This window comes from Panthera leo, chromosome B4 (genome assembly GCF_018350215.1).
Source record: "Panthera leo isolate Ple1 chromosome B4, P.leo_Ple1_pat1.1, whole genome shotgun sequence".
In the NCBI taxonomy this organism is placed as follows: Eukaryota; Metazoa; Chordata; class Mammalia; order Carnivora; family Felidae; genus Panthera; species Panthera leo.
The window spans coordinates 103,055,381-103,343,738 of record NC_056685.1 but is presented as its reverse complement, the minus strand read 5'-3'; the positions used below and the strand labels follow the sequence as shown (position 1 = coordinate 103,343,738).

General features: G+C 35.6%; 3 protein-coding genes and 1 non-coding gene across 4 annotated transcripts; all 4 read right to left on the bottom strand.

Annotated features, from left to right (window-relative positions):
• Positions 1-48,249: 48,249 nt before the first annotated feature.
• Positions 48,250-50,658, bottom strand: MYF5 (myogenic factor 5). The gene is made up of 3 exons (XM_042944648.1): positions 49,889-50,658; positions 49,004-49,079; positions 48,250-48,586 (listed from the first exon to the last, which is right to left on the bottom strand). Exons 1-3 carry the CDS (start codon positions 50,387-50,389, stop codon positions 48,396-48,398), a joined length of 768 nt encoding a protein of 255 aa, XP_042800582.1. The 5' UTR covers positions 50,390-50,658; the 3' UTR covers positions 48,250-48,395.
• Positions 50,659-58,202: 7,544 nt separating this feature from the next.
• On the bottom strand, positions 58,203-59,904 carry MYF6 (myogenic factor 6). The gene is made up of 3 exons (XM_042944647.1): positions 59,386-59,904; positions 59,004-59,094; positions 58,203-58,762 (listed from the first exon to the last, which is right to left on the bottom strand). Exons 1-3 carry the CDS (start codon positions 59,902-59,904, stop codon positions 58,644-58,646), a joined length of 729 nt encoding a protein of 242 aa, XP_042800581.1. The 3' UTR covers positions 58,203-58,643.
• Positions 59,905-84,498: 24,594 nt separating this feature from the next.
• Positions 84,499-283,769, bottom strand: PTPRQ (protein tyrosine phosphatase receptor type Q). Its single transcript, XM_042944646.1, has 45 exons — positions 283,716-283,769; positions 283,258-283,369; positions 282,356-282,582; positions 279,261-279,330; positions 276,055-276,254; positions 274,653-274,902; positions 272,978-273,106; positions 270,951-271,097; positions 264,464-264,636; positions 255,025-255,202; positions 253,567-253,728; positions 253,280-253,459; positions 252,325-252,432; positions 251,904-252,185; positions 240,805-240,987; positions 240,339-240,440; positions 236,482-236,602; positions 223,465-223,625; positions 222,603-222,748; positions 218,045-218,213; positions 216,350-216,640; positions 215,813-216,088; positions 215,286-215,437; positions 211,888-212,029; positions 208,467-208,736; positions 180,042-180,365; positions 160,350-160,471; positions 154,533-154,719; positions 151,044-151,288; positions 148,511-148,577; positions 144,890-145,048; positions 144,107-144,329; positions 142,401-142,474; positions 132,610-132,709; positions 129,955-130,083; positions 116,698-116,724; positions 115,958-116,039; positions 112,511-112,601; positions 107,481-107,557; positions 100,902-101,036; positions 100,578-100,703; positions 99,312-99,460; positions 90,252-90,387; positions 85,006-85,129; positions 84,499-84,770 (listed from the first exon to the last, which is right to left on the bottom strand). Exons 1-45 carry the CDS (start codon positions 283,767-283,769, stop codon positions 84,733-84,735), a joined length of 6,900 nt encoding a protein of 2,299 aa, XP_042800580.1. The 3' UTR covers positions 84,499-84,732.
• Positions 159,849-159,953, bottom strand: LOC122225707. Its single transcript, XR_006205317.1, has one exon. It is a non-coding gene; the product is annotated as a U6 spliceosomal RNA (small nuclear RNA).
• Positions 283,770-288,358: the final 4,589 nt, after the last annotated feature.

Sequence of the window (288,358 nt, the reverse complement as noted above, 5' to 3'; positions counted from 1 at the left end):
TGTAAATATTTTAGATATCACCACCACCCCTCCTACACACATACACATACACAATGGCTTTACCACTGATTTATCCCCACATATAAAATTGGTTGCATATTTCATGGGAAAACAATGGTAAAGGGTAAAATTAGGTTTTGAGTGAGCAACTGAACAAACAAGATGGACACCATAATAGCACTTCTGATTGGACTCCAGTCCTTTATTGATGGTCCTGCCTATCTCCACTGTTCATTAGAATATAAACTTATCTACTGGTTATTAGTCCTCTCCCTTCCCAGGCCACCAGGCCACTACATTAGCAAGAGGGAATTGGGAGACTAAATACATTGTTTTGACAGCTTTAGTTCATATAGGAAAAGTTAATAGAAATCAAAGCATTTCTCCAGCCCTAGTCACACATCATGTTCTTTTGTATGGCCAACACAAAGGTTTATCTGAGTATGACATTTATACAACAAACATATTCAACACCTAATTTAAACACGATACTAATTTATTTCTCCCCACAGGATAGAAACACAGTATCTTAAAGGAAAATTCCCACACATAGATTAAGACCTGCATTTTTTTTTTTTATTCTTTAAGTTAGAATGATTACAAACAGAACTCCAAGAAATCTCCTACATTAACACAAGATAGTTTCAAAGAGTTTAATTGCTACCTGTGTAATAAATTTCCCATGGGCTTTTTCCCCATTAACTGCACTTTTCCTAAAAGATTTAAGTGTGGGAAGCTGACTGGCAGCCATGGAAGGAGACCCACAGAGGGTCCACACCTGGATGTTTTGTAACACAGCTTCCCAGGATCTCATCCCCAGCTTTGCAGATCCAGGCTCACTTGTTTTTTTCTAGGAATACTCAGGGATAGTCTTAGTTAATGCCTGTTTTCTCAAAGTAATCACTAAAAGCACTCCCTTTAACTCTTAGAAGTGCCCCAATTTAGACAACACATTATGTTGTCAACTTACCCAGAAGTGGTGAAGCTCTAGGATGATGGTTCCTGTTAACTCTCTTCAACTCACCAGATGATTACAAGGATTCTTTCTTGTTACAAGTAATCAAAACACGACCCAATAGAGCTTGAGCAAAAAAGAGAATTAACCACCTCCAAAGCAGGCCAGATTCAGTCTCAATGTTGATAGCTTTCTCATTTCGTCATACCCCTTTCTCCCTTCCTCAACTCTGCTTCTCTCTCCTCTTCATGGCCCTTTTTCTCCCTGCTGCACTCAGTTCGTTCCTCTTCCTTATCTGTTCCTTTCCTAATCCTGTGTAGCACCACACCTGTATCCTTATAGCTCTTAATCTAAAAGGGAAACTAGACTCTTTTCCTCAGAGTCTATATTCACACAGACTCCAAATGGTCTTGAATCAAATCACCATGGGAAAAAGTGACATGAATGGCTCAGTCTGGCTCACGTCCTCATGTCTACTGAGTGTTCACTTATTAGCTGTAGAGAAACCAATATGAGTAGCATACAAACACTTCTACTACAAGGCAGATATAAAAATGAGGGTTCAATTATAGGAAAGAAGACATTGCCTGAAGAAATTCGAAAAATCTTGGAAGAAATGCCAATTGAAATGATTGTTAAAAGTTAAGCGGGATTTTGGAAGAGCATTGAGATAGTTGTTGACTGGAGGAGGAGCACTCCCCCAGATCTTGGGCTTAAAACCGGAATCTTTCATTTAGTTTTTAATTCTGAAGCCCACCAGTTTAGGCTGGGCTCAGAGACAGTTATTTTGGGAGTTGGGCTTCCTCATGTGTCCATAGTCAGTTGCACATCAGCTCAGCAGCTTAGCTGACTACGGTTGGCTGACTTCTAACTGAGGCAGCTCAGCAATCCTCTACTCCAGCAGGCTAATTTGGCCTTGTTCTCTTGACAAAAGAAGGATTGAAGAGAGAGTAGAAGTCCACAAAGCCTTTTGAGAATTTGGCTCAGACCAACACAATGTCACTTCCCCCACATTCTATTGACTACAAGTCACAGGGCTAGCCTAGACTCAAGGACTGGGGAAAGAGTCTCTACCTTTTGATAGGAGAAGTTCAATACAAAGGACATGGATACACAGAGGGACATAAAACTGAGCCATTTGAGGTCAGGCTGCAACAATGTTTTTACTAAAATAAGGTGGTTGTAAAAGCATCTGCATAGGCAAAGCTACAGTTAAGAGCTAGCTAACATTTATTGCTTATTGTGTTTAAGCAATAACATTTAAGCTTATTGTGTGCCAGGCACTGTTCTAAGAGCTCAACATATATTGACACATTCTAAGTCTTACATCTTTCATTTCAGAGAAATAGGCTACCTGCATATGGAAATCTAGATGTGGCTTATTATTAAGTTTATTATTATTAGCAAACATAGTTGAGTCCAGGGCCAGAGATTCCCTATTGTCCCTCATCAAAAGTCAGATTTCTCTGCATATTTGGGTTCCCAGATGCCTATGTAGAATATGACAGCCAGTAGGATGATGTATTAGTCAATGTTCTCCAAAGAAAACAGAACCAATGAGAGATGGATGGATAGGTAGATAGATAATTTATTATAGGCATTGGTTCATGTTACACATTAGTATGGATGCCAAGAAGTCCCACAATCTGCCATCTGCAAACTAGAGAACCAGGAAAGCCGGTGACGAAATTCAGTCTGAGTCTGAAGGCCTTAAGGCCTCCTGAGAGCCACGAGTGACTATGTCAAAGGGCAGGAAAAGATGGATGGATGTCCCAGTTCTGGCAAGAGAGCAAATTCACTCCTCCTCTGCTTTTTTGTTCTATTCAGGTCCTTAATGGACTGAGTGATGTCCACCTGCATTGATGAGAGTGATCTTTACTCAGTCTACTGATTGATATGCTAATCCTTTCCAGAAACATTTTCACAGACACTCCCAGAAATAACATTTTATCAGCTCTCTGAACATCTTTTATCTCAGTCAAGATGACACATAAAATTATCACAGATGATACCAACCTCTTCCTCCAAACAGAATGCAATCTACTGAGGCAGATATAATAGGATGCTGAGAGGATTTTTTTTTCCATTGGTCATAATTATGGCTAAGGCTTGAAGCTGAAATCAGAATTTACCAAACATTACCATAATATAAATACAGCTTTAGACTTTCTAACAGGTAGTAGAATTGGCTCCATTCACTTTAACCCCTACTCCATCACCAAAAATCATAACAGCAGAGAGAAGGAGAGAGAGAGAGAGAGAGAGATACAGAATACAATATTTTTAGAGAGAAAGTTTTCCATCTCTGCCTCCACTCCCATCCAGCTCAAGCCATGTGAGAGAGGGGAGCTTCAAGGCAATCTCTCACAGAGATGTAAGGGTAACTGTAGGAAAACATCACTGGGAACTCATTCCCTTGCTGAATGATTGCTGAGCTGTGGAAATCCGTAGTTCCCATGGTGCTGTTGCATCTGGAGCTGAGTGTAATGAGAGGGTTCTCAGGAAAGGTTTGAGATGTGTCCCTTCGGTATGGGGGTACACATGAACAAGGATGCCAAAGACGGGGAGCCTCCTCTAGGCCCTGTCCAGCAAGGCTTGAAGGGAATGTGGTGGGAAGAAGATAGGGACAAATCTCTGCCTCATTGCAATACCCTGTGGCCCTCAGGGTACACAGAAGAGGGTTCTCAGCAGTGCCAGTGGGTCCATGTGATGAAGTATAGATTAGAGGAGGAACTTGAGTAAATTTGGATGTTACATCAATGTCAAGTTGTTATACAAGCTTCTAAATGCTTATTCTCACTTATTTTGCCTCTCCCCAGTAGTAAACCATTCATGGACCAGAAAGAGTCCGTGAACCACACTTTGAGCATGAAAGGGAGAAGATTTTGCCAGAATATGTCACTTTGCCATGAGGATTATTTTGAGCTCAAGGCAATCAAGACCCAACAGACTTAAGAAAAACTTTTACCTTTTCCTTAATTACCTAAAAGAATTTAAATATGGGGCCTGGCCCAGAAAGAGACCTAGTATGAGATAAAGTTTCTATCTGAAATACCTAACTGTAAGGCAAGGCAAACATCTAATTACTAAATTAAACATCTGTTCTTCTTCTTATTGCCTTGTGAATTACTCTCCTCTCCTTTGAAGGCCCCTATCCCATTCCATAGCTCTGGATAGCATATAAGCCTCAATTGCCTGACTTGCCCTGGAATCTTATATATATTTAGGGCTCCTGTACGGACTAAATTAAACTTGTTTTTCTTCTATTAATCTGTCATATGTCAATTTAATTATTACAGCAACCAAAGAACCTAGAAGGAAAGAAGGTAAAAAGTTTCCACCCCTTCAAATAGTACAGCTTATGTACACTCTGCAGAAGAACTCTGTATCAAATGTAAACATTGCAGTTTTAAATAGAACCAAGATTTAACTTCAACAGACAAAAGCAACCAGAAAGTTGTGGAATCTGCCCAAGATATTGTCAAATAAGATTGCAAGGGGGAATTCAAAAAACACATTGCTGAAAAAAAAAGTAGTTGAAAAACAAGCAAATGCCATTTATACCACAGGATATAAAGATTTTTCAATAAACTCATGAACATATAATAATTCTGTTACATTCTAATTTTAAACTTTTTTTTTGTTTTACTTTTTGCGAGTGCTTCCATTTGAAGAAAGTCCAATTACAACAATGAATCTGCTTCAAAATTTAACCAATCAGAGCAAAAGCCCTGTGTGATGTTATTTATAAGAGATATTTGGTCTGTGCTTGGCACAAAGCTCCTAAAACCCTCAGAATTTCCTGTGGAAAGAGTGGTAGAGGCATCTTTGGTTATGTTAATGAAGTGATTTTTGGAGAGTCCCTCGGTCACCTAAGGATGTGGGCTAATTGCCAGTGGAGCCAATTCCATGATCAGAAGGTTGGAATTTTCAGACTACCCCTACTCTCCCAGGAGAGAGATTGAGTTCGTTCACCAATGGCCAATGATGTGATCGATCATGCTGATGTAATGAGGCCTCCATAAAAACCCCAGCAGTCAGAGAGCTATCTGGTTGGTGAACCCTTGGAGATTTAGAGACAGTGCTGTGCTGCAAGAGGGTGTGGAAACTCCATGCTTTTTCTCCGCATCTTGCCCTATGCTCTTCTTGACTTACGTCCTTTTATAATAAACCAGCAATCTAGTAAATAAAGTGTTTCTCTAAGTTCTGTGAGCTGCTCTAGCAAATTGATGGAAACCAAGGTGGAGGTCATTGGAACCTCCAGTCTATAGCTGGCTAGAATATCAGCTGAAGACACCCAACACAGTGAAGTTCATGTAGTGTTTCCTGAGTCTAAAATGAAATCTCTTCAGTGCTCATCCTTATCACCTGTTCCATTTAGATGAAGCTTGGTTCAGGTCAGAGAGAAGCATACAAACTTCTCAGAGAAAAGTTTGCTTTCCCAGCCTGCTAAAGAAATTGGATAGGCCAATAGATAGAGACCTGTTTGTAGTTCTCTGCTGAGAAACTTTCAGAAATGTATGTGTTCAGGAAAAAAGCAAGCAATTGGACCTACAATTTTCATTTCAAATGTACTTTTAGAGAGGGATCGCACTCAACATAGCATTAAGAGATTTGCATTTCTTGTTTAGTATTACACAGAAATACACCACAGTATAAACATGTCGTTATCATGCATCTCTCGACTGATATTGAACAAAGAAAGTCGAACTCATGCTCCTTTTCCCAAAAGAGTCTGAAGCTGCTATGTAAAAACTCGACAGTCGTGGCTTACCTTCTCTGGCCAGTGCTTACAGTACAAACTGCACCTGTATTTTTTTTTGTCTTTCAACAAAAAATACTTCTGTCTTGAGAGCTGTTTCTAATCATGGGAAGCATGGTAAATTCAATGAGAATTGTCATTTGTTACAAAATGTTGGGGAGGGGGCCCTACATGAAATTGATGTTCTTAAGTTGTTTGGATTTTGTTTTCTCTGTTCTATGAAGATGATGGTAAAGACTTGAAGAGTAGCAAATTCAAATAGTGTAAGCAGGTCTCTTTCCCAATTGAATATCGCTTCACCCTGGGGATGGCATTAAGAGGCTGGCCTTTTATTTAAATATAAATCCATTACCCACACTTTATTCTTAGAGGAAACTGAATCACCGTTCGGTGTGTGTATGAGTGTGTGCACGTGCGTGTTAAAGAAAAAGAAAAGGAACCAGAGGAAAGCCTTGGTCTTATCACTCCAGCGATTGAGAAGCGTTTCCCAAAACACTAATTTTCCTCTCTCTTCCAGGAATGACTCTCAATCTTGCTTCTCTACTTTTTTGTTTCCTAACAATTGACCTCCCAGACTATAGCTCTGTACACTTACAATTAAGCAAAGAGAAATTTGTAGACATGTTAGGATATACGTGTTATATCATAAAAGGGTCATTTAAAACTTTCAATGAAATTAAGAAAACAATGACATAACCTAATGCAGGACCTACCTGCTAACAAAAGAAGAGACAAGGAGCTTCCAAATGCAAATTTGAAATACTATATTTTTTTTTAATGCGGCCTGGAAATTGGCACATGGCTTGCAACTGCAATTTTCTATCTGACCACCAGGTAGCAGACAAAGCCTCTTCAATCACTTAGACATGAAAATGTCAAAAACTTACCACAGGGAATGCCAATAAAGCCAAAGAAATAAATTGCATTGATAAACACAATGGTTCTTTTGCTTTAAAGATAAAGGATGCCAGAAGGGGTCAGTTAACAGAACATCTCAGTAATTTTTCATCTCAATATATTTAAAGAGTTTAACAACCATCATTTTGCTGGTTTGAATTGAGAAAAGTGTCTCCTCTCACTGGAGGTGAGCCAGTACTAAAGGAAATGTGTGCCTCTGTACGCTGCTTACTTCCTGAAGTTACTTCACATGTCTAAAGAAAGCGGACATGGTGATATCACCATAGTTAACCTGCAGACATGGACTTCCCTAGGAGTTCTCCTTAGTCCTAGCAAATCTAGCTGGAAGAATACAAGCGAGCTCACGATTTCACTTAGTGTGTAGGTGCCAGGAAAGAGTTTAGTTTAGTCACTGGCACATTTTAAACTAAATTCCAGGCCATCAACTATCCAAGCCACACAATCATGGTAAAAATTCTTGTTTACAGGCAAGTTTAAACAAGTTATTCTTTAGTACATAAGATCACCATGCCATGGGCCTTTAATTTAAAGTAATCATTTAATGTTTAAAAACCTCCCCTGGTTTAATGTTTAAACAGGCCTTTTCCATAAAATAATCAGTCTTGGAATTGATTTGGAAAATCTGTCTTTGAAACCTTCGAATCCTAATCTTCCCTTCCCAGTTCCTGAACTCTTTTTCACTCTCTAACCCCATCTTCCATCTTCAAGCACCAGTGTATACGAGATTGATAAACACCTGTTGTCACAACCTCAGTTACTAGAAAAGACAGAGTGACCAGTTTTCAAAGCTACCCTTCTGGGCACCAGCTGCAGGTTTATAGGGCTTGAGTACTTAAGCTGAAGGAAGGAGGCACAGCACAAAACTTTAGATTCAGAATGCTGGGTTTAAATCCCAGCTCTGCCTTTCCTAGCAATTCCTTAACTTTTGTGCCATTTCTCTTCCTCTTTTGTAAAGCAGAGAGAGTAGTTGTAGGACCCGGCTGTAGTTGTGGAGCTGCTTAAGCCTTGAGATCATGGGACCGTGTGCCTGGCATGTTGCAAACTCTTAATGAGTGTTAGTTATATATCTTCATTACAAGGGAGTTTTTTGTTTTGTTTTGTTTTGTTTTGTCTTAATAAACCTCTTCTCGAGTGACTGGAATCATTACCCGTGGCAGGTATTCCCTTAAATAGGCCAGAGCATTCTGAGCTGGGCTATGATTTAATGCCTAGACTGCAGTTTGAAAGAACAACTGTTCATGACAACAGTGCCATCTGTGTAACCCTGCACAAGTCATCCAATCTTTTTGAAAAATGAACCCCTCGATCTGTAAAGAAATGATATTGACTAGACCAACAAATATTGTAGTCTCAAAGCTGTTTTTCAACTAAGGAGTATTAAGGTAGGATCTCAGATGACTAAGACATCTCAAGCCCAGCACATCCAGAACCGAACTCCTGACCACACCCTCCCTGCACAGTCAGCACCCCTGTCTTAATTTATGGCAGCTCCACCCTGCCAGTTGCTTGAGCTGTATACACTGGAGTGACCCCCAAATCCACTATTTCACTCACATACCACATCCGGTACGTTAGGAAATTTGGTTGGCTCCAGTTTCAAAAATATATCCAGCAGCTGATCACTTTCCATTACTTATTGCCATCATTCTGGTCTCAGCCACCATCTCTCACCTAAATTGTTGTAATAACTTCCCCACACCCAGTCTATTCTCAACACAGCAGGCAGATCCTTGAAAATTACAAGTCAGATTAGATAACTCCTCTGCTCACAGCTCTGTAATGACTCTTCACCTGGAGTAGAAACCAAGTTTCTTACAATGCCCTCAAGGCTCCGTTAGCCCCCTCCTCTCTGATCACATTGTCCTCTGTGACAGAGGACACCAAGCCTTTGAGCTAGCTCTTCTGTCTTCCCAGAATACTCTCCTCCAGACCACTGCTTGACCAATTCCTGCAGATTCTTCAAAGCTTTGCTCAGGTCTTAATTTCACAGCATGACCTGTCTTAACCTCTCTATTTCATAAAGCAAACTGCCTGTCCACCCTGCTCATGCTCTGAGCCCATCTTACCCCATTTTACTGACTCTTGTTCCTTAGCACTTACCACCTTCCAACACATATATCTGTATGTGCTCTCTCTTCTCTCTCTGTCCATTTTGTTATGCTGCTTATTTTATTTTGTGTATTTCCCTCTACTAGAATACAAGCTCCAGAAGGGCAGGGATTTTGATCTGTTTTACTCAACTACCTAAAACACTCAATAAATATTTGCTGAATGACTGAGTGGTGTGAGGGGAGAAGAGTAGTATGCAGAGGGGATTTAAGTTACATTGAAGATTTACTAATCACTAATCTAGGCACTTGTCACATATTCAAGCTTTTGCTAACACAGACTTGTATCATCATTTCTTGCCCAAGACTTGCTTTTCAGCTACCAACACCAAATGGCGAGACACGATAGTCATATCACTACCTCTTTGTATATAATTGGATTAATATACTAACAACAAGATTAATAGGAACAGAAATCAGAAAGATAGAAAAATGGCAAATTCCTTGAATGGAGCTTCAGAAGGTAGTAAGTACAGCCCTTACATGTTTCAGGGTTCAGCAGTCAAGTTTGCCAAATAGAAACTGACACTTGTAAGCCATTTTCTTAGGAAAACTGGTTTGGATCCAGACTATCAAACAAAGTTAAAATCAATAACTTATAATAATTAGTTAATATAAAAGATAAATTTAAATTTAACTTAAATTTAAAAGAAAACTAAATTTAAAACAAACCTATAATGAGTGACCATTATGCACTAAGCAACGTGTGAGCAGTGGGGAGGATACAAAATGAGACATCATCTTTGCCCAATAAGAGTAGGACATATAGGACATGTACCACCAGTAATTATAATTCACCGCAGAATGTGACTAGTGCTATCATAAAGGTACAGAGCGCAATAGAAAGACAGGAATGAGCATGATTAATTCCAATACTTGGAGATATTCACTTTTAAATTTCATTTTAAATTTGTGCATGTGTTTATCTCCTGCAAGATGCTTCAACTAAATTGACCCCAGCCAGCTGCAAATAATTGCTATGGGTTTTCTTTTATGTTATCAGACTCTATGCTCTTCATTTGTCACTCCCTCAATTTGATTAATGCTTTGCAAAGTACAAAGCCCTGAATCCTGAAGCTTTAAAGATTATTTTTTTAATCTAGTAACTTCCTATAAGCTAAAATACTACTGGGCTCAATTTAATTCAGCTTATTATCTGAAATTGAAATGAATCAGGAAATACGAAGTGTGAATCTCATAAGGCATAATTCAAGCATCTATCACATGAAAAATATTGTGGTATTAGCTTCATGAACACTAATATCTGATTGTATTTCATACAGATGATCAAAATTTTGAATAGACAACCAAACCAAAAATGATGAGGAAATTCCTATGCCAATATTCCCTTTTCTAGTGAATGATAAAAATCAGAACCAGAAACTTAGGAATTGTCTTTGAAATCTCCCTATCATTCCCCTCACCCAAGAGCCAATTCAGAAGATCTTACAGATTTTTACCTCCCCAGTACCTTTCAGATGTATCCATTTATCTCCATCTCCTGTCATGCTAGTTCAACCTACCACCACACCTCACCTGAACGATGGCACTAATATCTGGTCATCCTAAATTGACTCCTGCCTCCTACAAGTCATTCTCCACATGATGGCAAGAGTGATTCCCATTTGTGTGTGTGGTTATTTGGGGGATCCTGGGTGTCAAGAGCTAAGTGACTCATAGTTTTCAGTTCGTGGCACGGTATCATCATGAGTTCGTGCAATGTTCCTCCCTTAGTTTATATTTTCTTATTTTCTCCCTCTACTCCCCATCACCATTCTTTTCTTCTCTCACTCTGTTTATTCATATAAGTAGATATATTTGTAAGAAACATGACATTATTTCAGCATAATGGGTTTTTAAACTGTATAAATGTTATTGTGTGAAAGATTATACTCTGCATCTTATTTTTATTCACTCATCACTATGCTCTTAAGATTTCGCAATGTCGACATATATCAAATCACCCTGTGGTACCATTTCAAATGTATCATATCGCCAAATTTTACTATTTGGGGGGTCAATTTTACCTCAGTTTAAAAATATGCCTATTTATGACACTGTTTGTTCCTTTAATTAAGTACCTCCACCGCTGCCTACTACTTTCCTGGATGCATTCCCTACAGTTTTCTTCACCAGGCTACGAATGTGAATTCTTATGTCTAATACGTATTTCTTGAGCACAACTAAACGTCAGACAATTTTCTAGGCCATGGAGATGATAAGAGAAAATAAAATAGACAAAAATCCTTGCTCTTCATGAGTTTATATTCTAGTGGTAGAAACAGATAATAAACAAGATAAATAAGTAAAATATAGGTTATGTTAGATGATAACAATCACAGGAGAAAAATAAACAGAAAAATGCATGGTTAAGTGTGCAAGGATAGAAGATGGATGGTCAGAACACATTTCTGGGTTGTTGAGAAGGTAATCTGTGAATTAAGAACTAAAAGAAGTGAAGGTATGAACCATATGGGTATTTGGAGGAAGAGCATTCCAGGTACAGAAAGAGTGAATTCAAGTCCTGAGGTGGGAGTGAATGTGTTCAGGAAATAGGAGGCCAATGGGCTAGAGCAAAGTGAACCAGGGAAGAATAGTAGAGGTGTGATTAGAGAAGTAATATGGAGACATCTCCTCTAGGAATTTAGCATTTGTGCTAAATTAGATGAGAAACCACTTAAATATTTGAGTTGTGGAATAATATGATCAGATATATGCTTCATCAAGATGTGTCTGATTACTGTGCCAAGAACAGACTGAAAGGGGCAGCAGAAGCAGGGAAACTAGTTAAGTGGTAAGAAGTTATTTAGCTTTTGACATATTTAGAATGTAGGGGCGCCTGGATGACTCAGTCGATTGAGCATCCGACTTTGGCTCAGGCCATGATCTCAAGGTCATGAGTTCAAGCCCACATCAGGCTCAGTGCTGTCAGCAGAGAGTCTGCTTTGGATCCTCTGTCCCCCCTCTTTCTAACCCTCCCCCCACTTGCACTATCTCTCTCTCTCTCTCAAAAATGTAGAACCAGTATTTTTAATAAATCATAATAGCTTATGAAATAAAAAGAGTCAAAGGATTTTGGCTTGAGCAACTGAAATAATGGATTGTCATTACTGAGGGGGAAAGATTAAAAAAAATTGGCTTTTCCCATGTGCAGTTTGAGATGCCTATTAAACATCTAAGCAGAGTGGTTGATCAGACAGTTGGATTTATGAGTTTATAGTTCAGAGGGAAAAATCCTGGCTAGAGATATAAATTTGAGAGTCTTCAACATTTGATAAGTGTATTTAAAACCATGAGATTGAAAAAGTTCACTAAGAGAATAAGAGAAGACATTCAAAAGCTGATGCCTAAATCACACTAACAATTATAGATCAGGTAGACAAGGGAAAACAAAACAAATAAACAAAAAAGCTAAAATGTGTCCAGAGGGGGCATTTCTCCATCTGGGGTTAAAAAAAAAATATTTTAAAAAGGTATGCCTTTTTTTAGTCTATGGAAATACAGCTAAAGTCAAAACAAGGACCTAGGTTTGTCATTTGGGGTTTTCCAATACCAAGAGAAATGGTACGTAAACACCACTTAGCTTAAAAAGCTTTTACTTTTTTATTTCCTTTAGAAGGTAAGGAACCTCTGCAGTAAGCAAGATGGGATGGGGCTGGAGGGCACCTGCTACATGTCCGCGATTAAGAGTCTTTCTCACTAGCTCAGCCTTCACTCACTACCAGCAGGTGTATCTCAGGGCCTCACTTGTAGATGTCTTTGCCAAGGGTAGGGGTTACCTAATGGTCTGCAAGTGGCAAAGTGCAGCCAGCTGTGCACACTCTCTAGGACGCAAGGGTCAATACGTCTCACAGTCTGCCCAGCAGGCCTCTATGCTAATTGGGGAAATTGGGCACTCTGGAAGTGTGGTTTCCGATGGTATCAACCCCGATCTGATTGGTTAGACTGAAAGTTACATAAACCACTACATCATTGATTATATAATGTTTTTGTAAGTTATGTCCTTCCTTACAAATAAATTCTAGAATTTTTTAAAAAAACTTTTTAGGTATTTATCTCCTTTGAGTGAGGTGTTCTATGCTTATCTAAAATGGAGTAAACATGTTTACAAATTCAGCACTTATTGAGAAAAGCATGTTGAGGGCGCCTGGGTGGCTCGGTTGGTTGAGCGACCAACTTCGGCTCAGGTCATGATCTCATAGTTTGTGAGTTTGAGCCCCGTGTCAGGCTCTGTGCTGACAGCTCGGAGCCTGGAGCCTGCTTCGGATTCTGTGTCTCCCCCTCTCTCTGCCCCTCTTCTGCTCATACTTTGTGTCTCTCCCTCTCTCTCTCTCGATAATAAATAGACGTTAAAAAATTAAAAAAAAAAAAAAAGAAAAGCATGTTTACAAGCAAAGAAACAGTTTAAGTGGGAAAGCTTGTCTACCACCTTTAAGCACAGCAAAACAGGATTTTATTCATTTTTATTAAAATGTAGGATGGGGTATGCTTAACTAAAAAGTATTTCCAACAATACACATACCTGACCATAATTCTTCAAGAGCTTCCTACTGTCCTTAAAACTCTTAAGAACAGTACTCCTACTGTTCTTAAAACAAAGACCAAAATATCTAAAGTGGCCAGTTGGGTGCTATACAGTCTGGCCTCAACCCACCTCTCCAGTTCAATCTCAGAACAATCGTTCTCATCCACACTTGTCCTTTTGATTGAACCCCTGCTTGGTGAAGGCACTTTGTGGGCAATTGCCCCTGTTTGGAACTGTCTTTTCCAATACCACTGCCATCTACCCTCCATTCACCCAATTAACTCTTAAGTTTCACATCGTTTACTTCTCTCTCAGGGAAGGCTTGCTTCCTTGACTCTCTGGACTATGTCTATGTCTCTATCACTTTTTCTTTCCTAATTAATTAATTAATAATTAAAAAATATTTTTTGAGAGAGAGAGAGAGCACAAGCAGGGGACGGGCAGAGAGAGAGAGCCCGGGAAAGAACCTTAAGCAGGCTCCACCCTCAGCTTGGAGCCCACTCAGGGCTCGATCCCATGACCCTGGGGTCATGACCGCAGCAGAAATCAAGAGTGGGTCGCTTTGCCCAGGCACCCTCCCCCACACCCCTTAACTTGTTCTTAAAGATTCATGTCTTACCTTTGTAACCATTGTATCATTTGTAATGTGGCTTTTATCTGTACGATTATTTGATTAACATCTTCCTAATTAGAAAACAAATTCCACTGCATCCCAGCAACTAGCACAATGCCACATTACATAGTAGGGTTTCGTTAATTTTTGTTGAGTGGATCTATAAAAACAAAGCACTTGTCACTGGGCTCTAGTGGAACAAGGCAGCTCCCTTAAAGTGCTTATTTGTTCACTTAAAAAACCCAAATTAAAGGCAGCAAGTTACAAGTTTCCCCTTGCTATTCAAAAGTAGAGCATTCCTGGGGTGCCTGGGTGGCTCAGTTCGTTGGGTGTCCAACTTCGGCTCAGATCATGATCTTCCGGTCCATGGGTTCAAACCCCCCACATCAGGACTCTGTGCTAACAGCTCCGAGCCTGGAGCCTGCTTTGGATTCTGTGTCTCCCTTTCTCTCTGCCCTTCCCCCACTTGCACTCTGTCTCTCAAAAATGAGTAAACTTTTAATTTTTTTTTTGAAAAGTAGAGCATTCTTACAAAAAACCTTTGTAAGCCGAAATGGCATAAAGTGAAGAAACAATTACTATTAATTTATATGGAAAAATTTTTTAAGCATTCCCAGACCCCCAAATTAACCTCTCTTAGCTTTTCTGATACCTTAGGACACATTTTGCTAATGGATGAACAAAATGAATCAAGACAAAGCACACATGCTCACAGATGCAGTTCAAAGCTGTGGCAGCTTGATGCTGGGAGGCTGAAGAGCAGGTCCCTGTAAAAGCGGTTTGGTGGGGGCCACTCTTGCCGCTCCGCGCTGCTGAGCAGAGTAAGTTTTGCTTCTCACCTTTTTCACAGAAGTGAAAATTCTTTCCAGATCTCTTTCAGTTAGTGAAAATAGATACTAATGCAGTGAAGTGGCTGTAACACAAACTTTTGGAAAGCAGGGATAGCTGTATATTGAGAAACTGGATCTTTATATCTTCCATGAAACTGGATTTTTTCACCTTCACGGTGCAGAGACTAGAATAATGGATATTAAAACTCATGCTCCGTGATGTTTTAGACAACAGAGATGACCTGTTGTTAGTCCAAGTATCTAGAACCTATGCATTTCTATTGGAAGGGTACTCATTAAGCATCCGTAGTTCTTAGAATGAATTTGGGGACTTTTATAGAACCTAACCACAGTGCCTATGGGCATGAGTCATGAAATGCCTACATTGAATACGTTTACATTCAATCAAAGAGAAAATTTTGACAACTCTGATGACACTTCAAGGCTTCCACTGGATAATTTTTAATTGTAATATGTATTCTGGGTTGACCAATATCTAAATTCCTTGATGATTAGATACATAGTTTTGCAGGAGAATTTTGGACTACCATTCATCTCATGCTGCCAAAGATTTATTACATAGCCATGTGGAAAGCCCAAAGACCAGACAGTTACACAATGTTTTGCCTTTCCCATCTGGGAGGAAGAGTTTTGCCTCAGTGCCTGCTGTGACCGCCCACTCCTGCAATCTTTCCATTCTAAGCCCAAACAAAATACAACACTTTCTTCTTTATTTCCTTTCATTTTCCTTGGATCATTTGGTTTGGGAGGCAAAAAGGGATATGGGTGGTTTTCTAAGAGATTTAGAGTCTGATTGTAGGCTTAAATAAGCAAAAAGAAGGGGTCTTGTTATGTCTGTAGTAGAAAAATTCAGGAAGATTGAATGGAAAAAGGCAAAAACAGCAGAGGACTGAAGGTCCTGCCCACCTAGAGAAATAACCCTTCAGAACACCGCTTTGACACTTCCCATAAACAGGAAGCCTGATAGTTGAGCAGAATCAGTTAACAGAATTAGAGTTTTGGTTGAGCTTTGCTGTAGAAAAGTTTTACTTATCTTTGTCCTCATTCACACCTTTTCATATAATACTGTTTTATTTTCATATAGCATTTATCACTATCTAAGATGTTCTTTCTTTCTCTCTCCTCCCTTTTCCTCCCTCCCTCTCCCCTTTCTTCCTTCCTCCCTTCCTTCCTTCCTTCCTTCCCTCCCTCCTTCCTTTCTTTTTTCTTTTCTTTTCTTTTCTTTTTTCTTTCTTTCTTTCTTTCTTTCTTTCTTTCTTTCTTTCTTGTCTCACATATCCTACTCTGTAAACTCTGGGAGCAGAGACTCGGGAGTTTTGTTCAGTACTGTATTCCTACTGCCTAGAAAAGCATATGACACTATATCGACCCTCAACAAAGTTTACTAAATGAGCTAAAGAATGTTTAAAGTCCCAACAAATATTTTTTATCTTCTTTGTAAAGTCTTTCCTGATTCCTTGAGGTGAAGTATGTCACTCCCTCTAATCTATGAATATATTCCATCCATCTATCCTTTCATTCATTTGTTCATTCATTTACTCACTCATTTACTCATTCTTGCCACAAACATTCATTGAGTGTGTGTAATATATTGAGCACCCTGAGAGATCACTGAGGCTATAAGGTTGAATAAAATTCTATCTTCCATTACAGTCTAAAGTCTACAGTCTAGAGACAGGAAGCCAGTGCTATGACAAATATGTGCACAGACTTTTAGGATAGTGAATAGGGAAGAGTTCTTAATCCAGCATTGCAGGTCAGGAAGGCTTCCTAAAGAGGAGACTATTTAAGCTGAGATCTGAAGAATGAATAGAAAGGAATCACATGTCAGAAAGAAGAAATGGCATTTCTAAGGAGGAGAGGCAAAAGTAGAGGATGGTATATGTCAGGAACTACTTTGTTCATCTGACAAATCCCAGGAAAGAGACATTGTCATGCACATAGTAAGTACTCAATAAATATTTTATCCCAGTGGTTGTATGGTGTCTCCATTGGCAAACAGAACAATGATGGAAACAAGAAAATCATCCATAATGAATTACTCTGTGCTTTTCTTGACCTGATTTAAGAGCAATACAATTCCTCTCTCCTGTTATACCAATACGTGGCTGAAATAGCATTCATGCCTACACATGTTGTATTTTAAGTACCTTAAAGGACAGAATCTACATCTTCCATGCAGTGCTATTACTGCACAAGACTTCACATTTTAGTGGTGCAGCTACTCCTGTAGTGGATGGTGAAAAGAGCTGAATACCAACCATTCCCTATCCCATACCTTAACCATTCCAGGTTTGAAAGGAAATCACCATCCATTCTGTCTTAGGAGATGGAAAGCAGGTGCTTAAAATCTATCAACAAGCTTTCACTACTCTTTGGCAAAAAAGGCAAAAACAATGAACTCCATTATTCTTTCAGTATTCTGGGTTTTCTAAGATATTCCATGCTACTTAATACAGAATAACTTCGGAGGATTTTTGGCAATCGTAATTCACGGTTGGCTTCTCTCTGTTCTTTATGATTTCTAGCCAACTCCCATCTGTTCTGCAGTTTCAATATGAACTTGTCACAAAAGAGATTCACTGCCCACCTAAGGTTCAAGGGGTAGCACAAAAGCTGCAGAGATGTTTCACATCTCAATCTGTAAGAAAAGTGCAAATGGTAGTACCCAGGGTATATATGAAGCCTGTTAAAGTCAGAAAATGTGCCAGTTATTATTGAAATAATGAAAACACATACAAAATTGCTAGTCTAAGAACTACCTTACTCTAAAACAAAACCAAAGAAATGAATATGGAACATGACAGGATCCTAAGGAGAGATATTACTGGACTAGGTCAGCTGCCAACCTGCATAATATTTAGCATCCTATCTAATGGCCATCTCATCCCCAAATTGGTCAACATCTGTCCAGCCCATCCCTTTTTTCTTTTCTCCTGATCATTCCTTCCTTTCCCCACAATGTACGTACAAAAATTAGTACTTTGAGAACAATTTTATTTCATTGACATCATTTAAAAAATATGACCATTTTACATAAAAATTGACATGCTTAGTTTCTCTTGGGGATAACAATGACCTGCACTCCTTTTGGTCATAATTAGCTAGAGGGACGCCTGGGTGGCTCAGTCAGTTAAGCGTCTGCCTTCGGCTCAGGTCATGATCTCACAGTTAGTGGGTTCGAGCCCGCATTGGGCTCTGTGCTGACAGCTCAGAGTCTGGAGCCTGCTTCAGATTCTGTGTCTCCTTCTCTTTCTGCCCCTCCCCCACTCACGCTCTATCTCCCTCTGTCTCAAAAATAAATAAACATTAAAAAAATTAATAATTAGCTAGAGCTGATGGTGTAAATGCTCTGGATTCTCTATTCACCCCAGTCCTCACTAATCCCTTTAATCATACACAGCATCTTTCACTTGTTTATATAACCTGTCTAGTTTCTAGAGAAGTTTGAATTTCATTTCTGTGGTTTTCTCTTTTAGTGCCATTATCTCTTTTAGGACATGTATCGCTTAATGTCTGTTCTTATAATTATCAATATGCAAATCCTTCCACTTACCCAACTGTTAGCTCTGTGAGAGTTCTGTGCTTCATTCTGGGGTTTCTAAAGGGCACATGATGGATGTTCAGTGACTATTTGATGGAATGATAACACATTAGATGAGACAGTGTCACAGGGTGGGGACAGGACTAGTATAGGAGCCAGGACATCTAGCTTTTCTATTAACATCCCATGTGACCTTGAGCAAGATATACCTCCATTTTTGAGTCTCAGTTTCCATGTTTCTAAAAATAGGGAAGTTAATTTGAATAGTCATAACTGTCTTTTCATTCCAGAATTTTATGATTCTAGAGTTCTCTGAATCTGACTTTCCTCAATTTCTAGAAGTTTGCCAGCTCGGTCATGAAGTCCCCACCCTCTTCCCCGTTGAATATGATTGGAAAATTATTGTGATTATGGTTTTGCAAAGGCAGTCAAGAGAGCACATCAAAGAAAATAATACTTGGCACATTGTGAATGAGATTTAAAACCAAATATTTTTAGACTGTGTTTTTTCTTTCATGTGTCGTTATCTAAATTCTCTTAGCAGGGCTCCCATTTCAGATGTGATTTAGAGTTAATAATATGTTAAGAGTCAAGCAACTCTGTCTTCCCCGTTATGAACACAAAAGGGGAGAGTACAGGCATCAGGACACTTGTGATGAAGAATTTGCCAAGTCACATGTTCCTTTATATTCGGCGGAGCAGTAAGAATTCTGTTGCCACTTGAAAGATAAATAATTGTAATAAATTCTCCTTTATTCCCAGCAGGACTGTCAGAAATCTGAACAGTACTTCTTACAATATTGCAACTGGGGATACAGACTCCCTACTGTCTTTAGGAAACTCAGAATTATGTCATAGGATATATTCTTTTTCTCAGACTGGATGTCTCAAGTAAAGGCAGTGATTTCCTCCTTGAAATGTAGCATTACAGAAATATTAATTAAACTTTATAGATAAATTTAAATGTAAATAAAAAAGGAAGAATTACAATGAAAGTCACCTAAAATACTGCCATGTAGACAGTCACTCTTAACACTCCAAATACATGCACAGACAGATACACATAATTTTGAAAAAGGTATTTGTCATTTTATTCTCTAGAATCTTCCCCCTGTCTCCAAGTACACTACTGTTCTGAAGACTAACCTGTCTACCCCCCTCAGTGGAATTTCAGTGAGGCAGTGAATCTAAGTGTTGGAAAGAAGTATTGCTTCCAACTTTAGTAGGGAGCAGTTTTTCTCAGCCTTGCACTACCATTATCTTGAGCCCAATAACTCTGTGTTGTGGGAGCTTTCTTGTTCATTATGTTTAGCAGCAGCCCTAGTTTTTGCCCAAAAATGCCAGTAACACCCCCCCCCCCCACGGTGTGGACAACCAAAAATGTCTCCAGCCATTTCCACTGGGGCAAAATGGCCCTGAACAATTGAGAACAAAGAATGTAGTATGATTGCCCTCAAATAAAATCTTAGGCCTCTTATGAGGGAGGAATGACTTAGCTGTTTTGAGACTCTGAAGGAAGGAACCAAGCATACGTGTCTGGCATCTTCTGGATTTCCTTTGGGATCTGTTGCTTTTAGAGAATATATTCTTAGGAAGCTTCTGGTAATATAACTGAGACTTAAAGCTTTGGTGGTGATTTACTGAACCAAGTGTTTATTATTTTTTTGAACTTAGATGATAGCCAAAACTGTACTACATGACGTGCTTTTAAGGTTGTGGAGCTGACTTTAAACTGGCATGATTTAGGTGAGTGGCTTTAGGACTTCAGATTTTTTGTGTGCAAGCTACATGGTTATTTTGACCTTGACAGGTCATCACGGTGTAAGGTGGCTTTATCCTCAGGCAACTGACTATATCTCAGCAAAAACTGGATAATGGCCTTGGCAGATGTCTGCTGCTTGGGCTCTAGAAGGCAAACTGCTGTAGCTTGACTATAGACTCTATTTTGACTTCACATTGCAAAAAAGACAGAAAAGTGGATTTGTTCTTTTGGAACATTGATAGGGAGAGAACTGTTGGCTGTTTGTACTGTTTTTCAGCCAGGCTTTCAGACTGGGACTTTGCACAGCACAGGCTGCTGAGTTCCAAGTGGACTCCACTTGTGAATTTCAAACTTTAAATTATTAGTGCCCGACCTGAACAGACGGTGCTATACCAGCTGCCTGAAATTCCATCCTTCTTTTTGTTGTCTTAAGCTGCATTCTTGGCAAAGTAAGAGTGAACATCTTTGATTCATGTTCCTTGGCCACATGTTCGCACATGCACACCCTCTACTCTCATCGCCACATGGTCCCAAAATGGCTATGGCTTTGTCCATTATACAAGTTCTGACCATTCTGACCTCTACATTTTAGAGTCCCAAAGAGTCATTCATATTAGTGTAATCAATTTTAGTATTTATGAAAAAATAAAAATAAGTCATTCCTTACCATAAAGAAGATATTCCTTCTTCTTTGTTGGAGGCAGAGACACAACCCAATGAACCTTTGGAAAAGTAAAGGTCTATACCTATAACAACATGTTTCTTGGAATCACAGCATCCAAAACTTCATTTTAAAAATTAGGCTTTAGACATACACTCAGAAAGAAGCAAGAGAAATATAAAAATAAAGGAAGGCAAAGAATTAAACTTGAGGAAGAGAAAGCATTCTTTAATGTTAAGATCATAGAAGATATTCTAGAGGGATATGAAAGGGAAAATGACATTAGATCTTCAAGGCCATCATAAACAGATATAAAAAAAAGAAAAAGAAATGTGTCCAGATCTCATTTCTTTTAAAGAGAATGTATGAATTAGAGGAATCATTTCAGTTATTCACAAACGGTAACTAGAGTCCAATAGCTTCTAATAGAGGAAGAGAAACAAGATCTTAAAGATCAATAAATAAAATGACTGCCTCACACAGAGCAGGATTCGGGAAATAACTGACCTTGAACCACACAGTTAGTTCAATTAAATCTGCAAAGTGAAATTCAGCACACTTGGAAAGCTCCCCTGAAGATTAGGACAGCTATATCAAACAGTTTTAATATAGAAAATTTGTACCTATTTTAAAAAATCAGTAAGATTGATAATAGAAACTCAAGAATTACCTGGCAAACTTTCAAGGTGACAGTAATTGTCAACGGGTTTGCAAATACTGCCTGTGCCTTGAAGGAATATGCTCCAGGAACTTTTGACATTTTGAATCCAAGGGAAGGCATAGACGAGATGAGACATACGACCAGAAACTGGGCAGAACCATAATAGAGCTATCTGAATGTTTGTGTGTTGGTAGAATATCTCCTGGGAAAGATCATCTAACTTGGGAGAAATAAAGGCAGACACAATTTTGAATACTGGAAGCTTTTAGCAGCCCCATAAACTACATATTTCTGTCTGTGGCAGACACCAATAAGGCAAAATCTAGAGGCATATGTAAGGAAAAAAAAGTCTGAGCCAGAAAACAAAGAAAAGAAAGGAAAGAACAAAACATTCAAATTTAGCACACAGTGCTAGTTCTACCTGTCTCACTTGGAAAGGGAGCGATGTAAGAATCAGGTAAACTGTTAAAACTAAACTGAACTTTTCTAAAAGGAAGAAGGGAATACCAAAAAAGAAATAAAGAAAGACTATAACAACTCTGTAAAAAAGATGCACAAGATTGATCTAGGATTCTCCAGAAGCTTCAAGAATATGATGACTTGGGAAACACATTGACAGAGGTACTGGTCTTTACTGCACCCTGGGACACAAGCCTCAATATGTCAAAAGCAGCATCAGCTCAGGAACCTACTGAAGGTGATTTTGCAGCTGAACAAATGTGGAGACCAGGTGAAAACCTTCACAAGCACGTTGATTTCACAAGGCTAAAAACAAATACAACAAAAAGCAGGGAGAGCAACCACTATGCTTGTGCTCAGGAAAAAGTGGAGGCTTTACCAATTAGTGAAGAACCACAGCATAAGAAGCGTAGATTGTACTGAGAGATGAGAATAAAGGAGTTTTGAATCTGCTGAGTAAGAACAAGTATGACCTGGTCACCAGAGATCCCCCATTGCAGATTATAAGAGTTCCAAGAAAATAACAGTGTTATAATGTGTCCACATAAGCTTCTGCCAGGCTGATGAGGAAAGGAGATTATTCTAGAGAGAGGAATGGTGTCTTCAAGACTAAGAGTCATCAGGTGAATGTCAACAATTGGACAAAGTCAAGCAATGGAATAGAGGAATGGCCAGAGATGAAGTCAGAGATCTTAGGTACAAATAAGGCTGATCCATCATAGGTACTAAGTATATGTTAGTACCAAACAAGTTTAAAAACAAGTTTTAATGATGGAAGTACTGAGTTTCTTAGAAAAAAGCAGCAGCTAGAAATATTTAAGGTAAGGTTGAATAACATTGGGTCAGAAAGGGAAGAGGTCTTAGTGGAAGTGGCAAATACATATTGCATATGATTTTGGTTATCTGTTGCTGCATAGCAATGCGGCTGAAAATTTAGTAGCTTAAAACAACAGTTTATTACTTTTCATGATTCTGCCAATTGGTTGGATAACTCTTCCCCTGATCTCACTTGAGCATTCTCGTGGGACTGCAGCGTTCAGTTGGTGTGTTGGTCGGGGTTGGGGGGGGGGTGTGCTCAGCTGGGCAGCTGCAATGGCAGCGGTTTTCTCTTGATGTACTCTTTTCCTCAAGGAGGCTTGGTTGAGCTTCTTTATAGTGTGATGGTCTCAGGGTTCCAACTGGGTGAAGGTGACAGCTGCAAGGCTTTTTGTGTCCTAGGTTCAAGGACCTGTGCAATACCACTTACGACACATTTTATTTGTCAAAGCAAACAGCAAGGTCAGCCTACTGTTGATGTGCAGCAAAATCTTGTGCCATATTTTTTTTTCAGTCCATCTGATCAACCAATAAACATTTGAAATTCTGTGGTCAAAATCAGTTGAGAACCGACCTCAAACATCTGAACTGCAATCCACTAACCAGTCTGTGATATCATCTGTATTCCAGATTAGTCCATCTTAGGTGTTACAGTTCTGCAAATGCTATTCACAGATGGGCCTTGTAGTATATGGGTTATTTTCCCCTTCCCCCACAACTTTTGGTTTTCTATAGAATTAATATTTGTTTTCTTTTCTTTGTTTGTTGTGTTAACTTTTTGTACATTTATATTAATGCATCTCCAAACTCTCTCTCAATGTGTTGTTAATCTCTTCTTGATACATTTAAAAACAGGAGGTATTCTTCAGTTTTCTCTTCCTAAAGATGTTTCCTGGGGAGAACCCTATCTTGTCCCAATCATGGTCTCCTAGAATTTTGTCATTAGCTCATTTCTGGATTTATGTCTTACTTGTTTCCTTGCAAACTCCCTCCTACTAGTGAAATACGCCCTCCAGTAACTTTCTGAAAGAAGGTAACATTTTGAAACCATGCATGTCTATTAAAAATGTATTCCACCTTCACACTTAATTGAAAAAAAAAGTCTAGATAGAAAATAATTTTTACACATAATTATGAAGGCATTATTTTTCTGTCTTCTATCTTTCCAAATTGCTTATGAGATGTTTATTGTTTTTGGATCTTGACCATGTGTATAAAATCTGTGTTCTTCTCTCTGGAAGGTTTTAGAATCTTCTCCTTGTCCTCATCTTCTGAAATTGCACACTGACATTATTTGGTTTGTGTCAATAATCACCCATTGTGCTGGGCATTCAATGGATTCACTCAATCTGACAAAGCCACTTTTTTTCTTTCTGGGATTTAAAAAAAATTATTCAATAAATAATTAAATAATAAATAAATTATTTTAATTATTTTAATTATTCCTTTCCCTGCTTATTTTGTTCTCCTTTCTTTGGTATGGTCCAAAAAGATGTCCAGTGTTTTTCTGCTACTTGCCCTCTTTTTTTCTGAGAGGTATCTTTAACCTTATTGTTCAATCCTTCTCCTGAATACTTTGTTGTTATACTTTCAGTTTCCATGAGCTCTTTTATATTCTCCAAATACTCCTTTTCTGTAGGATTCTTTCTTGTTTCTTGATACAATAATTTGTAAGTATCACAAGGGCTGAGTTTTTTGTCTGTTCTACTTACTACTGAATTCCTGGTGCCTGGCACATAGTAAATGTTCAAATAGTTGTTAAGCAAATCTCTCTGGGGATATTTTTACAGGATTCTAGATGTTTTCTCCTCTGCATAATCTCTATTTCCTCCAAAATTTTATGTTCTAAATTATTTTAGCTTCATCCATTGTACAACTACTGATTCTTGGTTGTCTGCTTATATAAAAGCTTGGCTCTCAAAAGCTGATAAAAATCTCTTTATACACAGACTGAACTTGATAAGAGTAGATTCCTGTATGGCATCAATCAAATATAATTTAAAATATTCAGATCCAGTTTTCAATACACATTTAGTTAGATTTAACTGTAGAGTGTTCTAAATCATGCAGGATAGGTATAAATGTCTAGTTTTAACATGTCTTAGTATTTTCTCATCTTGAATCCCTCTTTTTTTAAGTAAATTTTAAAAAACTGTTTATTCATTTTTGAGAAACAGAGCATAAGTGGGGGAGGGGCAGAGAGAGTGAGAGGGAGACACAGAATCTGAAGCAGGCTCCAGGCGACAAACCGTCAGCATAGAGCCTGACCTGGGTGTCAAACGCACTAACCATGAGATCATGGCCTGAGCCAAAGTTGAACACTCAACCGGCTGAGCCACCCAGGCACCCCACAAATGCTTCTTTTAAGTTTGCTTTCCAAATATATTCATATAAATATGCAAAGATCTATAAGAATATTCATTACAATGTTTATTTTTTATTTTCTATATATAAAGAGAGCGTGAATGGGGGCGAGGGGCAAAGGGAGAGAGAAAAGAGAGTCTCAAGCAGGCTCCACGCTCAGCGCAGAGCCCAACATAGGGCTTGATCCCCCAACCCTGGGATCATGAGCTGATCTGAAATCAAGAGTCAGACACGCTACCAACTGAGCCACCGAGGGGCCCCAACAGTGTTGTTTTGAAACAACTTATATGTTCCTCAGTATGGAAAGTGTAAAATAAATGATGCACATGCATATAATGGAATACTATGCCGGGTTTTAAAAGCTTAAGGGATTCCTAAATGTGCTTACATGGAAAGAAGTCTAAATTTTGTTTAAAACAAGGTGCAAAACATAAAGAAAAATATGTAGTGTTCCACTTGCATAAAAAATAAATAGGCACAGAATTAATTATCCCCTTCCTATAAATAAAGCCTAGGTTGCTGGGGGAAAATATAACATCTACCTCCTTTGGTAACTTATTCTATGGATTAATAATTTAGAGAAAATCTTGGAAGGAAAAAAAGAAAAAAAAATCCATGACAATAAAACCATCTTTATGTCTTACTTACGTAACCTCAAAACAAAATTTGTTATTTATTTATATCTTATTTACTACATTACAGGTACCCTTTAATGGACATGTGTATTTCAAATATTTTACATATGGTAACTTTAATTCTCACAACCACATATAAAGTAGATACTATTATTATCCCTCACCTTTTTTTAGATGAGGATGCTAAAGCACAGAGAAATTAAATAATTTGCTTAAGTTTCCTACCTAAGATTTGAATCTTTCTGTTACTTTCAGCCCAAAACATTCCTAACTGATATATGATTGGAAGGGCCAACTTTCTATCACTTTAAAATTCTAAGGGACGCCTGGGTGGTTCAGTCGGTTAAGCATCCGGCTTAGGCTCAGGTCATGATCTCACGGTCCGTGAGTTCGAGCCCCACGTCGGGCTCTGTGCTGACGGCTCAGAGCCTGGAGCCTGTTTCGGATTCTGTGTCTCCCTCTCTCTCTGACCCTCCCCTGTTCATGCTCTGTCTCTCTCTGTCTCAAAAATAAATAAACGTTAAAAAAATTTAAAAAAAAATAAATAAAATTCTAATTGGTCATTCATAAAAGAAAATGAGCTTTTAAACCTTTCAAACTGCTATTTACTCTAATAAGCACTATTACTTACATCTTCTTCAATGAATCACAGCTCCTATTGGTATGTCATTTTTATGTCTTCATCCTTATAAAACCTTAAATTCCAGACTTGTATTTCTCTTACTTGGTGCTGACAGCAGCCAAGGAACATTTGCATCTTAAAAATCTAAGAAATAGATTCTCGCTACAAGGAAGAAGAAAAAAGAAGAAGAAGAAGAAGAAGAAGAAGAAGAAGAAGAAGAAGAAGAGGAGGAGGGGGGAGGGGGAGAGGGAGGGGGAGAAGGAGAGGGAGAAGAAGAAGGGGAAAGAGGGAAAGGGAGGTGGGGAAGGAGAGGAGGGGGAGGAGGGGAAGAAGGGAAGGAGGAGGAAAAGGAGGAAGGCAAAAAAGGAAGCAAGAAAAGTAACTATGCGAAGTAATAGATTAATGGATATGTTATTAGCTTGACTGTGGTGATCATTTCACAAAGTACATATATATTAAAATATCAAGTTGTACACTTCAAATATATACACTTTTTAATTGTCAATTTTACCTGAATAAATCTGAAAAAAATCCCACATTTGTGCTTACATATTTTCCTTGATGTTTTCTTTTCTAGTAGTTAAAGACAGTCAGCAAACTGGCAGAATCATCATAGCAGGGGCTCAGGCTCAATTCAAGAAATATATTCTCCCCAGATCCTCTCCTTGCCCTCTGAATTATGCCAAGCAGTTCCTTCTTAGAACTAATAAAATACACATTAATTAATACATATTAATGTAATATGTACATATATTTACGTAATATGACTAGCATGCCAAAGTCATTTTACTTCTATACTAGTAAAGAAAATGAAAAGAAAAGGAGAATAATATATCCCTAAACACTGTACCTTCAGTCCCAGTACTCATATTTTAAAAAATTACTTTATTGGAAAGGGGATTGATCATAGTTTTAAGTGTCCTAGAAGCCTCTGAAGACCTGTCTTTGCCCCACTTTACACTTCTGATAGACTCCAGCTGGCTCTTTCTACATCGTCTCCTACTAAGAGAAAACTATTTTAAAGAGTAGTGGAGACCATGCTTGCTCTGTTCAGGTCCCCTGAGATCCCTTGGATCTTGTCTCTGTGCCCACCTCCAGGTTCCATGTGCCTTGTTTCTACAAAAAATGCTGACCTTGGCTAGAGCCACTTTGCAAAGTGCAGAGAACAGGAAGTTCCTAGGACATTATCAGTGGAGCCTGCAGCCAATGACTGACTTGATTCTCAACTATGCAAACCCAATTCCTGTGCCTCCAGTAAGGACAAATTCTGAGATAGAATTCACACTCCAGAGATCAGTCTGATGATAGAGCTTTGTCTGAAATCACATCCTTGCTTAGTTTCTTCCTCTTCCTCTTTGATTTGTTCACTCTTTTAACAGATTTCTCTGCGAACACGTCTTTAATAAATTACTTGCACATAAATCCCCATCGTCGCATCTACTGCTAAGGATGTCAACTTCCTAACCTAAGACATAAAGGGACAGGTTTTCATCAGTTGTTCATAGCATCAAATTCTCCCCCAAACTCAGCCCCACCCATGTGTCTAGGATTTTGTACAGGCTGGATCTGATTGCTTTAATAGGTTTTTCTCTCCCCATCTACCTAACTCATACTACTGTGGTATTTTTGTGCGTATTTGTTTCTTTTCTTGGAATTCATTGCTAAAGCTCGAGGCTCTTCTGGCTACTAAATGTGGTTGCACGCTACAGCCAACTGAAAGCTATATTCTGTACTGCCAATCAAGTCTGATTCCCTAGTATGTATTTTCAGATCTCAAATAATGTTTTTAATTTTTTAAAAAATGTTTATTTATTTTTGGGAGGGAGAGGGAGAGAAAGCAAACAGGGGAGGGTAGAGAGAGGGAGACAGAGGATCCAAAGCAGGTTCTTGCTGACAGCAGCAAACCCTATATGGGGCTCGAACTCAGGAAACATGAGATCATGACCTGAGCTGAAGTCGGACGCTCAACCGACTGAGCCACCCAGGTGCCCCGAGATCTTAAATAATTTTATACAAACACACACATGCAAGTGCATATACATTAAAGTGTATGTTTGGTAAGCTAAAGTCTTAAACCTTTCTCTTTCACCCTTTCGCTCCCAGAGTATTATTTCTGCATGTGTGGATTGCTGCATCAGAATCATCTGAGTCAGAGTGATTTTTGCTGCTATTCTCATGAAAAATATTTTTACATCATGATTCTGTATACACATACACACCCATACATTCCTAAATACATGTGGGATAACATTGTTTAAGAAATGACTCTTATTCTTATTGCATATAATATGGTCTGATATAGTATACTGCACTTCGTATTTTGATGCTACTTAAAATATTTAACTGTAAAACGTAGCCATTTTTCTCTACAACTTGTATTTCTAACCATTTTGCTCATATAATCTTAGTGCCATATATTTTTATGACTCATTCTCTTTTTTGAACTTTAATTCCAGTATAGTTAACTATGGTGTTATATTAGTTTCAGGTGTACAATGTAGTGATTCAATTATTCTGTATTGAATCCACCCGGTGTTCATCATGACAACTGTCCTCCTCAATCCCCATCACCTATTTCACTGATCCCTCCACTCACCCCTCCTCTGGTAACCATCAGTTCTCTAAAATTAAGAGTCTGTTTCTTGATTTCTCCCTCATTCTCCCCCTCTTTTTTCCCTTTGCTTGCTTATTTAGTTTCTTAAATTCCACATGTAAGTGAAATCATACGGTATTTGTCTTTCTCTGACTGGCGTATTTTACTTAGCATTGTACTCTCTAGCCACATCCATGCCATTGCAAAAAGCCAGATTTCATTCTTTTTTATGGTTGAATGATATTCCATTGTATGTATAGCACATTTTCTTTATCCATTCATCTATTGATGGGCAGACTTCCAGATGGTCAACAGACACATGAAAAGATGCTGAACATCACTCATCATGAGGGAAATGCAAATCCCAAAGCTACAATGAGATACCACCTCACACCTGTCAGAATGGCTAAAATCAACATAAGAAATGACAAGTGTTGGTAAAGATGTGGATTAAAAGGAACCCTCTTGCACTGTTGGTGGGAATGTAACCTGGTTCAGCCACTGTGGAAAACAGTATGGAGGTTTCTCAAAAATTTAAAAATAGAACTACCCTATGATCCAGTAATTGCACTAATAGGTATTTACCCCCAAAATATAAAAATACCAGTTCGAAGGGATACGTGCACCCCTATGTTTATGACTCATTGTCTTTTACTGATCTATCATAATTCTCTACAGCAAAAGTACATATAAAATTTAAATTTAAAAATGAAACTCACTCTGACTATAAGATGCTAAGTGTGTTATAAAATCCTAAATGATTCTTTCAAATGGTTGTTCCAATTTACACTTTCACCAGCATTACTCCATATCCTTACCAATACCTGTGATTGTCAGACTTTTCAATTTTTGCCAATCCATTATGCATAAAATAAGAGTAAATTGTAGTTTTTAACTTGCATTTCCTTGATAACAAATTAAGTTGAGCAACTTTCTACATGTTTATTGACCATTCCAGTGTCCAATTTCCTCTTTTATGATGTTTTGGGTTATACGTTTTGCCAATTTTTCAATTATTTGTCTTTTACATTAATTACTTCAATGTTTTAAATATACATAATATATATGTAATACTATATATTAAATATAAATTAGATACAATCTTTTGTTGGTTATGTGTTGTAAGTACTTTCTTGCTTGTGGCTTACATTTTTACTTTTTTATTATGTTTTTGATGAACATTACCTAAAATTTTTAATGCACAAGAATTTGTCATCTTTTCTCTTTTGTGCTTTATGCTATGTATCTTATGTAAGCCATCCATCAGTACCTGAACATCACAAATATATTCTCTTTTTTCTTTAGTTTTATTGAGACATAATTACAAACATAACATAGAAGTTTAAGGTGTACAGCATAATGATTTGATTTACATATACTGTGAAATGATTACCACAATAAGTTTATCTTTTTTTTTTTAAGAGAGAGAGAAAGAGAGCACTTGAGAGTGGTAGAGAGGGGCAGAGGGAGAGAGAATCTTAAGCAGGCTCCATGCTCAGCATGGAAACTGATGCAGGGTTCGATCCCATGACTCTGGGATCATGACCTGAGCTGAAATCAAGAGTTGGACACTCAACCAACTGAGCCACCCAGGTGCTCCCACAATAAGTTTAGTTAACATATATCCATTTTCTCTTTCTCCTCCTTCTGGTATTTCAATTACATGTATGTTACACCTTTCAAAATTGTCCCACAGTTCTTGGATAATCTGTTCTTTTTTATTATTTTTCTTCCTTTGTATTTCAGTTTAGAAAGTCTCTATTGATATCTCTGATTCTTCTCTTGGCCTATCGATGAACCCATCAGAGGCATTCTTTATTTCTGTTATAACATTTTGATTTCCAGGATTTCCTTTTGATTCTCAGAGTTTTCATCTCCCTGTTTACATTGCCCATCTATTCTTCCATGTTGTCTATGTTTTCCATTACAGCCCTTAGCATCTGAATCAGAGTTGTTTTAATTTCCTTGTCTGCTAATTCCTGTGCCATATACAATTTTTTTTCTTATGGTTCCTTTGTCTCTTCAAACTGCCTTTTTCTGCCTTTTAGCATGATCACAGTGTTTTGTTACAAGCTAGGCATGATATATCAATTAACAGGAATTGAGATAAATAGACCTTTGGTAGGAGGTTTTATGTTCTCCTGGCTAGGAGTTGAGCTGTGCTTAATGTTTCCTGTAGCTGTCCTTATTTTTGTCTCTTCTGTTGTCTTTGTGTTTTCCTAAGATTCTCTTCTTAAATAGAGTCTGATCTTTGAAGGTTTTTTCATTATAATCTACTCTTGGTGTATTGGAGCTCTGTTGATGTGGTGCTAAGGAGTGAGAGAATGGAAACATTCTATAGCCTATGATTAAACATCCATCTTTTAGTTGGCCTCTGTCCTGGGGCTGTGACCTTCACAAATGCTTCCTTTTTCACTGAAGGGTAGGACTTTGTTATGGAAAATGTTCTGAATGTATTTCTAAATGGTAACTTTTTCCCCATCTCATGACTAAGACAGGTGATTTTTCTTGGCTGTTTACAATGAGAACCTAGTGGAGTTCTTGGAGGTAAAACCCATGGAAGAATGGGGTCACTCTAAGACTGACGTCTCCAAGAGTATCTCATTCTCAATTTAGTCCACACTGATCCTCCCACAATTTGTCAAAATCACCATGTAAATGTTCTTGTCAGTTTATGATTCCAGCCCTTTCTAGTCCAGGTAAGCTGATATTGGCTCTGTTTCCCTGGTTTCACCGGTCTTTCCAGATTTGGGGATGACCATTTTCCCTGCAACCTCAGTTCTCTGTTGGGTCTAAGAAAAATGGTTGGTTTTCAGTTTTTTCAGTTTATTTCTAGTTGTGAGAACAGGTAGATGATGTCTAAGGTTTTACACATCAGAGCTGACACTAGAAGTCCAACTCTTTTTCTTAGGGTCCTGTGTGCCTTCAACCCCACCCCCATTTTATAAGGGATCAGCTCCTGAATACCACTGATCTAGGGACAATGCCCTAGATAGTGATAAATAACCCATCTTCACACCCCCTTCGGATCAAGAGCAACTGATACTGTTACCACAAAAAGAAAGATTTAGGAGCAATCTCATGTATTACTTTTGGCACCCTTGGCTTCCCCACAACACTTTCCTAGTTTGCTCAGACTTCTCTGAGTGCTCTTTCTTGCTCCTGTCCCTAATTCTCAAATACTGTCAATCTTCAGGGACCCTTCCTAAGTCATCTCTTCATTCCACACGCCTTTCTGTATGTTCATGAATTCAGTGTTTACCCAGCTAATTAAAAATATCAAAATTTTATTTTCATCCCAGTCCTTTCTTTAATTTCAAACATATGTATCCAGTTGTTTCTCAATATTTATATTTGAGCTTCTTAAAAGCATTTCAGTTAATATTTTGATTGATAGAATGATCAAAGGGCCTCATGAGCTTTCCATTGCTACCATGTCATTAATCAATGAGCTCAGTAATTAATGCTTGAAAAACATTGCCAAAGTCAGGATAAAGCCCAAAGGTAAAAATATTTGTGGTTTTTAAATCTACATGTGATTGTAAACACCTGAAAACAGTCTCCAGAATTTGTTCATCTTGGAAGGGGTCATAAAATATTTTTCTGAGCCTTTTTCCAAGTATTGGGGTATTCTTTCAGAAAAAAAATCTGACAAGAATGTCATAAATTTCCTCACCTTGACTTCATAATCTGTAAAATAATGCATGCGAAAGAATGATTGCAGTGAATGTCTTTAATTCTATGTAAAATGTCGGTAAAGACCTGTTAATTTAAGACAGTGCACTTAAAGTCCTTCTGGCCATAGGCACAAAAATACATGTCAAGAGTGGGGGTGCTCCAGTTTGTCACTCATTATTTGCATTGACTGAACACCAGTTTAGAATTATTCAATCAGACTTTTGCTTTCAGGTGCATGGCTGTTGACATTTTCCTACCAACTTCTGAAAGAGCAGAACACCTCTTTAGTACTTTCCTGGAATACAAAATCAGAAGATGCATTAAAGAAACACCAGTTTCCTGCAGCGGCACCTAAGGTTTTTTCACCAGATCGATGCCTCCTGAGTTTTAGATGTGATGCACACTCCACCGAGTTCATCTCAATAGTTTAAAAAGAAGGGAATGTCTTCTGAAGACAAACAAGAAAACTACTTTTAAAATTCTTCTCCACTCTGTGTAGCAATTGTGGAATCAATTTAATATTCCAATGATGTACTGTTCAGCAAAATTTATGCCAAGGATTCAAATCTTGATGTTACTTAGATTTCCCCAAGAACATTTTTCCCCAGTAAACACTGCAAAATGTATGATGAAGTAGCTGATACCTGAAATTAATTTCACTTGTTATTTGTTCCCTGACTTATCATGGTAGGATTGTTTTTCACCCTACCAGAATCCAGGCTGCCCAAGTCCAGTCCTGTGTTGTCTGGTTCTTGTACGCCTCCAAAATATCCATAGTAAGTGCACACTGATGATCCAAACAAGACGTGCAATTGATTAGGCATATAAAGGCTGGATTCTGATTGAACTAGCACATTCTTCTAAAGGAGGAACATTCAGGAAATATATTTGTTAAGAGGCACTCAAGGGTGCCTCCTTCCAAAAGGGCAAATGAAAAACCCTGAAGCCAGTTGCATATCAGAAATGGCATCCATTAATCTCTTTGCCAAGCAGCATAAAGTAGAGGCCTTTGAAAGGAGTTGCCCCTAAGAATGGAGTCATGGTTTAATATGTTTGATTTGGAGCACCTTGCTTTCAGAAGCTAGCACCTGCAGCAGAATAACAGAGCCACTGCTTCTGGGAGTACATTGGGTAATGATACTGATGACATTTATGGTCCAACGTTTCAAGAATTAATTTACAATGGAAATGGTTCTTAGTGCAGTGAATACATCATTGCATTGAAAGATTGACTCCCAGTTTATCAGCTATAAACTATGCAGCCCAGCTTAACTCCTCTAGACGGCAAGCATTACGGACATTACTCACAGTTATTTGGGGTTCATAATTCACTGGGAGAATATTTGAAGTATGAAGGTATACGCCACTATAGTAAAAACAAGAACAAAAAACTAGAAAGGGATTCTCAGGTGGAGAGGAACAATGGAGAAATGTGTTTCAGGCACCTTTGTGTCTTTTCCCTCTTCTGGTCAGATTTTCTATGGAAACCACACAACTTTATTCTTGACAATCCCCTACATTCTGCTCTGCAAGATTCTACCAAAATATTTTATTTATTCAGCTCTTCTTCTTTGTAATTAACTTATGGCCATTCCATCATTTTCATTGGAAAGTTTTTTTTTTCTCTAAATCATTTTTTTTCTCTAAATCTATTAGAGAAATTCACACAAAGTGTGTATCTTTATGTTATTTTGTGGATTTTATTAAAGTTTTATAAGTGACTCATTTCTGGCCTTGGACTACTATTTTCCTTGGACTTCTGGAATATTCTCCAAATGACTCTAAGTATCTGCTTTTTCAGTGGGATATGGCTCAGTTTACTGAAAAAACTAATAGAGATACACTGGTAATAAACCCACATTTGACTGTTGATTAAATTCTTGAATATATGAAGAACCTTGTCTTGTAATTGCAAAAAAAAAATAATAAAAATTAAGCAAAGAGGATTAATGTAAGCGATTTGCTGTACTAAGCTAACACTAATACTTGCATTAGAAGGTCAGTTAGTGAGAAACAGATACTGGAGTTACAGTTTATTAGTACTTATTCTTAGCTCCAAAATAGACTTGGGATAAATTCTTTAATTGAAATCATATTTTTCTCTGTCTTTAAATCAGCATGGTCTTTCTCAAGGATACACTGAGTTTAAAAAAATATGTAGAGAGGAACAATCCAATGGGAGTGGTCTGAGCAATCACTAAGAGAGTAGGGAGATTCACTCCCATTGACTTCCACGAAGGTTTTTGTCGGAATTCTGTATAATAGGTTTTTAACGAGTCTGGTAATTATACCAGTACCTACCCTCAAATACATTTTCATTCTCTCCCAACTCATCCTTCCTTCTTATGTCTGCAGCTTATGAAAGTAGAAGTATCTATGTCCCAATAGTACACGACACATTCAGGCTGCTTCCAACACCAACTAACTCTCTAAAAGAGAAAATACACATTGGGCAATGTTGATATAAGATGAGTATATAAGTTGCTGTCTACTGTTTTGTTTTCTTTATTCAAGAGTCCATTTGGAAAGGTGGGGAAAAACTGGGGCACCTGGGTGGCTCAGTCGATTGAGCTTCTGACTTTGGCTCAGGTCATGATCTTGCGGCTAGTGGGTTCGAGCCCCGAGTCAGGCTCTGTGCTGAAGGCTTGCCCAGAGCCTGGAGCCTGCTTCAGATTCTGTCTCCTTCTCTCTCTGCCCCTCCCCTGCTTACACTGTCTCTTTGTCTCTCAAAAATAAATAAATGTAAAAACAAGAAAACTGGGAAAAAACTAAAAAGAGAAAAATGATGAGAGACAATTATGCCCATCGTTCCTTCATTCAGATGCACTGTCATTCTTTGGACATTAATACCTAGGAATATATAGTACAAGTACTACATGAAAGAGTTTGCCACTTTCTGTAAAATGTCATTACTTTTTCCCGGACATTTACTGGAGCTAATATATAAAGTAATTTCTAAAGTGCCACCCATAAAAAACAGAAGTCTTCCATATAACTTACCAGCAAGTGATAGGGCTCAGTGGTTAAAGCTAGAATGGACATACCAGAGATACTCAGCACTTTGTCAGTGTTCCCAAGTGCCACAGCAAATATAACATATGAAACCTAATAGCCACGATTTTAAGAATTAACCTCCGGATTAGACTAACAATTAGAATCCTCTGTGTTTAAGTTTCAGTGTGCTATAAGTCTTGCCACCCCACTTTTGTCACACAGTGATTTTAAAAGGGATGATTTTGCCTACCACCCTTAAGTAAGAACTAAAAATGATCTTCTCATGTATGCTGAAATAATCATACGTTCCTAGACAGCGTGAAGAGCCCTTTGACTGTAATATGCTCACAAGTCACATGCCAATCACCAGTATATGGTTTCAAAGTATAACTCAGATATTCTTCTCTAAGGGTTAATAGAAAATAGCTTTTATAGCACTTTTTATTGTATACTGGTATATATTTGTTAATATTTCAGAGTTTATATTATGAAAACGTTTTATTATTTTTTTAATGTTTATTTATTTATTTTGAAAGAGAGAGAGAGGGGCGCCTGGGTGGCGCAGTCGGTTAAGCGTCCGACTTCAGCCAGGTCACGATCTTGCGGTCCGTGAGTTCGAGCCCCGCGTCAGGCTCTGGGCTGATGGCTCAGAGCCTGGAGCCTGTTTCCGATTCTGTGTCTCCCTCTCTCTCTGCCCCTCCCCCGTTCATGCTCTGTCTCTCTCTGTCCCAAAAATAAATAAAAAAAAAAACGTTGAAAAAAAAAAAAAAAAGAAAGAGAGAGAGAACAAGTGAGAGCAGAGGAGGGGCAGAAAGAGAGACAGGGAGAGAGAGAGAAAGGGAGACAGAGAGAATCCCAAGCAGGGTCTGCACTGTCAGCACAGAGCCCCACACGGGGCTCCATCTTATGAACCGTGACATCATGACCTGAGCCAGAATCAAGAGTCAGATGCTTAACCAACTGAGCCACCCAGGTGCCCCTATTGTGAAAACATTTAAAAAGTATATCTTCAGTTATTAATTCGGAGAATGATGACCAAAGTTCAGAAGGGAGATGGGATGGAGAAGATATAGTCTCTGGCGCTGGAAGTAAGATTTTATTAAAACTTATAAATTAACCAAAATAAAAGGAATAACGATTTTAGGTAATTTATTTAAGTAACTTTATTTAATATTGGAATATTATATAATTTCCTATGTGAACATTAGTATTTATTTGAAAATCCTAGAGTTTATCAAACTGAGTTTGGAGCAATTCATTTTGAAATTTTGACTGAATATTTATTGCTAGGCAGAAACAACAACAACAACAAAAAAATCCAGAAAAACTTAGTATGTTTATGTTTTCTCTAGTTCCACCTAAACATATCTTTCAGCTATAGTGTATAAACTGTTGCTATTGTGAAATATCTTAAGTTAAACCAGACCATCTCTTGGGCCAACAACTTGTCGAGTCCCTGGGTTAAGAATAATTTAGTATTTTGGAATATATGTTTCAGAATTCCCTCCCCAGCATTCTGCTGACCAATAATAGGTAAGAATCATTTTCTCCATGTATAGCGTGGGTTCCCTGCATTAGGAATGGATTTCAGAGCTTGATACATGTTATGTGTATAGCTAATCCTAAAAATAGCTTGCAGAGCTGAGTATTAAGAACTCTGTTATGACTGAGGAAAATAAAGCACAGAGAGGGAAAGCAGCTTGACTAACCTCTAAGTTGGGAACTTGGGATTTGACCAAGGTCACTCTCACTTCACTGCCCGTTCCCTTAACTATATCCATAGATTTCTACATTCTCTATGTTGGATCAGAAAATCAAAACAGCCCCCATGTGATATTAAGAAACTCTTGAGCTGTTGCATCACATCTTAAATTGGGTTAGTGGCACTACCATGACTTTCGTGGTCATCAAGGATCCTAGGGACTTTATACCGGTACAGAACATTTAACCTTGCTGTCCTGGCCAGAAATCTAATTTGAGCAGTTTTACTCCGATGCTCTATTTTTGATTGGTTAAGCCATTCATCCTGTTTGACATTGTTGTGTGGTGTTGCTATGCTTACTTTAACCAGCTGTCACATTCCAGCCCAGAGGTGGGTGAAATGATTCTTGTTTATATGTAATTCTGAAAGGACTTTTAAATGCTTTGGGTTGGCAATGTGTCAATTTAAAAGACCTTTATCCTTTCAGCATGGCAAGACTTTCAAAATTCTTCATGTAACTTTATAAAAAAAATTTCTCACTGCCATTCAAATGTGGGCCGACTGATGCAATTCTTTCTGGCTCTATTATTAAGCCTGTGATTGTAAAGAGATGTCTTTGTAGTGGATACTCATTTCTTCATGTTGAATTGATTCTAAATTTGTATGAGACTATTCATATCATATATCCTGTCTTTCTGAAAGAGATTATAACATTTAAAACAGGATGGATGGTCTGATCTACAATTAGATATGGGAAGAAGTTTGAGTTCCTCCAGGAGAAGTTCTACTCACGTATACAAATTGATATGAGAATATAGTAATCTATTCAATGAGCATTTATTTTATATTCTTTGTGTGCCTGTAGCAATACTAGATATTAGGAGTTCTGATTCAGGGAATTCATAACCTAGTAGAAAAAAAAAACAACTATGGGCTTTTAATATTCTTTAGCCACCAACTCATGTTCCTTCTAAAAGGTATTGACAACTAGAGTCAGTGGAATTTGGGTTAACTTGTCCAAGAAATCATCTCAATTCTCCTTGTCACTTTCCTATGTAGATAGTTCATCTTTCTAGTTACTATTATCCTTATCTACGGAATGGAAAGCCGATCAAGTGATTCCAAAAATAACTTTAAAAAATCAGTAATTTCTTCAAAGAAAATAATTATGGAAAAAGCCCTATGTCCATTGATGAAGGGATGATGAATGGTTAAATGGATGATGAGTGGATAAAGAATAAGTGGTATTTATATATACAGTGGAATAGTACTCAGGCATAAAAAATAAAATCTTGCCATTTGCAATAATGTGGATGGAGCTAGAGAGTGTTATGCTAAGCAAAATAAGTTAGTCAGAGAAAGACAAATACCATATGATTTCATTAATATGTGGAATTTAGGAAACAAAACAAATGATCATAGGGAGAAAAATGAGAGAGGCAAACCAATAAACAGACTCTTAACTGTAGAGAACAGACTGATGGTTACCAGAGGGGAGGTGGTTGGGGGAATGGGTTAAATAGGTGATGGGGGGGCGCCTGGGTGGCTCGGTCGGTTAAGTGTCTGACTTCGGCTCAGGTCATGATCTCGCGGTCTGTGAGTTCGAGCCCCGCATCGGGCTCTGTGCTGACGGCTCAGAGCCTGGAGCCTGTTTCGGATTCTCTGTCTCCCTCTCTCTCTGCCCCTCCCCTGTTCACATGCTGTCTCTCTCTGTCTCAAAAATAAATAAACGTTAAAAAAAAAAAAATTAAAAAAAAAAAAAATAATAAATAGGTGATGGGGATTAAGGAAGATAGTTTGTCCTGATGAGCACCTAGTATTGTATGTAAGTGTTGAATCACTTAATTGTAAACCTGAAATTATTATTACACTGTATGTGAACTAAGTAAAATGTAAATAAAAACTTAAAAAATGTGTGAAAATAGCCACACATTTAACTCATTGGAACTATAATGTGTATGATACATCCTTCAACTAACAGGCTCTTTCATCAAGAGACAAGTACTATTACAAGCACTTCTACTTATGGGTAAAAGCATATGTGAATAGCCCTCTGCTTATCTCATTAAATCTATTCTGTATAAAAAAAAAAAAGAAAGGCCCATCCTATAGTAGCTAATCCCTTCATTGTCATGCACAGAACACCAATTACTTTATTCAAACTTTTATTTCTCAACAAGTCAGGTTAGCAGTTAGATACAGAATGAATTCGATTAAAAAGTATTGTCTTCAATGACAAAGTAATCTTTTTATTTTCCAGTTATATTTACTTTACTTCGGAGATCAGTTTTTAAAAATCCAAAGGTATATTTATTTTATGTTGCCACCATTAGTTAATTAAAGTGGCATGATTTTATCAAAGTTAGGATTTTAAAATACATTATTATACAATATAGCTGTTTAAGAGAATAAAATTTGCCTTCAGCGAGGTGAATATGGTATTGCAGTGCTTCACTTTTGCATCACATTTTAACTGTGCACAGAAGGAAAGTGTTAACATTTAATTGTCTGTGAAATATTTTCAAGGAGTTAGCTTTGATGTGAAAAAATAATAGTTACTTAGAGAACTGTAACGCTGTAAGCTTGAGACACCCAAGCCAAAGAAAAATTTTTGAACAAAAACCAGAGAACCCACCACAAATGGCGCTTAAAATGCATCTCTGATAATATGAAGCTTTCACTTTCTTCACTTTCTCCATTACTTACTCCGTCTCACTTATTTTATGGTCACCTACCTGTTACATAATTAAATCATTCATCTTTTAGTGATTCATCGGCATTGGCAGCCTGATTAACCATTCTGCAGAAAAAAATAAATAAATAAAATAATTTTAAAAGTCAAGTGCTAGCAGTTGGTACAGGCTCAAGCCGAGTTAACTCAATGCTATTTATCTGGATGAAAAGTAAAAAAGGCAGTCAATCAGTTAAAAGTTTTAAATGTTTGATGGCAACGTATCATGTAACCTTAACATCTGGATGACTGGATTTTACTCTTTGTATCCAGATGTTCGGCATCATACAGACACAACCTCAGCAGTTCAATCAGTCAACGACTTTCACTGAGAACCCTGCTTGTGCTGGACAGATCAGCAGGGGCTAAAGGACAATGTCACCTCACGCATGGGCCATTACAAAATCCTCTTAATTAGTCCTCCTGACTCAACCCCTCTCTCTGTTGCAAACTGCCAGAATACTAAAACACCTTTTTCAAGATCTCAGTTACTTGCTCAAAATACTTGGCTTGCCTCAGGTTTTCACTGACCTCCAGTTAGTGCACAGGACTCTAAATGGAGGTTTATAAGAACCTCACTTATGCATTGATCATGTTACTTTTCCTCTCTGTGTGTAAGCCCTTCCTCAGCTATAGCCTGGAGTGGGCAATACTCATCTCATCCAGCTGCTTTTCTGCTTAGTTATATATTAGACACATCAGATACTGAAAATAGTTCCAGGGATCTAATAGTCACTTCATGAGTGGAGGTAATTATTTTTATCTGCTAGTGATAAACATTAATAATAAATGTAAAACCCAGATTCTAGTATAAAAGAAATGTTTAATAAGTGTCCTTTCTTTTTTTTTAAATTTTTGTTAACGTTTATTTATTTTTGAGACAGAGAGAGAGACAGAGCATAAACGGGGGAGGAGCAGATAGAGAGGGAGACACAGAATCAGAAGCAGGCTCCAGGCTCTGAGCCATCAGCCCAGAGCCTGACGCGGGGCTCGAACTCACGGACTGCGAGATCACGAGATCGTGACCTGAGCTGAAGTCGGACACTTAACGGACTGAGCCACCCAGGCGCCCCAATAAGTATCCTTTCTTAATTTTCACTTGAGGTTAACATTTCTTTGACTTTAAAATCCCATTGGTTACAATATGTTCAGATTAAAACAACTTTTTGAGTAAAAAAGGAATATTATTCCATTAAATGTAAGCAAAGAATATAAAACTAAAACTGACTTCTTAAATTAGTGTGGAAAATTATGCTTTTTAAAGAAATACACTATTGTTTCCATTGACATTATTGCAATTATTTTTTCAATTTCTTTCACATTATGTTATAGATAAACTAAATTAACTATTTTGGATGGGAGGGAATAAAGAATCAAAAATGCTTCTAAATTTTTGGCATGATTACCTATGTAAAGGATGCCACAAAATGAAATAGGATACATAGAAGACATATTTAATTTTGTCCATATTGGGATGGCCATCAAGAGGGGAAGAGTCAGGTGCCACTTAAAATATTAATGGCCTTCTGAAGAAAAGCCTGTAAATTAATATTTGGAGGATATTTTAATGTGATTCTTTTAGTTGCAGATCCACTCAAGTTAGCTCATTTATAGGATTCATGAAGAGTAATAAGGGAATCACTTGGGTCCATGGTCACTAAAGTAGGAGGACATTTCTGGAATCAGGATGGTTCCAAAGATCCACATATTGGACCTTTATGAGTCTTCATCTTAAGTCTCAACCAATGAACTTTCTTTTATTAATTATCATTTTCTGAGTATTGTTATGTATTAGCCACTAAGCTAAGCATTTTTATTCCATATATCATGCAATCCTCCCAAGTTCTGTGATTTATAGTCTGTTACTATCTACATTTATAGGTGAGACAACACGTTTTTGAGAATTAAGTAACTTACCTAAGTTCCCTCAGCTAATTAGTGGTAAATTAGTGGAACCAAACTTCAGCTCTTGTCCAGGGCCCCAGATTTACTATAAATAGTGAGCACATAGTGTGTTATGTGCTTTATTCTGTCTCTGAATCCACTCTATCCTACTACCAATGGACTTTTTTTGTTTACTTAATTAATATTCCTCTGTAATTTCAGCCTGTGCATGGACTATCATAATCTCTCTAGCCCCACCAACACATGAATTTTCAGTGTAGTTCCCATTGTTAAATAGTGACTTATTTCTCTGAGTCCAAACTCCTATTTTTTTTAAGTGTTTATCTCAATGTATATATTGGAATCAAGCTATGGGATTTGTTGTTCTCAGGTCAGATACCCATCCCTAACTGATTAACAGCTACTAAAAAGGCCAGTCATGCCAATCAGAGGCTGCATCTGGAGAAGCTTCCCTTAGAAAAAGTATAGATGAGGCAATGGTAGAAACCATAGGAAACAAGTAGGAATTAAAGCTATGGAAGTAGAAAAGGTCCACAGTAGACCAAAAGAAAAGACACCACATGACAGAATCTTAAGAAATAAGTGTATACACATAGGCCAGAGTAAGAGAGGTCGGTACAAGAAATTAACAAAAAACAAAAAAGTAAGAGAACCAGTAGAAATATAGAAAATAGTATTAAAGAATTCTATGAAGAAAACAGTTTGAAAATGAGAGAGTATTTTGCAACAACAAATGCTTCAACAATATCCATTCATATATACACAGAAAATATGTTACTATAGTCCAGGGGACATAAGGTTGTGCAAGAACAGATCCTTGCTCACATGGCAAAAGAAACAATTGTTAATAATCATGAAAATTAATACATAATTGCAATTATGAGATATACTATGGAGAAGAGGTGTATGGTATTCTGAGATTATAGAATCAAAGGACATGACACTGTGAAAGAGTTCAAGGAAAACTTTGAATTGATGCCTGAGCTGACATCTAAAAGGAGATTGGAAATCAACTAAGTGATGTGGAGGAAAGAAGAACAATGCAGAGAGAATGTGTAAAGCTCCTTTTGCAAGAGTGAATACTATGGTTGATAAAGGTCCCTTAAGTGGCTGGAGTGGAGGGAGCAGGGACTTGACATTACCTCTATAAAGAGGTAATGCTAGAGATATAGATAGCAGACATCCAGAACGTGAGGGTTTGGTCTGTTGTTAACCTATGGGAAATAAGCTGAGGGGAAATGGGGTGGTTGGCATGATCAGATGAAGATTCTGAGATGATGGCTCTGGCTGGAACAGGTGGAGAAGATCAAAAAGTGGTATTATGCACGATTCTTTCAGTTAACAAAGTTCCCACTTATATTGGTTTAAGGGAAAAGATCACTTGTTGGCTCCAAAACTATAATGCATGGCCAAGAGCAGATATTCTGGTATTTTGGGATGCAGATACTTAATAATGCTTTCTGGAATATATCTCTTGCACCACAACCACAGCTTGGCTTTCTACTATGTTGGCTTCATTTTTAGACAGAATTTTCTTTATTGGGGATGAAATGGTAGCTGGAAATCTAGAGTAAAACAATCTTATGATTCTCATCCTAGCAGAAAGTGAACTTTTTCCCCCTTATCAATCCAGCAAATATCCTAAGATTGACACCTCATGAACAACTTGGTCCATGAGACAATCATTATGTCCAAAGAAGAGGACATACTCATAGTCAATCTTGAATTACTTGATCACTTCTAGAGTCACTTGGTGCAGTCACTCCTACCTGAACCACGTGGCCTGAGAAAAAGAAAGGGACAATCCCCAAAGACAACCTTAGATGCTGTGTCCAGAAGTGGAAGATCCAGAGAAAATATGGGGTGAGGAGACAGATTAAGAGGATCTTACGATATTTATGGATAATGACAACCACAGTTTTGATTGAGGATAGAGATTTGAGAGATATTTAGGAGAATAAATCTATAGGATTTTGTAATGAATGAGACAAGAGGTTAAGGGAGATTGATGTATCAGGAGTATGTCCTAAGTTTCATGTTTACATACTTGGTGATACCATTCACTGAGACAGTCAATGCCGAAAGGGAGCCAGGTTAAGAGGTAGACAGAGAGGTGGAATACCATGAGTTGAATTTGGAACATGTTTAGTTGGAAGTGCCACTGAGACATTAAAGAGATGTTAAGTGACATCCGGGTTGCAGGTATAAACTTGCCCAGAATAGGAACAGTCAATTGACTCAAAAGTTGTTTTGACCATGGATAAGGATAGAAGCAGAGCCAGATTATAGTGAATGGGTAAAATAGGTGAAAAGTGAAAAAATAGAGAGATAAATTATATACTGTCTGCATGTTAGATTAAATGTGGCTACAAATTCATTCCTATTTCTTCCATTGAAAAGTAGAGTTTAATTTGCTTCTCAATGATTCTGGACTGGCGTCAGTAGCTTCCTTGACCAGAAGAATGCTCTGAGACTTGCAGTGCTATGTCCTAAGAAGATTTGTAACCTCTGCCCGAGCCTCCTGGAACATATGCTGTGAAGGAGCCTAATTAGCCAGTCCAAATAGAGTGTTCTTAGGCAAATTATTAAACTCCTTAGCCTCAATTTCCTTATTTGCATAATGATAAGTACTTCATAATTACTAGTTGCTGCTTTATCATTAGTGCCCACTTAATCAATAATGAACTGAATTAAGTAGCATAAATGGAGATACAATTTGGCTTATTTTCCTCCTTATGAAGAATTATTTTGTAGGATTTTAACACTATAATAATGTTAGTAGTAACGATTTGTAATCATCATTTAGCCCATTTTACAGATATGGCAAGTAAAAATTGAAAAGAGAGCTAGCATGAAAAGAAATCATGCTAGACCCGGTTTAGACTTTAGATTAAATGCTAGATCCTTTGCTCAGCAAATGCACCATATTAAACAACTAAATCACTAGTCAACTAAAATATCTGTAATCAGAATTCTTAAAGGAAATACACCTAGTGTTCTATGCTTTTTGTGATAATGTGGAAACATTCAGTGGTGATATTTTCATGGGGTTACTTTGCCACTTCAGCAGGGCCTTTCAGAAGTTACAAATAGCTGTGCTCTAACCTCATTCCCAGAAATACCACCTCTGAAAGTGATGGAATTAAATTACTACTTTAATCTAGGAACTGTTATAACCCCAAAGAGAGAATTTCAGGAAAAAAACACTCTCAGATTAAGTATTTGTAGGAATACCATCTTAAAGAAGAACTTGTGGGTATAACATAGCCACTAATTTTTATCTGACTTGCATCTTTCAAATGAGAAAATAAAAAACAAAACAAAACAAAATAAACAACAGGGGCACTTGTTGGGGTGAGCACTGGATGTTATATGCAAGCAATGAATCACTACATTCTATTCCTGAAATCATTATTACACTCTATGTTAACTAATTTGGATTTAAATTAAACAACCAAACAAACAAGAAAACAGGGGCAATCAAGACATCAAGACCCCTTGACTTATATAGCAGTTTACTTCCAAATAGCACTTCCCAGTTGCCATAACCTCACTCCCCACAGTTTTCCTCTGTAGCCCAGTAAGCTTGTGTTTTCAGGCATGAGGAGAAAGGAGTCTCCTTTTGACTCTGATTTCCTGAGAAGCTCCTCCCCAACAGGTTTGCAGATAGTAAAAGGAACATTCTCCTAGCTTCTAGAAATTTGACTGCTGGTTGTATTTTCCCACCAGCTGAGATGGGTGGTCTGATAAAAGGTCAGTGACAGCCCAACTTTTCATTCTTGGGGTCTTAGCGATGGCAAAATCCTGTTCTTGCTGGAATATGTTGCCAGAGTCACTTTTCACTCTCCCTTCTCTCTCCCGCACCTCCCCCCCACCCCGTCCCCCCCCCCCCCCCCCCCCCCCCCCGCCCTTCTCAGAGAAGAGACTTCTCTGGGTCTGGACTACTGGAGACCCCATTCTTGAAGGTCTTTTGTCAAAAAAGTACATATGACTGTATACGATATGTTGTGCCAAGTTGTTTGCTGAGTAGACACCAGCCTTCGATGTTAGTACACTGGAAATGAGAATAATTGAGCGATCTGGCATGGAGAGTATTATGAGATCCAGACCACTAGAAAACTAAACATTTGGAAGCATTATAATTTTCACTGAGAGTATCAAAAACACTAACAAGTTATAGAAGTAATTAGAGTTCGGTGAGAAAGAAAGTTCATTTTCATTCTCTTGAATTAAAATTCCATGATGTTCTCTGCTTGCTTTCACTAAACGGAACAGGGGATGGCAATGTGTCTTAAAATTGAACTTAAAAAAAAAAACCCAAATCAATCTTTGGATGGTTCCTTTTATTCTCATTCTACTGAAAACAACAACAAATATCCAACCTCTCCACAGAAGTATAAAAAAGAGAGGGAACTACTGCAGTGTCCAATGACGTGAGTAACTCAAACTTATACTGAAACTATGCATACGTATCTACCATACCTTCTAGAATTCTCTTCACCTTAAATCCCCACACCCCCGAAACCAAGGGTGAGGAAAGAGTTACCTGTGTGCTAAAAGTCAGCATCCATATCAGGGCATGATGCTCATGGTGACTGGTGGCTACATTATTTTCTGAACTCAGCCCTTCTCCTCTCCCTCTATGGAATTATTTCCATTCTTTTAAGCCTCATGCTGGACAAGTGCAAGAAAAATCATATCAGAAACAAGGGAAAACCTTTCTGAGTAGAATATAATTGCCAGGCTCTAGCAAGGAGTCCAGTTGATTACTATATGCCACCACACCCTTAGCAATTTTAAACAAAAGTACAAATTAGAGGGTGAAGCAATTATCTCTTTTCTCTGTGAACAGTTACTTGAGAGGTTTTAAGGATATTTCTTTTTTATCTCTCTCAGTGGTAAACTTGTGAGAATAATCTCAATGACTGTCTCAACCTCATTTTCCACTTAGTTGTTCTGTTTTTTTTTTTTTTTTGTCTCAATTCTTGCTAAAGGATATTTAAAGTGATGAACACTAAAAATGCATGTGCACCACACACACACACACACACACACACACACACACGATGATGAATAAAATAAAAAAGGCTGGGAAAGAAGCCAATTGCGGTCTGCTTCACTTTACTGTAGTTTGTGTCAGTTTTCTTTTTTTTTCTTCTTTAAATGTTTATTTACTTATATTTGAGAGAGGGAGAGGGAGCTCAAGCAGGAGAGGGGCAGCGGGAGGGGGGACACAAAATCTGAAGCAAAGGAGCAAAGGCTCAGAGCTGTCAAAGCAGAGCCTGACGTGGGGCTCGAACTGACGAACTGTGAAATCATGGCCTGAGCCAAAGTCGGCTGCTTAACGGTCTGAGCCACCCAGGTGTCCCATAAGTTTTCTTATTCCAGAACTTAACAATAGAAAAAAGATCAGATCAATACTTTTAAATATTCTATTGACAATATTAACATATTAATGTATCAAGATATTTTCAGGCAAGTAGATAAAGTAACTATGATCTGATTCATGATTTCTAAGGTTTTCTAGGTGTTAAAATGATGTAATGTTGTTCACTCTTGTCACTTAAACAAGTAGTCTTGTCCTGAACAGCAAATTTCCCTCCATACACACACAATTTGACATTATGTGGCACAGTCTTAATATAAAGGAAACATTGTATTTAGTGGCCTCCCTTAAAATCTAATTAAAATAGAAATGTTCTCTTCACTTGTGACATCAACAGGCCCTAAATTGTGTCTATGAGATGGTAAACATTCAAATGTATCCACAAAGCCAACTATTTTGGTATTTTCACACCCCGCACCCAATAAAAGATCTCATGTCAGTGACTGCTAATTCCATTAGGGGTGTTTTGTGTTGTTGTTGTTTTACACATGAACAAAAATATTTCATTTAAACCATTTTATTTATGGTGGAATTTCCAAAATTTCATATATCTTGAAACTATCCACAAAGTACTATTTTGTGCTTACATTAGAAAGAAGCATTCCTTATAAGAAAAGATCAAAATATATACCATTAGGCAGTATCATTATGTTTTTATTTAATACAATATCACCAAAGGGTTAATAAGAAAAACAAAAGTTAAATATATTTAAAGTTTCCTGTAACTGATTTCCAGATGTTCTAATGTTTTAAAGAAAAAAAATAAAGATCTAACAGCAGACATAATATTTTGATAAGCAATATTTATAAAAAATATAAGTTAAGCATTGCAACAAGCTACCTTCAATGAATTGCCCCCTATCAGAAAAAATATTATTGGAACTATATCTCTAAAGCAAAGAAGGTGGTAAAGTAGAAGGAGGAGGAAAGGAGGAGGAGAAGGATAAAGGAAATAAAGTATTAATTGCAATGGTGATTTTTTTTTTTTAGTTAAATACACTTTCTTATAAAGTGGCAAAATAATATTTACAAATTTACAACTGTGAGGAAATCTTTATATACAAGTTGTCTTGCTTTTGACCTTTTTGGGCTTCCTACCTCCTGTATAGTAGGCCCTCCTCATAGAACTGATCTAGACTACATTTTCAGTTCATAGCACATGATAAATGAGCCTGGAACTAGAGGCTCCCGGAGTTGCAGGCTGTGAATCCATGCTGGCAACTAGGGAGGGAGAGGCTGGGTCCTGGAGAAGCACTCCAGGTTGCTCTGAGTTGGCGATTCGATCCACTATGCTGGATAAACAATCCAAGCTGGATAAGGTGCTTTTATCTGTGGCGTATACTAAGGATACAAGGAGAAAACCATTAAAAAAAATCCCAAATAGAGACACTTGCTTACATAGCCCCTTAAACTATAGGTCAGCAACTTTGACACCCAGAGGTCAGGTGGTCATAGAAAGCCTGATGGAGAAATTTGCAATAAATATCTAACAATTCATGGAGATGAACATAGGGAGTGGAGAAGCCTCCCAGTTAAATTTCAAGCAAAAGTGCACATGTGTGTGAATCTGTTAGAGGGATTTTGGACAAAAGATAAGTATATAATTTGCTGCACCAAAACCTCCCCATGAGAACAATTCCTTCTATTCCTTCCCCAGCACAGCCTGGAAGACCAGACTTTGCTTTGACAGGCTGAATTGTGACATTGAACTGTTTTTTTGTTTGTTTTTTTTAACTCATCTTAAGTCCCACTCCTTACCATTTGGTACATCAGGACAATAGATGTTGTCAAAACTGCTGCTCTTTCTGGACCAGACAGGGCTGTTACACTCGGGCTATAATGCAAAACACAAAGGAAGTTTGTTTTGAGGTCTTGGCAAAAGATGCTCTGAGCTAGAGTGAGGTTGTTCTTGACCACCAGCTCTGCAAACTGACCACTCTCAACCACCTTCATTGCCTGGATTCAGGAGCTAAATTGTAAGGGCGCTGAGGTCAATCTCTGTGCTTGAAGAAGAGGAGAGCAGCAGCAAAGGGAAGAGGGAGGGGCTGGAATTCAGCAGCAATGTGCATTGGGTTAACCATGCAAAATGGATTGGAGTAGAAGGAAGCCACACTAATTCAGGGAGAGAACACTTTCCCAGGGCAAAAACACATTAAAACCTGGCAGCAATGGCACAAACGCCCTCTGAAAAGAATGCATCAACATCCCTTTCCAGCCAGGCCACAGCGGAGCAGGGGCTGGGGCCATGTGGGCATTTCTCTCCATTTCGTCATTTAGTTACAACCTCTGGGACAGTGGGAACTTCAGACAATTGCCTTTAGATATTTGTGTGTGGTGGGTTCTACATATGGCATAGTTTATAAAAAAGAAACTGAGCAATGGGGAAGACAGGTTATTGATCATTTGCAACCACCTATCTCATATGACAACCCTTCCCTACAATGTTCACCTAGAACCTGGGAGGAAGTCCAACTAAAATCCTGTTCAACAGCTGTTTCCGGCATCTTTCTAAATGTGGCACCTCTCTTCTGGCTTCCCCACCCCTATCCACCAATAACCACTGAATATTTGGTTGCCTCACCTGGTTTAAAGGAGATGTAAGAATTTTTGGAAAAGACTGGGCTGACCAGTGCTATCTCTTACCATGCCGTCAGAGCAATTGGAGGTGGGGCTGGTGGGCTCAGAGCAACTCTGACCCGGCAGGCTGTAGTAGTTCTCCACCTGCTCCCTCAGCAGCTCCTGCAGGCTCTCGATGTAGCGGATGGCATTCCTGAGGATCTCCACCTTGGGCAGCCTCTGGTTGGGGTTGGTCGTGGTGCACCTCTTAAGCGTCTCGAAAGCCTGGTTGACCTTCTTCAGGCGTCTCCTCTCGCGCATGGTGGCAGCCTTCCGCCGATCCATGGTGGTAGACTTCCTCTTGCATGCTTTGCAAGCCCACATGAGGCAGTGGCCGGCCTGGTGGTGGCCTGTAGGTGCCCGCACGTGCTCGTCCTCGTCTGAGCCTTGCAGCTCTGGTTTATGCGCCCCGAAGGCAGCCCCTCGGGGCTCAAACTCTTCCCCGAACTCGCCCTCGGGGGACGGGATGCAGGAGCCATCATAGAAGTACTCGGAAGGTGAGAACTGGCAGCCATCCATCACCTCCATCCTCCGCGGTGAAGCAAGTGGTGCACCTGGACAGCAGCGAGAGAGACCGGGGAGAACCGAGAGCCTGGCGCCGAGGCGGGCCTGCAAATCCCCGGCGGAGCTCCCTGGTCGGTTTCTCTGGTAATTAACAAGGGCAAACGCCTGGCGGCCTGGGTCGGATGTGCTGGGGTTGGGGCTCTTTATATATTCTTGGGGGAGGGAGGCCGGCCCCAGTGGCCAGGCAGTATTAGCATATCCCACCACAACCCCCGCAGGGGCTGTCTGGGCAAACCTCCGCCTTTTCTCTAGAGACAATTTGCTGTTTACAGCCCCTTTTGACGCTAATGGTTTTACTGCATTTCTGCCGGGGAGGGGGTGAGGGGGATCGCTCCCCAACCGGCTCACTCGCACTCTCTACCGAAACCAAGGGATCACTTAAAGAGTGACACTGAATTGCTCCCACTTAAAAAAAAAAAAAAAATCAATAAATAAAACTCCCCACTGTCAGCTGACACCAAAAGCCGAGCTGCCTTCCCAAACTTGGACGTGAGGAATTACCTTATTTTTAGGTGTTTGTTTCTACATGAACTTTCATTATCTCGGGAATTTTTTCAGTTGTGTGGACTGAATAACGGGTGCTAAAAACTTGAAGCGACACTTTCAAGCATGGAGTGAGTCTAGATTTTTAAAAATCTTCTCTGATCAGATGGTCACTTTATAGGCTCTATGTGTTTGAAGGGTGGGCAGGGAGGTTCCTTTTTTCCAAGACAGGGCTCTACATGTCTGTTCATCTGAAAGGAGGTGGGCTCAAGGGCCAGGTGCCCAGGAACAGTCTTCCCTTCCTTCCCCCTTCTGCACGTGTTTACTGAGCGCCTCATCCTTCCTACCAGGCCTTTGCTAGACCCTGAGCCAGCCAAAGATCCACATTGACTATACTTCTGTGATTTGTATTCGAAGAAAGTGCGTTTTGGACGGCGACCTCTCTTTCCAGGGGCGCGCGTTTCCTTCCTCCTCTTTCTGCTCCGCCCTGCCATTTCGACAGACTAAACAGCCAAGCTGGGCTTTGGGGTCGCTAATTTTCTGCTTTCAGGCGAACTAACACCGTTACAGATGCATCCCAGCTGCCGGCACAGCAATCCTTCTCCGCCCGTGTAAAATTTCCAGTTCAGACCTTGAGCAACTTCATACACTTGGGCGACAAAAGCCTTCCAAAAAAGCAATCACAGCGGGGGGTTTGGAACTTTGGTGGGTAGAAGAAGAGAGGGGAGGGCTGCCATTTAGGTGAGAATGAATCTATTTATTAATCGGCTGTTCCCATTGCCCCTCCACCCTTAACCAACTTCCAGATGCCTTGGAGTAGGGGCAGAAGGGGACGGTGCTGTTTATGTACAAGAAAAACCATCACTTAAGGTCTTAGTGGTCTTAAGTAGTCTGGAGTTTTGGAGCAAGGCTTGCAGCCCCATTGAAATAGAAGGGACTGTTCTCATCTCCATGTTCAGCCATCCAGTCCAGTAAGTGTCATGGCACCAAAGTGATGGGGAGGGGTGCTTTCTTCTGTTACTTTTAAATAACATTATTTTCCTCAAGCAACCCTGGCTGGCTAATCCCATATCTTCAGGGATCAGAGAAGTGCTTTTTCTGGGTGAGATCTGCTCTCCAAAGTGAAGTCTCTGAAAAATACGGGCAGTAGAGTGACAGTCACTAAGGTTAGCTTCATGGTGCAGGGCTCTGCCCCCTTTCCCACGTTCATTCAACCATAAGACAGAGACACCACCCTCCCCCCACTCCCCCCTGAAAATCAAGGTCCCTTTCACACCAATGGGCTGCTTAATTGTCTGGCCAGTGGAAAATCCATCTGCAACTTATTTAGCACTATCAACAAGTGTATGCCTTTGAAATGAGTCTGGGTACCAAGGGCTGTACTAGATGAAAGAGTCAAGTTCCTAAAGGACTGAAGACCATCCACACCGGTGGAAACATTGGAATGCATACACATTGCTACCTCTGAAATACAGTAGTGGGGAGATAACCTCACCCAGGAATTCTCTGCCAAGTCACAGAGGTTCTGGCCAGCAGCAATACTGGCACTTTCTTTGGCTATGTGGTACCGACGTTATGTGCAGATTTGGGCACAAATCAACTTGCACCTCAGGGTTTAAGTGGAAGATCTCCCACCTGTCAGGTGATTTCTTCACACCACGCATGTGCTTTGTCCCTAATCCCTCCGCGTGGGATGTTTGTAGCAAACACTTTATCAAGACTTTTGTCTTTGCCAAGCACTGTTCTCAACCCTTTCCTTGCGTTCATTCATTGGCTACTTTCGACGACTCTGTGGGAATTATTTGTTAGATCCATTTTTAAAAGACGCTAACGGAAGCTCTGGGGGTCGGTAGTTTGCCCCAGGGCACACAGGATTGGAACCGAACATCCAGTTCTCTAGACCTTGCGCTCCTAGAGGTGAATTTTGTTGGTTTTCTTAGGTCAATGCCGGCTCAGTGAGTGCGCTTGGAGCTCCAGAGCAGAAACTCGCAAAGTCTGGGTCCCTGACGTCTCTCCCTCAGCTCGGGGCCTGGGAAGATGCTGTCACTCAGGAGGCTCTGTCAGTAACGGTAGTTTCAGAGGTTAGGGCTGTCTTTGGTAAGGTGATCTCAAAACAAATTTACCAGAGTGCCGCGGGCGAGTGGAACTAAAGAAGCCGCGAAAACACTAGCGCCCGGCGGCTTAATGGGACTTGCTGGGGGCGGGGGGGGGGGGGGGGGGGGGGGGGGGCTGCGGGGGGAGAACGGGGTCCGGGGTTGAGGACCCTTGGGACTCAAGCGCTGAAAATAGGATCTCAAAAACCAAAGTAAAAAATGACACAAAACTTTTAAGCCGCTGTCAATGGCGAGAGGCGAAAGAGAGGAACCAAACCAAAAACTAAACCCCCCCCCCCCAAACCGGGACAGTATACGAAGAGGGAAGGAAGCCAGGGCCTGACAGATAGACGGCTGGGGTCCACCAGTTCAGGAGAGGTTCTGCTGGGACGTCGTATAAGAGAAAATGAGAAATTGGGTGAGCCACACAGAGAAAAACAAGTTCTCGAGTGGGGAAACTGAACAAAGAACTATGAAAAAAATTTTAAAAAATCACTTAAAAAAGAGATCTTCTAGATTGGGTGCTCTTTCTCAAAATCAGACTAGACTGACTTTTGTTCCTCATAGAAAAGAGTAAAAACACAATCTGTTTTCCACTCATCAGTGGAGTGGATTTTTTAGGTGCAGAGGAAGATTCCATTAATTTACTTCATAACCAAGTTGTTAGAAATGACATTTTGACACTAACTACTAGGAAAACCTAACAGTTTTACAGAAAGGTAAAAACCTTACAGAAGGGAAGAAAATTAAGCCATGCATGGTATTATAAATGTATGCCACCCAAGGTTCTAGTGAAGTATATAGATTATTAAATTTTTTTCCACTTGACATTCTGCAGGAAAATAAATGCATGCTTGATTTTCTTACAATTTAGATTTAGTAGGTTTTAATTGCATAGACCTTTAAGTAATCACCAATCTTTTTTTTTAAGAACTTATTTTAGTTTAAGTATTATGGCAACAATCCTAGTGTTGATGGACAGACCCCACCAGCGAAACAATGCTCAGAGCTTCCTTTCCTAGTAAATTTTGCCTGCCCTAGGAATTCTGCATTATTGAAAATTCTCCATGCTTCTCTCACTGGGAGAAACCAAGTATACATCAAAAGATAAGTCCATTTCAATTCACTTCTGCCTCTGAGACCCTTAACAGCTCCTGGACACCTCTAGTTGTTCTAGAGATTTGTGCTTATCATATATGACTTCACAATGTGCTAAACAATTTCAAACTGCTATTAGCTCTGGGAACCAGGCACACCTAAGTAAACACATTAGTACCTGCCAAAGCTGCTGGAAGAATTTGTGGAGAAGACAGCTGAGGAAGACATTGGCCTCTGCTTGAATTCGAAGACTCCCAGGAGAGATCAAAGGCCCACCGGAGGGACTTTGAGCAGTCTTGAGAGTAGAGAAAGGAGCCAGTTCCTGCAGCATTATCTCTGTTTCAGCAGCACATGGCATAGCCATTCTATCTCACAGGCCGACTCTGAACTAGGCTTGCCAAAAAATCTCTTTTTCAGAACAAAACCTCTAGGACTGAGGGTCACCTTTTGTTGGAGAAATGTCTCGATGGCTTGGCTCTTTGAGGAAGCATCATGTTATTCCTAATTTACTAATGCATTAGATTAGGAAATGAGATATTTCAAAGTTTAAAGATGAATATTTTAAAAATATTTTTTTCCCAGACAGGGTGTTCTGGGAGGAGAATTTTGAGATAAATGATTTTATATATATATATATATATATATGGTGTACATATATATATATATATGGTGTACATATATATATATATATATGGTGTACATATATATATGGTGTACATATATATATATATGGTGTACATATATATATATGGTGTACATATATATATGGTGTACATATGTGTGTGTGTATATATATATATATATATATATATATATATATATATATGGTGCTAAGAGAAAAGCACCAATGGAGAAATTGTAACTTTGAGTCAAAAATGTCTCAGTAAGGAGAGAGTTCACCTGAGTAACCCAAGACTTTTCTGCAGCCTCAATGGTAGTTGAGAACACTGACTTTCAGCACCATGCTCCCATCCCCCATACGTCTGAAGGGCTCTGAAAAAAATATATATGCAAATGAGTCCATTAGACATAAATGAATTTCAACTATGTTCAGGGCTGGAATTCAATGATCCAGGTGTGACGATTAAAGTTAGTTTGAAAAAGCTGACATTTGGCCTTTTGTAAATTATTTCTCGGGTAATATAAAAAAGAAAATCACTCATTTTAAAAATATTTGATAACTTTATGCCTACCTCTGGAAAGAGGCTGTGTTTAAATCCCCAATTGCTTATCTTTACCAAGTTATTATATCTTGATTTTCTGCTTCCATGGCCCTGTTTGTTTTGGCTTTGGCCTTAGTAAAGATTATCATCATTAATATCAAATGAAAACACTTTAATTGCAAACACACCAAGGATTTCATTGGAAAGCCTAATATGTCAGCTATAGCAGTAGAGGTCACATGAAGTCTTTGGGAAATATTTGCTCTATTTAACGAAAAGACCTCTATAGGCAAAACTTATTCCAAACAATTTCTCAAGTTACCTAGCTAGGAGAGATAGAGAAGATTGGGTTTGCAAAGACTAAATAAAATCCATCAGCAAATAAAGTCCATGAATTGATAAAAAGCATTCTGCTGCTACACAGTTTATAACACAGATCTTATTATAACTACATGTGCAGTCATAAAGTAAATTAGTGCACCTGGTCATTTATGATATTTGCTTTCAGTTGTGGCATGACTCTGTAGCACATATACATACCTATATTTTAGACACATCTTTATTATATTTTATATATAACATGTGATGTGTATATACATAGTATGTGTCTATATATGTATGTATATATGTATATATGTATGTGTCTATATATGTATGTATATATGTATACATACACATATAGACACACACTTGAAGGAAAAATCTATATCGATTCCCAGGAAGAAAAAAATCATAGATACATAATAAGCATGGCTAATGGATATACTAACCACCAAGATATATTCATATTCATACATGTTCTGATTGGATAATTTGAAATACTTTACCGCTTATCTCTCATTCAATTACTGCCCTAATTTGGGGTTCACTAGCTAATCACTCTCGAGAAAGAATGTTTGGAAAACAATTGCTAAAGAGAACCAATTATTCTAGACCATAAATGTTCTTTCTTATTTTCCAAGGCTTTTCTTTCAGGGTGAAGGGGAATTGAGAGATCAGGCTGGAAGCCACTGATAGGTTCTGGCTCCAAGCCCTGGCTCTACACTTAAAATACAAGAACATCTCTGTTCCAAAGAATCCTTTTCTCAAAAGAAATAACAGTTTGTCTCCCACAAGTAGTTGTAGGATTATGAGTCAATATGCAAAATACTAAGAATGAGTCATTCATATTGCTGATTTCAGTGTTATTAATACTTTCCCCAAATAGCGCCTGCAAGGCAGGAAACGGTAACTGAAGGAATTGTGGCTTTCGGTGGAAGAGAAGCCTCCTGATGGTCAATTTAGATTTACTAATGAAAAATAAAGAGGGCCAAATAAATAGTATTTATTTGGTGCTCTGCTTTGGCTAAGCAAGCCCTTGATTGTGTGTCACCTCAGTGAAATCTTCACACCCGCAGTTAGGCACTATTATTGTTGTCACGATTATTTTATAAATGAGAAAACGAGAAGAGAGGGGCTGGGATAGCCCAAGGCTACACGGTAGCAGCCTGGATTGAATCTAGGTAGTCAGTGCCCACAGAGACTCAGCCGTTTGCATCCAGGAACACTCCCACCTGCTTTTCCCGAACCTCTGGGAGAGATTATATATCAGTGTCAGTTTCCTCTATGAACCTTCCTGCACTTTACACGTATTCTAGGAGAAACTAAAATTATCCAGGTGCTGGGAAGACAGAGTAACCATGACTTGGAGAGGCCCTTGGAGCCAGAAAAGGGGCAAGATACCGCTCCATGCCTGCAGGGGGCGCTGTCTGTGGCGGTGTCTGGAACTCCTGTGGTGTACAACAGGAATGTCCAGACTGTAGCTAGGAAGCAAGGTTGGGTTGGGAAATATTGAATAGGATTTGATTTTCGCATTTGTAAATTTAGCCTAGCTGTAGGGAAAAAGAGGGAAGAAGTTAAGGGTGGAGATGGGTGTTGAAGGAGGTGGCATTTACAGAATGCAAGAAGTAGCAATTCCAAAGAAACGGCGTGGCCCTCTCCTCGGCTTCACTTCCCACTGTGATTCTTGGTGGTCGTTTCTTCCTGAAGTTACAGGATAAACAAACCTGGCACACGTTGTAAAATCCCGGCAGTGAGGAGCTCCTGGGGCTTCAAGACTCTCTGGGGCTTTGCTATTTGGTCCAGCTAAGAGGTTTCATGTGTGTTGTTGTTGTCTTTTGCCCTCAACTATTTAACCCTTCCCTCTCTTGGAGCAACCTGTCCTTCAAAGAGGCCTCCCCCACCTCAAGAGACAGATTGTTCCCTTCTTTTATCTTCCTATTTGCAAAACAAACTCGAGCCACACGGGGCCTCGAGGATATACTCCAGTCTTCTAACCACCAGTCTGGTTGAAGAAAACTAGGGAGGCTGGGAGGCCCGTGCCAGGCGTGGGTACCCCGGATGCACTTTTCTCCATGAAGGGCGGGGCCTGGAAAGTCAAGGAGGGACAGTAATTTGGACTAAATTAGCTAACCATCTTTTGAGGCAAATCAGTTTTTGTGTGGCTATTTCTTACAACAGTGAGATTTTACTGGATTGAAAATTCAGCAGGTAACTTTGGGTAAGTTAATCTCCCCCAGATCTCCACATATAGGACAGTTAAAACATGGGGGTAAAATGCTGATAAAAGGAAAAAGGGCCGATTCCTTCTGGATATTCTTCACTTTTAACCACAAGTGTTGGTCTATATGAGATAGAAAGGTGAACAGTTTAATTCAGACATAGGAAAACAATCTATTTTCCTCCCTTTAAATCGGCTTTTAAGAAAACATCCAAATAAATGGGGTGGTGTGGCGTCTAAATTAAAATAGGGCTTCTCTTTATTTATGTGCACATAGTCCCAAACTATGTTCAGTTCAATCAAATTAGGACCAACTTTGTTCAGAAAGAAACTCATTTTTTAATATTACGATATCAGGATCCTCGCACATTTTTATATGCAATCCGTCACTCCACATTTAAAATATTACTTCTTGGGTTTACATAAAAAATGAAAGTACTAAGATTATTTACAAAAATACATTCAGTACCACTAACATTTAGATGCAACGTTCCCACTTTGCTTCGGACAGGAATGAACTTCTTTTGAACATGGCACAAAAGGATCGCCGTAATAAAAGTAATATGTTGCACAACTAACCAAACAAAAGCAAAGTAAGGCTGCTAGACCTAAGCCACTCGCGGTTCCAAAAGTAAAAGCCCAAAGCCGGAGGCTTTTTCATGTGAGCGTGCACGACAGTTTCTGAGAAGTTTCTCTGTGAACATGTCTCCTTCCCTTTCATAAACTCGTGGGTCTGAGTTCCTAAATATTAATGTAACGTGACCCCGTCTAAAGGATCAGGCGAAGGAGGGAGGGTGGGATCTTGCCGCTGCGTGGAGAGCATCCCAAACTCCGGCTCCCATTTACTTCTCCACCACCTCTTCCACGCAGGGGAGTTTGCGTTCCTCTGAGGAAATGCTGTCCACGATGGAAGAAAGGCATCGAAGGCTACTCGAGGCTGACGAGTCCATGCTTGCCCCTCCTGAGCGCAGAAAAAGAGAAACACAAGCATAGCACCCAAGGAGTGAAAGACGAGGCAGCCCCGGGCGCGGCGCGAGGCCGCGCAGGCAGTGCGGGAGGACCCGGTGGCCGCGCGCGAGGAGCTCGCCCCTTGCAGGGTGCGTCCCCGCCCCGCCGAGGCTCCGAGCCCTTTCTACCCTTTCACCCCAGCCCCCCTCCCGGCGCGTTCTCCGGCACAGCCCAGCGCCCTTCTTTTACTTTACCTTCCTTGGCAGTTATCACGAGCCCCCTGGAATGATCCGAAACACTTGGCCACTGGGAGCTGCAGGTGCGCAGGAAATCCGCACCCTCCAGCTGGAGAAAAACCAAGGCCGCAGAAGATTAGGAAAGAAACGTCGGTTCCGGGGAGGGAGTGGGGGAGCGTGGTGGGGGTGTCTCCCCTGCTTCCTCGGGCCGGGTACGAATTTCCTGCCTGTGGCAGGCACCCCGAGTGGACGGGTCACTGGGGGTTCATTCGAGAGGGAGCGGGAGGGGCGGGCGAGGAACGGGAACTGGAACGGAGACCCAGCAGCTGGAGGTTAAGGCCCCAAGGAAAGCGTCTAATCAGCCTTTGCGTTCCCCTGCCCCGGCAGCAGCTGGGCTTACATTCTCTTGCTTGGGTCTGTAGCTGAAGGGGTCCACCCCTAGCTCCTGCATTTTCTCCTGCTGATCCAGCTGATGGAGCAGATCCTGCAGCCGCTCTATGTAGCTGATGGCGCTCCGAAGAATCTCCACCTTGGGCAGCCTCTGGTTGGGGTTGGCCACAGTCCGCCGCTTCAGTGCCTCGAAGGCCTCGTTGATTTTCTTTAGCCGCCTCCTCTCGCGCAGGGTGGCAGCTTTCCGCCGGTCAGTGGGGGCAGATTTTCTTTTGCACGTCTTGCAAGCCCAGATCAGACATTGGCCGGGGCAGTGGGGAGGCTGCAGGCCTGGGGGCGCCAGGACATGTTCCTCTCCGCTGCTGTCGCTCCCAGCTTCCGGGGGCATTTGGTCCTGGCAGGGGGACAAAGTACCATCACTCCCTGGGTACAAAGGAGAGCCCTCTGCCACTTCTAATGGCTGCAAGGTAACATTTTCCCCGTCCAAGTAGAAGAAATAGGAGCCAGTTTCAAAAAGGTCCATCATCATGTTCTCCTCCTTGGCCTCTGACTCGGTCTGAACTGGGTGATGGGCTCAAAAACCCAGAGGAACCACCCAGATGGCATTTAATTAGTGCGGTGACATAAGTCGCCCCAGCTTTATATATAGTAGCTCCTGAAACTCAATCCAACTTTTAGCTGTCAGGGAGCATCAGTCTACCAATGTGATTCCAGCCAGCGCTCTCTAGAATATCTAGTTTGAAAGAAAACTGAGAAGTGTCACCTCCAGGAAGATGTGACAATCTGTATGCAGAACAGGTTAAAACAAAATACTAGGAGAGAATCCTACAATTTAAATAAAGCATTGAATGGTTCCATTTAAGATAGTTTAGATGCTAACCTGTTTACAGGACAACTTCAAAACAACTGGGGATTAACACTGCTCCATTCCCCTCCCCCAGGCTCATCTGAATTCTAAGTATAGACCCATGATGAAAGATTTCAAAGGCAATAGCCATTGCTCCAAAATAGCCTGGTTAGTATTTGCAGAGTGGTTCAGCTCTTTTCTCTGTCCTGCCTGTCAAAAAGATGCCATTCCTGTGATTAAAACTATTACAGTCCTTCAAAGGTTATACATGACTTTCAGGCTTCAGCCTCAATAGCAGCAGGTAAATCTCTTTCCTCTCTTTTACTAAGGCTGTAAGATGATTTGGGAGCTGGAGGGGTGGCTGGAGGGTGCTCAGATTCCTTCCTTGGCTATCTTTTTTGGGGGAATTCTGAATTCTGTACCCCTCCATGGTGGAGTAGCGGTACCCATGAGGTAAGGGGTGGGGCATAGGGGTGGGGTTGCAATACATATAATCACTTCTCTTTGAAAACAGTTTTAGTGGAAACAAGACTCACACTATAGCTACTTTGTATTTCAGAATTCTATGTGGCCCCCTCCACTCCAAGGTGCCTCCTTATGGCTCCTGTTCTGCACACTGTGCTCATAGCTTGTTAGTTTACATTCTTGATATACATTGACTCCAAATAGGATTGGGATGAGAGAGCACCGAATCCTAACCACTAGACCACGAGGGAGCGTCAGGATTCAGATGAGAAAGGTGGTGACCAAGGCACAAGCAAGGAAGTAAAACATTTTAATTGCAGCTTGCCATGGTCCAATGCACACAAGTATGGTGGTTGAGAAAGCAGTACAATATAAGGATGATATATGGGTTCTAGATTGGAAAGAAAGCCCTTCAAGTCCTAGCTAAGTTAATTTCTGTTTATGTGTACATAGACAAGTACTAGCTCTTGGTTTCCTCAAGATAGCAGTGGTTGTCTTACAGATTTTTGTTGAGGACTGACTCAAATGATATCATGCATGTGAAGCACATAGCCTTCTATTAGTTGCTTGATGAGCCTTAGTTAGCATTTAAAGCATAAGGCTATGTACAGGGCTAAGACCATTTTTTATGAAGGAAATAAAGCAGAGCTATTGCAGAAGGGTTTTTTTCCCCCTCTGTTATTATTGCATTCTTTTCTTTTTCTTTCTCTTTCCTTTCCTTTTTCCCTCCCAGAGCTCTGGTAGGACACCCGTCACCTATAAATGGCCTTTGGGATGACAGTCAACCTTGGTTTTGGCCTTTCTAGTCAGTGCCTGAAAAAGTAGATGGAAACATAAGGTCTTCTTATTTTACCCCCAAGCAGGGATAATTATAGGCTATGTTCACTATGACTTCATTCTGTAAATGAAAAGAGTGAAGACAGTACAAGGGATCAATGGTCAGACAATGTAGGAACAAGCTACATTTTTAGTCAAGTCGCTTATTCCAGAAGATAATTCTTCATAGTCTCTTCCTGTTGAGTAATAGGCTTGGGGTGTTCTGTTCCGACACTTTTGACTGTTTTTATGTTTTGTTATTATGCAGCTGAGTAATTTCCTATCAAGTTTTAGAACCATTTTTTAGGATTTTGGAAAGGTAAGAAACCCAGGGAAGAATAATAAGAAGCCATTATTTTTGTGTGTGACATTTGCTCCTATTTCTAGCAGGGCTGGTTGCTAACATCAGCAGTTAAGATAGCAGATTGGAGGCTCTAACAGGTCAGGGTATAGTCTAACATCCATTATGGAAAATTATCCTCTACTTTTAACCACACTGTATGATGCATCTAATAATGTGAAGACAATTTGAAAAGTCATATTTAACCAGTAAAATATTTAACATTATTGCTAAGATTATTAAGATAACAATAACTAAAATTCATTTATTCAACATTTTTGGGGTACCTACTAACTGCCAGATAGTGTCCTGGGGTAAGCATAAAACAGTAAAAAATGATCCCTTTTCTCATGGAGTTTGAATCTAGAAGGGTGAGTGAAATTGACCAAGATAAAAAATGTGAGAAATAGCCCTCAAATTGGGGTGCACAAGCCTTATGTTATAGTCATTTTAGCTTGGGAATTCTTAGTCAACTCCTACAGCTCAAATTCTCAGTTTTTTTTTATCCATAAAATTGATAGAGTGACAAAAGACATCATACTCTCAAAGGTAGTGACGAAGTTTTTAAAATTGTGCAATCCCTTAAAAATGTCACATATTCTATAAAAGTACTTTCATTAATGGAATTAGATATAGGCAAAAAATGAGATAAGAACAATAGCAAATTTAAGGAATTTTGTTGCCTGGATAACGGAAGTGACGTTAAGGTCGTACCATTCACTATTAGTTACTATTGATTTTAATCGGTATCAGATAGATGTGGGGGAGTCTGCACATCATGAATCTACCAAAGAATGTGAAAGGGCGCACTTTCCTTTTTATTTTTCCCTCATTCAAGTGTTGTCCCTGGAGAAACAGTGAGTTAAAAATGTAGAGAGAGAAGATTCTAGAAAGTAGAAAAGACTTTGAGGTGCTGATCAATAGCCTCCCAGACAGGTGGTGGCATGTCTTTGTGTGAATGCAAACTTTACTACTGAATTGTTCCTTATTAAATTATAAAGCCCCTTTCCCAACATTCTCTAGGACTCCGGCCAATAAAATTTAGTGTCTTTGTTCACCTTAGTTGAAACAGCCTTTTCCTTCTTTTGTTGTTGTTTTGGGGGCTGGGGGGTGGAGGTGCGAGGAGAGAAAAAGGAAATGCCAGCTTGGGAAATAACCACCCGTTATTAGATTAGGTAATGGGAAAATACGCAATGCTTCCAAACAACTAACTGGTGAACTCTTGGAACTCAAACTGTTTACAGAATATGAGATGCTTGTAATTGCAATTGCATTATTTCCCAGCAGAACTTGGGAGACACAGACCTTGGCGAGTGGTCTAAACAGGTTTGTGTAAACCGAAATCCTCCAAACTTAAAATAGTGCAAGTACGTTTTTAAAAATTATGGAAAAATTAATAGCAATGAGAGAATAATCATATTAAAGATCAATTATTTATCGGGGGCCTAGAGTTCATTCATAATAAAATGTGAGACGAGGCTGGTGATAAAATGGAAAGTTTTCAGTTTACTAGCTCATTATTCTTACTTCATGCTGAATTATTTGTAAACGCATTTTCATCTCCACAAATCTTGACTGTATCCAGTTCTTCTCTGTGAAAAGAAGTGGGAGGGAAAGGATTGTGGGTACTCAGTCAATGGTGGATTTTAGCTATGAGTCTTTGGGAAGGTGGTGTAAGCAATGGAAAAACAACTTTGGAGTGAGCCAGGATCTTAATTCTAGCCATTCTTTTTTTTTTTTTTTTTTTTTTTAATGTTTATTTATTTTGGAGAGCGGGAGCGAAGGGGGAGCAGAGAGAAAGGGAGAGAGAGAGACAATCCCAAACAAGCTCTATGCTGATGGTGCCCAGCCATGTGTAGGTCTCAAACTCAGGAACCATGAGATCATGACCTGAGCCAAAATCAAGAGTTGGATACTTAACTGACTGAACCACCCAGGCACCCCTAGCCATTCTTAATTATATTTTCTGATTCTCGGTTCTGTAAGAGATCAACCAGCATATATAACACACTCATCACAGGCTTGTCAGCCTAAAATGAAGAATACGTGTTGAGTCCATGATATGGAATATGCACTAAATAAACGTTAATTTCCCCCCATTCCCTAGTCAGTTCATAAAGCCTCTGACGGAAATAGCCAGAGTGAGTTAACTGAAACAATAGATTTGGTGAGGCAGATATTTAAGACGAATTTAGGGATTTGTTTGTGTTAGTGGTATAATGGAAGTGAAACTATTGAACCTTGTACCTCCAGTAGCAGTGTTTTATGTATTCATGCTTCAACAAATCTCCAGTTTCCTGGGGGACAGATACTAATTAAAAGATCACATAAATGTGTCCCGGGAGCTAGGAACTTTAGAGGAAAGGACTGAGGTTTAAGCTAGTGCACAACAGTGAAGAATCTATCATGAACTGGAAGCCCGAGAAAGGATGGTTTAGGGATGGAGTCCCTGAGATGTGGGGTCGCTATTTCTAGGGAGCCTGTGGAAGATTTTTAGCAACCCTGTGGGTTGGGATGGTGGCGATAGTAGGAGGAAGCTTAAGGAAGTAACAGCCACAGATGAGGGTTTGTTCAGAAACTGAAGAGATTTTCGTGGGTCGCATCTAAGGAATTTGGCTAGGTTGTTGCATAGTTGGGTTCAAAGAAAGCTGTTTCAGTCATAGCTGAGAGTAGGACTGAGAGCCAGACAGAAAATGGTTATACTTTCTCAGCAGTGAAAAAGAGAAAGAAGAGAGAGAAAGGGATAGAAGACAGGAGTGGGGCGGGGAAGGAGCGAAACAGAAGGAACAAAACTCAGGTCCAGCCTGCCCGCAGAAGAGGCGACTAGCATGGCCCATGAGTGGCCTAAAAATTGAAGGTGAAGGAAAGGCCCGCTGACTGAAAGGGAAAATTCAGAAGAGGCAGATTAATGCTTTAAACTGGTGGCAGCTAAGTAAGTAACATGAACCCCTGCACCTGTAATTTACCTAATCTGCAAGGAGTTTGTGCCCAGAGATGCCCCAACACTGTGGTAAAAATAGTTTTGCACTTAGACTCGACAGGACATTCGAGTCACTTCAGAGAACGCGGGGGAGGGGCGTGAACCACGCAGAGGAACAGGAAAGACTGTCAGATCCTGCGCAGTCCCCAGAGGGCGGCAGCGACAGGTTCTGCCGAGAAAGGGGCGGGGCCCGTGCTTGGGAGGACTGTGGGTTCGAGGCCTGGTGTGGGGCTGCAGTTTTAAAACAGCTAAGAAAGGGGTCTAAGACAAGCCAGGGAGGAACCAGAGTGGTTGCTCTTCCGGTCCGTTAAAAGATACAGTTTCTCCTCCTTGCTCTCACCCCGGATTCCCTTCCATTTGGGAGGAGAACACAACTTACACAAAACTTGTGCTCAGTTCGTGCACTCGCCGAAAATGGTGCCAAAGGAGGCTGCTGCTCATTTATTTTCTAGGCCGTGGCTTCCAGAAAAAGAGACAATGAATGCTCCTCTACCTGAGAAACACTCATTCTTTGGTGCTTACAAAAAGGAAGTTTTCTTCGTAATTTTATTCTCTCCATTATTTTCCATTTAGATTTATGAATTTGGCAGCAACATTCATGAACCGTTGGAATCTTTCCAGGTTAAACAATGCTTCCTGGTGGGTCACCAACTGGTGTAGGTTTGCTTAGGATGGGAACCCAGGGACCCTGGCTTTCAGTGCTAACACTGGGAAAATCCCGTGCAAATCAGAAGGAATCGGTCACCATACATCCCAGAAAATAGGATAGATGCCTACAAATATCTGTTCATAAATAAAACAACAGAGTGCAGGATATATAAAGTAGACTTTTTTTCCCCAATTATGATGATTACAAATATGAGGTTTGACTTCAGATCCAAATTCTAGGCCCAGCTCTGCCACTTGCTAATATTTGACCGTGGGCAAATTATATAACTTCTCTAAGTCTCAATAACTAGTCCATGAAGTGGAAATAATATCACCTTGTAAGGTTGTTTTAAAGATGAAAACAAGTCAACGAAACACTTAATATACAGTGTCTAGCACATAGTAAAAGTCTCTATAAATCAGTATTACATTACTTAACTTTTGATTGAAAAAAAGAAAAAAAAATCATCCACCTACACATCACCTTAATAAGTCACACTCTGCTTTGTTTTCTACATGCCCCAAAATTTCATAGAACGTAATATTACATAATGTAAATGTACTGAATAATTTTAAAAATATGATACAATATTATATAGCTTGCCTTTTTTACTTAAAATATTCCATGAACTTTTACATGATACTACATACAGCTGCTGTTTAAAATGTCTAAGATACATGGAGTAACTTTTCAGTGTTGCTTACATCTTTTAAAACTGAAATGAATTGTGCTATTTAGATGATCCAAATCATAGTAGGCTCTGGTGTTACTAGCTTTGCTAAGCTAAACAGATGTCTCTAGTGTAGAATAGTTGGCCAAGGATTTTGTTACTGTCCTCCAACTGGCTGGTTATGACATATTGTCCAAAATAGTTGGTACTTTAATGTCTATGTCAGAGCCTCCTGTGACAAATAGTCACCACTGTACAAACACATTTATTCCATAAAGTTTTTCTACCGGTTTAGGAAAAAAAAAAGTTGTTTAACCAGCCATACACACACATTTCACACTTTTTGAGAAGCTCAGACATTTTTGCCTTCTGCCAATACATGTTAATTTTTAGAATAGTGATAAAAGCACACCAAAAATCAGAATATGTTTAAATTGCATCTTATCTGGAGCTTTTTAAGTACAGAAATTACATGTTCAGTGTGTCACTGGTCACATAAAAATTATGTTAAGTTTTATCTTCCTTGATTTCATGACCTAGGCTAGATGTTATGACTGGAAAAGACTTTGCTATGTAATTTCACAGTAAAAGTTTACCCATTTTATTTAAACCATGTAAATTAATTTTTCATTTTTTATATCTAAGTATAAACTGCCATGAGATTTAAGCTATTCAACAATATAATGTTCAAGAATTGGTACTTTTAGAGTGTAGACTAAAAAGGAGTTTTATATTATATTTTGTAAAGTTGTAGCCATTATTCAACTCTGAGAAAAAAAAAGTGGCAGGCCCTGTGTTGAAGTGCTTTACGTGAATGATCTGATTACATCCTCACAGTGTTTTACCAAGCATGTTATACAATTATCTTATTTTAAAGAAGGAGAAACCAAAGCAAAGAGAAATTAATCTACCTGCTCATGACCACATGGTTATAAACTAATCCTGGTTCTTATACCAGTGATTTATATAATCAAAAAGAAGTTCTTATTCTGAGCCCCCTTACAGTGACCAATAAAAGCCCCCTTACAGTGGAAAAAAAAAATCTAGGGGCAAACTAACTTAGAGGACCTTTGAGTGTTTATTTGGCAACCTGCAGGGAACTTCCGTTTTTCTAGTAGAGTGGCCAAAAGAGGCAGTGTTGATAGCTCCTGCCTGAGATTTGGACCTGTGTTCTGTCCCATTGGGAAATAATGATGCAATTGTATTTTCCATGTACAGGCAGCCTGTCGCAGAGGTCACATACCTGATGCTCCAAATCCAATGTCTATTTCATTATTTAAAAATATACAGTAAGAAGCAAAGGGAAAAAGATATAGCAGCTTGGCACCCTCAGGATAGGGTAAAAATAGGGTGGAAGGACCATACTAGCCAAGTCCTGAATTACACAGTGCTGTGTCCTGCCTTTCTCCTCCTTCAATCTGCTCACTTACAGTAGTTACAAAGACTATAATTGAGAGAGAGCAAGAGATTGCAGCAAATGAAGGTGACTGGAACCAATACATGGATGCTCCTTGGACCTCGTCAAAAGCTCTAGCTCACCTATAATCGACTGAGTGGCCATGACTTTAATCTGTGTGGGCCAAACTGGATTTCACCCGTGAATGCTCAGTGTAAGGCCTCCTGAATATTTGATGTCTTAGACATATTTGGTTATTGATGTTTGATTGATTTGGTTATTGACCGCCCCGCCATCCCTTCCTGTTCACAAGCATAGGCTACCCTTGCTTTATCTGTGTCTAATTTGTTTTCCAAGCCATTTGCTTTTATATTTAATTTCATCTATTCTTGTTTCTCCTCTTATACTCACTCTATGGTAGGATTGAATATTCTTAAGCGACAGCAAATGTACATTATATTTCAGAATAACTTTTTTATGTGCTTTCCACTAGAACTGCTATTGCTTCATACGTTTTCATTGTTTACCTAACTTCTTTTAATTCTTTTACACAAATCTGTCTTTATAAAGGTTTAATAATATCATCTCATTTCTATTTGCCTCTGTCCATTCCTTGTCCTTCGCTTCTTTTTAAAGTTGTTATTTTACCTATTTACAGTCCCACACCAAATCCTATATCCCACATATGGTTCTACCTTCTGGAAAGAATCTATCACTTACTACCATATGTCTTAAATTTCTAGATCTCATATTAAGTTACAAAAATTGATATGATTAGCTATTTAGCAACAGATTCAAGTTTATTTTACCACTTCTGATTCCATATTTATTATATATTTAACATTTTTCAAGATGATTTTCCCTTTTTAAAGTATATCCTTTCAAATGTTTTTTAATTAACAGACTATTATTTTTATTTTCTCAGAACTTTTTATTTTTAAGTTATCTCTACACCCAACATGGGGCTTGAACTCACAACTCTAAGATCAAGAGTCACATGCTCTGATGACTGAGCCAGCCAGGCACCCCAATTAGCAGACTTTTAGATTTACAGAAATATTAAGCAAAAAATTCAGAGAGTTCCCATAAACTCACTTAGTTCCACCCTACAGTAAATGTTTTTTTTTAAATTTCCCTTTATTCTCATTCTCTTTTTCTACCTTTTCCTTAATAAGCCTTTATTCTGTACAAAATTTTATATTAAACTTAGAGATCTATATAATACTTGCCTTCACAGTGTTTGTTTTGGTATATTTGTTTTATTAATGTGAGTTACACTGAAATTTAAGAGATTATTTTACATAAGCGATTTATAAAGAAAGCCTTTATTAAGAAATCCTATTATATAATGTCTTCCTAAAATAGGGAAGGAATATACTTCATATTTTCAATCACTATTAATTACACTTTTGGTCAAATTTAATAACCAGGAAAATGTTTATTTTTATTATTATTCATTTATTGACAGAATACAGAAAATTTAGTTTTCAGTGGGTTTGCTACTCAAAAAGGCTAAAACGTAAAATATTTTAATTCCAAATATTTTTAAACTCATTTAGAAATCAGAGAATTTGGGCTTGAAAGAGTCTTTTTCTCTCTCAAAAATAATGGGCACATTTTGGTCCAAGAATCATATCGCTGAGAGTAGAATTTCTTTCTAAATTTGTTTCCAAGAAAACAGACGATCATATGCTGTTGGAGATCAAAAAAATAAGATGCTTACATAGTGCGTAATAAAACATTCTTTTCTGCTCAGTGCAGGCTGTGACAAGCATGACTTCCATGATGGATATTTTGGTAAAGTTCGATGTTCTTTTCATACAAACAAGGGCTCTATTAACATGGTTTCCTCAACTCCACTTCTCACTTCCAAATCCTCTAGGAATTGACACCAACTGTCCATTTTGACACTTGTTCATTAATTTCCTTTCAATAGAACTATTCTCTTTGCTCAGCTGTTGGAGCAATTTAAGGTTTTACAAACTCTTCTGATAAGGCTTTTTTGTGGAACATTCTTTCTGTGTCCAGAAGACAGTCTAACACCAGAGCCCAAAATTATGTCACTGAGTCATTAGCGCATGCTGCTACGTGTTCCATTACCCCACTCTTGCAGAGGGAAACTTTAGCTTGACCTCTTATATAATGGAAAGAGAAAAATCAATTCGTACTCTCTACCAAGACTTAATGTCTGACGCTCAGTAACTGGTGGTGGTAAATCCAGGCTAAGGCTTCCTTCCACACACCTGACCACAGTGGATCCAGTAGATCCCTAGTTACAAACTGCTTACAGAAAATCTTTTTGGTCCCTCCGATTGAGGTGTGTGTGCACACGGTATGGGAGGGAGGTCATTTTCACAGCCATGACTGGAAGCACTAACAGATCCTAAGGAACAGAGGATGATTGTTGTACCTCTTTGTGAAATATGGTCAATGTTTTTAATTTTTATTCATGATTGGGAAACTCCAGCTCTTTGGGGATTAAAGGGTATAAAAATGAATAATATGAGGCATGGCTGTAGAGGAGTATAACATTTGTTTTGTCGTAAAATGAAGTTGGACCGTGCACAGGGGTGTTACTTTTCCGGCAAAACAAGCTCTTTCCTTTTGTGTCAGTTTTTGTTTTAGGTTAGTGAGAAACAGCACATCAGGAAGAAAGGATGCAAAAACCCAGGGTTGCTTTGCACTTTACCGATCTGTTGTGCTGTTCTCAGAAATGTTTGCCTTTGAAGTTGCCAAAAGACGGCAATTTTTTGAGATTGCTCTGCTGAAAAATAAGTGTAATAAGTGATATTGGATTGGTTTTATATTGTTTTACCATTTTATTCAGATCAGTGTGGTTTAGTCTTTTAGATTTTTGTATTATGTTATATAAATGTAATAGCACAAAGAACATGTGCTACTTTTTTTAAAAGAACTAAGTAATTTCAAGATATTAATTCTTTCATGTTCTATATATGATTCTAAGATAGCTAGACTTCTTATGTTTCCAAATTTATTTTTGCTTCTTTGAGGGTTTGGTATTTTATATAGCTTTCTAAAACTCCCATAGCAGATTTTTTTCTTTAATCTTATCCATTTCAATTCACCAAAAAGCTTATTTTTTTTCTGACTTTGAAGAAAATCCCAGTCTTCTCAATGGAATAAGTTATCTTTTGAAGATTAAAGTGATGATTAAAATCAGCTTTTGGACATATGATAATACTATAATACTATTTTTGGCAGTGGTGTGTTACTTAAGAGTTTTATAAATACATTATCTTAGCAATAACCTCAGCCACAGGAAAAAAAAAATGAAGCACGATCTTAGAAGATCTTATAAGATTAGTGTGAGATTTCCTTAGGGGGCAGTAATTTAGCGCTACCTTTAGAAGTGGGCACCAAGACTTTTCTGGGGCTCTGGGGCTTTTCATAGTCTATCTAAAGAAAAGGCAAATAATGGAGACAGAGAAGGGGAGAGAGGGGGAGAGGCGGGAAAGAAAAGAGAGAGAAGGGAGAGGGAAAGGAAAGGCTACAAGGGGAAGAATAGGGTTGTGAAATCATTCTGGGTTCAGAACTGAGAACTAGACTTCTATCAAAATCAGCTTTTTAAAAAATCATGATGTTTTGAAAATCAAGACATGTTTGGAATTATTTTAAATGCTTAGCACTACTGGATTAACACAAAAGGCTTTAGGGTAGAGCGCGTTTTTTAATGGTATGCCTCCTTGGGAATAAAATTTGGTGAAAAAGCACACAGGAAGTTTGGAAGCACTTATCTTTTCTCATATGTTCCTGCCTCAGAGTTGATGATTGCAAGGAAATAATCACAAGAAAACTATTTGTAGAATGTGGACCAGCAAACTGTACCCATTTTTCACAACTGTTTCTTTCCACATGTCTCATGTTGATTATAATATCCATCTCTATAATTATTCATAACCAAGCACTTATCGCATTGCCCTGTAGTGCTTATTTGTTCATATCACCCACTCTGTAGGACAGGACTGAGTAACCATCAGTGCTTGGAAAAGTACCTGGGGAGGAACAGGTACTATGTAATCTTTGCTGAGTGAATTAACAAGAATGATAATTGTCAAAACCCTCATCATCTTTTTTTGAAATGAACTGGCACTTTCTTTATTAGATACTGATTTCTGTTTTTGTTTCAACTTGGGATTTGTTTACTCGTGCTTTGTCCAAAATGCATGTATCTTCATCAGTGCAAGATATAATGAACATTTGCTGTCCTTGGAAAGGGTTATCTGACCTTTGTTTTGGTAGAAGTTCCGAGAAACTTTATGGGACCAGAAACTCCCTTACTCAAAACAACATTTTATAGCAAAACTCCTCTTTTTGTAGGTGAAATTGCTAAGCCACCGATACTAAGTGTAAGTAATGAATTGCTAAATCTGGCTGTCACAACTAAATTGAGTAGAGAATTTGAGTTCAGGCACGCATGCCATGTTTATAAGAGAGTATGACTGTTTACTGGCTGTTGATTTTAAAATTGGTGGGTCGCTTGTTCCTGGTCACCCAGCTCCCAAATGCCTGGCCACCCCTGTTGTTCCTGGCCTCTATGTCAACAAGAGTCACTATTTCACCCAACTGGCCCCACTAGAGTGAGAGCCTTAGGGTTTGTGTTTACCTTACACCCAGTCACTCCCCAGGACACTCTCAAGAAGCTGGTCTGTGTTGCCATCTATTCGTCTGGTTCAGAGTTTCCTGGGTGCCTGAAGGTGGTTATAGCAGTATGGAACTCGGCATGGAGAACTGTAATCTTAAACTGCCCTCTTTGAATCCTTTCGTTTTTTTCTTCATAAAGCCTTGGCTTTACAGTGATAAAATTATGTTTTAATTTATCATAAAAGAACTTAATTTTATAAAACATTTTTAGTCCAGTAAATCCTCATTAAAAAAAAAAGGTATCTTTCATGTTACATACTGGGTAGCCTGTTTATAAAAAGGCCTTTGAAATAAAGACAGTAGACTATGTAAGGCACTTATTGAAATAACCAGGCCTCAAGGTTTATTTTAAGAAATCGTCTTGGTATTAATTGCATCAGAATCCCTAGGGGAGCTTGTTAAAATTTGGATTCCCATGAACCACTGCGGCCCAACTGAAGTAGAATATTTCTGTAAATGCTAATAGAGTTGCTGACGGAATTAAATGTGTCTAGTCCAGTGGTTTTTAATCTTTGCTGCGCATTAGATCATCTAGGAAGTTTGAAAAACACCAGGTGATTTTAACGCACAGTCAAGGTTGAGAACCCCTGAACTAACACAATGCCCGATATGTATTAGATGCTCAGTAATTGACAGATACACTTGTTAGATAAATAAAAGCTAGTGACTAATGAAAAACCCATCTCTAACTTTGATTTACTAAATGAAAGGAAAGTCAATGAAATCTCCCATATATATATATATTTACTTCAAATAAGACTAGATCTTGGCTGTTAGTGAACACATATATCCCCATAATACATACAGTTAAATGTTTTTACATTAGGTAAGAATAAATATCATTTAAATTATTAATAGATTAGTAACTTTATTTTTCTTTAATTTTTTTTTAATGTTTATTTATTTTTGAGACAGAGAGAGACAGAGCATGAACAGGGGAGGGGCAGAGAGAGAGGGAGACACAGAATCTGAAACAGGCTCCAGGCTCTGAGCTGTCAGCACAGAGCCTGATGCGGGGCTCGAACTCACGGACCGCAAGATCACGACCTGAGCCAAAGTCAGACGCTTAACCGACCAAGCCACCCAGGCGCCCCAATAGATTAGTAACTTTAAATAATGCAACCCCTTTACTTCAGTAAAGTTCTACTTTTAAACAATGAATTCTAGAATACAATGTCAGGAAGTAATAGAACCATAATTCAATTACTGAAAAATCTAAATTTTCACATGGTAATAAAGAAATGATGATAAACATCTACATATATTGCTTACCTACTGTAAGATTTTTAAAATTATCATTTAAAATTAACATTTCTTTAGAGATATTAAGTGTTTTTTTACAATATCTCTAAGAGTTCAAGTCTTCATATTGTACATTTAAAATGAAAACAAACATAGTAAAAAATGTTAGGATGAATCACCAGTCTCTATGTATTGTTTCTTGTATATAGAATTCTTTATTGGAATTAAATTTGAATAAACCTCTCTTAAATTGTGATTTTTTTTCCTTTAAAAGTTCACACAATGGCACTTTTTGTGGTATGTAATCACCTAACCTTGTTATACTATTAAAACTATGAGAGGGGCACCTGGTGGCTCAGTTGGTTAAGCGTCTAAGAGTCTGACTTCGGCTCAGATCATGATCTCACGGTTTGTGAGTTGGAGCCCTGCATTGGGCTCTCTGCTGTCAGCACAGAGCCTGCTTCGGATCCTCTGTCTCTCACTCTCTGCCTCTCCCCTGCTTGCTCTCTCCTTCTCTCAAAAAAAAAAAAAAAAAAAAAAATATTTATTTAAAAAAAATAAGACAATAAGTTCCTGTTTAATAGAGTTAGGTTGTATTCAGTATGCAAAAAAAAGGGTATTTCATGTGACAAATATATTTTAAAAAATAGGGGCACATGTGTCTCTCAGTCGGTTAAGCATCACTTTGGCTCAGGTCAGGGTCTCGCAGTCCATGAGTTTGAGGCCCGCGTCCGGCTCTGTGCTGATAGCTCAGAGCCTGGAGTCTGCTTTAGATTCTGTCTCCTCTCTTTCTGCCTCTCCCCTGCTCGCGCTGTCTCTCAAAAATGAATAGGTGTTAAAAATTTTAAAAAAGATGAAGTTAAGCAGTTTTTACAAATTTGAAAAAATGTAATACTATGTGAAGATTTTTAAGTTTACAGGCTTCCTATACCAAAAAATTTAGTCATTTTAGATTTCCGTGTTTTACAGTTTTCTTCAGAAATGCCATATAAGTTTAACCTCATGGTGTTTTATAATATTTTGAATATTATCAGTGAACTAATTTTTCTCATTATATCTTCTCACTTATCAACTGATTATTTATGGTTTTTTCATATCTATTTTGTGATCACCTGCATTAGAGAATTTGTTATTAGCTATCAAGTTTTTCAGTCTACTTATTTGTATCTTATAGGTATTTTTGGTACAATATTTGGTACAATATTTTTGTACCAATTAATGGCAATTTTGACTCCTACTGTTGTTTTTGTTATTATTGTTTCAGTTATAATATTTTGAGAGTAGCAGTATACATTTTAGGTTACTCATTTTGATAAATTTTTTTTTTGCCTCTAAAATCTAATACCCTACTTAAGGCATTCATTCATTCATTATTTATTTAGAGCTCATGCTCTGTGAAGGAGAGATATAGAGATCGAGATCAAGATCAAGATTGAGATAGAGATATATATGGGTGTATAAATGTGTTTACCTAGATCTATTGATCTATCATCTATCACCTATCTATATATCAGTAAATGAGGGGTCACTGAAACCTGTCTGGGTCTCTCTACGTTGTGTCTGTGTCTGAGGAAACGAGTTGCCTCTAAATCCAGCTGGCATGTAGGACCCTGCTCCCTGCTGACCCACTTTTCTGCCTCTGCCTTTTCTTGGATCTGCATAGTGCCAATTCCTGGACGCCCATTAGCCTTGTTGCACCTGCCTGTTATGACATGCTACCTCTTGCTAGTCAGCCCCCATGTGTCCTGCTAGCCTGGTTTGCCACCTGTTGCTCACTACTGTCCTCTCTGGACCTGGTGTCTGCCTCCATGCAAATGCACGCTGGCAGCTGGATCCAGACCTGTCTCTGCATCTCCAGTACCAGCCTCACTGCGTGGAATATCTCTTCCGAGTTTCTTCTGAAACTGCCTCACCCTGCCTTTTTAGTCTAGTTAATTTTTATAAGGTCCTTAAAACATGTGTTAAACCTATCCCTGACTCCTTAAAGAGTCAATATAATGTAATTTAAAGAGAAAAAAATTATGTTTTCTTAAAGAGGACTTTAGTTCCAGTAAGTATTACTTATTGTTTTATCCAGTGGCTATTGAAATATGTTGTATTTCAGATGGTCCTGAATTTTATGCTTTGAAGGCCTAGGTGCTTTTAATAGAAAGGTGTGTGTGTGTGTGTGTGTGTGTGTGCACGTGTGAGCAAGGCAGACAGCAAGGCAGAGAGAGCAAGGGAGACACAGAATTCAAAGCAGGCTCCAGGCTCCAAGTTGTCAGCACAGAGCCTTACGTGGGACTCAAACTCCCGAGCCCTGACATCATGACCTGGGCCAAAGTCAGACACTTAACTGACTGAGCCACCCAGGTGCCCCAGAAATGATATTTTAGCATGTGTGCGTTGGTAGGAAAATACACATAGGCAACATTATTTTACTTCTGCTAAGGCAAATTTTCAACTGAATGTGTTTGTTTGAGTTTCTCTCACATATAAGATGTTATAGCAAATGCTGCATGCATAATATCATGAGAACTTAGTCTTTGTTCGTAAGCACCTGACAATCTAGTGAGTGGGGAATGCCAGTGGATAAATCAATTGAGGAAAATGTAGGAGTTGAAGCACAGTACTGAGAATGTCGTTAGGCTTAGATCTGGAAAAAAAAGAGTAATATTATGGGAAAGGGTTTTTTAATAAATTTCATTCAATAGGCAATGAAGGGTACTGAACAGATTAGTGAAATGATCAGAGCTGAGAGATAAGGCTATAAATCTGTGAACAAGTTGTAGAGAACTGGAAAAACAAACACTCCAATTTGGTTTGGACCAAATCTATATTGGAGAAGGTAGCAAATAACAAAGAATATTGAACTAGATCCCTGAATTCAAAGGCCAGCACTACCACTGGCTTTGTGGCATGAATAATTTGCATAAAGGGGCCTAATTTAGACAACATCAGGAAACTTCTGTTCTTGAAGATGGTAGTAATTAGTGTCCATGTGTGCTACTTACCTACTTACCTAGAGGTAGGTGAGATCAAAGATAAGATAGATAGATGATAGATGATAGGTAGATAGATAGATAGATAGATATAGCAGTCTCTAGGTAATAAATTGGGGTATGGTGGTTAATACTGCAGCCCCTGAAATCAGACTTTTGGTTTCAAGTCTAGACTCTTACATTTACTTAATGTATAACCTTGGGCAGATTATTTAACCATTTTTGCTTTTGTTTTCTCATTTGTAACACAGTTAGTAACACCTAGTCAGGAGATTAATTCATTAGTGTTTGTAAAGTCCTTAGAAGAGTGCCCAGCACATAATGTCTATTCAATAAAGATAGCTGTCATTAGTTACAATAAATAAAATTATAATAGTATATATTATGCACATTTTCATACAATTTTAAGTGTATTCTTTAAAACATAAATATATAAAACTTCTGATAGAATAGTCCAGGGAGTAGGCATTAATCCTGTCAGCATGCATCAACTTTATGAATGCAGTGCCCTCAGACTTATAAAACTCTGTGTTCTAGCGTGAAAGTCCAGCAAGTGAATTTGTCATGTCTTCCATGGATATTCATCTGGTTATAAATACTAAGTGAGTAAGAACTTAGTGAGTTCTGTGGAAAGCACTTGGAGCATGTCAAGTTTTATTTTTAATGGCTAAAACACCAATTGTTAGTGCTTGGGGAATGGGGTAAGTAAATAATAAAATTAAATAAATATTCCCATATTGTGCTCATTCAAGCAAGAGAGCAGGACACTTTGATAGATTTGTGAAAATAATACATAAATATTTTATATCATGCAAATAAATTATTAAAGTTTAAAACTTACTCATTTAAAAAATTGTGAATTGTTTCAAACACAAAGAGAACCTTGAAAAATAATGTAAACTTTTTTTACTCATTACTTAACAAATCTGTATTGCCAAATCTCCCATATATTCAAATTTTAAATTCAAATTTTAAACCAAGATTTACAAATGCATTTGAAACCTTTGGAGAGCCTCCTGATTCCATGGCAATCCATCTCTGTACCTGTGTTCCTCCCATGTCAGAGGAAACCATGATTCTCATGTGAAATAATTCATAAAAATATGTAATATTTGCTGTATTTCTAAAAACCTTTTTGAACGTTTATTTTATTTATTTTGAGAGAGCACTATCAGCACTGAGCCTAATGTGGGGTTTGAACTCACAAACCTTGATATCGTGACCTGAGCCGAAATCAAGAGTCAGACGCTTAACTGACTGAGCCACCCAGGTGCCCCCTATTTGTTGTATTTTTAAGAATTATGTAAATGGAATATTGTAACTATTTTGAGACTCTCTTTTCATTATCCTTCTATTTTTTAAATCAACTTTATTGGACTATAACTTACATGAAATAAAATGCACTCATATGTACACAATTTTTAAAGCATTTTGACAAATGAATATGCCTGTGTAAATATGACTTCAAAATATAGAACATTTTCACCACTACCCAAAAGTTCCCTTTTGCCCACTGCAGTCAGTTCATCACATATAACCCACCCCAGGTAATCACTGATTTTATTCCCATCACTATAGATTACACTTGTTTCAGAGCTTTACAGAAAGGGATTCTTATAGTATGTGTTCCCTTGTATCTGTCTTCTTTCACTCAGTATAAAGTTTTTGAGGGGCGCCTGGGTGGCTCAGTCGGTTAAGCGGCCGACTTCAGCTCAGGTCATGATCTCGCGGTTTGTGAGTTCGAGCCCCACGTCGGGCTCTGTGCTGACAGCTCAGAGCCTGGAGCCTGTTTCAGATTCTGTGTCTCCCTCTCTCTGTGACCCTCCCCCGTTCATGCTCTGTCTCTCTCTGTCTCAAAAATAAATAAACGTTAAAAAAAATTAAAAAAAAAAAAAAAAAAGTTTTTGAGGATTCTTGCTGTTCTTATGTGTATCAATAGTTCATTTCTATTCCCTCACCAAACTTTATTTCATTGTTCAAATATGCCACAACTTATTTATTTATTCCTGTTGATGGATTGGTATTTGGACTCTTTCCATTTTTTGGCTATGATGGAAAAAGCTGCTAAGATCATTATTAATACAAATCTTTTCCAAAAAAATATATTTTAATTTCTCTTAGATAAATGACTAAGAGTGGAAATGCTGGGCAAAATGGTAATACAGTCTTATGTTTAATTTTATGAGAAACTACCAAACTCCAGTTTTCAAAAGTGACTGTACCAAATACTTCCAGTTCCAACTGTTCCAAATCTTTTAATCATTGTATTGGTATGATTATCTCATTCTGATTTAAATTTGCATCCTTGATGACTAATGATGTTGAATGCCTTTTCATGTATTGGCCATTTGCGCATGTGAATGTGTGTGTGTGTGTGTGGGGGGGTGTATGTGTATTATTCTGTAAATATACATGTATTCTGGATACAAATATTTTATGACATATATTATGAATATTTCCTCCCATTCTCCCAGCCTGTGGCTTGACCTTTCATTTGCTTAATAGTGTCTTTGAAAGAGCAGAAGATTGTAATTTTGATGAGGAACAATTTATCATTTGTTCTTTTATTATTTCTTTTTTTTTGTACTCTAAGAAATCTTTGCCTATCCCAACATAATGAGGACTTTCTTTTAGTTTCTTTTCTATAATCTTTATAATTTTAATTGTTATATTTAGATCTGCATTCCAGTTCAATTTAATTTTTTTATTTGTTATATGAGTTAGAAATAAAAATTCATGTTTTTCCAAATGGACATCTAATTGTACCAATACTATTTATGGTAAAGACACTCTTCCCCATTGAATTGCGTTGTCACCTTTGTTGAAAAACAATGGGTCACCTATGTGTGGGTTTAATTTTTGACTTTCCATTTTTTTCTTTTAATGAGAAATACTATACACCTATTGTGTAAATCATTAAACTGTGTTCTATTTAAAATTTTTTTGGCTATTCTAGGTCTTTGCATCATTTCTATATAACTGCAAAACTAGTTTGTCAATTTCTAGAAAAGAAAAGCCTTATGGGATTAAGATACATATTCCATTGAATCTATAGAACAATTTGAGCAGAATTGACATCTTAACAGTATTGAGTTTTTGAGTTCATGGACATGCATTAAAATTTTTTTTGAGTCTTCTTTATCTCTTCTCATCAATATCATTTCTAGCATAGAGATCCTGCACATACTTTGTTAAATTTGTTCTTAGGCATGTTCATGGATGCTATCATTAATGGTATTTTTAATTAAAATTTCCAGTTGTCAATTGAACATACGAAAAAATAAAATTGATCTTTGTATCTTGATCTTATATCCTGTAACCTTTTGTTTTTAATGCTTGCTTGTTTGTTTGTTTTTGAGAGAGAGAGAGAGAGAGAGAGCGAGCATGAGTGAGGGAGGGCAGTGAGAGAGGGAGACACAGAATTTGAAGCAGGCTCCAGGCTCTGAGCCGTCAGCATAAAGCCCGACATGGGGTTCAAACCCACAAACCATGAGATAATGACCTGAGCCGAAGTTGGACACTTAGCCAGTGAGCCACCCAGGAGCCCCTATTCTGTAACCTTTTTAGTTACTTATACTTAGCAGCTTTTTGTTTTTATAGATTTGTCAACAATTTCCTCACACATGATTACACCTTTTACTCACAAAGACAATTTTGTGTCTTCATTTACAAACCATATTTCTTTTATTTCTTTTTCTTGCCTGATTGAAATGGCTAGGAACACCAGTACAATGTTGAATGGAAGTTGTGAGAGTGGGTATTTTTGCCTTTTTCTTGATCTAGGTTGAAGGCCTTCAATATTTCATCATTATGTATGATATTAGCTCTAGCTTTTTTGTAATTGCCCTTAATCAGGTCGAGGAGGTACTTTCAGAACTTTGAATATGTCATTGCATTATGTATTGGCTTACATTATTTCTGATAGACGCCACCATATTTTCTTACCTTTGAATCTCTGAATGGGTCTCTATTTTCTTTGTTGCCTTTAAAATTTCTATCTTTACCATCAACTTTCAGTAAATTGATTATGATATGCAGCTCTCACCTTGCTAAACATGGTCTTGGGCACAGCAGTTAAACTTTCACCATATTTATCTGTAATATGGGACTCTGCAGATCTTAAAGAATTTTGTAAGGATTAGTTGGGATGACGTATACATAAAAGTGTTCTAAAAACTTTATAATTTACTAAAATGGCTTTCCAATTCAAGAATGCTTTTAGTGAAAATTAAAATAATTTAAATTTGTGATTTTAGAAACATAGTATTGTTAACAGAATAATGCTTTTTGTTACCTTGTATTAAGTTACAGTTTTATTTTCAAATGAATGGTATTGCAGACACTGATTCAGAATATCGAGGTGAAATGTCCAAAAGCAAACTATTCTTGACTTGTTTTCCAAATCACATTTTATGGTATTTGTGTACATGTCTATCTATTCATTTTAGTCCAGAATTTCCTTGAGAATGCTCAAATCATTCATGAAAAAAGCATCATTGTCTTATTTAGCATAAGTCTATATAACTGCCATAATTTTCTCTTCGATGTGTGCATGTGAAACATACACATGTATATGACACACAAATATGGCACTATTGTCAAAAAATACAATGCAATCTTTAAATGAAATGCATCATCTTGCTGATAAGCATTAAACAAACCGATCAGTCTGGCTAAAAGATTAACTTTGTAGATTTCATTATACTTTTAGAAACACTTTCATGTATGCGATCCTATCTATTCCTCAGAACATCTTCATGAGCTGGTGGGTGTATGAGTCCTGATTCCACATGAAAACTCCATGCACAGTAATGAAGTCTTTAACATGAAATATTATTTGTCCTAAAAAGGCAATCTAGTGCTCGCTTCGGCAGCACATATACTAAAAAGGCAATCTATTTTTCCAAGATTATGCTTTATATACTTTTTTCATATTTTCAGTTTTTCATATCATTTGAGAATTTCAGATCACTTTGTGTTCCAGGATTTATCAAACATTTCATTTGAGTTTTCTGAAAGTTGGCCCATGAAAATGGACTTACCACAATAATGTGATGGACTTACAGGATGCATACTTTGTTGAACTTAAATTCCATTTTTAAAATCTAGTGTTTGGTACCAGATGTGGAGAGTGAATCACCATCTCTTTTTATGAAGAGGGCAAGGTTTAATTAGCCTTTTTCAAAAGACTTATTATACATTTCACCTATAAACTGAGAGAAGAAAATTATGCGTTTTAAAGCAGGATGAAAGTTGAGGTGATACCCACAGCTGCTCTCGTCTCTGGCAAACCATTCTGAGAGGCTCCAGTTTCATTTGGTTCAGATGAAACACATGTTGCTCATTTATTGTACATGTGCTTCAACGTATTTTGACAAATCTGATCTAAAAATGTTACAGATGTTCCTCATTATTCTAATTTGCACTTAGTAACTACCTATAGAACTTGGCTATATACTGGCCGTTTCACAATCTAGGTAGGAGAAAATTTAGCTGTCACTGATATGTGTTTTAATTCAATTTTAGTTACAATTTTGTGATACAGTTAGATATACACATTTAACAGGTGTTCTGTTATACAGTTGTGAACTGTGTACAATTCACAACTGTATACAACTGTGAGTGAAGAGAAAGCTTTGTTTTAACAGGTTTCAAATAATTTCAGGTGGACATGAAATTATTCTGATCTTGTCTTTTAGAAATTTGCTATTCAAAAGGGGCGCTTCGGTGGCTCAGTCAGTTAAGCATCTGACTTCAGCTCAGGTCATGATCTCACAGTTTGTGGGTTCAAGACCAGCATCCGGCTCTGTGCTGATAGCTCAGAGCCTGGAACCTGTTTTGCGTTCTGTGTCTCCCTCTCTCTCTGCCCCTCTCCCATTCATGCTCTGTCTCTCTCAAAAATAAATTTAAAAAACATTAAAAAAAAAGAAATCTGCTGTTCAGTGTATGGTCTGAGATCAGGCAGCAATATTATAACTTGAATACTTACTAGAAGTGAAGAATCTCAGGTCCTACCCCAGAACTACTGAAATAGAATCTGCATTTTAACACAATCCCCAGGTGATTTATATATACATTAGAGTTTCATAAGCACTGTTTTAGAAGAGACCTAATGTTATAACTCTGTTATAACACACACACACATATACATAGTGTGTATGTATGTACACACATACACATATGTTTTGTACACACACATATACATAGACCCACGGGTGAAACCTGAAACTGTTCACTGTACACATCTGTTGTATACAGATATTGTAAAAAGTGGGCTGGCCTGTAGATCAAACTTGTTTATTTTCTTATCATTCAATACATTAAAAAATAATCTCACCAGTACTTTCCACAGGCTGTCTTCCATGTATACAAAAACCCATATCATAAGTACTGGCTCACCACACATTTTCCTTTTTTTTTTTTTGACATTAATTTATTTTGAGAGAAGGAGAGAGAGAGGGAGGGAACATACACAAGCGGGGGAAGGGCAGAGAGAGAGGGAGAGAGAGAATCCCAAGCAGGCTCTATGGCACTGTGAGTGCAGAGCCCTACATGAACCATGAGCTCATGACCTGGGCCAAACTCAAGAGTCCCATGCTTAACCAACTGAACCACCTAGGTTACCCCTCACCACATATTTTCAATGACTGACACATGAAGGAAACAGAAGAACTTGTACTTCAACTTAAATCTTTTAGAATTCTCACCATTTCTTACTGTTTTCTGTAACTTTCTGTAGGATAAACTTGGTTGGAACAGTAGTGAATTGTATTATTTACACTTCTTTGCCATGAAAAAAACAAGAAGCAGGACTGCTTGTAAGATTAAAGAATTTAATTTCTTGGGTAATGAATTTGATTTTAAAATTTCTTGCTATCTATAGATACTGTGGGAAGTGATTATACATTAATTATATATACTATATCACTATATTGTAGTTATATATAATTCATTATATTATTTAAGGTAATTATCAATTACATCTTAATATGTAATAAAAATAAAATTTTTACATATAAGGACCTCTGAAATCATGTTGCAAAGTAACTCAATTCTTTAAAATCCAATTTTATTGGCTATCATATTTCCTATATGTACATGCCAGCAGAAATAAGCATAATTTCCTATATGTATATGCCGGCAGAAATAAGGTATAATTCTTATCACAGAAGAAATAGAATAATTGATACTATTTTGTTTTATGATCCTTAACTGAAATCTATGACAAAATAATTTCATTATAGTTCAAAACTTTCTTAGCACATTGTCACTAACAGAAGAGAGGCTGTAATATGTTTTTAAAAATCTCTCATTTGCTACAACCTGGTTAATTTCTTTGTTTCCAGTTCCACCAAATACACTCCTCAATAATTTACTTTGGGAAATGAAATAAAGGCCATTTTATATAATCTATTCAGAAGTTTCTGTTGGCACCACAGCAGCACGTCGTTAGGTTACAAGCTTGCCATATATACATCATACATTTCTGCTGAAGAAACCTTTCTAAACTGTTAATATTAGGTTGAATAGATATCTAATGGACAAATATTCTGATATCTTTAACTATGTATTTAACTATACAACATAGTGGTACAGCTTGTCCTGAAAAATGTACGAACGTAGACAGTACAAATGTACTCTACAACTTGACATGAGCAATAGCACTGTTTAATTTTTCTTTTTGTTTTTTTCAAACTAAAGATCACAATGCAACTTAAATAGCCCTCAGTGTCCCCGAAGAGCTACTGTGTGTTGCATAAAGGCTAAGTAATCCCTGCAGTGTCAGAGGGTTACCGTTCAGCTGTTCGAGATCATGAGATGATATCTCAGCACTCATAAAACAGAGATTCAAAACACAGGGGTGTACATGGAAGTACAGATCATTATGACAGTCCTGGAAGTCATCCACAAGAAACGTCAACACCCTGGAGGCCAAAATAACACTACTGAATCAACATTTACAACTTTTGTTCAAATTCGATCCAATATGCAGGGAAATTTTACATAGAAAGATCATAATGATAATTTTCCATTTGGCTTATTCCAAAAATGTGGAAGACTTCAAAAATCTCTGGGATATTTTTTCTTAAACATTTTACATGCATATTTATTCTGTACAAAACAAATAATTATCCTCAATTAGCTATTTCCTACAACTATTCATAAAATGTCAATCCATTTAGTAAGGCACAGTAACAGAAACATTGAGATTTCTTTAAGGTTGTACATTTCAATTCAGAAGAGCAAGGGGGAAATTTTGGCCCCTGGGATTTGAAAATATCTTCAGTTGTAATGTTTGGTCTGGATATTTACATGGTGGTTTCTTCCCATTCAAGCTCAACATCACCTATAACATAAAGTAACATGTCACAAGAGATATTTTAACTGAAGCTACCAGTTAAAAATATTTAAGTGCTTCATGGCAAAAATACGAAGAGAGGCTATTATCTTAACTTGGATTAGAGAGAAATAAAAAAAAATTGTTATGTGCATTAGCCAAGCTATTAAAACATTTTCAACATGTGTTTATTATGTAATTAATCTCCTGGTAAACTAGTAAATTGTACAATTTGCCTGGTTACCTTCCATGGCATCCAAAGAGTCCATCTTCTGAAGTGCTGAATAGTTAACAAAACAGATGGGCTGGTTACTTCCTTTACTTGATAAGAGATCCAGAATGCACTGGTATAAAAAGATATACTGTGCCTAGACACCAAAGAAAGAGTGGTTAAATACATGGATATGGAGGAGATTTTTCTTAGATCATAAATAGATCTAATTTGATCTTACCATGAACTTACCAGAACTTACCATGTATATAAATGATTTTCTATCATTTCAAACATAAGGTTTTCTAAGTTCCTGTGGCTTCTTGTTTCTTTTTTTTTTAATACTTATCATTAAACCCCATGCTAATATGTTTCTGCTTGCTGTGATTATTTTAAAAAGTAGCAAATTAGATTATTTGTGAATTAGATCAAATTAGATCTATTTATGAATTTCCTTTTTCCTCTTAGGTCTAAATTAGTAATTTTTTCCTATAAATAGTTTTCTTTTTAGAATGATTAGCATGGTTGTTGGCATGCAGATGCTAAATTTGCTTTCACTATCTGTGAGTGAGCATATCTATACACCATCAGCACATTTAAAATACATTTAACAATTCTGTTAATCACCTGACACTTGGCCTACTTAATGTCAAGTTTCTGGTCTTTATTTGTAACTATAAGGTAGTTGATCACTGAAATACCCTAACACCCACACCCTGGACAAGGACTCCTAACATTTCCTCTGAATGTTTAGGCTAAATTCAGTACTATCTAGCTTCTTGAAGTTTTTTTTCAATATAATTCAGTAACCTGTTAGCATTTCTGAGTTTGGACTTTCACAAAGATACTTAAGGTCAAGTCATAGAAAATCATCCTCACTTTTACATAGGAAACAACTGCTGTTAAAGGAATATAATAAAATATATATACATATATATACACACACACACACACAGACAGACACACACACACACACACACACATAACTAATTTAATAGAATGTCCTCTATCTATCTATCTATCTTCAGAGGTTATATTCATATCTATTGCTACTGTATATCAAAATCTTTTTGGAATTCCTCCACTGAAACTGTCTTCAGAAACTGTTGGTCATTATTATGAATATCTATTTCTTCATGAATTACAAAATGTTTCCAAACATCTCATCTCATCTCATCTCATCTCATCTCATCTCATCTCATCTCATCTCATCTCATCAGAATGTCAGTTCTGTGAGGGCAGGACTCTGTCACACTCATTGCTATATTCCCATTGTCTGTAATTGTGCCTGGCATGTAGCAGTTATGTAACAAATGTTTGTTGATTTAGTACCATTTAATTCTCATTCCTAGCCAACCTTTACCATTCAAGGAACAATTTCATGTGGACAACGTTCAGAAGTCATTAGGGATTAGGTTTTATAAGTGAGTGCACGATCAAGTTGCATAATTCAGTTTTGGTAAGAAATAAAGTGTTGTTAGAAAGTAATAAAAATTCTGTTGAAATTACTAGTAAATTACTTCTCAAGGTAATTCTAAAAAAGTGTTTTCAAATATACGTCCCACGATGAATAACATTATTGGCAGAAATATACGGACACAATATAGCTTCTCCAAAAATTATAATCTTGGAATTTATGAGTTTTGGTATTTTTTATAAAATCGCATTTGAATTTGAAGTCACATTTGATATGTGAAGCTTCTGACTGTCCCGATCTCATTTTCTCCACTGGAAAGAATGATGTGTGTAAATTCTGCCAGCAGGGCAGGCTGAGCTCCACGGCCAGTACTATATTTTCCAAAATCCCTCTGTCATGGTGTGTTATTGCCAAAGAGGCAGTGATGAGTTCAATTCCAGCTTCTACCTTAGATAATCATGGTATCTTAAGAATTAAACTTTTCTGATGTTTGGCTTCCTCATGTGGAAGATCATAACACCTGTGTTGTGATATTTAAAGGATTTAATATATATAAAGTGCCTGGCAAAAAACTACATACAACAAATATATGAGTTTTTTTTTTTCTTTTACCTAAGGCTTCACATCTGTTAATTTCCAGGAAAACCACAGCAGGGAAGGGACTCATCCAGATTAACCCTTATTGGAAGTACCGAAAGCATCTCAGCATGTTATCTTATTGCATACTATTCTCTCAGAAAGTTCTTGGGGCTGCTATGAACTATTTTTTGGTAGACAATGAAAGAACTCATAGCTCTCTCCTGGGTCTGGGCCATGCCCCTCTGGGGCCTTTTAGTGGCAAAATATTGCTGAGGTTCCCACCTCCTCACCCCTGCCCATGGCTACTGTAGCATGTGCCAAGACAGCATTCTTTATAGAAATTGGAACTACTCCCGAGTGCAACAGAAGAAAGTAAGAAACCACTCTTGGGCAAGGCAATAGTGGTTTGTAAGGACTGGAGTCAAGAACTGTGGTCATTTTCCTTTTTTATCACCACAGAAAAAAGACAGCAAAGAGCATAACTTTGGGAATGAAGTGAGGTGAAAGAGAGCTTTTGAGAACCAGCTTTTCAGCAAGTAGGGAATCCAGAAGAATTCTGTCAGATATTTACCGCATGCTGGGCATTTACTGCATGTTGGTGCTTTAGATACTTTCTCTTATTTGATACTGACAATAAACTTGTGAAAAGTAAAACATGACTATTTTACAAAAGGGAAATAACTAAAAGAGTTTAATTAAACAAAGTCACAGACCAGCAATTAATTAGCTGAACTGGAATCTTAACTCAATTTTCTGACCTCAAAACTCATGCTCTTTCTATTCCCTTGCCTACCCTGCAACATAGTACTCGGACTGGTTAAACAAGCATAACATATGAAGCTTATAGCATATACTGGGCACTAAATTGTGTGAAATTATTAACCGGCATTCTTGAACATACACTTTACAAAGTCTGGTGCCACAAAACTTAGAGCAAGTCAAAATGTTTCCAATTTTTATTATCTGAGGATTGACTCTAGATTCTAAAAGGAAACAATATCCCAATCAGCCCCACCCTCTATAATATCCAAAAGAGTCAACCAATCTTTATCATTGCCAAGAACACTGAGTGCTTGTGCACATGTGTACATCCAGGAACATGGGAGGAAAATGTTTGCTTTCTATTTATTCTTATTGTTAACAAAAATAAGAAAGAATTTGGGTTTAAATAATGGTTAATAGTGGGATTTATATTGGACCCCTTATAATTGAGGACACCTAATTTGTGGGCTCACTGCAAAATGAAAATATGAGTTTCCTCCCTCAAAAAATATTAATGATTTTCAAGACAGTGACAGCAAACGCTGCATCAAGTGCCCTTTTGAGCATGAGCCCTGTGAGATTGTGCCTGTCACACCCAGGAAGTCAACCCTGGTCACAAGTTATATTCCGTTTCTGAAGTATCCTAAAGGAAGAGTGATACTTCACTCATTTGTTCCCTTTCAGCATAGAAGAGAATGTACATGGATTACATTACCTAATTTTACCTAACCATCACAAAACTGAAGTGGCTTAGAAAGATTCCTACAAAGAGACTGTGGATTGAAGGCAGTATTTATCATATAAGCCCAAATGAATGACAAGGAAACAGCAAGGCTGAAATTCTTTGTACCTCTAGAATAATCTTATGGTCATTCTAGTCAGTAAAAACAACAGTGTAATGAAATCTGATAAAAAGCTAGATCACTTGTTTAAAAATTATAAATAATTTAGAATATGTATCTAAAATCACGATTGAAATAGAATTACCTTGTGCTAAGTGTATATTTTATCTTTTGAAAATACTTAATGATAATATGAGAGCATCATAATTAGCAAGATTTCAAAATATTGGTTATTTGATCTTTATTACATGTTTTTTATTTCTCATTTTGTATGCTTTATAATTTACATAATTTTTCAATCTACATTTAAAAAATAAATATAGAATTATTGGAGTTGAATGTGCAAATATTTTTCCTGAAAGGGATGTGCAGTCCACAAAGTTTAGATGTCTCTGGTGCAGCCAGCATCTTCCTAAGAACATTAACGTTCCCCTACATGGTATTGTAAGTTCTGGGGTCAAAAAAGGTTCAAGGATTTCATAATCATGTAAGTTTGGAAAAAGATGCCCACAGGGGCTCTACATTTGTAATTGTAATGCAAAGTAGCATAGAGCCTTTAAGAAATTTTAAGATCAGTTTAACTTCTTTTCAAACTTATTAAAGCCAAGAACCTGTTTTCTCACACCTTTAACAACTAGGATGCTATTTGTGTTTTCTAGTAGGTATTGTGGAAAATATGGTTAAGGCAGGCCTGTATATTTACTGTGAAAAAATTTCTATTTGAAGAACATAAAAATACCAATTCATATATACAGACAGAAACATCTTACATGTTACCGATAGACAGACTTGGGCTTGAATTGTGGTTCTGAAACTAATTAATAGTATAACCTTATTATATCATTTAAATTCTTCAAAGGGAACATCTGCTTCCCTACTTATAAAGCAGAGCCAATAACTGCTAGTCTGTTGATTAGTTTTATTGGCACTTCTTTACAAATAAAGGATTAAATGAGATAATACACGTTAAGGATTTAGTATTATACTGTGTGACTTTTTTAATGAAGAAAAAAATATATTTTGTAAACATTTTTGCCTACAAACCAAAACAACAGAACAAAATACTCCAAAATAGTTAGTTGATAGTATGCTATGATGATCATTAGTACTATTATACAATAGGGGTAAATATGGACAAATGAAATACATAAAACCCCATAACAGTATTTTAAACTTTTCCCAAATATAATTTTTAGCATGTTTACAAAAGAAATTGATTTGATTCATTTCCTGAGCTTCTCAAATTTGCCAAATGCTAAAGACAGATCAATTTTATTTTCTATATACTTATCAGTATAAACTGATTATTTTCATATCAGTATATATGATATGAATCAGTATATATATATATGTATATATATATATATACATATATATATATATATACATATATATATATATATCAGTCTAAACAAAATTATTTTCTATATACTTATCTACTTATCAGTATAAACAAGGTAGGAAGGATGACCAGTGAGTAACAGTGCACAGGGGTGACTATGCTGCATGAGCTGCCCTTCCCCAATCCCCTCCCCCCTAGGAGGTTTATAATACAGCAAAAGAGAGCAGAGCGGCTGCTATGCAAATAAGGTTTCAAGTCCATGCCCAACCAGACTGCTGCCACTAATATCCTCCCTGTAGAAATTATAGAGCACTGCACACGGTTTTAGACATCTTACCAGGTTCTGCACCATGCACATTCTTTCACTTCTCAGTTCAGCTACTAATCCATATATATCCACAAAATCATGATCATTTATATGTTGTGTTAAGTGGTCCAGAGCAATAAAAACTCCAGTTCTTCCAACTCCAGCACTGCAGGAAGAGTGAATATTGTTCAGCAAAAGATTGTTCATGTTGATAGTAAAGAAGAAAATGAACTATGATAATAATAAATCCTAAACAGTTCTTTTTCTTATTTGGAAGTAGATTTTCTTTGGAGTGTGTATGGATTTGTATTGTTACCAAGATTAGATAGACCAAGATGATTATCATTAGCACTCTCATCAAATGTTTGAGTTTTTTTTAAATATGAAATTTATTGTCAAATTGGTTTCCATACAACAGCCAGTGCTCATCCCAACAGGTGCCCTCCTCAATGCCCATCACCCACCCTCCCCTCCCTCCCACCCCCCATCAACCCTCAGTTTGTTCTCAGTTTTTAAGAGTCTCTTATGCTTTGGCTCTCTCCCACTCTAACCTCTTTTTTTTTCCTTCCCCTCCTCCATGGGTTTCTGTTACGTTTCTCAGGATCCACATAAAAGTGAAAACATATGGTATCTGTCTTTCTCTGTATGGCTTATTTCACCTAGCATAACACTCTCCAGTTCCATCCATGTTGCTACAAAGGGCCAGATTTCATTCTTTCTCATTGCCAAGTAGTATTCCATTGTATATATAAACCACAACTTCTTTATCCATTCATCAATTGATGGACATTTAGGCTCTTTCCATAATTTGGCTATTGTTGAAAGTGCTGCTATAAACATTGGGGTACAAGTACCCCTATGCATCAGCACTCCTGTATCCCTTGGGTAAATTCCTAGCAGTGCTATTGCTGGGTCATAGGGTAGATTGATTTTTAATTTTCTGAGGAACCTCCACACTGTTTTCCAGAGTGGCTGCACCAGTTTGCATTCCCACCAACAGTGCAAGAGGGTTCCCATTTTGCCACATCCTTGCCAGCATCTATAGTCTCCTGATTTGTTCATTTTAGCCACTCTGACTGGCATGAGGTGATATCTCAGTGTGGTTTTGATTTGTATTTCCCTGATGAGGAGCGATGTTGAGCATGTTTTCATGGGCCTGTTGGCCATCTGGATGTCTTCTTTAGAGAAGTGTCTATTCATGTCTTCTGCCCATTTCTTCATTGGATTATTTGTTTTTTGGGTGTGGAGTTTGGTAAATTCTTTATAGATTTTGGATACTAGCCCTTTGTCCGATATGTCATTTGCAAATATCTTTTCCCATTCTGTTGGTTGCCTTTTAGTTTTGTTGGTTGTTTCCTTTGCTGTGCAGAAGCTTTTTATCTTCATAAGGTCCCAGTAGTTTATTTTTGCTTTTAATTCCCTTGCCTTTGGGGATGTGTCAAGTAAGAAATTGCTGCAGTTGAGGTCAGAGAGGTCTTTTCCTGCTTTCTCCGCTAGGGTTTTGATGGTTTCCTGTCTCACATTCAGGTCCTTTATCCATTTTGAGTTTATTTTTATGAATAGTGTAAGAAAGTAGTCTAGTGTCATTCTTCTGCATGTTGCTGTCCAGCTCTCCCAGAACCACTTGTTAAAGAGACTTTTGTCCATTGGATATGCTTTCTTGCTTTGTCAAAGATTAGTTGGCCATACTTTTGTGGGTCCAATTCTGGAGTCTCTATTCTATTCCATTCGTCTATGTGTCTGTTTTTGTGCCAATACCATGCTGTCTTGATGATTACAGCTTTGTAGTAGAGGCTAAAGTCTGGGATTGTGATGCCTCCTGCTTTGGTTTTCTTCTTCAATATTACTTTGACTCTTTGGGGCCTTTTGTGGTTCCATACAAATTTTAGGATTGCTTGTTCTAGCTTCGAGAAGAATGCTGGTGCAATTTTGATTGGGATTGCATTGAATGTATAGATAGCTTTGGGTAGTATTGACATTTTAACAATATTTATTCTTCCAACCCATGAGCACGGAATGTTTTTCCATTTCTTTGTTACCTTCTTCAATTTCCTTCATAAGCTTTCTATAGTTTTCAGCATACAGATTTTTACATCTTTGGTTAGGTTTATTTATAGGTATTTTATGCTTCTTGGTGCAATTGTGAATGGGATCAGTTTCGTTTTTTGTCTTTCTGTCACTTCATTATTAGTGTATAAGAATGCAACTGAGTTCTGTACATTAATTTTGTATCCTGCAACTTTGCTGAATTCATGTATCAGTTCTAGCAGACTTTTGGTGAGTCTAACGGGTTTTCCATGTATAGTACCATGTAATCTGTAAGAAGTGAAAGCTTGACTTCATCTTTGTGAATTTTGATGCATTTGATTTCCTTTTGTTGTCTGATTGCTGATGCTAGAACTTCCAACACTATGTTAAACAACAGCAGTGAGAGTGGACATCCCTGTTGTGTTCCTGATCTCAGGGGGAAAGCTCTCAGTTTTTCCCCATTGAGGATGAGATTAGCTGTGGGCTTTTCATAAATGGCTTTTATGATGTTTAAGTATGTTCCTTCTATCCCAACTTTCTTGAGGGTTTTTCTTAAGAAAGGATGCTGAATTTTGTCAAATGCTTTTTCTGCATCAATTCACAGAATCATGTGGTTCTTATCTTTTCTTTTATTAATGTGATGTATCATGTTGATTGATTTGCGAATACTGAAACTAGCCCTTGCAGCTCAGGAATGAATCCCATTGATCATGGTGAATAATTCTTTTTACATGCTGTTGAATTCAGTTTGCTAGTATCTTGTTGAGAATTTTTGCATCCATATTCATCAGGGATATTGGCCTGTAGTTCTTTTTTTTTTTTTTTTTTTTTTTTTTTTTTTGCTGGGTCTCTGTCCGGTTTGGGAATCAAAGTAATGTTGGCTTCATAGAATGAGTCTGGAAGTTTTCCTTCCCTTTCTATGTTTTGGAACAGCTTGAGAAGGATAGGTATTATCTCTTCTTTAAATGTCTGGTAGAATTCCCCAGGGAAGCCATCTGGTCCTGGACTCTTATTTGTTGGGAGATTTTTGATAACTGATTCAATTTCTTCTCTGGTTATGGGTCTGTTCAAATTTTCTATTTCTTCCTGTTTGAATTTTGGAAGTGTGTGGGTGTTTAGGAATTTGTCCATTTCTTCCAGGTTGTCCAATTTGTTGGCATATAATTTTTCACAGTATTCCCTGATAATTGCATGCATTTCTGAGGGATTGGTTGTAATAATTCCATTTTAATTAATGATTTTATCTATTTGGGTCCTCTCCCTTTTCTTTTTGAGAAGGCTGGCTAGAGGTTTATCAATTTTGTTTATTTTTTAAAAAAACAAACTCTTGGTTTCATTGATCTGCTCGGCTGTTTTTTAAAAAATTCTTTATTGTTTATTTCTGCTCTGATCTTTATTATTTCTCTTCTTCTACTGGGTTGGGGTGTCTTTGCTGTTCTGCTTCTAATTCCTTTAGGTGTGCTGTTAGATTTTGTATTTGGGAGTTTTCTTGTTTCTTGAGATAGGCCTGAATTGCAATGTATTTTCCTCTCAGGACTGTCTTTGCTGCATCCCAAAGTGTTTGGATTGTTGTATTTTCATTTTCATTTGTTTCCATATATTTTTAAATTTCTTCTCTAATTGCCTGGTTGACCTATTCATTCTTTAGTAGGGTGTGCTCTAACCTCCATGCTTTTGGAGGTTTTCTAGACTTATTCCTGTAGTTGATTTCAAGTTTCATAGCATTGTGGTTTGAAAGTGTGCATGGTATGATCTCAATTCTTTTATACTTATTAAGGGCTCTTTTGTGACCCAGTATATGATCTATCTTGGACAATTTTACATGTGCACTCGAGAAAAAAGTATATTCTGTTGCTCTGGGATGCAGAGTTCTAAATATGTGTGTCAAGTCCATCTGATCCAATGTATCATTCAGGGCCCTTGTTTCTTTATTGATTCTGTGTCTAGATGATCTATCCAGTGTTGTAAGTGGAGTATTAAAGTCCCCTGCAATTTCCAAATTCTTATCAATAAGGTTGCCTATGTTTGTGATTGTTTAATATATTTGGGGGCTCCTGTATTCGGTGCCTAGACATATATAATTGTTAGCTCTTCCTGATGGATAGACCCTGTAATTATTATATAATGTCCTTCTTCATCTCTTGTTACAGCCTTTAATTTAAAGTCTAGTTTGTCTGATATAAGTATCGTTACTCCAGCTTTCTTTGACTTCCAGTGGCATGATAGATAGTTCTCCATCCCCTCACTTTCAATCTGAAGGTGTCCTCAGGTCTAAAATGAGTCTCTTGTAGACAGCAAATAGATGGGTCTTGTTTTTTTTAATCCATGCTGATACCCTATGTCTTTTGGTTGGAGCATTTAGTCCATTTACATTCAGTGTTATTATTGAAAGATATGGGTTTAGAGTCATTGTGATATCTGTAGGTTTCATGCTTGTAGTGATGTCTCTGGTACTTTGTGGTCCTTGTAACATTTCACTCATAGAGTCCTCCTTAGGATCTCTTGTAGGGCTGGCTTAGTGATGATGAATTCCTTCAGTTTTTGTTTGGAAAAACCTTTATCTCTCCTATTCTGAATGACACACTTGCTGGATAAAGGGTTCTTGGCTGCATAATTTTTCTGTTCATCACATTGAAGATTTCCTGCCATTCATTTCTGGCCTGCCCAGTTTCAGTAGATAGGTCTGCTACTACACTTTGTGTCTACCTTTGTATGTTAGGGCCTGTTTATCCCTAGCTGCTTTCAGAATTCTCTCTTTATCCTTGTATTTTGCCAGTTTCACTATGATATGTTGTACAGAAGATCGATTAAAGTTATATCTGAAGGGAGTTCTCTGTACCTCTTGGATTTCAATGCCTGTTTTCTTCCCCATATCAGGGAAGTTCTCAGCTATGATTTGTTCAAGTACACCTTCAGCCCCTTTCTCTCTCTCTTCCTCTTCTGGAATTCCTATAATACAGATATTGTTCCATTTGATTGCAATACTTAGTTCTCTAATTCTCCCCTCATACTCCTGGATTTTTTTCTCTCTTTTTCTCAGCTTCCTCTTTTTCCATAATTTTATCTTCTAATTCAGCTATTGTCTCCTCTGTCTCTTCAATCCATGCTATTTTTTTTTAACCAGTTGAACTTTTCCTCTTCTTTCATAATATTTTAAGGGGTATATTTGGAGAAGTATACAGATGATTTGTTTGTTTCAAGTTTTTATTTAAATTGTAGTTAGTTAACATGTAGTGTAATAATGGTTATAGGAGTAGAATTTAGTGATTTAACACTTACATACAACACCCAGTGGTCCTCACAAGTGCCCTCCTTAATCCCCATCACCCATTTAGCCCATCTTCCACTCACCTGCCTTCCATCAACTTTCAGTTTGTTCTCTAGTTAAGAGTCTCTTATGGTTTGCCTTTTTCTTTATTTTTCCTTCCCCTGTGTTCATCTGTTTTGTTCCTTAAGTTCCACATATGAATGAAATCATATGGTATCTGTCTTTCTCTGAATGACTTATTTCACTTAGCATAATATATTCTAGCTCCATCCACATCATTGCAAATGGCAAGATTTCATTCCTTTTGATGGCTGAGTAATATTCCATTATATATACATACATATCAAGAAGTTTTTTTTTAAACTGTTGAACATTTTTAACACCAGAAACTTTGTATTGCACATATTTTTGGTTACGAATAGAAATGCTGAATATTAAAAATACCAACTCTTAGCCCTATAGCATTTACTCTGCTTCTTACTGGCAGTCTCTCATCTGTTCTTTTCACTTTCTTTTCTTAGAATTTTTTTTACTTCCTATAGATAATAAAATTGAAAAGCTGTTTCCTTTTAAGAAATTAGCTTAGGGTTGCCTGGGTGGCTCAGTCAGTTAAGCATTTGACTTCAGCTCAGGTCACGATCTTATGGTTTGTGAGTTTGAGCCCCGCATCAGGTTGTGTGCTGACAGCTCAGAGCCTGGAGCCTGCTTTGGATTCTGGGTCTCCCTCTCTCTCTATCCCTCTCCGACTAGTGTTCTGTCTCTCTCTGTCTCTCAAAAATAAATAAATGTAAAAAAAAAGTTTTTTTAATTAAAAAAAAGAAATTAGTTTCATACCCACGGACAAGTATGTGCTCCATAGAAATCATGAACTGATAAACTTGACAAGATTTATGCAGAAATTCCCATTAGAAGAAAAAGACTCATAGCTATTTGAACGGTTAACACAGGAAGTAAATATAAAAAAAGAAAAAAAGACACAGGGAAGGCCACCTAGTCTTATAAATGTTACTTTGAACAACATAAAATTGCCATTTTTGTAGGTAAGAAATAACTGAATCTTAGCAATTTCCCATGATTCAGCCATATACGAAATAATGAGCATTACAACATAAATCCAATTATGGTAACACATATATACACATGCCTGAACAGAGTAATTGGTAATTACATTATTCAATATATTTTGAATGTCAGACCCTGTCCAGGCATCTGGGGTGCAGCTATGAACAACAATCCAAAGTCCCTGCACTTGAGGAGCTTATTTTCTAGAGGACAGTGAAGGGCACTACACAAATACTGCATAGAATGTGCCTGGAGGTAATAAGCGCTATGAAGAAAGAGAAATCAGGTTAAGGAGAAGGTGTCTCTGATTATGTAATATTTGGAAAGAAACTCGCAAAAGGGAGCACACAGTGTGAGAGGAGCACTGCAGCCGGAGGGTGTGTCTGGGGAGGTGTGCGTGGAGCATGTTCTGCATGTTGGAAGAAGAGCAAGGAGCTCAGGGCCGGGGGACTGCCGTGGAGAGGTGAGAGGGGAGAGGCATCAGAGTACTTGCTTCAGGGCCGCAGGTGGAGAGCGAGAGCAAGGGCAGAGTCAGGGATGACCCTGGGTTCTGGCACCATGGGGAGTGGACTTGCAGTTTACCAAGAGGGGACTGAGAAGGTGGAGTGAGGTTGGAGATTGAATCAAGTGTTCTGTTTTGGACACATCAAATTTTCAGTTTTGTGGTCATTCAGGTTGTCACATTAAATTGGCAGTTAAATGTACATCTAAGTTGAGGTGAGAAGCTGGGGTTAGAGATAAAAATTTAGTAGACAGTTTTAAATGATACCAAAGAGAATTATTAATTTGAGCATTCTTTTTTCTGATATTTCATCCATTTCTATTACAAAGGGGGAGACTCTCTCTCTCTCTCTCTCTCTCTCTCTGTCTTTCTATTGAAGTATAATTGACACACAATGTGACATTAGTTTCAGGTATACAACATAGTGATTTGGTTAAGTCTATAGATTATGCTATGTTCATCACAGTGTAGCTACTATCTGCTCTCTACTCTTTTTTTTTTTTAATTTTTTAATGTTTATTTTTGAAGGAGAGAGAGAGAGAGAGACATGAGGGGCGAGGTGCAGAGAGAAAGGGAGACACAAAATCCAAAGCAGGCTCTAGGCTTTGAGTTGTCAGCACAGAGCTCGACGTGGGGCTTGAACCTATGGACTGCAAGGTCATGACCTGAGCCACAGTTGGACACTTAACTGACTGAGCCCCATGCTCTCTACTCTTTTTGAGGCTATAAGGGATTAGGTACTTTTCTTTTCTAATGGATGTTAGTGTCAGTATATGTGCAAGACACAAAGAAGCTAAAGGCAGCTACTGTTCATTAAAAATTTTAATCATCAATGACCCAGCTTAACAGGAATAGTTGACTTTAGAAGCAAGCTGTTAATCTATTTATATCATACACTATTTTGATGAAAATGTTATGTTTAGGGAGGGGAAATGGAAATAAGACAGTAAAAATGAGGCTTTTAATCTTTGTTCTGTATGCTTTTTAAACATAAATATTGTTTAGATATTTTGTAATGAGCAAGCATTTATGTATTACCTTTATAATTAAAAAAATGTAAAATATTCCTAGAAAATATATAATCATTTAAATCACATATTGAATTTTCTCCTCTAAATAAAAGTAAAAAACTTGGATGGATTAATATATTCTTACATCTTTAACCAGACTGATTATAGCATACACCTGTTAGAAAAATTATCAGTTATTGGAAAAATTATAATTAATAATTTATTAATTATTAATGTGATTAAGTACTGTTACCTAATAATTTTATTGCAGTAATAGACATGTAACAAACAATTTACCATTTTAACCATATTTAAGTACACAACTCAGTTGGCATGAAACACATTCACAACATTGTGCAACCATCACCACTATCCATTTTCAGAACTTTTTCATCATCCCAAGCAGAAGTTCTCATGAAACAACTAACTAAACAACATACGCATTATAACTCCCCATCTCTCTCTCCCTCAAGTCCCTGGTAACCACAATTTTACTTTCTGTCTCTATGAATTTACCTATTCTAGGCGTCTCATGTAAATGGAATCATAAAATAGTGTATTATTATCCACTTTTTCTCTATTTACAAACCAATTGTTGGAGAGACACAAGTTGAGACTTGTTAGAAAGTCTTGTTCTATCATGTTAGAAAACACAAATTAAATCAATCTGTCCAGAAAAACTCTGAATGCTAAAAACCTTGAATTTTATTTCTAAGTATTAAATACCAATGAAAATAAGGAGACAATTTTCAACTTGCAGTTATATTCTCTTAACCATGTTCAAAAAGCAGCCAAAGAAGGACATGAGAGTAGCTAAAGTTTGTCCAAATTTGTTATAATACTTGGGTTGGTCACCCAATTTAATCTTTATTTTAAAGTTCATTTTCTTTTATTCTTTACAACTCAAATCTAAAAATTCTTTTTACAAAAAATTAAATTATGATAGTAGACTAATGCCAATTGAAATAATAAAGGATCTGATGTTTATTTGTAAAATTCTTAAAATCCTACACACACACACACACACACACAAACACACACACACGACACCATACACACACATCAAGGGGCTACAATTAAAAAAAAATTAAAGACTTTCCTTTGAGAGGCATAATCCAGTCAAGACTTCAGGAAAGTTCCCTTATCAATGGTATCATGATAATTGGGTTTAAATGCCATTTCTAGTGTTTCATATAAGGTTCTGAAAATATCTTCCTTACCTGCAGTGAACAATCATAGGTGTTGTGTCATGTGCTCTGCTTGCTCGAACCAACTTTACAAAGTGAACCAGAGGGGCACTGTTTTCAGGGACTCCATGCTCAGGCCAAGCAGTAAAGTTGCACTGTCTCACAGTCATACAATCTCCATGCTAGGCAACATGACAGATTAAAGAAGCACGATACAATTATTAAAGTACCACAATGAAGGTTTAAGGCAGCTATGTCTTAGCTTTTGAAGGTGATCTTTTAAAAATGACTATTTACCAAACGGAAGAAACTATGTTTTCATGATTTCCTGCAAGACAGGTCTTCTATTATTGCTACAATAAAGCAAATTGCCTTTCAGCATGAATGGCAACAATAAAAAAGCTTACAAACAGAGGATAATATAGAGTATTTATATTCAAATGTAGTGTAACATTTCGTAGGACAAGAATTGTAGAGTTTAAAACAATTTTGTTCCGGGGCACCTGGGTGGTTTAATTGGTGAAGCATGGTTCAGTCGGTTAAGCATCCGACTTTGGCTCAGGTCATGATCTCACGGTTCGTGAGTTCAAGCCCCATGTCAGGTTCTGTGCTGAGCTCAGAGCCTGGAGCCTGCTTCAGATTCTGTGTCTCCCTCTCTCTCTCTCTCGCTCTGAACCTTCCCCACTCACTCTCTGTCTCTGTCTCTCTCCCTCAAGAATAAACATTTACAAATTAAAAATAAAAAAAAAACAATTTTGTTCCAAAATGCAAACACATTCACCTATTATTCAAAATACAGGTAATGAGTGTCTGATAATGTTAGAAAGTATAAATTTCCTTAGATCGTTTTCTGTGTGTATAGGCATTTATACAAACTGGTAAGTGGGATCCCATACTATACCTTATGTGTTGGTTCTGGATTAAATAGAAAATCAAATTATTAAGATGAGGAAAGAGATTACTGATTAAGGAAATTCCTGTTTTAAGTCAAATATTATAGTTTCTTCATCAAATAAAAACCTAACAATCTAGTTATTTCCTTCTTTTTTTCCTTTGTCTACCTAACAATTTGGTGATAATTGGTTAATGTAAACTTTAACCATGAGATTTGGAATTAAACAAAGTGACACAGATATTGAGGTCAGTTACCAACTAAAAACTTTGGTTTAGAAAATATTAGGAAAGCACTGTTGAATGTAGAGGTATTGTTGCAAGGGGAAGTTCTGGGAATTAATTTTACTTCTAGACATTTAGAGACTCATATTTACTATTGTGTTCCCCGCCATTGCCTTTTTTTACCCTTTCAATTTTCAGATCCCTGATGGTCCAATCTACTTGAACATCCTCCATTAGCTTTGTAATCACTATATCTCCAAAGACAGTAACTGGTTTGTTGTCCTCTGGCCAATACTGATGGCATCTGATCTGTATTCAGAGAAAATCACCAGTCATAAGAACCACTGTTATATTAGAATATATATCACAGTTATTGCTACTAAGTTAAAACTGCCTCATAGACAGATGTCTAAGTTATTGATGACTCACAGCATTAGCTGAAATTGTCACACATATATTAAGACAATTGTAAGATAACATCTTGTGAAAGATTTTTAAATAACTTACCCGTCCTTTTTCAAAACACTGTGTTAGCATTACTAATGTTTTTGCTCTGGTTTCCCACACCATTCTCCAAAAATCCCCAACTGTTCCTGGTAATGGACCTTGGGTGGCAATAAATTCATTTGGACATAGGTAGCCCTAAAAGGATATAATTACAACATTAAATATATATATATATATATATACATATATATATACATATATATATATATATGTATATATATATATATATGCAATACATAAAAATATACTGGTTGTAAAATATATAATAGAATGTTGAATTCACCTACAAATTCACTATCTTGAATGAAGTACCATTAATATTTTGTTCAATTTCTTTACAGTATTAAAAGATGTAAATTCTTCCATTGAAATAATATTTATGAGTTCCTACTGTGTGCTAGACACTGTTCTAGGAATTGGGGATTCAAGCCCTGGCAAAGACACTAAAATTCTTCTTCTCATTTATCTTATATTCTAGTTAGGGGGAGATAGACATTAAGTCTATTAATAAGTCCATTAAATAACCAAATTACACAGAATTTTTAAAGTGATAAGTGCTATGAAAGAGGGTTTTCAGAAAATATGGTGTTCAGAAAAGACTCATGGGTAATATCTTAGGGAAAATGTGAAGAAGGAAGGGAATAAGCTCTGCAGGATTTGGGGGAAGGTATTCCAGGTACGAAGTCAAGTGTGACAGCATTAGAGGAATAATATGTCTAGAATTTAATAGCAAGTGGCTGGAATGGAGTAAATGAGGGAAGACAGTTATAGAAGATGATGTAAGAAAGAACAGGGGAAGGAGGATAAGGGTACTTTACATCCTAGTAGATAATTATAAGACTGGTTTTTACTCTGGATGATACAGAAACCTGATGAAAGGCTTTCAACATACAGTGTTCGAAGCATACACTCTATATGGTTTAGCAGTTTTACTCTGGTTTCTGTAAGAAGACCAGCCTATAGCGGTTAAACAGTGAAAGGAGGGGGTACCTGGGTGGCTCATTAAACAAGTCTGATTCTTGATTTTGGCTCAGGTCATGATCTCAGTTTGTGGGATGGAGCTCCACATCAGGCTCTGCACTGACAGCATGGAGCCTACTTGGGATTCTCTCTCTCTTTCTCTCTGCCTTCCCCTGCTCGTGTGCTTGCTTACTCTCTTTCCAAATAAATAAATAAATACATACATACATACATACATACATACATACATACATATGTTTTTAAAAAGGTGAAAGAAGGAGAGTGGTTAGAAGGTTATTGCAACAATCCAACCACAGGGGTAATTTGGCTGGCAGCAATGGGGATGGTGAGAAGTGATAAGATATGGATATATTTTGAAGACAGAGTCAAGAGAATTTGCTGACGGACTGGATATTGGGTATAAGAATTTCAGAGGAAGATGGGGAAGACTTCTGGATGTAGATTTGAAGGGAAAATTAGGAATTTATAATTGACATATTAAACCTGAAATCCTTGTTAGATATTCAAGTGGGAATATCATGAAGGCAATTGGGTATATGAGTCTGAAATTCAGGAAGACATCCAAACTGGATGCATAATTTGAAAGTAATCATTGCATAGGTCTCAGTTAAAACACAATAATGGATGAAATCATGAGGAAATGCATTTGGAAAGAAATCATAAATTCAAGAATTGGGCTCTAGATAATTCCACTGTTTGGTGGTGGAGGAGATAACAGAGAACCAATGAGACTGAGAGGAAAGAGTCAAAGTTGTAGATGGAAAATCGAGAGAATGATGTCCTGGATACCCAATGAAGGAAGTGTTTCAAGGATGAGTAATGGTAATTATGGTAATTGAATAATGGTAATCGAATGGTAATCATTCGATTTATAAAATGTTTTTGCCAGTCATTTGCATTTCACTTTTTTTAGGGACTAAATGTCCTTTGGTACTATAGTATTCTATCAAAGTAGGGACAAATCTGTTTCTGATGTTATTACAGTTCATTTTCATCATGGGTTTAATACTTAATTTCTAATTATAGTAAAAATATATCCTTAAGTTAAAGTAATTTCAGGCATCTCAAGTTGACAAGAGAGATAATTGTGAGGTTTTGATGACTTTCTCATGTCCCATTGCATAGTGTTATTATTGTTAGCTCTCTTGAAAATATTTCTAAACTCATTTGTAAAGTTAGTGGCTGTTTATAGGGATGCAGTATCTTTTTTCCTCCCTACCTCTCTCCCACAGTCTATCCACTATCGAAATGTTCCAAGCTCTTTGTGAGTCCTAGCTTCAGGAGCACAATTCCCAAGAACAGCCAAGGGCAGAGGGATAAACACATATTAATCTAGTTACAGACCCTGGCCTGGAGTTTCCCAATCTTAAGGTATTTCCCTCAGACCACCTTCTGGTCTTCCCTTTTCCTTTCCCCAGACTTGGTGTGCTGCTTTTCCATCTGAAGAGTAGTTATTTTGCTTTCTTCCTTACCTCCCTGTACAGTTTTCCTTTGTAGATGGCTCCTGTCTTTTGCTTCTGGAAAAGTGTTCATGAACTTTCAGATGGAGGTACCATGGAACAAATTGGGGAGTGGGGGGAAATATCAGATGTATATTTCTGAGAAGTCTTCACTCTTTCTGAGGGAAGACTGCCTGACTTTGGGGATGGTGAAGTAAGGGACACTGATTTAATGGCTTTTCTATTTCCATCTGTTCCTGGCATTTCAAGCAAAGATTTACCCGAAAGCTAAGAGCAACAATATACTGCCCACTCCAATTCTGAAATCTTCCTTAATGTAGGGTGCTTTCCATCAGAGCCTGCTTACCATGCAGCTCAGTAATGATTTTGAATATCATTACATGTGGGTCATAGTGACTTTGTTGTAAGATTTATTATATTACAACATCACTTGATTATAGCAGGATATATATATTCAGAATTCTTAGTTTATTGCTCACCCTGCATTATCATCTTCTTATGGCTGTTTCCTGACAACCTATAATATTTAGAAGGGACACTGGGGTTTCATGAATATTCCTTTGTTTATGTAATCTGTGTAGGTTTAGTTATACCTATTAAAACCATCAGTTTCCTTTGTAATCACATTCATGCCCTATACTGTTACCCTCTATCTGGTTGAACATTAGAGGATGTGAGCTATTCTTTTGTACGTACTTATTGGGGAATAAAAATTATACAAATCAATACATCACTGATACAATTATTTGCCTTTGTCCTGTTCTACAGTATCACAAAACACATGATCATTAGCACATTGATTAAAGTTAAATGCATATATGCATCATTCTGTAAATCAAAGTAAAACTTCAGCATGCTATAGAGTTTAGGCTACAATGAAAATTAATAATCACAAGATTTCACCAAAATCTTTAGAGAAGAATTACATTTTCAAGGGAATTAATAATTTCATAAGTGGCTAAAATATTCTTACTGCAACAGAAAATGTGTGTGGCTTTTCAAAATGGATTTAAAATTCTTGCAGAAAAATAGGCTTGATTTAAAGTTTTTGCATAAATATTCAAAAGATCCCTTAACTCCTCTGAACCCTCCCTCACTTCCCCTATTAATAATTAAGATTAATAAATCTTAAACTCTCCAATTATTTATTTCTTTCACAATAGGACCCAATATATGACTGTAATTATGGAGTTATAATTAATCAATATAGAACTCAGAATGAATTTTCCCCCCTTAACAGAGGTTTCAAGGCAGGACGGAGCATCACGTAAGCAGAGTTCCAGTGGGACCAAAGGCAATGGCAGGCCTGGGAGTGAAGACCTATGAACAAGAAAATAATAAAAGACTATGGGCAGCAAAAAACAAACAACCCAGTTAATAAATGGGCAGAATATATGAATAGACACCTTTCCAAAGAAGACATCCGGATGGCTAACAGACAGATGAAAAGATGCTCAAAAATCACACATCATCAGGGAAATACACATCAAAACCACATTGAGATACCACCTCATACTGGTCAGAATGGCTAAACTTAACAACACAAGAAACAACAGATGTTGGCGAGGATGCAGAGAAAGGGGAAACCTCTTGCACTGTTGCTGGGAATGTATACAGGTGCGGCCACTCTGGAGAATAGTATGGAGTTTCCTCAAGAAACTAAAAATAGAACTACCCTACAATCCAGCAATTGCACCAGTAGGTATTTACCCAAAGGATACAAAAATACAGATTAGAAGGGGTACACCATCTACATATGCACCCCAATGTTTATAGCAGCACTCTCAACAATAGCCAAATTGTGAAAAAAGCCTAAATGTCCATCAACGGATGAATGGATAAAGAAATTGTGGTTTATATACACAATGGAGTACTATGTGGCAATGAGAAAGAATGAAATATGCCCCTTTGTAGCAACGTGGATGGAACTGGAGAGTGTGATGCTAAGTGAAATAAGCCATACAGAGAAAGACAGATACCATATGGTTTCACTCTTATGTGGATCCTGAGAAACTTAACAGAAACCCATGGGGCAGGGGAAGGAAAAAAAAAGAGGTTAGAGTGGGAGAGAGCCAAAGCATAAGAGACTCTTAAAAACTGAGAACAAACTGAGGGTTGATGGGGGGTGGGAGGGAGGGGTGGGTAGGTGATGGGCATTGAAGAGGGCATCTTTTGGGATGAGCACTGGGTGTTGTATGGAAACCAATTTGACAATAAATTTCATATATTAAAAAAAAAAAGATGTGGTATATACACACAATGGAATATGACTCAGCCATCAAAAAGAATGAGATCTTGCCATTTGCAACTATTGTAGATGGAGCTAGAGTGTATTATGCTAAGAGAAGTCAGTCAGAGGATGACAATTACCATTAATTTCACTCATATGTGGAATTTAGGAAACAAAACAGATGAACATATGGAAAGGGGGTAGAGAGAATAAAGGGAAATAAACCACAAGAGACTCTTCACAACAGAGAACAAACTGAGGTTTGATGGAGGGAGGTGGGTGGGAAATGGGCTAGATGGGTAATGGGTACTAAGGAGGGCACTTATGATGAGCACTGGGTGTTGTATGTAAGTGATGAATCATTGAATTCTACTTCTGAAACCAATATTGCACTGTATGTTAACTAACTAAAATATTAAAAATAATTAAAATTAAAATAAAAAAATAAAGTTAAAAATTAAAAGAAAAGAAAAACAGACTAGGGGCAGTAGAGGAAATCCTCAGGTGACTGTAGGGTCACCATGATAAGGATGGTTAACTTTGCTATATGTTAGAATTAAAGCCAGGGTGTGAAAATATACGGGAGCATATCTCGTTTTTTAAAAAAAAAAAACTGTATATTGGAGCTGTTCAGAGATAGAATCATCTGCCTTAGGAGGAAGTAGGTGAATCAATGCTGAGAGAAGCTAATAGGATTTTTAAAGAGACAGTTCCAAGGTGAATGGTTGACTTAAATAAGAACAAGGGCAATTCCTAACTCTGAGATTCCTCAGAGTGGTTGTGTCAACCCAAGTGGAGGTCTTGGGTGCATTTAAAGTTTCCATATACCTATGATAGGGAAGAGCACTGAGAAGTCAAAGAGCCATGGAGAAGGAGAGGAAGCCCTAAAAACACATTGGTTTCATTCAATTTTCAATCCAATGCAGCAAGCTTTTATTATCTATGATGTGCCAGATAGTTCATTAGGCATGCCACAAAATTCATCCCATGTTGGTTCATTTATGTTCTTTTATATTTTTATATTATTTTTATGTTTATTTTTGAGAGAGAGAGAGAGACAGAGTGCAAGCAGGGGAGGGGCAGAGAGAGAGGGAGACATGGAATCCAAAGCAGTCTCTAGTCTTAGCCATCAGCACAGAGCCCGACGTAGGGCTGGAACCCACAAACTGTGAGACCATGACCTGAGCTGAAGTTGGACGCTTAACTGACTGAGCCACCAGGTGCCCACCTTTTTTTTTAATGTTTATTTATTTTTGGGAGAGAGAGCATGAGAGAGCGAGTGGAGGAGGGGCAGAGAGAGGGAGAGAGAGAGAATCTCAAGCAGGCCTTGCACTGTCAGTGCAGAACCCAATACAGGGCTTGAACCCACGAACCATGAGATCATAACCTGAGCTGAAATCAACAGTCAGAAGCTTAACTGACTGAGCCACTCAGGTGCCCCTCATTTATGTTCTTTGAGCAGGTACAATGGAGTGCACATTCTCCAGGTAGCTGAGGATAAAAAGTAGAACATGACATCACAGTCCCATTGAAGGACTGAAAACCTAGATGGGAAGAAGAGCATGCTATTTTTATATTATATGGACATAACTATCTATTTGACTGATTTTTTCTTTGTAAGAGAGATTGACAGACCTTTTTATGCACAAATAATATACTGACAAATATAAAATAGTGGAAAGGCCTGTGTCACTTACTAGTGACATGATTGTTGGTAAACTGCAATCTCTATTAGGAGCCTCCATTTCCCCATCTATAAAAGGGAGGTACCTAGTGTTGTTGTGAGGGACTGGCACATTAAAATCCATAGAGTTTATAATTAATTTCTTATTTAAAATAGTTGGAAGAGTAATATAATTGAAGTATTTATGTTTTATAAGAATATAAAACAAAAAAATGGTGACTTACAGAAACATAGCTGGCATTAATATAATCTGATCCTGGAATACTAGCATCAGCTATCAGCTTCACTCTGTTATTATTATCTAGAGGAAAATATGAGACATTAATGCTAATTCATTTTTAAAATTGCCACTACTTTCTTTCCTATAAAAATAATACAAAGAAATTCATGACATAACATAGAACATTACAGATAGCCATAAAATTAAAGAAGTTCCCTCTTATCTCATACTTCCACTGCCCAGAGACAATGACTATTAATATGTTCTTGTACATACTTCCAGAATCTTCTGTACATATTCATAAAAAATTAACCACAAATGGAATTATTGTGGTTAAAAACCACAAATTTTCTGCAATTTTTTTTCATTTACCTATGTTTGTCTTTCCATATTATCATGGACAAAATGTCTAGCTCATTATTTTAAACATATGGTATTTCACTGATTGGATATATTAATTTAACTCTTATGATGATTTAAATTCATCTCATTTTGTTATTGCAAAATGCCGAATAAATATATTTAAACTATTTGCAGTGTATTTGTAGAATGCATTACCAGCAGTAGAATTCCTAAATCGTATTGTGCATTTCAAATTTTGAAAGATATTGCCAAACTGTTCTCTAATTATATAAGTTCATACTCCAAACAAAAGTGTTTGAACAATTCTGTTTCCTCTTATTTTCACTACCATAAGATATTATTAAACATTTTAATTTATGATATTTTGGTAGATACAAATTTATATCTCATAATATTTATTTTTATTTCCTTAAATGTGAATGTAATTGATCTGAGGTTATTTGTTTGTGTATTGGCCATTTTAAATAACTTTTTTAACTGACTTTTCATATTATACTATTTTTCTATTAAAAATATTTTATAATGAAAATATGCTTACATGTATTGAATGAAATTTTCTTCTTGTCATTTATTTTAGTCTATCAATCAATGGAGCTGCTAGCTATCTTGCCATACATAAAATTTACATGTTTTTATAATCAAATTTCTAATTATTTTTCCTCATGGAATTATGGCTTCTTGTGTCATTCATACAAAGGTGTCGGTCACATCAATGTTTTTATTTGTACAAATTCATTCATAATTTCTTCTAGAACTTTAGTGGGTTTTTCTGCTTTTGTTTTAACTATTTCAATCTTTGATCCATTGGAATTTATTATTATTTTTTATGGAATGAGCTTAAATATATTTTTTATTGTTTGTTTCTTTGTTGCCATTTGGAACAACAGTCTCAATTTGTTAACATTCCATCATTCCCCCTTACTCAAAATACTACTGTTATTATACACTAGATTTCTCTATGCATTTAGGCCTATTTCTGGACTATTTATTCCTTTCTATTAATTTTTCTGCCTATTCTTTCTTTAATACCAAACTTTTAATGATTATTCTTTAGAATATTTTAAGATCTGGTAAAACTAGATGCCCCTAACCATTATTCTTTTCAAAAAAGGGGTTCAAAATTATTTTTTGTGAGGATATTTACCATGTTGGTATTACAGTCAGAATGTCCAGTGCTAATTTTAACTAGTCATGAAAATGATACAAAATACCATTACTACATCTTTATTTTGAAGTTGGTTTTTTTTTTTTTTTTTTTTTTTTTCCTAATCTCATGAGGAAGACACTTGGTAGTGGAGGAACAATTGGTAAATGGCTTTGGGTTTGAATTCCAAATGAATCATCTGTTATCTACCATATAAATGGACTTGGGTGAATTCCTTAACTTCTCTTCTCCTTCATTACCTAAACTATAATATATAGTTATAATATTTATTTTTAGAATTTTCTTGAGGAAAACTTACACGAAAGCTTCTGAAACTTATAAAGCTGAGTAGAACTTGATACATGCTCTCATGTTCTTAAAGCTTAAACACATGTTACTTGTTAAATGACTATGCTGCATCGTTAGAGTTAAAATGACCTGCCCTATAGGTTTAGAGATGGGGAATGTTTAAGCAAATTTATGCAAATGATTTATGCCTCAAAGACTTTGAATTTGGTGTGCTATAACTATTTTAATGACCTTGTGGCTAGTCCTGTAACTTAGGAAGGGATCCCATCAGGTTTCTATTCACTTGATATGCCTGCTTATAACTATCTGAGTCAACAGCAAGCTAAACTTTTCTTCGTGGTGTTGGAACATTTCTGAAGGTCATAGTGTCCTGTCAAACAGAGATTTGGAAATCTCTTTTGCAAGCATTTGCTGCTAATTCTAGTACCTTAAAGCCCTGTAAGCTAATATCTTCTATAATGCACTGTGATATTTGAAATCCCACTTCCTACATTACTCAGGGGAAACAATGTACTTCACTAAGCTGGCTCAAGCTAAAATTCAGAGTCTATTAAAATGAATTCATTCTCTATGGGAGAAAAAAACGTTTCTTCAGCTTAATGGCTTCTCTGCGAGCACAGCGGGAGAATATATTTAGTTTAAACATCTCATTTCCTTGTACTGTGTGTGTGTGGCAGGGGTACGCTTACCCATAGAGGTGGCTGTGAGTTTATAGCTCGCCTTCTAACCCAGGTTAGGGAACTGTGCTTGTTATGTCCAGACTATAGACCCTAAAGTCCTGTTACTAAAGCTTATTCACCAAGAAAGTTAGTGGCTTTTAAAAATAAGCAATCTATTATTGATTCAACAATCATAAGCACTAACATTGAGAGCATGTTCCAGTACTGTGCAGAGTGGGTTAAATAATTACTCCATTAATCCTCACAGTAAGCTCACGAGGTGGACACCACTGAATGGTACATATAGTCACTAAGGCTGTTAGTAGGTACACAGGATTGCAGCCTAGCAAGTTTCATTGGAGCCCACACATTCTTAGCAGTTTTACTATATGCAGGCAGTAGGTATTCATTGAATTAATTAATTATTCTAATAACATTTTTGAAGAATAGAGAAATCTACCTAATAAAATTATTTCTTATAGGACCTCCAATTCTCTAAGAGGATAGTTAAGAAAAAATTTTCCCCTACAAATCCATGAAAAGATATTGAATGTGGATGTAATACATTATTTGAAAAAGTGCCATAAATTTTTCTGGACTGAAATCAAGAAAGCAGAAAACAATTAGACATTGTCCATTTGCCTCTAGTAAAGGTGAAACATGCATGAAATTCTAATTATGATATTCCAAACATCCTTGATGTGTAATCCTACCATTAACAATTATTTTTTGTCTTAGCCTCAGATTTGAAGAAATGGGGCAATCATACTCCTCAAATCTTCTTGTTGTTTTAAGGTTTTTTATTTACTTCCATTGACCACTCTTATTCTCTTCCTGTCTTATAAGTAATAAAGCTATGTGGTCTGACTTTTATTATAGTGATAATGTGAATCCTGATAATAATGCACTGGGATCTTAATAATAAAAGATTGAAATGTCACATTTAAAAAACATTTTGCTAACATCTCAAATTTCTACATATTTTCAATTAGGTACCCTTTGATCTTTGGAAATAAGTTAGCCATATTTGGTTTACTTATTTTATATATACTGATGGATTAAAAATCACTTCAGCCAAATATATGAATGTAAATAGATATGAAATATTCCATAATAACTGTCTTTCAATTAGATTATAGTATTCATTTTCACTGAAAAGCATTGAATAGGAATGGAGCAAACAAGTATGGAAGAAATATAGATAGAGACAAATATAAAAATATGAGAAATTCCCTATCTCTTAAACTTATAATGCATCTGACCCAGGTTAACTCTCTGAAAGGGAAAACAAAAGGATCCACTGAGAAACACAGACATTTAGAGATGCAATACTAACATTCAGTCATTCCTACAATAGTGTCTGATTTGTCAACTTGCTCCTAAAGTCATTCACGTATTATTTGCTTTGTTCCAGAAAGGATTTTGTGTGATTAAGGCTATTTGCATTTCATCCTATCCTAATTCTTGGGAATTAGCAGATTCCACTAGATGACTACTTCCTATATCACGTTTCCCTAAATTTGTTTACTTCATGCCTCAGTTATCCTCCAGTTCTAGAATATCAGAGTTTGGTCCATGTCTTCCTATCAACATCCTTTATTATTTTACACTCTGCGAGTGTATCCTTCTCCACGTCTGTGTCTTCCTAGACAGAAGAGTTCAATTTTTAAGTAAGGATTTTACCAATATAGAACATAGAAAAATATATATATTACTATTATATTATTATATATTATATTTGTATATTGTGTATCATTATAATACATAATATTATATATTATTATATATTAGAATATTTTAAAATTAGGAATATTTAAAAATTCTAGATTTTGAAACAATATTAACAATATTTCAGAACACCACAAATAGCACTTGTTTATTTCATAGTACGAAGTGAATTGTATCAGAATACAGACAGTAGGCACACGTGTTCAAAATATGTAATATCAAACATACAGCTATTATTAACAGAGGAATATAATTATTTTTCCTTTCACATCGCTGCTAATTCTTAAAACAACAATGCAGTTTCTTTCCTCATTGATTGAAAAATGAAATATGGCTTACTATGGTGAGACACAACCCTGCCTCCTTTGTAAAACCAATCCTGGTAAGCATACGTTTACTCCGATCTTCAGTGAATAGTTTGCAATGCATTTTTTTATATTCCGTAAGAAAGCACTGCCCTGCTTTTAAGGGAAACTAATGCACAAAGTTACATGTTTCTCTTTTCATTTGAGAACTGGATCTGTAGGAAGATGTTAGAGAGGTTCCTTACTTGGGTTAAATTACAAAGCTAAGAAACTATTAGGTCTACAGTTTCTTGCACCTGCATAAGCGAACCTTGTGTGAACAAGCTGAAAATCATGTATGTTAACTTCAATAAATATTAACAAAGCAAAAGAGATACAGTTTGAAAATTACTGCTAATAAAATGCATTATTGTAATCTGATGAATATGTAATATAATAAATTTAAGAAGTAAAGATGCTAAGATGCATTTGGTACTCATTTTAAAACATTTTGCAGGTCAGAACCAGAGGCAGTAAGTGCACATACATGGTTTTATATTTGGAAAGCGGTTTTTTGCTCTGTTCCAAGGCAGATCAGCATCAGTTGAAGAAAGATCCTGAAGAAATTTTGGTAATTCCTGTGGAATGAAGTTATTTCACAGTTTAGATTTATTTCAGAGGAAAACAAGAAATTCTACTTAATAAAAGACTATTCTTCACTCTAAACCCTTTTACTTTTAAATTGAAAACACCTCTCATAACTGCAGAAACAAGATCAAATTAATAGTAATGAACTTATATAAATGTTTACTGAAAATATTCTGAAAAAAATTGGTCTTTTGGACTATTGGTCTTTCTGGGATAATTTCTTTGTATTTTGGGAAGCTCTAAGATGTGGCAACCATGTTAATAATAACCCTGCTCCATACTTCACTAATGGTTTCATCAGGTACACACTGAGTATTATTTAATATTTTAATGTCTACTTAGTAGGGGAAGGGAGTTCAGTGATTTATTTTTTGTTTTCTCTCCTCGGGCAGCGTGATTTCATGCCTATTAATTGGTACAACACTGGTCAGTTTAAGAACATGTCAAAGGTCAATTCCTGTTCTCAGTAGGCATTGTTAAATCGATACTGGAACGCAAAGGTGCGATTAAGAATTATCAGACACAGAGGAAGGGTCAAGGAGTTCCATTATTGACATTTTGATAAAAGATCATGATATTATCCACTCATCATTAAAAAAGTTGGTGCCAGAAAACGTGTTCATTATTTTGTTGACCTGGTGATTTATATTTACAAAGTTCACAGGTTTTCAGTTTAGAAATAAGTCTCAACTTGCCAAATTCCTTAAAAAGTATTAAAATTTGTGTTTTTACAACTTTTTCAACATCATTATAAATAATTTCTTTTAATTAGGTAATTCTCCCTTTCCCACTTATTTTTCCTCAAAAAGAAAATCCGGACAGTCTTTTGCATATGGATATGGGTTAGAGGAAAGAAACAGTGTAAGCATCTGAAATCTCGTGTGTTGGCACAAAAGTCTTAGGGAAAAAAAAATTAGCCAACTAGGGAATCCCAGAACAGCTTCCTTGTGTCAAGGTGTCAGGAGTATATGTCAGTATATTCGTAACAGACAATGAAATAGAGGCAGAAAAAAAGGTGAAATGGAAATCATCTGAAAAGTGGTACTTCTATTCTGTAATTTTTTCACATAGTAGTTTCCACTTACAGATTTAAATGACTGTGGCCTTGATAATTAATACCCAATTACCAGGTTGACTGTTTGGATAGTAATGTTATACTTGGCAGCCTTTTTCTTATCAGGGAACATAGGGCCTCCACCATCCTATTCAGCATTTTCTCTTACTGTTTGCTCTTTTCATTGGGATCCTAGTTGAGTTGGACTGTTTTGCATCCTTAACCCTTCCCCCTTTATCTATCTGTTGGTCTTCTGCTTGTCCTAAAGTTCATCTCAAAGGTCACCTTTTTGTAAAGCCTTTTCTGACTGCTATCCAAATAGAGTCAGTTCTCACTTTTCCCTGCATATTTCTATCATGATACAGTGTATTTTTGTATTTTTTGTGCATGTCTTATCACAGTATGAGCTTCTTTTATGGTAGAAGTCATCATCATAATAGCTAATACTCGTGTCAGCCACGATTCTTAGTGTTACACACATTCAATTATGTTAGCATTCACGACTTAGTGAGTTAAATAGTATTATTTTACAAATGAAGATATTGAGGAACAGAGAGTTTAAGTGATTTGCCCAAAGTCACTTGGCTATTGAGTGTTGAGTTCATATATACATCAATATGCTAAATACAATGCCTATCATATAGTAGAAGCTTATAAATATTTAATGTATAAGTGAGTATGACCTGATTTATAAAGTTTACCAAATATGCATTTATTTATTAAAATATAATTTTGCTTTGAAAACTTAACGCATCATTAGGGGCGCCTGGGTGGCTCAGTCGGTTAAGCGTCCGACTTCAGCTCAGGTCACGATCTCACGGTCCGTGAGTTCGAGCCCCGCGTCGGGCTCTGGGCTGATGGCTCAGACCCTGGAGCCTGCTTCCGATTCTGTGTCTCCCTCTCTCTCTGCCCCTCCCCCGTTCATGCTCTGTCTCTCTCTGTCTCAAAAATAAATAAACGTTAAAAAAAATTAAAAAAAAAAGAAAACTTAACACATCATTAAGATAAAAACAATTTTAAAAAGTTCCTTACATATATAGATATATTTATAAAATGTATAAAGTTTGCCTATATATTTATATAAAAAAACAAGTTCTCAAAACCATGATCTCCAAAAAAGTTGAACTAGAAACTTTCTCAACATAATACATGTGAAAATGTTATTGCTAATAAAACTTTTCATCTACTCAGTCATGCATAATGTAATTATATTCGCTCTTATTCTAGTGAAATTACACTTTTGCTCCTGAAAAATTGAGAGTTCTCGCTGTGTAAATGCTAAGAAAAGTTTTATGGTACCATCGATTTTGTTAAGTCCAGACCAATATTACTTAAGAAGCATAACCAAAGAGCTGTAGGAAATACCATTAATCTTCTCACATTTTGTTATTATTCCCTGAGAGGCTGAAATATTATAATCCTGAATTATTCAAGCCAATTGCTTAATTCTTTGTTTCATAAGTTCACACACTAAAAATTTCATGCAAAAAAAAAAAGAAAGTTTTTGGTGACATTTAGAGATCCGTTTTACTTATATAATACAAAATAACCAGCTAAGTTTGGAAAGATGCACACAAGTTTTAAAAAAAGCTTATTTATAGTTCTGATATACACCTTATGCATTATTATAATTTAAATTTTATAGGTATATAGAATGTTGAAAGCAATAAAATTAATCTTAACTTCTGAATAGTGTCAAAGTGGAATGTTCTTAACTTCACATATTTTCCATAATGTGATATAGTATTTATTTCATAGTAACTTAATAATAGGCCTCATAAAACGCAGGTATTTTTAACTTTTGGATAGTTCTAGAAATAATATGATTTTTATAGTTTCTGGAAACATCACGTTCTCAGGTTCATCCACATCACTAACATAAACTAAGCAGGCAAAAATGGAATTATTTGGTCTCTAAATCTAAAATAATTATTTAAATATTAAAACCACATTTAGAGCATAACCTAAGTCTCACAAAAACCAGTGAATACAGCATTCCAGATTCTCATCCATCTGGATGAAAGAGCAGAGAAGAAATGAGGCCAGGTTGCCATTGCTGGGAAGGTCTGAAGCAGAGCACCTTTTCCTCACACAGTAGGTGAATAATTCCATTCGGGTTGCACCAGAGGCCACCACGTGTAACATTACTATCCAAACAATCAACCTGGTAATTGGGTATTGATTATCAAGGCCACAGTCCTTCATGGCCTTGCTTGCTTAAAATGGACATGAAATGTGACACATGAAACGACTGGAGGTCTGGCAATGTTGTGACAACTGCTAGTAACATACCGAAAATTCTTCTTGAAACTTTAGGTTGTTGTTTGTGCAAAGCTCTTCAACATGTTGCAGGAAGGATTTCTTGCTCACCGGCCTCCAAGCAAAGAAAGGTATAAATATTATCACGTTAGATTGAGTTCTTTCGCTTTAGCATGGCGCTGGCTGTACAGTTAATGAGCCACAGAACAACAGACATTTCAAAACCCATAAACCACACAGCCCTTTAAAGTCACTCTGTCATATTTATAAAATTAACTTTTCCACTGTAAGTTTGCTTTCTTTGTCTCCTGGCACAAAATTCTTTCAATTTTCAAGTGACTTTCGATGAATGATTTCATATTTTAACGAAGAAAGTTTTTCAAGTAAATATAAGGGCATAAAGTTATCATTGAATCCTAAAGCACATAATACCTCTTTGTCATACAGAAAACATTTTATACATTACAAGGTTTTAGAAGATATAAAATATTGCAGTGACCTCATTCTCATAATGACATGGTTTTTAAACCCTAAGGAGTTTAAATATCCCCGTATTACTTCCCAAGCTAAAATACAGACATGCAGGCTTCGCCCCAGAGAGAGAGAAAGCATTTCTCCAGTTACCATGCAATTAGTCATGCTTTTATGATTTATATCCAGCTTGGAGGTTTTTCTAGCAAACATACAAGAAAGGAACCACACATTAAGATTCATTGAATCAGTGAATCTAGCATTGATATTCAAAAAGAAGAAAAGATATTTAACAAACTTACTTGATGGATTTTCTATAACTAAGTAACCTGCAACAGAGATTGTGTTAAATGCATTGTAAGTTGAGGGTATAGTTCTTTCTAAAAGACTTCTAGACTAAAATCAGAAAAATATAATAAATCGGTAACGTATGATGTGTTATCCCTTTAACTGATAGGTGATCGTTATTTTAAATTCTATTTCAGTTGTCTAATATTTGGATCTAAATATGGCTAAATAATAACTTAGTTTCTCTCTCATGCTAAGGCACCCTTTTATGCTGTTAGGCCTTTGGAGTACTGTGTTAAAAACAGGTCTTTTTTTAATTTTATTTTATATATTGCATAGTATTTAGGGTCTAAGAGAGTTAATGTGGATTAAAAAAAATATTTTCTTTGTCCACAGAGAGTGCTTAACCAGGGAGAGTGGATCTTTGAAAAATGACATCATATTGCTTAAATTTTATTTCATGAGTGAGTTTTGATGAGTATGTAACCATAAAAAATCACAATTCTTTCAGTTACTTTAGACATATCTCCTGTGACACTTCATCGGTCCAATTATTTATACTCTGAAAAAATCTGAAATAATTTTTTGCAGCTAAATAGACTATGCATCACACACAAATTCAGAGATGGGCACATCTTCAATAACACGTTTGTCATGCACAATTAGCACTGCAAAACCACAAAAGGCACAAAGTATAATGAAATAAAATGAATAACATATAACTTTTTCAAAGTTTTAAAATTTAAATATTATCAAGGATGATTTTGCTGTATTCCTTAAATGAAGAATATTTATAAGAAGATGTGGTTTTGAGGTAAAGAATAAATGAAAGAAAATAATTAGATTGAAAGATGCAGCCTAAAGAATACTATACAAATAGTCTCAAAGGGGTGGGTTCAATGAACAAAAAATGAGTCAAAAAAGTTCAATTTATTACAATATAGGAACTGGTGAAAAATATGGGGGTGCAGGAGCAAGTACTACCAAGAAGAATGAAAGAATTCTTGGCTAATGCTTTAGGTGTCCCCAAGGAGAAGAAGGTATCTCCCAGCTTCTTAGGGTATAACCTCATAGAGCATACCATTATCAAACACGGCATCACAGTGATAAAACAGCAATGTTTGAGCAAAGTCTCCGTGGATGAACTTGTAAGCTTCCCACGATATCCTAGAGTGATTCTAAGAAGGCAACAGAGAAATTTTTAACCAAATGAATATGGAGATGACTGAATGGGCTATTGAATCAGAATCTTTGATTTGGGGTATAGAAAAGAAAGACAGACTATCTGAATTCGAGGCTCTGGAAATACTTCTGACATAGCAACAGATGCAGTGGGGACTGGGGCAACAATCGATCCCTGTTGGAAATAATTACTCTTCAGCAAAGACCAGTAAGAAAAAAATATAATCATGGGCTAGACCCATACTACCCAAGTTCCCTTAGATGCCTGTTGCCCCGATGCTTTTATGCCACAATATTCCTCAGAAACAGGAAAAGCAAGGGGTTAGGTTAGGCATTCCTGCTTAACTGAGCTTAAGATAGAAATATGAATGAGACATTTGAATTAGCAAGACCAATTTCCCTGCTACCACAGGGAAATGGAAATTCTTGAATTGCATGGAGATTGTTTTCATATCAACTTGTGAATGGTGAGATTCAAACATATTACATCTAATTTAATGACAGGCTCATGGCCCACCTATTTAAGGACAGTCAGACTGCCATCCTATAGTAGGAAGAGTCTCTTTTCCCAGAGAATCCAAAATTATTTGAGGCAGTATTGGCAAAATATTTTTACTGAGCCATCTAGAATCTAAAGTAGGGCTAGCTTCTGCACAGCCATCAATAAGGTATTTGAAGAATCAAAATATGTTCATGAAGTCCTCAAAATACATTAAACATGAATAATCATATTAAAATATAAATGAGCAAGAAATAGTTGAACCACCAATTATTCACATCCTGGCTCTTATTATCATTAATGATTTATATTTTCACTTAGAAATTATAATTAATTTAATAAAAAGATGTTTCTTTTATCAATTTATTTACAGTGAAGAATACTACAGAAAGTTGCTTTTTTTTACTATTATTTTATCTTGCAATTGAAAGATCTCTGTAAAGATACTAATTTTATTTTTTAAAATTTATTTATATTTATTCATTTTTTAAAGTTTATTTACTTATTTTGAGAGAGAGAGAGAGAGAGCAGGGGAGGGGCAGAGAGAGAGGGAAAGAGAGAATCCCAAGCAGGCTCCATGCTGTTAGTGCAGAGCCCAACACAGGGCTCGATCTCACAAACCATGAAATCATGACCTGAGCTGAGATCAAGAGTCAGAAGCTTAGTTGACAGAGCCATCTAAGCGTCCCTAAAGATATTAATTTTGAACTGTAACTGGCTATTAGATTCAGGTGAATATTTGTGAATTCTTTCCTTACTATAAAATATGATGCCTTTATTGGTTTTAAATATGGGCTCTAACAATTACTAGCTGGGTTACGTTAAGCAAGTTACTTAATCTTTCTGTGCCTCAGTTCCTAATTTGTAAAATAAGGAAAGCATATGTAAATCAAGGTCATATATGTAAAATGTTTAGAAATGCCCTTGGCTTTGGAAGCAATACATAAGTATTAGTTACTATCATTAGTATTAGAATTGCTATTTCTACTCTATTTTGTAAAACTCAAGCTCCTCTTACCCATCTGTCCTACAATTCATACTGATATAAAGGAAGAAATTTTTTTGTTTCTAAAAGAATACTTTATCTTAATTTTACTCAAAACTTGGTAGACTAGAATGTGCTAAATTAAGCAGCAAGATTTCCTATTTTATTCTTAATCAAGGTCTCAGCATAAAGAATGATCATAGATAAACAGACTTCAAATCTAAGCCTTGCTTTCTAGTTCTCAATTCAAGATCCCAAATACATCTCTAATAACATAAAGACTGTAATAATTCAGTTTTCACATTATCATGTGAAAGCATTTCTCATCATGCCCACATTTGTAATGTTCTTCCTTACAACTACCTTTCACATATCCTGTTTGTACTCCACATACTTTCTAGCATCCCTCCCTCTCAGTTTGTACCATTTCAGGTGTTTTACCACAACCATATCCTACTGATTCCTCAACAGCTGATTCAAATGTTAACCCTTCTATGGACCTTACTCTGATCTGTTATAGAGAAAATAACTTCTTTCTATAAAACCAAATTTCTATGGACAGGTCACTAACCACTTGTATTATGGCTGTATAAGTACATGTATTAAGGATATACATGTTGAGGTTCATGTATACTTGAAGGCTGGGGCAGGATTAACACTTGGTTTTGCTATAAATCCCTTGTAACCTTATTCATAGTAGACAATGAATTAATCATCATTAAATATAAAACTGTGGATGCATTCAGACTAGGACACATAGAATGTTAAACATAAATACTCTGATTATTATGAGAGTATCTAAAGTGAATGAATTTTCCACTAAAATAGAAGGCAATTGAGAATTCTCAGAAGTTTTAGCTAAGTATGATCAATAGATGTATGAATAAACACTATATGAGTCTAACCAAAGCCATATTGGATCCCCTAACTAGAAGTTAACAGGAGCTAGATACCTCGTAGGAAATTAGATATATGAATAACAAAATCACCTTGCCTATACAACTAATAAAAAGATACACTTCAAAAAAACAACTAAGAACTATTTTGGCTTTATTTTCCTTTGTATCACTCTCTTTTTCTAAACCTAGTCACTTTATGTAACCTATTCTTTACATTTGTATTTACGTAATATGAGAAACAAGACTTCTAAAGTCTAATTTTTATGTAATTTTCCAGTCTATGCTTATGTTACCAGTATGTGTGACCTGAAAATGAAATACCTATCTGGATGGCTTAAATTGAGAAGACATTTTGGCACACATTACCTGACTATTCAAATAAAAGATTTTTTGTTGTTGTTGTCTATAGTATCCATATCATTGCTTTGATACTTAGCTTCATATTATAAAGGTGCATTTTTTCCATTAAGAAATCGCTGCATTCTAAATTTTATTATAGGTTTTAAAGTCTGTTTTTATATAGGAAAAAAAAATAAATTTGAACAATTTATACACGGAACTAGAAAAGAAGGTGGAGCATAATACACAAAAGCATTGACTTTTACTGATGAGAAAATTAAATTCTTTTAGGAAAAATTGTTTGTTTAGATAAACATAAAAAATACCTCATAGAAATTAACGTCAGCAATGTTATTTTAGAAGGAGTGTTATTTCCAAATCAAGTGATCTGTGAAGATACTCAAAGAAACTCCTTTTTATTAACATTTTTAAAAACTTAAAGTGTTACATAGGGAGAATTTTAGACTGGTATGGTACACTTATTTTAACCCTTATTTTATTCACTTACAATGGTGAAGATACTGTCAAATTGTATTCAGTTCGTTATTATATAAATCAATTTGGGAACTGTCCAGATTTCAATAAGATAACTGACCACTTTCCAACAGGAAGGGCTAAACACTTCTTATTACATGAATCTTAGCTGTCTTAAATCCTATTCCTTTTTTTTGGAAAAGGGTATTATTTCATGTCTGGGCTCATTTTTTAAAAGTCTATCAAAAACTTAAATTCCACTCAGATTACTCTTGATAGATTCAGAGAGGAACCATTTATTTATGTTGGCAGTGGTGATTGAAGACCATATTGTCACAGAGACTCAGCTTTCTCTCAAGGTCAATTAGTTGAAATCTATAGGGAATTAAAATATAGTCTAAATAGAGAGCTATGGATGATAGCCTATAGATGAGCAGCTTAAATCAGCATTACCAGTGGCATAGGACAAATTGAGAAACCTCGTGTTTTCTACTTAGATTAAAAAGAAAAGAACCTCAAATTTTATTGCATTGGTTTAAACTATGTATTTGTCAAACTAACAACATACTTCATATTCAAATAAAATTTTGTTAAGAATCTTTCTGGTAAAATATCTTAATGAACCTTTCCAAGTTTTAGAAAATGTTGAGAGTGAATTTTTAATTTATAAATTTCAATCGCCATTAATTGTTCTAACACTTACATGTACTTCTTCAATGATATCCTATTACTTATCCACAACATTTACTATAATGATTTCAAAGGTGTCTTAAGTTTTGTCTTTTCCTATTGTTTTTATTTGTTTTAGGCTTTAAAAAGTATTCTTTCAGATCCTTCTTCATTGTTTTATCAAATCACCAACAATTCTTCTTTGGCCCCTAATATAAATTTAAACAATTATCCTAATCAATCCTTGAAAAGTTAAAAATATAACTACCATATGATCTAGCAAGTCTACTTCTAGGAATGTCCAAAGGAGATGAAAACACTAACTCAAAAAGGCATCTGCACCCCTATGTTCATGGCAGCATTATTTATAATAGCCAAGACATGGAAACAACCTAAATGCCCAGCAGAGGGTGAATGGGTGAATGGGTAAAGAAGTTGTGGCATGCATATATATATATGGATATATACATATATGGATATATATATATATATATATATATATATATCCATAAAAAAGAGGAAATTCTACCATTTGTAATAACATGGATGGGTTGGAAGGCATTATGCTAAGTGAAATAAGTCAGAGAAAGAAAAATAGTATATGATCTCACTTATATGTGGAATCTAAAAAACAAATAAACACGAATCCATAGAGAAAGAGATCAGATTTGTGGTCACCAGGGACAAAGGGTGGAGGGGAGGGAGAATTGGAGGAAGGTGGTCAAAAGATGCAAACTTCCAGTAATAAGATAAATAAGTACTAGGGACCTAACGTACAACACAATAACTATGGCTAACACTGCTATATGGTATATTTGAAAGTTGTTAAGAAGATAGATCCTAAGAGTTCTCATAACAAGGAGAATATTTTTTTCTTTTTATTGTATTTATATGAAATATATATATACAATTTTATTGTATCTATATGAACAAATATATATATTGTGGTAATTATTTCATAATATCTGCAAATCAAACCACCATGCTGTAGACCTTCAACTTATACAGTGAGCCATGTCCATTATTTCTCAATAAACTTGTAAAAAATGTTAAAAAAAATATTATCCTAACCAATAGCTGGTACTATACAGCTGACTCTAAAACCTCACCTTATAAGGTAAACACACCACTTGAATAAGTGGTGTAATATAGTTCTTATTTAATTAGAAAAACAATCAGTAAGTGATATCTAAGTACTTTCTCAGTATATTTCCTCATATCTGTAAAGATAAACAGGTTTAATAGGAGCTTAGCTATTTAAAGGGCAGCTCTTTGGAGGCATCCCTTCGTTTTTCATCCCAGTATGTCCAGTGTCTACAACAGTGCCTGGCACTTGATAGGTGCCTGACTGATCCTTCTTTTACTCAAACAAGATAAAATGGACTTCCAAATAGATAAGGAAAAGCAGCATTCTTCCTGACATAAAAGAGCTGTGAGAAGATTCCCAAGGAGGCAAGAGGTGTATTTTCATTATTATGAAGTCTTTCGACATTAGCACTTTTGAAAACAAAATTCTTGACAGATGTTTTTTCTTGTCTACCACATATCTTAGATTCTAGCCATGGGCATAAGATTAGCTACCTCGGGCAAGAGGGCAGAAGGAGTAGATACAGAAGCTGAAGAAATTGCTGACAGCTGTTTGAAGAGGTGGACACAGACTCTCAGTGAGAATTTAATGAAGAGGACACAGATGACATAATATCTAAAAAGAAGCACTTCTAGCCTGAACTATTATCAGCTAGCAAGGCAGGTTAGCACTGAAGTTCTTCAGTTAAGGGTTAGAAGGGAACCACAGAAAACTAAATTTGGAAGAAGACTACATCTACTTTAACAAATATGATTTATGAAGAGGTGTTCTATAAAGGTTCTGATGAATCCAAACTAATTAAGTTTACCTCTATCAAAGTAAGAGCTCTGACTAAGCTGGATACTACTGACTAATTCTAAGAGAGGACATTTGGTTGTGGAGGAGAAACAGTGAGGATTCTATAAAAAATGGAAGTATTCTTCTCTGAGGCATTAATGGCATAGAGCAAAAAATTAAAAGAATTCTGTTTAATGATGTCAAAAAAGGATATTTGGCAGGGGGCAGGGTTGCTCAACCAGGCCCCTTGTGAGTCTAGAATGCTGAGGGGTCAGCTTTGAGTGCTGGTTGGAGTTGGATATTTTATGTGTGATGTGATCACTTAAACCTTTAGCTCGACAGAATCTTACTTTGACAACTGAATCTGATCATGCAGGTCCTTTGAGGAAAACGTATTTTTATAAAACTATTTTAATTCTGTCAGTGGGAACTTGGCAATTAGTTTATATGAAGTAAAACAAGGTTACCTATGATTCCAAAATGCTGAATATGATTAGAGTAGAAATAGTCCTGGATTCCACTGTTTTAATCATGCTGAGTACTATTCATGATCAATGAGAATGTCAGGAGCCTTGGCCCCATCCAGGCTTGTGGTTCATGGGGACTGATTCCTCTGTAATAGATTTGGGATTTTGAAATCAAATACATTTTTGTTCTTTGCCTCCATTCATATTCTTTGCCTGAACAAACTGGTTATCTCTGGGGCACTCGATCAGTTGCTGGAGTCCCTGGTAATACTGACATTTTGCTATGCTACCCTCAGAATGCATAAAGCAAGTTTTGTGCTAGCCTACAGATGGCATTTCCAAGCATCAGAGGAGTGCCTGAAAGCATGCACAGTTGGCTACCCATTGGTTAGGGCTGAAGTACAGATTCCATGAAATGTGCCACTCTGTGTATGCCCCAGAGGCACAGAATGGAAAATTTCATCGTCTTGGTCTTTACAGATTGCCACCTGCAGTAGTCGAAATGAGCTTGTGTGAAGTGTGGACCCAGACTCCATCTGTCAGATGGAGAACGCAGCTTTGTATCATGGTAATAATAACACAAGATGCATGTGCAGAAATCTAGGTGAAAACCTATTTTACTATCAAAGCTAACACAACATGAGAACACAGCAAATTCTCAGGACATGCACATTACGAGGCAATGTGCTTTTTGATAAGGTTAACTTTACCATATCAATAGCATGCAAATTATAGAGGATATATTGTACCTAGAAAGCATAGGGCTTTTTTTTCCTTTGGCTTTGGAAAAAATAGCACATTAAACAACAAAACGCTCAGTATAATACATTTAAAAATATAGAGCACACCAGCTGACAAGATGAAAACAATCACTACAGAGCTCTGCACCACCATAGTAACTTACTGGATGACAAAAATCTCCTTGCGTCTAAAGAAAAATGAAGAATATCTGGAAGTAAACATTCATTATTTATTTAGTACACGAACACAATGGATTAGTTTTTGCTGCCACCAGCACATGAGCATTAACTGTCTTGAGCTTCATTCCACTTCAGGACATCTCTTGTCCTGAATTCACATGGTCAGACATTTCTTATCTGGATTCATGTATTTTTGCCATTGTTTGCAAAATGGTTTCAGATAGAAGAAAAATTAATGACCAGAGTCTGTCAAAGAACTGATGGCAATTAAAATGCTAACAATTTTACATAGAGTTTCATATATCAGTCAAATATTATGTATTCTTATTGAAGAACAGTAAGACTTGGACTATTAAAGAATTTTTAGCTTCTGCAAGTTTGAACCTAGACTAAAATGCCATCACTCCTTTGCCCTTTATCACTAACGGACAAATAATTTGAAAGAAGCAGGTCTTCCCTTAGAATCATTTCTCTGCATAGGAAAACTGCTTGAAGAAGGATACCATGGGGCCTTGTTTTTTTAATAGGGGTAATATTGATCTCATCTAGTACGCTTCAGAGTTCACACACACACACACACACACACACACACACACACACACATACAGGCGTACTTTGATAACCTCCAAATCAAACAAACCCAGGCTAGCATCATGGCTCTCTTATTTACTAGATCTATGACTTTGGACAGTTACTTAAATTCTCTAAATATCTTTTGTTTTTCATTTGTAAAATGGGATTAAAAGTACCCACCACAAAGGAAAGAGTTAAGTGAGATCATTACACACAGAGTTTAACACATAGGAATTGCTCATAAACAGTAGCCATTATTATGTTAGCAAACCCTCTGTGTGAAAGTAGGTTGAAGTGATAATTTGTATAAAGATTGTAAATAACAATAACAATTCCAAATGTATTCTGATTTACAGTTTACAAAGCACATTCATAGAATTCTTTTAAATGGTAAGCTTCCTGAAGACATATACATTTAACAAAAATTCAACGCATACTTTTAAAGTTATGGAAGAAAGAAAGATACTCTTAAAGTAGCAATTCAGTTGTTTGCTTTATTTTGTTAGAATTTTAATTCCACTCATGATTGGGCCTTGAGTCTAATTAATGCACCATTACATTCACTCAAGTAAAACAGGCAAGATAATTAATATGGAATGATGCACACAATTGGGGGGGAACAGTTGAGGCTTGGAAGAAATTGAGTGTCAATAAAATACTTGTGAACATTCTGGTGGGTTGTTTAATTTTAAGTGTTATAACCCTCTTGGAAAAGGAGTTTGTATTGCAGTGAAATTAGTTAAAGTAAGTCACAGGACCTGCTGGTCTCTGCAACCTTGAAGATTCAGGTCTGCTTCATCTGAATGTTTGCTGATCTTGCCAATATCTCCTCCGAGAAACTTTTCTCACCTTCATGGGCTAAATGGCTGTGTTTCAAAGGAGCCATCACAAAATGTTTTGTTCATTTGCTTACAAATAACAAACCCTGAGGGTCATTTTCTAATCTGGTAAATATGGAATAGATGAGCCCAAAATATTAGATACTCTTCCTAAGAAATACATCTAGCATCGTCTCAACTTAAATATAAAATGTGCATGAGGAAATGATATAATTATCATTCCAAATAGGAATTTAAAACATTATCTTGGCCTATCCTTAATGTTCTCATGGAGTTACAGAGTACTAAATCATTTTTTTTTAATTTTTTTAACGTTTTTTAATTTATTTTTGAGACAGGGAGAGACAGAGCATGAACAGGGGAGGGTCAGAGAGAGGGAGACACAGAATCAGAAACAGGCTCCAGGCTCTGAGCGGTCAGCACAGAGCCTGACACGGGGCTCGAACTCACGGACCGCGAGATCATGACCTGAGCCGAAGTCGGCCGCTTAACCGACTGAGCCACCCAGGCGCCCCACTAAATCATTTTTTGAGTTTCATTTTCCTTCACAAAGAAAAAGTATAATGTGCCAGAATTCTTCTTCAGATTCTTTGTGCAACAATGTAGAATATAACTAAATAATGAGAGTTTGCACATACAAAAATTACAGGATGAATCTCAACATGTAAATATATATGCAGGCATGTATCATAAAATAAATACTTTCTTAACTACAAAAAAGTCCTTGACAAGATTTAGTACAAGCATCATAATGATCCTTTGTCAACTAGATAATCCCTAAAATTAATATTTTGATTAGATATTCTTCTTTTATCATTTCTCTTATGGACATGTCAAGACATATGACACTGAGGAAAACTGCTTGTCCAGCTAGCTAGAAGAGAGTGGGTAGGTTGGAGGGGAAAGACCATGTCTAAGCCAAAAGTAGAAACAGCATATGTTAGCTGGGTAGATTTAAAGGAAATCATCTAAGTTCTTTGCTGCAAATAACACAGACATACGACATAAGTTATTCAACAATTTACAAATGAACTCAAATGCTCTCATTCCTTAGTCTCAGAATATACTGTCTCTTTGGCTCTACTCTCATGACCTGTATGACTTTGAATAGATTTAGATCTTCCAGCACCTCAAAGACAAGTGAAGAGCTTTAGAGCTTCACAGAAGGACGGTCCCTTGTATATGTACACATGACTAATTATGGATTTGTTAGTTACCATTTTTTTAGACTTCATATCTAATGTATTAGTGATCTTATTAAATGAAAAACCTTCAATAAATAGTAAAGCTGGAGACAGATCTCTGTAATGAAGAGTTAATACTCAAACAACTTGCTAGCTATTTTAATAAATTTCTGCAATAAATCAAGCAAAGGATATTATTATGTGCCATTGAAATTACAAATAAGAATGTTTTATAGTCAGTAATGCTAGAATTGTAACAAAAAATGAGAAAGTAAAAAGCACAGAAACTAAAGTTTCCAACTATGCTATTACTGGGGGCAATATATGAATTTTCTATGTGCAAAAGTAAATAAAAATTATTTGAAATATACTTGAAAGACACTTCTACATCAATTTACAAATAAAGCCACATATATGTAAATAAACATGGGAACAGGAAAACAAATAATTAGGAGTCAAGGTTAAGTAAGGCGGCCCCTAATTTATAAAAACCCAATAATAAACTATGCAGTCCTTATCCACCTTTCCCTTTAGCTGCCATGACAAACCCTGTTAAGAAAAAAAAATCCTACAGCGTTTAGATAATAGCTGTGTTCAGAAGTGCAGGAAAGGGCAAGCTGTAAAAACACACAGAGCTTAGGGGATCTAACCTCACCATAGCCTGCCTAGAATGGTAACCTCCTTCATCAAGAATACTTTAATACTGACTGACTTTTTTCACTTTATTATGTCATATCTCCTAAAGATCTACATCCTAAGGACTATTGGGAGATCAATAAAGATTCTTTTAAAAAAAGGCCCTAGAAGTGTTTAGATACTTAGAAGTTCACATTTTATTATGAACAGGCTCAACTAAATTGTTTAAACAAGTAAAATTAATTGCACTGAGAGAGTTGATGTTTTATCCCTGGTACTTTTGGGTGTAGAAGAGAATGAGGTCTGTAGAGGGGGCACAAAAATTTGAGAAAGTGGTACAGAAAGGGAGTTGGGGAAATACTATAGAAGTTCAGTTGGCTCCAGAGGGAAAGGAGAAGAAATTTCTTTTTACCATGAAGGATGACCCTTTTAGCACCGAGATATAGTCTAATACTGGAATGCTCTATTACTCCTATGATGTGGCTTAACTTTGGCAGATTACCCTGAGGACCTCTTGATCTTTTATATGTAACATTTCTTATGTGGAAAACTATGTCCTAGGTAATATATAACCATCTTACACATGTTCTTTGGAGCACTATCCATTTTGTTGCATCCATAGATACAACCTTTATTAGAATATAAACAAAGGTAAATACCTAAATATAAAGAAGTGAGTTTTTCTCTTTAACAAATCAGATTTCCTTCTAATTTAGTGATAATACTGAATAGCTTTCATCTTGCAGTATTTGGAAGGGCCCTGCTTATCACATGGCACTTCCCACTATAGCACATATTAGATATTTTTAGACATGCTGGAAATATTCTTTCAAAGTCAATCTATTTGGTAAAGACCGGCTTTGCTAAATGACAACTATAAACAATTCCTTTCTGAGCTCAAAAACTTTGATGACATATTTCAACAGTTAATAATAATTTTTTAAAGTACAGAAGTGTTGTGCATATACTTTGGAACAACTATAATGTGCTTACAAACATCACAAAATATTGGATCTAAACTTGTGATAATAACCTGATGACAGTTTTTATTAAGAATTTGATGAATTATCTTAATAGACACATTTTTCAAATGTGCCAACATTTAGAATATTTTTTAATGATTTTAAAAGGATTTAAAATACTCTAAAATTAAGCACTTTAGTATTTCCAATACATACCGAAGGCACACTTTTCCTTCCAAAGGTAATTTTTACTTTGTATTTAATTTTTAAATACTAAGCGATTTAAAATATAAAGTGTTAATACACAAGTTGGACTTCTAATGTAATTTTACACTAAAAAAAAGAGCTATGAGAAAGGCTTTTATAAATATGATATAAATAGTATCAAGTAGTTACAAATTTATTTAAAACTGTGATTAAAAAATGGATACCTCCAGAAAACCCATAAAAAGAAATCATATGAAGTAAATTATTAAACATAATTTTAAAGGCTTAATGTGTAAAAATATTTGTTTCAGGACAAAAAAAAAGAAAGAAAAAGAAAGCTTGGTTGAATATTATAGTCCAAGGTTCATATTGAACTCAAAGCATAAGGAAGATTAAGTGATTCTCCGAACACCAGTGAGAAGTGTGCAGAAGATGGAGGTCACCCTTTGAAAGAAGATCTCTATGACCTGTGTAAATAGGAGCCCCACAAACACTTCCAACAAGCATAGGTCAGAATAGGGTCATGGCTCCAGGCCCTCTGAACCACTGTTCGCCAAGAGGAGTGTGCTCACCGCGTTAATCTCTCGCCCTTCAGTTCCAGGTCTGCCACTGTGATGAGCTGATCCAGCTTGAATTTAGTGTCAATAATTTCTGCATCCCGAGGAGAATATGTGCCACCTTCTTTCTGCTTCTGTCGAATTCTAAAAGAAGTACAGTAAAGTCCAAAAAGGAAGTATGATAGAAAGCATATAAACTTAGGTTTTGTTTTCTTTTTAAGATATTAGTCAAATAATTTCTTTGTTGGGGTCATTTCTCTGAATATGTTGCAAATTTATACCTACTCAACTTCTTTTTCTTGCTTTAATTCCATAAACCTATTCTACCATATTCCTTTAACATGTTTCTTTGGTGAAATTTCAAATTTTGATGAGCATTAGTTGATCAAGGCTTTGGTCGTTGGCAAATTAAAATACAGAGCAAATGAAACCAATGCTGTGTGCTTGTTTTTCCTCTCTCTAGCTGTCTCACAGATTTGTCATAAAAAGAAAGTGTGCCAAAGTGGAAATAGCTCATTGCTATCATCACCAATACTAAAAGACAATGTCCCATTGTTTTTATATATGTGAAACATTTCTACATGCAGGAAAATGCATGGAAATATGTTTTGAATTGTCTCATTGGTTTTTTACACAAATATTGCAAAGCATATATTGTTATCTTTACATTTAGAAAACTCAGGTTCAAAAATAAAAGTCACATGAATCTGAGAATCTAATTAAGGCCCTATCATTTTACACCCTTTACATGCTTATCCTTCTTTGACACAGTATGGTGTGTTACTAGTGATACTACTATATCTATCACATTTCAAACATATTTTTATTATGTGTTATGTATTAAGGATGGTATAGAAAGTATAAAATATGGTTCTTATGCTCAAGAACATTATAATTTAGTTGAGAGGCAAGATCTAAGTGTAGAAAAAGCATAAAAAGAAAAAATCCAGATTACAATTCATATGACAACTATTAGTATTGTTAGGGAGTAAAAAAGTGAGATTTGATTTGAAGGCTCCAGAATGAGAAGGAGGAGGAAGCACATTTCTGGTTGATGGAACAAAAGCAGAGTTCTACAAAAGCCTAAGGAATGTTCTGGTGAGAACAGACCTAGTTGGCCAAAGAGAAGTATGTTGGGAATTTGTAGAGAGTAAGTAAGAGGGGAGTATTTCTTGCCCACATAAGGAGTTCATCCTGTAAGGAAATGAAAAATCAGAGATTTTAGAGCAAGGAAACAATATGAATATGACCAAGGCATGTCCCTGAGGGGTATGCCTTGGCCATATTCATATTGGAAGGAAGATATCTTATACAAATTATATGTCTCTAAAACTAGAGTAATGGCTTTCTCTCACCATCTTCTGGCTGACTCTGAGAACAGTAGGCAGTGTAAGAAAAAAAAATTTTTTTTCAAGAGTTCTTCAAATTAGCCATCAAAATGATGATTTGATAGGTTCAAGGTGAAACAGATGATGGGCATTCAGAATACAGGACAACATTCTTCAGGTAAAATAAAAACAGGGCCTATTAAGCTACTTAGGAAATTAGTGTCATGGTTATTTTTGCAAATGTAAGGGCCCTTTAACTCAGCAATCTACTTTATGGCTGGATTTTAGGACCATAACTAAGATTTCCCCTAAGGCCCTGCAAATGGCAAGGGAATTAGGAGGCTAATACTGAGAATTTAAAGGGGCCCTTGGAAAATGTAGCACAGACTCATTGGTAAAGTAAACAGGAAAAAGGGGCTCACCATGTAAGGAAGATGGATGTCTTTAAATGTCATGATCTCAAAAGAGATCATGTAAAAATGATCTCTTCTGTATAGTTTAAAAGTTAGATTTGATTAAAATATATTTCATTAAACCTATCATAGTTATAAATTATTTTTAAATATACAAAAATCCTGGCACCTTCTGCTTTTTTTGTTATCGCTTTATTGTCCCTTAGTTTTAAACCTGCCTTTCTTTGCCCTGCTTTGTGATATTGAAGCTAGGCTCCGCACCCTAATACATCCCCTTTGCCAGCCGGTGGGATGTTAAGCTTTGTCAATCGAGAATACTAGAGTGACCTTCAAGGCAAGAGGGACAGGGAGATACTTCCCTGGTGCGTTCCAGGTCTGCATTATCATTATTCATTGTGAAAGCCCAGCAGCCCAACTCTATGAGTGCTAGCTGCCTCCTAAGTGCAGACTCTTCCCATTGGTAAATGATTCCAAGTAGCTCAGCCACCCACCTCATCCAGTAAGAGTGAGTTGTTTCTACAGACCAATTCCAGCCTGTCTACTTTCCATCAATGATCGTTAGCTTCAATAGGACAGCTCCAGCCCCTCCCTCTGTCATATTTCTCTGCCCACTGATAGGTGATAGGCTGTATGTGCCTGTGGTAGACATTCCATGTCAAACTTTGGACTGAGACTTCTTCTAATTCTTAGTTCTTTTACTGTCCATTTTTCCTCAGCCTTGAGAGAGCAGCTGCTTTGTTGTACTTGCTATTTCTGGAGCCTTTAGAGTTCTTTTACCCCTTATGATAATTAACTATTTCTATAAGTTAGCAATTTTTTTATTAAATATTCCCCATTCAAGTAACTATTGGGGCTTGTGTCTCCTGATTGGACTATGACTGAATAATGTCCATAAGCATCTTAGGAATGAGAGTACAAATAAATCTTACCTTGCAAATGCAAAAATAGCTGTTCCCAGAAGAATGATTGAAAGGATGCACAAAGTGACTGAAAGAATAATTTCTACAGTTCTTTCTGAAAGTCCTTCACCTGAAGAGCAAGAAGTATAACATTATTATTAATTATAATTATGAAATATTATTTGGGTCTCAAAACACAGAAAGATATTTTCTTGGAATGTTTCTCAAGAATGCTAATAAAGTGTACAACTGTGTTTGTTCCACTTCTCCCAGATCTTCTAAATCTTGGGCTCAGCCCTTGGACCTCTTCTTTTTTCTGTCTAAACTTACCACCTCAGTGAGCCCATTGCTGCCTCATGGTTTTAATTTTCATCTATATGATGATGACTACTTAATTGCTATCTGTTGAACTCCAGACATGAATATGCAATTGCCAATATGCGTCTTTAGAAATGTAATTAAAATTTCAAAATCAATATTCAAAGCTGAACTCCTATAATTCCTTCCTTTCAACTGCAATCTTTCTACCTCTTAGTTGATGGCAACCTCAATGATCTAGTTGCTCAGTCCAAAAACTGTAGTTATCCTTGACTCTTCCTCTCATAGAACTTATCCACAATATCTGAGGAAATCTTGTTGCTTGTACCTTCAAAACACATACACTTTTCATTAAAAGAAATAATGGGGCTGGGGCGCTTGGGTGGGTCAGTTGGTTAAGCATCTAACTTCAGCTCAGGCCATGATCTCATGGTTCGTGAGTTCAAGCCCTGCATCAGGCTCTGTGCTGACAGCTCAGAGCCTGGAGCCTGCTTTAGAGTCTGTGTCTCCCTCTCTTTCTGCCACTCCCTCCACTCGCACTCTGTCTCACTCCATCGAAAAAAAAAAAACATTAAAAAAAAAGAAACGAGGGTAAGTTGGAGAGGTAGTAATCCCAAAGGGTGGTTAGAAAACAAAAGGAATTTGGGACATCTAGTGGGGCAAGAAAGCTAAGAAGCTATCAAAGGCTAATGGTACGGAAAGAATGAAAGATCATCTTGCATAAGTTCCTACTGGCCAAAGAAGAAACAATTTAAATTTTATAATGAATAAAAGCTGAAATTGGTGGAAATAGATTCAATATATAAAAATCCACAAGTTCTAAAATTATTCAATGAAAGAGAAATAAAAAATATACAAAAATCTTTTAACTTGTAAACACTGGTTATAGCTCGACTACCATTTCCATACTTTAAAAGGAAAAATTAAGCATTTTCCCCCTAACTTTCTCAGATGGACTGTATTTTATGAATTAAAAAAAAAGTTCTAGTTAAGGGAATAAGGCTCCTCTTTACAAGAGAGTTTAGTTTAATAAATGTGGAAGGAATAATATAATTAGAAATTAGTTTTTCAGTCCTAATAAAATAATTGATTCAGGTAACAATCATAAATGTATCCTTAATGAGTAGGAGGAAGGTTGTTAGGGAACTGGATATGAACAGGATGCTGAACTATCATCCTACAGACTATTTGCTAGTTATAACAAAGGGGAAAAATAACTTTTCAATGAAGGATCATGTTGTCACTACAACTAAACTCACTGATCAATTCTAACGTCATTGAAATGAGACAACCAGATATTATACACCTCCTGAAGAGAGGTATTTGAATCTAGGCAGAAACACCTGCAAAATGTCCTTGCCAAAAACGTTAATTGTGAATATTCAAACTTTTAGATTTTATTTCTCATTTATAAGAAAGTAGAGGAAGGAGGAAAAAATTAAATCACACCAAGAGAAAGCAATCAGACAAATTCAGAATATGGGACCTCCTTTAGAGCAATCTATCTGGTTGCCTTAATGTGTCTGTGACATGGGGGAAAAAAGAGGAAGAAGAAAAGAGATTAAGAGACACAACAATAGAAAATAACATATGAACCTCTTTTTGGATCCTGATTCAAACATAGTATGAGAAAAAAATCTGAGGATGATGTGAAAGTGCATATCGTATTATATAATATCAAGGATTTATCATTTTTTATTTAGCTGTGACAATATAGTAGAAATATACTTATTAAGGAAACATAATAAATAGTGGAACATCATGTTTTCTGTAATTTACTTTAAAATACTAAAAATTAAAAAGCAAATGCATAAATAAAACAAATGTGACAAAATGTTAAAAATTATTACATTCAAATAGTGAGTATTTGGGGGTTCATTATACTGTTCAAAACTTTGCGTAGCTGTATTCATCTCTCATCCCCTTTGCTGCTTGTATTCTGAGCCAGATCAGCATCTTGTTTTGCATACATTATTGTATAGACACCTAACAAGCCTTCTTGTATCCATCCTTGTTCTCTTCCCATCTATTTTCAATATAGCAGGAATAGTAATCCTCTTAAACATTACCTTTCTACCTAAAATCCTCCTCATCTCTCACAAGGAAAAGCCACAGTCCTTCCAGTGGCCTCTGTGATCCGGTCCTTCCTTCATTAACTCCCTGATTCCCTGTTATCATTCTGACTTCCACTTCCATCTCCACCTTAACTCCACTGAAGCCAAACTGGTCTACTTATTGTTTTTGGAACATACCAGGTCAGAGTACCTGGTATTGGAGGAGTACCTGGTATTTTTGCACCAGCTTACTCCTGTGCTTGGAAAGATATTTCCCTTGCATATCTGAGTACCCATTCATAAGCTTCAGAGGTTTGCTCAAATATCACCATCTCAAAGAAGCCTACACTGACCGCTTCCTTTGTACTGAATGGATGTGTCCCCCAAAATTCATATGTTGAAGCCCTAACCTCTCAGTGTGACTGTACTTGGAGTAAGGAAGTAATTAACATTAAATGAGGCCATAAGGGTTGGGCCCTAATCCAATAAACCTAGTGTTCTTATAAGAAAGGACACCAGAAAGCTAGCTCTCTCCCTCTGTGCTCATGTACTGGGGAAAAGCCATATGAAAACAACAAGAAGGAGGCCTCCTGCCAGCCAGGAAGAGAGCTCCCACCACATAACAAATTGATTGGAACTCAGTTCTTAGATTTCTAGTGTCTGTGAGAAAGATTTCTGTTGTTTAAGCCTATGGTATTTTGTTATGGTAGCCTAAGCAGACTAAGACATCATCATATTTAAAATGGAAACTTACAACTTCCTCACTTCAGCCTTTCCCCTTCTATATCCTCTGTACTCTGTTCTACTTTTTCTTTTCTCCATTGCCCTCATCACACTTTAATATATCTTATAATACATTTATTTATTATCCTCATGGTTCATTATCTGTCCATAATGTAAAGTTCCCTAAGGACAGGAGTCTTTGTTTTATTCAAAACTGTATTCCAAGTTCTGAGAATAGTACCAGATAGATAGTAAATGCTTAATAAATACTTGATAAATTTACTTATGAATATAAATATTGGTTTTGAAATAGATACTGAAAATTTTCAGTTTGAAGATCAGCATTGAACCAAATAAGAACATACAAGGTATTTATCATTTACTTTTAAGTAATTATTAATTATAATTATAATCAACTTTAAGTTATATGAGTTATAATTTATAATTTTACTGTAAAAAGTATTAAAGTTAAGTGACAAAATAAAATAGGTTACCTATCTGTATAGTATGCAAGGATTAGTATTTCACCTTTTTTCCCTGGACTGGTGCTTATAAAATGTTAACAACAGGAAAGGGTTCCTGTGGCTATTTTGCATGGTAGACTCGAATGAACACTGAATCTTAAAAACAGTTACCAGAGTTTCATGGTCATCTAGCATCTCCAGCTAAGTTTAGGAGACTGTAAAGCAGCATGTAGCTCATAAAGTATTTTAGATACCTCTTTTTAATATATTAACATATGAATGGCTTGTTTTTATGAATTTTCACATTCTGACTCTAATTGAATATGCTTGGGAAAGGAAACATATGAAGATGAACAAAGAATAATCTGTATCAGGTAATACTGAATCACTGGTCCTCAGAACCCAGTGGGGGAAAAAAATGATTTCATAGACCACAAAGAAGTGTTTGAGATTGGATTACCATTTCAAAGCGCTAGCCAAGTGAAGTGAGGAAATGACATATAATGTATTAATAAACAATATGTAATCCTTTGGGCACACGTATTACAAATGTACTAGTAGGAAAGGACAAAGTGTACCATGGCTGTCCAGTACAAACTCTGATTCACTGCTATGCATATACCTACAGAACATTACTGCACAAAATGAAGGCACGCCTCCAGATTCTTCCACAGAAAATTGAATTCTTCACGTGAAAATATAAACATGACTCTTTTTGTAATAAGCAGAAGTCATTTCCTGACTAGACTTAAAATCCTACAAAAGTCCACTTTAAATTGTTTTATTTGCATAATAAAATGTACTGCTGTAAGTAAGCAATCATAATTATAAATCACTATTTTTCATAAGTATTTTTGATTGAAATTATCATTATTTAAACTCAGCTGATAGATCTGACTTAAGCCAGTTTTATAACTCTAAGAAGAATCTTGAATTACATGAGTTCTAAAGCTCATAGGACATATCTTCCTCTTGATATAGAGGTATGTCATGTGAAAGATCTTAAAATTATTATTAATCTTAAAAGAAAATAAATTCTTAGAACTTAAGTATAAGGATCTCTTCTTCTCTTTTGAACAGCACTAATCATCCAAGATATTCAAGAACTGCACAATGTATTAAAAGTCACTCAATTTCATAATTGAAGAGATGTAAGTTAAAATACCCAAGACATATTATTTTCATGCATAAGTTTGGCAAAATATTAAAAGTAAATAATAAACAGTGGTTTCCAGGGTGCAGAGAAAAGTGATTTATTCCTTGTTTAAAAAAAACAAAAAGAATTTTTGTATCTTCATGTGCAAAAATAAAGCATACTCATGTGTGAATGCTAATCTCAAAAAGCTAACACAAGAAGATGAAAAGAAAACAGCTGGAAGTAATTAAAAATGTTGCAAGGAGAAAATGGTAAGGCAAGGACAGGAAGTCCGTGGGAACAGAAAAAGCTCCAAGAGTAACGCAATTGCAACCCAATTGGACACTTAGAGATTTCCAGACACTGTATACAGCGGTTACAAGCACAGCACTGGCTTGAGTCCAGCTGCCTGGGTCTAAAGGCTGGTGCTGTCATGTCCGACCTCTGTAACCTTGGGCGGGCAAGTTGCTTAAAAACCCATTTTCAGATTTCTTACCAATCAATTGAGGATACCTATAAATAGGAAGTTATGTTAATAGTTTTGTGAAGAATATGTGGGGTTATGCATAAAAACCCTCATAAAAGCCTTGGCATATAAATAGACAATTATCTTTATTAATAAACATTTTGTATTCATTCATCCATTCATTCATCTGATTTAATCTTCCAGTTAGCTTATGAGGGAGGTATTATTATTCTCATTTTGGAATGAAGATTTCAGAAGTTAATTTGTTAAGTAACCGACCCAAGTTCACATAAATTTAATATATCCCTATACTGCCCAAAATATGTCTGACTGACTGCAAAGTTTATGAGGTTCAGCACCACATTACCAGTGCCTCGTTAACATCATAAACCTTTCTTCATTCCCCTGGTGTCTTGGGGACAAGTGATCCTTTTGCTGCAAAAAAAAAAAAAAAAAAAAAAAAAAAATACATAGAGACGCCCTATTTCTGTTTCTAAGTGAGCATATTGGAACTTCCCATTGTTAGCATAATAATTAAATGAGAAGTATTATGACAAAAGAAAACAATCATAGAGTGCCTTTGCCATGGGGTTTAAGGTTTCATCTTGTTCAGCTTTAATGAAGCCCTGTAAGGTGCAGAAAGGAGTGTCTGCTTTTTAAATCACAGGAATCTTCTATAATTAAACCTTGTAATCAAAACATTGCCTATGAGCAGTTTCCATAAACTGATGTGCCTAAAGAGGATTTTAAAAAAGAGTTTAAGAAGGATTCTTACGAATTTTGTTAATAAAAATGTTAATGCTCAATGCTGAGTGAAATCAAAATCAAGTAAGTTGTAGGTATTTCTTTAGGATTAAAATAATGGCATATGTCATTTCCCTTGTTTGTTCCTACAGGCCATAAAGATTTCCCTAAGTACAAACTCCTCTTCCACACATTCATCCTTATTCAGCAAAGCCCTGCTTGGCCCCTTCTCATTTGTACTTTTGTTAACCCTTTTCACTAAACTTAAACCTTTTAGTTCATCAGTCTGTGGTGATTATTTTGCCCCTAATTTTAACTTCCAAATAATTGTATCTCTAAGAGGCGCAACCACTATCAAATATGACAGAAATGTTTACTCTGCACTAACTTAAAAAGACAGCCTTGTGAAGGCTTTTAAATCCCGAAGGATTTACTGATAGGTAACTTAGCCTGGAGATCACTGCCTGTGCTATGCTCAATACTGGTGAACAAATGTGTATCCACTGGTAGTTTGATGACCTAGATGGTACCTTCACTTCTTTCACTGAAGTCTGAGATCACATCCACACATAAGTCCTCAGCAGACTTGTTAGGAATGTTGGGAGCCTCTAACCTGTTGTAAATGGTATCATCTACTCCAATCCATGGTATATTTGAGAGAAACAAGGACACAAACATCCTTTGTAATCTTATGATGACGGCAGGGTATTATACCAATGCATTTTACTATTTGCTTGCTCCCATTCTCACAGGCACAAAACTATTCTTGCCATTGACCACTGTAGGAATGGTCAAATTTATTTCCTTTTTGAGTCCTTCTACTATATCTTCCTTGGCAATGTTCTTTTTCCAAAAACTCTTATGACTCCATGGCCTTTTATTAGTGTCAAATCACGGACAAGATCCATTTCCGGAGGGTGCTCTTTGGTGCCTGACCCATCAGGGTTAATCTGATATCCACAGAACCCCAAGATCCAATAGCCAGATAAAATGTGAGGACAGAAATTGATGGTAGTAAATCCATTAACCAGCCAAATGACTGGGCTACTTGTCTAGACATTGAGGAATTCTGCTCTAATGATACACTCCATACTTCAAATCTGAACATCTCCTTTCACCACAACTCAGTGTTGTACTCCTAGTCATCTTCTCCACTCCTGCTTGTTGCTCTTTTGCTAACTATAAATGACTATCTAGATAGTAGAACTCTATGTGTTCAACCCAGAATAAGCATAATATAAAGCCTAATACAAAGCCACTGTTCATCAGAAGAGAGTCCATGGGAGAAACTCTAAGGAGCAGCCTGTCCTTATGTCTCTGGTCTATAAATAATATATGAACTTTGTAAAATTTGAGCATAGATGCATGGAACACCTAATGGTTTTCTACCTTATACGTGCAATCTATGTTTCAGCAGTGCTTCCTTCGCTAACCTTGCCAGGCTCCTGTGCTCTGCCTTCTGTTCCATTTCTTACATTCCCTTTTGACTCCTGCTGTTACCAAGGCACACAAACATTAGCACCTGGATGACTTAGGGAGGAGACAGTCATGATTTCAAAGAACCAGAGAACTGATGGTATATTTCTGCTACCTTTTAGAATTAATGATTTTATTCCACTGCATTGGCTGTGAGAGAAAGGAAGAAAAAGAAGAGCATCACTGAGGAGCACCTTGAGACTACCTGCAGCCAAAGTACTAGATGAGGCCCAGCCTTGGCCAGAGGGAAGCCATTTGGCAGAATGTGAGGAATCGTATCCCTGCACACCATGGTTTCTGAGACTTGACTTTCCCCTTTTTCATTCCGATTACCCTGGATGTCGTAACTTCGTCTCTCAGATAACTGACTGAATGTATCCTCACATCAATAATCTGCATGAAACCAGCCATCTATGAGAGACAAGGTACATGACAAACTACAGAGCAAGGCAATCTCTTTAGTGCTGCTCCTACAAAATGTCATCTCCCTGAGACACATGAGCTATCCGCTTTGTCTATGTCTTTTCTCTTCCATCAGTACACACACCAGGATCCCCATTTGGGGGTGGAAACAGTTTCTGAATGCTATAACCTAACAGAAATTATGCTGATGCCATCAAGACATTTACTTCACTGTGGTGATGACAGGGTGTGATAAATTCACCTCTCCAATGAAGAAATACTCCACACAATTTCAAAACCACAGGCTTGTCAGCCAATTGTAAAATGATTTAATTACTTGGTAAATTAATCAAGCCATTCATTTCATGGAATTAGACAGGATAGCCAAAGAAATTCAAGTCATTCCTCTAAAAACATCTATAGAGCAAACCATGAGCCCCTTCTTTGTATCTTCAAGGTTCAAAATTGCCTTAACTAAGTAGAGGCTGTGGAAGCTGGCATTTTAGACAATTAATGTTCCATAACTGGATAAGAATTTCTAACTGAAAATGATGGGAAAAATCTAACTTCTTCCAGCCACAACTCGCACTGAAATCTGTTGTAGCTCGTATTATGTTATGGATCTGAATGACACACAGCGGTCCACATTCTCAGAGCTTAACACAGAGAAAATAGGGGCTGTGATGTACTTAGAGAAATCCTAAGGAAACAAGATCTCCTAAAAAAGTATATTTTAAAAATCGTTGATTATAACTGATCTGAAAAGAAGCTATTAAAATTTTTTTTTACTGTGAAATAGTAATATTTTTACATATGCTATTTTATTTAAATCTGAAGGGGGACTATCATCATCATTTTCTAAATAAGGAAACTAAGGTTTATAAAAGTTATTTTCTCAAGTAGCAGAGTCAAGATTTGAATCTAGGTCTAAATCCTGTATTTGTACTGTAATGGTTATGGGATCTGTGCTAGAATCCTGGCAGAGTCATTTAATTACGTAATCTGAACTTTGGTTTCCTCATCTATATAATGGAGCTAAAATTAGTACTGAACAGCTTCTCTCAATCTCAGCACTACTGACATTATGCACTAAATAATTCTTTGCTGAAGGGGCTATGCTATGCAATGTAGGATGTTCAGTAGCTTCCCTGGCCTCTGCCCACTAGATGCCAGTAGCTTGGACCCATAATTGTAACCACCAAAAGTGGCTACAGCCATTGCTACACATCCCCTGGAGAATAAAATCACTCTGGTTGAAAACTACTGATGTAAATTAAAAGTCATGAAGAGTCCATCAGTTAGTACACACAAAGAGCCTACAAGATGATAATGGTGAAGAAGGAGGAGGAGAGGAGGTGAGGGGGAGGAGAAGTGGAGGAGAAGGAGGAGGAGGAGGAGGAGGAGGAGGAGGAGAAGGAGAAGGAGGAGGAGGAGGAGGAGGAGGAGGAGGAGGAGGAGGAGGAGGAGGAGAAGGAGGAGGAGGAGAAGGAGGAGGAGGAGGAGGAGGAGGAGGAGGAGGAGGAGGAGGAGGAGGAGGAGGCGGCGGCGAATACTTGCATTTGACTAAATGGTACTTATGTTTTATTCAGTCCTGATTACATGGATATAATAGAAAACAACTCATGAAAGACTTGGTTAGAAAGAAAATAAAATTTAAAATGGCTGGTAATTTTCTAGTTTTTAGGATTATTTCAAGAAAATTTCCATAAATCTTTTTCTTTTTTATTAAGTAAAAATGTTTTACATATAAGATTGTATATTAAACAATCAAGTAAATATTTGCTTAGTATAAGGTTAGTATACATCAGCATAGAAACAATACCATATTAAAATCTATGTCCAGATTTGAATAGATGGATCATACATCACTTAAAACAATATCAAAAATGCTATTTTTTCCTTTGAAAGGCTAATTAACCTTGAAGTGAATTTATACTTGAGAACATTAGTCATGGATTAATATATTCACTAATGAATGTTACAACTGTGATTAGCATGTTGAGATTATCAGTGAAATTAAATTACAGAATATATCTTACCTAAAGTCTTAACAGGATCAGAATAATCAGAATCAGTAAATTGTCCCATAACATTGGTGGCTCTAAATTTAAATCTATGAAATAAAAAAAAATTAAACCAACAATTTGCATGCTATATGATTTTCTTCTATGAATAATTTAACAAATAGCAATGAAAAATACACATTTTTTTATTCAAAAGAAAATGTATTTACAAGATGTAAACTTAGAAATCAATTGCCATCAGAGCAATATATCCTTTCTTTATGGGAGATGAATAATTATCCTGCACACGAGAGAATGACTAAAGATTTGGTCAGACTCTTGAGCAGTCCCAGTAGCTTAATCAGATGAAGTAGATTACATTCCTCATAGATTTGTTTAGAATGAATTATTTCATGTCTGTGTGAAAGTGTATTACACAAACATACTTTATAGAGTATAATAACTTATACCTCAACTACCTTTGAAAATACCAGTGAACTAGATTTAGAATGGTCATATAGAATTTATTTTGTTCACATGTTAACAAATTAAGAAAAATGCTTCTTAATGCTGTGTGCCCAGCTGTATTTTTACTTTCTATGTTTTTATGACATAAAAAAAAGAAAATGGTACATAATGGGTGGTTCTAACAAATTCAGAGACAACTGAAATTTATCTTACTTAAAAACTATAGATACCCAGGCATTTTAAAATACAAAACAAACTTATGTTAAAGTTTATGTTAAACTTAAAGTTTCACTTTACAATTTAATTTCTACTATTCTCAAATTTTTATGATTTTATTGATTATATGAAAGAGTCTGCGTTGCAAATATGCAAAATAAACAATATTTGCATATTTGCAAATATGCAAAATAAAAAAGATTACATTTTTTAGTATATTGTTTTCATAGCTGTCATATATATGATGGTTAAATTTTAGGTAATAGCCAAAGTAACTGTACTTAATAATAGAGGATAGAGCATTCTGTTTTTTCGAATGCCTGACTTCTCTACTTTTCTAATGTTAACTTGACCTAGGATGTTTATAAAGAATTTAATAATGCTTTAACTAGCAGGCAAACATGAAACTAGTTTATGACAAAAAATAATATAGTCAATTTAACAGGAGCCAATGATTAATTTAACAGAGCATTTAATAAATCCAGAATATCAGAAGTGGTTTTTAATACATTAGATTATTATGATCTGCAAAATGATAGATATTAAAGTGATTAAAGATATTAGTGATTAAAGGATTTTAATCACTAATTCAGAGTTTTGATAATACAAAGAGGAGAAAATTATTGTTATGACTCCAATAAACTGAAGCTGTCATCAAATGAAAGACTAGGATGGCATTTCTAAAACCCATATATTAGCATGTATTGCAAAATAATGGGTGAAAAGCACAAAATATTATGTTAGTCACATTATCCTCTACAGAAAGAATTAAATTCTCCTACCCATGTTCTCCAATACATGTTTTTCATATTGTCCTTCTGTCACTTACCATATCAACTCATAATTACTCTGAAGCATGCCTACTTTCCCTACAGAACTGTACATTTATGGAATGTAAGGACAATATCTTACCATGTTGATCTTTACCATGTGTTAGGTCATGATACATTATGGATGCCCAGTGCTTACTAGAAAGATGAAAGGACGGGCAGATGGATGAATGAAAGATGTTAATTAGCTTGCTATCATTATGCATAGTCAGCACCAACTATACTTACAAGTATTGCTTTTTTGGTTTCAAAGGTCCATTGCAAATTCTGTCTTCATTGCCAGGAATCATGCATGCATTATCAGCACCTATGATGTAGATTTCTTCATTGCCACTGAATTTTGTCTTTGCTTCTGTACATGGGGGGTTAGGAAAGCCTTCATTTGTAAAGTATGGCCTTGGTTTATTAAAATATGCATCATACCACTTTGTTACATTTCCATCATGCTGAGCTATTTTCAGGAAGAAAGGATAATAATTATAAGTAACAGATGAATGTATTTTGACATTTCTGAAGAACGTTTCTATAATTACATGAGGAAAATCTGGATGCAACATCTGTCACTGTATGAACCACCAGGGATAATTCAGCTGATCTACCTACATAAACAGGAAATCCTATCTTTCCCCATCACAAATGAATCTATAGGCTTGCTGTGGAGGATGACTTCTCAGGTACAGAAAAGAACATCTCTCAGTAAAGGGTAACTCTTCTGTTCATACCTCCAAAGAAGCTATCAAGACTCCATCTTGCCAAATTCAAACAATCCTATCAGTATATGGAAAAAGTAAATCACATATTGTAACTATGCCTTTTCTTATCTTGTTCAAGTACTTTACGCATAAATTAATGGTTAGTATAACTAATGATAATATTAGCAATCTGTTAAGCTCAACAGTTGTGTGGTAATTGGTAGTCAACCTAATATTACTAATTTTGAACTGAAATTTCTTTAGCATTCAACAATTCATACTCTAAAATTTAACGAGACAGGTTGACAGTTGATGATACCTCCTGCTTCTGTTACAAGCACTTGCACATTTTTGATAGGTCCATGATCATCATTGTAGTAACATATTGGCATTCTGATTGTAATTGTTGTTGAAGTCACAAGCAATTTTCCTGTGGCATCATAAATAGGGGTTGGTTTGGTTTTCGGTCGTGCTGGAGCTTTAAACAAAGAAGAAATATCACTGCAATTGATTTTTTGTTTCTGAAGAGGAGAAAAAAATTTAAATTCTCATTTCATGCAGGTGAGTTACAGATAAAATGATGACAAACACAAATAACAAATGAAACAGAGTTTTGTTTGAATACAACAGATGTTTAGCAATTATTTTCTCCTGATGGTTTAATGATATACTTTAGACTTGCTTGAGATAATGGGACTCGGGTGTGATTTTCAGGCATCTGACTCCTCTTCACATATTAACAAAAATTCAAATTATATATGCTCTCAATCATGTCATTTTTATAATTGGATTAAATCATACTAATATTTTAGTGGGCTCTTCTTTTATTTCCTTTAGCTGATTCATCAATTTCTATTCTAGTCATACCAGCATCTCTCCCAGGTTATCTACACCAAACATATGGCTGATATCCTCCCATATTTTTCTCCATGTTCACATAACCATATAAAATACATAAAGCCATAGATAATGGATTCTTTATTATATATTATGTATTCTATATTATGTATTATAATCACTCCACATGTTGCTTTTTTCACTTAAATATGTCTTATATAAGTCTTCTCAAGTCACCAAGTATGGAGCTAACTCATTCTTTTTAATGACTATGTTGCATATCATACTGTGACATCATATTTATTCAATAATTTATCTAATAATGGGAATTCACGTTTCCTTCAGGTTTTGAACATTTGTTGCAATGACCAGACTTATATTTAGCCTTATTTACTGATCCTTTTATTTCCATGGAATAGATTTCCAAGAATAAAATTTCTGAAACACAAGATATGAATATTTCTAACTTTAAAAGATATTGCCAGAATAATTCCCAAAAGTGCCATGATAATTTGTACTTTATCACCAATGCATACAAATATCTCCCGAATCAGTATTTGTAGGAGCACTTCTTGTTTCATTTCATCTCATAGCTATATGTGTATACCAGCTGTTTGAGCACAGCAAGTTGCTTATTCAAACTTCAATTTCCATATTTATTAATTTTTAAAGCCTCTAAATTATGCCATAAAATTGGCAATATCATTTCCATTTTATTAATGAGGAAATTACCTTATGTCACATGGCTATAAAAGGTAAATATCAAGATTTGAATCAAATCTTTTTGGCTTGATCCTTTACCTCACTCCTCTTAGATATAAAGACTATTATAATATTAGATGTGTAAGAAGTTTATTGGAGGAAATATCCATGAAGAATCAAGGAACAGTAAACAGGAGTAGATGGCAAGGGCCTTTAGACCACAGATCACAGGTCTAGTACCTGCGTATGAGAAGAAGAAATGAAGGGTTCAGCAGAAAGAGCCTCAGGTTTTGGGGTGAGAAACTCTCAGCCAGGCTACTGGGGAGTCCCTAAGAAAAGGTATCTAGTTAAAGGAATCTGGCATTGGGCATGACTATCCAACTTGATATTATTTGTCAAATGCAAATTTAATGAGACTACTATTTTTTTAACTTTATTTAGATCCAAGTTAGTTAACATATAGTGTAATAGTAGTTGCAGGAGTAGAAGTTAGTGATTCATCACTTACATATAACACCCAGTGCTCATTCCAACAAGTGGAAACTGTTATTATTTCATCATTTCATGTCACCGCTACCAACCATGCATATTACTAGGAAAAAATATTTCTCTAGCTCCCCACCATGGCCACCAGTACTCACATATTTTCTTTAGACAACTGATCATGAGTCTATCTGTTCTAAGGAGTGGAAAGTCAGAACTAATCATCCTCACCCCGGGATGAACAAAGCAACAGAGAGAGGAAGTTCTGCTAAAGAATTAATATAATGAGCCTATTGTTACCTGCATACTTACCAGTCTGCTACTGAATAACAAAAAGAAACTAAGATTGTATGACATACTTCTTTTATGAAGTCATTTTGTAAAATAGCCGAGGTTTTTGAAGACTCTATGTATTAGTACATTCCAAGTATGTAGTATGTCATTAAAAGCAAATCTTAATACTTTTAAATAATATTACAATTATATAAACTACCATTGATTAAAAGATAAAATTTATCAGCTTCATCTTACAGTGAATATTTCTTATTCTTAATAGAATTAGTTTCCAGGAACTGTCCTAGGGGTTTTTCAAAGATTATCTCTTTTAATCTTCACAACGATTTGTGAGGTAGGCCCCAGCATTATCTGCATTTGACAGGCTTGTAGAGGTTAAGACACTTGCCTTAAGTGAAGCAGATATCAAGTGGCCAATCGAGGATTCAGTCTCAGCAGTTCGACCCTAGACTCAGTCTAGTGCTAGAACATTTAATCATTGTGCTCTGGTGTCCTTACCAAAGACTAAGAAAAGTTACTTTTTGCTTCAGAAAGAGAAGCATTCTACTAAAGGTCCATACACTTCAGTTTTTATCTCTCTACAGGTGTTATTACAGATGCTTTGAGAGATGGCATATTTGCACATATGTTTTCAGTCTGGAAGAGAAAGTATCCTGAATGCCTGAATAGCTCTAAAATCCTCTTAACAATCTTTTTTGGCTTTCATGGATTGATTTGTGTGGTGCAGGGAGCCTCCAAATTTTAGTTATATTTTCTATAAACAATACCTGTCATAGTAATGAATTGATAGATTTACTTTATAGTCAGAACCATAAAGTTCAATATATGGTAGTTCAGTAAACGCCATTTGATCAACTGAAAATAATTTTACTTTCAAGATAAAGATCAGTCAAGGAATTTAATTAAAACTAGTCAAAGTCTAGTTATGGGTAATTGAACAATGAATCTTCAATAATATTAAGAACATTAACAGAGTATAAAATTTGCCTCAGAAAACATCAAATTTAGAGGGAAAGAAATATAAGATGAATAGCAGGTGGGCACTCTCTTTATTTAAGGTGATAATTTGCATTATTATTTATACATTTTAGGTATAGCTTTAATAAGCAGTGTTTATTACTTAATGTATTCTTATTACTGCATATGCATCATTTACTTAATTTTTAATGTTTATTTATTTATAGTGTGGAGCCTGACACAGGGCTTGATACCACAAACTGTGAGATTGTGACCTGAGCTGAAATCAAGAGTCAGATGCTTAACGGACTGAGCCACCCAGGCACCCACATGTGCATCATTTAAAAGCTTGACTACATTCTTAACGCTAATTACAGAATTTAATTATAATTACTCTTTTATTAAGACCATAAGAGACTCTTAAATACAGAGAACAAACTGAGGGCTGCTGGCAAGGTGTTGGGTGGAGGGATGGGCTAAATGGGGGATGGGCATTAGGGAGGGCACTTGTTGGGATGAGCATTGAGTGTTCTGTAAGTGATGAATCACTAAATTCTATTCCTGGATTCATTATTACATTATATGTTAACTAACTTGGATTTAAATTTAAAAAATTATTTTTTAAAAAGAGAACAGTATTTCACAGGAAGACAGCTCATGTATGTACCTTTAATGTCCATGGTTATTCTCATCTGAACATTTGGCCCTGCACCAGCGCTATTGATCGCATAAACCTAAAGGAGAGAACCATCTTGTTACTACTTTTATTATTGTCATATGTAATTTTAAAATGTTTCCATTTTTAAAAACAACTGCATATAGTCTATTAATTATACTTTTCTTGTACTTACTCAAATGAATACAATATGTATAGGAAGAATGTTAATAATAAAGTAGTTCTTAAAACTGATTTTACAGTACTAAGTCCTGGAAACAGAGGCTGAGTGACCTAAACAGCCCTGTCCTAGTGACCAGGAAAGGATGTGGCTTCAATGTGAACCTGTAGGAGGAATAGACACAGAAAAGCCACTATGTCTATACTCCTTCATCTACTCTAACATCTGCTCCTTCTCTCTGTAGCTAGGTAACTCTGGCTTCCTTTAAATCCATATTCAAGACCCTCTTTTTTTTCCCTTCTCTGAGATGAAATCCTATTCCTTCAACCTTCTTGTTTTCCTGTATTAAATCATCCCTCTGAAAGTTGGCCTTTATGCCCTTCTTCACCCCTGCCCCAAAGTGTCCGACGCTGTAACCTGCATAATGTAGCATATACACATAAAACATTCTTGTTTGTATAGACAGAGGGTGATTCACACAAATGTGAATCCTTTCAATTAACTTTATTCTTAGGATGCTGTAGATACAGATTTTTCTTTTATTCACTTTATTTTTCTCTATAAAACAAAGACTCTATTCTTGCCCAAGTTCACTGAAAAACACAATTCAGAATATAATATGTTTATTGGAACTTATTAACTTGTTTTCTAAGTTAGTGTCCCCCTTCTACACTAGAGATACTTTGGGAATGTTTTTATTGAATTAAAACCATAATAATGTATACGATGCGGTAGATATGACAAATAAGCCAAGCCTAGACAATGTGGTTAAAAAATATCTAAAGGAGAACTTTATTGAAGTTGTAAATTTAAGAAAAGAAGTATTAAAAATGAAAAGTGATATTATGGTGCACAATATTATTTTTGCTTCTTTATGGCGTAACCCAACATTCAAGTGAGATACTAAATGAAAAGTTGGGCAACACTACTCAAATTGCATTGTACAAAGAAGTCATTTGTAAACCTGTTGAATGAAGAGATGCAGGTTTGATTCACTAGGTCGAGACAGAGGTGTACATTATACATTTCTAATAAATTCCTAGGAGTTGAGGATGCTATAAATTGCATTTTCTGAACAGAGAATTTTTTATTGCTCTTTAAATTATGAATTAATTGTACTTTGTTTCATTTCAATTTTTTTCTCTTATTCACAAAAGGCAAAACTGATGGAGCACTTGCTACTTCCCATAACTATAAATTTAATCCTTACCAAAGCCCTATAAAGAAGTCATCATTCCTATTACTGCTTTTTTCTTTCTTTCTTTTTTTGTTTCAAGTTTTTATTTAAATTCCAGTTAGTTAACACATAGTGTAATATTAGTTTCAAGAGTAGAATTTACTGTTTTCTTTCTTTCTTTCTTTCTTTCTTTCTTTCTTTCTTTCTTTCTTTCTTTCTTTCTGTCTTTCTTTTTTTAGGTAAGAAAACTGAGGTACAGAGTTGAAGCAACTGCCCAGAAACAAACCGCAGAATCAGGATATGAACCCAGATCAGTTCATTCTCTTAACCACCCTTCCTCTAACAGATCTTTCACAGTAGTGGTTCATTTAATGGGATATACAACAAGAACCCTAGCAGCACAGTGAGTGAAGGAAGAAATGAAGATATGCAGATATATAGATACAATATATACAGAGAAAAACATACATATGAATATAAATTATTAATAACAGTATTCTGATGATTACACAATAATCATAAACAAGTGGTAGGAAAAGTAGTTTGCTAAGCTACCTGAAGGTTTAGCGTGAACACTATTTTTATTAAAAGATGATATTCAGAACCATATAATTCTATTTGAAAATTTCAAGAGATGCCACAAAAATACATTTTTGAAATAAATTATGTGTATGTGTCTGTTTGTATGTATATAAACATACACCTATATATTCTAAAATGGATAATTTAGAATTAGGATGTAAAATACTTAGCTTTAGTAATTGTTACATGAAATGCACATGAATTTCAAACATGTAGTTACATCTGCCCTTTGCCTTTGAAATTTGCTTTTCCGTTTTCCATTTATAAGCACACATTAACAGCTTCCTTTAGGTAGAATTATCTCTTTGCATATCACTGCTCTCTTACTTTTAACATGACTTTTCTTTCTCCTTTATTTCTGGATTTCTACTATTGTTGTAGAAACTTTTTTGTTATCTACATGTTTTCACAGTACTTGCTGTATTATAATAGGAAATAAGCAATTTCATTTCTCTGCATATTATTTTCTGTTGGCATGTCTCACACAATCCTACAACAAGATACGAGAAATCTAGTGTATACAATAAGCTTCAGTATTTTTGAATGGTGAGTTTGTAAACTGACTTTGTAAAATAGGTAAATGATTAAAAGCTATGAATGCTTACACTGATATTGTATGTATGTCCACCTTTTAGTCCTTCTAACATTGCAATGACAGATGTGTCAGTTTTCTGGATAATACTGAGGTTGTGAATCTGGACAGCAGTAGGATCATCTTCCCGGTAAACCAAAGCTTGGTATACTTGGATATTTCCATTGGGTTGAGAAGGAGGAAGAAATGTTAACTGAAATTTTGTAACTTCGTCTGGTATCTTCCAAAATGTCATATTGTTAGGTGGATCGTTGGGGACTAAAATAAAATATTAAGCAGTTTTTAAAATTGTGCCCCTCTTTTTAATCTACATATACAAATTATTTGCTTAGATTTCTCTTTATAAACTATGTTACACAAACTTTTAAAACTATATATATTATGGAAACAAGCAAAATGGCTGATACACAGCAGAATCATCAACATCTATAGGTCACAGGAATCATAATGGTGATCCAGTTAGTTGGGTCATGTATTTATTTTGACTTTTACATGTATTTATTTTTATATAGAAGGCATTTATATGACTTTTTGTACCTCTTATTTAAATATAACATAGACTCACAGGACGTTGCAAAAAATGGGACATATAGTCCCCTGGAACATTCCCCCAGCTTTTTCCAGTGGTGACAACTTACCTAACTGTAGTTTAATATCAAACCTGGATATTGGCATTGGTACAGGACTCTTAATTAGACTACAGATCATATTCAGATTTCACCATTTTTTCATGCTTTCATAAATGTGTGTGCAGTTCTATGCAATTTCATTCCATGTACACATTCCTGCAATCATCACCAGAAATAAGGTACAGAACTATTCCAGCACCATAAAGAAACTTCCCCCTGGTCTCCCTTGTATTTACACTCCATGCATCCCCACAACACTAACCATTGTCCTCCAGGGTTCTGTCCTTTTAAGAAAAATAACAGAATAATGATTGAGGTCCATCAAAGTTGTTGTATGTATCAATGGTTCACTCTTTTTTTTTATTTTTATTTTTTTATTACTGAGTAGTGTTTCATTTTGTGGATACATCAAAGTTTATTTAATCACAGAAAAACATTTGGGTTGTTTCCAGTTTTTGTTATTACTAATAAACCTGCTATTAACATTCATTTACAGGTGTTTGTGTGAGCATACATTTTTAATTCTCTGTGATAACTGCCCAAGAGTATGATTGCTAGGTAATGTGCTCTAAGTACATGTTTGGTTTTATAAAAAGTGGCCAAACTATTTTTCAGTGTGGCTGTACCCTCTTTCATTCCCAGTCGCAATGAAGGGGAGAACCAGTCTCTTCGCATCTTTGCCAGAATTTGGCACCATCACCCTTTTTTATTTTTTTAAAAAATTTTTAAATGTGTTATTTATTTTTGAGACAGGAAGAGACAGAGCATGAACAGGGGAGGGTCAGAGAGAGAGAGACACAGAATCTGAAGCAGGCTCCCAGGCTCTGAGGTGTCAGCACAGAGCCCGACGCGGGGCTCGAACCCACCACTGTGAGATCATGACCTGAGCCGAAGTCGGACGCTCAACCGACTGAGCCACCCAGGTGCCCCATCCATCACCCTTTTTTAATTACTATTTTATCTGTTGTAGTAGATGCACAGCGATAGCTCATTGTGGTCCTAATTTGCATTTCCTTAATAGCTAGTGGTGTTGAAAATCTATCTTATCGTGAGTTTAGTTGCCCACTCTATCTCCTTTGTTGTGAAATGTCTCTTCATGTCTTTTGCCAATTTATAATTGGACCTCTTTTAAGTGTTGAGTTTTGAGAGTTCTTTATATATTTTAGATATTCCATTTTATTTGTGATAAAAATTAGCCTAACATATAGCAGCTAAGTATCAGTAAACTATCATGAAAGAAAATGATACACGTGAAGATAAAATTAACTTATGAATAAAGTAATTAGTTCTTGCTGCATAATTAGTGTGCTTTATACAAGTGACTGATTGCATGAATTATCTACTTTGACCAAATTGAAATGGACATATCTTCCACACTAAGTGAAGGAATTCCTATGAAGAAGGCTGTTAATACTTGACTGTCAATAGTTCAGATGCTTAAGCTTTATTATCTTTATTTATTACTTATCATCTGGCAAATATCTCTATAGATAGTGCCCTGTAGCAGGCAAAAAAACAAGCAAATACATAACAGTGAGGAAAAAAAGAGAAACAAATAAACATGTTATAGTGCCAAATATCACACTTTAAGTGGAAAAATGCATAACTAAAGTAAAAATTAAATCGGCTCAAGACTTATTTTCACATTTGCTTGTATACATTTATATGATATAAAAATATTTTAATAAGAGACTTCTCTAAAAATCAGATCAGTTTTAAGGTTGGATAAGTGAAATAATTCTCTGAATGTTGGAAAGAATTTCTTATTCTCCAAATATCCTTTATTTTACACCTCAAATTCTACTCTTAGAGGTTTAGTAGTAATTTATTAAACTACAAAATTTTTGGGAGAGGTAGCACATTAAGATCTGACAATCAGTGCTTTATGGTATGAGTGGGAATAAATTCAGCAACATCTTTTCTCACAGGTAGGATGAGGGAGAAGTGTAAAAGTATCATAAAAAATAGATATCTGGAATATATGTGGCAGCAAAATGGAAACATGAAATTTTAGGTGCTGAGGATAAGATGTTATCTTTTAACGTAGAACCATAATTTTATAGACAATAGAGTATATAACACAATGAAAAGACTAGCTAAAAAACATTTTTTACCTCCTATACTTACCTTATAGATAGCAACAAAAAAACTATAGCAACACATCCCTTCATGTGCTCTTTCCAAAGATATATCTGGTGGCAAAGAACATCAGGAGTCTGAAGGAGGACAGGGCAAGCAAGTTCTGGGAAGCTGACTTTCCACACTTAATTCCTATTGGTTATAATCTTATTCATTCAGACCCTGTTTGGAGGAACTTGAGGAAATCTGTATGATCTGTACGGATTCTGACATTTATTAAATAGGTTATATAATAAAACATGTCATTTGATTAGGTTAAGAAAACAGATATGGTAAGCATGACCTGGATTCTAATTTTGAATTCCAGATACATAATGATAGAGTATTATCACTTTCATGTGCATTTAAGTCATAGACAGAAATAATTAACGGACAGAATTTTACATGAGGCATTAGTGGCCATAGACTGCTGGAAAATAGGCAAGGTAACTCAATTTCTGAAATATTTAGTGTTTAAATAAGTATAAAAAGTAGAATTCAGTACATTATCATGAGCTAATTTGTTTGTATTTCCAAGAACTGATTATTCTCCACAACTCCACTATGCCTAAAAAACGTAAACAGAAAACTTCACTTTTGTCAATTACAGTGGATCACTCAATTTTATATTTTGTATTTCATACACTTTAAAAATTTCTTGTGACATGTATCCTTTTTTAGGGGGTGGTGTGAGAAACTCTAAGAAACACCTTTAAATCTGTCCATTTTTAGCAATGATGGAAAACATGCCTCACCTGATTCTAAAGTAGTAACAATCACTTCAGCGCTTGACTTTCCTTCTACATATGCAGCACTTATGTTTCCAGTGAATGCTGTGATTACCACAGAATACCTTGTGAATATTTTCAAATCTTTAATTTCTATGGTCTTATTTTCTTCATTTGATTTGATGAAGGAAATATTAAATTCATCACTGTCTACCTATAGGAAAAAATAGCTAGTAATTAAAGGAAGCAGCACTTAAGATCCAAATCACCAAACATAATAATAAAAAGCTACATGTGGTATATTTATCTAGCCAAGATTTAAATTATTTTTTCTTACAGTCAGATTGTCCTGGGAAATCTAAAATACTACTTTAACAGTTTCCTTATAAGCAAATATTTCAACAATTGAAAGTAGAAGGAAAAAAAATCAACCAACCACAAGTAATCAACCCCTCCAGTGAACGAGTAAGTATCATCTTGTGTCAATGAAACTCCACTTTCTACTTTAATGTCTTATAGGAGAAAGAATATAGGCTTTGGTAATCAACCATTAAGGGTTTAAATTCCAATCTGGTCACGTAATAGTTCCTGTAGCATTTGACAAGTCACTTATGTTGTCTGTGTCTTACTTTCTCTGTATGTAAAATTGGAGTACTAACATCTATTTAAACTGTTTTGTTGAGGTTTAGAAAAATAGATCTGAAGTAGCTGGCACAGAGATTTTGATATTTCTTTTGACCATGACCTACAAAAAGGAAACACAGGGGTACCTGGGTGGCTCAGGCGGTTAAGCATTCGACTTCAGCTCAGGACATGATCTCCCAGTTTGTGGGTTTGAGTCCCGTGTTGGGCTCTGTGCTGACAGCTCAGAGCCTAGAACCTGCTTCAGATTCTGTGTACACATACACACTTCTTTATCACTTAAAAAAATGTTGAGAAATACAACTTCTTTCTGAAATGCACTTTGATATTTTCTGCTCTTTTAAATTTTATTGCAGTTCATTTAAGAAATTTAGTCATGATGGCAGTTTGAAAAATTCCCATCTAGGACTATGCATGGCACTGGATAAGGACTCTATTAATTGCGGATGTTATAATTATTAGATGTGCAAAAATGAGCATCCTTAGGAGTATTAAATATAGTTGTATAGCGTGCTCAAACATACTATGTCTTTGATGGAGAGTCTGGCCTAGTCCTGCAGGGATTAAACATAGCTAAAATTTTTAGCATTAAAAAGAAGGGCCTTTCAGGGGTGCCTGGGTGGCTCAGTCAGTTAAGTGTCCGAGTTGGGCTCAGGTCATGATCTCACAGTTTGTGAGTTTGAGCCCTGCATTGGGCTCTGTGCTGACAGCTCAGAGCCCGGAGTCTGCTTCAGATTCTGTGTCTCCCTCTCCCTCTGCTCCTCCCCCACTCATGCTCTGTCTCTCTCTGTCTCTCTTTGTCTCTCAAAAATAAATAAATGTTAAAAATTTTTTTAAAAAGGGCCTTTCCTGAAATGAACATCAGAAAATTTGAAATCCTATAATATGTCCTACTCTCAGGTATCTTAATTGAAGCACTTAAAACCAGACTGTACACCACACTGTTCCCATTACTAGGTTCATTTTCAACTTGACCCTCCCTTGTAACTTTGAAAGGTTTTTGTTCAAAATATTCTTCAAATGCTCTTTTCTAAGAGATTTTTAACTTAAAGAAGATGTTACTATGAGGGATGTAGAAAAAGGCTAATAAATAATATGTGTATTGCAAAGTCAAATAGATTGTTCCCACCTCAGACAGAGATTTCAAGTAAGATGCCTCATGTCTCTTAAGTGGCAGAAAACAAGTCAGCATAGCAATACCATTGACCAAGTGCATGTACTCACTGGTAGAAAGTGTGTATGATTTAGTTAGCTGTCAATATTTAAACATCACATAAAAATCTTTCCTTAAGACTAGGCTTATATTCATGCTGGGTAACAATTATCTAGAGATGACTTATAGTTGACTTCTGTAATGGGACGTAAGTGTCCAATTCATCACTACCTCATCCAGTTGGCTTCATTTTGACTGCTCATTTACGTTGCTTGACTGACCACTATACCTATCTGAACTCTGATTTTATAGAGTTTAGGTGAATTTCTCAAGATTCCATAGTTATTTAGTAGCTGAGATAGGATTTCCTTCCAAGTCTTTCAAGAATGCAGAACTCTCTACTACTACACCGGGCCTGATCATATAAAAGTAAAATTACACTATTCCAATGTCTTCCATTAAAACAGTGGATAACAATATTGAGGTAAAAATATGACATAATATGATTGTGATCTACTGTATCTTAAAAAGATACAGATACAACTTAAAAAGATACAGATACAGATCTACTCTATCTTAAATTCACTATCTTTCTTCACTAAACCTACCCTTTGTCATTGTTAATCATTACTTATCCACTTACTTGAGACTGAAACCTCAGACCTTTTTGATTCATTGTTCTCTATCAATTCCAAGCTCATATTATATTTGATCATCAATTATTATTATGAAATGTGTCCCATCATTTTTGCAGTGTGGCAGTTTTATAAGCAATGTCAGTTGTTATTTGGTTGTATTTTCTTTCTTCTTCCTGCCCCATTTGCACCCTTCCCTACCTGCTACACCTCTATTCATTCCACAATCAATTTAACCTGCTCCTGAAGTCTCTTCTGTGTTGTATGACCCTCATAATAAGAACTTTAATTACTTTGCTAGTGTATATTTAGAAAAAATTACATACTTTATACTCTGTAATTGGAGTGTAACTAGCTGTTAATACTCTGGTGTCTCACACCCTAGTGTGAGCTACTTGAGAGCGGAACTTTATGTTTTGCATCCTTATTTTGATGAAAACAAAACAAAACAAAAAATGTTTGTTATTTTGAAAAAATAAAGGGAGCAATGAACAAAGGACTATAAAATGCATTAATTTCCAGTAGTATCACCCAAGGTGATATCTGTACCATAAATCTTTAAGATTGTCAATTTTTGCTTAATTTAAGTCTCCTAGGAAAAGGGTCTTATGTCTCTGTGGCTAGTACTTGGCAAAGGTCAGGCTATAGCATAAGTCCTAAATTCAATGATATGTGTTCTTCCCTGGTGTAGAAGCCAATGATTTTTGAAGATAGATAATTATATACCCATGAAATGAGCTGCAGATAAGCTCGAAAAACAGTGACCACATGAAACTTGTTCACTTACACATAATCCAGCACTGAGCACAATGCTGGAATGTTGGATGTATTTAAAAGTATGTGTTGAATGAAAGAAAGAAAGAAGGAACTAAATGCTTAGTTCCAAGAATCCCAGGGAAACTATGAAGTGCCAGGATCTGTTTGAATACTTGCTCTTTTTGACTCAAAAGGTTTAGATGAGCATATATTTCAAGCTGGCAAATTTTATTTGCTACTTGATGGTTTTTCCTTTCTCCTGTCACACCATTATCTGCTGGTTTTAGCCAGGTCTTAACTATTGGAGAATTTATAATTTCTGTGCCTCAATTCCCCTTTATGCAAAATGAAGATAACATATTTACATCAAAATGTTAGCAAAGGAAAGGTAATGCTGTGTAACTGATATAAAAATAAGCAGTTATAACGTTATACATTCTTCTCTCTTTCTCTTGCTCATTTTTCATCTCAATAAGAATGCTAAGAGAATGAAGTTATGAATCACTTTTTAAAAAAATGTTTTATTTTCCCTTCCTTTAAGCACAATCAAAAGAGAATTGTTTTCACGAAAAATAGGTATCTTTTATTTGACCGAACACTGTGTTATCATTTTATAATTTGCTTTTAATACATAGTCCCAGAGCATTTGTCGTACATGCTGATTACTTTTGGCTAATTATGAACTAAAAGTCTTCACAAATAATGTTCTACAAAGGAAATCCCTTAAATTTTCTTTTAATCATGACAGGTCTTTTGAGATAGAAGCACTTCCATTTTAGAAATAATATAAAGACATAAGAAAAGTATAAAAGTTAAACAAAAGATAGGTAGAGATAGGCAAGAAAGGGGTAGAATTGCCCATAAATTACTCGACTTAATGCATTAGATGTCACCAGAAGAGAGGTCATCAGGTCCAGTGAAACCCAAGCAGGATGCTAACACAGTTTTTCCAATCCTCATCCTAGCTAAAACTCTGCATTATTTACATTGTTGATCATCCTATTTTAAGAGAAAGGCTTGACTCTCATTATTGGGTTTCCTTCTGTCTCGATGGCTACTCTAGTCTGGTGACTTCAGTGCCCTCTTATTTAAACATTTGTATTCCCCAGATTCGATCTTCAGGTTAGCTGTTACAGAAGAGGTTCTTACTACATGTTCCATATTTAATCTCATCTCTTCCTATCATTTCAACTATCATACCAACACCTCCCAAATCTCCAAATTCAGGTTTCCTCTCCTGAGCTCCAGATTGATATATAATACTGCTAATACTGTCTTCATCTGAAGGTCTCCCAGGCATCTCAAACTTAGGGCATATAATACTGAATTCATTCCTTTCCTCTAAAAATTTCTTTCTCTTCACAGTTTTCCAAATAATATATCTTAAAATCATCCTCAATTATTCTTTTCACTCACCATCCACTGATTTTTTTTGCCAGATCCTGTAGATTTAAATTATTTTTCATTCTGTTGCCTCACTACATTTCCTTTGTCCTTATCTTTTCTTACCCAGTTACTCTAATAGCTTCTTGTCCCCTTGCCTAATTTTGTACTAAGATTGCTCTATCCTCTGCAGTGCAACCATGCTGATCCTATAAAATAGAAATCTATATCCCAACACTGCTTTAATTCCTCAATTGACACTCTACTGGCCTTATCATAAAACCCAAACTCTGTTACATGTTATACAGTCTGCCTCCTGATCTAGCTCCTTTTCTCAGCCCTTTTCTTGAATGCTTTCACCAGGGATTCCTGAACCACTTGCTTTTTCTTGAGTCTTACTTTTCACACTTTTATTACCATTCCTTTTTATGGTCTGCTTCAAGTATTTTTCAAAATTAAGCTCTGATGTTACCTTATTTGGGAGCTATTTCTCTTAATGTCTTCTCCCTTTTTGTATTGTGAGGTGTTTTTCACTGTATTTAAAAAAATTTTTTTTAATCTTTATTATTTATTTTTGAGAGAGAGAGAGACAGAGAGTATGAGCAGAGAAGAGGCAGAGAGAGAGGGAGACACAGAATCCGAAGCAGGCTCCAGGCTCTGAGCTGGTAGCACAGAGCCCGATGTGGGGCTCGAACCCACGAACCATGAGATCATGACCTGAGCCAAAGTTGGACGCTTAACCGACTGACCCACCCAGACGCCCCTGTATTTTTTTTAAATATGAAAAACTTCATAAATTTGCATGTCACTCTTGCACAAGGGCCCTGCTAATTTTCTGCATCTCATTACAATTTTAGTACATACGCTGCCGAAGCAAGTATGTTTTCACTGTATTTTAAACCAATGTATTATTAATTTAATGACTGTTTATATACATCATCTATAGCCAGAGGATAAGCATAATGCTAATCATTCTAATCATACTTTATGTACATTTTTGGATCCTTACTATGTGTCTGACAATGTTTAAAGTTCTTTATGCATATTTTCTAATATAGTCCTGACAAAAATCTTTGTACCCTGGGTACTGTTATTAATCTTTATTTTACAGATGTGTATAGTGAAGAACACACAGGGTGTTTGCCTAGGTATATGCTTCAGTATGCGTTTAGGGTCTAACAGAGCTAGAATTACAATTCAAATAGCCTGATTCCAAAATGTATATTCCTAATCATTCTCTATACCGCCTTTTGCAGAAGGTAAGACATGCCTTACCGATTTGACATCAATTAGATAGAATGTTGGTCCAGTAATGGTAGCAGGTTCACTCCAGCTGATGTTGATGCTAAAAGGTGATGTTGCTACCACATACACATTTTCAGGAGGACCATCTGGAGCTATAGAAATAGAAAATCAATTACCCTGAGACATTTGAGTTAGTATTCGCTACAATACAATAATAGAAAAGGCCAGGAAAAAAGGATAGTTTTAATGAATTAATTATACATTATTTTGTAGTTCACAGCATGTTAAAGGCGTTGGCAAATTGAAAGAAGTAATTTCTTGCAATATAATTACTATACATAAACTTCCACGTGAGAGACAAATGATCATAAATATATGATTTCTGAACTCAAAACAATACTTTGACATGTAAGTCTTACTATTGCAAAATAAATCTTTTCGAATAAAAGTTTTTATTTAAAAATAGATTGCTTAAGAATATCGTTTTAGGAAAACCTGTGGAAACATGTTTGACTACAGAAAAGTGAAACTGGCACAAGGGAATTATATTTAAAATTGGGTTGCTTTTATTGTTTTCACTGAGGGAGAAACATAGGAAATAGGTTATACCAATGATATTATCACAAATGTAAACATTTCCTGCATTCATTATGATTCCAAATTCTTTAATTTGTTCTATTTGTATTACTGTTGCTTTTTTTTTAATCATGAGTGCAAAACAAGAGATAATATTTTAAGGTACTGACTACCGAAAACCCTTGTGTAAATTTTCAGTTTGCGAAACCGCTAGGAACTAGGAGGGTTAAGAAGGATTTAAGTCGCACTTGATGGGACATGCGTTGAACTAGGCACACTGTTGTGTGTATCTCTGGCCTCCTATGGCCTCTTGTCAATTCTTAGGACATTAAATGTTGGGAGATAAGTATTTCACAGTATTTCTGATTTTTAAATCCACAGGAGCAAACATTACTGAACAAATATTATTCCACAGATCCTGAGAAGGTATAAAGAAGAAGTTAAAACATACGTTTCCTCGAATAACTTATAAGAGCAAAACTGTGTTATCTTGGTCAAACAACAAAATTTCTGGACCTCAGTTTCCTCCTCAGATGCATATTTCACAGCGTTGTAAAAGAACCATGAATTCAAAATGTGTGAAAGTGGCCAGTTAGTTTACTATTTGGCCCATCATTGTCAATTAGTACAATGTATTATAATAAAGGGCAAGGTTAAGATAAAGACTAATTAGAAATACAAAGAATCGACTATGAGAGGGCAAAGGGTGAAGTGGTGAGTATAGATGGAGGAGGGAGTCTAGGTAAAGTTGCACAGAGGAGATGGGAATTGAACAGGCTTTGAAAGATGAGAAGGATTTCAATAATCAGAGGAGCAGGTTTAGGGGCACTTCTTTGCTAAAAGGATCACAGCCAAAGCCACAAAGACATAAACAGCAGGGTCCACAGACAGATAGAATTTTATCACTGTATAATTGCTTTCCTTGGTAAGCTTATGTTTATTATTTTATACATTCAAAATTTATCCTAGGAAGGGGTCCACACACTTCATCAGACTGCTGAAGGAATCTATGGTACAAAAAAGTTTCAGAATCCCTAAATTCAAGGAATACAGATTATTATAGAGAGACTGGTGTTCGTGGAGCAATATAGCAGGGAACAAACCTCAAGTAGTCCTTTGGGAACTAAGGTTATTAAAATAAATGTGAAGCTCATTCTTTAAATAATAGATTGTCATTGAAAGTTTTGGAAAAAGGAATGATTTTTCTAGTGATTTAGGAAGAAAACTCAGGTAGCTATGAAAAAGGTAAGTGCTCTGAAGCACTGAGCCCAGAGAGGCTATTTCCAAAAAGCCAGATGAGATGGGATGAGATCCTAAATTAGGATAGTGGCACTAGGCATAGATAGGAAGAGATGAATCCTGGAGCTATTTAGAAAATTTAATTTAAAAAAATTTGTTTTAACTTGAGGCTGATTATATGTGGATAAAAACAGACATAGAATATGTAGCAAAAACTAATTCCCATGTTAATCAGGAGAATGCTCATAGAATTCACACCAACAACATATTCAGGAACAGATAATGGTTTTGGTAGGGACAAGACTATGGAAGGAGATAATAATTTTCTATTTGTACTCATTGAGTCAGACATTCACAAGGACTGAAATGCCTCACTGACGGTTTGAAGGATAAGCCTAGAAGACAGGACCAGGATGGAAAAGTTTTGTTTTGTTTTTTTTACATTTCAGATAATTCCTTACAAATCAGGATAGCATAAACATGGCAAGCATATCTGGTTCACGTGAGTCATATGCTCTGAAGAGAGCCAAAAGGTGTATTTCAGTATCAGATAGTTATTTAAAATGTTAATAGTAGTGGCAATTCTTTAAACTATGAATGTTTTATTAGCACTTAGAATATACTTCCAAGAGAGATATTATGTGTGGAATTTAGGTACCTGACTCAGCCCATAAACATATATTTTAGTAGTAGCATTAAAATATTTTAAAACAGTATTCAGAAATAACAACAGAGGAATCTAGCAACCGTAGCAAACCTGTATAGGGAAGTTTCTGTGGGAAAATGCCAAACATATTCTTCCTACATGTATCTTTTCAGATCCTTGTGCAACATTGACTCTCTGAACAATGACTCAGAGACCTAGTCCATATGGCCCAAGGAGGCATCCAGGAGAGAGAGTGAAAAGGGGATGCTTCAGGATTCCGAGATGTGATGAGCTGTAAGGCGCTAATAATGATAACAGGATTGGGAACGTGATTTCTCTGGTAACTAATGTGGAGAGATCATGGAATCCCAGCACTAACACACCTGTATATTCTGAGATCTTCAGACTTTATTACTTTTAATTTTATGATCCTAGATTTCTGAAAAGTGCCTCAAATTGTAGCATAATTCATTTAGATAATTACACATAACAAATGAGAGCTGAGAGCTCTCCTGCCACCTGCATAATTGTTTTTGGATGCCCTAACAGAATAACATATTTCATCTTTAAGAGTGGCAACTCTCTTTCTTTTCCAAGCTGGATATTCCTTAGAAATGTTATGTCCACCTTAACAAGTAGCAATGTAACAAACAGCATCCCTGAATCTCTTTATTCACAATGTTAAATGAGGAGTGGATAGGCTTCAGGGCAAGGTATACCATTACTGATCACTACTGCACACTTTCCTCATGGAGAAATCCGCTTTGAAAATGTTAGATGATTTGCAGGTTTTAATGACCTATCCTCTGCTTTTGACTCTGTAAAAGGGGATAAGCTAGAAGTACAAATTTATTAAGACAACCACTAATTAATAATTGTTTTTATTATTTAACATTTATTAATCTTCTTGCACAACCTGCCTTCCAGGTCTGTAAGAAGAATTGTGGAAAGGAGCAATTTATTCACAGCCAACAAATTTAAAGTATACCATTTTAAGAACATATTTTAGGTTCCTTTTCTCTTTATTTATTCCCAAATGTTTTGCTGGCTTTTAGATGAAATGTATACATTCATCCAACTAACAAATATCGATTGAGCACCTTCTGCATGCCAGACACTGGGAAGACACAAAGCCTATAAAAGTGATGGAAGTAATTGTGGACCTATCCATGTAGAGCTTCTAGAATGTAACGGCTATTCTTCACTGAAGAACTGTTTATTGAACACCTACTACACGGCGGACATTTTTGAAGTGCCAGTGATAGAGAAGAAAATCAAGGAGATGAAAATTCATAGAACCTCTATTTTAGTGGAGGGAGACAAATGATATTTAAGTAAATTATATACCATGCTAAGAAATGATATTCACTATGATAAAAAATGAAGTAGGGTAATAAGAATGGGGATGATGATGGGAGTTACTTTTAAATATGGTGGTCAGGGTATGCCTCTCTAAGCAGGTTAACATTAAAACAAAGATCTGAAGGAGGTAAAGAAGCATGAGAATGTTTGAAGGAAGAGTGTCACAGACAAGAGTATAGCTAATGCTAAGTTGCTGAGGCAGGATTTTGCCTGGTGTGTTCTAGGAATAACAAGGACTCCAGTGATCCTGAAGCCAGGTCAGAATGAGAGTATGAGAGGAAATGGGGACAGGTTTGTGTAGGGCCTTTAAGACCAGTGCTAGGGTCTTTGTAAGAACTGCTATCATGGACAAAAAGACAATGCCATCCTATATTTTCATAGTCTAAAGGAGCCCTATAGATTTTGACACTTGGTATCTAACTCATACCAGAAAGATGGGTCAAATTTAATTAGATCAAAAGAGGAAATATTATCTCCAGAATCGAATTCATATACCTCTATAAAGTATACCAATTCAATGGCTGTCACGACTAACCTTTAAACCAAACTCATTCTAGCAGGCAGGCAAGATGGTACATTATTGTTGCCCAGACAACACACACAGTTTACTGAGGATTTTCTGTGACTATGTGGATAGTAGCTTGTCTTTGGAAATGTTTCCAAGGAAATATGTCTACATCTCCTGTTTTCGGTAGTTTGGATCTTTTGGGTCTCGAGTGAGGACAGATCCAAAACCATTTCCCAAGGGAAACCTTGGCTAGTCTTGCAAGCTACAATGTCTGTAGACCAGCTCAGAAAGCAGTACTGAGGCCTTGCTTCAACGCTTGTCTTCCATAGTAAAATGTCAACCCTGCAATCGTTCCTTAAATACGAGTAATCAAACCCTCATCAGGGAGTGCCTGTTACTCCAAGCAGAGCTGAGAGGAAAATGACATTTAAAGAGCATTCATGGCACACACTAACCACTCACACTACTAAATATTTTAAGTTCTATACACTAATCAATAATTGTCAAAAGGCAAGATATTTAGCCCCTCACTGAGCTGTGCTTTAATGACACTTTTTGAACTTTTCCCAAAGATTTTATTTTTTCTCTTTTTAAAGAAATAATCACTCTAAACAGCATTTGTGTTTTCAGTAAATTTGATGAAATTGCCTGTTTTTTGTTATACAAGTGTTTCCAGTGTTGAATCCTGTGTGAAAAATTTCTCTTAGAATGTATTATATCAATTTGTATTCATGAAGGATTAGAATATAATGGGATAAGAACTCCTAAATCTGAACTAAAAAAATAAATAAATAAAAGTAAACACATACATAACTAAACTGACATAGGAACATACTATATAATATAATATGTAACTAATTACTTATTTCATCTGTATAAAGCAATTAAAGATACTCATTTAATTCATAGGTAATTTAAGAGAAATAAATAGAAAACCAAATTGCTCGTCTGTTAAAAAACAACATCTAATTATTTTAATAGTGTCTCAAATATTATAGTGTACTTCTAAGCATATAATATTTTGAAATTTCTTTTAGGTAATATTCTTTTGGAAACTGTCAAAATTCCAAAAATACATAATAAAACATAACCAGTATTTTTTTTCTCTTTATTTCAGTGTGAAGTAAACTATTATTAGAGTCACATAAGGGAGAATGCAAAATTACAATTATAAATGTCAACCACAAAAACCAAGGAAGTTTAAATCCTAAAGGCATAGAGAGTTGAAAATATGCCACTTTAAAAGCTTAGCAATGTATAAGCATCTTTGGGAGACTTTGTTTGTCTCTCCATAAACTGTCACATTCTGATTTAGGATTGTTTGTGAAATGAATCTAGTCAGTAATGGGCCAAGATATCACTATACCCTTTCTCTTATAAATCACAGCAATTTACTCAGTAGGAATGATCTATCTTTATTCTCTCATTCCCCATAATCCAATCACTTCCTCTCATAAGCACTTTTCCCCTGGTTTTCACAATAATGCATTTTCTGTAACTAACAACCATAATTTCCTGATTATCATGCTTCTATCCTTGCACAGGAATGTGGGTCTTATGTGGGTCAGGGTCATCTTTCCCATCCATCTGTGTCCCCGTGCTAAGTGTGTCAGCTGAAAGGTGAGTCTGGATAGACCATCATTTTGGCTAGTACATATAAGAGTTTTAATGCCCCTAAGTCTATATGCCAGTTTGATTAAGAACCATATATTTTGGTATGTCTAATACTATTCTTTCAGAATAAGCACATTCAAAAACTTGTTAGAACTTTGCCTTTTGCAGATCCCTGAAAATTTAATGATGAAAAATGTTGTAGAAAATACTGTATAGTTTTTAGTGTGCCATGCTAGAGTGACTTTCCTAAAAGAATAAATATAAACAAAAGATTTGACAACTCACAAGACAGAAAATATAGAGCTCTCTACACATGTGATTTAAATTGTATATCATTTAAGTTCAGCTAAAAGTTTATTTTAAGGGCCTACCCTTCAGGGTATTTTGGTTTCAGGATTTGGTACAGTGGATCACCAGATTCCTACCTACCATCATCAGTAAATGAGAGACTCCATTCTTCCTCAGCATATACAAGTATTAGCCCCTGGGACTGAGTTCGCTTTGACTTAGCACACCTGGAAAAATTAGCTTTAAGTTTTACATGTCTCTCAGGACTAGAGGAAATCTAATTGGATGGTTTAAGTAGATTCCTTACATTTTAAATAATTCAGCTCATCAAGGGACCTAAAGAAATTTAGCAATTAGATTGACTATATTTATGCAGGCCAAGAGCATCTCAGGGCATATCCTACTGGTTACAGTACTACACTAATCAGCTGTCCTTTCTTGGTGTTTAATGTTTCTCTAAACTCTGGTGATCTCATTGTCTCCTATGGGACACTATGACTGGTGTATAAAATATCTCCTACCATTCCACAAGACCTTAATTTTGTTTTATAGTGAGATTTCCCAACAGCAAGATAGCATCACAAAGGCAAATATTATCAGCCTAAGAATCTGTCTAATCAGACTGTTTAATGAATACTGAGAATGATTCATGGATGCCCATAGTATTAGACCTCATTGAATGACCATTTTCTGTGATGTGTAATGAGTAATTTTCTGAGTCATTTCAATCTGGCTTAAGTTGAAAAAAAAATACCAAATACATAAAACTCTCACTTCTAATACTAGCCAAACCAGTTAAGAATAAAAGTATTCTAATATTAGTACTATTGTTTTTAGGATCAGAAAATACATCTTTTTCTAGAATAGCATTACGTCTACAAAATAACTTTCTACAACAGTTCTCAAAATATGGTCTCATACAAGCAGCATCAATATTATCTGGGAAGTTGTTAGGAAAGTGCATTCTGCGGTCACACCCCAGACTTCACGGAATCAGAAGGCTGGATAGGGAATGAATTACTGCTTTTGTGATAGTTAAGGAAGCAGTGGAGGGTTTGGGATCTTGTGGTGATAGATGTGGAAATATGCATGCAGCCAACACACACTCCCCAAAGTGGTCTCCTCCTACCTTCCATTTATTCTGGAAAAACTATGAAGAGGTTTCTCCCTACTGTCACTCCCTCCCATTTCCAATGTGCCTAGAGTAATAACAGGCCATCGTGTTCCATAAGAACGTAAGAAAACATCATCAGTTCTACAGTAACTTGAAGCTCTGTGAAGGAACTGCTTGGAATAATTCAGATGAGGCTATCACCACGATGGAGGGTTGGGGCCAGGATAAATGTTCCTATTTCATCCTTCCCTTCATTGTATGCAGGTATAATCAGGGTAAAATAACTATCAGGTGTATCAGTAAAGAGACAAACTAAAAGTGTAAAGAAAAGTCCCATCCAATGTGTTTGGGAATAGAAATAGTTGCATTATACACTAGAAGCTTGTATAATATCTCCAGGTCTGTTTTAGTCCCAGTTGTCAAAGTTAATAATATCACATAGTGATAATCCTTAAAATTTCTTTTCACTGTCTTAGTGATTTTGCTGAAAAAGACATTGCATTTGCTTATGCAAATGAGATTTCAAAATATTTTTATTTACATTCTGGAAAACTTGCTTAAGGTTTGGCAAACTTTTTTTTGACATTAAATATGGAGTTGGAAGCTTTCGTAAACAGCTTAATTTTGTATGCCTACTATTATTTCCTTTAAATTATGATTTCACCTGAATATCTTTTCTTTGTAATCCTACTTAGCACCCCTCTGCTTCTTTTTTATGGTACTTTCATGTCATCAGGAGGCTTTACCCAAGTCCTAGTTAAGATCTAAGAGCACAGACTCTACCCTAGAAATAACTGAAATTCATGAATGAACCAATGTGTATAAAGTTCTTAGAACAGAACCAGCACAGAACAAACACTTGATAAGCTGTTGTCATTATTCTTAACCACCCAGCCAAGGGCTCTCAATTCAGTTACTGGGCCCAACCAAAAAGTGCCCTAAACTACTAGGTATAGCAATTATATGGTCTTTTCAGATTTGGGAGTTTTCCATAGTCAAATCAGAGTTCTCCCAACTTTCTTAGTAAATGTAGAAGAAAATGAAGCTGAATTTTTGTTGACCCAGGGCCTAGTATTGAGGCAGACCTGAACTGAGCTTAATGACTGAAAATCACAAAGAATTAAGCCTAACTTCACACTTCTTTCTGAACGAAGAGAAAAAAGATTCTCAGGAAAGTCCAAATAAATATAATTCAACATGAGATTTGAAGTTTGAGATGAGAAAGTCAGAGAATTCATTTGAATATTTGAAGGATAAAATACAGCTAGCTATACTTAGGGGAAAGATATTTTTTCTCAATTTTTTCTTGTGATAATGATTTAAAAAATAACTGATGATCTTTATAAAATCCTTTTATTTTTATTGATTTTGCTGAAAAACACATTCTATGTAGTTATGTAATGGAATTTCAAAATATTTTTATTTAAACTCTGAAAACTTGCTTAATAACCTACCAAAAGCCCTTCTGAGTTAAATATATAGTGGGATGTTCTATTAAATCCTTTAATTTTATATGCTCACTATTATGACCTTTAAATTATGATTTCACTCAAATATCCTTTCTTTGTAATCATACTTAGCAGCCCAAATTTAGATGTTATTCTCCTCTGTTTTCTTCACGGACTATCAATCTCTTATGATCCCACCTTACTATACAAATTCATTAACTTTAGTACCTCAGTTAATTGTTTAGATACTGTTACTGCTTCTAAAATAGGAATGCATTATTTTCCTTTATTGTTTGAAATATTTCTCAATTTATTAAATGCATATTTCTTTCCTACATGCAGTTATCATACTCCCTATATTAATAAAAGTTAAAATAAAAACAGTATCAGCAATATAAAATAGACTAGTTTTGTGAAATAAAAGAAGCTGAACATGTTAAACATGGACAGTAACTGGGAGAATTTTAATTTTGGCTATAACCATGCAAGTATTTGAAAGACAAGTTATAGACCAAAAAAAAAATTGAGGAAAGTAATTAATATGAACTACTTTGCAATGGAGATTTTGGACATTGAAAAACTTGCACATTAAGTCAAATGTCTTCCTTGAGTCCAAATGCCATATCATTTAGTGTTAGATACTGAGTAGGCATGGAGGGTAGAAACATATATATATAACATAATCACCTAGTCATCTCTGCTTTTAAGGAGCTCAGAGTTCCACAAAAGAGAGAGAGAGAAACAATTATGAAGCAATATGTTCAATACTTTAGAAACAATTTTTAGATGTGTGAGTGGAAAGAGGAACTCATAGAAGGCTTTGTAAAAGAGATGTTTGGTGTGAAACCTAAAGAAAAGAAGCTGGTCTCCAAAAAGAAGACAGGATGGTAAGAAAGAATAGCAAAGATTCTGGAGCACAAAAGAGATAGAGCAAGGCATGTATGGAGAATATAATGCAAAACCATAGATGATCTTATAGAGCATACTAAAAAGTATGATTTTTTACACAACAGTAAAATAGGAAACTATCAAAGATTTTAAGCAGAGGAATAACATGGTCAGATAGGTATATTCCAAAGCTAGATTCAGGTAAAGGGTAGAGAAAATGGGACCAGAAAGACCATTTAGGTAACTTTTGTAATAATCTAGGAAATGATTTTTTTAAGTTTATTTGTTTACTTTGAGAGAGAGACGGAGGGAGAGAGAGAGAGGGAATCCTAAGCAGGTTCTGCACGGTTAGCACAGAGCCTGATGTGGGGCTCAACCTCATGAACTGTGAGATCATGACCCGAGCCAAAACCAAGAGTTAGACGCTTAACTGACTGAGCCACCCAGGCGTCCCTCTACGAAATGAATTTTAAGGGTTTCGATTTAGAGACTCTTAACAGAGAAAATCACATTTAAGAAATACTCAGGAAGTAAATTCAGTAAGACTCAGGTATGTACTTGGGAGTGAGGGATAGCTAGAAAGAATTACGAATAATTCCTAGATGACTGGCTTGAACAATTAAGTGAACGATGGTACAATGCACTGAAACAGGGAACACACACGTAGGGAAGGTTTGCAGTGGGGCAGGGGCAATGGTAATAATGGGGTCTGACATGTGTGTGGAAGTAAGCAGTCATACCAGTAACTTCAACATAGGTCTAGAAGAGAGATGTCCTCTTGAACTACACATTTGAGAGTCTCAGGCAACTAACTGAGAAGACTTTCAACAGCATCTAACAATTTCACAGAAGTACAATCATCATGTCTAGAATAAATTATATCCATTTCCTCTAGTGTCAGCAGGTTAGAGCCATTCTAAAAATGCATTGTCACCAAATGGGCTTCTTTATGTCTTGCATTATATTTTCCCATTTATTCTTGGCTAACATCCCTTCTTGCCATTATGTAATTGCTTCTTTATAGAAGGGATAATACCTACCTTTGTTATGATAGCACTTATCACATTATAAGTACATTATACCATTTAGAATAAATTAAGGAAAATAATTGAATATATATTAACTCAGTAACCATTTCTTATTTTTTAAAATGTTAAGGAGTATTTTGCCCTCTATTTGGTTTTTCTTCTTTTTAGATCATAAAGTTGCATTCCTTGGAAGCCTCTTTGATGAAGCATGTTTTGTTGAATTTTTTTAACCTAACAGATGTTTGGGTAGTTAAAATTCCTCATGAGTATGGTATCCTGTGGTTTTCACAACCTAAGTGTTACCCCAGGAATTTTCCTTTTTTGCTGTCTTCCAGTCCTGGTGGTCTATAGGAGATGCACATTATGAGAGTGCCATTTCATTCCATACTAATTTCACACCCACACTCTTTTAAAGTTGTACATTTCCTCAGCATTATAAGTACTTATTGTGCACCATGGAGATATTTAACAGCTTTCCATTCATTCTACATTCCTCCCCCACACACAACTCAAATTGCTTTTGAGTATAAGGGTTAATCAGAAGAAAAAAAAAGATGAGTAAAATTATCTGCAAGAGTTTAATGTTTCAAGTTAAATATTTCTGTCGTTTGTAATTTTTGTGATTATGTTTGTATCTATACACACTCAGCATGAAGTAGAGAGTTATGGCTATTATACAGATGACTTAAGGAGAAAAGCAATTTGGCTTCAATTATCTAGATCAGAGTATGTGGGAGAAAGAAATATTAGCTTGAGTTGGCTGAATATTGTTTCCTTTATTCATTCCAGTTTACAGTGGTAGATTCAGATTCAGAAAGTAACCCAAGTTAATTCTCACTTTGCTTCCCGGATCTTCAATTTGGGTGCTCTTCTTTACAAGCTTAAAGAGACTTAATATTACATATTTTCTTATTCTATACGCCATTTTGGAACATTTTATATTTATCATTCAGACTGGGTGGTCTAGAGTTATTCAATTTTGAAAAAGTTGATAGCAAACTAGCCATTAATTTCTAGCTCCTTATCAAGAAACTCCAGGTTTTGATATGAGGTTTTATTACTAAGTGCTTGGGTGCAACTTGATGCCATTACAAATGACACATCTGAAATAGTGATTTATACTAATTTATATTGTTGTTTAGTCTTTCTTACAATTGAGAGAAATTACTCATTTTAATCATTTTATCTTCTTATACCCTATTATTAAAGAACGTAACACTTTTTAAAATAATGATATATAATACTAAAATTATTATTTTTTTCCATTCAGGTTACTTTTTATGTTTGCAAAATATCTTTAATGCTTTTCATCTTTAATGTTCAGAATAAATATCTAATCTTTACTTACTTTCTATCTTAAAAAATCATTACTACTTTTCGAGATTTTTGTTGCTTGACTATTTTATTTTATTTTTACATCACATGTTAGTTCACCATATACATTATCTGGCAATAATACATGTAGTGTCTTTTGTCTTTCACATCAAATGTAATCTCAGATTATGTCTCCTGGGCTTAATAAATAAAATTTTTCTTTCACTGTATAATTATGAAATTCAGATATGCGTGTATATAAATTCAATATATACACACACATTAAAATCAACTAAAATTCCTAGCTTTACCTACTTTCTTATCTCTAAGTATGTATGTATTTCTGTTTTCTAGTTAATTGGATTAGAAGTTATTTCTTTGCAAAATCAACAGTTTCAAAATAATGATATGTTTTAATAAACCAACCCAAATTTGATTGTTCTATATTTTTCTTTATATATAAAATTTAGAAAAAATGTCTTCTTTATTCCTGAGACCAAAAAAGTAACTAACTCATTCTCATTCTCGTAACTTACCCAATTTCCTATTCGCACACACATATAGATATTCAGATGAAACGCTAGTAAGTTGGAAAATGCCAAGAAAAATCATGTTGTCACAAATTCTGAAATACATAAATCTTTTTACTTTTCTTTCTTTAAATTTTTTTAATGTTTATTTATTTTTGAGAGAGACAGAGGCAGAGACAGAGTGTGAGTGGGAGAGTGGGGGGGGGGGGAGGCGAGGGAGGCGGGGCCAGCAGAAGGAAAGGGAGACAGAATCCCAAGCAGGCTCCAGGCTCTGAGCAAGCTGTCAACACATAGCCTGCTGTGGGGCTCAAACTCACAAACCGCGAGATCATGGCCTGAGCCGAAGTTGGACACTTAACCAACTGAGCCACCCAGGAGCCCCTTTTTACTTTTCTTTCTTAATTACCATGGTAGAAAGGTGATTCTCTATGTATACTCTGGAATTAACATAGGGAAACTCTTTTATTCTATTGATAAACAACAGAGTAGAAAATCAGCTCTCAAGCATAAAGAAAAAGGTTAGAGAGGGAGGGAGCCAAAACATAAGAAACTCTTAAAAACTGAGAACAAACTAAGGGTTCATGGGGGGGTGGGAGGGAGGGGAGGGTGGGTGATGGGTATTGAGGAGGGCACCTGTTAGGATAAGCACTGGGTGTTGTATGGAAACCAATTTGACAATATATTTCATATTAAAAAAAAAAAAAGAGGAAGGGAATAGTAGTAGTATAGAAAACCTACTTATATATTGACAAACGTCTTCATACCTAAGTATTCTCTGATGGTGAATTCAAATTGTAGCAATGAGATACTAGATCCAGAGGGAAGAAAAATACCGGATAAAAGACAAATTAGTACTCCATAGAGAGGCACTCTATGGATTAGTCATCAATTAAAGACCTGGAAGCTGGCATGAAGAAAAGCCATGATTACTCTCCACTGCATCAAGAACTAATCAACCAACCAACCAACGAACCACCAATGGCAAAGAAAGTCATCCTGGTAAAACTAGGAAAATAATGCTATTTAAAAAAAAAACAAAAAACCTCACACTGCTTGTGAAAAGTTTGCAATACTTTACCATTATTCTTTCAGACCAAAATGAGCAAAATGTACTAGTAGGAAATTGAAAATGACTAAATGCTAGTAAATGGGTCATAGATATAAAAAGGGGGTAAGGAGGAGGGGGAACTAGGGTGGAAGTAATGATATTCAATTGGAAAAATTCCTAAATTTTCACATTAAGAATGTGGGATACTTTAAAACCTCAACTTTACCGTTTCATTTACCAGATTCTGAATAAATCATGCTAATTGTTATTCTATGCTAATTGAACATCTAGCCTTATATCTGGAGTGCTTGAGGAGATGATGCATGCGGAGAGCCCACTTGCTGGCTCACCGTAGCGCCCCAAAGCAGGTACTATCTGAGTGAGATGACTGTAAGGAGTAGGATGGGAATCCTCAGTGTTAGCAGATGCACAGGCACACCGTTTATTTTAACCAAAGGCTACAAATTAGCTTCCACGGGCCAGATCTGGGCTACTGATGTGCTTAGTTTGAACAACTAAATGCTTTTATATTAAAAAATAATTATCACAAGCAAGAAATGGAATGTTTTCACATTTAAAAAACCTAAATTTCCCATTTCTCTGAGAACATCAGAAGTCCTGATAGCACGGCCTGCTTATAGGACACTCATCAGACTTTAGACAGCACATTCTCTGTTAATTTGTCACAGCTTCCACCATTCCCAACTGCCTTATAACAGCCTGCTTCAATGACATGATAATATACATGGAGAACCCGATAGACTCCACCAAAAGTCTTCTAGAACTGATACATGAATTCAGCAAAGTCGCAGGATACAATATCAATGTACAGAAATCAGTTGCATTCTTATACACTAATAATGAAGCAACAGAAAGACAAATAAAGAAACTGATCCCATTTACAATTGCACCAAGAAGCATAAAATACCTAGGAATAAATCTAACCAAAGATGTACAAGATCTGTATGCTGAAAACTATAGAAAGCTTATGAAGGAAATTGAAGAAGATATAAAGAAATGGAAAAACATTCCGTGCTCATGGGTTGGAAGAATAAATATTGTTAAAATGTCAATACTACCCAAGGCTATCTACATATTCAATGCAATCCCAATCAAAATTGCACCAGCATTCTTCTCGAAACTAGAACAAGCAATCCTAAAATTCATATGGAACCACAAAAGGCCCCGAATAGCCAAAGTAATTTTGAAGAAGAGAACCAAAGCAGGAAGCATCACAATCCCAGACGTTAGTCTCTACTACAAAGCTGTAACCATCAAGACAGCATGGTATTGGCACAAAAACAGACACATAGACCAATGGAATAAAATAGAAACCCCAGAACTAGACCCACAAACGTATGGCCAACTCATCTTTGACAAAGCAGGAAAGAACATCCAATGGAAAAAAAGACAGTCTCTTTAACAAATGGTGCTGGGAGAACTGGACAGCAACATGCAGAAGAATGAAACTAGACCACTTTCTTACACAATTCACAAAAATAAACTCAAAATGGATAAAGGACCTGAATGTGAGATAGGAAACCATCAAAACCTTAGAGGAGAAAGCAGGAAAAGACCTCTCTGACCTCAGCCGCAGCAATCTCTTACTTGACACATCCCCAAAGGCAAGGGGATTAAAGCAAAAATGAACTATTGGGACCTCATCAAGATAAAAAGCTTCTGCACAGCAAAGGAAACAATCAACAAAACTAAAAGGCAACCAACGGAATGGGAAAAGATATTTGCAAATGACATATCGGACAAAGGGCGAGTATCCAAAATCTATAAAGAGCTCACCAAACTCCACACCCAAAAAACAAATAATCCAGTGAAGAAATGGGCAGAAAACATGAATAGACACTTCTCTAAAGAAGACATCCGGATGGCCAAGAGGCACATGAAAAGATGCTCAATGTCGCTCCTCATCAGGGAAATACAAATCAAAACCACACTCAGATATCACCTCACGCCAATCAGAGTGGCCAAAATGAACAAATCAGGAGACTATAGATGCTGGCGAGGATGTGGAGAAATGGGAACCCTCTTGCACTGTTGGTGGGAATGCAAATAGGTGCAGCCACTCTGGAAAACAGTGTGGAGGTTCCTCAAAAAATTAAAAATAGACCTACCCTATAACCCAGCAGTAGCACTGCTAGGAATTTACTCAAGGGATACAGGAGTACTGATGCATAGGGGCACTTGTACCCCAATGTTTATAGCAGCACTCTCAACAATGGCCAAATTGTGGAAAAAGCCTAAATGTCCATCAAATGATGAATGGATAAAGAAATTGTGGTTTATATACACAATGGAGTACTACGTGGCAATGAGAAAGAATGAAATATGGCCTTTTGTAGCAACGTGGATGGAACTGGAGAGTGTGGTGCTAAGTGAAATAAGCCATACAGAGAAAGACAGATACTATATGTTTTCACTCTTATGTGGATCCTGAGAAACTTAACAGAAACCCATGGGGGAGGGGAAGGAAAAAGAAAAGAAGTTAGAGTGGGAGAGAGTCAAAGCATAAGAGACTCTTAAAAACTGAGAACAAACTGAGGGTTATGGGGGGGTGGGAGGAAGGGAAGGGTAGGTGATGGGCATTGAAAAGGGCACCTTTTGGGATGAGCACTGGGTGTTGTATGGAAACCAATTTGACAATAAATTTCATATATTATAAAAAAAAATAACAGCCTGCTTCATTCATTATAGTACCCTTTCACTTAACTTCCAGTTGCCCTGGGACTTAAAGTTTTTTTTAAATTATTTTAATGTTTATTTATTTTTGAAAGAGAAAGAGAGAGAGAGAGAGAGACAGAGACAGAGACAGAGACAGAGACAGAATGGTAGCAGGGGAGGGGCAGAGAGAGAGGGAGACATAGAACCTGAAGCAGGCTCCAGGCTCTGAGCTGTCAGCACAGAGCCTGATGTGGGGCTCGAACTCACAAACTGGAGATCATGACCTGAGCTGAAGTCCATCGCCTAACCGACTGAGCCACCCAGTTGCCCTTCTGGGACTTTAAAGTTTATTCATTCATTCAATGTATCATTTTTTAATCAAATCTTCATGTGTGATTTTTATTTATTCCTATTGGCTGATGAAACTAAAACTCCTACTTTACCTACTTTCTTATCTCTAAGTATGTATTTCTTTCTGTTTTCTAGTTAATTGGATTAGAATAGTTACTCCTTCTCAAAATCAATAGGTTCAAAATAACCATATTTATTCAATAAACCCAACCCAAATTTGATTGTTCCATAGTTTTCTTCTCTGTGTTATGGCACCATCATGCTCAGTATCACCTGAACTGGAAGACAGTTCATTCTCCCCTTCCCACTTCAGCTTATTAAATGAAGTTTCACTCACTTAGAAAATATTTACAGAGTACCTACTCTTACCAGGAACCATTCTCTAGGCAATAGAAATAGCAATGGTCAAGACAGATTCTAAAAACAAACAAATAAAAATAAAAAAGCTATTGCATAATTATAAATGCTCATTAAGGTAAGATGGCATTCTAGAAAAATACTGCAAGGCTATTTTAAATTGGGTGGTCAGAGAAATCCATTTTGGGCAGGAATCATTTAAGTAGAGATATACATTATGAAAAGCTGCTCATGTGAAGATGGAAGTAAAAGAGCATTCCAGTCAAAAGGAAGAAGGGGTGCAGAGGCCCAAGTTCTGGGAGTCAAGTGCAATTAAGCAACAGAAAAAGTAAATGGTGAGTATAGTGAGGGGAAAGTAGTTACAGATGAGGTTAGAGGGTTAAGTAAGAGCTAGGTCATGTAGGGCTTTGTTAATCGTGTTAAGAAATTTGAATTTTCTTCTAAAGTAATGGAAATTCTTTGAATGGCTTTAAACAAAGAGGTGACATCATCTGATTTAGGTTTAAAAAGATGGGCCTAAAAGCTCAGGAAGTCTGTAAGAGGTCAATGCAGTGGTAGTAGTAACAAGGACAGGACTGGTATTATAGCAATGCAAATGAAGGGATGTATTTAGATGGCACAGTTGAAATAAATCATTGGCAGAGTTGAGGAGGAACAGAATTCTGCCTAGATTTTCATTTTCTGCAACCAGATGAGTAATGGTGAACTTTACTGAAACAGGGAAGTTTGGAGGATGAAAGGTTTAGTGTTTAGACCACATTAACTTTCAGAGTTATATTTGACACACATGCCCAATGATGTCAATTGGCCAGGTACATATACTGATCTGGGTTCTAGGGAGGAGTCAGAGCTGGAAATAGATATTTGAGAATAAGACTTTAAAGCCATAGGACAGGATAAGGTTACTTGAAGGTCAGATCTCCTAAGGGTTGTGTATTGAAACAGAAAAAGGTCAAATATAGATATATGGGCTCTCCAACACTTAGAGTTAAAAAAAGAATGAGCAAAGAAGACTGAAAAGAGTTACTAGCGAAGATAGGAGAAAAACCATAAGAGAGGATACTATAGAACCCAAGTCAAAGTGCTACAAGGAGCAGAAGCTGGAAAATTGTGTTGAAGGCTGAATCACGTGGATTCTATCTCAAATGTTGTGTTGCATTAACAAATATTGATTGGAATTTTATGCAAACATTATGCCAGGTACTCCTGGGAAGAGTAACAAGAGGCACAATCAGGGACCTAAAAATAAAACTTCTAGATCAAAGTTTATTTCTCTATCTATAAAGATCTACAACAGCATCTATTTATCACTGACAATCTGTGTGTGTGTGTGTGTGTGTGTGTGTGTGTGTGTGTGTGTTTGCACGTGTGTATGTTACTCTACCTATAGGTATCAAAAACTTTTAGGAAAATGTGATTTGGATTTGAAAGGAATCATCTAGTAACAGTCTTGATCAAGAGAGAAGAATGATAACTTAAGGTCCCTATTTGGATGGCTTATGTGGGATGGTGTTGAGATGGGCGACCCGGCCAACTTGAAATTTCCTATGAATATCTTGGGGTGGAAGTGGCATTTCAGATTGTGCAGCCATTCCTGAGCTCTGACTTGCAGGACTTGATTTATAATTTATTTGTTTTTTTATGGAAGACATTACAATTCTATGTAGATAGTGTTCAGGATAAATAATAGACATTTATTTACTTACTAATGGGTAATCATATTATCTAACCAAGTAGAGTAATCAGTTAGTTTTAAAATATAAAACTAAAGTAGCAAGAGCATCTTACCTATACTTTGAGTGATTTCTATGGAAAAGCATGTAAAGAGATTTTTCTTGAATACAAAAGTCCTGAAAGATAGGTAGATGGCAGAATAATTTTGAAAAATTATTATGTGTTTTTTCTTTGTATTTTTTCCTTCCCCATATCTCAAGCTAGGAGTTGCACTCTTGGTATTTCCTTCCTCAGAATTTTATTAGGTAAAAAGCACAAGCTGAAAAGCTGCTTGCTGAGAGATCTGTCTCAGCTATTGCAAGAGTGTGTGTGTGTGTGTGTGTGTGTGTGTGTGTGTGTGTGCGCGTGCGCACGTGCGCCTAAAGTCACTGAAAAGGTTGTAAAGTCTGGCTTAAAAGCAGCAAAGCATCTATACATGAAGTGAAAAGGTAGGCATGGACTAAGGGTGCTCAGTGGCAATCAGTATAGCCTAATAATACTACAAGAGAGGCACATAATGCTTTATTGCAAGAGAAGACTCTAGGACCTCGGTACAACTCTGAAAGTCTGAGAAAAGCCCTAACAAATAATGTTTGAAATTGAATTTCCCATTGGGATTCAATTAAATTAAAAACAAATGGTACTATGTGCATTAGTGTATACACTAATTCAGTTATTCTCATGTTCAGCGATTTTATACACAACTGTATTAAGTAGAAATCATTAACAGATATCAATGTGTGTGTATATGTATTTATTTATAAGTGTGTAATACTTATTTCTTTTGCATAGAAGCCATTAAAATTCCGTGTAGATAGTGTTCAGGATAAGCACCAGAAATTTATTTAGCTAATTATGATTAATGCTGTCTAAGCAAGTAGGCTAACTAGTTAGTTTTAAAAATAAAATTAAAGTTGCAAGAGCAATTATTACATATACTTCGAGTGATTTTTGTGGAAAATCATTCAAAGAGCTTTTTCTTGAATGCAGAAGTATAAATACACATACAAGATAATACTTACGGCCAGGCAGGGTTTGTGTAGATATCCAATTTGAAGCATTGCCATAACCAGCATTGGTGCTGGCAGCCACTTGGAATCTGTACCATCTAAATTTCTTTAATCCATACACTGTCTCTTCAGTTAGGTTAGCTTCATAAAGGTATTGGGTTTTTTGATACTCAACACATTCTTCAGAATCCCATTCTATGCATTTCTGAGCCCGCAACTGAGTGGTGATCTTGTAATTTTGGAAGTAGCCAAGAATAGAGTCAGGTCTCATCCATGTTAATGTTGCACTAGTTGACTGAACATTAGAAAAAGCAATATTTGTGGGTACACTGGGGACTAAAAATTAAGGGAGAAAAATTGAAAACAATTAGAATTACCAAAAATTTTCTAAATGGAAGGAAGAAATGGATTAAAAAATATGTCCCTATTATGCACCTAGTGGCAATCTCTTATTACAACCGCCCTTAGATTAGTATCACCACATTTAATGAGCAGAACCTTAAGGTGATGCTTCAGAGACTGCTGGTTCAAACGGTAGAGGGCAAAACAACTGTGATTTTATCAATTCCCAATTTTGCTCCCAAATTCACTCATAAGAATCTTATATAAACTTACTTTGGCTTCATATATAAGTACTGGTACAAAAGAAAACTATATGCTCATTTAAACTTATGTACTTCCCTGGGTACGGTCTGAGTTTTAATATTCAGTTCCCAAGAAAAACATACTCATATTTAAATGTCTATATAGACACAATTACATCTTATACATAGTAAATGCTGAATATAAAATAATTCTAAATAAACAATATTATTAACTTAATTGATTTATTTAATTAGCTGATTTTTATTTTATCTTGCATATATCTAAAACTGACAAAATCTTTTCTAGAATATCATCCAGAAGACTAATGTTAATACACAGACTATGGGGCACCTGGGTGGCTCAGTCGGTTGAGCATCAGACTTCTGTTCAGGCCATGATTTCACAGTTCGTGAGTTTGAGCCCCATGTAGGGCTCTGTGCTGGCAGCTCAGAGCTTGGAGCCTGCTTTGGATTCTGTGTCTCCCTCTCTGTCTGACCCTCCCCTGCTCATGTTCTGTCTCTCTCTCTCTCTTTCTCTCTCTCTCAAAAATAAATGTTAAAAAAATTTAAAAAATACACAGACTAAGGTATCTGTATATTACCCACAATCACATAGTCCTACTTGGAGTCACTTAATAGATTTCATATTAACCACTGGTTTGCTATATACATATCATGTGTCAGGCTCTGAGCCTGGTGTTAAGGATTCAATATACATAAGGCTTATGTCTTATTTTCAAGAAATAGCCATTTATTGAATTAGTAATAATACAAGCATGTTATGGTTAGGAATACGAAAGAACAATGCACTACGTGGTATAAGCACTTTCTTCAACCATGCCTTTCCCTGTGTGTGTGTACAAGGGTTTTTGCTTAGAAGGCTGAGATAGAATGATACCAAGTGACTTGTGTGAAAATTATATAATTCACAAAAGCTGTATAACAATAGTCACATTTAAAAATAAGAAAATGATGAGTTAGAAAACCCATTCATTCCTAAACATCATATGTTTTTTTTAAGTTTATTTACTTATTTTGAAAGAAAGCGGGGAGAGTGCAAAAATGGGGGAGGCGGGAAGGGAGAGGGCGACAGAGAATCCCAACCAGGCTCCGCTTTGTCAGTGCAGAGACTGATATGCAGCCAGAACTCAGGAACTGCAAGATCATGACGTGAGCCAAAGTCAGATGCTTAACTGACTGAGCCACCCAGGTGACCCCTAAAATATCATATTAATTCAGGATTCAATAAATATCTAATGAGCACCTAATTTGTGTCAAGTGCTTAACAGCATTTACACAATAAAAGTATAAGTAAATATTGTATATAATATTTTAGATGATGATTGCTGTTATGGGGAGAAATAAGGAAGAAATAAGAAAGAGAGAGAGATGATCTAGGGATATTGAAATTTTTAATTGAGTAGTCAGAGAAGACGTGAAGTTCTAATCTAAGCTTTAGATTAGAAGGCATGAAGTTCCTGATGAAGGCTTGGGGAAAACCATGGGAATATTTGAAAAAAGGACATTCCCTGCAGGGGAAAATGCATGATTATAGGCACTAAGTTGGAGCTATGCTTGGTATATTTGGAGAATAACAAGGAGGCCAGTGTGGCTAGAAGGAGTTGCAGTCTAAGAGGAAATAATGAAGGCTAGATTGTGTATGACATTGTAGGACATTGTTAATGACTTTCATTTGAGCAGAGGAATGACAGGCTCTAACATGTTTTCATGGAATTGCACCAGTCACTGTGCAGAGCATAGACTGAAGGGAGATAAGGGTGAAAACAGGGAGAGCAATTAGTAGGCTGTTGCAATGTCAACACAACAGATCATGATGGTCTGACCCAGATTGCAGCAGCAGAAATGAACAGCTTTCAGAGCTGAACATCATTTGAAAGGGAGCTGACAGGATTTGCTGATGCATGACATGTGAGGTGGAAGGGAAAGAGAGAGTAGAGGAATGCCCTATGGTCTCCGGATTGAGCAAACAGAAAGATGAAGTCATTATTAACCAAGCTGGAAAGAGTAAGCTTTGGGGAGAGAGATTAAGAATTTATTTTGAGCATGTTAACTTTGAAATGCCTAGCAGATACCCAGAAAGAGATGTCAAATAGTAGATGGATACATTAGTCTGGAGTTCTGTAGAAAGGCCTTAACTCCAGTTAAAAATTTTAATTTCCTCTTAAATTTTTATTGAATTATCTATAGATCTATTGCTTATATATTTGCCTAAATCTGGAAGAGAAGACAAAGTCTAATGCAATGGAAAACAAGAAGTAGATAACTTAAAGCCATATGATTAGATTAAATTACTCTATTTTCCAATACTAATAGTTATCATTGAATCTTACTGTATTTAATTAAACATTAACCTTCAAAGTAGCATTACAAACAGAATACTTGATATGCTACCTACAACACACCCCTCTTCTATTTTTAGTTATGCAGAAAAGCAACTAGAGAAAAAGTTATTTTTAAGGAAAATATACCTTATAGAGGAATCAGTTTTAGATCTGATTAAAAAATAGAATTTCCAGGGGCACCTGGGTAACTCAGTTGGTTAAACGTCTGACTTTGGCTCAGGTCATGATCTCATGGTTTGTGTGTTTGAGCCCTCTGTCGGGTTCTGTGCTGACAGCTCAGAGCCTGGAGCCTGCTTCTGATTCTGTGTCTCCCTCTCTCTCTGCCCCTTCCCTGTTTGCTCTCTCTCTCTCTCAAAAATAAACATTAAAAAAAATTTTTAATTGAATTTCTATAAAAGGTAGAACTTCCATAATTTACTTAAATCTCGTAGCCACTAAATTTGAACTCAGACCACCTGAAGAGAAAACAAATTTAGACATATGGGTGATTTGAGGGTTCAGGAAAGTTTTAAGTGAAAAGGTGGCATGTGAGATAGAATTTCACTGATTATAAAGGTAGAGACTTAGAAGAGGGGGTAATGTGATCTAAGTCAAGTTCAACTATAGTTTATAATTCATATTGGCAATTACAAACAGAAAGGCTGTACAATAACTGGGGAACATACTGTGTTAGAAGGACTTACAGTTTGTCAGGCAATGGAAAGCTATCAAGGTGTCAGAGTGAGATGTTCAGAAATACATTTTATCAAGTCTTGTCTGGTAATTACACAACAGGAGAAGGGACAAATTTATAGACCACTGGATGTGTTCAGGACAAAGAAGATAGTAGCAATAAGAAATAAATACATTTTTAGATCTATTTTGGTGGTTGAATTCATGGAACAGGCAAATGAATCAAAATATGACAGGGTTAGAATTTGATGGAAGTTTAGAGATGATCCTGGTCAATTTGGCTTTTTATGTCTGACCTTTAGGTAGGCAGATGTCCCCCAAGATTCCTGGCCCTTGTATACTCCCCTCTGTTCAGTTTTTCAACCAAGCACTGCTATAGGTGCTGATATGGAAAAGTTTTTTCAGCTGTAATTAAGAAACCAAATCAGTTAAGGAATATACTTGTGATAAGCCCTGGGTGTTGTATGGAAATGTTGAATTATTATAGTGTACACCTGAAGCCAGTATTACACTGTTAACTGAAATTTAAATGAAAACTTTTAAAAAATAAAAAATAAACAAAAGAGGCGGAGATTATCCAGTAGACCTGATTTTATAGCATGAGTCCTTTAAAAGCAGAGAGTTTTCTTTGGCTCATTACAGAGGAAGTAACATATTCTAGACAAGAGATATATTCAATGTACAAAAATTTATCCATTGCTGGTTTTGAAGAAGAGGGCCATATGGTAAAGAATCTAGGACTATCTCTAGAAATTAAGAGCAACCTCTTGGCTATGAGCCAGCCAGGAAATGGGAATCTGAGATCTACAACTGTAAGAAACCAAATTCTGCCACAAACTTGTGAGCTTAGAAGAGGATTGAGCTCCACATGAGAATACAGCTGAATGACACCTTGATTTCAGCTTGTGAATCTCTGGGTAAGGAATCCAGGCATAACATAGCCAAACTTCTGACCAACAGAACTGTGTAATAAGCAATAAGTGTTGTTTTAAACCACTAAATTTGTGATAACTTGTGACATGACAATAGAATACTAATACAATTTCCTCCTTTAAAATGACCAACTTCTACTTTTCTGGCCTCTGCTTAAATATGTAGAGCAAAAGGAAACTCAAAATCTTGAGGGGCTTCTTTTAAAATTTATTTCCAGATACCTCTATTAGTTTGTCCTTTGTTGGGTTTTTAAAATGTTTTTATTTATTTATTTGAGGAGAAGAGGGGGCAGAAAGAGAGGGAGAGAGAGAATCCTAAGCAGGTTCTGTGCTGCCAGTGCAGAGCCCAATGTGGGGCTTGATCTCATTAACTATGAGATCATGACCTGAGCTGAAACCAAGAGTCAAACATTTAACCTACTGAGTCACCCAGGTGCCCCTGTACCTCATTGTTTTGAACTGATAGTCACCCTCCTATAAATATTAATTCTACTCTGAAAACCCACCTTCAATAGGCCTAATCCTTTTTTATTTTTTTAATTTTTTTAAAAATTTTATTTTAGAGACAAGGAGAGGAACACACACACACAGAGAGAGAGAGAGAGAGAGAGAGAGAGAGAAAATGAATCTTAAGCAGGCTTCACACTCAGTGCATAGCCTGATGTGAGACTGGATCCCACAACTCTGGGATCATGATCTAAGCCAAAATCAAGAACCATATGCTCAACCAACTGAGCCACCCAGGTGCCCTCTAATCCTCTTTTCATTGCCACTTCGTTCCAACATGTACACCAAAGATCTAGAAAGGTTTTGATTCTACATTCATATCAATAAAAACAATTACTCCAAAACATGTATGCTTATTATTTATTATATACACATGCAAATATCAATCTACATACTAGACTGTGTCTCTGAAGGTCTAGAGTAATGCTTGCAACAAAACAGGCACTCAATAAATATTTTTTTAATGTATGAACAAATGAGTAAGAGTAACAGGAGATTTGATTTAGATAAATGGTCAGGAAAGGCTTTAATTTAATTAGATAACAGAGAAGATGTAGCTTCCTAGGTGAAAACATCAGGATGTGTTAAGATTCTGAAGGAAAAGAGAGTAGTTTTTAGGAACCCTTAAGAAACATATCTGAGTCCACAAGGACATGGATAAAGGTAGGAAGCTGGAGATATAAGCCAGAATCAGATAATGTTGAGCCTTCTGAACTGGATTCAAGATTTTTAGTTTTATCCCTAAGAGCAGTGGGGATACTTGAGAAGTTTAATGTTGACTTTTCAACTGCATTAAAACCACAGACTCTCTTCTTTCCTGGGAAACAGGGAGTATGATCTACACATTTCCCTCTCTTTTGAGTCCATGATCAATTTCCCTTACCCAGGGTTTACTAAGCAATTAAAGTGGAAAGAAAAAGGGATGCATTAGTTATCCAATGAACTGGAGAAGGCAAGAGTCTACCCTTTTCCTAATTCAACAAAAGGGATGACTAAATGCCCATGGTTCTATGACCAATTTTTCCCCCCTCCAATATTCAGATCTTAGGAATGAAGACTCCAATGGCAAAATATGTTACATAGTAAAAATTTTCAGCAGATTAATTCTGGTTCACAGACCTTATGTTTTCCAAATAAATAACACAGAGGAGGAAAAAAGGTCTAAAAGGATAGTAATTTAACTTGATAAGGAAAAAAGAAGAATTTTTTGTAACCTGACTAAAGGAAGAGGAACAACAATTGAGTTGCCCTCCATTTGACAGACACAGTGATGGACCTTCCACAGATACATAGTGTCTGGCACATACTGGGCACTCAATAAGTGTTGACTGTATGCATAAATTATGTGTCATTCAAACAGTCCTTTGGTTTTCACGTGGTGCAAAATTTTACGCACATATCCCAAATAAATTTATTTAGAAAGATAAACCAGAAATAAATCTAAGTTGAAGCCAAATACATAGTATAACTCATAGACAGTTTTTTTTAAAGGCTACCTCAGTGGCACTCATAAATGACCAGCATTTATATGCGGTATCTTCTCTTTTGATGAACTGCGTGTTGAACTAGACTATTTCAAAGCAACTGCCCTATTGAATTACAGATACAAAAAGGATTACACTCATTTTAGCATGGAGAATCGGATTTCCATTCTTTAAGAATGACTAAAAACCTCAATTTTTTTCTATCCACAGATGGTACTAATTTGAACACATCATTCCATGCTTCCTGGAGTAATCACACAGCTTGCTTAGATTTTCTAAACATGACTGAACTGTGATGAAGCGATCAACATTCACTGGCAAGGTATTCCGTAAATTACATTTTTATTCATAAATTATTCTTATCTGTGAAGTACTTTCATCATGATTGAAATGAAAGCTATAGAACTATATAAGTGACATTTGTTGTAGGTTGAATGCATGTCAGTTGTTACTGACTATTTAGTAGGGTTCCACTTAGAAGATGAAAGTGTGTATAAAGTGTAATTATTCTCTAAACTTCTGAATATCAGTTATGAGCAGTTGCCAACCTCCCATGATAAGATTCTTATGGTAGTCTGTATTGACTTCTCACTGACCTGATTAAGTATACTAACAGGAAAGACCAAGTTTCCTTAATTCTTTATTTATGACTATATTTTTATCTTCCACTGCAGAGGTACTTTCTTTTAAGCAAAACAGATGCCTGAAAATTTATATTTATAAATTATATTTATAAAATTTTAAAAAGTATGAACACAATGTTTCCTAGGTTATTAAGAATATTTTTGTCTCTACTAATTTTAAATAATCTACAGTCTTTTTAGAAACACAAAATACTAATATGTGATCTTATACAAATAAAAGTACAGTTTACCAACACTAACACAGTATGAATCAATATAAAAATAGAAATTCCTACAAAGTTCAGTGCAAAAAATATTTCAGCCTACCAGATACAAATTTTGCACTAATTTGAATTTAATCAATAGCAATTACTGAACATTCACACTGAATGGTGTGAGCAAGTTATTAGTCTTAGGGTATAAGTTGTTTTTCATACACATACAAAAAGTAATTTAGCTAACAGAAACCAGCACAAATAGGTGATGCCCAAAGGAAAGTTTCAATGGAAGAATATCTAGTGGCTATAATTTGGAGGAACAATTGAGAATCAGTAAATACGTGCTGGAAAAGATGTTTAAACACAATGAGTATAGGAAAGATAGAAGTAGCTACAAATTGTCAAAGTCTAGAAAGTATACTAGACTGGAATAAAGAAAGTTTAAGGAAGTAATAAGAAAAAAGAGGGGGCCATAAAGTGTGTTATGTTACTGAAAGGCACTGAAAGTTTGAGAGGTGAGTTTAGGTAACTACTGGAGGCACTAGAGAGCAATCAACAGAATGAATTTGTAAAGTCTAAACTTAAGAAAAGCCTGAGCCTCCCCATAGCTAGTTAATAGGAAAAGTTTAATTTGATAGAAAGTGGTTAGATGTTGTATATATACAGTACAATGCAGATTACAATAATAACAAAGAATAATTAGAAACAGAGCTTTTAAAAAAGGCAAAAGAATATCAGCAGAATGTGATTATTTTTTGGGCAGAGAAGAGTACAACATAGAATGAACCCAGGAATTGGGTCAACAGATAAAAAGTACACTGTACACTTCCTAGAGGGAGGCTATGATTTGGCCCTGTGTTACAGAAAGTAATACAAAGGAAAAACTCAAGATTGTAAATCTCTGTGATTATAAATAAAGAAAAATTAATAAGAAAATGCAATAACCTGTTACTGAGATGAGAGATATATTTCTCTCTCTCTCAAAAAAAAATCAGATAAACAGGTTACAATGTAATTTAATGAACAATATCCTCAACAACATCCTTACATAGTAAATGCCAAGTATCTTTAACTTGGCTCTTTCTTACAATGTCTCTCAATGTGAGTGAGCAGAGTAACTATCAAACATGGTTTTGTAAAACTATTTCTTCAGAGGTTCTAATTATTCAGTTCAGGCACTCTTCTCTCTAGCAGTCTGGCTTACTCCAGAAATAGATTTTGGAGTAGCTGGGCCAGAATTTATCAAAATAAACATGATTTCAGGTGGTGTTACAAAGCTGGGAATATGGACTGACATACTGTTATTAGTGTGCCAAATTAAATCATCTTAACATATTCCATTCACACGAAAAAGAACTGAAGAAGTATCTGTAAACAGGACAAAATTTCCTAAAAATGTTTAAAGTGTCTGTCCTACTGCACATAGAGATAGACAACTGGGGGACCCAAAACTCTATGGACCACAGATATAATAATAATAGTTTTCAAATCAAGTATTAACTGAATGCACAGCTTACTTATAAAAATATCTCAGTAAAACTTTTGTTTTGCTTTGTTTTTTGGAGAATACTGTAAAGAAAATGGGTTATACATGTTCTGCTTGGAGGGAAAATAAGTTGATTTGTTTTATAAAGTCACTAGTTTGACAGCTCTAGATAGCAAGCCATCTCATGAGAATATCCATCAAAAATGACAAATTTGATTTAGAATTATTTATCTGAAGCAGTTCTTAGGGAGTAATTACATAGCAGTTAGTTGTCTATTAAGAAAAACTCTATAGCACCTGGAGACTAAATTGAATCATTGACACTAATGAAGAAATGAGACATACTGGTTTGGGGGGATTTGTTTGAGGGATTCGAGTAAATTACATGTTAGTTTCATATCTTGTTAACATGAATAAATAGAGATATCTTGGGAGGAGAGATTGGGTTAGTTAGCCTAAGAGGTCAAGAAAGGCCAATTTGGGATAATTATGCATATATAAGTTTGGAAATCATAAGAGTAAATAAACATTTAAGGGGAGTATTTGTATATATAGTTTCACAACAGCAGATGATGAACTGAGTCTCTGTAAAGTTAGTAGTAAATGGGCAGTCAAATAGAACTGGAAATAAAATCATAAAAAAAATTTAGGTAAGCCCATAATATCTGGCATACATTGATATTAAGAAATATTTGTTTAACAGGGGCACCTGTGTGGCTTACTCGGTTGAGCATCTGACTTTAGCTCAGGTCATGATCTCACGGTTCCTGAGTTTGAGCCCCACATCGGGCTTGCAGCTGTTAGTGTGGAGTCAGCTTTAGATCCTCTGTCCCCACCTCTCTTAGCCCCTCCCCTGCTTATGCGCTCTCTCTTTCTCTCTCTCTCTCAAAAATAAAGAAAAAATTAGGAAGGAAGTATTTATTTAACAAATAAATGAACAAATGGATGAATGCATGCACAGATTTCAACAAGGAAGTGTCACCAATTCTGTAACCAGTATTGATTGATGAACAAGTGTCACCAATGCTGATTGTAATGAAATGCTGCTTGAAACAATTCCTGTTTTCTAAAGAGTGTAGTTGCACAGAAAACCTTGATAGATTAAAATATACAAAAGGAATCCTGATCTAAAGTTTGGGGAAAGCTCTACAAAAGAGAAAAAAGAATTTGGAGTTTACAGGGATTCCATGAGACATGCATACACACACACACACACACACACACACACACACACACACACACACACTGGGTAAGGGTGGGGGGAGAGAATAAAAGGAGATGGAAAGAGAAACAACGAATAGAGGAGAAAGGATCAAAAGATAGAGTGAGACTGGGGATTCTGTGAAATAAAGTAGCCAATAGAAAAGTCCCTGATTGCCAAAATATTTGTAAGAACAAAAATATCTACTACTGTTCCTTTTAGAGTCATGTATATTATTGCAATGTAAACCTCTCTTCTATGTGCTTATCACAAAATATTCAGTAAGGCTATTGTAAATAAAATGTTCAGTGTGACTAGAATTGTCAAAATCATGCGAAAAATAATTTTGCAGAGGCAGTCAAAAATGTGTATCAAAATATTTCAGCGCCCAAATATACTAAGTTTGAGAATCTGTTTTGATGATACAACAGCAGTTTGTATCAGATTAAATCTCCTGCAGATAACAACCATGCACCCTGGATGGAGGAAACAAACAAACAAACGAACAAACAACTTGTGGCTTGAGGTGTCAGAGAATGGAATGTGAGACTGCCAAAGTAGCTGGAAAAGGAGGGAGTCAAAAAGGGGGTAGGCCTAGGGGCGCCTGGGTGGCGCAGTCGGTTGAGCGTCCGACTTCAGCCAGGTCACGATCTCGCGGTCAGTGAGTTCGAGCCCCGCGTCAGGCTCTGGGCTGATGGCTCGGAGCCTGGAGCCTGTTTCCGATTCTATGTCTCCCTTTCTCTCTGCCCCTCCCCCGTTCATGCTCTGTCTCTCTCTGTCCCAAAAATAAATAAAAAACGTTGAAAAAAAAAAAATTAAAAAAAAAAAAAAAAGGGGGTAGGCCTAAATTCTGGGTCTAAACTCCTCTGAAATCCTTGGCTACTCTCTTAATCATACATGTATAAGGACAGACTGAGGAACACAGTGGAAAGAAACAGATGGAAAACTGAGTAGAAATTTTAATTGCTTCCCAGTGCAGGGGAGACAGAATTTGGAGATCCAATATTTTTTAATTTTTTTTAAAGTTTATTTATTTTTGAAGGAGAAAGAGACAGAACATGAGTGGGGGAAGGGCAGAGAAACTGGGAATTGCAGAATCTGAAGTGGGCTCCAGGCTTCGAGTTAGCAGCACAGAGTCTGACATGGGCTCCAACTCAGGAGCTGTGAGATCAGGACCTGAGCTAAAGTCGGATGCTTAACTGACTGAGCCCCCCAGCTGCCCTTGGAATTTGGAGTTTCAATCCCACCAAATTAAGGGCTTGGTAAATAGCACAGGCCTCATATTAAAATCCTAAAAGAATCATATATTTGCTTTATTCTCTGTTCCAGGATCAAGGAATTTCCTCTGTAGATAATAGAGAAACCAAAACCACATACTCACAAAATCATCATTCAGTAATTTAATAGTCTGTTAGAATAAAGACTAACACCCTTAAGAACAAGATAACAAAATCCAGAGTTTATGCAAAACATCACCAGCAAAGTCTAATATAAATTTAAAAATTACAAGGCAGGCAGGAAAATTACTACTGACAGGAAAATGTGACTCATAGTCAAGAGAAAAAAGTGTTCAACAGAAAAAAAATCACAGAATACCTCAAGTGTAGGAATTATCAGAAAATAAATTTAAAACTATGTAAATATTTTATTTTACTTAACAGAAAACATGACCATAATTAGAAACCGAATAGGGAATTTCAGCAGAGAAACAGAGATAATGAAACAGAATTAATCAAAATTCTAGAACTTAAAAATACATCTGAAATGAAACATTCATTGGACTTATAACAGCTTAAAGACAGCAGAATATTGTCAATAAACTTGGTGAAACATCAATAGAACCCAATCTGAAGAACATAGAAAAAAATGAAAAAAATTAATAAAGCCTCAGTCACTTAAAGGATGATGATATCAAGAGGTTATAAATGGAGTCTCAGAACAGGATAGAAGAAGGAAGAAAAATATTTGAAAAAATAATGACCAGAAATTTCTCAAATTTCAGAAAATATTTATCAATACAAAAAATTAAATGAACGCTTAGCAAAAAACAAATGCAACAAAAAGCACATTAGTTATATCACTGACAAACTGCCTTAAAGAAAAGATAAAGAAAAATGTCTTGAGAAGTGCCAGAAAAAGTAACATGTATCACACACCAGAGCTAAGAATATAAATGGCAGCTGACATCTCATCGGAAACAATAAGTACTAGAAGACAAAGGAATGACATTTTTAAAGTGAAAAATACTGGGGTGTGGAGGGTGGCAGGGAGATGGGGTAATTATCCATCCAGAATTTTATATCCAGAGAAAAAAATCCTTCAAAAGTGGAAGCAAAATAAATCTATTTAAAGTAAATAAAATCTGAGAGAATTTGATGCAAGCATACCTGCACAGAAGAAAGTCTTAAGAAAGTTAAAGGGCAATGACACTAGAAGTATGAACCTAGATGAAATGACACTGAAATAAAGAACACCAGAAACAATAATTATATAGAAAAGATATGTGGTCTTTTCTCAATTCATTTAAATCTCTACTGGCCCTGTAAGAAACATAGTACAATAAACTGTGGTTTACAATGTACATATATGTAAATTATTTAAAGTATACAGATATCAAGTGTATGACATGAATAGCACAAAATATGGCAAAATGCATGGAATTGTATTTTTGCAACTTAATATTTTTTAATGCTTCTTATTTTTGAGAGAGAGAGAGACAGAAAGCAAGCAAGGGAGTGTCAGAGAGAGAGGGAGACAGAGACAGAATTGGAAGCAGGCTCTAGGCTCTGAGCTGTCAGCACAGAGCCTGATGCGGGGCTCGAACTCACAGACTGCGAGATCATGATCTGAGCTGAAGCTGGCTGCTTAACCAACTGACCCACCCAGGTGCCCTGCAACTTCACATTTTTATGTGAAGTTGTACAATATTAAGTAGCTATGACAAACTAAATAATCATATTGTAATCTCCTTGAGCAACCACTAAAAATAAGTATAGCTAAAAATCCAACAGATTAATTAAAGTAGAAAACTAAAACTATTCAATTAACTCAAAGGAAGGCAAGAAAGAGAGAAGAGAGGAACTAAAAAAGAGATAAGACAAGTAGAAAACAAATAGCAAATAGTAGAACTAAATTCAATAAAATTAATAATGACTTTAAGTGCAGATTAGGGGCGTCTTCATGGCTCAGTAGATTGAGCATCAGACTCTTGATTTGGGCTCACGTCATGATCCAGGGCCTGGAATCGAGCCCTGTGTCAGGTTCCATGCTGAACAGGGAGCCTGCTTAAGATTCTCTCTTACTCTCCCTCTGCCCTCTCCCTAGCTCATGCTCTCTCTCTCTCTAAAAATTAAATATATATATATATATATATATATATATATATATGCTTCATTTAAAAAGCAGAGATTGTCAGTCACAATACAAATGAAAGGCCCAATTATATGCTGTCCACAAGAGGCATACTTTGTTGTCACCAGGCACACGTTTAAATATGACACAAATAATTCAAAAGTAAGGATAGAAAAAGATACACAATGCAAACAATAAACTAAAAAGCATGTCTATATTAATATCAAACAAAAGACTTTTATTTTTTATTAAAAATTTCTTTATTTTTTATTTATTTTTGACATAAAGAGAGACAGAGTGCGAGCGGGGGTGGAACAGAGGGAGAAGTTGGCACAGAATCCGAAGCAGGCTCCAGGCTCAGAGCTATCAGCACAAACCCCGACACTGGGTTTGAACTCATGAACCACGAGATCATGACCTGACCTGGTTGGATGCCTAACTGACAGGTGCTCCCAAACAAAAGAAGGACAAGAAGTATTCCCAAAGATAAAAGAGACAGTTGATAATGATTAAGGGTTAGGAAGTTATAGCAATCATAAATATGTATTTGTTAAGGAAAAAAAACCAAACTTTGAAGTACATGAATCAAATACTGACAGAACCGAAAGAAGAAACAGACAAATGTACAATCGTTGTGGGATATGTTAACATTCCCTTCTCAATAATTCATAGAATAATTAAACTGAAAAGTTGTAAGGATCTAGATTTGCAAAACATTAGTGTCAAACACATTCGACTAATACCTAGAACATTATAGCCAATAACTGAAGAATATACACTATTTTCAAGTGTGCATGGGAAGAATATTCAACAAGTTAAATCATATGCTGAGCCACTGAAAATTTCTCAGCCAGCTTTTAAAAATTAAGTCTTAAAGATATATTCTCTGACAATGGCATAAGTTAAAAATTGATGACATAAGAATATCTAGAAAAGTTCCAAATAATCAGAAATGAAACATATTTGTATATAACCATGGCTCAAAGAAGAAATTGCAAAGGAAATTAGAAAATATTTTACCTGAAAGAAAAAAACCATTTTGATATATAATTATCCAGAGGAGATTATACTATAAATGTTTATATATGAAAAGAAGAAATGTTTAAAATCATTATGCCAAGTGAAATAAGCCAGAAACAGAAAGGTAAATACTACATAATGTCACTCACGTGTCGAATCTAAAAATATCAAACTCATAGAGGGTTTAACATCATTAATCGTCACTGATATGAAAATACAACTTATAATAAGATAGAAAATGTTGACACCAACTGGAATGTCTAAATTAAAAAGACTGTTAACACCAAATTCTGGTGATATTGAGAAATAATTATAACTCTCCTATTTTGCTGTTGGGGTGTATTTAAAATAGTACAACCATTTTAGAAAACTGTCAGTTAATTACACACAAACACATATCTAGACTATGACCCAGGAATTCCACAAAAAAGATTTAAAAATATATGTATGGCAATTTTATTCAAAATACTTAGTTTAGAAGAAGCTACATGTCCACACACACACACACAAATAATGCAATATTCATAAGATGGGAAATTGCCCCACAGTAAAAAAGAACAATTACTGAAATTTTCACAATTATGTTGAAAGAAACAGACCAGACATTAAAGAGTACATACAGCCAGGAACAACTTAAACTAACTTTTGCTGATTGAAATCATGACAGTGGTTGCTTTGGAGAGTGGGTATCCAAGGGAATTTTCTGTGGGAGATGGAAATGTTCTATATGTTGTTGAGTGGTGTTACATAAGAGTATGCATTCGTAAAAACTCATTGAATTGTACATTTAGGTTCTGTATATTTCATTGTATATAAAATAATTTTCCATAAGTAAAAAACATTTAAAAAACACAAAAACATGAAAAGAAAAAAGCTTTCACATAAAAATGCAGCAACAATATTCAAAATAAGTTATATATTTATATAGAAATTTTAAATGCTAGACAAATACTTCCTAACTAATGTTTTACAAATCTAGGTGTTAGTAGAAATGATGAGTTTTATTGTATTTTTGATATATCCATTCTAGAAAAGAAGCCTTACAGATTAGGCCAAGTATGTCAACAACTGTTTTCAACTATCTTTTGGCAATTGGTTAATCTTCATGCAAAGTTCCTAATATACTTCTGAGAATAGCATTCTATCCAGCTTTCACAGAGCATATCTTAAACAGTTAACCATTCTCTGTAAAAACATCCTAAATACAAAGTTAGTTTTAAATCTTAAGTCTAAACTTTAAAAATGTTAGACTTCTATATAACAAATATTAATGTAGTTGTATTTTAAAAATTACAAACAAGATCTTGGCTTTTAAAAAATCCTATCTAAAGTAGGTTAATTTAGGGGTGCCTGAATGGTTCAGTCAGTTAAGCATCTGACTTCAGCTCAGGTCATGATCTCACAGCTTGTGGGTTTGAGCCCCACATCAGACTCTGTGCTGACAGCTCAGAGCCTGGATCCTGCTTTAGATTCTGTGTCTCCTTCTCTCTGCTCCTCCCCTGCTCACGCTTTGTGTGTATGTCTCTCTCTCAAAAATAAATTAACATTAAAAAGAATTTTAAGTAGGGTAATTAATTAGTAACAAACCAGAAAATTAGGCTACTCATTTTTAATGTATCTTTTAATTGAATAGATTTCATTATTGTGATCCTTATGGAATACTACTTATTATCTTTCTAACATTGCAAATTGTTTCCAAAGTAATAATTTTTCATAAGGTATCCAGACACAGAACTGAATGGGTGATTTATTTGAGGTTGCAGTGAATACTAGGTGGTAAAAAATTCAAATTACAATGATAACATTAATATACTAAAAAGCATTATTTCTTTTCTTGAATTTTGAAAGTGTTCAATCATCTAGTGGCTTCTATTTATGTGTGCCTTCTATTTATAAAATAGCTTCCAGACCAAAAGTTATTTTTTCATATGCCATGAAACTTGTAATTGAAATTCACTAAATTGTGGTTAACAATAATTTGCACAACCTTCTCTTTGCTCAAAGAATTTTCTTTATATCATATTGCATTATTTTAAAGTTGAGTTGTTACTAATGAAAATTTGCTGTCATTAAAAGTCCTATATTTTACATTTCAGAGTTTTTACACCATTCCTAAGTGTTTTTCCCTGAAGCTTATAATCTCACAGAAACAACGGTTAAATTCCTGAAGGTTTCAAGTAATACGGTTACTAGAGATAAAGAAAGAAGGCTGTTGCATGCACACACACATCCTTAATTTACTTAAAAAGGAAAGTAAAGGAGAATAAGAAAAAAAAATGGAGTGCAATGGGAGAGGAGGTTGATATGCAAAGGCTGTTATGAAAAGTATCAGCTACAGCTGCATAGGACAGGAATGGAAAATAGAGTAATAAGATATGCCCCAGTTCTTAAATAAGTTAATAAAAATGCTGCTTGAAGAACAGCTGTCTTTAGCTGGAGCAGGGATGAAGAAAAGAGTGGATGCCTGGAATATACTTAATGAAAGGTATTAGAGCATCAATGGGGTCAAGGAGAATTAAGCAGAGTAACTCAAATTCATTTTTTACCAATGGAATTACATTTAAAAGGACTTTTAAAATTATAATTTACAATCTGACACCTAAGACAATTTCATAATAGCCAACATTACAACTTTGGGACTTATCCAGGATAAAAAATGCAGTACGTACCTAGGAACTCTAAAGATTTCCCAGAATGGCTTCAGTATTTTACACTGTATTTTTAGTATTATAGTATTTTGGGTATTATAGGTAAGCACATGTTTGATGATAGAAATTTAGTTTTCCTGAAATTTAAATCCTATTTGGACAAAAGTATGTATACAGTTACATCATAAATATATCTGCAAAAATTAATGAGAAAATTAATATAATGGGCCTAAATTTCCCCACTCCATAAAAATTCTACTTAGCTACTGTGAAACAATGGAAGAAAACTATTCTAATTCCAATAAGTGCAAATGATTCGTTGAATTCCTAAGGTAAGGAAAGCATTATAGTATAGTAGGAGGAGTTCTGGATTAGTGGGAGTTCTGCTAAGAATTATTTACAGCTCCCTTAGTAGACACGTAACCTGTGTGCTTCATTTCCCATATCTATCAAATGAGATGACTGAATGAGATTATCTCTGAGAGCCAATGAAAATATAAAATTACATAATTCTAAATTTTAAAAGCACAAGAAATAAATTTGTTTATTATAGTCTTCCCAGTAGTCCCTAGCATTCTACTTCATATGTATTAAATAACTTCATCTTAAATAGATGAATAAAAGGGGTACCATGCATGATATTAAGTATCATGTTCAGAATTTTAAAAAAGCATCTTTTTTGCAGCATTTTTGCTACATAACTAATAGGCCATAAGGCAATTCTGCCATAGAAGATAAAATCATGAAAAATAAAAGAGGGACATTTAGTAAAAAGGATGTAATGAAACATTAAAAATGAATGACAAAATTTGAAAGACTTTATTGCAAATACTAAATATTTGAATACATTCAAAATGTATGGTGTAGATTCATGGCAATACTGCCAAAATAACTGATTTTATTTTTTGGATTATACCTAAACACTTGTCATCAAAGTTTTTCATTCATAGTGTCACACATTTTTTTTTTTTTTGCTTATTGATTCATTTTCTTGTTTAGCATCTCATTTTTCCCCTTTTTTGCTACAATTTCTTCCTTCATTAAAAGATGTTTTAGTTTCCAAATACTGGGATGCATGTTTGTGAGCTTTGTATTGCATTGTGAAAGCCTTCCACACTATTGTTTGTTCTTGGCATTTTGTCACATGCCCACTGATGTTCCAAAGTTCTATGGGAATGTGGATTCAAAACTCCTTGCCACTGTACGGACCATTATGGGAGCTAAGATTTATATAATATAAAAATGGAAGAACTGTATCAATAGAAAAATGAAACCAAACAGTCAACCAGCTGATGAAACCAACCAACTGTCAAACCAAACTGTCAACTGGTTATTTTTATTTTTTTCAGCAAAACTGCCTTACAGGGTAAAACACTGTGGTGAAAATGCCCACAGCAAAGATTCTTACTTAGAACCATTAAATGTATCCCCATGTATGAACTTCTGCTTTGAAGAAGGTGGAAGAGATGTTTTAATCCTACTCCTTCCACTAAATGCAATTAAAACCATGGACATTAAATATAATGCAAGCATAAGAAGACTCTGAAAGATGGAGAGAAGGCAGAGCAACTAGGGAAATCAGGACCCAAGAAACAATACAGTGGTGAGTTCTCTGGATTTTCTTTTTGCCTCATATATGCCAGAAGGCAGCAATCTGGAAATGTCAAGTAGCTCAGGCCAAAAAGCCCTAGTAAAAGCATGCTGTCTCTAGTCAAAAAACAGTGTAGCCTTGGGGCACCTGGGTGGCCCAGCTGGTTAAGTGTCTGACTTTGGCTGAGGTCATGATCTCATGGTTCGTGAGTTTGAGCCCCACTGGGCCTCTGTGCTGACATCGCAGAGCCCGGAGCCTGCTTCAAGCTCTGTGTCCCCCTCTCTCTTTGCCCCTCCCCTGCTCGCAATCTGTCTCTCTGTCTCTCTGTCACAGAAATGAATAAACATTAAAAATATAGTGTAACCTAGAAAGACAAACTTTTAGAGAAGAACAGCTCTACCCAAAAACCACAGAAGAAAACTGTGGTCCCATTCCCTCCCATGACAGGAAAGGTCAAATGGGTAACCTAGTCTTCTGTCCTCATTAGGCAGAAATGAGGCACCTCAACCATCTTTGATAGGGTGAGGTCGGAGAAAGCAAAATAAGGAGCTAGAACCTCTACCCTTTCCAGAAGTCACAAGTCTCCTTCACCATGTCAGTGGAGAACCATGTGGAGAGCAGTAATGAGGAACTCCTACCCTCCTGAGCTAGGGCCAAGAGGTCTCCTCAATGGAGGAGTCAGCAGAGGGTGAAGGGGGAACTTGGATTCCTACTCCCACCTGCCAGTAATGGAGAGTGCCCTTCCTTTCCCTACCAGAGTGGGTTAAAGGAAATCATTACAAATTTAATGTCCTTAATAGTTATAGGGATATTCACATTATTTATTCCACATTAGGTGAGCTGTGGTAGTTATGCTTTTTAACGAATGAGTTTGTTTCATCCAAGGTGTAAAAATGTTGTGTGTAAAGCTGTTGGTATCATTTCCTTATTATCCTTTTGATGTTGGCAGTGTCTGAAGTGGTTTCATTCCTAAATATTGGTAATTTGTGTCGTTTGTCAGGCTTATCAATTTTAACTTTTCAAAGATCCAGCTCTTTATTTCACTGATTTTTCCTACTGTTTTACTGTTTTTGATTTCACTGATTTCTGCTCTTATTTTTATTATTCTCTTTCTTCTTTCAGCATGCTTTTTCATTTTCTAGGCTGTAGTGGAGGGGAGGGTGACGTTAGATTATTGATCTGAGATGTTCCTTCTTTTCCAATGTATGTATTTAATGCTACACATTTCCCTCTCTTCACTGCTTTAACTGTGTCCCACACATTTTGACATACTGTATTTTCATTTCATATCAATTTAATATATTTTAGTTTACAATATTTCTTTATTTCTCTTGAGACTTCCTTTTTGACAAATGGTAATTAGAAGTACCACTTTCTGCAACTGGTTTGATATCACATTTCAGCTCCAATTTTGCATTCTGAAAGCACTTAAACAAAACTTTAAATCTCCCCAAATAGAGATCTCCAGGCCCAGAGAGTTTCACTGGAGAACTCTACCAAATGTTTAAAGAAGAATTAGTACCAATTTCACACAATCTCTTCCAGAAATTAGAAGAGATTCATATGATGAAACTAGTGTTACTCTGATACTGAAACTACACAAGTTAGAACCACCCCCACCCAAAACCACAGACCAACATCTCTCATGAATATAGAAGCAAAAAGCCTTAACAAAATACTAACACATAGAAATCAGTAATACATAAAAAGTAATACACCATGATTAAGTGAGGTTGATTCCAAAGACCAAAGCTTGTTCAATTTAGAAAATCAGTCAATATAATCCATCATATTAACACACTAAAGAAGAAAACCACATGAACATATCAATAAAAATGACAAAATTATAGAAAATGGAGAATAAATTAGTGGTTGTTAGAGGGTTAAAATGAGGGGGAGGAGGAAGAAGGGTGGTTAAGATTTGGGCGAGGCTGCATAAAGGTAATAAAAGGGATTATTTTCATGAAAATATTCTCTATTTTGATTGCACTCACATAAATATGGTGGTTGTGATAATATACCGTAGTTTAAAAGACATTACCTTTGGGGTAAACTGCATAAATGGAACACAAGATTTCTCTAAATTACTTTCTATAACTGTATGTGAATCTACAATTATCTCAAAATAAAAAGTTTAATTAAAAAATATACTCCAAAAGACACACCTTTCTTAGATATTTTACCATATAATTGTCTAGAAATAATTTTGTAACTGTAAGTTTCTACTTATGGTTCCCAAAGTATGCATATTGAATGTCTACTATGTGCTTAGCACTCTTCTAGGACTGAAGATTGATTGATTAGTTGATTCATCCAATGTTTCATAATATATTTATTGTGTTTCACTGTATTTCAGACACATTTCTGGGCAGTTTTTAATTTATTTTTTATTTCTGAGAGACAGAGAGAGACAGAGTGTGAGCAGGGGAGGGGTAGAGAGAAAGGGAGACACAGAATACAAAAGCAGGCTCCAGGCTGTCAGCACTGAGCCCAATGCGGGGCTCAAACCCAAGAACCACCTTGAGATCATGACCTGAGCCGAAGTTGGATGTTTAACTGACTGAGCCACCCAGGCGCCCCTCTGGGCATTTCTTTGTTAACTACACAAAGAAAAATTCCTAATCTCATGGAACATGCATTGTAATGAGGACAGATCCATAGACAATGCTACATACAATACAGAGAAGTAAAGCAGATAAAGAGGATGCAAAATTCTAGCAGAAAGGAGGTTCAATTATAAATAAGTCAGATCCTCTTTAAAGAGGTGGCATTTGAGGGTAAATTTCAAAAAACAAAGGAGGAGACAATACATAACTAAGGGAAGAGAATGGTGGGTTAAAAAGGACCCTATGGGCCATTAAGATGACTGTGGATCTTATTCTTTGTGACTCAGAAGGCTCTGTAACTATGTAATAAACAAATACTTCTTCTAAAAATTACTACAGTCTTTTAGGACAATGGTCAAAAAACAATCACTATTTTTAGAGTTACTTATGTTGCTTCCTATTTTAAAGTTAGCAGAGTTCTCCAGGCGCCTGGGTGCCTCAGTCAGTTAAGCATCCAACTTCAGCTCAGGTCATGATCTCACAGTCCCTGAGTTCAAGCCCCACATCAGGCTCTATGCTGACAGCTTAGGCCTGGAGCCTGCTTTGAATTCTGTGTCTCCCTCTCTCTCTGCCCCTCCCCTTCTCTCTCTCTGTCTCAAAAATAAATAAAAACATTAAAAAAATTAAAGTTAGCAGAGTTCTCATTTTTCCATGATATTATATTCAAGCCTCTGCTACAAATATGCAAAACCAAGAGCAAAGTAAGGCTAAGTTATTCAACCTCCCCGCTACACTCTTTCCAATATAGTGCCCCCTCACTCTATCAGGCTTTCACCTTAGCCTGACCTCTTATATCCCATTACTTTATTCCACTGTGTGTTTTCTCTTGGTGTATTTTGGAATTCGCATTTACTTCCCTCTCTCTATTAATCTCAGTATTTCCATGAATAGTGATTGTGCCACAGGCTGGTTAACCATGAGTACCTTAGCATACCCATAATCTTCAATTCCCCCTACCCTTCATATAGCTCAAATAAAATGAAGAATGTTCTTTGACATGTGCTATGACATTTTCTCATAGCACACTGAAGAACAACAAAAAAAGAATATTTCAAAAACTTGGCTATTTTATTGATCTATATCAGACAATCTAAGTAAACACTGGTGTAACTGTCTATGAAATTCAAAGTTCAAGACCATATCATAATCTCCCGCTAGGTTACTGAGTCTATGCTTTTCCTATAAAGAAATTCTGAAGCTACAAATAAGCAACATCCAATTCATATTCCATTTCTTCAACATAGCTTTCAATATTGTCCTGAATTCCTATTTGATTCAATCTTCAATCCACATAATTGACTAACATATTAATATGGTTGTGTATTTAATTGCTTTATATGTATTGGGTATGTCTTTACATTAATGGTGGAGTTATTTGGATGCACACAGCAGAGATCATTGATGCTATTTGGGATTCAAACTTGGTTCTTGAACCCCAAACACGAGCCTGTGCATAGTAATAAGCATTAAATAAGTATGTATGGGTCAAATTTCCACACTACAAGTGTAAAAGATACTTCTCACCTGATGTTCACTCTTAAGAAAAGCATTATATTTAATACTTGAGTCTACGTGAGAGATATTTTGTAAAACACTTGAATTTCAATTAGAGTAGCAATGCTAATAGCTATTTCTTTCTGATCTGTGACAGGCAACTATAATGGCTTTTACGCTTTCAGCAATTACTTACTGGTAAGTAGAATGTGTCAATTCACTTGCTTAAGAACAAACAGGATCATGCAATTTTCCTACATGCTTGACTTCTCATCTCAACTGAGGAGATGGATAAGGAGAGCAAAGTCAGTGGGATGCAGACAAAGGAAAAAGGGAACTTTTGAATTAATGCATTAATTTGCAACCCTGAGGAATACTTTTACCACTCATATTCAGTCTAATAAATGCTATTTGAGAATGGTGTGCATTCCTAAAAATGATATAAATGTTTTATTTTTTCAAAAAGCTGGTAAATGGAGATCAAATTTAGTCATAATCACAGTTTGCCTGGTCTCTGCAGTGCTCAGAGAGGTCCACAAAATAGGGATTCAACTAAAATGCATAACAGATAAATTTCTTAAATAATTCTTAGAGGAACAGTGGTAAGGGCTGTGAAGAAGATGATTGAAAGTTAACATACATAAATGTAAAAAATATATATTTATATATATAATATGTTTACATATTATAATATTTATATAATATATTACACACATATTATATATTAAATATATATAAATATATGCACATTGATAGCTCGCCATATGTTTTTTTTCAAATAACCAAGAGTAGAAGAAAAATGAAAAACAGGGAAATTGAACACATTCAATAATGTTGCACCATATTAATAAATTTGCTACCTCAGTGGACTTGCAGTGGGTCGCTACCGGTGCCTGATACCTCCTGTTGGACAAAAACTAATGAAAAAATCATATTTTACTTTCCCTCAATTACGTTTTAGGCATCCAATAGATATAGCTTATTTTTCTCTTCTGATTCTAAATTAGTGAACTTGGAAGAGCTTTGAATAAATACAAACTGTAAAATTATCTTCCAGAAAAAAAGTTTTAAAAACTCAATATTAAATCACCACATTTACTAAGATTTGAAAATAATATGGATAAGTGCATGCATTTTGAGCTAATATGAGATTCTAGGAGTTCAATATTGTGCGCACATGAACTTGCAATAATATCTTTACTGGTACATATGATATATTTTGACATAAAATGTGGTTAAAAGCACCAAGTTTGGGGGCCTGCATCTACATTTGCCCTATTCCAACATGTTTGACTGCGACAATGGAACCACCTTAGAGACCAAACACTAATCTCCTCATAAATTCAATCATTATGATGCATGTTTAACTGTGCCCAGATATGACCAAGTTTACACTGAGAAAAATACCCAATAATCCCTGGAAGGAATGTTAAGGTCAGACACCAGGCAGTAAGAGAGTGAGCCAAATTTGATTTTACTTTACATCAAAAATAAGTACAGAATCAGTGACTCAGAGCTGACTATACACCGTGACTAATCTTAGACCACTATAAATTAGAATTGTGCAACAGCTATAAAACTGTTTCCATTCTGAACAATGAATCTCCAGTTCTTACTAATGTCTCATCAACAAACAATTCATGCAGACCCAGATAAAAGCATTTACCTAACAAATATTATAGTCAGAAATATAATTACATCCTAGACCTCAAACTTAATTTTAAAAATGAAAAATTATTTAAGAAATTTTGAAGTACCAATTAATGCTTATGTTTCATATGACTGTCCTTAATTAAAAACACTTTTACATTTGCATGGGAGAAAATATCTATAATTTTGCCTGATAGAAATGTGGGAAATCATATTTTGCAATGGAATAAAAACCCTTATGGAAAATTATAAATTTCACAAGAAAAGAATTCATTTCTTTCTTCTACAAACATGTGAGTGCCTGTAATTCCCAGGGTATCTGCTAGGAACTGTGAGTAAAACAGTGATAAATAAGACAAAGTCCCCGCAAGCAAAAAGTTTACAAAGGAATAGAGCGTGTCTCCAATTTCAGCACTGTTTTCCTCACATATCTTGTTTACATACAGATTTGTTGTGAGTCTTACTTTCCAAATTCTGATTTCATAGGTCTGGAGTAGGGCCTTAGGGATATATATTCTGATGCAGGGAGTTAGAAGTCTAATGTCTGAGAAGCATTTGTCCTCAGTACTAAGGGAGTACATAGCACAATATGTATGCCTAATATCAGCCTAATTCATTGATTTAGATTCCCTTCAACTTTCACTCATGTGGTCTTTTAACCCTGAGGTAAGATCCAATTCAAATCCTTAAATAAATATTTACTTTTACAAAGACCTGTACTTTAAGTTCAGATAGCTCTATATCAAACGCATATTACTACTTTGATTACGTGTCTCAGTTCTACTAACTGAACTTCTGCTTTGTTCCTGTGATGAAGCAGTCATCTTGAATGTCCGTGGACTCAATTAATGAGTCTTCTGTCTTGTCTTCAGAGTCTTTTGAACCTCTCATTTATCTCAAAATTATTGTCCTTTTTTTTTCCAGTTCTCTAAGACTCTGCTCCTGTCCAATAATCAAGATCATTTTACCTGATGCTAAACAACCTGATGCAGACCATCTGCCTGGATTTGAACATATTTCCTTCTGCCAGATTTTGCAGAGCAATGGTCTGCTACCCACCTACTGGGGAAATACCTATCACTCCTTTTGGACCTCTTTGACACTGCCTGTCCTGGCTGCGACATATCACCAGCAATCAGAGTTCATGGGTAACCTACTCAAGCACTTCCCATAACTTTCAGAGCATCAGATTACCTAGAGAGATGACTGAAAGTACAGGTTTGGGCATCACCTCTTTAGGCTATGAATCAGCAAGTCTGGGATGAAGTCCAGGAATCTGTGGCTTTAAAGGTTGGCATGTCATTGAAGAATTTCACACACACACACACACACACACACACACACACACACACACTTAAATTGGGCTTTTAAGAATGAATACAATTCTGTGTGACATACAAAAGGAAAAGGACAATATAACTACAGGAAGTAAAGCAATTTGATGGTGAGAAAGTGTTGAGTATGTTTAAAATAGAAAATCTAATCAATTATTAGCCCATAGCAAGTAGCAAGTGCTTAATAAATGTTCTTTTAATTGAATACATGAAATCTAACGTACTGAAAAAAAACCAAAATTTGGCTAGAGGCATAGGGTAGATGAGGAAATGTAGTAGAGGGACATAAGAATGAAAACATAGACAGAAGCCAGATTCTAACTGGTGATAAATTCTGGGATGCATTTTCTAGACAAGAATAAGTAAAACATTTGGAGTATTCTGAGCCATATCCTATACCTTGTGCTTTTCATTCTTATCTCTATGTTTCAAATACCTGAATCTGCATGTCTCACTTTTACCCTCAGATAATGAACTTCAACCGCCAACACATAAATGCTCTAAACTGTGTATTAGAAACAATTCAAAGAAAGTAAGTGTGTACGAAGAAAAGACTGATGGGCAGACTGGATGAGCATGGGTGGTAAGGCTACTTTAGGATATTTTTACAGGAAGCAACAAGAGGCTGATGTAAAATGGGGCAGTCACGTTGGAGAAGAAAGAACAAATTGGAGAGCCATGGCAGAGACTGAAATTGATAAGATCTAATCATATGCAGGAAAAATGGGAGAAAGTTCACATAAAAATATGAAGCTTGGTGTCCAAAGGATTACAAAGTACAGGCATAGAAAAGGGGAAGAGAAGAATTCATGTAGCATAAATTCCATTTTGCAGATATTGGGGTTGATACACCAACCAGTTCCTCGGCTAAAATTTTTGAACAATTTGCGGGGGGGGGGGGGGGGGTTATGGAAAGAAAGAGAATGAAATTCAGGAGAAAGTAGATTGAACTGATGGAGTAATGTTCTAGAGGAGATATGATACTGAAACAAAAAAATAAGCAGCTACTTTCCTGAAAAGAAGGCAATGACATCCCTGAGAGAGGATATCTTGAGAGCATAAATAAAATATGAGTAAATATGAAGGAGGGCAAGTCAGTATCATTGATATTATTAAGAAAATCACATCAAATATAGATGACAGTGTGGGCAGATTATGTTCAGAATGAGAGCAGAATTCTCCTATGGAAAATCGTAGAGTGTAAACAAACAAATTGATATAGAAGATTATGGGGTAGCTAGGAGAGTTAGAGAAGGTGAAGTTATAGCTGGAAAAGGTAAACCACTTCTGTTTTGTATAGCACTATTTATCAGCCAACATCTGGTGAAAACAGTGGAATCCCCTCAGAATGGGAAAAACCCCTAGAAGATGAATCACAATGGCATGGTTTGAGATATAAGGAGCAAAAGATAGGTGTTGCCGAGAAGCATCTATTTCAGCTGAACAAGAACACTGATGTCTCACGAAGTGTTGCACTGGAAGGATGATAAGGAAAAAATGTTGATGAGGATGTGGAAACCAGGGAGAAGGTACACCATGTCTTGAAATTCTGTGGTTTACTACCTCAAGGATAGAGGAGTGGAGTAAAATTGGGTGATGCTGATTTCAAAAGGAGGAAAGAATTAGAAGATGTTTCCAAAATAATGGATCTGGATGTGCCAGAAGTAAACAATTATGCCCACAGTCCCTATAAGGGAGGACTTCCAGGGAAGTAGTACTATCAGGAAGGAATCAGACTTACATTGATATGAGCAGGTACAATATTGGAAAAGGTAGAAGGAGAAAGGAAATTATACGGTAGGTCAGACCACTGTTAGGGAAGGCAAGCGTTTTCTTCTTTGTAGACTAGACTTAGTGACCAGATATTTTCATTCAAATACTATACAAGACAAGGGCTGATGTATAGGAAAAGAAATCGATGAAAGAGAGTTTGACACTGCAGCTCTGGAATTCAGGAAAGCATCTAGAGTTCCATAAAATCAATTAAATAAAAAAGAGATAAATATCAAAATATTTACATGTTCACTCCATATTTTAATTTATGATAAAGAATAATTCAGTAAGTTCATAGTTTGGATAATAAGACATAGATATGTGTGGAAACACAGTAGAGCAGATTTTCTCTCCTTTTCCCCTTTTTAGTCTCCCCATGTTGTGGAGAGGGATCAATATACTACATAACCAGTATTCAGTAACACATGTCATAAAAATGTATGTGTTACATTTTAAAATATTTCTTTCATATCTTTAGATAAATGTGCTATAAAGACAAATATATGAATTCATTCATAGGTGGAATTTAAGAAATAAAGCAGATGAACATAAGGGGAAAAAAAGAGAGAGGCAAACCATAAAACAGATTCTTCACTGTACAGAAGAAACAGGATTACTGGAGGGGAGGTGGGTAGGATGATATGTGAAATAGGTGATGGGGATTATGGACGGCACTTGTTGTGATGAACACCGGGTATTGTATATGAGTGATGAATCATTAAATTCGACTCCTGAAACTAATATGACACTGTATATTAACTAACTGGAACTTAAATAAAAACTTGGAAGAATAAAAAGATTACAAATGCTATTGACAAATGTATGACACAATCCACAAGTAGTTACTTGTTTCAGGTTGGTTTCCTCTTTCAGGTAAATTACCTGTTTCAGATTAGTTACCTGCTTCAGGTAGCGTGCTGATGTTGCATGTTTTCTCATCACCTTCACCTGCTGAAGTTGAAGCTCTTATTTTAAAGATATATGAGGTATTGGCAAGAAGTTTCGCGAAAGTATACGTATCATCTTGGGGAGAGACTTTTGTAGAATTCCTTTCAACTGTTATCATATAATGTATAATTATTCCATTTGCCTTCTTGGGTGGATCCCATTTCACTACAGCTGACTGCCAGCTAGTTGCCATACATTGTACATTCTGTACGACATCTGGAACTTTAAAGATAAACAAATGCCAGAAGTTAAAATTCACACATATGTAGTAGGTAAATGATTTTATTACATGATTTCTAGATAAAATCATGTTTAATAGGAGTGCCTGAGTGGCTCAGTCGGTTAAGCGTCGACTTCAGTTCAGGTCATGATCTTGGGTCTTGTGGGTTTGAGGCCTACATCGGGCTCTGTGCTGACAGCTCAGAGCCTAGAGCCTGTTTTGGATTCTGTGTCTCCTTCTCTCTTTGCCCCCCCCCCCCCCCACTCACACTCTGTCTCTCTCTCTCTCTTTCTCTCTCTCTCAAAAATAAATAAACATTAAAAAAATATTTTAAATCATGTTTAGTAGAGACCAAATAAAAATTTAACGTAACAACCTTGCAATGTGTGCTCAAAAAGTTCTTAACATAGGCTAAATCAAGTGTCAGTTGGCCCAGGTTCTATGCTATTATGTGAATCCTTAAAATACTGAGTCAGCCACTGAATATTCCTAGGTCCAAGTAGCAATCACATCCTCAAATACTGAGAAGCAACTAAGTGTATAGCCTCAAGCTCAGGCGGTGCCTGGAGCCTGCTTTCTTTATATCGTACTGGAAAGGAGTGGTCTTAGCAATACCTTTATATGGAATCTTTTCATGCAAAACATAGATATAGGCGCTTCCATGATGTGGCACATCTGGGCCAAACAGTACTAGGAGACATGCAACCAATGTAGGGGTTCTGTTTTTACAATTGGTAGGCTTTGGAAGAATTGTGAAGACCTGATCCCCCAATACCTTTTTAAAAATCAGTGGAGGGAACATTTAAATCAGTCCCAGTTTTTAATTCAGTCCTAGTTTTTTTGTTTTTGTTTTTCTAGAACTTCCCTGAATTTACTTGGAAGTAACCCAAGTTCTCAGAGGGTAGACCTGGTTGAAGGGCAGTTCCCCAACCCACCAAAGTGACTACAGATTGGAGAGACCAGCTACTTCCCATGGAAAGTAATTATTTAATGTCCTCAAATGATAGCATAGCTTTTCTTATTATAGGGTAGACAGGATGCTACAAGAAAAATTCGTATATAGTCAATTTGTGGATTACAAACAAGTAGTGAAACAACTTGCTGTCCTTATGCAAAACATAGTTATTTAAAGAATACTCAAGTTCAAGTTATCTTTGATTTGCTTACAGTTCTCTCTTCTGACCTAAATTTATCTTTACTAATTCTTCTTCCTCTGTAAAATAGAGGCATCAGAATGAAAGGAGAACACTTAGGGAATGGATGTGTGGCATTTAAAATTTTTGAAAAGACAATTTCTCAGGTGATCCAGGGTTCTATTAAATATTATTGTTTGCTTATTTTCAAAAACATATAATAATATTTTCATAAAATAACTTTGCTGAAGTTTAGTTTATAAACTTGGGTTTTGTGACTATTTCACTGACTCTGTGAATCTAAAAACAATTAATTAAACAGCTGATATTTAACACTTAAAGTTGAAAATTGTCTTTTATTTAACCAATCAAGGCATGTGCAATAATTTTATTTTATTGATAAAAATATTTATTGGTTTACTGTCTACAAGATTAACCTTAATTTTTACTAAACTGATACATATATATATAGTTAAAATAGTTTTTTTTATATGTTTAGCATTTGTATATAATACATAAATTATCAGTTATAATATATATTTCCTACAGTTATGTCCACCCTACACTAGACATCAGAAGTTGATGTTCTAATTCGGTTTCTTTACTAACTTCCTCAGATCTTTTAATCTCAACTTCCTGAATAATGGTTTCTTCATATGTAATATGAGAATAGGGGCAACAGTAATTTTTTTTGAGTACTAAATGTGTGTCTGACACTCTAATAAGTGCTTTATGTGGATCTTTTCAAATATTTTCCACAACAACCTTATAGGTGGCTACTGCTAATATGTGTTTCTTTTCACACATAGAGGCTCTGAGGAGTAATGAGCCTTTGCAAGGTTATACAGCTAGTAGGTCACAGAGCTTGGATTCAAATCCAGACACTCTGACTTCAAAGCAAGCACTTCTATCCACGATAAATACTATTTTATTGGCTTGTGTTATAGGCATGCTATGAAAAAAGTATCAGGTATTCATAAATTAATGCAAAAATGATTAATTTATCAGTGAGTGCTTTCCAATTTCAACTTAGAGATTCACTAAAAGAAGAGGTACAGAGAAAAATTAACTGGAGCAGGATCTTAAGCTCATTCAATAATACTTGATGAAAAAAGTGAGGAAGAGGTGCCTCTAAACATATAGTCCGGTTGAGAAAAGGAAAAATGCATTTCTAAGCCACCCATTTTATAGGTCATAAATGAAAACTATCTAGCACATAAACAAAGGTGAGCTATGGCATGTATGTGACATGTGGGTAAGTTTAATTAGACCAGTGGTATTTCATAGTCTTCATAATCCCCTTCACATGTTACAAATGGACTATGGGAAAGTAGAAGCTTACATAGTGACCAGTGGTCTTCACATGTTACATCTTCTTTAAAAAATCATCGATATCGTTTCGTGGAAATATAAACCAACCTGTTAAAAGTGAATACTGGTTCATTTCTCCTCCTACCCCCCATCCCAGCCGTCTCAGTTGATACTAAGAATTTTAAAAACAAAACAAAGAGCAAAGGGAAATAAAAAAGGGAGAGAGAGGCAAACCAAGAAACAGACTGTTAGCCATAGAGAACAAACTGATGGTTACCAGAGGAGAGGTAGGTGGAGGCATGGGCAAATAGGTGATGGGGATTAAGGAGGGCGCTTGTGATGAACACCAGGTGTTGCATGTAAGTGATAAATCACTGTGTTATACACCTGAAACTAGTATTACACTGTATGTTAACTAACTGGAATTTAACTTTTTTATAAAAAACAGAATTAGGTAATTTTCCACAGATATCTAGAAACCTACTTTGTTCCTAAACTAGTCCTTTATTTCAGCTTCTTCAGTTCAAAAGGAAAAACCACATGTAAATATATATATTTGATTGCAGACAAGATGCAGCCTAGTCTTAAAGCACTGAAATTCAACTTCCATTTGAATGCACTATTAATGGTACTTTCATATAAACTGAAAGGACGGGGAAAGTGTTAAATACAAAGTGAAACATTTTAGGATCAAAAAACTGTATCTCACCTGATTCTTGAGTTGTGAATTTTACTACATTACTATATTGATTGCCATTTCCGACTTTCGTAAAGGCAGATATGCTAATAGAATAGGTGCTGACTGGTTCCAGCCCCACAAGCTGGGCTTCAGTTTGAACACCTGAAATATTCTGAAAACCAGAAAAAAATTCTTTGTCATGATGCATCACCAAAAATTTGTAACTGAAAGAAATACTTTATTACATTGAAGTTATGCCTTCTATGTTTAATTTAGGATTTAATAAGCATGGGCATTTTCAATGAAAATAAAACAAATACTAACCTCTTTTTTTTATGCACTCAGGTCATGATACAGGATGAACTGGGCAACCTCTCAGCCCTGAAGAATCCCAAAATGGCCATTTAAAATTTTTTTTTTTTTTTTTACGCTAGGGTATTTTGTTTTCATTTTGTCTCCTGACACTTGCTTGGAATTAAATACTCATTACTTCCTTTAAATTCTCAAAAATTGAAGTCTCCAATTTAAATCAAACTTATGGGTGGTCAGCAATAGTAGATTTTTCTTGAATTCATCTAGAGTCGTTTTTTAATACCAGTAACATTCTGTGTAAATTAATTTATTCATCAGCTACTTTATGCTAGGCATTGGGAATACAACAGTTAAAAAAAATCTCTATTCTCATGAAGCTTAAATTATGAGTTTTCCTAGACAACTCCTAAATTCATAATTTTACCCAATCTCTTAGGAAAATGAAAAAAAGGAACAAAACAGTTATCACAACTGCTCAAGGAAGGATATGTGTTCTCATAGAAATATTTACCATTAAGTATAAAGTCTTCATTCAAAGATAATTGTCATAACTGAGAGATCAGTTAAGACTAATCTGTTATCTTTACAGAAACAGAAGACAATGTCTCCTATAATGGTGTAATTTTAAAAATACTCCATTTAATGGACCCAAAATATAAACTACTTTGACTTATTTATTAAACATTTCAGTAACAGAAATTTAGCAAGAATGCTAACTCACAAGGAACTTACATTTTAATCATATTTTAAATTAAATCAAATTGTAAATTAATATCCCAAGTTATTGACATACTTTAGGGACTCATTGTATTACACTCTATCCTTTCATTCTTTCATGCTTACTATTTATAAAGCATACTGTTAGATAACCAGAAGGTTATAAAGATACATATATAAGATACATATGGTCACTGCCATCAAGGAACTTTTATATTAATCAAAGAAATCTACAAACAAATGTTGACTGAGAAGAAATTAGAACAATGCAGGTAAATTTTGACTTGGATTAGGAAAGGTCTGTACCCAGAGAAATGACTGAACCCAAGATTATAACAAAACATGTGAGAGCAGCTCACTGGACAGTGACCAGATTTACATCTGGTCACTGGGATGTAAGAGGGAGACATGAATGAGGAATATTTCCAAACATATTTTAGCAGAACTTTTTACTGAATAAACAATTTGTTTCCATATTTGTGAGTGACCCAAGTTACCAGTAGACCTGGATCTAACTGATTCCGTGGGAACTCACTGGATTGACTACAATGGCAGGAATCTTTGGAATGGTTCTGGAATTATTCTGTCTCCACAAACCCACATATAATTTGAAAGAATAAAAAGAAAAAGAAGAAAATAATAGAAACCGATAGGACATAGAGACAAAGACGTAAGGAAAATAGGACAATACACTCAGGAAGAAAGCTAAACAGAGGGACGAAAGCAAACAAACTAGGTGTTAGGAAAGGAAAACAGGTGGCATGAAGTATATTCAAAGGAATTTAAAAGAAAATAAGACTACGAAAATCAACGGAGGACAAAACAGGTGTAAAAAGGAGTAACTAAAAATAGTAAATTTTCAAGAAAAACTATTCCTTCTACCCAAAAGTAATATATTTAATACTTTATGGTATAAAGATTATATGTTTGCTACTAGAAACATTTTAATGGTAGCATTTCCACTGAAATATCAGGAAGCCTAAAAATCATAACTTATTCTCATATTCAGGTAAAGGTATACTGTCCTTTCATACTTAGTGCTATGACAATGCTGGATGCAGTTTTCAAACCTTTTCTTAAATGATGTACAATAACACAACAATAGCTAACACATATATCATGTGCTGAAGATTATTCTAAATGCTTGATATAGATTTGCCCTTACAATTCTCACTTTTTAATGTATGCATCCTTATAACTCCAATTTTGCACTTGAAGAAACCAAGTCAGAAGAGGTTAAGTAGCTGCCTTAATGCCACACATTAAGTCTCAAAAAAAATGTCATTGCAGTAAAAAATGATTGCTTTTTCCTTTCTGATAATCATTTCCCAGTGACCCATACAGACAAAGCAAATAAAAAATGAGAAAATGTTAAGATTAGACCAGGATAGATAGTAGGGGCCTAGAGACTTAGCATTATTAGAATTTCACACTTTTGGGGAACAGATTCCACATTTATGGAGTACTACAATTCAAATTCTACTCAGCCTGTCAGATTTTAAAGTAATATCTTGATTTCCAGAAAGTCATTGTTCGTTATGACATAATCTTAACCATTGCTTTTGATTTTTACTATTCACTTTGCAAGCTACACATGCTGTAAAAATAATTTACCATCAGCAATAAATTGTAATGCATATAATATTGGGACAATGTTTACTGCAGATTTTTTTCACTCTTCTTGTTGTAACTAAATAAGAGCATCCCAGTACGTCATCGCCTTTGGAGAAAAAAATAAAAACACTTTCTTAAATAAATGCTAGTTATATAACATATTTTGGCAATTAAATGCTAGAAATCACACAAGTATATTTGAGATCCTTTGTTATATCTGTAATTTGGGTATTTTTCATTGATTCTAGAACCTAAAAATGGAGAAGGGAAAGAGTATTCAGTGTTGTAAACTAATTGGCATTGAAAGGAAAAAAAATAATGATATACCTTAAAAGCCCAATCAGTGTGGGATTATATTCTATCAGGGAAGATTACCAGAAGCCCAGTAGAAATACTTTTCTTAAAAGGTTAAAAACACTTACTTGGTATCTTTTTAACAACAAATAGAAATATATTGCATTTAAGATAATAACAGTTTTTAAATAGTCTGAAAAAATTTACTATATACTTTCCAGCATTAATACAATAATGCAATTATTTCTTAACTTGCAAATATCTAGAAGTCGTAAAGTCTAAGTAAACTGCTCTACAAATTATTCAGCTGTCATATCTGACAAATGTCTTCTGTGTTTTCCATAAACATCCTTAAATTGTAGGGAAAAAAAGATTATTTAAAAAGATGGTCCTTGTTTAATTTAAAGCAGTCCATTTTCCTCTGCATGTCAAATGATTTTAATTCAATTTCTGAATTTTTAAATTAACATGTACTGTTATAATCAACCTACCTTATAAAATATAGTATCAGTTTCATGCTCATGAATTTTTAAGCTATATATTTTAACAATACCGCCTGGAACAGGACTTGGACTCCATTTCAGCCATACCAAGTCTGAAGTGTAGTTGATTAAAGTCAAATTTTGAGGAGGTGCTAAAGGCACTGCAGGAAAACACATTATAAAACTTATATTCATAAAATTTTTAGTAAATGATATTTAGTAAAAATATCATTGTGACTCTAGCTTCTTGCAGGCACTATTAAGAAAGATTCCTAAAATGATCATATTTCAGAAATAAATAGCATCGGTAACTATGTTTTTATACTTGGAACTCAGTAGTTCCAAACTAATTTTAAACAAGCACTTTGTTCTAAGGCTTGAATTAAAAAAAAAAAGTTCAGCAAAGTAGATGAATAGTTGTAAGCCTGTTACAAATAGAAAACTGAATATCTTTTCATTTTCCATGCTGTTCCTCAAAAAGAGAGAGCAAGGCTGCAACAGTGAAATCATTTCAAGAGTTATGGATTCAGGCTTACCTGACTCATCTGTGTAAAAGAAAAGAGTACTGGAAGGACCAAGTCCTTTTATAGTTCTTGCGGCAGCAAAAAAACTATATAATGTAAATGGTGAAAGTTCTTCCAGTATTAGATAGTTATCAGAAGTAATGAAAGAATAATTTTCATTTGGTCCTTGTAAAGTTAAATCATAACTTATTATTGCACCATTTGGTTTTACTGGGGGATCCCATGATAAGAGAACTGAGGTAGAGGAAAGGTTTTTAAAAGTGTTGATTATTGGTGAAGTTTCTGGGACTATAAAAGAAAAAAAGAATATTAAATGAAAAGTGAATTAGCATTAAAAAGAAGAGGCTTTAATAATAGTGGGACATAATTTCATTAACAGATAATTATTTTAATTTTAAAAAACAGAGCTTATTATGTTTATTGAAAGGCTAACTACCTGAGAACAAACAGTCTCTATATAGTTATAAAAATAATGTTTTCTATCAGAAAGCTATGTAAAGAAGAGAACACCACAATCTGCTTAATAGGCAATAAAAGGGTCCAGCCTACCATCTTCTTCAGTTTTGATGTGTAGCTGGGCAGTATAGGTATCAGAGAATCCCTTTTCTGTTGATGGAGTGATTTTTAATATATAATCAGTATATTTTTCCAGATTATCAAAATATATACTTCTCTCATATGTCACAAGAAGTGGTCTCACGTGGTGAGGAGTCTGCTGTAAGCTCAGAGAAACATAGTAGAAGACTAGACCATTTGGATGAGATGGTGGGCTCCAGCTTACATTTATTGCAGTTGATGAAATGGACTCGTAAGTTAGGTTTCCAACAAACCCTTTGGGTACTATGGTAGGTAATGTGCAAAATATAAAAATCATCAGTCACCCTATATAAAATTTAGGTAAATTCACAAGCTGAGGATAACTGTTGAAATGGCATCTATTACATCATTAGCTCTTACATTGTTTAAATGCAGATGTAGTAAATATCACCTATTACAAAATATTATTACAAAATAATTATATTAAAAATGATTCAAAATACAAACTCTGTCATCTTTAATATGTGTTAGAATTGCTTTATATGATATTCTCTTTTCTTTCCTACAACATGGTGATTATCCGTGTACACATACATGTATGTCTGTGTATGTATACTCAGATATTTAAATATTTTGATCATTTATATTATCTAAACAATATTTTCAGTTTCTTTCTTCTAAAGATTATCATTACTGTACATATATCAGATCTAGGACCTCTCACCTGGAACAGTGCACAATAAGTGTTTATTATTCATGGTGCTACAACAGTCACTGATAACATTTATAGATTGCTGAAAATATGGGGAGATATCCGCATTTAAAGAATGCCTGAAATGATATTGACTACATACTGCACTAAAATACTTTGTTAAAGATTCTGCAAGCACATATTTTCACGTATTTTATCATCTTACCCTGTTGATCGATGTGTAAACTATTTAAAAGATTGTTCAACAACAAAAGCATTCACTCATACTTATCGTGTCTGTCGATTTGCAATCTTCAGACAATAAACACAGAATCTTATTCTCAGCAGTTTAGGTCAATACCATTTCTCAATAAAAGACTAGTCCTTAAGAAATAAATGGACTCCAGAAACAACCACAAGAAGAAATAGGCAATGATTTATGGATCATTGTATTCTTGAAGCTGAAACCTAAAACATCAAATGCCTCAATCATTATAGTTTTCTGAATACTCAGCACAAACAGGATACTGCTGAAACTGCATACAAGAAACTTCTAGAGTTAAAAAAGTAAAGATATTACGAGTATATTAGTCAAAAACATAATAAGAACAAAGATGCTGTATGGAGTCCTGTGTGGATTCAAAGGCTGAAATGGAAAGAAGTTGCTAGATTAAAACAAAAAAAGGTGTTAGATTAAAGCAAATGGACAAGCACCCATCGACGTATGCAACAGAATTTTTCATGCTTACAACTGGATGGCTGTGACATCTTTTGAAGCAATAAAAGTGACAGAAAGTTCATGAATGGTAGCAGTTTCCATAAATAGAAAAGGCTGTTATTATTATAATAGTTTTACAGCTATATTAAATGCATTTCCAAACTTCTATAATGACTAGTTAAATGTGCCTAAATAAATCACAGAATTTACTAGTAATATATACAAATAGAAAAAGGTTCTAAAATAAAGTGTTAAATTAAACCTTTTAAAAATTAATAAATGCTTTTTGTTTACATACTGTCTTGATCTGTGTATACTTGAACTATGTCACTGCTTTTATTCCCATTTCCAACTGAGGTACTTGCTGTTACCCAAAATGTATAGTAGCTGAATATTGCCAGTTTATCTATTACTGCAGATACGGTCATATTGTCAAAGTCATTGGTTACTTCGTGGAGTGTAAAATTCTGAAAAATAAACATATTGTTTTAATTGTTCAGAATGTAGTTTTAGTATACATAATTTCAAGTAATTTCAAAATAATTATTATCCATGAATTGGCCATCCTTATTATTTTAAAGTGTTAATTTTTGAAAAAAATCTATGTAAATTGATTAGTGCAATAATTAAACTGGAAATATGTTTGTACTAAAAGAGGAATAGATGGTATTGTTTTTATCATAAAATTAACATACAGAATAGGAAAGAGCAGAAACTTCCAGCTTATGGAGAAGGTCCAGTAGCCAACTGAAAGCGCTCCAAGGTGCTGAGCAGTGTCAGTTTTCATTATAAAACTTTCAAGTAGTTTTCAAAACATTGACCCTATATTTTATGAATATTATAAAAACTTTGATTTTTTTCTTCCTATGAATGATGAAGAAATTATTAAAGTGTTCACCACTTTCTCTGAACTCAAATGGTTATTATTCATCTTTAATGGGGCTTTTTTTTCCCTACAATCATGGGGAGAAATGGGAAGTCAGCTAGATGCATTTTCTTTATTAAATGCAGAGTAAGAGCAATTTAAAAAAATTTTGCCTGATTCCTAGTTATATTTGTCCTAAGGCATTTATTGATGATTAGGGAATTTATTTATGCAATCATTTTCTTTCTGATCATATTTTTAATACAAAACACATAGCAAACAAAACTAGTAATAAAATAAAGGAAAATATACTTAAAATTATGTAAGCAATTAGTATGAATAAACCCATACTAATAGTATGGATGTCCATATTATTAATTTAATAATATAATAATGCTCATCTACACCAAGAAAGCTCAATCATTCCAAAACATACAAAGTTTTAAGCATCCTATAAACCTAACTTCAATTCTAGCAGAGTAGCCCTCAATAAACCATCTAAACTCAAAGATTCTCTTTCCTCAACTATAAAATGGGAGTAATTATTTCTACTTCACAGAGAGATTTTGAGGATTAGATGATATGAAACACATAAAACAATATCATATCTAGCACACAAATAAAAAACAATAAATGGTAATTAGTTCATTTAAATGAAAAACTTAGGGTAATTAATTTGACTAAAGTTTACAGTTAGGATGGTTCTATAATGCATCAAAAAATTAAATTCAGCAAAGTTTTGTGGTTCTTTTGCCAGCATTTGGTGGAGAGGAGGGGAAGAATGAGTGTAATAAAAGATCTCCCTCAATTTTGTGGCTGCTTATTCAGGAACAGATAAGTTAAAACAATGTAACAATGTCACACAAAATATGATTTGCAAACTTGAATTATCTTTCAACACATCTATCTTACACAGGGAAAAATTGTTTTACATAAAGTATCTCTTAAAATATTAGCGTAATTAATTATTTAGCCATTTAAAAAGAAGGAAATCCTGCCATTTGTGACGAGGATGAACCTTGAGGTCATAATGCTGACAGAAATATGTCTGACAGAGAAAGACAAATACCATATGATCCCACTTATATGTGGAATCTAAAACACACATAAACCCCAAAACCTGAACTCACAGATACAAAGAACAGATTTGTGTTTGCCAGAGGTGCAGGGTGAGAGGGGGTGGGCAAAATGGGTGAAGGTGATCAAAAGGTATAGACCTCCAGTTATAAAATAAGTAAGTCACGAGGATGTAATGAAAAAATATACTAATGTAGCTTTTTGGTATAAATTTTATTTTTTCTTTGTTATTGAATTGATTCTGATTACCTATCACCTTGATGACTATTTAGAAATGAATTATTTTGAATCACCCAGTAGCCATTCCTGATGAGTGTGTGACTTAGCATCATTGACATGTACCAAATTTGGAATTAGATCAATTATCCAGATGATTATTTCAGTCATTTATTTATTTTTGGAAAAAAAATTTCTTTCAGCTCAAATTATCTAATTAAGACTTGCTACTCTGTATATATAAATGCAGTCAGAAGTTATTTAGTAAAAGCTTTCAAATTTGATTAATCAACCAGTATTCATTAGCATTTTTTAAATATAATAAGACACTATGTCAGGCACAGGAGGAGATATGACATAAGTGGGTAAAAATGAAAATGTAGAAGAATTAATACACTATACTAAACACAATGTGCAACAATTGAAGGAAGAACAATGGTAGCAGAGAGATTAAATTCCCCAAAGGTCAGAAGAAGGAAAAATCACTTTCCCACAAACTCAAATGCTCCAAAATTATAACTAAGTATCAAAAATAATGTTGGTACATTCTTTCAACTAAAAATATTTATTGAGCATTGAACCTATGTATGACATAGTACCAGAGGACTTCGGGGGATGGAATGATAAGTGTCACGTGATCCTTTTCTTCAAATTATTTGCTATAGCATAGGTTGCTAGGACAAGTAAGCAAATACCAAGAATGGTTAGCAAAATGTGATATACCATGCATGAGGTATTCAACAAAGTTCTGTGCGAAAGAGAAGGAAGAGAAGGAGGAAGAAAAAAGCTACACACTTATTCTGCTATATAATGTTCATTTTGAGGGTTTATTCCACTCTTCCAACCCAAAATAGAAAATCAGTTAGCAAAGATGCTGTATTTAACATTAACTTGAGGAATAAATTAAAGCACAGATGAACTTCACGCAATATGAGAAGTATCTTCACATCATTAGCCTGTGCTCTCTAGCAGCTGTCACACATAAAAGCATTCTTAAGATTATTTAATAAAAGATTACGTTTTCTAAGTTATATGAATTGTAAATAGGTTTGAAACCATAGTTAGATGTTTATACTTCATTATTTAAGTGTGGAAAAAGAGAACCAAAATAGAATTGTGTATATAGGTTATAAAGTAAATTGTACCCAGGCAAAAACCTTTGCTAAGATTCAGATACAGACACCACCCCTTTGCAGTATTTTTGTTAAATGTGTGAAAGAAGAAATCTGCATTTTGAATGGCCTCCATGACATAATGACACATTCTTAAATTTGTAAACAACACTGTGGTAAAAAAAATTACAATAAATTGCATACAAATCCCATTTCTTTTCTCAAAATAGAACAGAACAAAAAGGAATAGCAAAAGTTGCTTAATGTACACAGAAAGGGAAAAAAAAAGGATCCTCCTTTCTCCTTCTGCTCCTAAGGCATTGTTATAAAAATATACATCTATAACTACATATATATCTATATCTTCATGTCTTGTATAAGGTAGTTTTTCTTTTGGCATTAAGTTTTAAGTAGTCACACTTATTCAAGCCCATCCTTAGAGGGTCTTGAGCAGAATGTAAAAACTAAACCAACCTTGACTTTCTCTTACCCACTGCTCAGTAGTCCTGAGACTACTGGCAAAATTCTGCTCTGACCCCATTCATCAGCCTAAGCTGCAGCATAGATACAGTAAAGCAAATAATTCAATACAGTGATGCTTTATTTCCTGAGATTGTTGATCCCAAGAACTAACTCCCATGGCTATATTAATGTCGTCAGTCACAAATAGAGCTGGACAGCCCAAAATTACTAAGACTTGTCCCTATTCTTCAGCTGCTTAAAAAGATACAAAGAAGTAAGAATGGACAGTGTTATAATCAACAGGCAGTCAACAGTTTCTATTAAGGTACGTGTTCTGTAAATTGTAGCCTTTCTTCAAAATTAGCTGTTTCCAAATTATATTCCAAATCTCTCCATTCCTGATTCAATCATAACCATTCCAATTTTATCATTTTCATATGTTAGAATTCTGTTAAATATTTAGTTTGGATAAATAAAGGATTTCTATTGAGTAAACTGAAAATATTTCTCTAAACAAAATGCATTTTAGCTATTTTCATAACCATCATTATTCACATCAGAAAGTGCCCATCTGCAAACTGTATGACCCTAAAACCCTGCATACCTCAAGTGAAATAACCACATTCCTAGTGATTTTATTACATGTGATACTAAATAACAACAACAAAATCCCTTCAGCTAGCAGTTAAAAATTGTTAAAATTGAAGAAAAATATGCAAACACATCCAAACATTAAAACTATTTATATTGTATGCAAACAAAAGGGAAATTTTTTTAGCTGAGAAATGAGGGTAAATTAAATCATCAACTCTTTAGAGAACACTTCTTGAAGAAGTGGAATTGAGGACCATATTTATACACAGAATTTTAAATAGGTCACATCTTCATTGTTTATAATATGTTTGAAGCTGACATGGAAATGTGTGCATATGCACAGATAGGTTAAAATGTATCTGACATTTCCCCACCATATTTTTTCAGTTTCAATGAAAGTTTTATGAAATGTCTATTCATAATTATCAGTGTAAGAGAAATGGTTTTTCTACCATGCCAAGTCTGTATCATCATCAATAAAACTGAAGGATGTAAATAAAGAACTAACTAGAAGAAAACTCAAGTCTTACCTGCACAAAAGTACCTGAAGTATTTCTGTAATAAACAGAATAATATTGAATAATCCCATTAGGTTTTGAAGGAGGCATCCAAAAGAGCATTATTGATGAAGAACTGAGATTTGCATAACGAACATCTTTGGGAGGATCACTTGGTGCTATAAAACAAACAATTGAACAAAAAACTGCACCTGTGGCTCTAAAGAATGTCTGCAATGTTCTAAATTTTACCTGTCTTTGATAAGCAATAACCACTGTTTTTCAAAAGAAAACTTAAATTAGGTATAACATCTAATGAGAGGTCAGAATTGAAATCCACAAGGCTCATTGGGCCAACTCTCTAATATCGTATCACAGCAAAATCCAAGCAGAGGACAGATAGATTTCTTACTAAAGAAAGTAAAACACTATCCCACTTCTAAAACATGCCACTGCCCTGTATTGGAAAACAACCTTGTAACAAGTTTCCAATATAAAACACATAATATGAAATTCTTATTTAACTTAGAATCTTGAAATCGAATAATAGAGAAGACAGTGAGATGGCTTAATGCATGTTATTTTGTTTCATTTAACAAATACATAAAATACTAAGTGTCAAGTTCTATACCTAGTGTATTTACAAATATAAACTCATTTAATCCTCATAAGGACCCTGTTAAGTAGGTAATGTATTGTTTCCATAATATAGATAGGAAACTGAGGCACAGAGAAATTATTTTCCCAGCATCACACAGCTAGGAAGTGACCAAAAAGCAATTTCGCTTCCAACATGATGACAGATATTAGGCTTAGTAATACATTTTGATATTTAATACTTTTTTTTTTTTGCATAGGATATTTTTTTACTTGGCCTACATCCAAAAGAACTCACCTCCTTCGGGTGTTCGAAAGTTAATGATACTGCTTCTCATTTTCCCATCACCAAACCTTGTGCTAGCTGTTACATAAGCACTATATTCAACATTATAGTCCAAATCTGAAAACTCTAATGATGTTTCAGTTACATTAATAGTTTTTAATGATGACCTATCCCTGTGAGAAAAAAAAGATCTGTATAATTGACTATTAAATTAAACATTACATACACATTTTGAGCACAAGTATATTAAAAATAAGCAACATTAATGCACACAAATGTATTAATCCAGACTAATAGGATAAAGACACCACTTATCCTGAAATGCTAAAAAGGGTGAAATTAAGAATAATTCAATAAATAATTTTTTTTGTTTTCAAGTATACTGAGTAATTCAATCAAGTGTTAATAAGTTGTTCATATTAGAAGTTACTTGGACTGATTTTAATAGATCTCTAGGAATACTGTGTGGTCCAACTAATTACAGCACTCCTTTTCATACCCATGTTTTACTTGTTCAAATATATGTTCTTTTTAAGTGTTGGTGATATCTTATATATACCCTTTATTTGTCAAACAAATTCATTTTTCATACATCGTACAAAAGTAATATTTACCTCAGAGAAATTCAAAGAGTAAATATCTAAATAGTAGTATATAAAATAGCAAACCTGTGTGTTATTCTTTACTAATTATAGTAATTAATTACCCTTTATTAATTTCTAAATTAATTATGTATTATGTATGAAATTATGTAGTAACTGGAAACAAATTGAAAATGATCTATGTATAACATACAGAAAAGGAAAAGGTAGAGCTCACATCTCTCATCCAGTTAAAATCTGAAAAGTATTTAAAATGTCATTCCAGAAAACACAAAAAAATGTTGATTATTAAAATCTCTTCAGGTCACCTGGGTGGCTCAGTTGGTTGAGTGTCCGACTTTGGCTCAGGTCATGATCTCACAGCTCATGAGTTCAAGCCCCACGTCAGGCTCTGGGTTGACAGCTCAGAGCCTGGAGCCTGCTTCAGATTCTGTGTCTCCTGTCTGCCCCTAACCCACTCGCATTCTGTCTCTGTCTCTCTCAAAAATAAGTAAACATTAAAAAAAATAATAAAAAAAAATTCTTCAAGTAAATACTAAAATCTCAAGGAGGGAAAAAAGGCTAAATGACAAAATGTTGCTAGGTAATATGATACTGCAATTATTTTATTTCAGTCACGCTCATATAGTTTCTATAGTTTTGAATTAAGTATAGGTTAGAATCTAAATTAAAGAATGAATATGTACATAGTGGTACTGAAAACTGCATTTAAAAAAATTAGATTTTAAGACCAATAAAGTTAATTGTGAAAGAATTTAAGGGAATATGATCAACATTACAGCAAAAGTGTATCAATCTCATGCAATCCTATTTTTTCCTTCTTTAGTATCACATGGCACCCAAGAACTAAATGGGTATTTCCTCTGAATATAAGATGCTCTTTCTTTGCCATTGAAATATTGGAATTCTTAAATCATTAAGAGGAATAATAGATTATAAGTGAACTAAGGGTATCCACAAAGACACAGACATTTCAGCCATGGTTTAACGATTACAAAAGTGTCAATTCACTCCAAATATAGGTATGGTTATCTGAAAAGTAGTCAGAAAGGTTACCATAGTGAGAAAAATATGAATTCAGAATCTGTGACTGTAGACCAACAGGATTAGCAAGGCTATTCAGCAATTTGAAACAGTTTCTTCAGATAGCTTCTCTCAGAAGCAGTAGAGACTTTACTGAGACCCAGGAGGGGGCTTTTAGAACTTAAGGCTGTGGCTGTTAGTCTCAGAGAAAGACGCTTTGTCATAGAAACTTTACCCAATTCTTTACCCCTGTCATTGGTCACAGGTCATTAGAACACTGCAATATGGTTAATCCAATTCAGATCTCTAAAACTGTGAAATTAGCTAAAGTGATCTAATTGCACCATATCTATTTTTAAAATTCCTTTTCAAGCATATTTTTCAATGCTATCTGCTGCCTTGCATCACTACCTTCTTGCCCTGACTGCAGATAAGTGTCTGCCTACAATAAGAAGAACCCTGATTACATTCCATAGATAATTTAGAATCAAGGCAATTACCTGGAAAAGGCAGATCAAAAGCAAATTTTGTCTCACATACCCAGGTATTTCAGTAAGAAGATAGTCTTTGTAAACTGTCTGAATAACAAAGTCAATAATCCACCTCTGCATGTACAGATATAGTTTCTACACCTACCCTGGTTTACCTCAAGACAAAATAGTACTAATAAAATTTTCAGATACTGATAATGTTCTTGTCTGTTTGGGGCTTGTTCTTCTTTTGTAGTCTAGGATTGTCGCTATTTTAACGACTAAGGTAAAAAAAAAATCTGAGCATACATAAACGTCAACTGAAATTTCATTTCTGATCCAAGTTCATAACATAACTTAGATAAGAGATAGTTTGCTATGTAACTGAGAACTAGGAAGGGGAAAGAGAGAGAGGTGTTGCAGTCTCTAAGGATCTGACTCCCTCTTCCTTGCTCTTATGCAGTTGTCAGATTGAAGGAAAGACGCATAAATCTTCAGAGAACAGAGAACAGCCATCTCTGTGAGCAACCCTGCAGCTCTGATGAGTCACTCCCTCCATGCATGAGAAGGCCTACGTTTGACACTGCTATAATCTTGGTTTTAACTGGTGTAGTTTAAAGATCTGTTTTGTCCGTATTACTTTGAAATACTATAATAGGGATATTATATGTTCCATTAGAGTGTTTTATTTCCATTTATAAAAGTGTATGTTCTTCTATATCTTGACCTTGTTTTGCTTTACTTATGTGATAACAATGATCTACATCATTATTTTTTTGTAATTGCCTAATTTGGATGTATCATAGTTATTCAGCCATTCTGCTGTAAAATTAACACTTAGGTTGCTTCCCACCCCTCTTTTAGTTACTAACTGTGACACAGCAATCATTTTTATACAAATATCTTTTCATAATGGTCCTTGGATTTCTGTAGGTTAAATTCCCAGTGGTGTAATTATTACATCAAATGGGTTCATTTTTTTTAATTTTAATGATTACTGTTCTAAAAGTTGTTTCTGTTCCAAATTATAAATTATTATAATTTAGAACCACAACAATGTGTGAGAGCACACCTTTGGCAAACTCTCATTACTAGTCTGGATATTAATCTTAATTACTGCAAACTTGACTCAAAAAATATTTTTAATCTGCAAATCCCTAACCATTTGTGAGGCAGAATATCTTTTATATGTATATTGGTCATTTGTGGCCCTTTTTTGCATAACTTATGCATTTTCTTTTCTATATTTTATTGTAGTGTCTTAAATGGAGAATATATATTAGAGTAGAAAGGCACTATTCTTTTCAAAAAAGTTTTTAATATTTATTTAGTTTTGAGAGAGAAAGAGTGTGAGCAGAGGAGGGGCTAAGGGAGAAGAGGACACAGAATCCGAAGCAGGCTTCAGGCTCTGAGGTGTCAGCACAGACCCTGATGCTGGGCTCAAACTCACGAACTGCAAGATTACGACCTGAGCCAAAGTTGAACGCTCAACCAACTGAGCCACCCAGGTGCCCCTAGAAAGGCACTGTCCTTTTAGATAGTGCTCCAAACAAAGAAGTACAGATACCTTCCTAGCCCCTCTCAATTTAGAGATGATATGTATGCAATCAATATCCAACAAAATTTATTGAGTATCTACTTTATGCAGGAACTATGTTAGACACAAATATGAGTAAGATTCAGCCCCTATCCTCAAAACAGACAAAATAGTAAATAATTATAAAACCTTTCATTAATAAAAATGGGATCCCTTTAATGACAATGACAACACCATCTCCACCCTGCCCCACCAGTGGCTAACAGCAAAGAAAAAGAGATGAACAAAAAAATTAAGCCAGTAAAATTTGATTATTGGTAACATCTAGAAAAGGAGAATACAACATATCTCCCAAAGGTGCAGGAAATTGTTGATCAGAAAGCTAGTTTGTAAGGATTGAGAGCAGAATAGGGAGTTGAGTGAGGTGGGGGGAAAAGAAAGGAAGCCTCCCTGACAACATAGGTCTAAATCTTACATATTCAAAATTATAAACTGTGTATAAATGGAAGGAATATAAATGTTAACAATACTTATACTCTAAAATAGATAACTTCAACAACAGGCAAACCTCCTAGCCAGGGTCAATTTTCAAACTGAGGAAAAAACTTGAGGGGAGTTCTCAGTGCATTCATTTTACTGATTTAATACCAGAAATTTATTAGAACATTTTTCTAGCTAGAATTTTTTTAAAGCTTGAAAAAAATGATAAACCAAAAAAAAAAAAAAACCCAAAAAACCCAAAACCAAAACCAGAAAACCCCAGACTCATAACTATAGACAATAAATTGATGGTCACCAGAGGGAAGGCAAGTGGAGATATAGACTAAAAAAAAAAAAAAAAAAAAAAGTGAAGGGGATTAAGAGTACACTTATCATCATGAGCACTGAATCATGTATAGAATTGTTGAATCACTATGTTGTGCAACTGAAACTAAAAACACTGTATGCTATCTACACTAGAAATAAAATAAAATTTGAAAAAAAGAAACTTCTTAGAACATTTTAAAAGCTTTCTTGAATTTGACAAATCGAAATTATTTGAATGACCTTGAAACAACTCTGAATAAATGTAGGATACAGTTTTTCTGTGTACACTCACTGGTAACAACAAGAAAATGTCTTGGGATGGGATTCATAGGGTCTTTAAAATGAAGTTATTTCCTAAGTAATTTATGATTTTTTTTTTATCAAAAGACAGACCACATTGTGACATCTAGGGCATGAAGGAAATTCTAGAGTATAAAAGCAGTTTCTCTGGTCTCGTTTAGCACTTTCTTTACTCATCTCTTATCACATCAAGTTCACACTAAGCAGCAACTGCTAAGAAGGAATCTTGAAGGAATCTTGAATACCAAACCACCTGGGAAGACTGAAACCAATTCCCCCGTTTCCCTAAGTGTGAACATAAAAGGTTTTCTACACAAGATTTGAGACCCTCTGAAAGGTCAGGGTCTTAATTCTAATCTTCATCATTTGATATTTTGTTCCATGTGGGTAATCTAACCTGATGACACATCCTTGTTCATTCCTATGTATTTATATTCAAAGTTATAATATGCCATTATCTAAATATTCTAGATTAATCATTTCACTCATTAAATAACACTTACAAAAATAATTTCAAAATCCACTTACTTGACTCTCTCAAATATTCTCTTCCTCATACGAACAAGTGATTTTCACTAATTTTGTCACTATAAGGAAACCACTCTTCTATGTTGCACCTTACTCTAGAACAGTACCTCTGCATAGCTGAGTAGTACCAACAGATTAGCAATTATGTGTTAAATAACCCCAAACTAGCAAAGCATCATATTCTATGATGCTAAAGCTTTTCCAGAGTTTCAGAGAAAGTCAGAGTCAAAGTAGGGTATTTATTTGTTGTTGCTGTTGTTCTCATTGTCATTTGGTTGGCTTATTGATTTGCTTTGATTTTGTCTTGTTTGCCTTTAGCAGAAAAGACACATTTATAAGATAAAAGGAAAAAGCCATTAAAGAGAATGAGGTTGAAGCTGTGGAACTATTTATAAACCATGATCTTGGAGAAGACACAAGGAATTAAGGTCCAGAAGACAGGAGGAGGAATTGTGCTTGAGCTGAAGGAGAAGATCTCATTCCTTGAGAGTGGATGCAATTCCTCAGGCCATAATAAGAAATTTGGATTTTATTATAAGAGGCGTGGAAAGTCCTTGGGAGTATTTTCTCCAGCAGTATGATCTTTGGGTACGTGGTTAAAATATAACTTTAAAATCCCTTTCAATATTGAGATACATATTCTCTCCATAAATAGACATATTCAAGATACAGGGTGATCTTGCTGTTGTCCACACAAGCTTCTTCCCGTTAACCATATCTAGTGAAATTATTTGAGCTCCTACATCCAGTTACACCCTGGACTTTTCAGCTATGTGTCAATAAATTTTCATTTTTGCCTAAGCTAATTTAGGTTGAGTTTAGTCACTTGAAACTAAGACTCTTAACTAATACCTTGTCCCATTCTTCCAGCAATTTCTCACATGCCTTGATCCTGAGTATTTTCACCATCTGCATCACTTCTTGAACAAGCTCTACTTTGTCCATATACTACTTAAACTGCAGAGATCAGTAATCCAAATGGTTTACACATGAAACAATATACTTATTTTATCACAATGAATATAGTTCATCAACTAATGCACACCAATAAGAAGATAGTGATTTTTTTGGTAGAAATTACCCATATGAGTTAATGCACTAAGCTTAATTTTTTATAACCCCATAAGTGTTTATCACAAGTATTTTTACCAAACTAAGATTTCCCTAATCCTGTAAGTACACAGCTGAGTATTTAGAACAAATGCCAATTATAACACTTATTCCTAGTGATTTGAGAAAAGCATGATTTGGGAATAAGACAGACTTATGTATGAATTCTGATTGTCATCTTCTAGCTCTGTAAATTTAAGTAAACCTTTACCTCAAAAGTCAGTTTCTGTACCTACAAAATGGGGACAATATTCCCCTTATGGTATTGTTATGAAAAATAAATAAGTAAAAAACCAAAAACATTTGTCCCAAAATGCTAACTTCTACACTATCCCTTTTGAGCCCTTTTGTCTAGCTCTTCAAGATGTTTCGTTCCCCAAATCTCTAATGCAAGCAAATCACAATGTCTCCCAGATGTGTACATATCACAAGAGTGATTAAAAGACCCCTAAACTGAGGGTGTAAGAACTCAAGATCCACACAAGCAAAATCAATGACTAAGAAGATTGGACTTGAAATAGGATGTGGTGGGAACTGTAGTAAATTGCCAAGCAAACACTCCATCTAAAGACACCTTCTATTCCACTCCAGCTGATTTTCATCATGGGCAATATGGCAAACTATCCTGATTTCTATAAGAAACAAAGGAATCTGAAGTTTCATTAGGTATCTATTAATTTTGAAATGCTGGCAGAATTCTATTCAAAATTTATTAATTTATTAACTTTATAGTATAATAAAGTTATGTGAATGTGGCTTCTCTCTTAAAATATCTAATTGTACTGTACTCACCCTTATTTTTGTGATGATGTGAGATGATAAGACGCCTACGGGATGGGATGAAGTGAAGTGAATGATTGATGTAGGCATTGTGTTGTACCATTAGGCTATTACTGACCTCATGATCTGTCAGGAAGATCATCTACTTCCAGGCCACAGTTGACTGTGGATAAGTGACATTGCAGAAAGCAAAACCACAGGTAAGGGGAGACTACTGTACTGTTTCCACTGAGATGATCTCCTTGTTTATCAACCTATCTTTACAACCTTCCCATTCTGATTATTGATCTCTCTTGTATTCTCAAGCAGGTCATTTAAGTAGGGTAAAAATATTTTAGAAAACAGGAAAAAACAGAACTTAGCAAACTTTTAGCATATAGAAGGCTATTTCCAAAGGTAAGGTTTTATGATATGGGGGAAATTATTCGACCAATGACATCTAACAAAACGCTGCATTAGAATTGTTGTGACCTCCTAATATATTATTTAGAAAGTATTTTTAGAATTATTTCATACACATATTTTATCTTCAATTAGTCTACAGTCATTTTAAAATTACATATGTATTTTTATCTCCCCACAGAGTTTAATAAACATCTGTCAGGCTGACTGACTCAGAATTACTTCTCAGAATTACTACTAAGAAAATGAAAAACATTTAAAAGCCAAGATTTGTGTATAAGCTAGAATTTACAGCATTACTTTCACTCCAGTCTTTTAGCTATACCTGATAAGGCATTCACATAGAAGCTTTATAAACAAAAAAGAAAACTATTGTTAAATTTTACTAACTATATGGAAGAAAAATTATTAAACAAATCCAGGCTGAACTCAACTACAGATGGTTCCCAACTTATAACATTTCCATTTAGGATGTTTTCCATTTTGTGATAGTTTAAGAGCAATACATATTCAGCAGAAAGTGTACTTGAAATTTTAAATCTTGATCTTTTCTCAGGCTAGCCATAGGCAGTATGATCCTCTTTCATGCTGCTGGGCAGAGACAGCAAGCCACAGTTCCTCGTCAGCTCCATGAATACAAGGATCAACAACCAAGGCACTTACAACCATTCTGCACCCACACCACCATTCTTTTTCCGTTAAGTATTCAAGAAATTACATGATATATTCAACATTTACTAGAAAGTAGGCCTGTGTTAGATGATTATGCCCAACTGTAGGCCAGTGTAAGTGTTCTAAACACATTTAAGGTGGGCTGGGCTGAGCTGTGATGTTCTGCAGGTTACGTGTACTAAGTGCATTTTTGACTTCATGATATTTTCAATTTACAATGAGTTTATCAGGATGTAACCCTACTGCAAGGGAAGGAAGGTCTATGTAAAGTAAATAAATAAACTTTGTATCAGTTTGCTACAATATTACACCTCAGTCCAAAGTGTATTAAAAGAATAAGATAACTGCTCTAACAGGAATTCATTTATTTAATGGTGGTTGCTCTAGCAATGCAAAGATTGTTTATCACTTAAATACAAATAAGCATAATTTATCAATGTAACTGATGGAAAAAATGCTACTTTACCATCTGGATAAATGATAAAAGTTATTTCATAAAACAGACCTTAAAAGGAAATGTCATTTTAAAGCAGATTTCTGAGCACAGCATCTACAAATCAAATGTTACTCACACAGTAGTGGTTATAAAATGCCTGCACATTAACCTTCACCTTGTAGAGCTATTTTGTAAAGAATATTCATGAAAAAGAGAGAAGTCACTCAGTATAATAAAATAAAATTGGCAGTCTGTATTTTGTAGATATACTGAAAATAGCAAACATCCAAAGATGTTTTTATTTTTTTTTTTAGTGTTTATTTATTTATTTGGGGGGGGGGGGTGGAGAGTGAACATGAGTGGAGGGAAGGGCATAGAGAGAGGGAGAGAAAGAGAATCCCAAGCAGGCTCCACACTGTCAGCACAGAGCTCGATATGGGGCTCGAACTCACAAACTGTGAGATCATGACCAGACCCGAAATAGTCAAACACTTAACCGACTAAGCCACCAAGGTGCCCCTAAATAAAGATGTTGCTTTCAAAAGAGTTTGGTAATTACTAGAAAGCCGAAATAATGGAAACTGAGAAGAGAAAAATGTGAACCCCTGAAATAGGAACTTTGCTAATAATGATACCACCATTTATACAGTATTTTAAGAGAATCACGCAGATAATTGAATGGCAGGGCCAGAATCCAAACCCATGTCTCTAAAAGCATTCCAAGTCCCAGTTTAACAACAACAAAAAAATGTAACATTAAAAGCTTCTATAAGGAGTTCTTCCTATATCCTTTGAAATCTAATCTCTGAAACTTCTAGGTTTCTAGAGTTAATATATTAAGAATTTATTCCTCTGATTTCAAATTATTAAATATCTTTGAAGTTTTAGTAAATTTACACATCTTCAAAAAAATCTTTATTCTAGCACTTAAAAATATTCACATATTCATTCCAACAGCTTTATCAGGCTTGGCCGCCCAATAAGTTACATACACACTCAGGCACTTGGAAGGCCACCCAACGGCCCTTTAACTGACCAAGGCAGGGCAAAGTGGCCACTTTCCCACAATTGGACTCCAAGTTCATTTTTCACAAGGACACCTTCCTCAAAATAGGCTGTGGGCAGTTGCAGTTGAACCTTGCCTCTGGATTATGAAACCAGTGAGGTTATCATGATTCTCATGGCTACTTTGATTTCAGAGTGTCTTATTTTTTGAAGTAGAACTTTGTGAATGGAGAGGCTAAGGTACTGCCTTCCCAGTGTGTATGTATGTATGTGTATGTGTGTGTGTGTATCTGTGTGTGTATATGTGTGTGTATATATATATGTATACACACACACACACATATACATATATATATATATATATATATATATATATATATATATATATATGTATGTATTTCAGTAGCATTTTAGATTGTAGGCAAGCAATCAACAGTAAAATACATGTCAGTAACCTGTTCCTGACAGATTATACAGCAGCCCTGGTTCAAGGATTTCTTTCCCTACAAGAATCCTAAGACTGCTTGCTAGTTGATTCTTTGCTTTTTTGGCTATTTGCTGGTTTTGGTGAATTTGCTGTGAACCAGGGAGTGTGCAGTATTTTTAGAGTCAGCCTATGGCTAGGAATATACTTCAACTGTCTTAAAATGAGGTCCCTGGCTCCCTCTAGTACAAAGTCAGGGGATTTGAATTCAACCTGCAATATTCTATTGTAGATCTCTTGGTATGTGCTTGCCTCAAAAGGAGGCATCCCAACTAAAAATTCATAGCAAAGAACTCCAAGGCTCCGGAGATCCACCTTATCATTGCGCATTCTTCCTTCCAACATTTCAGAAGCAGGTAGTCAAGGATACTACACAGTGTGTTTCCCTTGGAGAATGTGGCATGTACTGACCACCCTAATTCTGCAGTCTTAAACAATCCAGCTGATTGTAGGAGCAGGTTCTCCGGCTTAATGTCTCTATGAATAACTCTCTTTGAATGACAGTAAGCAGGGCTTGCTCCTTCTCAGGATGAAGAGAAACATGACAAGCCTCTTAGGAACTCTTTGTCTTCAGTATGCCACCATCAGCAAGATCTAAGAGCTCCTCTAGCAGATCATCCAATGCTAGGGAAGGGTGTAGTGGTCACTTTTGCAATCCTGCCCCCTGAAGATTGGTAAGAGCATCTAGCTCCCTATAGGTTGAGACAGACATGCTAAAAGAGCTAGGACACTAGAAGAATCCTGAGTTTGGGTCAAGGATAAAACAGAAAATAAGAACCTTGAAACTAGAAGCTATGACTGCAGGTGGGCAGCAGCATGATTCCTACACAGCCAGGTGAGATGAGTCATATAATATAACAGACTTGAGATTCCCTGACCCCACTTTCAGTAGGCTTCCCTTTCGCACCTAGAATCCATCTTAGGAAGTGAGACAGAAAGGGGATACCCTCGAAAGAGCAGAGAAATAGCACCACTGGGGAGCTGAACTTACACAGCACAATCACTGTAGAGAAGAACGAGATTGTCCCTACAATGTGGGTCAGAAACCCCAGCCAGTAACATCTTGATTCTCACTTTTATTAGTTTGTTTCACTTTCATTTTTATCTAACTCGGTAAAATGGTGTCAAAAATCTCAGTCACCATCCTTGATTCAAAAATCTAAAAGTCATCATTGATTCATCTCTCTCTCTCTTTTTTATCCCCACAGCCAATGTATCACCAAGTTCTGTCTGTCAACCCTCCCTTCTAAATGTAGAAGAAAACTACCCACTTCTCTCCTCCATGGGCAGTATCATCTATTGCCCAGACTACCAGAACAGTCTCCTACAGTATCCTTGCTAACCGCCTCCGTCTAAAATTCTTTCTCCTTTAAGTATCCAAAGTGCTTAAATTTCTTCAGTAACTCTAATTACAGTTAAAATGAAAAATCAGATCCTTATTGTGGCTTGTGATCTTTGTTTGCCTTACTCCTCAGTATTAGTGTATCTACCCTTCAGCAACACTGACCTCTCTGGTCTTCAAAATGACAAATTATGTTCCTTCACAGAGTCTATGCAGCTGATGTTCTTTCTTCTTGGAAAATTCTAGCTTACAGATCTTTACATGACAAAAGGCTCTTTCTTGTCATCAGGATTGTAACTCCATATCACTCTTTCAGAAAGGATTTCCCCAAGCATCCCATCAAAAGTAGCCCTCTTTCCCCCCAACTTTCCCTCATCTGTTTCTTTATGGGATATAGCCCAGCTATCCCTTCAGAATGTAAGCTCCTTGAAAGCAGGAGTCTTATGTGTGTCTTGTTCACTGGTATACAGGCACTTTGTCAATTTTGTTGAATGAAGTAATGAAAAATGGATAAACAAATGACCTGGGCCACAGAGGAAAATGCTTACCTTCTTTTCATTGCTTCTTTCTCACTGACATTTCTCAAGTCACTCTCAATTTTGCCACCACTAGGCAAAAGGACTAGGAATCAGGTAATGGAGAAAAAAAAAAAAAAAAAAAAAAAACCCAGGAAGTATAGCCCCAATGAGCAATATGCAAAGGGTGTAAAGAGCGATTAGGGAAAGAAAAATCTTAATTTAAGAAAGAGAAGAGTAGCCTTCCTCAAATATCAGAACCTCTCAGTGCTGGACTTTCGAGTCAGGAACATAAATGTTAAGTAAGACATGCCCATGTCCTATAAAGTATTGTGTAAATTGTATTTTCTGAGTTGAAATATTTAAAATCCACTAGGAAATATATAACTGGCAAATCTTTCTAAGAGGACTTACAAGAGATCAAAGTGAGGGCTTCTAACTACTGAGTTTTCATGAAGTAGTACAGCCATGTTTTTAATTGACATGAGATGTGCTATGGGATTTCATCTTTTTCACAACTGACAAATAAATTGGCAATCAGTGTAAAGGTGGTCAGAAAAAAAAAAATAGATACACTACTTAAATTTCATGGGAAAATGGACCTTAAATGACAGATTTATGAATAAATATCTTTTAGTTAAACTTTAGTTGAAATTAATCTGCTCAAAGAAATCTGAAAAGACGGTGACATAGAGAGTTTTTGTGTAAAACTCTGAGTTTAAAATTATATGCATGTATTCACATAAGTTGATAAGTCAGTGGCTTTTAAGAGAAGTGTGATATAATTATGCATAATATATACTTTTTGTGTACAAAAATTATATTATTTGACTATGCTTGGACTTCTACATAATATGGGAAAAACTTGTTTCTTAAAAAAAGCATATTAACCAGCCTATTAATAATCAGGTTCCTAATGTAGCATCACATTCTGAAATAAAAAAACTACATTCCTATTATGTTACAGATTAATACTTGTTCTCAGAACTATTTCCAAAAAAGAAAAAAATTCTTACCAGACATAAACTGTGTAATAGAGGATAATTCCATTTGGCTCCAGGGGTGGTTGCCATGACAACTTCACCGTGACACCAGACAACTGTTTTACAGAGAAGCCTTGAGGGGGAGAATCAGGAGCTGAAAAGTTAGGGTAAGGATAATACATTTTATTAAACATATATAAGAGAAGGCTAAAATAGCAATGCACAAAATTTTCACTATAAACATTCTGGTCAATGAATCAGGTGCAGTGCCTTTCCCCACGAGCATGGGAGACTAATTGTTTACTTTCAGAATGAGATGATAAAAAGAGATTTTGCATGGTGGTGTTAGAACATCTGTTTCTGTGATTCAATGGAAAAAAATATTTCATGAGAAAAAAGAACAAGGGGTATGTCACAGTGATTCACCTACTGTTCAAGTACATCTTGGTAAATTATCATCCTCTAGTAAAAATAAAACTACTGGGGTGAATAAATATAATATGTAGTAAAAGTGTTCCTCAAACAATAAAAAGAAGTGGAAAAAAAATCACACATTCAAGAAGTGGTAAAGTGATAAGCATAACACTGGGAGAGCAGTTAAAATGACTGACCTCACAAATAAAAACTACATTCCTCAATTTCAGTTTGTCACTAAACTGTAAAATAGTATCAAAATCTGTTCACTGAGTCTCCAAAATTGAATGGTGACAAAGAAAAGCAAAACAGCACATAAATAATATGGACAGGTTAGGGTCTACTTCTAATTCCACCAGAAGAGTGGAAGGATCTAAATACCTGAGCCATTTTGCACTAAATAAGCTCTACAAAAATTACTACAACCTAGTTAGCTAAGTTTATATTTACATTAGATAAGACATATAGAATGGCATTTCTCAGCTCCTGTGTAACACTACAGTAATGTCTTAGAGCATTAATATACAATTTTGCAATAGAAGGGTATACATTACTAAAATTTTTATCATTGTTATAGTTATATGGAAAGTAAACTCATAGGTAGCTGATAGAAGTTTTAAGAATTTGTTCAGATCTTTGAACAATGTTAATTTATAGATTAGCACATGTACAGATCACTTTTTCCAACAATTTAAAGAAAATGCCACCTGAATTATTTTAAATTCTTTTTTTATTTTCTGAATAATCTCAACCAGAGTTGTATGTGTACATATGCATGTGTAATGTGTATGTATGCTTTTGCTATTTTAGTAACAACGATTTTCCAACACAAAAAATTACTGCGCAGAGAAAAGGTTTATGAGATGAATTCTAAGGAATAATGGTGACAGCTGTATTCATATTTTTATTTGTTATTCTCACTAGCACTACAATAAAAATGCTATCAAATATTGATTATCACAAGAATCCGTATATCACTTGGAGATGTCTAGTTCCCAAGGTATGAATTACTTCTGAGAACTCTTTCATTTGTCAAAACAAAAGCCTATGATATTTTCCCTAACATCTTTGTAAAACTTAACCTTCGTTTATTGTTGGAAAAAAGGATTTCAATCAAAAATAGCACTGATAGAATATAATCTGTTGTAACTAAGTATTTCTACTCTATAATATGCTTTAAGACTATTATGTCAAATATCAGATCATTCTAAGTGTTTTATTTTTAATTTCAGTATATCCTTGGGTATTTTCCTTTTTACGTGAAACATTTTATTGCTAACTAAATATAATTAACATGTCTATCTAAACAAAATACTATATATATCTACTATAGCAAGCTAAGTTTTAATCATTTTGGCATTTGTATTCTGAAACACAATCTAAAAAATAATGAAATTGGTGCAGGGGATTAAGAGGTACAAACTTTTAGTCATAAAGTAAATTAAAAAAAATTATTTTAAAGAAAGAGGAAAATTAGAATATATAAATGCAATGATATCTTTTGCAATCTGTCCAATTCATCATAACAAAGCATATGAGAATAGGTGAGACGGGTATGCATAAGACTCTTTCTCCTCCTGGTATGGTCTTTCCTAACTCTCATCTTCCCTCAGGTCACATCTTAGACTTAACTTCCTCATCTACACTTCTTCTACCTCAGTAACTAACATGCCTCTTATTGTCCTGAGGAGTAATTTGGGGGAGATATTAAAGTTATAAAAACTATTTGTCTATACACTTATTGAATTTAGAACTCTGCCACTGAGCTGCAAGTTTCATGAGGACAACGAGCACCTAATACCCAAAATACAAAGCATCTCAGTCTTTTATCCATTCTTGATTTGTCATAATTTTTCAATAAAGGGGTCCTATTCTTCACCCCATTCATTAGTAATTGTATCAGTGACTTGACCAGACACTTAGATGCTAAGTTCACTATGGTGATTTGCCATGGTAACTTTAACAGTCCAGGTAATTCAGATGCACTGTAGAGTTTGAAAAAATTGATTTAAGTGGTAAAAAGCTCTGTCTTCTTGGAATATATGTTCACTACTGGTTTAGATTCCTTCATATAAGATCTCGAATTCTTACCATCAGGACTATTTCATTAAATTAGGGGGTGGGGAAGTGGGTACTATGTCCAGAAGGGCATTGCATAAATTATCTAGTACCTCTTTCTTAGGCATTGTCTAAGATGGAAATAAAGAGCTAACTCCCACTCTGTTCTAGCCTTTAACAATTGTCCCATTGGAAAGGATGTTTTATTAGTTAATTTTCACTTTATTTCAGCACAAAGAACTGAATTATGACAAAAATTAAAAGTTGGACAGGTGAACTTTGATGGAGAAATAAGCATAATAAGTAGAGGTAATGACTAGGGAAGACCAACCCATGAGAGGACTTAGAACCTGGGACAAATCAGAGCAGCCCACTTGGACACTGATGAAATAATTTCATAGAGAGAAAAATAGGGAAGGACCTCAATTGGGAGAAGAAGGCTCCAAAGACCATTACTTTGAGTAAAATAAGAACAATGCAAGAAAAGTCTTCCTTCTGCTAGACATATATAACACACATATTGTCCTGGTGTATGACTAGAAACATGCACAGAATGCAACTGAACTTCAAGATGGAAAAACTTGAAAGAGAGGGGGGAATAAAGATATCCTGAAAACACTTATGATACACCCAGGCCCAACTCTCATGGCAATAGGACTTCCTTTTGTAGAAATAAAAATAAAAATAACAGTGTCAAATATATACAATGTATAAAACATAAAATGCAAATCCAAATCCCAAATATATTCCTCAAAAGTAATTTTCTTAGCGTGATATATGCCTAGAACTTGGTGAGGTACCAGTGTAAAGTGGTCTCAGTAGTAAAGTTGATTTTATTCAGGTTTAGGAAAAGATATGTTTAAATATTCAATATTTAATAAGGCTATTAACATTCAGGAATGGCATCTTGGAAAATTACATACAGAAACCTAAAAACTGGCCTGAACTCATTATCAAGCTAGTCCTAATACAGTAAAAAAAAAAAAAAAAAAAAAGGGAGGGGGGGAGGTTGCAGGTTGACATAACAGAATCTACTACAAAACTGATGTAAATGTCTATTCTTATGAACATTAAAGTTGAAAAACACAGCCATAACATACATTAGTTTATATTCAAACCATTCAAACTGAAATTTTAGCCTTAAAAACTGCCATGAAAAAATATTACTGATTTTTTACACTGCACAGATGACTTGAGCATCAAAGAAGAACATTTTATACCTGATTTTATTGAACATAAAGCTGACTTTGCTAGCTTCTTTTACTCTGTGACAGTGAAATTTCTGTATAATGCTGACATGCACATAACTGATACCCAAATCTAAGAGAATTTTCACATTATATCTTCATTTTATGTACATGTTTTTTTTTTGAAATGTGATGGATTCAAAACATATCAGGATCCGCTACTGTATTTACCATCCTCTTCAGTCAGTATACTTATGGGTGCGCTCCGAACTCCTTCACCCCTGAGTGTACTAGCAGACACCTCAATCTTGTATTGGGTATATTTCTTCAGTCCTAAAAAGAAATAACATAGCTAAGTTAAGACTTATAAAATATCCTTTAATAATAGGCAAGAAGGAAACTATGAAATGACTCTTAATCTTCCAAAAGTAAAAATTAAATGAAAATGTACTTCTTTCAAATAGTAAGTCCTATTACAAAGACAAAATGGTATAGGATAAGGTCACAAAGGATTGACTTTGAGTATTCTTTCATGTGACTGTAATAAACTCCTAGTTTATTTAACCAAAAAGCCAGTATTGTCATACTCTGTACAAAATGAATCCTACTTACCACTTATAATATAAAAGCAAGCTAATATTTTATAACCACATTGTCAGTACAAATATAAATGTACAACATTAAATATTATTTTTACCTTTAATGCTTTGGGTCAAAGAGGTTGTATTTATAGCTCTTTCTTCATTTCCACTACTTTTCCTGATGTAAATTGTATATTTTTGTATGATTCCATTAGGACTACTTGGGGGAAGGAACGATAGCTCAATCTCTCCAGAAGATATATTTTTGTAGGTAACATTTTCTGGTGCACTATCGGGCACTGGGAAAAAACAAAAATATAAATGCATAAAATAATTCCATCCTAAAAATATATTCTTAAAAAAATCTATTTTGCTGAAGTTTTTAGAAATTTTTTTTAATGCTTATTTATTTTTTGACAGAGAGAGACAGAGCATGAGTGGGGGAGGGGCAGAGAGAGAGGGAGACACAGAATCTGAAGCAGGCTCCAGGCTCTGAGATGTCAGCACAGAGCCCAACATGGGGCTCGAACCCCAGACCGTGAGATCATGACCTGAGCTGAAGTCAGACACTCAACAGACTGAGCCACCCAGGCACCCCATTTTGCTGAAGTTTTGATCCAAGTACACTAGAATATGTTCATAAGAACATTCACTAGAGTGTAATTGTAATAAACATCCTAAATGGAATAAGATACGCATAACTTATACACTTAAAACTGTATAGAAAAAATTTTATCTCAAAAGAAATTCATACTATGATTCTACAAAATAATGCTTATAGATGATATTTTTATTAAAATATTTGAGATGGTATTAAGCTATTGCTGAGGATCATACAGATGGAAAAAAAATTGAAAAACACCTAAAAGTCAATTCTGCCTTTCATTAATAATAATAATATATAAAACATTAATAATTAGTTTTGTGTATAACGTATGACAAGGCAAGGAATCCTTCCTAAGTATAATGTTGCACATTATGATCTGTCAGGAAAACAGTCTCCTAAGGATATAGGATATCGTTAAATAAAATACTAGTTTGATGTATCTACTAATGTTCTTATTGTATTGAATTCAATGGTCACAAAAAGTTTCTCCACATATGTTCAAACACTAATACTACATGTGGGATTCTGATTCTGGTAAATATTGAAATAGATACCCTACACTGAATGACTATATTAATTAAAACAATTAAAACCCTTCATAAAATTAAAACAAACTTTTCTTTAAAGGAATTGAAGAGTTGACAACAAAACTGGAAATCTGTGGTGGCCAAAAAGCAAAAGCAAAAAAAAAAAAAAAAATTAAATTACACATACACAAAAACACAGTAAAAACAGGTATTGTGAAATGGAAGCTGGTACTAATGCCAGCTTTGTCTTGAAGGGTACTGGTCAATCCTGGTGAGGTTGAGTTTTTGCAAAACAGCTATGCGGAGTGCCAGATAAGGAACCGAAAGACTTGGGCCAACAGAAGAGTAAGGGATATCCCTGCATAATAAGCTGGAAAGCCAAAAGAATGCAACTTCAACCATGTTAGTGGACAATTCCAGGGGGTACCCTGAATTCTTCTGCAGAGTACCACAGAATTCAGTGTGAGTGGTAGCTGCTGTTCTTGTGCAATATGGTATGTTCACCAGGGAAAGGGGAGTGAGAAGTAAACCCACCATGCAAAAGAGGACAGAGGAGAATTTTTTTTCTCGCTGCTCTCTGGATAAAGATGCAAAAAAGAAAAAAAAAATTATGCAGTTTTGGAAGTGCATGCCTATTCCTATGAGTCTATGTGGCTCAAATCCATGCTACCTAGATAGCCTGAAAAAACGTTCACTTCAGAATTTAAATGAAAATGAATCTGTAATCCTGAGTTGCTATTATTCAAAAGCCACTAGCAGAAGCAAACATAAATCCTCTCCGAAGGAACTCAACTTCAACTCAGGCCACATAAATTTACCACAGATAAATTTCAAGGAAAATGTGCTGACTGATAGCAAATCAGGCACCAATAAAGACAGCAAAGAAAACAGAAAAACAAAAACAAAAACAAAAAACCCTGTCTCTCTCTGTCTCTCTCACTCTCTCTCTCACACTCTCTCTCTCTCTCTCTCTCTCTCTCTCTCTCTCACACACACACACACACACACACACACACACACACAGAGACTTCAAAAGACTTCAGATATTGAAATTACCAAAGAATAAATATATGAATGCCTAATGTATTTCAAGAGATCAAACAGATTTGAAAATATGAGCAAAGAATTATTCTTTAGATAATAATAAATGATGCATATAGCCAAGCAGATTTGAAAGAGAACCAGACAGGCCTTCTACAATAGAAAAACAAAATAACTGAAATTAAAATTATTTTAATGTATAAAAGAGCATATTAGATAGAGATGGAGAGAAATTTAGTGAAAAGAATGACAGTATTGAAAAATTATCAACAATGGAGCTCAGAGGAAAAAAATACAGAAAATGTAAAGAGCAGATAAGAGACATGAAGCATATACTGAAGGAGCTTAAGATAGATAACAGAAAGGAGGAAGAAGAAATATTTCAAAGGATAATGGCTGAAATTCTGAAAAATGTTGAAAGATATCAAAGTTCAGGACAAGGAATCTCAATAAGCTCCAAGCAGGAAAATATTTTTAAACAATCATATTTAGACACATCATTGTAAAAGTACAAATAACAAAGTAGAGAAGATCTTAACAGCACCAGAAACAAAACAAAACAAAACAAAACAAAACAGATCATCTACATAGGAATGACAATTAGACTGACAATTGACCTCAACTGAAAAATGAGAATTCTATCCCCAGAAAAATTAACAAGAGCAGATAAAAACATATTCCGATGAACAAAACCAGAAAATCCTCAATGAATGAAGTTATAAACAATGCATTTTAGGCAGAAAAATATTTACTGGAGATGAAAAACCACAGTTGCAAAGATAATGGTTTAAAAATTGCCTGCATGGGAACAATAACAGTAATGACTAATTTGAGGGGTTAAACAACATAAACTAACGACATAAACATTATTGCCATTATAAAGTCCTATTATAAGAATGTTTCCTTTCAGGGGCGCTTGGGTGGCTTGGTTGGTTAACTGTCATACTTTGGCTCAGGCCATGATCTCATGGTCGTGGGTTTGAGTCCTGCACTGGGCTATCTGCTGCCAGCACAAAACCCACTTTGGATCCTCTGTTCCCCCCCTCCGCCCCTCCCCAGCTCATTCTCTCTCTCTCTCTCTCTCTCTCTCTCAAAATAAATAAACTTTAAAAAAGAGTATTCATTTCAAAAGAAAGAATTGAACCTATATATTGGCACTCAATATATAATAGATATTTAAGTTGCTACTAGTAAATTTAACGAAGCAGAAAAACAAAATTCAAAAGCCTTGAAAATGTGGATGCAAAACCACTTGTCCCCACTTGTTACCTGTTATGAAGTGTATTTCATCTAAGGCACACTTAATAGGAAAAACTGATGGAAGAATATTGATATTTCTAAAACTTTGGGAAGAATTGTAATTTAATACATAGTTTAATGTAGCAATATAATTCTGCACAATATAATGTTTTTGCATACATTCAAAATTTCTATTTACCTTCTCAAGCCAACCCATTACATTGAGAAAAATTCTCAAAAACTACTCTGAATGCTTTCTCAACCTTCTGGCTCTAAGAGAAATATTGGACCTTCTGAGAACATTATATTTTACCACTCTTGGGTAACAGGTAATCATTGTTTTTCTCCTACAACCCCTATAACGATAGAACCTGGGAGTTGAGTAGCTGTATTTATTGCCCATCTTTGCCATATCCAGATCATTTCTCCTTCCTTCTTCCTGAAGAACTCTTGTGCTACCCCTCCTTAAGACAGTCATCTAGTGATACCATGCCACTTCTTCAAACATCTTAAAATTTTAATCACCTAAGAGGGGAGGAGGGGAGGAGGAGGGGTTAAATAGGTGATGGGGATTAAGGAGTGCACCTGTCATGATAAGCACTGGGTGATATATGGAATTGTTGAATCACCATATTGTACATGTGAAACTAATATAACACTTAATGTTAACTAAGTAGAATTAAAATGAAATCTTAAAAAAAAAAAAAAACAAGAAGAAAAATTTATCACCTAGATGACTGGACTGACTTTCTACCAGTCTTAAAAGATGTCAACATCAATGTAAATGATCTTTCCAATTCTCTGGACTCTGTATTCCTTGATCTCCATAATTCCAGTTTTTCCTCCACCTCACTTTAACCACTAGCTTTTATGGCAATACCTGAGATCTTGTTATTACCGGTATTCCTTTCTTTGGCAACAGTTTATTGTATTGGCACTCCAAAAATTCTTTGTATTGACACTCCAAAAATTCTTTAACCCTCATCCAATCTTCATGGTTCATCATCTCCCTTATGTCCTCATCTCCCTACTTACTTGGGCCAGAATCCATTGCCTGCCAATAAAACCAGTCCCTAGCAATCTCCATCAACTCCTTTTTCCATCTTGCTTTCCAGCAAAATTCCAATTCAGGTTAAACCAATTTCATTGCTAGTTCCAGATCTGCAGCGAACAGCTGAAAATGTCTGAACAAAACTCCAGCTAACAAGCCTTATTTAAATTTAAACCTCAAATTTCAAATGAATCTTTTCCACTGCCCAGCAGCCTCTATTTTACTTTAGTCAGTTCAGTCTCCCCTTCTGTTACGTATGTTTTTCACCATCTTTTCTGTCCACCATCATCCAATATCACTCCCCGTCTTATTCAAAGCTAATAAACTTGCTTCTCACTTCATTGAGAAAATAATAACACTCAGAAAAAAACTACATTATCTTCTTACCACCAATTTCCCTTTAACTGCCTTCTCTACTTAACTCCCTTCAAAGTCCTAGCCCTGCATTTCTTCTTTATTTAAATTCCAGTTTGTTAACATACAGTGTAATATTAGTTTCAGGAGTAGAATTTAGCGATTCATCACTTACATACAACACCCAGTGTCTTCCTTAATACCCAACACCCATTTACACCATCCCCCTCCCATCTCCCCTGCAGTAACCTTTGTTCTCTATAATTAAGTTTGTTCTTAATTAATAGAGAGCAGTTTGTTCTCTATAATTAAGTCTGTTTCCTGGTTTGCCCTGTCCCATGTTCATTTGTTTTGTTTCTTTAATTCCACATATGACTAAAATCATATGGCATTTATCTTTCTCTGACTTATTTCATTTAGCCTAATACTCTCTAGCTCCATCCATGTCATTGCAAATGGCAAGATTTCACTCTTTTTGATGGCTGAGTAATAGTCCATTGTATATATACCACTTCTTTATCCATTCATCAGTCAGTGGATATTTGCCTGGCCCTCCACTTCTGTGGTAGATTCTATTCTATCTAGTCTGAGACTTTAGAACTGAAGTTATTCCCCCTCTGTCATGTTAATGATTTTTCTCTCTGTGTTGAATTATTCCTATATTGTAAATATGTGAAAACACACACATTATATCACAGCAAAAGAAAAAAAAAGACTATTGATTCTCTTTGTCCTTTCAACTATTGCTCCATTTTGGCCTGTATGTCGTATCAAAATTCCTCAAAATCTGCCTTTACTCATTTTCTCCACTTTTAATGTTTTTAATGTATCATTCTGTCTTAATCTCACTTTAGTTAGGCATTTTCCCCCATTTTTTCCATGAAACCCACTATCATGAAGTCATCAGTGATCTCCATATTGCCATACCACTAATTAATTGTGTGCCCTCCTCTTCACTCTGACCAGAATTGGACCTAAAAAATAAATTCCTTCTACTTGAAAATATTTATTCACTTGCCTTACACAATCTTCTCTGCTTTTCCTCTTACCTCACCACTGCTCACTTCTGCTTAGTCCTTTACTAAGTCCTCTCGACTTCCCAAAGTCTATAGGTGCATAGGACATAGGTGTATAGGTGTAGTCTATAGGTGTATAGGACAAGTCTATAGGACATAGGTGTATGTCTTCTTTCCATCTCTATCTACACTCCCTCTGATGTGACTTTATCTCATCCCTTGACTTTGAATACCAGAGATATGGTAATTCATTCAAATTGTATATTCAACTCTGGATTCTTCCTGTGAGTTTCAAACTTACATATCCAATTGCCTTAATGACAGGTACTCAGATATTTAAAACATGGTCAAAACAAAACTGAATTTCCTCCAAACTGACCTTTTCTCCAGGCTTCCCTGTCTCAGTAAATGGTACCAATATAATAGGGAAAGAATAGGATAAAATAGGCAGAAAGGGAAAGATTAGGACCTGAGGCCCCTGGGTGGGGAAAAGCACATACAATGGAACAATGCTGGGAATGCCTTACCACAGCAAACCCCCTAGGGCATAAGGTTCCTCTTAAGAATGTAACAGACACCACCTACTACCCCGCAGGTTTCTCTCAGGAATCTGATAAAAGACCTGACTAAAAATAAATAGTAGACCATAAAAATCTATGACCCAAAGGAATGGTATAGCCATAGACCACCCCCCTCACCCAGAACTATCAAGCCAGTAAGGGTGGAGCCTGAGCAGGTACAAGGGGGAAGGGTGGGGGCAGGAGGGTGGTGACCAGAACCTTATAAAACAAGGACCTTTGCCTATAGTCAGGGACATTCACTTTCGAATGTCCCCTCTCAGTAAAGACAGCTTCCATACTATTCTTTCTTTCTAATCTTATACTCTATTAAACTTTTGCTGGCTGCTCATTTTGTGTCCACCTCTTCATTCTTCGAAGCCATGAGACAACAAATCGCAGGTATTGTGCTAAGTAATACTGCAACGCCACCATTCACCCAGATATTCCAACCAAACACCTAGTAATTAAGCGTGATTTTTTTCCTTCACTCCCAAATCCAACATAGTCAGGAATGATCTTCCAAAACTGCAAATCATATCATGTTCTTGTCATAATTCTTCAATAGCTACCCATTACAATTAAACTCCAAACCTCTTAGAATGACACCCAAAAATCTGCACAGTCCACCTTTGCCAGGTTGTCTCTCCTCATCTGCTAATTCTCTCCGCATAACTCAGATTACTCCAAGGAAAGAAAGGCTCTGCTCTTCCTCAACCACATACAGTATCTTTCTACTTTAGGAACTTCAGGCTATTGCTATTCTCCTTCTGAAGCATTTTTCTTCCTTAATCTCATCTAGTTTACTCCTACAGATTGTTAATGTCTCCAGGCAAATACAGTTTCTTCAGACAGGACTTCTCTCAGTCCTCTACCTCAAATAGCCTGCTTACTAATCAATACTAATCAATACTAATCAGCCTGCTTAATTCTCTCTTCTTTCCCTGATTTTCTTTTCTTCCTAGAATACACTGGTACCAAAATCATATATAGCATTTGTTTACTGTAAAACTTCTAGAATGTTAAGTTCCAAGAAAGTAGGGATTTTCTCTTACTCACTGCTGCATCTACAATGCATATGATATGGAAACCACAAAAACCTGTTCAGGGAATAAATAAATATGTTCAACTGGACATAAAACATATTTAAAAACAAGAGAGAAATTCAAAGCTAAGCAAAACAAGTAAGATTGAAGTGAATAGCTCTTTAATTGCAAGAAAAAAAGGATTTAGTAATGCTACGCTTGAACTTAATAACTCAGTATAACTTTTGATTTTGAAAAATTCTCATTGGAATTTGCTAAGTTGTCCCTCTGGATTTGCACGCCTATCACCAGTAGTCAGAATATAAATATGCATCCCTGACCTCAGGCTGATATCCTTTGCATTTTTATTCATTTATCCTTAGGGGATAACCAGTGCTGGGTTCAGGGGAAATAAAGAAGACAGACTTGATGACTTACTGATTTGGGAGAGTAATGATGCACTTAGAGTTTTCCGAACTAGCACAGTGTGTCCAATTGGAGAAGTATTGTGTAAAATAGATAATTCATGAATAAAAAGTAATTGTTACAAACAGTTGGAATAAGCTAAATCTATTTAAAAAATAAAAATAAGAAACAAGTTTGTTCACAATGATCTGAAAAGAAGAAGTGGGAAGTTACCTTGAGTGTGCCTAAAAATTGTTGTTTGGCATACACAGTTTTAATATTATGTAGAAAAATTTTTAAATGCTATTCATTATAGAGTCCTATACAAAATTTTGATCAACATATAAGTTACTACCCATTAGTGGTCATTACCCCAAATCAGACATATTCAAGGCATTTTGTTAAAGGCTTAGTATAAAGTTATATCTTAAAAAGGAAAGAGAATACACAGAGAACCTCAAAAGGTAATTTGTATGAGAACTTAAAGTTCTTTATGTGTTTATTGAACTCTGTAAAAAAGCATGAATTGATTTCATTTGTTTGTCAACTGCACATACTTAACACACACACACATACACAAACACTCATGAGATCAAACGTATTGAGCTTTTCTGCTTGAACACAAGGGTATTTTACTTCTAGGCATTAGTAAACTCTGATTCCCCAATCAAGAGAAATATGTGAACAAATTATTTATTTATTTTACCCAGCAGCATTAACACATTGCTAACTACATCCCTCAATTTCTCATGAAACAATATTGAAAAGAGAGTTCTTGTTTTTTTATAATACCAGTAGAGGAAGAATTTATTTAATAAGAATAGGAAGCCTTGGTAACAGATAGACAGTTGTTCTTGAATACATCTTGCTTCAAATGACACGTTGAGACTACTCAAAATTTTAGCTTCCTCTTTTGCAAAAAGAGCTAAAACTGGTGTAGCAAACATACTATAGAAAAAGTCACTAATGTAGACTTCATTGTCCACCATTTCCATCTAGATGAAGAATGCGAAGACATCGAGAGTATCCTAACTCAGATCAGAGAGCTAGAAATTAGAAGTGTGGACATTGAACATTATGCCCTATTATTAGACCTGTTTTGCTTCTGAAGAGTCTAGTATCAAAATGACCCTTTACTCACCCAAATGGGTGAGCTAGTGAGCCACGGTGTAAGTTATTTCCTTCTTTATTTTTCTCCTTCACTCTGGAGGCTTGAAATGATCAGCAAGCTTACCTCCAAGTCCCAACATTACTTCTCATCTACTCTGATTTTTGAGTCATTTCACTCAAGTATTTCTAGGTCTCCACATCTATGTATCTAGGGTTCTATGTATTTTTCTAAGATACATTCTAAAACTAATATTCTCACTTTTAACTACATGTCAAGTTAAATTCTTACATTCACTTAAGGTTTATTATCCCTGCTTTTGAATTAAGATCAGACAACAGAAAATAAAATGAAAGTTAAATTAATTTTCCAATACTAAGTAAAAGATTGAATGCATGTAATAATTAGCAAACAACAACAAAAGATTATTGTATAGATAATCATTAAGATAAGATGTTCTTGATGCTGTGACCATTTAAGTAGTGAAGTATCTGATAAGCATTCGTGCATATAGTGATTGTTTAATATCATAACAGTAACTTTGAAACTTACTTTCCTTCCTCGTCTTATGCAGAGCCCAAGCAGCAAAATACTACTGCCAACAGTTAACAGAGAGACCCTAGATATATTCTATAATTTAGCAACTTTATCAATGGCTTCTAAAACAGATTGTACCGTGAAAGGAAATAGGCTTTCCAGTCTGACGAATTTGGGTTCCAATTCCAGCTTCATCACTTACCAGCTGGGTGACCTTAAGCAATTAAATATCCACCAATTAATTTTAACTTTAGGAGGTCAGAAATTCATTTTCCTTTACAGTGCTATATTCCCAGTAGGGCTTGGCATATTACAAATATTTACTGAAGGGATGAACCCTTCAGACCTGTTTTTCATTAGGCAATGAAGATAATAATATCTTAACGCTTTATTATAGAATTAAAAAGGTACATTTCATGAAAGCCAAAGGCAGAGCCCAGTGCACTTTGCAGGTGTCTAAAATATGCTTGTTTCTTTCCTTGACTCAGTGTAAACTATAAAGCTAGATCAGGTAAAGAGGAGATTTTTTTTCTTAAAAAAAATACTTACTTTAGGTACAATATCTTTAATAAAAGCAATGAAACATGCCCATATACAGTTTAACATCAATTAGATTTCACCTTCAGGGATAACTCTTAAAGCTATAAAATGTTCCTTTCATTACTCTTTCATTTCTGCAATTACAACTATTGTCATTCTCTATGGGCTCTTTTGTGTCATCTCATTTTATTAATTTCAGTGACCAGTCTCAAGAAGGTGCTCGTGGTCAAAGATAAGTTGCTTTACTAGGTACCTAGATCCTCAAGGTTAGAGACGGGGCTGCACATATAGCATCTGGATGAACCATGTGAAATTGCTGATATTTGGCCATTTATGACCAATAGGAATAGTAATTCTACACGGTTCAATGAGTAACTATTCAATAAATATTTAATTTTTTAAAAGTAGGAACAAAACAGTAACTTTGCATTTAGTTATTAATTCTCAGCATAAATTACAGAGTTGGCTTAAGAGTGATGCTCCAATTATACAATTATAAACATAAAATAAACAAAAAACTAAGCCAATATATGATTTTAAACATAAAATAAACAATAAACTAAGATCAGGCAAAATAGCAAATATGCTATTTGTACTTACATCACTGAAACTGAAACACAAGTGCATAATTCCTTGCTTCCATGATTTCCTTTAGAAGGGATACTCCCTCCCCTCAGCCCAGAGACTTTGATAACATCCATTCTACCCTACTCTTTAAGATCCAGGTCAAATGCTACCTCCTGCACAAGGCTTAACCAGGCATGAGCTTCCTGGCTCCCACTCTGCATCTCTTTCTATATATATACCTCATTGGCGCAGAGGAATCTATTCTTATGAGTGTGTCTCTGCTTTAACCTAATTTGAAAGCATGTGGTTATTCAACTCCAATTTTACAGGCTCATTGAAAGAATCTTTGGTTTCTCAAGGTCTTTCATTCGAAAAACTCACTGGTACTATTTTGGAGTTCCTGTATATGTAAATTAGACTTTAAAATTTTACACAGTAAGCCTTTTCCCATACCTCACCAGAAAACAACAACAACAACAACAACAACAACAACAACAACAACAACAACAAAACAGATAAATTTCTGGGTTATACAAAAAGAATAGGAAATTTTACATTATTTAAAATATAAACAATATGACAATTGTCAGCCATGTTTCTTTCATTACTATGTATTATTAAACAACAAACAAAAAACTTACCAGTCTCAGAAGTCCTTACAGAGAGGAAAGAAGACAACTGATTGCCATGACCAAATCTGGTATACGACCTGACAGAGATGTTATAGAGGGTGTAAGGTTTTAAGTCCTTTAGAATTATGTTTGTGGTTGAGGTGTTCTTCATAAACAAGGTATCCCTATTTTTATAGAGCACTTCATAAGCAACAATAATCCCATTAGGTTTCTCAGGAGGTGACCACTTCAAATTTATTTCACTTGCAGTAACATCAATAACTTTAACATCTTGAGGTGATGATTCTGGTTCTGGAGGATGAAAACAAAATTTTAAATACATGTATTCTTTCATGCTTATTGCTTCAGACACTAAAGACAGACAGTAGATGTCAGTAAGCATGCAAAACCACTAGTTACTTTTTATTAAAATTGCACCTGAAATTCTTACCATCTTCTGGAGTTCTCACAAAGATGTCATTTTCTTCAGACAAAGAACTTTCTCCAACATGGGTTGAGGCAGCCACTCTCATTTTATATTTTGTGTACTTCTTTAACCCTATAATGACAACAGGTAATTTGTTCAAAGATTGTGAAATAAAATTCTTATTTAAGGGCCATCTGACATAGGACTAGTGAAAATAATTTATTTGGGAGACTGGCTCTCCAAGTCACTTTCCTTATAATCCCATTCTCCCCAAATTCCTTGGGCTTGAGGGTATTTCCACGTTGGTGGTATTTTAGTTCTTTCCTCAATATTAGGGCAATGATCTGAAGCTGAACAATTATTTTTGGCACATTGCAAGGACTGTGTTGACTTGGCACATTGCAAGGACTGTGTTGACTTGGCACAAACACTATGTCAGGTGAGTTCCTTCAGGTGAGTTCATTCATTCAAGCTCGTAACACTTCATTTCGATGTAACAGATATAAAGTTCCCTGTGTTTAAAAAATTTTTTTAACGTTTATTTATTTTTGAGACAGAGAGAGACAGAGCATGAACAGGGGAGGGGCAGAGAGAGAGGGAGACACAGAATCTGAAACAGGCTCTAGGCTCTGAGCTGTCAGCACAGAGCCCGACGCAGGGCTTGAACTCACGGACCGTGAGATCATGACCTGAGCCGAAGTCGGACGCTCAACCGACCAAGCCACCCAGGTGCCCCTAAAGTTTCCTGTGTTAAACATATACCTATGATACTTGTAACCTGATGATGTCATTTCTTTGCAGATAAATATAGATAAAGAAAACCATCTAATCAAGTTACTCATGCACGTATTTTTCAAGATATCCACGGCAGCACAGCACAACGAAGTCTGAAATGATGCAGCACGTGTCCGGCAGTGTTCAAGGCAGAAAGATGCATATTTTCATCAGAACAGGAATGTTTTAAAAAAGATTGTTCTACCTGTTATGAGAAAGCTGTTTTCTGTAGTGGTCATCTGGAATGCTCTGTTTGTATCCAGTTCCATTGCATAAATTGTATAATGAGTTATTTTTCCATTGGGGTATTCTGGAGGATCCCAATATAACAAAATAGATGAAGAACTAATATTTTTATAGTTTATAATTTGAATGGAGCTTGGCACTTGTAAAGAAGAATGAACAATTAATGTGAATGAAAGAAAAAAAAAGTATTATAATGTGTAAGAGCAATATTTGTAGGTAATTATTTCAAAGGAAATACATTCTTACCTTGCTCATGTGTCCTAACATTAAGAACCGTTGGTGGTCCTTCTCCCATGATGGTGAAAGCAGATACACTAATCATGTGCTCAGTGAAAGGTACAAGACTTCTGATAACATAAGACAGCTGCTCAGCAGAAACGTCAGTGATATACAGATTTCTTGCAGTTCCTATTTGAAATCAGTTTAAAAAAATTATGATCAAAATTATGTTTCCTCACAGAGTGAAATCTTAAACTTGATTTCACATTCGCCATTAATTTCTTCGTGTACTCCTTTAAATGAAATAATAAAAATATGTATAAATAATAAACATGCATAATTAATAATAAATACATCCTGGAATATGAGATTAATGAGAAAACAAAACCTTCTCAAAGGGACGAGCTAGGAATTTTATTAAATGAAAGACTAGGTAATATAACGAATTAAAATGTTATAAGCCAATGCTATGTAGCAAGTGAATGTTATAGAAATGAGACTTTTATTTGGAATTAAAGATCTCCATACCTTTATTAAAGCCCATGGAGCTTTAAAGCAAGCATGCTTGGGTAACTGACATATAAATATGTCTGAATAAGGATTTCAAGTAATGCTATTTTTTTTATTAAGAATATATGCTTCCAACAATGTTAAATAAAAATTAGGCCAAACAAGGTACTCAAGGAAACGTCTGTATCAGAAATTGTAGGCTTCTTAATTTTTAGTGTTGCTCATCTTTGCACAGGAAAAAAATCGATCAGTAAATGAAAAAACACATATTGAATGTAATGTGATATAGTTGACTATTCCATCAACAAAATAACACCTCTAATTTGGAATGAAACAACAACTAAACAGAAAAAAAGGCAATGAGAAAAATGTTCTTCTAACTTAGCATTTTAGAGTGACCAGAGAGTCATTCAGATCTGTGTTGTGTAACCAAATATTTTTAATTTGCTATTTATGACATTCTTCTTTTAGAAACAGTAAGATCCATTGACCCTGACAAGCAAGTGTATATACTAATGACATCACCACGTCACTGGGGTCACCTACACCTGTTTATCACCCCATGCACTAGGTTGTAACTTTCTGACCTATTTACCTTTAGTGACATTTGAAAACCTATTAGTCAAAAGCTGCAGAGAGTGTGAGGCCTGTAAATGATTTGAAGATATGTTAATCCCTCCCCATCACACCTGCTTTGGCAACTGTAATAACTGATTGTCTATGCAGCTTGGCCAAAGACTCTAGGGTGCTACTTTCTCTAGGAGGAAGGTCAAATGGGTTAGGAGGGGCCAGCTCCTGCCTGTGTGGCATATCCATTTGCTGCATGAGGTTATCCAACAGTTGAAGAAGAAAAAAATCTGACTCTAGTCCGTGAACCATTAATAATTTGGTTGAACTCTAAGCTAAGGTTCATATCTGTGCTAGCTAGTACTGGGGCGTTGAAAATGCTTCAACGAACATAAAAATTGTACCTACCAACTGTCGAATGTTGGTCTTCAGCTCTGTTCCTCACAGGAAAGTTATGTGGATGACTGTTATATATAGCTGAAGCAAGCGAGTACAGGTCTGAAGATATCTCTGCTGAACCCTCAAATAATTCTGCCATTGACTCTACTATGTTCACAGTTTCTGGAGCCATGGGATCATTTATATACTGTAATTAAAGACAGACATTTACAATGACCATTTGTAACAGCTACACTTAATAGCTGTTGTTAAGCTACACTTAAATACTTCACTCAAGTATTTAGTTAAAGAAAACTAGTAACTTTGGAATCACGCTTTGCAAAAAGATAATATTATTTCCATGGCTACTGTCTCCATTACATTACCAGATTTCATTCTAAAGCTACTAAATTCCTGCATCATTTTGACACATTCTCATCACTCCATTATCTTAAGAGATCAATGCCATATTTTTGAATGAAGGAGATACTTGTTTCTGATTGGAGTTACTTTATTATAAAATTAGACATCCTTATACAAAGGTTTCATAACTAGACTATTTTAAAACTATCCACCCTCAAAACTAAGTGTTTTAGGCATACTGCCTTATTAAAATATGTTTTGGTTCTCTGTGTGTTCTCATTTGTATATGAGGTATAAGAGGCCTGCATGCCTGCTTGATACATCAATAATGGTAATTTATCTATAATCAGTTGAAGTTATAGACAAGAACAGAACTGCATGGTAATAGCTTTTAAACAGCCTTTCCAAGGCTCTCGGCCTAACGAATATTTTAAGTACCTGCAATTGCTCCTGGATCCCATAATGTACTTCACACATGTCAAGTTCACCAAAGTAACAGACACTGAAGTGAAAATATCAGGGCACATTACAGATAGATACAGTAGGAGTTTCTATTTGGATAGCAAGGTGACTCTCTCCCTTCGCCTTCCCAACACAGCATAACTAATTGAGGAAAGGGTATTTGGTCCAAATAGAATTAGGTATTTTGTGTAGTTTTTCAACCTTGAAAATAAGAGTAAACATTAATCGAAGTAAATGTTGCCTTAAGAAACTTAACAACCAAATGAAATGTGTAGACTCTGGATTCTAATTCGTATATATACATATATACATAAATACGTATATACGTATATATACATACCAACATAGGCTTTGAAGACAATCAGGGAAATTTGAATATGTTCTAGATATTAGATGATACCAAGATATATTAGTAATTCTGATAGTTGTGAGGATGGAATCACTGTATGAACCAAAATGTCCATGACTTTTAGAGATTTGTTCTTAGTTAGGCATGGAGGAACAAAATGAAGTCTGGAATTTATCTTAAAATATATCCAAGCAACAGCAACAATAGGAAACAGCTGGCACAAGAATGGCAGGAAGTTAATTACTGAATCCAGGTGATGGGCAAATAGGGGGTTACTACATTCTCTACTCATATCTGTTCAAAATTTTCCAAGATAAAATCATTTTGAAAAAATAGAAAACACTGCAAGAACTACCCGCTTTTGGTCTATTCCCTTTCAAGTTCTGCTTCAAAGCTAACCTCAAAAACCCATTTTGAAAAAAAAGAAAATTATTTTATTCTTTCCCAACTCCATGCTCTTGTACCCTCAAAATTTATAATACATATAAAGGTTTTATTTATGTCTAACTTTTGGTAAACCTGTCTGTTAATTATCTTACTTTTTGGGGGGGGGTATCTTTATCCTAGAGCCAAAAACAGGGTTTTTACTCCTAAATAACATCAATATTTAGTATTTAAAAAAAGTAAGAGGTGCTCAGGAAAATCTCAAGAAGGCAAGGAACTTTTAGGCAGTTTGTGTAATCATCTACAAAGACAGGCCGTTTAAATATAACTTTTCTGAGAGATAAAAGAATGGAGAAAAGATCTAAGGAAAGCTAGTTCTCCAAATGATATTTATAAAATAAAATTATCTAAATTTTGTTACATCCTTAGCCAGAAAAATATTGTGATGAAAAGCAGGGGGACACCAATAGGATCTATTCTAAAAATGTTGTGATAAAGAACTCTGGATAGGGAACTCAATACTGGACAAGTTAAAGGTCTTCTATCTTCCAATGGCTCACTTCAGCTCTGCCTCCACAGGGAAATCAGGAAGGGCATGAATCACAAACACATAATTCAGAGATGCTCTGGTATTCCAGTCAATAGTTTATGCCTGAACCACACAGCTGTTTCCACTATCAATCAGTCACTCTTTGAGAATCTATTGTATACAAAGTACTACCGAAGGTACAATGAGGTAGTACAAACAATTTTCCCGTGAACTATAATTTTGCATTCAATCTCCCAATATTTTATACTCCATGTCAGATAAATTATTGAAAGTTAAGCCATAGCATCCCATCAATTAGCTAAGTTAATCATCTCTGTTGACAAATGCCATTTCAATGTAAGAGCTGACCTCAATAATTCTATCTGAATTTCTCCCAAATTCTGGTATTTTGGAAAGTCCCCTCCTAACTAGGGCAATGATTTGAACATCAGTTTTGTAACAACCCAGAATGTTATTAGTTACCACTGAGAGGGCCATGCCATGAATATTTCTCACACTTCGCCTCTTTAAAAAGGCATTTGATATTGGGTTTTACAAAGGATGAAAAAAATATTTTATGGGCAAAAATTATGGGAAAGAACTAGAACTTAAGAAAGTAATTGGAAGGGGCTGAAGTGGAGATGAGGGAAATGGAAGGGAAAAGAGGCCCACTGCAACTCCGAAAGGTTTTAGACTCATTGAGTTAGTCCAGGGCTCTCAACCTCAGCACTACTGACAGTCTGTGTTAAATAATTTTTTTTGTTGTTGTAGGAAGTTTAGCCGCATCCTTGGTCCCCACCCACTGGAAGCATCTCCCCAATTGTGACAAAGAAAAACGTCCCCAGGAATTGCCAACTGGATAGCAAAAATCTCCCCTGGTTGAGCACAACAGTTAGGGAATGTCACAGTTCATCAACATGAAAGGCCTCTCATATGCTACCCAGGAATCCTTGGAATTTATGTGAAAGAAGTAGAAGTTCTTTGGAGTTAAATTCCTAATCCATCTGTATAAACCAACCTGATTCTACATGTAATAACCTTCATTACAGCTAATGTGATTTTATTTTTTTAATCTCTATTATATCTATCAATTTAGACTCACTAAAAGTTTACTGGATTGAATTAATGAAATGTTTGACTTATTCTTAAGAAATGCTTCTATATTTTATTATAGACTATAACATGATTTATGCTATCTGTTATTAAGCTGTGGCAAAAAGAAAAGTTTGCAATTAGCATGTGTTTGGAAATCTAATGGGTATTTTATGTTATTTGGGCGACAAATTCTTAAAGCTTAATTCTGTTTCTGTTCCTAATGGTCCACAAAAAACTTTATCTCAAGCATTCCTAAACTACTCTTGAGTCCTGTCAGCTTCATTCCACAGCAATTGATAAAGCATTCAGCTGGCTTTCTTCTCAGGTTCACGAATGACAAATATTGATATAATTGTGAAACACATCAGATGAACAGATGTATCTGTATGAATCTCAGAAATTTGTAACACTAGGCAGTAAGATGGTGTCTTTGGGGAAAAAATGCCCCAGGATTATACCAGAAGAACAAGTACAGGATGAGATCTGAGTGTGAAATTCAACTTAAGAGTAGTCCATGGAAAGATAACTTTAGGGTTTTACAGACTTCAGTCTAAGTGGAATGAGCCTTACAAAGAAATTAATTTTATTCTTTGCATTGATATAAGTGGGAAATGAACATTAAAGAAGAAAATAGTTCTTCTCAATTTGGATCTAATCAAATTACATATGGAATACTGTGTTCAGCTGATTAAGAGACTCATTAACAAACTGGAAAATATACACAGGAGACTAATCAATAATATGAAGGATCTAGAAATCATAGCTGATGAGAAACTGAGGACGTTAATCCTTAGGGAAAGCATGGCCATCATCTTCAAATGATAAAAAATGAAATCATTGTATATTGCTGTTACTACTACAAACACTAACATTGAAAACTATTATGTGTCAAATACAGTGCTAAGTAGTTTCACCCATGTGATATCACTTCATTATAGCCCAAAGAGTTAGGTATCAAGAACTCCAGGGGCGCCTGGGTGGCTCAGTCGGTTAAGCATCCGACTTCGGCTCAGGTCATGATCTCGCAGTCTGTGAGTTCTAGCCCCGTGTCGGGCACTGTGCTGACAGCTCAGTGCCTGGGGCTTGCTTCAGATTCTGTGTCTCCCTCTCTCTCTGCCCCTTCCCTGCTCATGCTCTGTCTCTCTCTGTCTCACAAATAAGTAAAAACTTTTAAAAATTAAAAAAAAAACAACTCCATTTTACAGTCACCTGTTCAAGTTCACAACACTAGTCACAACAGAGGTAGGATTGAAACACATTTCCCTGGTTCCAAATTCCAAGCTCAAAGGCACTATAATCTACCATGTGGGTCTAGAGAGGAGACATGGGACAAACTGGTAAACATTAGAAGACAAGTAGTTCCATTCAAACCAGGTAAAGAATAGGGTAGTTTCTTATTCATCTGTTTATCTTCTACCTAACAGACTGCCGGGAACTGTATAATTACTTAATAAATACATGCCTGAGAGGCCATAAAGAAGAATATTTTAAAGTGCATAGAAGAGGAGTTGATTCTGTGATAGCAAGTACCTTATTATCAGAGTTCATCAAATATTTTAGCAGAGGCTGGATTCCCAATGATTTATTAGGTATGTTATACATGAGATTCATACATAAATTTGGAAGTTTAAATAAAAGTCTTCAAACACTGAGATTAAATTTTCTAGTATATTTTTCAAGTATTTGCTTAAATATTGAAAGTAAAATCTTATACATGTTTCAGCATGTTTCAATAACCGCTATTTATTAAGAAACAAACCATTAGAGGACACTGGAAAAATAATTTCAATAAGGGTAATGAGATCAGATGAAGCCTAGCATAAGATGATTATAAGTTAATACTTCTTGAGTTTCATCATCATGATATACACAATATACATCATGATATACACATGGTGTTTACCTCTATAATCACTAAATAATATTCTTATACTGCTCTGTTAAGACTCAATTATTTCAGATAGTATCTATTGACTTTCTGCTATGATACTGAGGAGTTAGATTTCTTAAATAGATATATACTTTCCCCATCTGTTCTCAAATCTTATTTGGTTATGTCTCTAATTTAAGTAATATATTTAAATCTGGAAGGATTATTCTAATAGATTTGTGAAATATAAAATAGTTGGCTGGGAGACTGTGGTGGACAGTCTCTCAGGTGGTCCCTCTATTATTCCTACCTCCTGCTATTCATGCATTTGTATAATCCCCTCCTGTTGCAAGGGAAGGATGATTTTCATCTAACCAATGGAATAAGGCAAAGGTGAGAGGATAGCATTCCCATGATTATATTACACTATATTACACTATATAGATTCTGCTTGCTGGCATAATGAAGTAGATGGCCATGTTGTGACAATCCTTGTGGCAAAACTGTGGGAGGCCTCTACAAGCTGGAACTAAGTCTAGTCTCCAGTCAAAGAGCCAACAAGAAGCTGAGGCCCTCAGTTCTGCAGTCACAAGGAAATTAAATCTGCTGAAACTCTGCATGAGCCTGGAAATGGCTTCTTCCCAGTCAAGCCACCAGATGAGAACACAGCACAATCAGCCCTTGATTGCAGCATTATGAGACCCTAAGTAGAGAATCCATCTAAGCTGTTTGGCTTTTTGACCCACAGAAGCCATGAGATAATAAATAAATTAGTTGTCTTAAGTTTATAGCAAATTGTTACACAACAATTACATTTGTGGCAAATTGTTATACAACAATGGAAAACTAATGTAGTAAGGTAACAACAGTCCAGGCAAGAGAGTATGCAATCCTGAGCTGGGGTGGAGACACAGTAATGAAATACGATATACGAAGGTCACCCTTTGGAGGTAATAATAACTGGTTTAACATTGAATGACTATTGAATGCTAAGTATAACCAAAGTCAGAGGTAGTCCCCTGGTTTTGAGTCTTTATGACAGAGAGGAGGATGGTGCCATGATCTGAAAAGAGAAATATCGGGCATGTAAAAGGCCTCCTAAATGCTTAGACAATGACCTTCAGGTCAGAGATCTGTGGTGTAATCCAAGGGGTAAAAGAATCCTAAGCCTAGTTGTCTGCTATCTAGGTTTCAAATTAGTCTCTCTCCAGGACTTGTTATTGATAACTGAAACTATTAATTGCCTGGACAGACTTTCTTCTTAGGTGTCTTGTGAAAACATTCATAGATCTCCATCACTGTCCCAGGATCTCTGTCTAGTATCTGTTCCTCACCTCAGCTTTGTCTCCTCCTTCTGATCATGAACCAGGCCACCATCCCCAAAAGGATTTTTGTTTTGTTTTGTTTTTATGAGGGGTAAATGAGTTTAGATGTGATAAACTCTGACAGAACCTCCCTAGAAATGGCTATAATTATGAATATAGTGTCAGAGAAAGATCAGAGTAGAAAGCAAAGCAAAGGAATAGTGCAGGTGGGAAGCTGTGATTAAAATTGTGAGATCATCAAAAGGTGTAATGAGGGACACCTGGGTGGCTGAGCTGGTTGAGCATCTGACTCTTAATTTCAGATCACTTCATGATCTCACAGCACATGAGATCAAGTCCCACGTGGAGCTCTGCACTGACAGCGCAAAGCCTGCTTGGAATTCTTTCTCTCCCTCTGTCTCTCTCTCTCTGCCCTTCCTCACCACCCCTTTCTCAAAATAAATAAATGAACTTTAAAAAAATGTGTAATGAGATGGCTGAAAACAGAACTGTCTGGAATATCTTTATAATGAAGGAGTTAAAAAATTATAGGAGAACTAGCTTTTTCATTTTTTTTTTTTTTCATTAAACAAGACCAAAGTTTTACAAAGTTACAGCATATGAAATTGGAGGAAGCATGAGGGAGAAAAAAGTAAAAAGCTGGAGACTGGGAGGACAGAAAGATGGATTTTGGAGGAGACAAGGAAGATGGGGACACTTAAAAATATACAACCACCTTATTTGACACTTAGATGTCACTGGTGTGTTCTAACAAGATTTCAGGGATTTAAGAGAATTCTTGTGAAAGGGTGTGGAGGCCATACTTTGAAAAGTCAGAGTGAATGAAAGGAAAGAGTCCTTATCCTGTATCAAGGTCAAGAAAAAAGGATAATAAATGAACACATTAAACCAGAGATGGCATCTATTATCTCCTTTACTTCTCACCCTGTAAGGTGGGTGTATAAGCCCTGCTTTTAAAATGAGGGCACCACATCTCCAAAATTTGACTTGTCCAAGGTTATAGAGTTAGAAAAGGGGAGAGCCAGGACTAGGACCCAAGTCAGTTGGGATTTAGAGCCTCTGCTACATCAACTTCCTGAAAGATGAACCCAAACACCAGTCACATGGGAGAGCCAAAATACCAATAATGGGCCTGATCTAATAAAGAAAGATGCCATCATAGAAATAAGGAGAAGTGTTATGTTTCCTTTTATTGAGAGAGGATAAGGAAGCTAATAATGAATGTCAAACGGGGTGAAAGTTTCAATGCCATCGTTAATAATCACAACAGGTCACAATTATGTAGCATAGCACTTACCATATGCCAGGTATAGTTCTACCTCTTTTGTGCACATTAATCTACTAAGTAATTATTAATACCTTTGTCATAGGGACTCTTATAATCTCTATCTTTGAGAAGAACAAACTGTACAGATCAGAAGGGTCAGGCCAACTTTCCTAAGGTTAAACTAGCCATGATGGCAAAACAAAGGTTTAAACCCAAGCATTCTGTCTCCTAGGTCCATGCTCTCAATCTCTCTACTGTGGAGCCCATTAAGTGACCAGGATATAAACCCAGATTTATATGACCCCAAAGCTCATGTCCTTTTCCGTATATCACAGGGATTACAAGCTATGTCACCAGAGACAGAATCACAAAGAAGCCTTTCTAGAACGTCTTAGCTTCAAGAGAAAAACATGTGTGGCTGGCTATTCAACAGATGTCATTAACAGAAGTGGGAGAGCTGTCACCCAGTCCCAAAACAGCTAACTATCTAATTTAAGACTATCTTAGCAGGAGCAAAGGTTTAAACTTTTGCCCTTTGTCTGAGTTGTCAACTAGAGTATTAAAGAAAGTATAACTCACATCTTTTGCACACAGAAAAGGAGTAAACATAGGATTGAATTTTAATCCTGGGCTGGAGATGGTGAACAATTTGGAGCAATAAATCCTGGGCAGCCAGAGAGCATTGAGAACATAGTAACATCAATTTTCAAGTAGGTACGAGAAGTGGAAGAAGGCTGCGACTAGAAATAGAGTGGACAATATGTATGGGGAAAAATAATAGCACAGAAAAAATAGCTAGAAAAAAAACAGTGATTCTGGACCAAAACAGTAGAGGCCAACTGCTGAATAGCCATCAGGTAGTGTCTGCAAGGCCCAGTGATTGCTGCACTCATTGGTACTAAGTACATTTATTTTTGTACCCATACCTGGATGTGACTAATCTGGAGGCTTAAACCTACAGGTGAATAGCTGGCTGGGTAAGGTAAATAAAGACAGGTAAGGGAAACCAGTGAGGCCTGTACTTCTAACCAAAAAAAAAAAGGGGGGGGGGGGGATAAGACTTCCATTGTGAATAGTGGCAAACACATTGTCCTCTTATTTTATGTCTATGAATGATTTAATCTCCTTTATTTAGTCATTTACTTTCTTTAATCAAACATACTCTGTTTGGTTCTTTTTTTTTTAATTTTTTACATTTATTTATTTGAGAGAGAGAGAGAGTGTGTGAGCAGGGGAGGGGCAGAGAGAGAGGGAGACACAGAATCCAAAGCAGGCTCCCGTCTCCGAGCTGTCAGCATAGAGCCCAACGTGGGGCTCGAACTCACATACTGTGAGTTCATGACCGGAAGTCTGATGCTTAACTGACTGAGCCACCCTGGTGACCCTGAGAAAATAAGCTTCCAATGACTGAACAGGACAAGTCGTTTGTCAACAACAACTGCTAAATTACTGTGCCTTTCACTGGCAACCATTTCAAATTGCCAGCATAGCCTGGAAGGAGTGTTTAAATCATAACAGGAGTTTCTAAACAATTAGTTAACTGAATTACCATAATAATATTCACTTATGGAAGCTCCTTTAGTCCTGCTTAATTGCTCAATTAACATTTTATATGCTGAAAAAGAATAATAGCATTTAACTAATAATATATATTCTAAAAGGAAATATGGCCTCGCTAGATTATCAACATAGCCCAAATTTACTTCACTTTGTAACCATGATGCTTATCAAATATTTTATGTTTGAATGCTGGAAACGTTTCCAAATTATGAGGGCTAGAACCAAAAGAAAGGGATCACTAAGAGGTGACATGAAAGTGCAATACCTCATCTTTTCCCGTGAGCAAAGTATTTTCCAAAATTACTCCTGTCTCTGAAACTAACACTTTGACTCGGTATTGGTTAATGACTCCATTTGGTTGTCGTGGTCTCTTCCAAGTAATTCTTATTTGTGTAGCTTCTACTTCTGCAACTTGTAAATCAAATATTGCACCTGGAACTAAAAAAATGAATAAAGAGGGAAACAGTTTAAAGTATATTATTAAATTTTAAAAATTCCTTAAGTTCTTAGCTCAAAATTTAAGATTCACAAGAAAGTCTATTAGAAAATAGACTAAAACAATTTACTATTTATTAACAATTGAATATGTGTAAGATTCTTTAAAGACACAGGTAAAGTTGAATTTCTACATTTTGTTCTCAAAAATGTGTATAAAAATAGGATAACGTGGAACAATTTCCTCAAATTAAAATGTCATAATATTTGTTTGAAACATATTAATTAATAAAATAACTTCCCAAAGAAAGCTGTTTATGGATGATTAATGCACAGTAGAAACCTTGAAGGCTTTATAAAGATTATAATAACATATTGAAAAATAATATCCATAAGACTCTGAATGCAATGATATGTAGTGGGTAAATTCAATTAGGTTGCCTTTTAACTTTTTACATGAGGTTGTTTGAAGAGTTGTTTGATTTTGGTCTGCTGGCTTTACAAATGAATTATGTGAGTTTCTAATTTTGGACTCCCTCACTCTTGCAGCAATTAAAAAAAAACAGAAACAAACTAATAACTGGTTAAAATAAAGCACCAAGTACTTAAATTCTAGTTAGAAAGTGACCAAAAGTGCCATCCAGTAAACTCCCCAGTGCCACAGGAGTAATAGATCAAGGATAAAGATGCCCTTGGCTTTTGTCTACTTTTTGTTTATGGCTCCTTGTGTGATTATGAATAGCTAATTAACTCTTCCCCTAAGTTTGCTGATCTATAAAGTGATCTATAAATATAATATGGAACCTTGAATGAAAGGAATGTAAGGAACCTTGAATGAAATTTTCAGGAAAGAAAATAATATACCCCTTATGATCAATGTGGTAAAACATTGAATTCATTTCCCTAAGCTGTTTCACATTAGTATAGTTTTAGCAAATACCATTTAGAACAGAGGCACATTAGGGGTATAATATAAATAGAGAATTACCTTTTTTCCCTTTTAAGATAACAAAAAGGAACTGAAAATTAATGTCACAGCTCCCACAAATATTATTTAAAACTAGTGAATGTAATTATGTTTTACATTAACCATATAAGAAATGTATGGAGTTTTCATTCCATAGGCTTTTTATCCTTTGTCTCTATAAAGTAATCATTAAAAAAACCTAGACATTGTACTAATGTAAATATTTCTAAATGTTTATAATGGTTAATGGCTAGATGGATGAGTGAGTCATTCTTGCCTAAGAGCATATTATTTGATTATTGCAACCAAGATTTTCATGTTCAGCCTGGTAGTAAAACTTGTGCTCAGAAAACTGGGAGATAAACATGAAATGGATACAACTGTATTTTGCTATTTTTTTTTGTTTTTTTTTAAGTTTATTTATTTATTTTGAGAGAGCCAGAGACAGCACGAGCAGGGGAGGGGCAGAGAGAGAATCCCAAGCAGGCTCCATGCTGCCAGTGCAGAGCCCAATTCAGGGCTCAGACCCACAAAGCTGCAAGATCATGACCTGAGCTGAAACCAAGAGTCAGACACTTAACTAACTGAGCCATCTAGAATTTGCTAATTCTTTGAATCCCCTTTTCCAAAAACATTTCAGTATATCTATATATAGAACGATAACTGTTTAGACTGATCTCTCCCCACAAAATTTCTAATCTGAAGGCAATACAGTTTGACCTTTCAAGGGTAGAGAAAGAGTTCTAGACTAGGACCCCATAATCACTGATTCACTCCATCATTCAACAGACTGAGCCCTCATCTTTTGGTCACTGTTCTAGGCACTTGAGGATAGAGAGAGAAATAAGATAGATAAAACCTTTTGCACAAGTCACCTCTTTCATAAATTTCTTTTCATTAACATATATCGTCCCTAGAGCTTATGTTTCTATCATATTTACCAATACACATTTTTTCAAAGACAGATAAACTTTCATGTATATGATGATTAATATACAAATATATATTATTTATATATAAATATTTCAATGTATATAAAAATATACATATTTATTATATATAATATATAAATAATATAGTATGTAATCAAATGGAAGAATAGTAGCGGTTTCTTTATCTTCTAATTTATGATATTTTTCAATATAACTTAATAAGTATTGCTCAATGACACTAATGTCTAAAATTACAATTCAAGTAAAGATTAAGTGGTTCTATATTACCTTAACAATGTACCAAAACATGTATAAGAACAACTGTAAAGCTATCTTTCTTTTTTCAATGAAAGAAGAAAAAGCTTGGGGGATAAAGGAAATGGAGTAGACAACAGTATATCTTGTCCTTAGAAAGATACTTGATCTGTTACACCACAAATTCTTATGGGGAAACTAGAGAAGTATGGATTAGATCAAACTCCATTACTATTGATACCAAATTAACTAAAGAAAATCAAATACAGAAGGCAATTATTCGTGGTTCAGCATCAATTCTGAGGTGCTGTCCACAGGGATTACCTAAGAATCATTCTCAAGTCAATACATATATAAATTTTATTAATAAATGAGAAACACAGTAGACGTATGAAGGGTAAATAATATTCCAAATGACTTGAAGTTTTCAAATGAAAACCTATTAGAAAAAATAAAATGGAGACAAATGGCACTGGGGCAAAGAAAATACATTAAAATAAATCTTGCCATTATCTAGCAAATTAATTACATTTTATTAAAGTTAATAAGTTTAAAAATTTTTTTAAATGTTTTTATTTATTTTTGAGACAGAGAGAGACAGAGCATAAGCAGGGAAGGGGCAGAGAGAGGGGGAGACACAGAATCTGAAGCGGGCTCCAGGCTCTGAGCTGCCAGCACAGAGCCCAATGTGGGGCTCAAACTCACAGAGTGTGAGATCACGACCTGAGATGAAGTCAGACGCTCAACTGACTGAGCCACCCAGGAGCCCCTATAAAGTTAATAAGTTTAATAACTTATTAATAACTTTAATAATCTATTAATAACTTTAATAAGTTAAATTAATTAAATTAGAAAAATACCTATTGACAAATAATAGTCATTGAGAACCCTGAAAAGTTGACTCTCTCAGTGATTTCCCTACTAAAGATGGTACCATTTGCAGAAAGTAGCAAGTTGAAGGACAGAAGTCTTCCCTTTCATAAGTCTATTTATGGAAGAATAAATACAGATTTCAATACTCTGTTTGCATTTAAAAAATTATATTAACCTTCTTATGAGATATTTAATACTGGTGACAGAAAGTTATTAGGGGATATTGAAGCAACAAAGTTTTACTTAAGATTTGTTTAACCCTCATGGAAATGATAAGAAAATGCTGGTGCCTATGTTATATTCAATAGCACTGTCTCATTAGGGATAGGCAACTCCACACTTTTTAACATTACTATATAATCATTGTATAATTATTAAATTTTAATTTTTTTCCAAAACCATCTTTTCATGCCTATGTAGAAATCTGTTCAGTAAAATATTAAGGGTTATGTAGGAATCTTATGAAATGTATAGGAATACTGCTATAATAACATGATACTAAATTGCTTTGATGATCAAAGTAGACTATGACCATAACATTCTCAATGTGAACAAAATCAGTCCCATATTACTGAAACACCATATATCATTATCTATGTCAATTCAAGATTTTTCTATGAATATCTAGAGATATGTTAGAACCCTATTGCTTTAAGAGAAATTAATTTAAAAATTGTTGTTAATAAATTTTTAAATAGACTATAGTCTACTTTTAAATATATAGAAGAAAATAAATTGGTAGGCTTAATTAGAATACAAAGAATCCTACTTTAATAAATAAAAAAAAAAGGGATTCTTGGGTGGCTCACTCAGTTAAGCATCTGACGTCGGCTCAGGTCATGATCTCGCAGTTCGTGGGTTCGACCCCCCCATGTCAAGCTCTGTGCTGACAACTCAGAGCCTGGAGCCTGCTTTGGATTCTGACTTCCTCTCTCTCTCTCTGCCCCTGCCCCACTCACGTTCTGTCTGTCTTTCTCTCTCTCAAAAATAAATAAGCATTAAAAAAATTAAAATAAAATTGGTATAAAATTAAAATTTCAATTTTAACTGAAAGTATGTAGTTCTAGTGAGTTATTAGACTGTTATCATATAGTTTAGATTCCTTTATTACAAATTTTTAATTAGCAGGACCAGGATTCATTAGTGGTGTTGTCAGAAGTAGAAAGCGACATTTACTGCATTTGCTAGAGCATTCCATTGAAGTCCTTCTGAAGACTGAACTATCTTAAGAGAACTCCACAGAGGAAAGTTAGCATGCAGAGGTAAGGCCATGCCATTTCTGCCCTCAGTGGAACACACCTGTTGCCTATGGACGCTCCTGAAAGCCACCTGTATATGGTCAGGAAAGTAGGAAGATAAAAAACTCAGGATAAATTGTTTATTAAACATACACAAATGGGCCCTTTGTTCAAAACAATTTTGTGTAAAAAATAAGCCATGTGAAATACACCAAGCAGTGTCCTTAAAATTTCATTTTTTTTCTTAATAAAAATGCAGAAATAAGGAAAAGGAGATGAACCGTTTAAATGATGCCCAAAATAAACAGCATGGTATCATATGTGGCAATCTATTACCAATTCCCCTGTTTCTGTCAAATGCTATAGGCCAAGAAAGATGACAATAAAACAATAATCTTAAATTGTGGATTCAGTTTAGGAGCACCTACACTGGCTTGATTTGAAGGAAGACAAAAATTCTGAATTTATTTAACTGCATAACAAAAGAATAAAAGTTAGTTGGTCAATTAAGTTGATGGAGGAAATGCTATTAAAAATAAACTCAAGGACTCTAGTCTGATGAGGCCCAGGTCACTATGCTGGTTTTGCTACCTATTCATAAAGCTTTCTGACTTTCTAAGAAATGCTTAAGAGCACTTATTAGATGAACATAAGGAGAGATTTAAGGTCTAATGGAAAAGACATAAACATTGCTAAGAATTTCTGACAGAAATACAATCGAAAAATGTTAAGAGGAAAAAAATGAGAAAATTTTGCTTATAAATATGGATCGACTTAATCTATGTATTGAAATCATATACACATAAACATTTTCATTTGAAATTGAAATAAAACATAATTTTACGTTCTTTCAAACAGCAAAATATTACCAATGGTTAATTGTTCTTTGAAGGGGAGAATAACAAAATTCCCTAATAGTTGCTGCCCTCTAATGGTCAAATACTTGAGTGATTTATCTGATGAATGTATGCCCAATCTTTAGTTGTAGGTGTATGTGTGCACTTGCACACGTGTGTATTTAATTTACAAGTTACTGTATGTTACACACACAAAAAAATATGGAACCTATTTATTTATTTATTCATTCATTTATTTATTTGTTTATTTTTGAGAGAGAGAGAGAGAGAGAGAGGGTGGGAGGGAATGCGAGCAGGGGAGGGGCGGAGAGCGAGGGCGCAACACAGAACCTGAAGTAGGCTGCAGGCTCTTAGCTGTCAGCACAGAGCCCAATACAGGACTCAAACTCACAAACCGTGAGATCATGGCCTGAGCTGAATTCAGACAGTCAATCCACTAAGCCATGAGGTGCCCCTGAAACCTTTTTAAAGTATTAGTATACTCGCAAAAAAAAAAAAAAAAAAAAAATGTGTTCTTCTCAATAATTGCAATCCCTAAGTAAAAATGAAGACATTTAGCAAGTTTGATGGCAGTCAGAAAAATATGTTGTGGGATAACGGGGTAACATTTTTGAAACCCTATAGTTCATCCCAAACTGTGATGTTTAATACATACAAATAAAAAACCTTCGTTAGGAGAACTACTGTTTTAATAATTTCAGGATGCGCTGTTAAATTTGTAGTATGCACCCTCGATGAATCCTCACTTGCTTAGAATACCCTTTTGATTATAAACATATTTTGTTAGAGGCACTAGGGATATACGGATTCCTCTACATATTATTCTGTGAGAAAAATCTATTCTACATTGAATAATGTGAGTCCAACAATGTCTTTGTTAAATGTTAAATGTTAATGTTTTTGTTTACTTTGACTTATTGAGGTTTTGCCAATCTTCACTGTGAGTCTCAAACAGACTGACACTACATATAATGCGCTGTCTTGTTTGATCTCTGGTTCCTCTATAAAGCATGCTGTGGGTTTAATGTTCTAAGGAACACATGCACAGAATGCATTTGGTAGTTATCTGATAAGAAAATAACATGAATTAAGTAAATATAAACCAAACAGCTTCTAATACAATGTTTAATCAATGCAATAAAACACACAAGCAGGGTAAAATATCTCATGAACACACTACAGAAGATGTTCTTACCTTCTGGAGGAGTGAATACTGAAATATTTGATTTGGGTCCGATTCCTGCACTGGTTTCAGCTGCAACATATACATCGTATACTGTAAATGGTGTTAGGTTAGTGAATGCAAATTTAAGGTCTTTCGTGCTATTATCCAAAATTCGACCTGCAAAAAGCAAAAGATACTGTGGATTATTTTCTCATAAAGCATTTAATCATTCTCACATTTAAGTAGAGAGCCAAATATAGCAATTAACGTTTGTTACTACAATTTAAAACATTATAGTAACAATTATTACAATTTTCAAACATTTACCTTAGTAGTGCATTGATATCAGGTTAATTAAAACAATGGAAAGAACATGAAAATCTTCCAGTATTCAAAATAACCTTCATTAAATCATAAAGCCCTATCCAACTACCATGTTATTTTTTGACATTTTTGAAAGGAAAACATTAGTTACTGCCAAAATTAAAATAGCCACAGTATTTTATACATAAATTTAGTCAATTAAAATGCTAAACATTCTAACTATCTTCTTTAATATTTAGAAAATATTTCTAGTTTAGCTTCTGAGAAAAACTCCTTAAAGAGTACATCATCAAAATTATTTTAACCCTCAATTTCACCTCTGAATAATTCTTTCATCTCTTGCTCTAGCTGAAACCAGGCTCTCTCCTAAGAACACGGCTTCTGTTCTGTTAGCCACCCCACCTGATGGTCTAATTTTTTTCCATGGTCATCAAGTGACTATGCCTTCAGGTATGATGTTTTCTCTACTCCTCATAGCCTTGTCTCAGACCAAGAGAGCTCCCTCCTTACAAAAGCTCACAGCTTTAAACCTAATGTCATCAATGGCATCCACCACCCCTCATTGTTGCAGTGACCTTCTAAGCCCAGGGTCACTCCCCTCATTCTGGATGGTTTAGCGCCTGTTTCGATGTCACTGTCTTCAGTGCAACCATCTTAATTTGTGGTGATTTCAGTATTCCTACAGACAATCCTTAAAACACTCCCAGCTCTCTTCAAATAATGGTGTCCTCCACCCTATCTCAGCCACTCCCAAGGCCATCACTATTACCAGGAACCCTGAATCTTCCATGATCTCAATTTCATGCAACTCTTTCTGACCATTCTTTCTTATCTCCTGTTCATTTATTCTAGAACCCAAAGCAACAAGTCTTCAAGTTTACTGGGACTTCCCATCCATTGATCTTTTGACCTATTTTATTCTTTTTGGTTTGGTTCTTCACCACTAGGTTTCCACTCTTTATCCATTCTCAATGACATTGTTGATTATAATCACTGCCTTTACATAAACCTTCAATTCTCTTGTCCTTTTCTTGTTGAAGGGAGCTGGAAAAAAACACAAATCCACTCTGACTGATATCACTTTATCACTACCACACCTCGAATGAGCCCTAAATTGTACCTAGCCCCCTACTAAACTTCCATGCTCAATCAGTCTCTACTCTTTTAAGTTTTCTTTCATAGAACTCAGATTAGGAAAGAATTTTAGAGTTTACTTAATTTACTTCTAGCAATACCTTATCTGAACACCTCAAATTATCTGACAAGGGGATTCCAGGTCCTGATTATTCACAAAGATGGAGAACTTGCTACATTAAGTAGTTGCCTATATTATTTTTAGAGAACTCCAATTATTAGATATGCATTCCTTGTTCTAAGAAGAAATCTGATTTAATATAATGAAGTCTATTGTTCTTCATAAATATATTTGCAATTAGAGTAAGTGAAGGTCCTCCTGTTCAAACATTTGAAGACATGATGTCCTCCAACAATTCTCTACTTAGGATTTATCTCATTCCTTCAGCTTCTCCTCATGAAATATAGAATATGGACAATGTTTATGATTTTAAACAAAAACTTCAAAGAACCTCATCTTCCTTATTCCTTTTTTATTGTTTGCTTCAATTGTAGGATCTTATAAAAAGAGTGTGATACTTTTAAGGAGCTTGATAATGCTAACATATTTTATATAATTCTTACTCCAAAAGGCAAACACAAAACTGATTGAGACTTACCTGATGGTCCATATAATTCAACTCTGTAACTAAATTTCCCTGTTATTACACTTGGTGGGTCCCATGAAATTGAAAAGGACTTCCCCGTAATGTTGCCTGTTACACAGTTTTGTGGTGGTCCTTCAGGAACTAAAATGGTTATAGAAAAAAAAAAATTAACAAATAATAAATGAGAATTTTATTAAAAACACATCATAAAACACAAAGTCAGAAAGAAAATAAAATATCACACTGAGCAAAGGGTTTTTTAATTTAAAAAAAAAAGGGAAACTGAATTAATTGAAGACTTTAAACAAGACAAGCTGGCTCATCAGATGGACTACTTATTTGCAACATAAACTAGTTTGATTTAAATGCTGTATATGATTGCATAGGGTGTTTCATTCCAACATTGTTCCCTGCAGTTACATTGTCCTGATACATACTTATATATTGAATTCAACCAGGCCTGGGCATAGGCCTTGAAAAGCACTCTCCCTCTGGTGGACACAGGTAGAAGGATCAGGGAATTAACTGGACCTACAGAATCTTATTGGCAAAGGTCTTTACCTTCTGTATTAATACGTGTATTTGGTTCTGAGGGGAAATTTATAACCTATAGTTAAAAGATTCTAATGTAACATAGGTAACATATAAAAAATAATGACATTTAAAAAGTCTATCTTTCATAGATGTGTTTCTACATATTGCATTTTGATTGAAATGAAATATTCCAAGTATTTTTCTCAAGCCAAGGTTCTTGTCTACTAAATCTCACTGTGTGTTACCTCACGAAATTATTTTTTTTTAGCTGTATAAAAAGAAGTACGGATGGAGGAAATGGTAAGATTCAAAGATGATTATTTAAATCAAGAAAAAAATTTCAAACTTCATTTCATGAAATGATAAAAGCTGACAGCTATGTCATCAGAAAAAAAAATACTGTGCTTTAGTGAAATTACCCTACCAGTAATAATTTCCAGTAACCTAAAAAATTATCAGTCACAAGTGAACAAGTCTGACACTACATGTTTAGTAGGGTATCATGTCAGTAACTACATAAATTTACATATATATAATACTATAATCCCATAATTAAACACACAAATAACCATAGCTAGAAAAGTGTACTTTTCAAAATTAGTAGTAATAATATCTAATTGTACTCATCGAATCCTAACACCACCATCAAAAGGAAGTTGCTATTGCTGTCTCCATTTTTCACATAGGGAGGAAACTCCAGTGCAAAGTAGACATAAGTAGGTGTATTTTTTACATACTATTTTTGTCTGATACTGAAATGTGAATCACGTGATATTTCTGCCACTACAGATGTTAATTCCACATTTGATTATAGCAGTCTCAGTGAGAGGAGGGTAGAGATGATTGTAGGAGATGTAAAAGGGCAGAGATGATTATGAAAAATTGTTGAGATCACATAGATAAAAGCTTATCTTAGGATCATGGTTATTAGCTTAAGAATCCTTTGGGTCAAATCTCCTTTTTCATTTTAGATGCTTATGTTAATATTATAAAAGAGTACTATAATTGGTATGCCCATTTTCTGTTATTGGTGGGAAAAGTTACCGAAAGGGAAGGAAGTTTTAATAAAAAACATCTATGTGAAAAAAATGAAAGATTACTCTCTAAGTAGTTTAACTCTTTTTTTCTACATACACAAAAAATGAAATCATACCTGATTCCGGTGTTCTGACAATGGTACTATCAATATAACCTGCTTCCGTTGTAACAGCAGAAACTTCAAAAAGATATGTTGTATAAGGTCTCAAATGTGTCACTACAAAACTTATAGGCTCTTTCCACACAGAGCTTATCTTACTCCTTGCCAACGTGCTCAAAGAATATGTGGTACGTGACGGAGGTGTAATTCTACCAAGGGTTGGAGAAGGGCTGGTGGTACTCCATAAAAAAGATTCATTATTCTCCTAGTGAATAAATAAATAGCATTGGGAAAATAATTGGTATCTCAAGGTGAACACGATAAGTGTAATCATTTCTTTTTCTTTTATATAATAAATATTGTTCTTAAATGTATGTGTATGATTCATTAAGATTTTAACAGATTGTTATCTATTCAAGTTATGGACAAATTTGCTAGATTTTAACTTTACCCATCTATATCTACAGTTTTAGAACAGAATATATTTATTGTATTCTTTGTACCTTAATATTTCTTATGAATAGGATTTCAAAAGGCTTAGAATAAAGGTAAAGCTATAACAAAATTATTAGTAAGAATTTTTAAAATTCATGTTAGGGGTGCCTGGGTGGCTCAGTTGGTTAAGCATCTGACTCTTGATTCCGGCTCAGGTCATGATCTCACGGTTTGTGGGTTTGAGCACCACATCAGGCTCTGCACTGACAGTGCGGAGCCTACTTGGATTGTTTCTTTCCCTCTCTCACTGTCTCCCCCCACACCGCTGCAAAGTAAATAAATAAACATTTTTAAAAAATTAAAAGGAGGTTTTGAGACTTCTATAACTTAAAGTATTCAAAACAAAATAATTTTGTTTATCAATAATACCACAAAGATCACCAAAATTATCTTTGGAAAAGCATGACACGGTATTCCCAGCAAATTCCCATAAATGACTAGAGTAATAACAAATTCTTCGCCAAAGATATGCACAACCAAAACAATCTACTTCCACAAACATAATTTTGCTGCCTTCTGCTCCCCTTCTGTCACATGGAAATATCTTTTTTTCAGCGATATCTTATACTTTGCTCTTTCAGGTCTTTATAAAATATCCTTCACCCAAAATAGCCCCCTCACACAATCTCTCATGTCCTTATTCCAAGGCCAAGCCAAGGTCCATTCACAAATGCGGCTCCTTTTAAGAAGTCTCTCCAGAGATCCCTGTGAGATTTTTATATTTCTTGAATTCTCAAACCCTTCACTTATTCTACCTTGAATACAGCCAATTGTGTATAACATGATACTATAACCTAATACTATAAGTAATCAAGCAGCTAATAAGCACAGTGGCTTAAAAATTTTTTTTCAAATGCTGGAAACTTCAAGTTATAATTTCACCTAGAATTTTTGAGACATTGAAAGTGTTCATAACACTTACATTGCATTCTGGCAATTTCCCAGTCAAAATGTCTTCTACTCTGATGGAGACATCTTTCACTACTATCCCACTTCTGGCATGCTTGACACTAATCTTGAAGCTGGTAATTTTGCCATTTGGTTGCCGAGGTAAATACCAAATCAGGTTTACTGCAGAATAGTTAAAGGCCTCAACTGTGAGATTCACTACTTTTCCTGGAGCTGGGGAAGTGAGAGGGTTTGAAAGAAGGGAAAAAAACACTGTTATAAACCTTAGAATGGCATTCATATAATGTTGGGATGTTACACTTCTCACACTATGTAAAATTAAATATTCTATGTTAGAAAAAAACTCTACTTGGCGTAAGACTTTTAGAAATATATTTAATTAATTTTGCCTGGAATTTGAGCCCACAAATTTGTATTTAAGACAAAATAAGCTTTATTTTAGGATTATTTGGCAAGTGGATCCATTGATGAACTATTTCAAGCAAATCTGAAAAATATCCAATCAACAGTTATTTGTGAATATGCAAACAAATTTGAATAATGAATCTCCTCCTGAAATATTTTGGAATTGTGTAGTTTCCTTAGATAATGAAGAAGTGGCAAACTGAAACAATCAGCCAGCCATGTAAACCAAAAAGCACATTTCCAGAATGTATGTAAATATCTAGTGCCTAACATAAAGTGGACACCACCCAACTGGTTGTGCTTATTATGTTTTGAGCTTTATACACCCTCAAAATAAACTTTCATCAGAATTCATGACCAAATAATTCTTAATAATTATTGATAAACTGCAATAACAAGCTATATGCCATTTTACCTGGTGTGAGACAAACATGAAACCAGAATGAAGTAAAATTATGCACATTAATTTCAAGGTAAGTTATGCAAAACTGACAATGTAAATAATCAAGATCCTTTATAATATAGAACAAACACGACAAATCACTATTAAGAGGAATAAAAACAAAACAGGATGCTCACGATAAAACACTATAAGTGATAACAATGCCTAGTATTAAGATATAGAGTTTAAATGCACATTATAAAGAAGAATGCCAGAATATGAATTGTAAATAAAAGTCATATAAATTATATAAGGAAGTTAGGTCCTAGGAAAGAGAGCTGTTATAAATTATGTTAAACCATAGAAACTAGGAAACTCAAGGTCAGCTCAATTTTAATGGAAAAAAATAAACCAGTTTGGAGGGGTAATTAATCACTAATAATGGATGGAATGATTGATGGAAATTTTTTTCTCCATGGAAAACTCATCAATGGAATTAAAGCTTAGAAAGGACATTGAAAATATAACTCTCTGACACTAAAGATCAAACCACTTGAATTTCTTTTGGATGGATAAAATGTAATAAAGCAAAAGGAAAAGGGTTGTTAAAAATATGAGGCTATAAAATTATGAGTTAAAACTTTTATCATGATTTTTTAAAAAAACTGAATGTATTTGACATATAACTATATAAATTTAAGGTGTGCATTGTGTGAATTTTATATATATCCATATTGTATTATGATTGTTGTTGTAGTCATATTTAACATAACATCTATCATGTTACATAATTATAATATCACACTGTACTATTCATTATATTGTGCATGAGATTTCTATGGCTTACTTATTACTTGAGGCAAGTTTGTATCCTTGAACAACATCAGTCTTATTCCCCTACCCCCTATCCCCTGGTGACCACCGTTTCACTCTTAATGCATCCTAATTACCTTTTAAAATTTCTGATATGTGTAAACTATACACATGGTTATAATTATGTCTGACATGTATATGTATATATATATATATTTATATATGATATGTGTGTATATATATATATATATGTATATATATAAAAGGCAAATTGCAAACAAGCTACACATTTTTAAATGAACCTCAACAACAAATACAAGGGACTACTCAAGTATAGAGAAAATTGAATTTATAAGGTAACCAAACATTTATTAAATGCATGATTTTAAGATATTTTAAAAGTGATCAAAAGTATTAAACAGATGGGAAATAATTAAATACGGTAAACAACACTTTGTGAAAAAATGGTAATTTGATTAACTTGCTTTAATAATTTTTTCTCAAATTTTTCTGCTTGTGCTTTCCTTTTGTGACTTCATGATGTCTGAAGAATAATCCTGGCTCTTTTCTGTAGTTGGAAGGTCTTTCTCTATTTTAAATAATCTAGCTTCTACTTCTGGAATTTTAGTACCAAAATCCAATTATTTCTCAATTTTCATAGAGTGAATTTATCCATTTTGATTCAAGTCAAGATTCAATACTGTAGTATCAAAACTTTTTGTTTTATAAATAAATCATTTCATCTTTCAGATAAGTGTTCTCCAACACTTTGAGGACATAGCTAGCCTAATGAGATGCATAAATTTTCTAGTATGTGTAAGTGTCTACAACTTTCCAAAGCATACACCATACAAAGCTTGCATTTATTGAGCCAGAAAGAAACTTCACAAATCCAATATAGAGACTTCTAAAAATATTACCTGCATTTCTAAGGATCCATCAAGTTGAAAATAGAAGTGCAAGAGGTATTTGTATTATCTTAAAGCCAAAATAAATTCTATGTTTACCAGAAATGATACTGATGGGAAGTTAAGAAGCTGAGTTTTTTCCGCTTGTGGATGGAATATTAACCCAGTAAGGTATAACAAGTTAGCCTGTATAGTCTTCTGAAGAGTATTTTTATTCATGGGGAAGAAATTACTTCTGATTTAACAATAATAAATGCAGTTTATTTATTTCATAGAACTATTCTTTAAAGTTGGGTTATATATAGTATAAATAATAAAAAGGAGTTGGAGAATACTGATATAATGAAATTTAGATTTACATTACATTATTACATCTTTAACATTTAAAAAAAAAAAAAGGATAGATAGGAGCAAGAGAAATTATGTAATTATCCAATTTGCCCAAAAACTCACAACAAATGATCAACAGTGAGACTCCCAAGACAAAATTATTTTCATATATCATTCAAAAGTTTTTCATAATTAGAAAGAATATTGTAATACATATTTTAATGAATAACCATCCAATAAGACTCTAAAAGTAATTGAATGGCCATACTATTGAAAATTTTATGGATTTCAACACTATATTTAGTTTATATCCTTATTTATTTCAAATGACAAAAACTCATAATTAAGCTAATTTGGGAATAAATGATTTAGGAAAATTACCACTTTCTGCCGTTTGGAAAAGAAATGGGTCACTAAACACTCCAATGCCAGCGCTGTTTTCAGCAGCAACCTAAAACAGACCAATAGAATTGTGTTCAAACTTTTTACTCTCTAATTAAACAGAATCTGAAATAATAAAATTTTGACTTGTTGATAAGTTAAACGATAGACACTTTTCCCTTAATTCTTGAAATACTCTTAAAGTAGATAGCACACATGGAACTAATCCATATTTTCATTTTCCCTAAGGGTATATTTGCAGCATAGTTTGATTCAACACATTTCTCAAATTTCTAATGGAAAAATTAATAGTCAAGTTTTGTAGTCAATTAGTAGTGATAATAACAACAGATACTACTTGTGGGAAACTTCTATGTACCAGGAAATTTCCTAGAAATTTTACACATCTCATTTTATCCACATAATCAAAACATAAGGTATTCCTATCAGCATGTTATAGATGAGGAAACTGATTGAGAGAGGTCATGTAACTTGTGCAAGTCATATAGGAATAAGTGATAGAACCAGAATTCCATTGAAATCATGCTTATTTCTAAAGCTCAACCACTTTTTATTATATTAACATTGACTATTTCTGTAACAAATACGAAACCATATACACGGTATCTGGCTTGAGAATTTACAATATAACCAGTCAAATATATACTCAAGAAAATTTTACAAACAAGTCTAATCAGTGATAGTAAGTATTTTGAATTTAAAAGATGGAAAAATTCTTTTGACTCAGATAGTCTAGTCAAAGAGACTAGAATAGGCACAGAAAATGTCATTACTGAGATCAAAACTCTTATGTTATTCCAAATGCCATAAGTGGAGTCTGAAAACCTTGGTTTATATTGAATTTCACCTGGGGTGCCTGGGTAGCTTAGCTGGTTCAGTGTCTAACTCTTGATTTTAGCTCAGGTCATGATCTCATAGTTCTTGAGATCAAGCCCCGTCTGGGGCTCTGTGCTGACAGCATGAAGCCTGCTTGGGATTCTCCCCTTCTCTCTGTACCCCCTGCCTCTCAAAATAAATCAAGTTAAAAAATTTTTTTTTTAATATATTGAATTCCACCAATTACCAAATGAGTAGCTATAGGCAATTTACTTAGTACTGCTCTAAATCCCATTTTCCTTCTCTTTAAAATGGGGATAACAATATACCTATGTCATAGAATTGTTCCAAGGACTAAATGAAATAACACATGTAAAGTACTTAATAGGATTTTCCCAAAATCACATAGATTTGATACCTACATTTGAGTATATCAAATGGACTGCACCAAATACCCTTTGGAATTCTGCAACGGCTAACATTTATTCGAACAGCATAAAGGTCACAACAATGATTTATAAAGTGTGGAAAGAACAGAAGAATAAGGGCTTCCCAGTAGACCTGAAGTAAGAGAATTCAAAGGAATAAAAATTCAAATTCCATAAAAACAGATCTAAGCAGAACTAGGTTAGCTAAATTACCTTTCTGTCTGCAATAGCTTCTTATATCACATTAAAATGTAATCTATACCTATTACCTTCAATAGTGTATTTTAACATATAAGCTAATCTGAATAAATGCTTGTTGATAGAAATTATGTGTACTATACCATTCTCAGATGCCAGTAGAAAAGGTTTCCTAGTCTTTACCCATGGTTCTGCAATGAAATAGCCAAGTCATGAGTCTTTGACCTTGACCTCTGCATCAGTAAGTTTCCTTTTAACTATTCTCATATAGAGGATCCCTACTATTGGGATGCTTTCCAATTCTTACTGTGTGCTTTGATTCCAATAGGCATGCTTCCAATAAGGAAACCACCGCCCCCAGGCAAATTCTCTTTCCCATCATTTCTTACCATCCAGAAAGCCATCTCAGTTATGTCTTTTCACATATTTATACAGCTTTTATAGATTTTTTCTCTACATCCCATTATCTTCAAAGCTCAAAGAACATATTGATGTTATGTTGAAAATAGGATCAAAAAGGTATCCGTATCCTTTCCTATACTATGGAAATATGACAAATGTATCTTAATTGTAAGTATTTTCATATGGCCTAATTTAGGATTGCTTTTTATAATTTCTCCTTTACTTAATTTCTTCATTTAATTTTTTAAAAATGTTTATTTATTTTTGAGAGAGAGAGAGACGGACAGAGCAGGGAAGGGGCAGAGAGAGAAGGAGACACAGAATCTGAAGCAGGCTCCAGGCTCGGAGCTGTCAGCACAGAGTCCGACATGGGGCTCAAACTCACAAACCGTTAGATCATGACCTGAGCCAAAGTCAAATGCTCAACCAACTGAGCCCCCTAGGTGCACCTTCTTTACTTAATTTCTAAATAACATGTTGTTTAATTCTGCATATTAAACATTGTAAAGAACTAAAAGTTTTTCTAAAGACACAGTAAATTTTCAGGAAATATTTATTGAATGGAACAGAATTGAATTCACTGTTGTCTGAGAAACTGGCTCAATAGAAACTTTCAAATTTGCTAAGAGAAACGTAAATCCGACAAAATGAAGAGAAAAATAACAAACCTAACTTTACATTTAATGAAAAAATAGACTATTTTTCCTATAAAGCCTGTTATTCAATTTAAACTTGATTTATTCATTTAGAAAGTCACTAAGCTAAATGGTTTTAAAATAAATAAATAATATAAATACACCTGAAAATGAAAAGAGATTACAACATTTGTTCAGTTAAGAGCCCAGATGGGCACTGAGGTCATGACTCAAATGTTCATTCTTCAGTCACTTGGCTGTGTTCAGCTGCAAAGTCTTGACCAGGTGGGACAAAGTTCCTTCACTTTTAAAATGAATGAAATATTTTTTAATTTTTTTAAAAAAATTAATATTTATTTATACTTGAGAGAGAGAGAGAAAGAAAGAGGGGGGAGGGCAGAGAGAGATGGAGACAGAATCCAAAGCAGGCATCAGGCTCTGAACTGTCAGCACAGAATCCAATGTGGGGCTCAAACCCACGAGCAATGAGATCGTGACCTGAGCTGAAGTCAGAGGCTTAACCAACTGAGCCACCCAAGAGCCCCCAAATGAATGAAATATTTTAATAGTAAATAATTATTAAAAAAAATATTACCTTGATTTCATACGTTGTTCCAGGATTAAGACTAGTAAGAAGAACTTCCAGACTGTCCGGCTTCGTTCTAACTTGTGTATATTCTGTTTGCATCCATGGACAAACTTCCTTATATTTCACAATGTAAGATATGATTCTTCCATTTGGGTTAGGTGGTGTATTCCAAGACAGAAGAATCCCAGCAGATCCAACTCTTTCTCCTGCTAGGAAGACTGGAGGCCCTGGTTCTATTAAAACATATATATATGTTGTTAAAAAGACAAACAACTATTGTATTTTCATAATCATAAGGAAGAAAGTATTTACAGATGTGGACTTTTGAAGTTCCCAAAGACTAATGGCCTCTCAAATGTGAGTTTGACCTCCCTAGAGCTTTGCTACCAAAAGAAAAAAAAAAAAGGTTAAATGCGTTGGGGGATACCCAAAACATTCTTTTGTAAGAATGTAAAAAATGGAATGCTACTACATACTACAGGCCAAATACACTTTTGATGCCAGATCATTTTAAAAAGAAACTTATCTGTGCAAAGCTTACACACAAAACTAAGAATACAGGAATGCAGTCTTACAAACTGAATAATTCTTCTGAGCAAGTGTAGTGAGTTTATTTTCATGGCTCTGCATCATTTAAATATTACTATTAACAGTCTCTGTGATCCATTTCACAAACAAGTATAATTATCATTATCATTACTCTCTGAAAGTCAAGAAAGCTAAAGAACTGGTAGAACACAGGTCTTAAACGGATCACTTTCTTAAGTTTCCATTTTGCGTTAATTACTAACCTGTTGTCATGCATATAATGCACATATTGCTAATGTAAGTATTTCCATCCAATAGATTTATACTAGCTGCAAATATTTCATAAAAACACTTCATAAAAAAAGAAAATACATACTCACTTGTTACATTCGTTGTCACTGTTCTACTAACAGGAGAGCTGTATGTTGTAGCAGAAATTGAAGAGATGGTCACATCGTACCTAGTGCCAGGAACAGCGTTGGAAACATCAACCTAGAACACCAAAAACAAATAACTGCCTTAAAACTCTTTCTGGAAAACAAGAAAGCTAAAACAATAAATCTATCGCAACAACAACAAAAATAAACATCTCACTCTATAACTCTGCTGTGTTTAAAACATTCCAAATTCCATATTATTGTAAAATATAAATCTGTTCTACCACATAACTATTTACCAATAACATATAATAAAAACTTACAAAACATACTGTGTTATCAAGAACTAAATCAGTATTTCAATCTATCTAGTTTGTTGTCACAAGAAACAACTGTTTAAGAATCTTAAGAAATCTACAGTCCATTGCTTAACCCTGGTTTTTAGAAGTATATTAAAATACCTGTGTCTCTGAAGTTCCAATAAAAAGTAAAAGAAAAATGATTATAAAATCCATCATTATTACATTTTTCAGGCAGTGGAATCACATTGATGGCTCTAGAGAGAAATGTTGCCTGCATTAATGATTTAAAGACAGATCCTCCTGGCAAGTACACAATTAATGAGCCTGGATTACTCAATAGCTCTGCCCTTTCTTTGTTAAACTATTCATGAACCCTTGGATGCCTGGCTGTAGGTTCAGGGTAAGACTGAAGAAAAAAACGCATAGACGTTGCTAAGGTAACAATCCACCAATGCTGAAACTTAAACTCATCAATTCAGCATCAGTGTTTTTGTCTTCATTTTGTGCTTTTAAAAACTCTCAAAGGAGTAAGTTTTCATGGTGTATGAGTTTCATAAAGAACTTTCCTATTAGGACCAAATATAAATACAAGTTGGCTCAGCAAGTACGATAATGAAACCTATACCTGATACTCTCCACCTCCAAGATCTTTGATAGTAACAAAGCCACTGTCAGGAACAAGATCCACATGAAACCTTTCCACACGGCCAGAGGGCAGGCTCCAGTACAGAGAAAAGGAATGTGCAGAAATATTGAAGGCTTTAAGTTTCTCAGGTCTTTCTGGTTCTGATATTAAAAAATAGAGGTTTGAAATAGCATTATTCTCTTAAATATTCAAAGATAAAATGAAAATCAATAGCCTGTAAGATTTCAACACAACCACACTGTCAGAAAGCACTGAGTCCTTTAAATTATCTCTAGTCACACGTAGGTGTTAGGCATCTAAATCTTTAATAGTAACTAGTTTCTAAGTATAATTATCAGAAATAATATATCAATTTATGTATGTTTCTAGGATATATCTTACCTATTAAAATCTGTTAGTTGTCCAAATTGTTTGTTAAACTTATGCTTTAATTGAAAACTTGAATCATTTAAAGAAACTTATTTAAATCCAAATTATTGATTCAATTACCTGGATGTTTTAACAAGCAGAAGATAATTGGGAAAAAATGTAGCTAAAATCTGCCAATGTTTTTAAAGAGTGAGCATTTCTGATGAATATTTAGCTACGTGTTTCCTTAAAAGAAAAGCTGTTTTCTTATAGGAAGTAAACAATAAGTATTAACTGTCCTAGCCACTTCAACCATATTTTTCTACCTTTGCTTCCACTGTTTCTGGAGTTATATTTATGCTGCCTGTACCTCCTTGAAGGGAGTTTTCTGCATAAAGTTCTTCTGATTGGTTGCCAATGAGTCAGATACTCACTCTGCCTTATCTTTAGTGCAGATTCCCAACAAACAATATAGGGGGAGGAAAAGAGATTATGAAGCCAAGCATGTGAAAAACATACCTGATACAGTCCCAATCTAATACCATTTCCAAAAGAAAGGAGTCTGAAATTAATCACTGAACTCCACTTAACCATTTTAAAGCCCACCTATCAGAGATACTTTAAAATGGATATAAAAAAATGAAACATACATTTCATAACAAAACTGATAGGGCACATTGCATAATATAGTAACCTTAAGAGGTCAATTTCTCACATTTGGGCAGGTGAGAGAGATACTTTTAGAAAAGTCTTTTTTTTTTCTTTTTCTTTATCTTCTTTGAAAAGTTGCTTTAATGCTTATAATTCTTCCGTAGTAACTGATCCTGGTATTGGTCAATTAATTTCTACTATGACATTTTTAGAGATACAACAAACATTCTTTTGGCATCATCACCAAATCGTCCATGTAGGCAGAACTGTAGTTTTATAATAACTCTTTAGAAATATCGTAAACCCAAGGTAAAAGATCAGAGGAATACCCAGTTTGTGTGAGTAGAATTCCTCTGTTGTGCATAGCTGTTGGCATTTTTCCTGGATCTTTCTGCACACAGATCTATGCCCTCTGTATTCCCAAGCTTGAGAGAAAAGAGCTTGGTTCTTCTCACATTAAAACAGACAAAAGTCTAACATGCGAAAGTCCAACTAATTACTACTCACACTACTGATTTTATGTAAGGGCTAATATTATTTCCTCAAGGATCCTGGAAAGTAACTAATACCCATGAAATTTTAGGCAAGAAAGAAGAAAAAAGACCTGGGATGAAATTTTGGAAGAAAAAAAAAAAAAAGACAAGACAGGAGAAGTGAAGTTCTGCCTACCCAGATGGTGGTGAGAGAGGATGCAGTTTCCTAGACTGTGGTTTAAGATTACACACTGAAGGACTCTTGCCTAAGCTTGTCTCATCAAGACAAGGAAGAATGTATTTGTCTGGTAATCTGCCAATCTGATCAAGAGGGAAGGCCTGCAAGCTTCAGGACAGTTTGGTAAAGACTTTTCAACATAGAGTGGATAGAAGCCCTGGAAATGGACAGAACTTAGTGTAACTGACAAAAGCAGCCTGAATTTCTGGTATCAGGTAAGAAAGAGGAAGTCTAATGATCATACAGACCATAATAAAGATGTTAGTTTTTTTTCCCCCTAAAGGCAATGGAAAACTGGAGAATTTTAAGAGGAAAAAATGTGACTTTTTAAAAAAATTATTATTTTAAAAGATTACTTTGAAATGGTATGTGAATGGCATAATATCTGGAGAGAAGCCAAAATGGTAATGGGAGGTCAATTAGGATAGTGTGGTAAGCTGGACAGAAAGAAGGGAGCCTTGCCCTCAGAAAAAGGTAATGGAGATGGCCCAATGCTTAAGCCATTGTAGAAGAGTGCAGATTCTTCGATATGAGCTGGAAAATTCAATTAACTGAAAGTAAACACCATAATAAATATATAATTTATACCTCATGGAATATAATCTCTCAAAAGGTGGGAAAATATGAAGCAAAAATATTACTCTCAGCCTAATTGTTTGCTACTAACCGATAAAAATCAAACTGTGAGATGGATGTGATTGGAGAATATCACATTGTGTCAATTTAATTAGGGATAGCAAATAATTCTAGGCTTAGTTACATATTTTTTTAGACCAGAATTTCCCAAGTTAATCCTCAGAATCCTAAATCCTTAGAGTTTAATACATGTTCTGTGATTAAACCACTTTGCCAATCACTTCTTTTCCAAGTTAAATAGCTTTCATTATTGCGGGATACCTCAGAGACTTAAATATGCTTAACTATCTTGTGATTCCATAAAGCCGCATTGTCCAAAAAAATTAAAAATGTAAAAGAAATATGTAAAATTAATTCAATAATACATTTTATTTAACCCAATACATCAAACACATCATTTCACATATAGTCAATATAAAATTATTAATGAGCTAGTTCCCTGTTTTGCATACTAAGTCCTTGAAATCCTATGTCTTTCACACTTATAGCACTTAAGGGGAATTTGGACTAGCCAGACCTTAAAGCTCAACAGTCATATATTGCTAATCCCTACATATTGGACAGTATAGCTTTAAAGAATCTCTCAACTTTTCCTCTTGACATTTTAGTAAATTTACTGAAAGTGTATTTTGAGAATTTGAGAGAAAACAGAAATATAATCTCATGATTGGTGTCTATAAAGAAAAAGCCCAAAAGACCTAGAAAGACTTCAAAAAGAAAATGCTGACACAACCTATGATACATTAACCTTTAAGAAAGAAAGTAAGAAGAGATTCAAAATGGAAGAGAAAGTTACGTAGGGAACTCAGTAGATTCTGACTCAAAAGAGCATACATACACAAAGTGAGACCAAAGTGTTATATACCTTGGAAAATCCATAGGAGTTGCACATACTTATCCAAACGGTGCCAAGAAAATCAAAAGCCAGCTACTTTAAAATGAAATAGGAAGATTACCCAAGGGATACAGGCGTGCTGATGCATAGGGGCACTTGTACCCCAATGTTTATAGCAGCACTCTCAACAATAGCCATATTATGGAAAGAGCCTAAATGTCCATCAACTGATGAATGGATAAAGAAATTGTGGTTTATATACACAATGGAGTACTATGTGGCAATGAGAAAGAATGAAATATGACCTTTTGTAGCAATGTGGATGGAACTGAAGAGTGTTATGCTAGGTGAAATAAGTCATATAGAGAAAGACAGATACCATATGTTTTCACTCTTAGGTGTATCCTGAGAAACTTAACAGAAGACCATGGGGGGAGCGGAAGGGGAAAAAAAAAGTTAGGGAGGGAGGCAAACCATAAGAGACTCTTAAAAACTGAGAATAAATTGAGGGTTGATGGGGGATGGGAGGGAAGGGAAAGTGGGTGATGGGCATTGAGGAGGGCACCTGTTGGGATGAGCACTGGGTGTTGTATGGAAACCAATTTGACAATAAATTTCATATGAAAAAAAAATAATAAAAAGTTTCATTACCATTATTATTGACTTTTATTTATACTTCACTGTTTATACCAACACTGTTTGCAATAAGCTTTGCAGGTCACATTTAAATCCTTCTGTGACTAGATCTTAGGCTGGGCAGAATGTATACTATGACTGAGGACATACTCATGTATAAGACATGCAAAATTATAACTAACTCTTACCGAGTTTATGATACACTCTGCACTGTGATAAGCACCTTCACACACTGTTCTATGTAACAGTCATAATTTATAAGCAAACACTATTATTATTGCCATTTAAAAATGAGAAAACTAAGAAACAAAGAATTTAGGTGATTTCACCAAGGTCTCA

Excerpts from the sequence above, each read along its gene's own strand:
- MYF6 (XM_042944647.1), bottom strand. The coding sequence starts at position 59,904 with ATGATGATGGACCTTTTTGAAACTGGCTCCTATTTCTTCTACTTGGAC. Across the intron at positions 59,095-59,385 it reads ACAGACCCAAGCAAGAGAAT|CTGGAGGGTGCGGATTTCCT; the intron begins GTAAGCCCAGCT and ends GTTTTTCTCCAG. Across the intron at positions 58,763-59,003 it reads CGTGATAACTGCCAAGGAAG|GAGGGGCAAGCATGGACTCG; the intron begins GTAAAGTAAAAG and ends TTCTGCGCTCAG.
- MYF5 (XM_042944648.1), bottom strand. The coding sequence starts at position 50,389 with ATGGAGGTGATGGATGGCTGCCAGTTCTCACCTTCCGAGTACTTCTAT. Across the intron at positions 49,080-49,888 it reads CCAATTGCTCTGACGGCATG|CCCGAGTGTAACAGCCCTGT; the intron begins GTAAGAGATAGC and ends TTTGCATTATAG. Across the intron at positions 48,587-49,003 it reads TTGTCCTGATGTACCAAATG|TATACGCCACAGATAAAAGC; the intron begins GTAAGGAGTGGG and ends TTGTATCCTTAG.
- PTPRQ (XM_042944646.1), bottom strand. The coding sequence starts at position 283,769 with ATGGATTTTATAATCATTTTTCTTTTACTTTTTATTGGAACTTCAGAG. Across the intron at positions 148,578-151,043 it reads GACATACATACAATATCAGT|GTTTATGCGATCAATAGCGC; the intron begins GTAAGCATTCAT and ends TCTCTCCTTTAG. Across the intron at positions 145,049-148,510 it reads AATAACCATGGACATTAAAG|CTCCAGCACGACCGAAAACC; the intron begins GTACATACATGA and ends CTTTGTTTAAAG.